This window comes from Scardinius erythrophthalmus (assembly GCF_964197995.2).
Source record: "Scardinius erythrophthalmus genome assembly, chromosome: 2".
NCBI classification, from domain to species: domain Eukaryota; kingdom Metazoa; phylum Chordata; class Actinopteri; order Cypriniformes; family Leuciscidae; genus Scardinius; species Scardinius erythrophthalmus.
Window position 1 is genome coordinate 25,909,774 of NC_138222.1, and position 288,358 is coordinate 26,198,131.

A 288,358-nucleotide genomic window follows, 5' to 3' on the forward strand; every position below is an offset into this window, starting at 1 on the left:
GTGGTAAACAGCAGTATCTTTTAACTCAACAGAAGCACCACACAGGGTTTTGTTTTACAGGCGTGCAGGGATTAAGACTAGTGCTGCTGTTCTACAAAGTCCAAAAAAATCGTCAGGTGTAAGTTACTGCCCACATATACCTCATCTAACTAAACTGCAGTAAACAAAAGGCGATAAGACACTGAGAAGTGTGGGTGTGTTTGTTGCTGGGAGGACTGTTATGGTTGTTTGGCAAAGCACATGACAGATCCGAGATAAAAAATGAAGCTATCATGTGGAACAACGCTGAACAAATGATTTTCTAATCTGCCGGTTGATGATCCCATTTGAAATGACCACAAGATATCATATCTGCTCCATCAAAGCTGTAAGGTTGAAACAAATGCTTTGCTGCGTTTTATTTGAAGTTAAACTTTTAACAGTGCAGAGGAAGTGATAGACTAATTACCACAAAGAAGTGGCTGAGCAGGTATGAAAATGATGTTAACCCTCTTAGGGGTTTAAGTTTGCATGGATTGTGAACATATTAACCAACTGCAATGCATGGTCCAAAGAAACCTGATCCACCTGTGCCACTCTAGATTAGCTATAGCCTTTACAATGAGCGCATAAACCTCCGTGGAACAGTTTCCATCACGTTTGTAAAAGTTGCAGTGACACCTTTCAGTGGCACCTCTGCAATATAATGTGTGGAAGCTGAGTTATTCTTGTCACACGTTCTCACTACCACTCTCACTCTCTGAGGTTTGGCACTTTATTATCAATCATACACAGATATGATTCAGTTTTTTTCTGCACACCCCCCCCCCCCCTCCTTCTTGTTATCTCGTTCAAAACTAAAAGCTGCTAACAACTCCTAAATTAAAAAAAACATTAAAAATAACTCATGATTTGTGGTGTAGGCTCATCATTTATGCTTAATTATTGCCTATTTTTGTTACATAAATAGCTTTTTTCCTTTCTTTTTCTGCTCATTGCCTCCATATTGATCTCCGGTCTTTGCTGAAATGAACTAAATTCACCAATATTATACCTTATTCTTAGTCGTTCTTATAATTGGCACAAAGTTATATTACAGTACCTTTTGGTACTGGATCATATATGTGACCCTAGATCACAAAACCAGTCACGAGTCGCATGGGTAAATTTGTGGCAATAGCCAACAATACATTGTATGGGTCAAAGTTATCGATTTTTCTTTTATGCCAAAAATAATTTGGATATTAAGTACAGATCGTGTTCCATGAAGATATTTTGTAAATGTCCTACTGTAAATATATAAAACATTTATTTTTGTGAGTGAATGCAGCACAATCGCGAACATACAATTTTCTCAATGTTTCAATTTTTTTGCACCCAGATTCCAGATTTTCAAATAGTCGTATCTCGGCCAAATATTGTCATATCCTAACAAACCATACCTCAATGGAAAGCTTACTTATTCAGCTTTCATGTGATGCATAAATCTCAGTTTCAAAAGATAGACCCATGTGACTAGTTTTGTGGTCCAGGGTCACATAGGCTACATGTTTTAGAGCCATATATCCACATATTAACAGTGTCTAAACCTCTGCTTATACCTTTCATTTGTGGGACAGTCGTGGCCTAATGGTTCGAGAGTCACACTGGCACTTAGTGTGTGTGTGTGTGTGTGTGTGTGTGTGTGTGTGTGTACTACTCTCTGCTCCTGTGTGTGCACTAACTTGGATGGGTTAAATGCAGAGGACAAAGTATTTTGAGTATGGGTTACCATCACATATCTTCACATCACTTAATATTACAAAAAGTGCCATGTTAAAAGCCCACCACATTTTTTCAGACTTGCTCACATAAATGCTGATTCAATTCAGTGGTGATTTTTGAGGATGTATTTCTGTTATATTTAATTATGCATGACTATCCAGTAAAAATGTCTATGCTTGTCAGATTGTTTTGACTCGCAACCACTGTTCATGCTTGCTGATGCAATTTTCCCATGTTTGGCAGATCATTCTTTATAGACTGATTTTCTTGACACAATCAATAATTTAGCATTTTTTTTTATTTATTTTTTTTAATTGTTATTATTATTTTCTTAGTGATGTACCTGCATAGACTTTTTGGCCTAATTAGATCTATCTTAGTTTTCTAACAACTCTTTTATTTTGTTAAAAAGAAAAAAACTAACATATAACATTTAATTATCAGACATTTTATAGTACAAAATGCAGTATTGAAATGATTTTAAAATAGTACAAATATCCAAACTTCACTTTATTTTGATGGTCCCTTTAACACATTCTGTTGATTATAAGTAACAATACACCTACATGTCTACTAATTCTCATTAGAGTGTTAGTAGAGTATTAGTTGACTGGTAGGGTTATGGTTGGAATACGTTGACTTGTACTTGAAAGTCACTTATAGTATAGAATGTCTGCTGGAGGACCATCACAATAAAGAGTTAGCAGATAGTAATCAGACAGTCTACTCTGACAGTTAGTTGACATGTAATTGCAAAGTTACTTATAGTCAACATAATGTTCAGGGGACCATCAAAATAAAGTAGTAGGCCTACCATCTGCTTGCAAATGTTATTAAATGTCCTCTTGACATGTTTTAAGTGCTTTAGTCACTATAAACAATGAACGTCTTTTAGGTGATCTGGAACCAACAAACAAAAGAATATATATATATATATAAAAATCTATTTTAACATCCACCTGAGAGGAGCCAAGAAATTAGTGACTCTATATTAAAAAGTTGACCTCTTAACTTCCGTGCTCTCCACACTAAAAAGGGTAACACCCTCTAGTGGCTTTTGAAAGCACTCATTTCAAATGTCATTAACGTCCTAATGAGTGACAGTACTTTTAAATGAGAAACGGACTGCAGGGAATAGGAGTTAAAATGGTGCCCGAATGTGACTCAAAAATTGAAAGAGAGTAGATAGACGACAGTCTATGCAGATATATTATGAAACCCCGCTTTGCACATACTACAACACTAGCTTCAACATATGCAGTAATGACTAATTTGCTCAGTATAATTTTAAGAGGACAACAGAGGGCGCTGTGTAGCGACATATGGCGCACTGTTCACATTCTGAATAGCGGGGCTTCCTTCTGCAGGCGGCATCTCTGGTCCAGTCACAGCTCAGCTCGGCTCTCTTAGCTGAGCGACCCCGCACACATCTCCCCCGAAACCCTCTTCTCCATAGTTTTGCAAAGTGCAAAAAAAAAAAAAAAAAAAAAGAGAGAGAGAGAGAGAAAAATACAGTTTGCAGGAATTATTTCTTCGAACAAGTGTTTACGGATTAAATGTTTTACTAGATACATTTCATACAGCACCAAACGGGAACGCGAATGGTACTTATTAAAAGAGGTAGACTATATAAAACCGAAGCTCTGCGCTGTGGATTTGATGGTCAGAGTTCTGGTCTCGGAGAGTCACCGCACTCACTCTCTCACTCATTTGCACCTGTGAGTCAACCGAGCGTCGATCGCTGTCCGTGGTGCCTTTTCTGCGCAAAAAGCCCATAACAGATGGAAAAGCGTGAGTATGTAGTAGAAGAGCTCACCGCATACTTCTGCCGAATAAAACATCACACGAACGAAAACACACATATACTCTAAAAGACCAGGAAAGCCACAGTGGGCACCGTAACCGAGATGATCTGGGACGCACGGAGTGGTCTGGGGTGTGAACAAAACCAGATTGTACTACTACTACTTTTTAAAATCGAATGATTGAGGTGAATGTTTTAGATGGTTAAGTAAATATGCTGGCACGTTACTATTTGTTAAAATAAATAACATATGCTATCAAACTATAAAACACTTCTACTATAAGATATCCCAATTAAAATATGATTGCGTAAAATAGCCTACGTAGGCGATTTAAAAGTACGCATTTTGCATTAAATAATACGTGCTTCCCCAAAGTTAGATTAGACACAAACTAGTCAAAATGTGCTAAATAGTCTTGTTTGTAACCGTAACAACAGTTCCGTTACGAGCCACGCGCACTCCATCGATAAAACATACTGTCGTTATAATTTATCACTTTATTATCTCATCGCAAAAATCTTTGAAACATATTTTAGATAGTTGACGGTTGGCTAGGCAGTTTTGGTTTGCGCGACACCATCCGACCTCAGCAAAAATATATTCATTTAAAAAAATAAATAAAAAATACAGTCCCTCTGGAAGGCGTTTAATATTTCGCACAGTGCACCTCCAACAGTCTCCAAATGCTCATTTCTGGACAGTAAATGACACTATTTTGCAATAAGATGCCCTTGCGAACAAAAAAGAAGAGACACTCCTCAAACAGTAGAACTAAGCGATCAAGTTGAGCCTTGTTTGTCGCACAGGGGGTGGAGAGAGAGAGAGAGAGAGAGAGAGGGAGAGAGTGAGGGAGCGAGAGAGACTCGCGCGCAGAGTGCGGCAGATACACACGCGCTTCTGCTGCAGGTGAGAGGCGCGCGCTGGACAGAGGGACCGTCCTCGCGCTGGAATTTTAAAACCACATTCCTAGCATCTCTGCCAGGATCATAACTCCGTTGTTGCACAGTTTTGCATTTTGCCTTAAGGCTGAACAGCACAGTGGCACTGCGGAGATTTTTTTTTTCTCTGGTGCAAGTGAGAGAACTATTAAGCTGAGTGGACTGGAGAAATCTGTGCGCGCGGACACGGCACACGGAGAGGACAGATCGTTTGCGGCTTTATCCGTATAACAAGAAGTTCTAATATTTCAGTTTCTAATCCGTATTGGTGGGATATCCTCTGGAGCGGAGAACTGGCATCTGGGAAAGCTGGATTTAAAACCTCATGAATTGACTGCGCATTGGATTGAATATCTGGCTTCGCTGCCTTTAATGAAGACTCGGCGATGTCAAGCCATGGCAAAGACGGAGTAGTCTCAGCAAGTAATTTTGGCATGTTTGTTTCAAGCTTAATATTGAATGAATTTGTGAATACTTTCTGTCAGTGTTGTGTATATTTTTGATGGACAAATCCAAAAAAGGAATAGCGCGAGCCTAGTCTGAGAGGGGAAAAAATAACAGAAATGCGCTATTCTGTCTGAGTTTGGTAACCACAGAGAGCTATCCGGTTGTGAAAACGCATGCAGTGATAAACAGCCGTTTTAACACAAGCGAGAAGGAGGAGAAAAAACTGTTAAACAAAACTATCATTCAGTTTAGCTGGAAAATCTGCGAGGAACAATGAGGACTACGGTCATTGTGGACTATTTAAGATACTGCTTTCTTATTCTGCAGCTGCTGAGTCAGCCCGCAGCCAAGCAAGTGCTCCGGTACCGCTTGGCTGAGGAGGGTCCTGCCGATGTCCGGGTAGGCAATGTAGCGGCGGACCTCAGCATCGCGGCTGGCATGGATGTGACTTATACCTTAGAATCCGGTTCCGAGTACTTCAAAATTGATAACATGACCGGAGACCTGAGCACGAACGAGCGGCGGATAGACCGCGAAAAGCTGCCGCAGTGTCAAATGATTTTTGATGAGAACGAATGTTTTATAGATTTCGAAGTATCCATGATAGGACCCGCGCAGAGCTGGGTTGATCTATATGAGGGCAAAGTGATCATTTTAGACATAAACGACAACACGCCGTCTTTCCCCTCACCTGTTCTCACCCTCTCCGTTGAGGAGAACAGACCCATTGGCACACTTTATCTCCTACCCACGGCCACCGACAGAGATTTCGGTCGGAATGGAATTGAGCGATACGAGTTAATTCAGGACAACGGCGAGAGCTCTGTCAGACGGATCGGAACTTCCGGCTCCGGCAGTGTTGACACTCACACGGGCAAGCGGAGATTCGACGAGGGGGCGAGCCGTAGCAGCGTCTTTGAACTTCAAGTTGCTGACACCACAGACGGAGAGAAGCAGCCGCAGCTTATTATCAAAGGGGCACTGGACAGAGAACAACGCGACTCCTATGAGCTGACTCTGCGCGTTAGAGATGGGGGCGACCCCCCACGCTCCTCCCAAGCCATTCTTAGGGTAATGATTACAGATGTGAATGATAACAACCCACGCTTTGAGAAGAGTGTTTATGAGGCAGACCTGCCAGAAAACAGCTCCCCAGGTGCCCCCATACTCCAGCTAAAAGCGGGCGACACTGATGTTGGCGTCAATGGACAGATTGAGTATGTTTTCGGAGCAGCCACAGAGTCAGTGCGACGACTGCTGCGGCTAGATGAGAGCACTGGCTGGCTCAGTGTTTTGCACCGAATCGACCGAGAAGACGTGAGCCAGCTTCGCTTCACAGTCATGGCACGTGACCGCGGTCAGCCTCCTAAGACTGACAAGGCGACAGTGGTCATCAATATCAAAGACGAAAATGACAATGTCCCCAATATCGACATCCGAAAAATCGGACGCATTTTTCTCAAAGACGGAGTGGCTAATGTGGCGGAGGATGTGATTGTCGATACACCCATCGCTTTAGTCCAAGTGTCAGACCGAGATAAAGGACCAAATGGTATAGTGACGTGCACCGTAGTGGGCGATGTTCCATTTCAGCTTAAACCTGCTAGTGAGGTTGAGGGTGAAATGAATAAAAAGAAGTACTTTCTCCATACGTCAGCACTCCTTGATTATGAAGCAGTGCAGGAGTATAACGTGGTCATTGTTGCTGTTGACTCTGGGAGCCCTAGTCTCTCTAGCAACAATTCATTAATAGTGAAAGTGGGGGACATGAATGACAATCCACCAGTTTTTAGCAAAAGCACAATGGAAGTTTCATTTCCTGAAAACAATGCTCCAGGTGAGCGTGTCGTCACTGTATTGGCTTTAGATGCAGACAGTGGCAAAAATGCAGAGATCTCTTACTCCCTGGACTCCTCTGTGAACGGAATATTTTCCATTGATGCAGACACCGGTGACATCCGTGTTAACACCATTCTTGACAGGGAGCAGACGGAACGATATGAGTTCAAAGTTATCGCCAAAGACAAAGGCATGCCTGTTCTGCAGGGCTCAGCCACTGTGGTAGTCCTGGTGGCAGATAAAAATGACAACGAGCCAAAGTTCATGCAGGATGTGTTCACTTTCTACATACCGGAAAACCGGCAACCCAACAGCCCCGTTGGCATGATAACGGTCATGGATGCCGACAAAGGACAAAATGCAGACATGAGTCTATACATTGAGGAAGAAGAAGACATTTTCTCCATTGACAACAACACAGGGACCATCTTCTCAAACATGGCTTTTGACCGTGAGCAAAAAAACACATATTCGTTCCGTGTCAAAGCTGTTGATGGAGGTGATCCGCCCCGGTCAGCTATAGCCACGGTGTCTCTCTCTGTAATGGATGTAAATGACAATCCTCCCACTGTTACTTTTCCAATGAATAGCTCATACACACTGCTTCCTCCTTCTAGCAATATAAGGACGGTGGTGAGGACTGTCTCAGCTACCGATTCCGACACAGGTGTTAATGCTAACCTCAGCTACAGAATAGTTGGCGGCAATCCGTTTAAGTTGTTTGAAATTGACTCTTGGACTGGAGTAATCTCATTAGTTGGCAAACTAGAGCAAAAACACTTTGGCCTTCATCGCCTGGTTGTGCAAGTGAATGACAGTGGGGTTCCGTCGCAAAGCACCACCACACTAGTCCACATCTACGTCAATGAAACACTCTCTAACGCCACTATTGTAGAGGCACAAGTTGCCAAAAGTCTTGGTACACCGCTCAATGCTGACATTGCAGGAGACCCCAATTATGACTTGGGAAAGCAACGGCTGAGCATCGCCATAGGGGTTGTGTCAGGCATCATGACTGTCATTCTTATCATCCTGGTGGTCGTCATGGCCCGCTACTGCCGTCCCAAGAACAAGAACGGATATGAGGCTGGAAAGAAAGACCATGAGGATTTCTTCACACCTCAGCAACATGATAAAGGCAAGAAACCTAAGAAGGACAAGAATAAGAAAAAGTCCAAACAGCCTTTATATAGCAGCATTGTCACGGTAGAGGCATCCAAGCCAAATGGCCAGCGCTACGATGGCGTTAATGAGAAACTGTCAGACAGTCCAGGAATGGGCCGCTATCGGTCCGTCAACGGTGGCCCCGGAAGCCCAGATCTTGCCCGCCATTACAAATCCAGCTCACCCTTGCCCACCGTTCAGCTGCACCCTCAGTCGCCCACAGCGGGAAAAAAGCACCAGGCTGTTCAGGACCTGCCGCCGGCCAACACATTTGTCGGCACTGGAGATAACATATCCATCGGATCAGACCACTGTTCTGACTACAGTAGCCAAACCATCAACAAGTACAACAAACAGGTATGAACCATATCTTTTATCATTTTAATCTATGATACCAATCGTATTTTTTATACTTGAATCTTCAAGCTTTTATCTGAGTGTCTATAAACACCAACACTATTCAGCCTACACTGTAAAACTATCATGCTGGATATATGTATTTTTAGCCAATGCTTCTGTTTCCCTGTATCGACCTGCTTCGCCTCATAGTGCCATTTAGATGTAATGCTAAAAGCGACATGAAGGCATTCTTCAGTCAGGGATATCATTTCCGCTGGGCCACCCGGGGTGCCGAGGCCACGCTGTGGACACATTGGCACATCTTTTAGTGTAGTTGTAGGGCAGATGATGACATTCGTCTGTGTGTGTGTGTGTGTGTGTGTGTGTGTGTGTGTGTGTGTGCATCAGAGGATCGAATGGTTAGTTCTTTCTCTTCCTGGGAGGGGGGGCAGGATAGTGAGATGAAGCAGAAGGAGAAAAGATTGAAAAAGGTGGAATGTTAGTTGTGGTGTCATGTTTAAATGTGCATATCCGAACAGACTGGGAACATCTGGGCAGGAGGTCACATTTAACATTCCTGTGCACTTGTGTGTCTAGGCAAATTCAGTGACCTAGCAGTGAAATCTGGCCTCATTGCTCACTCTCTCTCTCTTTCTTATCTCACATTCTCTTGTCGTTATTTTTACCCAATAGCTCTTGTACTGTCCTCGTCATTTATTCCATTATTTAAAGCATAACATGCCCTTTGTTACAGCAGCCATAAAATGGCTTTCTAAATTCTATGGCACACGTGTGAAATAATCAATTTATATCATTATTGTTCCATGTCCTGTAGAGCGCTTCAGTGCTTGGTGAGGTTAATTCAAAATGAAGCCAGCCCTTTCATTGTCCAGATTTGCCAGGAAAAGAACACTTGCCCTGTTGTTTCATGTGTTTTCTAAGGTGGATAATGCATTATTGATTCCTATCTAACATGCTGTAAGTAGTGTCCTCCCTTGCATTCCAAAACAATGCCCTTTCTAAACTCAAGCCACAAGATAGCCTTTTATCTCTCTTACACACCCTCACTCATTTCATAGGATCTTCTGATGTACTGTACATATCTTCTCTGGGTCACGCTTTTTTTTATTTTTTCCCGCCACTGTGCATTTAGAATCACCTACTCTCCATTTTAATGCCTGCTTCCTCCATCCAATATCCCACTTGTTTCTCTTTTCTTATTATGTTTTTTTTTCTCTTCCTCACAAATTTTGGCTCCTTGCAAAGGTTTTTTATTCTTTTGACAACTCTGTCCTGTATTTATTTAATCTCTCTCCCTTTTTTCTACCCTCTTGAACAGCCCTCTGATGGGCTGTTTAGGTGTCTGCACTTCTCCACGAAAGGAGTACTGATGCCTTTATCTTTGGGACATCTCATGCATATTTAACGTACAGCCTCCATTTGCTGCCCCGCCGCATGTATTGTGTGTCCAAGTACTCCGCTTAGATACTTATTTATTCGCTTTTTATTTGAAAGCTGCAGTGCTTTGTACGATCCGTCCATTTGTTTGTCCATTTAAATGCAGCAGACTTCCACAGGGTGCTGAGCAAAAGGGTTCTACACTATTACCAGTTTGCAATTACAACGTCCTTGGCAAGAAGCGAGATCAAGTCCAGCGTCATTACGTATGTCCCTGCTGACAATTTAAGAGGAGCTCTTTAGATGTTTTATTGAGTGTTATCAGGAGTAGCCAACATGCCCTTGCAAAATCCCATTAAGATAGCATAGTAGTCTATATCAAATACTTTATAAAGAGAAGTCATTAGAATTTCATTTTTGAGCCTAATTTATTCCCAGCGTGGGTTTGTCAGGAGAAGCCTTTTTTTTTTTTTACTTTTATGATGACCTTAATTTCTCCCCCTTTTAAAATTATTTTTTATCTGTGTTTACCTTCCTTCCCAAAAAATATTAATTTTTTTTGTGCCTCTGTCACTCATCATGAAGGGAAAATGTGCCAGGCACACTCATAATGGACTCAAAGCACTAATTCTTGATGAATCACTGATTTGATGAGTGTCATAATGCTGTAAGATTTAAGTACAGCTGTGTTAAGCACAGAAAACATAATTGGTGATTATTTCCGTTAATGTTGTAATTTTGATTATTAAGTTTGCTTAATATAATTTATTTTATTTTTTTTTATGATTGGGGTGGGTAAGGGGGCATTATGTAGATTATCTAATTATGTAGATTACAAATCCAAACTGGTCCAATGAGAACACGGTTTAAAGCAGTACCATTACCAAACACATGTCTTTGGTCAATAGTATTATTTTTGTCAAAAATAGTGACCACCGAATGGATTAAAATGTCGCATCATGCTTCTTGTTCACAGCCACAAGACACCAAAATGTTGCTATGGTTATCACTATGTCAGTCATCAATTTTTCGCCAGTGACTCACACACTGAACTATAATTTAGCATATTCACTCCTGCATTTAAATGCAGTTGCCACTCCTGAAACATTGCAGTGTTTACATGGCCATTAGTTAGCCGCATGAAAAATAAAACTTTTATTCAAATTGTGAATAGTATACACACAGAAAGTGAGGAAAGAGCACTTTCCAAGCTTTCAATCACTTCACTTTTGTGCTCTCATGAAAACTACTACAATCAATAAAGCTGACTACATTGAACTATATAGATCTTGTTTGTTATAAGAGTGTGAGAGTTCCTGTGAGAGGATTTGCAAAAGCATAAACTCAATCAGTGAGCCTTGCGCTGAACAACAACTGCATTTTGAGTGGATTTTTTCTACTCAATGACTTAATGAAACACATCTGATTGGTTATTCCATTCATGCACTCAATTGCAATTCTCAACGCTGAAAAAAACATGCGTTGTAATTATTTTTCGGATTAATTGCGCTGCATTACTGTATGATATACTCAATGTAACTGTATTAAATATAGCTGTTGTGTAAAACTTATTTTTTATTAAGTGGGTTTCCAGTAATGCTCGGTAATTTTAGGTAGCGTTTAACTTTCTGTTGGATGGTAAAATTAGATAAATTAGATATAGAAAAGATATAAGATATATAGTGATACAGATTCAGAACAGGTCACATGACCTCATTGTTATCTGAATGTACATGAAGCTTTTAAATTAATGATGGGGAACAGTGGTATTATTAATGGTGTCTTGTAACAGACTTGAAATACCTAGTTTTCTGGACAAGATTCATTTTCTCTTCACAGAACAATTCCCTCTGGTGAAGTCATCCATGAAAACTACCTGTGTTTTTCTCCTTGTGAAAAGGCCCGGCTCTTTTTGATCGTGTTTGATTTCATTTCTTGTGGTCTGACATCTGAGATGCTCTCTCTTTTCCCCTTCCTCTCTCCTTTTTCTCTCTAGTGGAGGAAAGGCTAAAAGAGACAGGAACTAGAAAGAGGGCCCTGTTAACAGGCTAGAGAAAGGTCTCTACTGTTCTCTGTGTTAGTGTGTGTGTGTGTGTGTGTGTGTGTGTGTGTGTGTGTGTGTGTGTGTGTGTGTGTGTGTGTGAGTAAGTGTTGAGAGGGATCGAGTGCAGTGGCCTCATAAATGTGTGGTCTGGTTTCATGTTACCTACATCCCCCTAATGTCCTTACACACAGAAACTCACACACACACACACACACACACACACACACACACACACACACACACACACACACACACACACACACACACACACACACACACACCCAACATCTTCGGTCTTGATAGCAGAAACTACACCGCGCCGGTCGCCCCAGACAGGTAACCGGACAATACTAGTGTTTCCATGTCCCGTTGCACATGAGACATTCAAGCTGTTGTTAATTTAACCTAATGCAGGGGGGAGACACTACCTTCCTGCAAGACAGAAAGGTAATATATCAAGGTGTTTCACAGTTATCAACACCTCATGCTTTTCTTTGCCATCTCTGAAAGAATATATCTAGTTGTTTGCTGTTAGTAACACTGTTTTCAGCTGCTGGTTAATGCCTTTATTGCATTATATAGGCCCCATTCAGCTGGTTTGAACACAGATAATGTCTCTGTTGGGATGGGAGAGTGTTTTTTTATTTTTTATTTCTCATCTTAATGTCTGCAAATTTGATAGAGTTTAGCTTTATGCTTCAGCGCTCCAAAGACACAGAGGTGAAATTTACTGAAAAAGACTGTATAATTGTTCATGGATTAAACCATCAAAAACACAGTCTTTAATAATTCCCCCTGATTCCATAACTCTCTAGATCATAGGAAACTAAATGCAATTCGAACAGCATGAGTGTCAATCACAGAAGAAAATTATTCTGGCCTATTTTGTACAAATAGGGCTGGGGTTAACAGCCTCATTATTTTGAGCCAAGATCAACATTTGAATCAAATATCTGTCATTGACTAGCAGTTTTCTTTTTTTTTTCTGCTCTTTTTTTGAGAGCGCAAAATGGTTTGGTTTGTACTAATCCGTCTCCATATTTAGGGCCCTATCTTGCACCCAGCACAATTGACTTTGTACACCGACGCAAGTATCATTCCTATTTTACACCCGACGCACAGCAGACTTTTCCCTCCATAGACACATGCCGGTAAATTAGGAAATGAACTTGCGCTTCCGGGTGCGATTCAGCAAAAAGAGGAGGTGGCGTGCTCCGGCGCAAACGTTCCATGGTGCTATTTTGCAGTTTCAGAAAACAATTCCGCCACAGACCAGGAAAAACCTAATCTATAGTGGTGCGTTATTCAAATGCTATTTTAAGGGCTCATGATTGGCCATAATGTAGCGTGTGCACAACGCGCAAACACTTTGCTTCTCTCATCTACACAGACGCAACATTTCCCATTTTTGCAAACCATACATAATTACAAGGAAAAATATTACCACACGAAGGAAATCATTATGATGTCCATGAAGATGTGAAAAAAAATAGGCATAAATCTAGCTTACACATTTACCCAAATTATTATACGCCTGTTTAACCAAAGCTGATTTGAGTGGGTTTCTCCCATCCCAATACAATGTCACTTCTCTGTGTTTTACGGCCCTGATGAGAACGTCGGTCTCCTCAGCTGTGAACCGCTCCTGGTGTGCGCCTGGCAAATCCGCCATGGAACAAGTGCGCCTGCTTTTTAAAGGGAATGTGAGATAGCGCTCTGATTGGTTTATTGCACGTTATGCCCAAACCACACCTATGAGTAATGTAGCTATACTTCAGACCAACCCAATTTAGATTTGCATCGGGCGCAAGAGTAATTTATCCCGCCGGTATAATAGCAACAGCACTAGAGATCCGCCCACAAAGTTTCTTGCGTTTCGCGTTTGATTTGCGTTTCAGATCGTTAAAATAGGGCCCTTAGTCCTTGTCTGCGGATATAGCTGAGATTTGTAAGTCTTTTTGAGGTCAGTGTGGTTTGTGGTTTCAGCCTTAACGACGCTTTCCAGCTTGCATTTGTTTTACATACATGTGCCTGGCGGACCAAAGCATCACTCATTTTGGACATGTGCAAGCAATACATAAACTTGGCCATGCAAATGCCAATCACTTCTCCAGCATATTTATTTGTGCGCTTTTGCAATTCACCTTATATTGCTGCCAGCAAAACATCCATGCAAATCACAGAAGCTTATTTTCATTAAATACAAGGTGCTTTTATGAGTTGCACGAGGAGAGCGTGTACATGAATATGACCTTTAAATAATAAATACTTGATTTTCTAGTAAATTAACTTTAAATATTAGATTATAATTATCTACGGTTATTTTCAAAAATGTTTGCCAAGTAACCTCAGAGTTGAGAATTAGCCTTCAATCAATGAAGCAATCAAGCTGCATTTACAAGCAGCCGTATATTATATTCATCACAATACAGAAGCGTAAAATTAACTACACGCCATCGTCGTCACGTCACATTAAATAACACGCCATGCAATGGCACGGAATTGCTGGGTAATGGAGACCCAGGACAGAATTAGATCAGCTGCAGGCTTGATTGCTGTGTTATTAGGGAGAGCTTGTCAGCTCAACGCCAGCATTGAATGGCCAACGCTGACCAAATCTGTCACAGGTTCAGATGCGACTCAAGACAGCACACTTCCATGTGGAGAGAAAGAGAGGGACTTTTGAAATTGATGCATATGCAAATATTATACTTTTTTAGAATTATTCTTTTACTTCAAAACTGGATCCCCAAACAAAAGCGGAAAGTCACAGATCATCTTGGAAAATAGAGGCCAACTCTTAATTTGCATGCATAGGTCAACGTTTTATTTGTGCTTCCACTGCCCTGTGTTGACACGGGCGTATGTAAAACAGTAAATGTAAATGACCTGTGAAACTCAAGCCAGAAATATAAAAGCTGTTTTTGATACAGCACAGAGCCAAGTTAACAGAGAAAACAGTAGCATTTTTTTTTGTCTTCCTCTTGAACTTTTACAAGCAGTACTGCGACGTCTCTTTGATTTCTTTTTTTCATCCTGTTACTGTAAGTAATCTATCCTTTCAGCTGCCCGTTGACAGCATGATGTAGCTCGAGCGTGCCCGGCAGTCTCTCTCGTTCTCTTTCATTCTTCGCCTCTCTTTCTTTTTCTCAGTCCCTCTGTCGCCTTCCTCCTCTCTTTATTCTCTATTATCTTCTCTCTCATAGTCTCTTGTTCCTCAATCTTCATGTGAATAGTCTTGATTGAAGCTACGGAGATGCACTTGTAACATTTATCATGCTAAAACGATGAAAGTGACAGTTGCGGGCAGAATAGAAGCGAAGGGGCTGAAGCGGAGGGAAAAAGTGAGATCATCTCTTGATTGGTTGGCTGCTGTGCTGATTGTAAGTGCCGGTGTCATCGTCTTGTGTGCTTAACCCCCATCTGTACTTCAATTCTGACATTGTTCAAACTCACAGGGTGCACTGGATTACAACTCGTGCACACACACACACACACACACACACACACACACACACACACACACACACACACACACACACACACACGCGTACATTGTAATACTGCACATTTTAGTTTTTTTTTTTTGCCTGTCATGCACGCGCTTGTGTGTCTTATCAAGGCAATAAGCCATGAGAGGCCGTGCATTGCAGTGATTTTTTACCAGTTAAGTCGTGTTTTTTTGGCAGAATCCAAAGCAGAAAGCCCTTTAACCGTAGTAAAATAACTGTAATGCACATCCTAGGATGGCTAATTTCTTTCATAAAGTGAAAAGAACTGCAAAACAAATAGAATATAGTTAACAGTAATTATTTATTTAGGCTATTTAGTTTCTAAGCAACACAGCAACTTGCAATTCAACTGAATTGCGATCAAAGCTTGAGTGTATATTTCAGCATATTCTTTATTACTGGATTTATATGTGTCATTATGCCTCTCTGGCCATTTTCAGGTCATAGGAAGTGAATATATGCTTTGGTGTGACTTTGCATGTACATCTACCAATATGTGCATATTTGTGTAATTGTTTTCACAGTCACAGCCCTGTCTGTGTTTAAGTGGTGCTTGTAAAAAAAATTAAAAAAATTAAAAAAACACAGCCACTTAACATTGTTCTAGGCTAACACAGGGGAATAGTTCACTGTCAACACAACAAACGCAAACAGCGATCAGATGGTTGAAAAAATCAGATGGGTCTTTTGCTTGTTTTAATAGTGCTATGTTCTTATTCATGGCCTGATTTGGTTTGTGGTGCATCTTGGCACATTTGCAACCCATTTTACTTAAGCATTGTGATGTATTTCCAGTGGGCGGAGCTTGATTGATCTATCAGGATCGTGAAAAGTGGTCTTTATATGAGAGGTGCTTGGAGTAGATTGGCTGAAGTATAAGAGGGATTTGTGACATCAGGGATTTGCTATCAAAAGATCGGGAACATTTTAAGTGTCCCTGTGGTGAAAATCAAGTGTTTAATGTTGTCGATATGTCTATGTGGTGTTTTTAATATGCTTTATAAGACAAACCATGTGCAAATTCATAAGTCAACGCCATTGCTGAGTATATTCTCTTTAAACTGCAGTGATCTAAAGACAGTCTCACAAACTACCTTCTATCCAATCACGACAACGTGTGATCGTCAGTGAGTGGATCTCTGAGCTGGTGTGAGTGAGTGGAGGCGGGGCTGCAAGTGGCGGAGTGAAGCAAGGATGTAGAGTTACATTCTATCTATTTTAAGGCATGAAGAATTTTCTTTCACTGAAAAAAAAAAAATAAATATGTCATTTTGGTGATCAAATTTGAGTTTTAAGGGATACAATTATTGACTTTAAAGAACACTCCACCGTTTTTTTGAAATAGGGCTTATTCACCTTCTTTCCTACATTTAGATAGGTGGGCAAATGCATTTTTGTCTCAGTGCATGCATTGTTTTAGTTTGACAGGGTCGGGCTAGCTTAGCTTAGCATAATGAATGGAATCCTTTGTTGCCAGCTAGCATGTCCTGAGTAAAAGTAATATAAAAAATAAAAAAATAAAACACCTAATTACTTCTTGTGGCCTACGTATTCACAACAAGTACAAGTAGCGATGCAGATTAACACTAGGCGATTTCCTATTTTTATATTTTTTTATATTACTTTTACTCAGGACATGCTAGCTGGCAACAAAGGATTCCATTCATTATGCTAAGCTAAGCTAGCGCCGACCCTGTCAAACTAAAACAATGCATGCACTGAGACAAAAATGCATTTGCCCACCTATCTAAATGTAGGAAAGAAGGTGAATAATCCCTATTTCAAAAAAAAAAAACGGTGGAGTGTTCCTTTAATAAGAGAGTAAATAGTGTACATTTTGATTCAGTGTTTTAATTTTAAAAGTGCTCTAAGTGATGTTGGGTGACGTCACTTCTTCACACGGTTGACGTTCGAAGTATTGTCAAACAAAACGGAGGCTAGCTCGAGATATACATTACTGATAGGGAATAAGGATGAGGATTTTAGATATAATCTTATCCAGTAAACCACAAGGACTGCAAAAGTCAAATTCAATGGTTAAAAAAGAGTGAGATACCTGAAGAACATTCATCACTACTGGAAGCTTGACATTTTATAACTTTCACTATTTTTAGTTTCTAATTTACATAAATGTAATATTTAATTAAATATTTAAACATTAAATATGTTTTCAAAGCAAAACTAGGGCTGGAATATTGTTGGGGACAAAGAGGTTGAGAACCACTGGCCTATGATATACAGTATGCTTATCTGTGCAGTGGTGACGTTCGTGTTTCTTTGTGTGTGTCTGTGTGAGAGAGATAGAAAAAAAACTTCAAAGCCTTCAGGCGTATCAAGCCAAGTGTTTGTGTTTGAGCATGTGCCTGTTGAGCAAGTCTCAAGTCCGTTGCGAAACTCAAAGGAAATTGCCATTCTAGACCTTCATGAAAGAGAAAGGAAACACAATTAAAAAAAAGTGTAATTTATGGATGACACAGCAAAGTACTCTCTCATCACACACCGTCGTTGTCGTCCAATCAAAATTTGCTTTGGCTGAATGAAGGGATGTTTTGGGGCTAAAATAAAACGCATCAAGAATGACTGCCAACTTCATTCCGCAATGAAACATCTGCGTGTGTTGACATCTAAAAACGGGTAATATCATTTTCCAAATTCAGATGGTTTTAAGAGACGTAACCCATATCTGTCACCACAGGCACAATATCAGCTGCTTATACCTATATGCATGCACACGATCCGTCTCCAGACGTTTATTTGTCTTTTTAACATTTGCTCTTCTCTAGTGTAAAGCATCTAGCAACGAGCGTGAGGGCCTGAAATATTAAGTGAGTTGTGATCTCTTGACTGCATAAGTGGAGATTAAACACTGGGGCCAGTATAAATAATGCACAAAGTCTTACATATTTGTGTAAAGGAGACTTATCCTCATCACAGAGGCCTCATTTGTATGGAGAAGAGATACGGCTGAAGTCAAATGGATTCTAACGGAGTGAAAAAAGAAGTGGAAAGGACTGACGGGATTCTACCAGTCCTCCATTTCTTTTGCCACAGTGTCATTCCGCAAGCCGCAAAAAGAGATTACAACTGTGTGTGTGTGTGTGTCCAGACCGTTCCCAAATGAGATTATGTGTGTGTGTGAGGCAGGAGAGGGAAGGTTCAGTGGCCATCCATCAAGTTATGGGAGAGCTGTGTGGCATTGCATCTCAGGAGCAAGAGCAAGGCCAAGGTGCTCTCTCGCTGTGTGTGCGTACGCGTGTTTGTGCGTTCTTGTGCGAGAGAGAAAATGCGCTGCAACGGGCCTCTTCGGTTCAGCCATTCCATCACAAGAACACTGTCACTTAGCTACATGTGAGGAAAGGTGTCTGCTCGTGTGAGTGTGTCTGTGTGTGTGAGAGTGATTTTCGCTAGATCTCAGAAAATAAGAAAGCTGCAGACACAGAAATCGCAAGAAATGAGAAAAACTGAAATAGTCTTGGTGGCTATGAATATCAAAGACATTTTTTTGTTGTCTTATGTGTCTTTAGGAGCGTGCCTGTGTTTTTAATGCTATTTTTTTTCCTGAGCGTGCAAACATAATCCAGAACACTAGCAAGCTGCAAAAAATATTCATTATCTCATGCCACCTCACCCGGCTAGCCAGGAAGCGTTATATCGATGAGAGGCCACCAAAGAGAGACCAGGCTATTAGTGCTGGCCAATAAATCTTGTCAGTGCACGGAATGCAGGGCGGCCTTTGAAAAATGAAGGTCACGCTCAGGAGTTTATGAGAGGCTGTTATAAAATCAGCTGAATTATGGAGTCCCCTGGGCCTTTTCAGTCATGTTAATTTCAGACGCTGTGATCTGGTGTCCTCCCTCGCTTGCCATAGTATGGAATAAGACGGGTGATTAGGTGAATTAGATTGTGATTTAAGGTGGGTTATGCCATGAAAGTGTACTTGTTCACTCTGTGAATAATGATCGGGGTGTCAAAGTGTGTGTGTGTGTGCGTGCGTGTGTGTGTGTGTGTGTGTGTGTGTGTGTGTGTGTTATATTAAGGCCATATTAGACTAAATCCAGAAAAAAAAACATGAACTAGTCCAAAATATTTAAACCTATTAAACTTTGAGAAGTCACATTTTGACTGTCAAGAAGACTGAAATACAAAATGTTTCTTTGAGCAAATATTATTAAGTGATATAAAAAAGACATTAACTGAACGTGTTTTAAAGTGTGGCGCCACCAACTGGCTGCTTAGTTAGATCCTACATATCCATTAGGTTGTGCTGTAACGTTATTGCACTGTCCATTCTCATAACCTAATTAATATTCATGAGGAAGGCCTTCTCCATAGTACTATTAGTAAATAAATTCCTATAGAGACCTGTCTCGAGCAGAAAGGCCTTCAGGATGTAAACCACACTTTAATCTTGCTTTTTTTATATATATATATTTTTTTTATACTTGCTTTTTTTTTGCATGATATTTTTTCTGTGTTTTAATAATATTGTGAACTCATATATTCTAATTTTCATTTACAACGTGTATTAATCTGAGCATATATTTATGTATAATCTTTCATTTCCATAATTTACCAATAAGTTATGATTATAAATAAAATGTTCAAACTTTAAATAGTTAATCATCAATAGTATATTGATTGGAATACATCTGTTAAATACAATCTTCTTGGCACAATTCCCCACACAATCATTACATTTGCTTGATTATAGTGAACAAATGAACATGTCATATTTCATGTACTTACACCCTTTCCAGCCTTAAACCTGTCAGAACTCTATTACTCAAATTTGTAGCATGTTTTGGCTTGTTTTTAGATCTGTGCACTCTCGTTTACATGAATTTATGTCTATGTCTCTCTAAAGATTGTCTATGTCGCTCTGAAGATTTTGTGGATTTATAGATAGATGTTGGATCAAACATGTCTTCTTAGTGTGGAATAGAGGGCAAAAAGTTACCATTAACTGTCTGTAATAACATAAGATGTGTAATGTTTGTAATAACATGTTTGTAATAATGTTTTATTTATTTTTTAATTTAAAACATTTTAAAATTTAATGAACACGTGTGTTATGGCAAAGCTACATTTTCAGCATTATTACCCCAGTCTTCAGTCTCATATATGATCCTTCAGAAATAATAATATGCTGATTTGGTATTCAAGTAGCATTTCTTATTATAATCATAGTTGAAAACAGTTGTGCTGCTTAATATTTTAGAGTTAAGCATGATAGGCTACCTTTTTTTTTTTTAAATTGATTGCATCTTTTCTGAATAATAATAATGATAATAATAATAATAAAATAAATTAAAATGAAAAATCTTGACATAAACCTTTTAACAGTAGTATATATGATTGCATTAAGTCAACCGTGAGTCAATAGTATAGTAAGTCAATACCTGGAATGTATTTCGAAAAGCTGAGCTGACTGAGTTGATGCAGGCAAAACAAGAACCGGTCCCCCTGGTTGTGGTGTCCCTTAACAGAGACACAGAGAAACATGGGAAAGGCAGGCAAACTCCTCTCTAATAAAGTCTTTTATGGGCAGAAAACAATTCCTCTGCAAAGATTGGGTCTATGGCCATTTAATTTTCACCAGCTAGATTTATAGAGTCTACCTGAGCTCTCCACAGAGATACTATCCTGAATTAAAACCTGGAAAAGAGGACTGAGGTAAAGAGAGAGAGAGAGAGAGATCGTTTATTCTTTCCTTTGCCCAGTCCTCCCATATTTTCTCAAAGCAGCTCCTGTAATCACTAGGTTGTGTATGTCTGGTCATTCGACCCCTGTGATCTCGAATTTCCAGACTGACTCAACTGAAGCAGCCCCGCCAATATAATAACAGGTCTGAAGTGCCAGTGTCTTGAGTTCCCCCTTATTTTTTTTTACTGAGGGACGTGGGGAAACAATCAATAATCGGCTTCCTCTGCAACTCGTCTTCAATCCATTTACTCCAGAGGTGGGGGTCACAGCAACACTTGGACACTAAGGCCCATTGAAAATTACAGGCTAGGCCTTGGACGGTGGGAATGCCTGGAGGGTAAAAGACAAGACCTCGGCTTCACATTGCCGGAGAATGCCATCCTACCCTCGGCTCATGTTTTCTATCAGCCTATTAGCCAGTTGCTAAATGAAATCCGTCACGGACAACAACAACACAATCCGTCAGAGTAGCACGTACATTAACAACATTCAGCCATATTGGCACAAGAAAGAAAGATTAGTTAACTCCCTGAAGAAACTCCGGCATTCTTTTCTTTCCGAGCAATTCATTTTTAATCAGCAATTATTAAATTCCTTTTAGATGTATTACAGAGCTATAAAAAAGAAATTAGGGCTATTAAAAGAAAGGTACATGCTTTCTATTTTATAACAGTGTCTACATTCAACCTCTGTGGCTCACCATACATCTCCAACTACACGTAGAGTAGTTTATAATAGATGACATTGTAATGGGCTATTCCCAAAAACCTCCCGCTAGTTATTAAACCCATAGTCCTTCTGCACTAGTATGGAGAACACTTAAAAAGAATTGGAGCAGTTTTAAGAGAACTCAGTACAGGCCCTCATTTTCATGCGTCACATTGTGTGTGTGTGTGTGTGTGTGTGTGTGTGTGTGTGTGTGTGTGTGTGTGTGTGTGTGTGTGTGTGTGTGTGTGTGAGGAGAGATTATGAGCCCATGCTGCTACACAAGAGGAACGCCTCCTACCTATAAAGCTTACGTACCTGAAATATTTATTTTCCAGAATCCTTTTGAAAGACTCTTTCTCTCCCCAGACAGCAACATAGTGTCGGCCCAGATCTGGCCCACATCTGGTACACGTGGATTCCACACGGGCCAGATGTGGGTCGGATCTCTTCTTTCCCTTACCCATTGAACTCAGAACATCCACCATCAGCAACTTTTTTTTTTTTTTTTTTTTTGTGGTTATAAAGCACCAAGTTATTTACACTTACATGCGTTTGGTTTTGTGGGAAAGACTTTAGTATGTATGCTAATTTAGAATTTATGGGTTTTAACCATGCTCTTGTTTCTATAGTAATGGGATGGCTCTTTTCCAGAATGTCTGTGACCCTCACGAAAGACCACCAACAGCGTTACATTGAGAGAGACTTGATAAGACTTGATAATATATTTAAGTATATAAAGAAATTACTAGGGAAAGAAGCCTGCGAAGATAATTGAGGCTAAAATGTTTCAACAAGATTAAATTTGTTTACAATAGTTTGTACAATATATGTCATGAACTAACATACTGCACTTACACAAGCGACTAGCTTTACACAAATATAGAAAATCAAGTTTTTGGACAAATCTTTCAACAACTGTCAACTTGTTAACACTACTATAAAGTTCACGTGTTAACAATATTTAATTCATTAGGTAGCTTGAACTAACAACAAAACAGCAATTTTTACTCAGTTTATTTGGGTTAATGTCTACATATATATATATATGAATTTATATAGGCTATATAATAACAACATTACATTGTCAAACATTGTCCTTTTGCAGTGTGAGAAAATCACGTTCATTTTGTTCTCCACCTGCCCTCATCAGCGGTGGCCAAAGTCATGGGAGGGCCAGTGGCTAATGCTCATGACAGATCTTTTCAGTGTCCCACACAGTGTGTTTCCCATTTAAGAGGCCCTCTTCAGGAGTGCTTTTTCAAGACTACGGATAATTTGTGTCTTTTGCGTTTGAGATCACTCAATTCAGAGGATTCAATTAGCCGTGAGCGAGGGGTACGCTAGCTTTTACAACGCCGGCACATAACTCAGCAAAGCACTTGCAGACCTGGCTAGCTTTGTAGCTCTTGGCACACAACACCAACTTTGCTAGCCAGCATTGTTTTTCTTTTCTTTTACATTGTTATCTCAGAGAGACAGAACAAGAGAGAAGAGAAAGAGAGTTTCAAGGGCTATACATCTCAAAGTTGTCCTGGACATGCTTCAAACGTAGCATCAAATAAGCCCGTGAAACATGACATACCTACTATATCCTTATACCCTGACCACCGTGATTGATTGTAATGAAAATTTGTGGCTTCAAAGAGGTCCCAGTACCAAACCATTAAATTACACTAAATTATGTTTTATTATCAAAGTTCGTAAGGAGCACGTTCAGATAATCTACAATCAGCACGAGAGCCGACTCTGTTACTTGCACAACGTTTTTCCAGCATTCCTCCTCCATCCCAACTCCTCAGTTATTCCTATCCCAGCCAGGGATGGGGGATATGATGGGATTGGGGGGCGAGGGTTGATTGGTTGCTCTGGGTTCAGGCCAAATACGCATGTTTTATACGATATCTGATAATAAGTGTGAACTCGTTAAACAATAGTAGTTAAAACTTTGATGCTTCAAATCTGAATCTACAAATCTTTTTTTCTCTCTTTAATAAATAACCAATCCATACATCCATCTGTCAGAAATATATGAAGATGGACCAAAAAAAATCACAATGGTGGCTGTAGGAACTTACATGTTCACAACAAGACCAACTATGTACTTATGTATGTATTAGTTAGTTAGTTAGTTAGTTAGTTAGTTAGTTAGTTAGTTGACTTCAGAACCACACTTCAGAACCATTGTTTTCCGAACATTCTTAAATCAAGATACATTTACTCGAGAAGTAAAATTACTTAGGATATTGTTTTCTGAAAAACAGCCTAAATAAATGATAAAAATAAAACAAAATTGCAACAACAAAAAGTATCTACCAGTATATTTCATTTTGCTTTTCATGTAAATTAATCTTGTTTAGAAATTTGTACTGAAAAACAAGACAGATTTTTTTTTTTAGTAGGATTAATTATTTATACATTTTGTGTCTGATTTTATTAGAGATTTGAAATAGTTATTGAAATGTAAGCTTGGCCAGCAGGTTTGGAGATTTCAGTATTTCTCCATTCAAGTACATAGATGCTGCTATTGCGTCTCTATAGACAGAAATAGCTGCCCGAGGACTTGCCAAAATGGCTACCAAGCGGAATGAATTTCCTTAAATGGAAGTTAGTTATGGAAACCATGTCTGAAAAAGGGAAATATGATATTGTTTAGTTCTCAGTTTGCTGTAGGGTAAATAAAAGTTCAAGCAAATGTAAGTTATGCGTGTTTGTTTGGGTGATTTGGTGGAGTTCATTGAAATATTTATTCCAACATCAAGTGTACGTGTGTCTGTGTATGTTTCTAGACCCATTAAACAGACTTTTGTGGAGCGATGAGAATGAAAGCAAGCGAAAAGCATTGGATATCTATAATTGCCCTCTCTTCCCCCCACATAAACATATGCACATACTCACAAACACTCTGTGTGCCTGTAAACACTTAGAAACAGACTAATGGGAGGCCTTTTCTTTTCTGTAAAAATCTGTCGATGCAACTGTTGAACACAAACACCCTCCATATGCTTCCATCAAGTGTGCATCGTTAAAATAAATCTGTTCTCAACTTGCCATCCCTTAGAGCTAAGGCTTTCCCTTGTTCCTTTCTCTCCTCTGTCAAAAAGTTTGGTGAAAGTTCTGGAGTTTGGTTAGTGGATATAGATGGAGTCGGGGGGAGATGAAGGGATGGAAAAATAATTAATCTGAATTCAAGCACTGTGGGTTTGGAAAGACAAGGCGAAACGACCCAGCCAACTGATGGGCCCATTTACACAGAGAGCGATAACTATAAAAATAACTATGACGATAACTACAGTAGTCAACATTTGAAGTGGATCAAAAAAGTTGTCCTAAGACAAGAACGGGTATTGTTCAAAATTCATGTATAACTTTGATGAAAGGTTTTGATCCACTTCAAATGTTGACTACTGTGTATTAGTGTCCACTTTAACACACAGTAACTTTCTGTTTGTAAGTGTGCACTGCAGTTCTTTTATATTCTGCTTTAAATGATTGAGCTCTTTAAATAGAGGATGGATTTTATTGGCTGATTGTCAATGTTTTTTGTCGTTCATCAGCAAAAAAATTCTGAAAGTGATTCCAATGATATTCCTGATGTATTTAATGATCTAATGATGTTTTTATTGTTATAGTTGTGGTGTGGACTATTCTTTTAAATGTAGAACTGCTGAATGATACATTCTACGGATGCGCTGGGACGCATCATCCGTGATGTATCCTGGGTTCACTGAGTGTTTCGGGTCTCACAACATCACACACCCTCGCCCAGGCACCCAGCCGGGGTTGATCAAGTCCCGACTTGCGTCCCAGCAGTGTTAGCTCACGGAAACTCTACAGGTTGGCTCAACATAGATTAGCATGTGTGTATGTCTGTGCGTTTCTGGGCAAATCTACGTGTGGCATCACATGTCGAGACAGACAACGTTGTTCACTGCAATCTCATGTCAACAGCAATAGCAGCATCAACCAAAATAACACTGACAACGGCAGCAACAACCGTGAATGCGTATGTGCGAGCATGTGTGTGTCTCTGTGTCTGTCTTAGGCAGATGTACCAAAAGAACTGACAGATCTGAAAAGTAGGCAAACAGGAGCTGCTGGGAGCTTCCTCAAGGCCTCTGCGTTTTCAGTCCGGGTGTGAATACAAGAGGTAGAAGTGTGAAAAAAAAAAAAAAAACCTTGGGAGAAATGTTCAAACTCTTAGATTTTACCCTTCCTCATTCTTAATCAACATGTCTCTTTTTCATGCCATTTTAACAAAGAAAGTCAATATAGACAGTGTGCCAATGTAATAAAAGCATTATTTTTAGTGGTAACTTTTCTGTTTGTAAGTGCCTGTGTTTGTGTCTCAGTCCATGTCCTTTCCTTCCATCCATAACTAGTTAAATTAGATGGTTTATCCCATTAAACGGACTCTTTGGAGAGAACTCATCTCAGAGTGCAGTAAAAACAGTTAAGCTTTTAGGAAGTACTTTTTTAAGAAGACACATCACTAATGATATCACTGTTTCCCCCCTAGACAGAAATTGTGATTGAGAAATGGAAATGCAAAAAGAAACTTTTGTTCTCCAAAGGAATGTTAGGAGGAATATCTTGATAATTAAGTGTAATTCTCTTGAACTATGAGAGAAACTCTGAGCAATATTGTCCTCAGGGACTAAGCTAGTGTCTTTGTGCTAAACTAATATCAAATCAGGGGTGAAATATAAGCAGAGATGGCGCGAGAGAGGCCAGACGCATATTTTCAGTCATGGATTTTTAATGTTGACTCGGCTCTTTCTTAATTAAAACTCATGCATCAGAATATACTTCAGAGCCGTATTAGCGAGACTGTTCATAATGCATAATCTCCCGTGAAGTGTCTCCGAGATGTTTTGAGAGCAGCAGGGTTTTGAGCAGAGCTCTCTTTGAAAGCAAAGCAGATAACTAGCAGAGGAAGGCCTGCTGGGGTTGCATAAGCGTCCCTTGGACCTTAGGAAGATTAAGATTTTCAATGTGTGTGTGTTTGTCGGGGGGTTTGATCGTGGCAAATGTGACTTCTGAAACTTAGATGGGAATAATGTCCTTGGGAGAATGTGTAAAACTGTGCAAAAAATTCATCTAAAAGATACATGGCTGCTAATGAGACAAACCCACACACAGATGCCATAATACTATAAATTACTATACATATATATATATATATACATATATATATATATATATATATATATATATATATATATATATATATATATATATATATATATATATATATATATATATATATATATATATATATATATATATATATATATATATATATAACACAAATCCAGCTGTCAAAAAAAAAAAAAAAAAAAAAAACTCAAGCCTGTCACACTCACACAATCACACACACGTGCTCATCTTCAAATTAATTAGTGGCAGGTGAAAAATGAGTGAGCTGTTTCTATCCTGAGCCCATTATCTCCCAGAAGACTTGCCATCGGGTCTATATCTGGCTGCTAGGTCGCTGGTTCGGCCCTGCTAGAATGAACAGAGCCCCCAAGAGTCCTGTGAAACTGGCCTCCAGATGGATATATGTACATTTCCATTTAGGCCCGGCCCAATTCCCCTCTCCTCCTCTCTCAATCTCTCACATAAAAAGTCTGACGAGGGCGAGGTAAATGACAGTGACATTTGCTCGGAATCCCTGGTGTTTCCGCTTTGTTGTCTTTCCACCTTGCACTCTTTATAGCCCATTTTTCATTTTTTTGTACTTCCATCTCGGGCTGATTTAAGCACTTTTTCCACATCTCCTCCTCCTTCTCTCTTTCGATTTCACTCCATTCTGGATCTTTTCTTTCCTGTGCCCCCCTTTTTGTTTTTTTTCTTTCTGCTCGTCTTTAAATTCCTCTGGAGGAACAGGCTAGGTGTGTGCTGCGTAGCAAGTGCTATAAAGGGGGGCTAATATTTTCCAGATCGGAAAATTTTCACAAATGTTTCTCCCTTGTGCTTTCAACCAACCTCTCACAAATGCATATCCCCTACTAGTTTATGTATAGTGTATGTGTTAGTGTATCTCTGTGCGTGATTTAAAACATTGATTTCTATGGCAGTGCCGAGGGAAATTTCTTGCTTGCATTTATAAATATTTATATTCAGAACAGAGAGGGAGGCTGTGTTTTGGCTGTCTGGGAGTATGTGTAAATGCGTAGATTTAATTCAATATATGTATGACTAATTGAGGTCAAGATACAGTACGTCCAATGCCATAAAACTGTCTATGCACTTAATTTGCAGATAGTTGATGCGGTTAGATATATTACAGTCAGGTCTGAGATCACTACTGAAAAAGCTTATTTTTGTCCTCTGTTTGCTTTAATGGCAACCGCACTTGAGTTGCATAACCTCCATAGATTATCTTGTCAGTGAATGTAAATCACAAATTTGCTTTCAAATTTACAATTTAAAATTCCTGTGATGGTAAAGCTAATTTTTCCAGCAGCCATTACTCTAATTTGCAGTGTAACATTATATTTCAGAAATCTTTCTAATATGCTGATTTAAAGCTTAAGTAATATTTCTTAATATCAATGTTGAAAACAGTAGTACTTAAAAGTCCCCCTGTAGTCAATAATTGTATCACAAAAAATCTAAAAAAAAAAATTCCCTTGAAAATAATTTCTTCATGTCTCAAAATAGCTTGAATATATATCTACACCCTTGCCTCATTTAGTATACGCGGTTCTATGAATATGCAAATTAGCCCCACCTCCACTCACTCGCACCAGCTCAGAGATCCACTCGTTGACGTGATTGGATACAAGGTAGTTTGTGACTTCAGAAACACCAGCGATTTCAAACCGCGTTTTTGAGTCTGTCTTTGGTTCAGTTTTGATGAGAAAATACTCAGCAATGGTGTTGATTTGCACATGGTTTGTCTTAAAGCATATTAAAACCCCCACATAGACACATAAACAACATTAAAAGCTTGATTTTCACCAGAGGGGGACTTTAATATTGTTTACATTTACATCTTTAATAAATAGAACATTTAGAGCATTCATTTGAAACAATAAATGTCTTTATTGTCATTTTCGAGCAGCTAGATACATCTTTGCTAGATAAAAGTATTGCTTACTTAAAAATTCCTGGGCTGTTAGTTTCAACTAGACTTTTTTCAACTAGACCTCACCAGAGTGTTTTCATATGTGTTCCTTCACAAATCCTTATTCATTCCCCTATGAAATCTACCCGAGGTGTCCCAGGAGTGCCTGTCGGCTTTTACATGTCCTCATAATAGCCAGTGGCTTATGGATTCAATTTAATTGCAGGCACCTGTCTTAACCACCCCTCATCATCACAACTCTCTTAATGACCACGGAGATCAATTTTTAAACAGCGGCCATCATATTTTACACACTTGAAACTTGAAAACAAACTGAAGCGTTGATCTCAGAGGGACGCTTACATAAAACACCTGGCGGTCTCAACCTTCCCTCTCCACCCATCTCCCTCGGCAGACGAATTCACATTTGCTTTCTTAGGCGTGCGGACAGACGTTTGCAAATCTCAGGGGACATTACATACAGGTATTTGATGATAGAAGCAATCAAAAATTATTACAGCCCATGTTTAAAAAGTAACACGTCTTTGGAAGTGTTCCGCTTTATTCTGTAGAGCGAAACTGCGGCGCTCGTTCGGCCCATCCCTTTCGCAGCGATTGTTATTTTTGGTTTCTGTGTGTTGTGAGATAACGCCAGATGTGTCAGGCTGTTTGATGCAGATGTGTGAACCGACTGTAAGCAATCTCCCTCCGCCACCACCCTCCCACTCTCACAGCAACTTTGTCCTCAGCATCTCATTTATTTGCTTCTCTTTCTTCCCCCTCTCTATTATTTTCTCTTCCCATAAGCTGCTTGTCAGATTTATCAGGAAGAAAGCGAGCGTGCATCTGTTCGTTTTTCCCATTTCCAGATATAGAACACTTGTTAAACAGAATCGTGTAAAACCGGGTTCAGTTTGAGACCAGATGTGTGAACTTAGGCAAGATCTGACCCAAGCAAATCGCTGTAAAAGGAGAGCAGGAGGAGACGGATGAGGGATGTGGTGTTCTCAGGCAGAAATGGAGAGATTGAAGAAACGATAAAAGACTGCCGGCCTGAGGAGCAGTCGTGTACATCGGATAACAGGATGCCAAATATTTTATTTTCACGGCAGTATCACTTCACACACACTTTCTGCAGGTCGACATAATCAAAACCTCCTGGAATACGGCTCAAATTAGGAGACAAAACAACTTCACTGGTTTAGTTTCCGATGGATAAACAAAATTCCATTTAGGGTAAACTTGTAATGTTGACATTGGGGAATTCAACTGGGGAAAGGACTATTTTTGTTATGGGTTGTTTAATATGCATTTTTTCTTGACACATCATCTTGCGGTATGGAAGATTTTAACGCTCGCGTAATAAGTTGAAAGTGATGATCTTATGTTTTTAAAGGCAGACTCAAATAAATTCCATATGGGAGAATGGGGTTGTTTTCCTTTCCCATTCATTTAGTTGAACCTCTGTTTGACCTATTTGTCTGAACCACAGATATTTGTGTACATACATAACTATCTAAATGTATGTATCTGTGTGCAGGTCTTTATTTATATGCATTTTGTGACCCTCCAAGGTCAATAGACCCCATACAAAACGATTAATTAGAGCAAAATGAAAAATAAGAATGAGGCTGAGAACATTTTTTAAAAAAAAGATGTTGACATACAAATACATAAATCATCCTGCCTGCAGCAGAAATATCAGCACCTACTGTCGTCAAAGCTCGCCTGAAGTCTCAGCACCAATGAGGATGGAGAGGACAGGCTTGTAAAAGAGCTCTAAATATTAAGTCTTCTCATTCCTGTAACTGCTTTCTCAGCATTTACTAATCGCAAGCTTCAACCAGGGTCTGTTAGTAGACAGACAAACACATAAACTACAATCAAACAGCAATTCTAATGAATGTATTTCTAAATAAAAGCAAAGCAAACATGTACATTAATCCTCTTGTGGATTTATAGAAGCCATGGAATTAGTATCAGGGCTTTTCCACGATTTTTGTAGATGAAAGGGAAGCTTTTTTAATAACTTGTAATGCAGAAAACATTCTGAATCTTGGAATTGTAAAAAAAATAAATAAAAAAAAATAAGAAAAGAGCTAAGAAAATGAAAGAGGAGAGCTAAGTACAATATTTCTATTTCCTAGTTGTTGTGTGTGTCATATTAGTATACTGTAAGTATAAATTATATATAAAGTACGACCGCCTCAACACAAGGTTACTTCCACGTATCCATGGCTCTGAAAAAAAAGTCAACACTCTCTGGACAACATCAGTACTAATAGCCCTTTATTTCTGATCTCAGTAAATGCTTCACTTTTTTTTTTTTTATTACATACTATATTATTCTGCTTTCAGTAACTCTCTGTAGTAATTTTTTTGTGTTAGACAAATAAGTCACAACTGCTGTCATGACAGTTTGCCAACAAAAATATCACTCTTGATGTTAGCGTACACATATGAAAGACATATTCAGGATAGTTTTTGTGCTCTGTTTGTATGAAGACACAATGCCCAGTTAGTATTTCCACGTTTTGCTGTACCATTTCCCACACATCCCACTCTGATCAGTGTTTGTGCAAAATAAAGTTTTATGATTTTCTTTCATAACCTTCAAAACGTTGCTTTAGAAAACAACATTTATAACATAATGAGTCCATGTTCTTCTCCAAAACTGTTCCTGGCATGGTAAACTGTGTTTGGCTGACATCCTTTTCAATCCCTCTCAGTGTGGGAAAGCCATTTTTCTCCTTTAACTCACATACCCGCCTGTCCATTTTACCACAGAAGGCTTTATTAGAGTAATGTAGTGGCCAAAGACTTGAGCAGAGTATAGCACATCAATGCACATTTCATTTTGTTAAAGAATCTTAAATGTTAGTAACGTGAATTAAATAGTCTATATATGTTTAGAAAAAAAAAACTTTAGTCGTACAACAGCTTGTCACTGGGGCACTAGCCTTAAAGGTATAATTTTGTACCTTATCTAACCCTAAAAGGCTGCATATTAGTACCTTGGAGTTGGAATAAGTACTACTGTGAACCTTTTAAGGCTAAATAAGATACAAATATCTCTCTTTGAGGGTACTGCCTCGTTGACAAGCTGTTCTACCCCTAAAGGTATTTTTTTTCTTGTTTGAGAAGCCATTTCACACGGATATATCACAATAGTGAAGACAAGACTAACGCAGCTCCCGACTTTAATGCCGACTTTTTGTTATTCTCCTAAATCTAATAATTTGCAGTCATTTAAAATTCTGTGTGTATGGTAAGGTTGTTTCCTGAGTTGATTTGAAACCTGAAGAGAGCAAGTTATAATAAAACCCAGAGGCTTAGCGTGGATAAATGATATGGAAGTATCATGGGACTGTCCTACCTGTCTTAGCCTGCAGCTCATACACAGAGCCTGGCCTGATCTCTAATCTAGCCTGGGGATCAAATCTGGGCCTCCCTGGATGTTGACAGAGCGAAGAACACATGCTCTCAGAGCCTGGGGCTCCTCTGTTCCCCGTTCTTTGATCATTGTTCAGTCTTTATGATGCTACCTGTTGTAGACAGGTAACATGCAGGAACACACAAGCATATGGCACTGATAAATGAACAACACACACGTAGCAACCACCTACACCCACCGTCCTCTAAAGAATACATCCTAAAAAAATCAGCAAATATATAGGGGTCATTTCTCATGTCCAGCTTATTAGCAGAGCAAATGAACAACTTATGCTGCTTTCATATGCAAAAAACAGCTCAGCACTGAGCTCCCTATGTTCTCTCTTTTAACAAGAAACTTTTAGTATAATGCATTATTCAGTTAGATGGGAGGGAGGTTTATGGTGATAGCCTTCTGAGGGAAAAAATCACCATGTGGTTTGAAGCTGTGGCCCGGCTTTCTGCTGGTTAAACTTCAAAGGAAGAGCAAAAATTCACACCAGGTTCTCTCGCTGAGGGGATTTATGTAAGCTGGAAAGAATAACAGAGAGGGGGATATTCTCTGTCCTGTGGCCTCAGATATGCATCACGGAAAAGTCTTTGTTCACATGGAGCTCTCAGCTCGGCTTGTTTGGCAGGTAACTGTCATTTACCAAGTGCTGGGGTGAAGTTCAGGTTTAGCATTAATAGGTGGGATTAAAGACTGACAGTGACCGAGAACCCTGGAACAAAGCACGTGTAAGGTCCGCAAAGCTTCAGTCGTGTTGATGCTGCTGGAAATGTTGCTGAAATGTCACATGGGAACATTCTGTGTTAGCATTTAGAGCATGCTGCCATATGCCACCTAACCGTGTGAAAAATAAGTGTACTTAATCCCATTGAATGTGCACTTGCTGTATACTTATAATCTTAAGGGTATATACATACATATATATATATATATATATATATATAAAAAAAAACTTTACGTGCAAAATAATATTAACTGAATAAAAGAGAAGACACTTTCAAGAAGTGCATTTTGTAATAATGGCAAATAAAAAGTTTTAATGCTACATATTAAATATCAATAATGCCATTAATGTGCATATTAAATATTAATAATGCCTTTCATGCTTAAAGATGCACACTTTGTAATGTGTTGACTAACATACTAAAGCACATGTAAAGTACTTGATAACTGTATTGTTATTCAATATCACATTTTAAGTAAAAATAAAATAAAATAAATAAAATGTACCAAATTGCAACTTGGCCTGGTTTCACAGACAGGGCTTAGATTAAGCCAGGATTAGACCTTAGGTCAGTTAAGACATTTAAGTAGCTTTAATAGACATGCCTTTGAAAAAAAAAATGCTGGTGAGCATCTTGAGAGTAAAAAAATGGCACTGAGATATTTTAAGATATCAGTTTTATCTGCTTTCTGTTAAAACAGCTCAAACATGCATTTTAGTCTGGTACTAGGTTTAAAGAGATAGTTCACCCAAAAATGAAAATTCTGTCATAATTTACTCACCCTCATATTGTTACAAACTTGCATGAGTTTATATCTTCTGCTGAACACAAATGAAGATATTTTAAAGAATGTCATTAACCAAACAGTTGATGGCATCCTTTGACTTCCATAGTAGGGAAAAATTACAATGGAAGTCAATGGAGCCCATCAACTGTTTGATTACCAACATTCTTCAAAATATCTTCTTTTGTGTTCAACAGAAGTAAGAAACTCACAGAGGTTTGGAACAACTTGAAGGTGAGTAAATGATCACATTTTCATTTTTGGGTGAACTATCCCTTTAAGCCATGTTTGTGAAACAAGGGGATAACGATGTACTAAAGTCCTACTTAAATACGCCAGAAAGCTCTCTAAAGTGCAGCTATTTGCATTTAATACAATTTTAAACTGTAATACATGTTCACTGAAGTGCAAACAACATGCGTTCAAGTGTCTGAAAATATTACATTCAATTAGCACTTAAGAATAATTATAAAGTATATTTCCGTAATAAGTTCTTTTTTTTAAAGTATGCTAAAGTGTACTTTTTTTCGGCAAGAGTAGACAGGTTTATAAATTCTTTCATCATTATAGTTTAAAGACTTTTTTAGCTTTAGAAATATGACTGTATTTACTTCAGACAGGTTAGCATTTTAGCATATAATGGAATCTTTTGTGCTATATTTATTTTCTTACCTTCTTTAATATTTTTCTTGATTCTTCTTCCCATATCACTCTATTTCTGAAGCTCAGCACCCAATGGTTTCATAATGTCTCCCGAACAAATTACAGTTAATTACAGTCATTCTAATCTACCTCAGTTTGACACGGCTGGACTGTAATATTCCCCGCCAATCACGCGCACACTTACATACAATCACTAGATGGAAAACAGATGCACACATTTGCTGAAATTGTTCTCTCAAGAACACACAGACACACAACTATACATAAGAAGGAGTTAGAAAAATCCATAGAAATTGATAAAAGATTGTTTGTGCCTGGAACAGTTGAGGCTTATCTGCAACCCACTCCAACATGCTTTTTGTGTCTTTTGGGAGTAGAATGTTAAAACAAAACAAAAAAATCCATCAGCGCTACACTTTAGTCTCACTCCTCGATTTCTTAGGGATGTTAGGAAAGACTAAGCATGAATAGGTAACAGCTCTTATTGATACATCTGGGGGAGAAACAAGCGCACACATACATACAGAGCATGTTTTAAACCTTCACCATGGAGACAGCGATTCATCTGTAAAATGGTGTTTTTGAAAATCACAAAATCTGCAAGTGCACATATCCATGAAACATGACTATATGCTCATGCACACATCAAAAACATGTCATAATGAAATGACAGGTTTTTTTTAGTATTGATGTGGATTACATTGTGCGTGTAATTCTTTATGTAGGTTACCTCTTTAGAAAATTACAGAATACTATCATTCCTTTTACCTCCAGTCCTTTGAAGTAAAATTGAAACGATGGAAGGGAAAACAAGCACAGCGCATTTCTGCATATTAAATACACAATTGCGGGTTTCTCTCTCTCTCTCTCTCTCTCTCTCTCTCTCTCTCTCTCTCTCTCTTAACATTCCACTAATGATGAAACACTGTATTTTATGTCCCATATCAAAGGCATTCAATATCATATTAAAGTATCTCATATCAAGCTTCGGTTGAGTTTTTCTTTTAAATATGATGCGTGAAAATATGACATATTAACAGATGTTACACTTTCTAAAGCGGAGTATTTGACATACACAACGTTTAAACATTGTACCCGAGTAAGCGTTTGTCTTTCACCTCTCTTAGTTTATGGGATGAGATATTTATAGCATTATGAGATATTTCGTTTGGCAGTGGTTCAGAGATATGGTTGGCGGGACAGACGAAACTTTTTAAACTCGACCGTGTTGCTAATGGAAGTTTAATTGTTAATGAGGCGCTGAATCATCCACAAGGAATTCCATTGTTTGGACGCCGTGTGCTGTTTTTAAACAGATCTTGGAAGTGAGAAAGACTTATGTGGTAACGGCTGCCAAAGATTCCAGCTCGAGCAGAAAGCCGGCATCCTTTAGGGAGTGTGTGTCTGGGTTACAGATCACATATTTTGATAACGTCTCAGCGATGTGTAATGACTGCCGAAAACATTGTAGCCAACATCTACAGGTGTTTTAACAAGGAACATGTGGCTTGGACGCTTCTTTAAACAACAGGATCTTATTCAAGCCATCTATCACCGTCTGGAAACTTGGCGGCCTGAATAGAAAACATACGTCGAGCTGAACATCGTGATTATTGCATTGTGAAAAGGTCACTGTAAAATAAGACAAATGATTCAATTGAAGTTTCAATTTCTTGATTAATACCTCACAAGTGTTCATGCAAAACAGCTCTCAGATTGCTATTTTTGTTTGGATAATTGGTTTCTCTGCGACCCTTTCTCGTTTTTGCTTCCTCTGTTCCTCGTGTATCAAAGGCAAACTGACCCCTCAGTTCCTTTCCACCCCTGTTTGTGGCAAAGGTAAATCGAGGTCTCGCTTCATCCGCACAGATGCACGACGCACACTTTGATGTGGAGGCTTGGTCCAGGCTTTGATCCACCTCAGCTTGGCTTAAATTAAACTACCTGAGCGCCTCTGGCAGGACACGGAAGATGCCACGGGCTAAAGCACAGGCTGGAGGAAAGACCTTGACCTGGAGACACACATCAGCCAGAACAAGCTGAATAACTCATACTTTGGACACTTGGGGCCAGAATGCATTTCATGGACATCTAGAATCCTCTTAGCTGGAGTGTAGAGATTGGTTGTTTCCTTTCTATAATTTGTAAAAATGAGTGGAAATCTTGATCGTATCCCCATTTTCAAAGCTTCAGTTTGCTTCGGTTCTTCCGATCCTCATTTCCCACTTTTACTGTATCACCGCTCAGCTAAACTGTCAGCTCAGCAAAGGCCGCTTGCAATTACCCGTTATAACAGAAATCAACAGCTCTCTCATGCAACATTCAATTCAACTTGGAAAGTCGGAATTTCAAACTTCTGTCATGGAAAATTACATTAGTCAACTTTCAGTGACTGATGTGGTTGCGTGACGTCATGCAAGCATATTCACAGCTAACAATCACTTTTAAGCTAATAAAACACAAGTGAGTGAAGGATCTATGGCAGGATAAAAAAAAAAAAAACCTGCAAATGAGCCGTTGGTCATTTTACACCTGCAAAACACATGCTAGCACCGTTCAGCATAATTGATCCTCAGCAATTTGGCGACATCTTAGCTGACAATTGAACACCTGCAAAGCAAACGGTGGCATGCAGTTTGTTTCTTAATACATTCAGAGTGTTGGAGAATTCGAACACTATAGTCAGTGAAATCAAGCAGGAAAATCCCTCATCTAAGTTTCAGTGAAACTTACTTAAAACATTCTAAATTATGGGCAATACATCATGAAATGATGTCAAATGTGTTTATTTATTTAAAATACACTGCCGTTCAAAAGTTTGGGGTCGGTAAGATTTTTGTTATGTTTTGAAAGAAGTTTCTTATGTTCACCAAGGCTGCATTTATTTAGTCAAAAATGCAGTAGGCTAAACAGTAATATATCTTTTTTAAAGGAGAACTTGGTAACTTTTTTAACTTAATAAAACTGTCTAGAAATCATTTGGATGGTTAAACAACCTGTTCTGGTGATATTGGTGACTTTCCCCGCTCCCCCCAGCGTTCCCAGGCGGAAAACCAACCTTGCAACTTGGGCACTACCGTCCCGGCAAGACAGAAATTGGAAGTCTCGTGAGAAGCGAGAACGAGAACGAGCGCGAGCGCGAAACACAAATTGCTTTACGGCAATTCGACATAAACACACACGCATGTATGATGTATTACCAGATTTTACCCACCTCAGTAGACAAAGCTCCACACGATACAGTTGGCTTGCTCCGATCATAACAAACGCACATGAGCAGCGGTAGAGAGGGGGAGGAGGCTGAGTTTTTTACGACCGTGTTGTGAAATATACGCACCACCACAGCTGTAGGGGGAGCTCGTGGGGAAAACATGCGACAACAAAAGGGAAAATCAGCGAAGAAGTGACTAGAGTTCGCTAGAGTTGCCGAGTTCTCCTTTAAATTACTATTTCAAAACTTTAAATGTATTTTAATTGTAATTTATTCAATTGATAAGGATTCGCAGTCATAAATACAGTATTCAGTGTCACATGATCCTTTAGAAATTCTGATAATCTGATTTGTTGCTCAAATATTTTGTTTTATTATTATCATTGGTGAAAACAGTCATGCTGCGTAATCATTTTATGAAAACCATGGCAAAAAAAAGAAGAATTTTTGATAAATACCAAGTTTAAAAGAACAGCATTTATTTGAAATAGAATCGTTTGGTTAATTTAATGTGTCCTTGCTACACAAAAGTATGAATTTCTTTCAAAAAAAAAAAAAAAAAAAATCTAACTGACCCAAAATTTTGAACATTAGTGTATAAAAAATATATTTAATAAATCCATTTAAAATAAGAAAATTATATTAAATGTTACGTGATGCAATCTAGAATATCACTAAGATTGTCATTTTGGTTTGGTTTGATCTATTGAACATATTTTCTCTATACAAATAGAGCTGGTTAGAGCATTTGCTCCACATTTGCATAGCAGTGAATGGATCACGATGTCTAGTATCTAGTCGGCAGAATGCACCTCTATACGCTATCTGTCAGTGTGCCACACCTGTGCTGTTTTAGGACCAAATCCAAGTCTAACCTCAACTCAAATGAGCAAAGCAACCACAAGCACACTTCAATGCCTGGCATACCGCAGCATATCATCACAATGACTGTATCATGCATGTATGAACAACCTTGAGTATAGTTTCTCTCTCTCTCTCATTCTCTTTCTTTTTTTAGTTCAGCCCTAAATACCATTAACAGTTCAGACACAATGACACTGTTTTATGGCAGTCTCTTGCTCAAAAGCCTTTTTTGTTGTTATTGTTATATTCTTCCTCTCTTTCTCTTGTGTCTCTAATCTTCACAGAGAGTCAGGTAAGATCTTATGAGGTCATAAGTTGTGTGAGAAACAGAAGGTTTTTAACAGTCAAGTCCCTCAAGACTTCCCCCTTCAACAGCAGGTCGATGTTGTTGAAGTGAACTGATAAAACTGTGTGAAGTGTGTGTGTGTGTGTGTGTGTGTGTGTGTGTGTGTGTGTGTGTGTGTGTGTGTGTGTGTGTGTGTGTGTGTGTGTGTGTGTGTGTTCTGATGACTAGTCTGTATGATCAAGATGAGGCAGTGAAGAAGGATGCCAGACTCATCAGACTCAGTATCAAACTTATTTGTATGTCATAAAGTAAAAAAAAAAAAAAAAAAAAAAAAAGAAAATGAGGATTTGACCTCTTTGGCAATGCTTGCACTGCCTGAACATGTCCTTAGTTTAGGCATTTGGACAGACTTTGCTGGACAGGATTTCCAGGATAATCACATAATATAGAATAACATGCGCTATGATTAAAATAGATTATATTCAATATGGATGAGAAAAAAATATAAATAAAATAATCAGAGCCAAAGTTAGCCAGTACATTTGTACTTATTAAATCTTAATTAATTATTTTAATTATTAATATATATTTATATATATAATTTTTCTTATAGAATGATACTTTTTATCAAGCTCATATATTTAAGTTCAGTCATTTCACTCAAATGACAATTAATAGGTAATATTCATTGCCATGCAAGTGAAATTACTAAATTTAAATATACAACCTTGATACAAATGGTCATTCTAAAAAAAAAAAAATAATAATAATAATAATATATATATATATATATATATATATATATATATATATATATATATATATATATATATATATATATATATATATTCTTTTTTTTTTTTTTTTTTTTTTTTTTTTTACTAAGCCATCATGTGTTAAATTAAAAAAAACATAGTAATATTTATAATGTTACCAAAGATTTATATTTTAAATAGGTTGCTGTTCATTTGTTCTTTCTAATAATCCAGAATCCAAGAAAAATGTGTCACGGTTTCCACAAAAATATTAAGCAGCACAACTATTTCCAAAACTGACAGAAAATACCAAATCACCATACACAAACACACACACACACACACACACACACACACACACACACACACACACACACACACACACACACACACACACACACACACACACACACACACACACACACACACACCATAGACTTATTGATTTGTATACTATACAAACAGTATATTCAAATCCCTAACTATACCCTAAACGTACACATCTGTATTTTTATGAAATAAAAAAATAATGAAATAAACAATAAGATATGATATGATATGATATGATATATGATATGATATGATATGATATGATATGATATGATATGATATGATATGATATGATATGATATGATATGATTTAAGCCAAAAAACAAACAAAACAAAAAACTCCCACAAAATCAAGTATTCCTGTTATTGTCATCCTTGTGTGGACATTTTGTCACCACAAAGTATTACTAGTACCACTCACACACACACATACACACACACACACACTAAACATGCTGAAACACACTCTTGTCGTGCATGTTACACTGAGGCTTTTAGTTCAGTTTCTCTCTCCACAGTATTGTGATGAATCTAGTTTGGGTTGGACTTGCTCAGAAGGCGGGTTCAGGCAAGGGCTCTCATGACTATACATTTATTTAAGCATAATCAGGGCATTAGCTGGGTGTGGTGCATTCTGGGCTGTTAAAATGAACAGAATTGAGGAAAAGACTCTGTCTATAATAAATACTACTTCTCCATGTCTTGATGAAATATCACTTAGAAGAAACTGAGTCTGATGACTTAAGGAGAAAGATGGAGAGAGAGAGGGAGAGAGAGCTCTGCAGCACAAAGCTCCAGTGTCTAGAGACTCCAGGCAAGCGTTTATGTGTGTGTTTCCAACTGTGTGTGTGTGTGTGTGCGTGCGCGTGTCTGCAGCATACTGATGTGCCGAGTGGAGCGCAGGATGAGGGAGGAGGAGAGAAAGAGAAAATGTGTTGCCCGGGGCAGTGTCTCTCCATCTATTCTTCTGTGCTCGTGAAGAGAGGACACAGCATGTTATTTTTTAAATTCTTCATCAAATTATGAACAAGATTAACCTCTTCCTGTAAACCGAGAGGAGAGGTGGAGTTTCCAGTGTGCATGTGTGTGTGTGTGTGTGTGTGTGTGTGTGTGTGTGTGTGTGTGTGTGAAACATGCAGGCTTGCGTGCCAGCGTTAACTGGGTGTGAAATTATTTGCTGAAAAGACATTTATAAGCATATTTCTGTTTTGAAGGAAACCATATTTCGTCACAGGCTGGCTGAGGGAGAGTCATAGTGTGGGACTGAATGCTGAATGGATCGTGGATCGTATCGATATATGTGTGTGTGAACCCAGAAGATTTTTTTTTTTTTTTTTTGCACACTGCAGTACCACACAAACCTTCTCCAAACTCTCACTCTCTTCTACATTATTCAGTTTTGTTCTTGTCCTCCTGCCCCATTGTTACGACCCCCAAAAAACAAAGACGGAACAAGACTGAAGTGGATTTGTATTGCAGCGAAGATTCAGAAAGACTGATGTATTTTTGCTTCATATTTCAAGTGTTTTATTGTGCTGCAGCTGTCTAGGGGGATATAATAGCACGTCATTGATTCTTACTGTCTCTCTGCATCTTTCTATTGGAGCATCTATAGATAATCTTTACACAATCTGCACTCTTCACTTGCATTCTCCCTCAAGGTTTATGACTCAAATGGCAATGCTATTCAACTGTGCCCGGCGAGGAGTGTGAGCAATGAGCACTTTTTCGGGGGCTTATCTTTGGCCGTGCGTGTGTAGTTTCAGCAGCCATTCTGCTAAACAATTAGACTTGCCACAATTTCCCCATATGTTTTCAAAATACTAAAATTAATGTGATATTTCTTGTTAAGGAGATAGAAAAAACAAGCTTATCTTCCTTAATCTGTGTATCAAGCTTCTGTTCCACAGCTCGGCGATTGTTTTCAAATAAATTATGTCTGTTTCATCCGTTTTTTTATTATTTTTCTATGTATGGTATAATCCATCTGACCCATATTAGATATCCAAATTTGATATGATTCAAATTTGATTTGATTTGTTGCAAAATAATCAAAAGGGAACAGATGAGTTTGACCAGATTGGCTTTATGGAGATGACAAATCATGTTTCCTTGGAAATTCCTGAGCGGATTTGCATTGGCTTTTAACCTTTATTTATGCTGCAATAAAATGATACAACAGAGGTAAATCAGAGTCTGACAATCGGCTGTGGAGAAACATTTTGAATAGGTCAGAGACTGAGAATGATGAATACACCATTTGTACTGAGTCTCACTAAAAATGCTCTCTTTATAAATAAAAGAGGGCGTAATTTGTAAACAGCAACTGAGAGTTGCATGTCAAAATGTGACATTGTCAGTCAATGAATAAATAAGGAAATATAATTTATATCAAGTAAATGTCAGAACGTTTTCATCATGATATCCCTATCTTTGCCTCCATCAATTGAACTTTTCAAAATTTCAGCAATTTCTTTTAGCTCGATTTTACATCTGACATTATTAACATGACTCCTGTACATCATATTTCATCTTTTGGAACAGTTCAAGGTAACACTTTATTTTTCAGTGTCATTGTTACATGTTACATGTACTTAATATACTTAGTAATATGAGTAAAATATGTGGTCACACTCTAGGTGTCATTGTACAGTGTAATGAGTAATAGGGCAGGATTAGGGTTTGGTTAAGGGGTTACTTGCATGTAATTATGGATAATTGACTGTTATTACTATGGTAAGTACATGCAACACATGTAACAAGGACACTGTAAAATAAAGTGTTACCAAATAAAATAAAACATAGTTTAGCCTCATAGATGCAGTCATCATCAATGTGTCATAGTAATGGTTTCCTACAGGGAAACCTAAATTAACTTTGTTATTATTATTATTTTACCTGTAATTATATCAGCAATATCAAATCTACTCAAGACACATTTCGAGTGATTCCAGTGGTGTTCTTTATCATCTTGTTGCTGAATTGCTTTTTGTTCCTTTAATTAATTGGTTGATTTTTTCTTTTTAAAAATATCTAAATCCATTGGAAGTTTATTCAGTGAGTATCTATGGTAACTAAAGAGAACTAGTGGTAACTGGGATTTGTTTTCCCCTAAGCTAAACCACGGCCCCAGTATAATGCATTGCCGACTGTATTCGAGCATCACATGACTTACAGCCAATCAATGGAAAGCAGAGGTACATCCAATGTGGGTTACATTAAGCACTGCAAAAGGATCAACAGGCCCAGGGCAAAAAAAAATCAAAAGTCAGTCGTATCAGTAGTTTCGTTTTTTCATAGCGATCAACACTTGATGCATCCCAATCTAAGCCATAGTTTTTCAGCGGCCTGTGGGTTTAATAATCCATGCACATCCGGTCTATCCTTCCATCTTTTTCTTCTATTTTAATGTGTCACATTTTCAGAAGTCAACATCACCCGTTTTTATTGCCATTTCACACAGCACACTTACGCAATAGAGGTGTTGAGTGTGCGCGGGTGATTTTGTGTGTCCGTTCTCTCTCACACAGCTCCCTTTCCGCTCGTTATTAATTCATTGTCCGAATCTGGATCCTCATGACAGTAATGGTGCTATTAACCAGGCCTTCTGCTGAGCTAGCACATCTCCCTCCATCTCTCTCTCTCTCTCTCTCTCTCTCTCTCTCTCTCTCTCTCTCTCTCTCTCTCTCTCTCTCTCTCTCTGTCTACATCCATTCGTTCATTCCTATACAGGGCCAGGTATTACAGGAAGAAATAGGATTTTTCAATTTGCTGCTTTTAAAAGATGGGTTGGGAGAAAATTAGGAGAATTAGGTGGATGGACACACTCTCAACATGGATATAGTGTAGCATGTGTGAGCACTGGAGTGCAGGTAGGGAGTGATTTGTTGCCTGTGGTCTGGGGAGGAGCCGTGTTCCCGGCTGTGAGCTATTAACACTTCCAGAACATTCTCTAGGGGAGATGCATTATGTCCTTAGGGATTAACATATTATACATACGCTAGCCCATATATCCACATACTATATAACCAAACTGACGGCTGTGTGTGTGTGTGTGTCTGTGTGTGTGTGTGTACGGGAAAGGGAGATAAATAGAAACCGAGCAAAGCAGATCTATCTGTGCCATATGTAGTTGTGTGCACATGCATGCAGACACTTACTGAATGAATGTCGCTCAGCGTTTTTACCAACAACAAATTGCACAATTAATCAAAATAAAACTGAAACCATGAGATGTCTCAGTGTGATTATCAAATCACCAATGATGTGATTAAATAAATATATGAGCTGTGCATTTCAGCATGAAGTTCAGCACTGTGTTCTTTTACACGTGAGCTCATGATTCAGCGTTTTTTAGTGGATCAAAGTGGATCAGTTTACAGTAAATGCATCAAATGCCATAGTAAATGCTCCACATGAACTCCAACCATCTCCACAAACTTTTAATGAGACACGCTTATAAACCGTCTGTTATCGACAAAAGAGAAGCTAGTGAAATTGATAGTAAATTTCTCAATTATTTACAAAGAAACTGCAAATTACACTTTGAATTAAATACAGAATTTTGAAGTATAAAGACTGAAATAGGATTTTTAGGTATCTTTGTTTTATTTAACTATAACTATAACAAACACTCCACAAAAGATGGTAAAATAAGTCTCTGATGTCCCCAGAGTGTGTATGTGAAGTTTTAGCTCAAAGTACCCAACAGATAATTGTTTACAGCATGTTTAAATTGTCACTTTTTGGGGCTCAGAAAAACGCACCGTTTTAGTGTGTATCCCTTTAAATGCAAATGAGCTGCTGCTGCCGGCACAAGCTCGCGTTCAGTAGCAGGACAGTCTCATCGGATAATATCAAAACAGAAACTCTCAGTTGCGGTGTTCATTTCGACCCGGAGTCGGACGATAATGCTGACAGAGCCAGAAAATATATGCTGTATGGAGATAGAACAGGTATAGTCTAGGTAAATTATGGTTATAACTTATTTTTCATCTTGCTTTTATCCATTATTAGTACAAGCCTGCTGTAGCGGACCCCGTCCGAATGATGGCCAAAAAGATAAGCATTCATTTTACTCCATCGAATCACTGTAAGAGCTAAATAAACACTGTATAAGAAGTGTGCATTAAAGTCTTATCCATAGAGTCTCTCTCTCTCCCTTTCATTATCATCAACTTACACAGTGAAGTACTCAAGACACTCATTACAACTAACAGTAAACAAATATATTCACACCTTTTCAGTGGGTGCTTAATAAACTGGTAAACTTTATATCCGTAAAACGACTCGATGAGCTGTCATTAAGTGCGCGCTCTCACTTTCATTTCTGCCGTGATCAGTAACATTAGGCCTATATCTCCGGAGACTGTTATAGCTGGATCACGATCAGTTGGAACAGATCCATCCTCGAGTAACAACGAGAGTAAATGAAGACTGCTATGTTCATTCTTACATCCAACAACAAAACACCTCACATCGCTTAGGAGACATTCTTGTCTACAGCTGCTCCGGTGTCGAAACAATGGCGGACTGTGTACAGCTCACTCAGGGCGGGTCTATGCTAAAACGGCAGTGTCCGTCTACAGTCGTGGGAGGAGCCTGTGCAAAGTGAAGTCACTTTGACCAGATTCTGCGAACGGCTTGTTCTGAGACAGTGCTTATGATTTATGGGGATTTAAAAAAAAAAACACTGGGTGGATTTTTATCATTATAGGGTGATTGTGTGCACACACTGCCAACACACATTTATGTTCAAACGCCATGTAAAAGTGATTTTTTCATAATAGGTGCCCTTCAAGGCTTTTTCTGTTTGAATGCAGTTTGAGGTATTGAGAAAAGAGCAAAGAGTTCATTTGAGGCACAGCAAGCTTATAACGGTGTGTTTTGGACTGTGATTTGATTGAGATGAGATGCATTTGGAATATCAATCATTTCCTCTTTTACAAAGAAGCACCCCACCCCCTCACCCCCCAAAATTAATTCAGAGAACCACCATTTTCTCCTCACTCAACGCTGGTCAACCCTGACCGACTCGTTGAAATAAACTGCCATTTTGTTCACTTTTATAAAGAAAAAAATGTTTTATGTTCCTCACCCTCTCTGTGAAAAAGAAATAGAAGGCCTTTTTGGTCCTATAGGCTAAATGTGCGAAGAATATTGAATCCATCAATTCTTTCCCTTTTCCTTTGAACAGAATTCTTGTCATCATTCATCAAATGTCTAAAGGCTGTCAAATATTATGGTCAGTTTTCTACTGAAACTACTCCAAAAGAACATCTACAGTACAGTTTGTGTGTGTGTGAGAGAGTGTGTTTGTGCCTTTGCATATGTGTGTGAGTGTTCTGAGCTTGGAAACCAGAGAAGCAGGTTATTTTCCTTTGGCAGTGGAGATGAATCATATTCCTACTGTCATCACAGCAGTCAAATATCAAAGTCCGCTTAACATCAATCACTTCCTGGAGTGGGCAGGAGAGCTGCCACGTCTCAGCCAATCAGAGGGCTGTTTTCATGCAGCTATGGATTAACCTCCGCCTACCATATCTCAGTGGCTGAGGTAAATATATTTGTGTGTAAATCTAAATCTCAGTGTGTGTTGTGTGAATGTGTTTTGTGCTCCTTGCATGCACACATGTTTGTGCAGTCCCTAATAACATCCCCCCCCCCCACACACACACACACATTGATTATTATTCTGTTCAACACCTGCATTGCCCCAGTGCGAATAGAAGGCTGTGGAGGAATGGAGTCTATGAAATGAGACCACGCAACCACGTGCTTGTGTGAGGGAGTGTGTGCACGTGTGCATTATTTCCTCCACAGAATAAAAGGAGCATTTTAGTATGATATCTGAGTTGTGCCAATACATTTATTTATTAGATTAATTTTAGAATAGGTCTTCCCATATTTAGAAAGCTTAATATTGAATATTTTACTACACTAACTTCCTCCCTAAGAGAGAAAAAAAAATATAAATTAGGTCCCTTGAATATCTCAGTTGTTTCTACAAGACTGCGATGAGATTCAGTGTAGAGAAATAGAGACTTTTGCACCCTGTATGATACTCATATTATATTGTTATACAATTGTTTAGCTCATTAGATGTTTTAACATAAAATGATATAAATTAATTTCTTAAAAATAAAATGTATTTGTCTTTAATTATTCATGCATTTACAGTACACAATAAAATATATTATGCCTAAAATGATCTCATTTGTTTCAGTGTTTTTATTGCTACCTATAATGTCATACATTTAAATGAAGCTGAAAGTTCTATTAAAATTATAAATGTTTCCTTGATTAACTGATCTACTGAAATAGATAAATGAACAGTAAAATTACTCAAACTAAAACTGAACTAAAATTAAAATGAAAAAAAAAAAAAATAATAATAAAGCTAAATAAAAATATACAAAAAAAGACATTTTTTTTATACTAAAATACTAAAATACCACTGAATTGTTTTCATTTTTATTTCCTTTCAAGAAACATATGACATTAATACTTATATTAAACATAAGTATTGAGCAACCTCTGCGCAGTGCTATTTACTTCTGAGATATTACATGCAACTTTGTCATACAACTTTTTTGTCCCCCATTTTTACAATGCTATTATAGATGTTTACCCATGAATATAAAGAGTGTCTTGTGGTTTACCATTTTATTCCTCTTATTCCTGAATGTTTTTCCACCTTTACACTTTCCAGTCATCCCTTGTTTTTTGCCTCTCTCTTGCCCTCTGTGTTTTTAGCAGTCGATAATGAGAATTGCTCTGTTGGCTGAATGGATTAGTCAACTCTCCCTTAGGGTGCAGGGTTGTTTGTTTGAAGGCACCGTGGCGTCGAGTGAAACGGCTATGCTATACACATACACAATGCATCCGTTTAGCCTACGTCTCACTCCATAACTCGTAATTCTCCTGAATAGGTTCCGTTTCTTCCTCCAAGATTTGGCCGCTGATTGTAGCATTATAGCTCGATGCAGAAGCTTTGAATAAAATGGTGCACGAAGCTTGTTGTGGTGTTTGGGTCAAAGCAATCAATACCTACACACACATGCGCCGACACAAACACACACACATCATTTCCCAATCAATAGCATTAAAAGGAGTATCCAGCCTCTCTGCCTCCTTCCAAAGAGGCTCGGCTTTCTCCAGCTCATGCTTTATTAAAGAGCTCTAATTATGCACCCCTTATTCTTTATGTTCCCTCTCTTGTTTTCGGCCCCCTTTTTTTTTTTCTCTTCTTCTGTTTGATTTTCTGTTTAGGTCTGGCATCAACGCGTAATGATCAAAGATTGAACAGGGACATCTGTGAGTGTCTACTTAATCAGTGATATTGAAACACACATCACTCCTACCCACACACATGCAATGTTCAGATACTGTCAGTCATAACAAAGAAGGAAAGAAGCAAACTATTAACACAGCATGACGCAAACTAAATCAGTTTTCCCCACCTTTTCTCCATTATGGTGCATTTGAGAAAGAATTGTTTCCTCGGAAATGACCAGAAACCCAATAAATTGCTCGTGTCCGGCATGCAACCTCAGGTTTAATAGTTTTTCGGCTATCTTAAAGCTTATTTTGGAATAAATTACTCTCTTAATGCAAATGATCCACTTCCCCTCATGATTTAGGATTAAAATAGAGTCGACTTGAATTTCATTTGCAGTCTATATCGTAACTAGCTTTTTAGAGCTATTTTCCGCTCGTTTTAGTCAAAGTATAGCCCAGTGACACAAACCATGGCAGCCAGGTCTGGGGTTATTTTATGTTTGCTTTGATTTGTTTGTCGTCATGTAAATCTTACGCGCCGCGTGCTCTGGGCTATCGTTCACCGCGATTACATCTAATGTTTTTTTTTTTTTTTTTTTTTTCTGCCTGTTATATACTGATAAACAGAGTGTCAAGGAGAGCCAATGCAGAGAAACCCAATCCAAATACTTCTGACTGCACACACATACAAAAACCACTGAAAGGGTTTTCATATAGAGCTGGTGTTTGACAATTACAGCTTTTGAACATTTACATAATATGTGTGCATATGTGTCCCTTTCTACTGACATGTTTGCTTCTATTTTGTCTGTTGTTTATTATGCAGTGATTGTGTGTACATGCTTCAAATGTGCGTTGGGTTGTGTCAGTTTGTTGAGGCACAGTTTTTGTTTACTGTCATCACAATGGCAGTTGAACGGTTGATGGCTGAAACACTGTGAACCCTAATATTGTCATTAATAAAGCAATCTTAACTTAAAATGTGTTAAAATACCACGATTTGGCACGATAACTCAAACAGCTATGTTTAATGAACTGCATTGGCAATATAAGTTGAGGCATATATATATATATATATATATATATATATATATATATATATATATATATATATATATATATATATATATATATATATATATATATAATGAGTTAAGTCTACCACTTTATGTATTACCTAAATATTTAGGTTAATTCAATGTGAGGTCCACATTAGATGATTTTGATAAAACAAGCTACACCATTACTCATATAAACTGAGGGAATGAGTTTATTTAAATCATTTGAGCAGACTCAACTTATTAGGGTTTTTGTGATATTTATGATAATGGAGTTTATTAATGGGTGATTTGTAATCTGCCAAGTACCGGGGAATGCCATGTGATTCTGATGGTAACGCTGATTGGCTAGTGGCGTCACTAGAACAGTTCCAAACATTTTACTTGCAACAATTCTCTGTAACGTAAAAAGGAACAAATATATCACCATTTCATATAATACCATTTTTAAATGGATTTTTTTAAATATATAAAAATGAAAAAAATTATAACTTGTGAATGATTATTATTATTACATTGATTGTAAATAAACTTGGAACCAGCAAAAAAATAATTACTATAGTATAATAATATATATGAATATAATATTTAAACTAAATAAGTACATGAAGAAGAAAGATTATTTCTTTCAGCAAGGGCTAACTGGGTCATGCTAACCAGACAAACCTTGACCTCTTGGTATTGAGATGGAAAATATGTAATTTGTGTGCGCGGGTCTAGCCTTTGTATTGTTCTTGAATCAGTACACAATGCACAATTGCATTGAGACAATGCAAATGGACAGATTATAGCTCACATTATAGATCCAAAGCAGCAGCCACCATATAGAAAATCAAATTGAAATGAGAGAGAACAGTGAGCCACATTTGTTTGCAAAAGGATGGGTTTTGGAGTCTCCGCAGGGATTTCAGACGATCCTCAGCTGACCCAGCTTTGGGTGCTGCGTAAATAAGGATAGGAATGAAAAGGATTTATATGTTAAATGCTGGTTCCAGATCAGTCAAAAACAGCCAGAAATGTTTTGTTTGAAGGCTATACAATAAAATGTGATGTTTAATGTAGCGTATATTAAACATATTAGATTGGGGAAAACATTCAGATCACATTTAATAGCTGATTGCTAGCACAACACAAGATAAGCAAATGCTTCCTTTTATTTTTTTTTCTTATGCTAATTTTAATTCTGCTCAAAGGAAGTGATGAGAGGGCAACGAAAGGTCCTCATATCCAATTAAACTTGGCTAATCCAACAGATTTAACTGAGCGCTGGCAGACACACTCACATGCACTACACATACACACATATGTTACTACAGATACTCGAGATCAGGTGGTTTCTGTGATGCTTGACATCAGACATCAGCCCTGCTGTACAGTGGGATTGTGTGTATGCTGTGTGTGTGAGAGAGAGAGGTTAGCAGGGGGATTTGTCTTGGAAGGGAGGGAATCTCTCTTCGAAATGAACATTTTCTTTGTCTGTCGTTCTTTTAGTTATGAAAAATCATACAGCTGGTCTATTACTTATTCATGGGGATTCTGCTGAGGATTTTCTCTCTCCTCATTTCCTCTATCCCTTCACCCCCACTCTTTTCCCAGCTCATGCTCAAGCAGAGTCACTGAACTCAAATTAATAGTAGCTTGTTAATTCTCTTTGAAATAGGAGGGTGAGTATGTGTGTGGTGCAGCATAGACCAAAATGAGGCTAAAGGTAAAGGAACAATGAATGTAAAAAGAGAAGCGGCGAGTCTGCCATTTGGGTTTTAATTGCTGCAGCACATAATATGACCTGCAGATGTAAGAGTTCCCCAGCCAATGACACATCCAGTGGTGAGTGTGTTCACTGCAGATTAGCCAGTGACTCACTGCCCCTTTCACATCACCCTCAAACCAGTTATGGTTGATAGTGCTGCTCTTAACTGATTTCACATTAGGTCCCAGATTTTGCGTAGTGACTCAACACAGCGCATAAGTAAACTATCTATCAGAGCCATTTGAATTCATGGATATCAGTCGCTATTGGATGTGCAATTGTGCATGCACATTTCCCCTATTCTTATCAGATTGTATTCTATTACAATTCTATAGAATAACAAAGGGTCGGATATGACTGAAATGGTTAATGCATGAATGATTAAAGTGTTTGCTTAATATCTGCTGACACTTTACTTTGATGGTCCCTCAACAGACAATAATGACTATAAATCATATACGTCTTATTCAACTAAGCCAAACCCCTAACACTTAAACTTAACCTAATAATCTAATGAGAGTTAGTTGACATGTAGTTGCAAAGTTACTTATTGTAAGTAGAGTGTCTAAAGTTGACTATCGATCGAAATACAGTGTAATCATATGAAATTGTAATCTTGGCCATATATATAATGTTAATTACAATATTTTAGTAATAATGCATCACTGTTTGCTCTATATATAACCTATATACCCTATTTATTTTGCACACAATATTTAGGTGGATTAGTGTTATTTTATTTTCCACATTCAGAACTGTTGTTGTTTTTTTCCCTGTCATGCGGGTGTCTTAAACCACTTGTTTATATTGCATCATATATAAGTTGGTCTTGCAACCACCAGTTGGTGTCTTGTTTACATATGTTGTAGTGTTCAAACCAGCGAAGAAAACCTGCGACCTGGCAATGTTTTTGTGTGGACACAGCCAGTTGAGATTATTCAAATGCTCTGGGCTGCTTTATAAACAGTACCTTTATGTACATTTATACACACTTCTGTGATTTGTTTGGGATTTTAATTGAAAACCTTTTTTTGCACACATCATTCCTTTGTTATATGCAACCGCAATGAGCCTGAAGCGTTTCTGTATAACTTTCTTATAACTGTGGCACATAAACTTTGCCTTGTCCTCCATCACGGGGACATAAAGCAGACGGCATGAGATATCCAGCCCGGTCCAGTCAAACATGTGCTGGTTGTGTTACTGTTCAGTCTAACAAGTGATGTAGAACAGGTACTGTAAATGTGTCAGCAGATATTTACACATAAGCCAACATGCTGATATTTGATCCGGTAATATTTTAAACAATTCTCAGTTTCATTTGATAAACAATAACAGTAATGTTTCAATGGGGCCGTTATGTTTAGATAAACCTGACTTGTGGTCGTGAATTACATTTGATACAGAATTCCAATACACTGGCACCAGTTGTGTTATTGTATGTAAAATGTTGTGGCTTCTTGGAGATTGTGCAGGCAAAATATTGATAAAACCTGATTAAACTTACTGGTACTGGCCTAACATGTGTGTATGTGTGTGTGGTTTAAGCCAGATAAATCATTATCCACTGCAATAGTTACTCTCTGTTATGATTGGCCTTTTCCACCCCTCATATTTAAGCATTTTAAGACTGCTGTCTACTTCTGGCGTATATTTCAAACCTATTTTCCGTCCAATGTCAGCACCTGCCAAGCCCGATTCCTCATAAAAGCAATAACATCTGATTCTGATTCTAGTCACTTGACTCACATGGATCATGTTTCAAAATATGCAATTTGCCAGTTTTAAACAACTTGGAAGAGTGCCATTTAAAATTCATCAGTGTGGTTTCCAAAAAGAACATATATATATGATTTGAGAACGGTTTTTCTTTGAAATTTAGGCAAGTCGTGACGGGTAGCATTAACATAGCTGTGTTAATCCTCATTATATGCCTCATTACAGTAATTTAAGGAGTTCAGCATGTTGTCTTTGCTCTCGATGTGTGTTTGTCAAAGAAATCGAGGATACGTGTGTGTGAGTAAATGTCGGTGCGTTTGAACCGGTAAAGAAACCTGCTCGTCAAGTTCAAAAGCGTGTTGTGACACACAAACTGAACACAAGCCACATACTTTTTCAAACCTCAATTGGTCAATTAACTGTTTTAGTTACATTTTTCATTTCCAGACATTGATTTGTGTAGTTCAGTTTAGTTCCCTCAAGGAACACGTTAAGGGTAAACATAATTGATGTATTTTAATATGCCATTTTATAATTCATTATTTGAAATAGGACAAATGTGCTTGTTTAACACTTTTGGAGTTGATAACGCCAGGACCACATAGAGACCAGTTTTCCTCATATTTTCTTCCTCAGTCAATAATGATATAACATAATCACGATCACCTAACCACTGGCTCGTGCTTAACACTAAAATAAACATGTTAGTGTGTGTTTGTGCACACCATGTGATGCTCGGTTACTTCATCTAATGTTACATTGTGTTTACATAGATTATACATTGAGTTTATTGTGATTACCTGTAGCCTGTGAACAGGTGGAACATTTTATCTATCTCTCTTTGTCTATCTCTGTCCATATCTCTCTTTGGTCTACTTGGCCAGCAAGAACCTTGTGTCATTTGATCAACCTAGTTGTCCTCGTACATTTAGCCATTAACCTGTCAACCTGTTGGATTTCTCAGCGGCCTATAGAGCAGCTGGCTATGATCCGGTCTAATGGGTAGACTGAGATTAGATTCAGCCAATGAATGGACACTATCCAGCATTTTTATTGTGTTTGTGGAGTGATATATTCAAGAGCAGGTTTAGAGAAAAGTTTAGAGAAAAACTGAAAAAAAAAAAAAAAAAAAAAAAAAAAGAAATATATATATATATATATATATATATATATATATATATATATATATATATATATATATATATATATATATTATTAATTTAAAAAATATTATTAATAAAAAATGTAATTAAACTATCAATCAATAAATACATAAACATAAACATTTGATTAAATAAAGAACTAACTAAAATAAATAAGTAATGCATCTATCTTTACAGTACTATAATGAGTAGAAAACATGTATGCTGTATTTTTGAAAGTTGTAAATAAACTAGAATGATCTTTCTGCTTCAAAATTTTATGATCACAACTTGCTTTAATGAGCTCATTGTTTCTGCCTAAAATGAATAAATGATGTTGTTAGCTAACTGCATGATTATTACATCAGAACTGTACATTTCTGACATATGGACATCATATTGACTAAATTTTTCTACAGTATATTGTAGGAACTCCTGCTTCCTTCTGTAATTCTATAGAGTTCTAAGAGCTCATCTAGAAATTCTCGCTTTCTGTCATTTGTCTGTCTCCCATCTTTCCAGGATCGTGTGTGTCTTATTAGTTTAGCTGGCTCCAGGGATGTTTTCACGCTGCTAATAATACGTTTGACTCTCCGCGGCCCTCAGGCAAGGAGCTATTGAGTCAACCCAACACAGTGACAACAAGTCACACATTTACCACTCAAACGATTCCAGTCGCCCTGCATGACTTCCAGTTACCTGTTTTATCTTGTTTACTTAGAGAGGAGGCTGTTCCCAGATCAGTACAAAATGACAGCTTCTTCTAAGAGCAACAACTCCAAAGCCACACAAATGTATACTCCCAATATATCAATTAAAGAAAGAGCGAATGAGAGTTTGCTGAGGTACGTTCTAATCTTAGTGACTTAAATCTCAAATGGAAAGAGACAGAGAAGAGCGAGAGAGCCGGAAATGCGAAGTGTACTCGAAGAAGTCCCACGGGCACTCGGGAGGTTTTCATTTTTACATGGGGATTAGGATCGGTATCTTCTTCATTGCCATGGCGATGGCAGGGTCTGATAGCACCTCCCTTTGAAGCAGGCTGATGTGCGGAGCTGCTATCCTTCTATCTTTGGAGAAACTAACTCTCACCCAGCTCGTAGATGGCTGTTTGAAAGGAACGAAGACAGGCGAGCAACGGAGATGAGATTTGTGGGGTCTTTATGGCCAGTGGAATTGTTGAAAGAAGCTCAAGCCGACTGAAGCCTCACTTACCCAGCGTCTCAATGATACAAGAGTTTCTTTGTTACTTGCCAGCCATGCTGTACATTTAGAAAGAGGGAAAAACCAACATTAATGGCATTTTGGTATAATATTTTATTATACTGTATATATTGCCAAATGCAAATTATAATAAAAGTAATTAATGTTTCTAAATAGGTTGCCTAACAGCAACAATCATGTTCATAATATTTGGAGGACATAAAGGCATTCAAAAAATGATATTCTAGAAAAGAATAGTAATTTAATTTTGTAATAATCTTTTTATAATACTGCATATATAGCTGAACAAAATGCAATATAAAAAAAAATAATTTAAATCTGTTTCTAAATAGATCCCTTCATTGTAAAAAAAAAAAAAAAAAAAAAACTTACAATTTAAGTACAATCAACTTGAATGTTTAAGTCATTGCAACTTAAATTACATTAAATTGACTAAATGATTATTTGAATCTTGTATAACTTATACAAAATGTGTGTGTGTGTATATATATATATATATATATATATATATATATATATATATATATACTGGGGAGTTAAAGCAATGTAAAAACACGTTGGCATAACTTATTGATCATTTCATTTTTTTTACAGTGTTGAAATACTCCCCTTCTTCCACTTTTTTTGGTAGTCCCGGTCCCCAAACTCATGCCTTTGGTTGAGCTAGGAGTTAACACGTTGAACATCTCAAACTTGAACACACTACAGTGTTTACACTGTTTTCGGCTTACTTAGTTGTTTCTGAGCATTGAACTGGGAAAGGAGAACGTATCTTAGATATATATATAAAAAAAAAAAACACACTTCACTTTTAATTAATCCACACTGAGGGCCCTATTTTAACGATCTGAAATGCAAGTGTCAAGCGCAAAGCGCAAGTAACTTTGTGGGCGGGTCATGGGCGCTGTTGCTATTTTCCCGGCGGGATAAATGACTCTTGCGCCAGGCGCAAATCTAAATGGGGTTGGTCTGAAGTAGCTTCATTATTCATAGGTGTGGTTTGGGCGTAACGTGAAATAAACCAATCAGAGCGTCATCTCACATTCCCTTTAAGAGCAGACGCGCTTTTTCCATGGCGGATTGCTATTGTAACGGCGGATTTGCCATTTGCCTCGTCACGGCCGTAAAAGAGAGAGAAGTTACATTGAAATGGAGAAACCCACCCAAATTAATCTATCTATCTATCTATCTATCTATCTATCTATCTATCTATCTATCTATCTATCTATCTATCTATCTATCTATCTATCTATCTATCTATCTATCTATCTATCTATCTATCTATCTATCTATCTATCTATCTATCTATCTATCTATCTATCTATCTATCTATCTATCGTAATAATGTATGATTTGCAAAAATGAAAACTGCTGCTTCTGTGTAGATGAGAGAATCAAAGTGTATGCACGTTGTTCACACGCTACATTGATTATCTCCAAGCACGGCCCTTAAAATAGCATAATATGAATAACATGCGCAGCGCGCCACTGACTTTAAACTATTTTTTCCTGGTTAGTGGCGCAATTGTTTTCTAAACCTGCAAAATAGCATGAAGGAACGTTTGCGCCGGAACACACCTCCTCTTTGCAAAATAGGAATGATACATGCGTCGGTGTACAAAGTCAATTGCGCTGGGTGCAAGATAAGGCCCTGAGTGTGTGAAGACTGTTGAAAGTAGAAATAGCCACTCTCTCATTACTGCTCATAGAAGGAATTGACCTTCTCCGTAAAAAGGAGGTACCTCACCATAGCACTCAAATTATATTATTTTTTGTTATGTTCAATTTACCTCAGGGCCAAAGAGGAACTCACAGGATTTGTCTGGACAAGAGCCAAACTGAGATACATTTCCATGTTCATTCATATTCACTTGTATGCAAAGTGACTGTTGAAAGCACCCTTTCATCTTGTTTTTATTAATTTAATTTATTAATTGTATTATTATTCTTGTTTTACCATTTACTGCACTGGATTTTCTCCCTCATGCAGCTGTTTTCTTTACTTTTTTTATTTTATTTTGACAATTAAAATGATCAACAAGGAAAGAATATAGCACCTCCCTAGTAAAAAAAAAAAAAAAAAAAAAAAAAAAAAAAAACAATACCAAAATGTATTTAAAATACATTTATGTGATACTAAGTATACTACAAACCCATTACTGACATATCGCTTGAAACTTACTGAGATAAATATTATAATTAAACTTTATTTGGAGTAATTCTTTATTGCACAATGCACATTTCTTGATATTAAGCCTAAAATGTGTTTTAAGATCATAATTAGTAAGGGTAACTTGCTTTAAAAGCAAGATATTTAAAGTGTACCTAAAGTACTTGTAATAGTTCCACTTTAGCACAATCAAATATATTGTTGGAATATACTCAGCACTATTACTGGTTAACTATAGTATATTTAGTACAAAATGAGTTATTCCAATTTAGCAGACTTTACCAAATTAGATTAGGTATTTACATTAAGTACATAAATATGTAAATGTATTTGTAATATACTTAGCATAAAATAAATGTATTTCAAATACATTTTAGTATATTTATTTTTCACTAGGGCTTTGAGTTTGTTTGTTATATATGCGCATTTTTGCAAAAAAGTAATTGTGTGGGACTGGGAACGGCCATTTGTGCTGAGTCACGTTACTCGAAGGCTGTTTATATCTGAGCATGAGCGTGAATTTGTGTGTATTATGTTGTAACATCAGTAGTTTGATCACTTCTTCACCACCCCTCTATGTAATGACCATCACAGTGTGAACACCAGGCTAATCTCACATGGCCCTGGGCTCTTTCTTTCTCTTTCTTTCCCTCTCTGCTTCTGTTTGTTCAAACATTAGAGGATAATTACTTCTCTGGAATAATTGTTTTCTTAATCGCAGCTATCATAATTGTCTTCTGGACCTGGGCTGAGACTCACAAAGGGCCCGTTCTATCTAAACAGGGGAGTCACTCTGTTGATGAAGGACGCCGCAATGACAACATGTGTGCGTATGTATGTGTGTATGTTTGAGGGTGACACTGCAGGGATGTTTTGAGTAATGTGTCCACAGCCCCCGGAAATGGAGTTTTGCTTTTCTGCCACATTGACATTGATTTATTCATGATAAACGCCTTATTTTGCTCCAGTCCACCGAAAGGTCCTCTGTTACACAGGAAATGAAGTAAATGAAAAAAAAAAAAAGGTAAAGGAAATAAAACAGGTTAGAAAAACGTGAAAACGGTTTGTAACTATAGGGGACAGTACTGGCCCCAGAAATTAGTTCCATTAGCCTGTTTAGTTGCACGAGTGCTGGAAAACTGTCAGTCACATGAGATCACAGCAATAGCAAAACCCAACCCGATCTCACGGCAATTTGTACGAATATTACGAGGTAGCTAATTCGTACGAATTCATACAACCTCACACAGTTTTTGGTAAATTGTACATATTTTACGAGTTGCCCAGTTCGTATGAATTCGTATGAATGACCTAACCCTGACCCCGCCCCTAAACCTACCCATGAAACCCCATAAACTGGGGTTTAGACAAATTAGACAAACGTGTGAGGTCGAACGAATTCGTACGTATTTGTAAAATACGTACCGCGCTAAAAAATGTTCTTGTTCGAAACTCCGATATACATCTCAATAGGTAAGAAAAACTATCGCAACTTCCGTTTCATGCCGACTTTAGATTTGACAAAGCATTATTTTGAGAAAATGATTCTTAAAGGGATTGTAAATCTTTTATGCTAAGCCTCCTTTCGCTCTTTTCTCACCATTTCAGTTCTCTGTCTCATGTGTTTTTTACAGAAGCCAGGGCACAAAACGTGTTTGTTTGTTATATAAAAGAACAATGCAAGCACACACAACAGAAGAGAAATATGTGCAGTAGAGATTTGAAACCCAAATGAGCTTATTTGGAAAGTCATCTTGTTAATGACATACATTTACTGCTCGTTAGAGCTCTCTAAAGAATGAAAAAAATAAACATTTACAGAAAATTAACATGAGTAGTGGGTATATGAAACATTACATGATGAGAATAGTTTGATACATCTTAATCTGACTGTTTATGGATAATGACATGTCTTAATATTGCGACTGTTATATACTATTGATTATTGAAACTAAACTGACAGTCACTGACAAGTGCTGTTCAGACAAGATTAGATTAGTTTTATAAACAACATTTGTGTTGCAGTATTAACAGGATGCTTATGATTCAAACAGGATTGTGATCTCTTTAGATTTTACTAAGGTAGCATCATGAAAACCCATTCAAATAATTTTAGTTTAATGCTCACCAAGACTGCATTTATTTGATACAGTAAAAACTGTAATATTATGAAATATTATTATAATTTTATATATTTTAAAATGTAACATTCCTTTGATGACAAAGCTGAATTTTCAGCATTACTCCATTCCTCAGTGTCACATGATCCATCAGAAATCATTATAAAATGATGATTTGGTGCTCAAGAAACCTTTCTTATAACAGTTGAAGACATTTGTGCTGCCTAATATTTACATTTGAGGATACATTCTTTGAAAGTTCTATAGAGCAGAATTTATTTGAAATAGAAATCTTTAAGGTGACAATATTACCTGTACGTATCCTATCTGTTCCTCTGGGCGTTATGTGCAGTCAGTGATCGACTCTTCTTATGAATTGAATTTTATTTTTATGAACATTTTATGAACACCAGCCACTGCAGCAAGAAATGGTAATTTAAAGTATTCAACAAAGGTCAAAATAAATGAGCAGAAGTGTTGTAAAAATACAATATCCACAACTGCAGACATTTCTATCCAGACGGGAATTGATTTCTCAAAAGACACCGGACTTAAGCGAAAAACTGTAGGTAATTTGCTTCGTAATTTTGAGGACAAAGTTTAAACTACAAAGAACGTCTGTAAAACAGATTGAAGCTCAAGCTATGAAGAGGCCTATAAATGTTGCTCTCTTCAATTAAATCCTTGTTTCTTTTCAATTTCTTTCTCTTCAATAACACCTATGACTATGCTGTGGCCGTCCATGATATCTCACTGTCTTTCTGCTCACATTTCCGCTCCCCGGGTTAAATATTTTCTCTGTACGGCACATTTTTCACAATCCCTAAAACGCTAAAAGACGTATCACTGTAATGCATTATTTGCCATCTTGACAGCTTCACTGTTTGCAGATGTATTTAATAGACTAGTGCTTATGATGTAGATAATGCGGCCTGCCAGGCAACAGCACTCGGTGCTTTGTTAGAGCAGTCATGTGTCAATCATAATCCAGCTGAGGTGTGAACACATACTCTGTTTTGTCATTTCTCTACTCAGACTGTGTGGAATTTTTTATTACGCTGCCAGATACTTGCTCAGGAAAAACGGCGCTCCCTCCATGGGGGGAAACCACATGGTCCGAGTTACGATATCCCATCCGCCCTCAGGTTGTTTACAGCCTGCGCTTTCGCTGACTCTAAGGCCTCTGTCGCCCCCGACTACCTTAGCCATGGCGTTTACGCCTGTCACTTAGTGACATTAGTGGGTCAGTTGTCAGATTGACTGCTTGTAGTCACAGTGAGTCCTGCACGCTTTTTGTAGCGCAGTGTCATTGGCCGATGATTGACGGATGCGGGGACACACAAGAAGGGTGAAGATAGTGTCCTTTGAGCTGAAGGAGATCGTCTGAAATTGTTTGTAACGTGATCACGTAAGGCAAAGCCAGACTGTCTGTGAGTTAGACGCGCGTGCTTGTTTGTTTGTGTGTGCGTTTCAAAGTTGAAATGGAGTTCAACTTTCCTACATTATCGTGTTAGGAAAGGCACCTGAAAGCATTTTTGTAAGTTTGACAGATACCTGAGACAGTAATCCATTTCTGCTGGCGATGATAATGGATTTGCCCCCAATGAGGTTAGATATTCGGCACCAGAACAGGAAACTGCATATCCATTTCATTCTTTATTGGGGACGAGATTATATAAAAAAAAAACAAAAAAAAAAACATGATATGGAGAAAAACACATTTTGAATGTAAAGGCAAAACTAAAAGCACACAATGCATCCAAAATCCATTATTTGGGTAGCGTCATGAATTGAAAGAAAATGTGCCGATGTGAAATGTCTGTGGTGTTTATTTATCATTCAACTCTAAATATAAACATGAGAGGAGCATGTTTTGGGATCTGGAGTGTGAAGCAGCACCCTGGAGGGATTGTTCCTTCTCATGAAGCGAGGGTCAGAGGTCGGCTAAGCCTTTGAAGCCGTCACATCATCCCTTCGGAATATGTTCTGGCTTAATCCGCCGCTTAAAGAGCAATTAAAAGTTTAGCTAGGATTTTAAGAAAAGAGCATAGAGAAATGTTTTGAGGTTCCCATCTGTCTGTGCCTTTTTTTCCTTCATCTTTTCAGTTCTCGTCAGGAATGTTAATGCGAGTTCTGAAATGTTAATGAGGCACATGTAAAGGTAGAGTATAGCAAGGTTGGTTTAACTGGAAGGTCTATTGACAAAAACATGTTTTTCACTTATCCAACCCATCCTTTCTCCAAAATGAGGACAACAGTAGGGATAATATGACTTTTGGGAGCAACATAAAAAAGTTTTATAGAGTTTATAGTATACCACAATCATAAAACCAGGAATAAGATGTACCTGAGGAGGCTTAAAGATACTGAGGCAGCACTGAGCCTCAGTTTTCGGCTAGAACAAGAGCAAGAATTTAATATTTAAACAGATGCTCGCTGCAACCGTGCTTTCATTGCGAATATATAAGAGAAAAACTCAAGGATCAAGAGAACTTCTGTTGAGCGGGCTCTTTGCTCCACATATAAATGCTGCCTTCTTGATTAAGAATGTATGAACGCTGATAAACAAGGGCGGCTAATTTCACTACAGTGACTAACATCCTCAGTGTTTTGTTTGGCAAAGGCACGAACATCTGGAACACTTGGCATGCAGAAAGGCGAAGTTGGCCTGAGAGGAAATGGACTGGAACGGCAAGAAGTGATGCATCACTATTCCGTTGCCGAGAGTGCGAGGTGGAGTGGATGACAAAGGAAAAATGGATAGATGAATGAATGAATGATCAGGCCAGGTTAGATATCCATGCCTCAGTGCCTTCGAAAAGGATTACATTCAAAAGCAGCCAACTGACGTACACCAAGATGTACTCCGAAGGTTTTATCTGAAGAACTTCAGACGGCAAGGAAAGTAAAAAAAAAATTCTTTGTAAAAGAATGCTCTTGAAGTGTTGATCAGTTGAGCTTGAGGCTTGTCCATGAAGAGGGCAGTGGCTTAACTGTTTAATGTTTGCAGTGACTCAGTTTGAGTATGTTCAGGGGCCCCTTAGAGTAAGACCGGTCGACTGAAACACTACAGTCTTGGGTAAGATATCAAAAGTACACTCAGTCGAGGGAAGTGGTCCGGTGGTAAGATCTGGCCGAGAAGTTTTCAGCGCCTGCAGTGAGGTGTGTTGATATATGCCTTGCCAGAGAGACCTCAGACCTGGCGAAACTCCAGCAGGTCTCAGGAGGTCTAGAGCCCATCTGGAGGTCCTCATAGGCAGGAAGGCTGAAGAGAAATGAAGCTTGACCAGGGCCAGTCATCCCTTAAGACAAAGCAGACACCTGAGCCTCCCAAAGCTCCAGGATAAACAAAACTCCCTGACCTTCTCACCAGGGGCTCTGTTAGTATTTTAAACACAGAGACACATTCCTTTCTTAATGTGTTGCGCTCGCTTTTAGACTTGAGAGGTTTAGTGCACAAGAGGATGTGCACAACTTTTTTTTTTTTTTTTTTTTTGAAATTTCCTGAAAATTCAGAATGTCAGGTAAAAACCTGACAAGAGTTTGTAAATTTGCAACTGGAACAAGTCTGTTTTTTTTATATTATGTAATGCAACGTCGTTTTAAATCATTTATAATTCAAAAATTAAAAGGTAGTAACCTAACATTCTTAGCTTAAGGTTATAAGTTAACAATATTAAAAAATAAGTTCATATTTCTACCAGATCTAAAAAAATAAAAAAGTGTAAAAATAGTCTTTTTTTCATGTGGTAGCATCTAAATTAATCGATTTTATTAAATTAAAAAAAAATGTTTTACAGCCGAATCAAATACATTAGGTTACAACAACAAAACTAAGTTGTAGAAAAAGCTCCTTGAGGCAAAGAAAGCAAGTTGCCAGTTTTTACAGCTTAATTGCTTTTTAATAACTTTGACAGTTCACACATTTGACTGTTGCAAGTACATAACTGACTTTACTGGGAAAGTTTACATGGGTGTGGGAAATCAGGTGCATGGAAAATATGTTTTAACTGGTATATCTCTTGGGATCAGTAAGAAGATATAGCTTTTTCCCAAAGCTAATGTTCCAGCTTGTTTTTCTTATAACCCTTAAAACTTTTTTTAGTATAATCAAAATAAAAACTGGATTTATATCAACATTTGTTCCGGTTCATCTGGTTGTGTTATTTCAGAACAAAGATGAAAGACGTTTGGTCTCGTTCACTAAGCATGCGTGTGCACAAATTTGTGCGTGGAATCTGTGTACAAACGGTTCCACGAACAAACCATTCGGCAAAAACTTTCGCACTACAATTTATTCTAAATTTAAAAATGTAAAAACAACTGAAATAATGTAACAACTGAAACCACACGTACAAAAAAAGGACCTACTCTGTACGTTACATTCCATTATATTATATATAAAATATAATATACTATATATATATATATATATATATATATATATATATATATATATATATATATATAATAAATAAATAATGATATTTATTGCCATCTTAAATATACTTCATATACAGTGAACGAGTATTAAAAGCTGCGTTATATTCTCTGAATAATGCAGATTTACGCGCATGCTAGCTGGCAATTAAGATGTCTGTATTCTGGTTCTGTATAAAAGGTGTTTAATGTGTTTGAACTGCATGGTTTTGAGATTGACACTTGGCATTGCTGGAGGATCTGGTGAGAGCGGCATATGTTTGAGGAAAGTGACGAAAGGCTGTAAAGAAAAGGTTGTGTGGAACACCCTTATGTGGACATGGTTTAAGCATGTTTTATGCAAATGACCAGAGGTGGACAGTAACAAAGTACATTTACTTGAGTACTGTACTTAAAGTCCCCGTGAACCGGAAGTTGCAAACGACTTTTCTCCAGTGTTATGACGTATTTCCCAGTGAAACGGAATATTGAACAGAGGGCAGGGTTTTACTCTAGCGCTCCTCCTCTCCATCTCTGCTCATAGCAGACTAACGGTTTGAGGGGAGTGGTTAAGCGTTGCCCAAACCAATTCCTCAAACCTACGTCATCAGAGAAGGTCCTCCAATGCAGAGGGGAGGGGCATTTTCAGATTTTGATTAAAGATTACCATGGTAAAAAAAATTTTTTTTAAATATTTTCTTGCACGGATTAATTGTTCACCACAAGACTAGTAATATGCGCTAACAAAGTAAATAGGGTCAATTTTGATTTCATGGGGACTTTAGGTACACTTTTTGAGTATCTGTACTTTACTTGAGTATTATTTTTTCTGGAAACTTTTTACTTTAACTTCACTACATTTGAAAGACAAATATCGTACTTTTTTACTCCACTACACATCTGTTAAGGTCCTTGAGTAGAAAGTAACATCAGTCGGTGGATGATTTTGGTTGCAGGGGTTGCATTTTGGTTGGAAATAAAAGTCGAGTTGACGTCAGAACCCTGCATCTGATTGACATCAGAACCCGACGTCAGATTGACATTGGATATTGATTGAAAATAAAAGTCGGGTTGACGTCAGAAACCGACTGATGTTGGTTTCTGACGTCAACCCGATTTTCATTTTCAACCACAATACAACGTCTGTCCAACGTTGGAGATCAACGTCAATCTGACATTGGATTCTGACATAAACCTGATTTTCATTTTCAACGTTGGGTTTGGTTTTTTAAATGCGAATTTTGTCACTTTTTTGGAGTACACTAGCTTATAGATAACAGTAAGGCTAACATATTCATACTAAAAGCCAAAAAAACTTTAAATAGGGCACTATTTGAGGGAACAGCCATTTGGATGTCCGAAACCATTGTGGACATTATTGAGTGCACTTATTCAATCTCACATTCAATCCCACTACTGGAACTGTGTTCTAGAAATAAATGTGATATTGATATGAGGGTAGGTATGCAGGCATAGATTCAGGCATACGGTACTTTAAGTATTACATACAACAATGCAACAATAATAAAACAGTGCATTGACATTTACTTTTTACTTTTGATACTTAAGTACTTTTAAAAATGAGTACTTCTGTACTTATACTTAAGTAACAATCGGTCTTTACAACTTTTACTTGTAACGGAGTAATATTTGACCAGTAGTATCTGTACTTTCACTCAAGGAAGGAAGTTGTGTACTTCGTCCACCTCTGCAAATGACTAACCTTGTGCACACGGCCACTCATTTAGAGTACTCCAAATTCACTAAAATCAGAATGAGATTATGATCTAATTAATGTGTATGTACGTGTTGTGAATTTGGCGGATATTTTTTCGTGAGAAGTTAAAATAATACACCACTCAATTGTTAGTGAATAAGAGCCATTGTTCTTCCGAGTAAAACTCCAGAATGCTTATCTCTCCCGTTTGGCTTGAATTTTGGCAACCACATTATGAAAATTTGAACCTGAAGCTTATTCTAGAGCTGATTTATGAGTTATTTTGACCTATAGTAGCGTTACCCTTGGGCTGTTTTGTACAGTGGCAGCTTGATCAGATAGCAGTCTGTTGTTCACCCTCAGGGTGCTTATGAAAATTTTAACAAAGGTTAATTACAGGTTCTATCACCAGGCCATCACATCTAGACACCAATGACTGAATAAAGTTTACCTACATTGACCACCCAAGTTGCATTTTCTTCCTGTCTGCCGTTCTAACTCATCCAGTGTTTTTTTTATTTTTTTTTCTTCCTTCATTTCATCTTCTCCTTTCCTATCTTGTCTGCTTGATTGCAGAAAGACACAGGCAGCTTTAGAATTTGTGTTTTTCGCTATAACCACGGTTTTCCATGGTTCATGGATATAGGTCACTTCACTACCCACATTCACCCAATAAACTCAAACACACACACACACACACACACACTTTCTACTACGGAAAAGTTTGGAAGAGATGTATGAGCTTGTTTACAGAATAGAGTTACTTTTGAAATGAATGTAAATCCACTGGGTATTCTGCTGGGTTTATTAAAATAGTATTTCCACCTACGCTGATGAAAACCCCTTAAAATTACAGGTATTGTTGTTGCATTGTATTTAAATAGCACTTCATTTTCCTTCTCTGCACAGTCAATATTTAGCATGCATTGCCTCAGATTTCCCTATCCATTTATTACATTTCTCATAATCAATTATCATACACAATATGTGTGTGTGTGTGTGTGTGTGTGTGTGTGTGTACCTTATCAGGGGGTCTTACATACTTTCAACTTCCATGCGTTGACTAATGCCAGAAAAGGATGAGCAGACATTTGCGTATATGTGTATGATTTAATTAAATTCGTCCTTCATAAAGCTGCTTCCACAGTAAGGAAGCCCAGCCAATAAATGCCCAATCAATAAACCAATTCATCTATCTTTGAATGGGCAACCACTTTCCCATCTCGCCATTTTTCTTGCATGACATTCATTGACTCTTATATTTGAAAATCACATTTGCACCAAGCATAATGCCACACACCACCAATTTATCTAAAGTTCAGTTAATTTGTGTGTAATTTAAGCCTCAACACTTCAGCGTAGGACTTTGATTGCTGTCACACTTAGCTGCAGAGGCAGCCATTTCATTCTGGAGGTAGAGAGAGAGAGAATGGGGCTTTGATACATAAACATGATTTTGATCCGTTATTTCAGCGCAGTAGCGAGACCCCCTGTGGGCTTCTATTTAATTATGCAACAAATGTTTGACTATCCAAAGTGAAATTTTTAGTCCATGAATATTTATTTCAATTCATTTGTTGAATGTTGATTGTAATTACATGGGAAACATGATTTATTGCCAAGATTTCTACATTAGCCAGATAAATGAGGGAGATAAATAAATAAATTAATGCAGCAGAAGAACACCAAGTGCCAAGTGCGTGCAAACGGTTTCCTTAATGTTATAAGAATATTGCAAGAATTGGTTTCTGTGTGGTGACAGCAAGTTTTTGTCAATGGTGACTGGTCATCAGTGAATGACAAACAGTCATTTTGGAGATATTTTGTTCAAGGGCATGTTACAGAAAGATGAATGACACATGGATATGTGCATATGTATGTTCATTATAAATGCATAGACGGTTTGTGTTTGTGTGTGTGTGTGTGTGTGTGTGTGTGTGTGTGTGTGTGTGTGTGTGTGTGTGTGTGTGTGTGTGTGTGTGTGTGTGTGTGTGTGTGTGTGTGTGTGTGTGTGTGTGTGTGTGTGTGAGCGAGCATGTGTACTCGTTTACATTTAAAGACAGGCCCTACTAACCTGACAGAATACAAATGCCAAGATTATGGCGACGTGTCAAATTAAAGGGACAATTTGGAGTAATGATGAGTGTTAGGCCACTCAGTCTGAAAGGCAGCGAGTTGGAAAGAAAAAGAGGAGTGAATGATGGTGCTCCGTCTTGTTTAATATTCCTGAAAGAAAATGTGCAGTGACAGGAAGTGGGGAAGTGGGGAGAAGGCCAGAGGCAAACACTTAGAGTCGCTGCTGCTTTGTTAGTGTCTATTTAATGCATCAACCGAACTTTTCGCTGCAGAGGTTAGAAAAAAAACAACAACAAAAAAAACACGTTATTGTTTTTTTGCCTGCTGTTTATATTTTTTTAGAGCAGGGGTCTTTATCCTTTTTCAGACTAAGGTATTCTTGGACAGAGCAAGGAGTTACATATTTTATAAAACAGAGTTAGTTAGTTTAACTTAGTTAAATAAGGAAATTTAAAGGGATAATTCACCCAAGAATGGAAATTCTGTAATTAATTACTCACCCGGATGTCTTTCCAAACCCTTAAGATTTCCGTTCATCTTCGGAACACATATTAAGGTATTTTTAAAGAAATCTGATACCTTTCTGTCCCTCCGTTGACAGCCATGCAACTACCACTCTGGTGCTTCAAAACATTCATAAAGAGATCGTAAAACCGTAATCCATGTAAATTGAACGCTTTAGTCCACATTTTCTAAAGAGACTCAACCGCTTTATATGATGAACAGATTGCATTTAGGCTTTTAAACATTCATCAACTCACACATTAATTGTGGTAAACGGAAGCTCAAAGCGTGTTCGCTTGACGTGCAAGAACCAATGAGGTGTTATGAAACATGTTTGCTGATCCCAAGGCGTCATATACTGACGCTTTTGACATTTCGTCTACATTGAACGCACATGGCACCCTTTAGCGTCAATATGAGACGCAGATAGATATGGGCCAGAAGGCGCCTCCTAGCGGTCTAACCCTAACCCTACCCCAGACCTAAACCTACCCATAACCGAACAAAGCTCTGTGCGTGTCATTTTGACGCTAAAGGGTGCCATGTGCGTTCGATGTAGACGAAATGTCAAAAGCGTCAATATATTACGCCCTAGGATGAGAATGCGTTGGCTGATCAATGTTTATTTATGAATAAAAGCCTAAATTAAATCTGTTCATCATATAAAGCAATCAAGTTTCCTGTCTTTTCACTATTTCACTGGTTTTCTACCTGATGAATTGTTGAATTATGTTTCAACTAACAGCACACAAAGACTAAACAGCGGCATTGATCAGCGTAGGATAACTTGAATAAGTAATTGGCTGAAGAGTGAGATAGTAAGAAAGAATGATGGGAGGGTGGAAGGATCACTTCTCCTCCATTGTCTTCCCCTCTTTTTTCCCTTCTGCTTTCACTTACCCCGACAGGAAGAGTCAATGGTTTAATTACAAGGCTCCAATGCTAGTTAAATTATCAAAATTTAATTTCAAACTTTCAGCTCTCTCTCTCTCGTGCTCTCATTTTCTCTCGCTCTTCCCGCCACTCATTTAGCTCAGAGACCATATGTATCCCTTATCTCAGTGTATTTCATTGGGATATGAAGGACAAAAAGTCCTCATATTGTTTAACCCAGCTTTCCTCTAGTAGAGGAGTTAAATCAGGATAACAAATTCATTTTCCTGATTAAAAAGTCCTAAAGGGTATCAGTATCCCTCTGTTATGCTTTGATAACGGCAGAAAACAAGTACAAAAATAGAGTGTTCATCACTTGATTTCATGAATATCTAGTTCACTTTAATGAAATGAACCATGAACCATTCCTATTTTAATTTGTCTCCCTACTCTCTTTTACGCTGCATCTCAGCACAAACCAAAAGAATTTGTCTCCCTCACTGGCCCGCCGTCAGTCATCTTCTTCGATCATGCTGTCTTTTGTGCCATTCCTCAATTGAGACAACCCAAGAGGAAGAGGAAATGAAAATCAAAGGTTCAGAGCGCAGAGCACAAATTCACACGAGCCTCTGTGTTCCATTTTATTACTCCTATGTGCATCCTTTCACCTATTTGTTCTTTAGTTACTTTGAAAAATGTGTGTGTGTGGATCCATGCGCTTGTTTATTAGCCTGTAGCCATGTGTTCCATTCTATCTCCCATCGGGACCATACTTGCTCGTCTTGTCCTGTTTTTTGCTATAAAGTAAACCACACAAGGAGACTTTGATGTCCTTCAGACCTCCGCCGCTATATTTAAACCACATTGCCAAGTGTGGCATCTGTACTTACTCCTGTGGGCATTGAACTTACTATCCTAACATTTTTTTGTTTATGTGAGAATCCATTAAACAAGTGCTGTGCAGCTCATTAGTATTGTTTTGTTTAGGTTTTAGCTTCCCTTGCTGAACACTGCTTTCAAGCTTCATATATTTACTACTTAGAGAGAAAGAGAGCAATTAATCCAGTTGATGTTTGTGTCGTTTTGTAGCATGTAGCGCAGTGCGCTAATCCAACTAGTGCCAAGTACTTTAACTGATAATGCCCCCCCCCCCCCCCCCAAAAAATAAATAAATAAATAAATAAATACAAATCTACCCATCACCCTCTCTTCTTCGACCTCTTCAGTCCAGTGACCCCCAGCAATCTCTTCTCTTGTAGCCGTTTCGCCGAGTGACCTTCTCGGTGGTGAGCCAGCCCCAGGACCCGCACCAGGGCTCGCTGCAGAGCTGCTACGACAGTGGCCTGGAGGAGTCGGAGACGCCCAGCAGCAAGAGCTCGTCCGGCCCCAGACTAGGTGCCCTCCCTCTACCCGAAGACGCCTATGAGAGGACTACGCCCGATGGCAGTGTCGGTGAGGCAGAGCATATGGAAAATGGTAGGGGCAAACACAAAAAAAAGATAAGTCAGAGTTAAGTTAAACAGCTAAATAATAAGAGACATACTCATCAGTTAACAAGATAGGGAAATTCCCACAAAGGGCCACACACTCAAACACCGCTGACACTACCTGGGGTATACGGAGATATGAATAGAAAGGACTGAATAGGCGTTGTCTTGCACGCTAAGTGTGATTGTAGTGTTTATTGTGACTGGATCAACATCTCATTAGCATTCTTGTAGATTTATATATATATATATATGCCATTCGTTTTATTTATTTTGCTGGTTATTCCAGTGAGAGCTAAATGTTGTTTAACGTAGTATAGTCTAAAAGTTAGCCTGACAACTCAGCAGGCAGCTGACTGTTTTTTCTTGTAGCATTGGATGAGGTTAAGGTTGCCTCATTGGAGACGTAGCTCATCGTATAAACATTAATTCACAAGAGGTTTGCTTGTGTACCAGATAATAGGATAAAAATGCATCATTTTCTTTGCTTTTACTGTGCTGTGGCGAGTTACGAAAACATTTGATTTCTAGAAACAGTTTTCGCTTGAGTAATTTTGGCCATTTTTCAGTAATCACTGTCGATTCGATATGCCGCTGTGCCTATCACGCTCTTTATATTGTCGGAGTTTAACAGGTGAAAGGGCTTGAACAGTAAGAGCATATATCTTGTTTCATTGCGGCTGAGTTACCTATCCTCTGTAGAAGCTCTCTGTGGTCAACAGTTACCTCCATTGTTGATGAGCAGCCAACCAATGTTGGTCTCTATCAATGGAGCCACTGTTGGGGTGGTATTCGGTAGCAGTTGTCGAACATTAAGGGCTGTCTTGTCTACATTTGATACTTTATCAGCAACAGGTGTGCATTGTGTGAGCTCAGCGTGCCATTTTCTCTGGAATGTCTGTTCTGCTTGCTCATCGGAGTACATGTTAGTAGAGCAGGAGCGAGTGTTTCTCTTAGAGTTAAGTTATCAGGTCCATATTTTGCTTTGCGTATTGTTACCTCATTGAGACCAGTCATATGACACTAAAACATCACGGTTTGTAAAAAAGTCAAAGGTAAAAACACCTCACAAATGGAGGCTAGACTGGATAAATTGCTTAAAAAAATAATAGATTTGTAACTTTATCACTGGGAGAATATTGGCCTAAATGTAGATTAAAGGGGGAAGCTGTTTTAGCCCACTAGGATCTAAAGCCTTTTGCATTTAGACAACTCTGTGCCAAATTAGCCTCAATTAAAGTCTGGCTTTAATTCAGACTAAGCTAAAAGTAATTGGTCACTAGGAGATCAATGCAAGGCTGATTAGATCAAAACTGTGAATTTGGCCATCAGTCAGACCCTCTGTCAGAGAGGAAATTAAGGAAACGTATGCTGATGGGTATCGAAAAGCTATTAATAGTGGTTCTTTCTCATTTGTGACATACATAGCTTATATTTTATTTGATCAAAAGACGTTGTCATTCCATTGTCAATAGTTCTAAGGTTAGGGAAGTTAACGTCGTGATTGCAAGCACACACATTGTCTTTGATGTTTTATTAGTAATTATTTAATGATCCATTCCTCTTCTCACCCAGCTCACTGTCAGTCTCTCCCATTTTCATTCTCTCTTGCCACCTCATGTCTATCCCTTTTCTCTGTCTTCCTGTTCCATTCTATCTTTCTTGTAAGATCTTTCAAGGGCAGATACAAACAAACAGATGAATCACTTTCTGATAAATAAAAGAGATGCCTCACCCTGTGCTCCCAATCTTTAAGAGAATCAGTGTGTGTGTGTGTGTGTGTGTGTGTGTGTGTGAGAGAGCTTGGGGGTTTAGAGAGGGAGAGATATGGGGAAAATAGAAAAGTCAGGAAACTATGTTCGGCTTAGAACTGAGCACAAGTGAACATTAGTACAATAGCTTATGCATTCAATGCAGTTAGAAGTTGACGGTGGAAATTTTCAAAGCTGATGTGCTCTGCTGAGCTCATGCATTATCAAACATCACACTCGTAAACTAATATACACTCAAATACAGCCGGTCACACTTGCGACCCAGCAAAGTAGCAGTCAATGTCTCTTTCATGACAGAGATGTCCTAACGTTTGTGTGTGTGTGTGTGTGTGTGTGTGTGTGTACTGTGTACGTGTGTTTGGGATCTATAATTGGCTTAGGCATGCTGTGGGTTAGTTCCGCTTTGACAGTCTTTTGGGTAGGTGTTAGGTTCGTTTAAGGCTTTTAATGCTCTCTCAGGGGACTTAGACAAGATCCAAACTCACTCTTGTGTGATCACACCTCTTGAGCGTGATTTGGAGATATTTACCTTTCAATTCCATTTTAAAAAATGCAAAAATAGTATGCTAAAAATACATACGTGGGTCATGTCATGTATTTACTTTTGAGGAATTACTCTATCTAATCTAAGGTGATATAATGTGATTAAATAGTTTAGATTAATATACCTAGTTAATATTATTTCCCATCCCTAATCTTAATATGTATTTACATATAGGCATTTTCCTACCATGTTCATGATCAAATTTTTATTAAGTAAGGAAGTTGTCCTTTGACAGATGCTTTTATCCATCCCGGGATTTAGATTTGCCTAAATTCATTAGGGTGATGGAAACCTGAATTGCACACACAAACACATAATCTAATTAAATTAAATAATTATATAGATCTCCTTTAAGTTCATAGTCAAATCCATTCGTTTTATAAAGAATATGCATCTTCTAGGGGTTTATATGATATGCTCATGTGTTCTGGGGAAGTAAAAATGTTTTTAAACTAAAACAAGTTATTTATCACCTAAAACGTATTTTATTTAGCTTGCTTGAAAAAAAAAAGTAAAACCTCATCACACCTCTTGAGCGTGATTTGGAGATATTTACCTTTCAATTCCATTTTAAAAAATGCAAAAATAGTATGCTAAAAATACATACGTGGGTCACCCGCGAGGTCCTGACTCTGTGGTCATTAAAAATCCCAGGATGTCTTTCGAAAGAGTAGGGGTGTAACCCCGGCATCCTGGCCAAATTTGCCCCTTGGCCTCTGTCCATCATGGCCTCCTAATCCTCCCCATATATACTGATTGGCTTCATCACTGTCTCCTCTCCACCAGTAAGCTGGTGTGTGGTGGGCGTTCTGGCGCAATATGGCTGCCGTCGCATCATCCAGGTGGATGCTGCACATTGGTGGTGGTTGAGGAGATTCCCCCCTTCTATGTAAAGCGCTTTGAGTGTCGACAAAAGCGCTATATAAATGTAACGAATTATTATTATTATTATAAAAAGTTTTGACTTTTTTTTAGCTTAGTTGAAGCACTGAGAGCTGTGCTTAAAATGAAGGTCTGTCTTGCTCCGTCTGCACAACAAGACGGCAAAGAATGCTGCAGGTTTTTCCATGTTGAAAGGGTAACATTCTCAGTGTCCTTCTCATTGAAAGCACTTAATTAAGTCAGTTAAATGGCAGTCATTGCCCCTCACAGTGCTGCTTCCCTAATGCTGTATTACAGCTCTGATAACCTAGAGTCAATTAAAATATGGACGGGAGATCATACAGACGCACACACACACACACACCCCTGCAGTTAACAGATGGGCATATTGCCATCACTTGAAAGAAGGAATCAGTGATGGTCTGTAATTGTGGTCATTATGCTTGTGAAGGATGTGTGTGATTGGGATCCTGGTGAGGTTTTTGTTGTGAGTGTGTTTGTTTGTTTTGGGATTAAGGTCATGGCAGGAACTGGGCGTCCCCCTAATGAAGATGCCCTGCTGTGAAGATGGGTTTTCCAAAACACGCTCTCTCTCTCTCTCTCTCTCTCTCTCTCTCTCTCTCTCTCTCTCTCTCTCTCTCTCTCTCTCTCTCTCTCTCTCTCTCTCTCTCTCTCTCTCTCTCTCTCTTATGCGCAAACAAATGTCAAGGCAGCACAAGATACACAAAATCTAGCGTATCGACAGTAAATAGCGATTGGATATTTCCTTCTTTAATGTGCACATGAATGTACCTGAGAGAGAGAGAGAGAGAGAGAGAGAGAGAGAGAGAGAGAGAGAGAGAGAGAGAGAGAGAGAGAGAGAGAGAGAGAGAGAGACTGATTGACTCGCAGGAAAAATCACGCTCTTCGACTTGCTCGTTGTCAATCGATGATCTTCCAGTCAATACATTTGCTCTACTCCTCGCTACTTATCTCTTCCTTCTTGCCCTCTTCGCTCACCTGTGCTGAACCATGGGACTTCAATGGTTTGTCTGCTTTCCGACATCATCATTTAGATGTTATTATCTTACTCTGTAGTTTCACTATGCCAGACAGACGCACAGATAGACAGACAATGTTGTATTTCCCTTTAAAACAGTGGAGCTCCATTCAAGCATTTGCCAATGATAAAGATAGCCTTCCTCTAGGGGAACACTGTGCAAAAATCTCTGACCACCGTTTGAACCCTGGAGACGTCTGTCTCTGGAGTGTGCTTGTTAGGATTTAAGTGTTTCTGTAATCTTATCATGACTGCAGACAGATACTGGATGTATAATGCGTCTCAAAGCAAGACAAGTGATCTAGCTGAATATAATCAACAGCTTAGATCTTAGATCAGTAGAGCCCAATATTAGCGCAATTGGAAAAAATGGGAGCTGAAATGATCATTTTAGACCAGTTTATGAATCTATACAAATGAGAGTATTCACTTGCTGTGTTCCAGATATAGATAAAGCAAATTGTAAAGGATTAGTTTGATATATATATATATATATATACTTATAGGACCCAATACATTGTGTTGTGTTTTAGGCTTAATGTAAATGTCTAATGATAATGGATGTGTATGTATGTATGTATATATATACTGTATATATATAGGATAATGTCCTAAAATTACAAGTAATTTACATAGAAAAGGAGGGAAGATTGGTCATTTTCTCATCAGAAAGAGGAAGCCCCAACTATTTGCAGCAACTTAATAGATACCGAACAAACTCGCTTTTTTGTTAATAATTTGTTAACTGTAGAATTTACTTGTACTTCAAACTTCGTTTGTCTTACCAACTTGGCCATTAGCAAACAAACAGATAAATAAATAAATAAACAATGCGTACACACACTTCATTAGAGAAGCCGAATACAGTGGGCCAGATGGCAATGCCAGTCGCTTTTAATTAAAGCTATTCATATTTCAAGAGCTCGGTAGAGCCTCAGTCCAATAAACCTCATTTTTTATTTCACCAGAACTCAAGCGAGACCGATAATTGTAGGGAGAGAGAGAGATCACTACAGCAATAACAAGCATCACAGGCCACCTTTACTGGCATTTGCATTCATTAGAAAGTTTGTGTGTAACCTTTGCTAAATTGTTGTTTGGACTTTGCGGCTTTGGTTAGTCTGGGACACTGAGAGCGGGTGGGTGTGTTGTACAAATGTCAGGTCGGCATGCCTGAGACTCAAGGTCATTTGTTATAGTCACACAGCACTAAAAAGTGTTAAAAGAGCTCTTCTTTATCAGAAAATTGGAATCAGGTTTAGGATTATAGGCAGGTTGCTACACTTGTAAGGTAGACGTGTTTTGCGGTTCATCTTACTTGCTAAAATATACACTTGTGTATTCTGTCTTGCTGAAAAACAGTCACAGAACATTGCACAGGATTATTAACACCCAAAGCACAAATACTAAGTTGTGTTTCAAACATTCCTGTCTCAGATTCCTTCCACAAACAGAACATGTGCAATTGGTTGCATTGTAGATACTCGTCTCTGTATTTGTGAGCATAAAAACAGGTCTGACCAGTTAGTTAGTGGTTCGAATTGTGTAACCATGTCATATTTTACTTCACTCAGCAATTCATCTTCCAGTCACTTTTGGATGAGACTGTGAGGACGTTTAGCGCTAGGAGGTGAAAACGTGCAGATTTTCTTAATCAGTATGAAACAAAAACAACCTCGCCCCGCTGGCGTGTGTAAACTTCAGGCTTTGGGAGTTCAGTGAAGTGGCAAGTATTGTTCAGGCAGAGTGATATACTAAAATCGGCACTAAACAAGCAGTATTTCACTTGCGTTTCCTGCCAAGTGTTTGTGCGTCACCTGGCTTTTGTGAGCAGGTGGTCCCTTCCCGAACACAAAAACACTAAACAATTTAGAAGCTATGCAATTATACAGGCATTCCTGATGTCTACAACTGAGCTACCCTCTAAGGTAAAAAAAAAAAAAAAAAAATCTGTCTGGCTTTGGCTTCTGAATTGTTGCTGCTTTGTTCCAACAGCCAAATCACCCACAATGCTGCACCTCAGGAATGTGTCTCTCATTATCTCAAATAATTCTAATTTATAGTTCAAAGGGTGAGAGGGAGTTTAACAACAGAGTTAAGAGGGTGTTTAACTAAATTATGAGGGAATAAATGTTCAAGCACGTAATGTTTTTGTCAACAACGTGTCTGCTAATTTAGTTTGCTAAATACTATTATTTAGATTTTGCTCTTTGGATAAGCCAATTAGTTTTATGTTTCAGTAAAGACATTCATCAGTGGACGGAGACGTATTAGTTATGTTATGCGTTATATATTTGCATGTTTTTCGGTATATTTGATTGACAGTGCTAACCTTTGGCATTTGCAGCAGTTAGTTTCTTACCTTTTGATGTCCTGTTGTCACAGCCAATCGCTCCAAGAATTCCCAAAGTACTCTGACTGGAAAAAACCCAGGGGAATTATGAGTCAGACTTTTGCTGAGTTTGTTGAAAGACTCCCAAGCTCCAAGGCTTGACAAGCCTTGGAATACATATTCAGTATTCCAAGCCTTGTTAAAAAGAATCGCACAATAGCCTCAAAACATAGAAGCTTTAGTGTTTTATCTGTACTGCAGCCAAAATGTAGAGAACCATATATCCCCGATATAAAATTATGCAACTCTTTCATGAAAAAAAAGTACTTTTAACCTATACAGAGCTGTGTGGAGAATAGTTTGAATATTTTTTTTGTTTTTGAATTAAAATGTGGGGAAAAAAGCATGAGGGTATGGCTTACTCTCTGTGGTCAAATGCATTTTCTTTACTGCTATTTTTAAGTTCTCAGAACATTAGGATAATTGTTGAAGGCTGTTTCTTTGAGTGCTCTTATTAAAATCCAAGACAGGCATTAGCGGAGATGGCCACAAGACCTTTCAAATAAATGAGACGCTCACCATCACTTTGTGGCAAGACTTTGAAGTACCTGCAATCGCATCAGGTATCGGATCAGCTTAATTACCGAGCTGGAAATTAAGCATGATAATGCGAGAATGGAGGAAGAGAGAGAGAGAAGAGATTGTAGGGGGTGGGTGAAAAGTCACAGAATCTGTATCTTAACACTGAATATCATTAACAATCGAATTGCCTGCTAGCCATGTCACATGACTGCTGTTTACACCAATCAGACAACACCATCCATCTATGCTTAGCTAAATATGATGGATCGCTTTATGGTGAAAAGAGATTAACCGCAGCCGTGAAGGTACAGTACTTTCACTCTCAGCTTCTGAAGCCCCCTAATATTTCTTTCTCTCGCTGCTAAATGTGATGCATTCTGAAAGGTTTTCCAGCGGTCCCTTTGGCATTGGCCTAGTATAAATCTGCCCCTGTTTTGAGATGTATGAGTAGCCTGCCACACTACAGCGAGAGCTCGAGGCGCAAGAGGAGGAAGATGCATCCCTGCAGCACAAGCAGTAAAGCCACTGAGGCCTGTGGCAGTCTTTTCTTCTCTTCTTCCTTCCTTTCACTTGTCCTCCTCCGCTTTTTGTCCTATTAAACAAGAAACAGGCTAGTGTTTTGCCCACCGAGAGAATGAATGTACTGTAGGTGAGGCAGAATGAGCGTGACATGCACGTGTCAAACGGTGGCATTTGGGAGGTTCACCTCAAAGCTCTTGCTGTGCCTCTGTCCTGCACCTTCTCAGCGTGAACCGTGACCTTTTGCGAACAGAAAAGCTCTCAAACTATCACTTTTAACGGAATAACTCCCTTTCTTTCTAAAAATAAACAACATAAAACCGTGCAGCAAACAGACAAAAAGAAACAATTCTGTCATAACTGTTCAAGTCATGCATTATGGCAGCATTTCCTTTTCATCAGCATCTAAATGTTTTCCAAGCAAGTGCCTTGATGTCTAGAAATTGCATGTCAATTGAAAAACAGTGCAAGGTCAGGGAAAGAAAAGAATTGTGGCGGCAGCTAGACAAATACAATAAACACCTGACAGTTCAGGGAATTATTTTTGGCATTGCTTTTCATTGGGTGCCTGTTGTGAGGTGAATATGCATTGGCACATAATTATTGAAATGTCATGTAAAATATGCCTGGGGCCTGACAAATCTCATTCAAGTCTCTCCAACAACTGCGTGTTCCCCACTGCGTTTCGACGGTTTAGTCTTTTTCAGGCTGCAAAGTAGACGCACGGCCACTAGAAATGCAGAAAATGCAAACAAGTGTTCACCCAGACCTCACAGAGAGCCAGGTGATGGCAGTGTTATGTCAAAACAGTAGATAAAACTTTTCTACTCATGCACATTTAACCTCCCACATTCCACAACACACAAAGGGGCCGATTCAGCAAACAAAAGAACAAAAATGTTCAGAGGTACAAAGAGCGCAGACTTTGAAAGAGGGATGAGTGAGCCCTAAAGGGAGAAAAGATTGTTTTTCATTATGTAAAGAGAAGCCGGCATAAAATATTCCAAGACGCAGACAATTACCTCAAGATCACATGACTCTGACAGAAAAGACAGAAGAAATGGATTTCTAGTCCTTGCCGGAAAAAAGGATTAGCAACTTGAACAAAAAACAAGGGAGACACACCTGGTTTTAGGGGCCTAGAATGTGAACAAAAGGTGTGTGTATGCGTTTCAAGGCTTTTGTGTGGTTACTCTAAGGAAATAATGACTAGCCATGGGCAATACGAGGCTGGGCCGTGGAGGGAGTTTACCAGCACCCGTGGCTCTCTGAGTTTAGCAACAGACTTCTTTATATTCTCCCCATCAATCTAGCCTTTCGTTTTCAGAGGACTATCAGATTGTTTTCCTTCCTTGTATCCTGTTGTTCTCCTTCTCATGTCACAATCAGTCTTTCCTTCGCTCTCGCTGTTATACTTAAAAATGAAACATCGACGATTTCTTTCTTTCTTTCTTTCTTTCTTTCTTTCTTTCTTTCTTTCTTTCTTTCTTTCTTTCTTTCTTTCTTTCTTTCTTTCTTTCTTTCTTTCTTTCTTTCTTTCTTTCTTTCTTTCTTTCATATTCCTCCTTAGACAGAATATTTGCAGTAGTGAAGGGGGCTGGTGGTGGTTGGATTGACATAATGATAAAAACCACCCACACTGATTTAGAGCCACAGTGCTCGGATGATCTGACAAAACCGGAGAGAGGTTTTAATCCGTAAGATGGGCTCCTCAAATCCACTCACAATGCCCCCAAACAATACACCCACCCCTGAGGATGCACACACACAAACACAAGCAGAAACCAAGCGACAAATTGGAATTGAATTCTGCATAAGGCCAAGGCTCAGCAAGTAGGCCATGGCGGGAATATTTGTGTCCGATTTATCCACGGAAAAACTAGAATGAAATGACTCCCCCTCCCCACAAAACCCCTCATTCGCTGTGCACAGCCTAGGCCTAATCTTCAGGGCTTTTTGATGGTCAGAGAGAAAGGAATGACGATAAACAGATATAAGCACTAAAGTCGGGCTCCCTCTATTGTTTTGTTTAAGCTTTGTTCTCTTTTGCTTCCTCTTTTCTAGTGTGTTTGCAATCACAGAGGTGGCTTATTATGCAGCGGCCACTGTTATGAAGGAAGCTCTGTTCTGTAGAGGCCTTGCATACGGGAGAGGATGTTTTGCTAACAGGTGCAATGCTAGCAGCCTCATTTGTCTTGAACACACAGGGGTGATTTATTTGATAGCACAGGTTCCCTTCGGAGGAAACCGCTAGCTCTGCTGTTACTGAACAATATGGCTGACAGTGCTGCCTGTATATATTTAATATTGTGGTAGTCTGCTTTGCTAGGCATCCTATTAGTGTTGAGGGTAATGTTACTCTAATCACATTATTTTTTCTGTAACAAAACAAGACTATGATACACTTTATTTTAAAGCGTCCGTGTTACAGTGTAATTATACATTTAGTACTAAGTAATTAGTAATAACTGTTAACTAACTTGAACTAACAATGATAATTTTTTGTTATGTTAGGTAACACATGTGTTAATGTCATTTCAGAGTGCTTTCAATCTTAAAAATGCATTTGTAAATGGTGAGATATGTTAACTAATGTAGTTAGCCTGTGTTAATAAATGAAACCTTATTGTAAACCATATTGTGTTACCATTTTTATGTTAAAACAAAGATGACAATGTCTAAAATATGTATCATACAATACATGTTGGATAAAACCATGTTTTAGCTAACAAATTGTCATGAATTATCAAATTGAGCATTTTCCCAAAATGGAAAATGTGTGTCAAATGAAGCTTTGCCTCCGAATTCAGGAAATTCTATTACAGGTATTAACATTATGCAATTGCAAAATGATAAAAAAAAATAGTTTTATGTTGGAGCCAATAGCCTTGTGGGCAGCATATATAGCGCAACTGAACATCTGGTGACCCGAGTTTGATTCCCGGCTCGAGGTCCTCTGCTGATCCTGTTCCCCCCTTCATCTTCCTGGTTTACACACTGTAATGTCCAGTAAAGCTATAGACCTTATGCACCAGAGAAACAAGGGCGCCACCATCTTTAGAATATTGTCTTTGAACTTCTGTTTTTTGCAGTCGCTCTGTATATTCCTATGGCATTGCTGTCCAGGAGTAATTAGCTTTTGAAGTGGATTTACTTAATATAAAGTTAACAAAAGTTAATGAAAGTTATCATGATGATTGTAATGTTAAAACCAGGTGTCTTAACAAATGTCAGTAGACCGGGAAGATTTTAAAACGAGCCGTTCATTCATAAATACGCAAGATCGCTGTGAAAATAAAACCGGAAGTCAAAAGACAACGAGTGCAGCGCTTAAAATGGGCGTGGCTACATAAGGTCAATAAAATGGCTGAAAAATAACTTAAAAAAAATAGTTTTACTACATTTATATTTTCTGAATATTAAAACTTGTCCTCGCTAGTTGATGAAAATGTGAATAATGCACAGTAGAAACAGTCTTTAGAGAAGGATTGTGGTTTTGTTTCTTTTATTTTTAAATTGAGAACTCATATTTCCATGACCCTTTCTAACAGACACACTAGTTTCAGTTAATAATAAACATACATAGAATGTACACGTGTTTGCTCAAACTATGCTTAAATTGACAAAGCTGAATGTAATGTAATGAGAGACATAAATCAATTTAAGGACAGCAAAATTGCTTGACAGCAATTTTAAAGGGGTGTTTTTAAAGTTTTCAGTCATGTCACAAGAAAAGAAACTACATGACTAAACCCAGCCTTGTCTTCACGAGGACTTGAGTGTCCTAATGGTTTTCAAATGTTCACGGTCATCACCATTACTTGGCAAATTGCCTTTTTTCAACAAAGACGTGACTTGGGTAAATATTTTCCTCTAATTATGAGTAGACGTCAGACTAGCAGAAGCAGGCTAAAAGCCTTCCACTGGAGACATTAATCAATGCTAAAACAACATAGACACCACTTTCACTTGTCTGTCTATATGACAGGTCTCAAACTGCAGGTTGAGTTCTGCTGACTTCAGACTGTGCCATGGCAATGCAGCCAGGTGAACTATACGACTCTAATTCAAAGAGTGAATGAAATAATTGATGGTCAGAGATTTGCTTTCGGGTGAGGCTGAGGAGTAATTGGCCACTTTTTAGAGTCGTCGAAGAAAGAAAAACTGAAATAAATGATGGGAGAATCTAAACCCTGTGTTTGTGCAAGGTAAGACATGCCAGCGAAGCATTCGTCAATATAATTACTTCGCCCCACCTCACCTTCCAAATCACCTCTAAATCTGCCTTTTTTTTCCTTTTTCTTTTTTTATAACAAAGAATGAAAAATGGTACCATTTTAATACCAACCCATTTTTAATATTAATCAAATTGGTCACCAGATTATCCGCCAAGACCAGATGAGTTTTGGCTTGGAAATTGCATTTTCCTTATGGTCTGCATTTGTGTGTTTTTTCCTCTTCCATCTCCCATTCCATCCCTCTTTCTTGTTAATTTCATTTTGTTTTATGTGCATCTGTTAAGCTTGGATTACTTCTGCTTATCCAACACTAGCTGTTAAATCTTCCTTCTTGTTTCTATGTAATTTTTGGCCCCATATATAATCTGCACATATAAATTAATCCCACCCCTCTCCCTGGCAAAGAAAGAGCTGATGGAGGCATTGCAGCGTTGGGAATATAATGCTGTACAAAAAAATAAATAGTTTTAAAGCTGACTGGCTCTAGGTGTGTTTAAGAAACTGTAATAACAGACGTTCTTTAGGTGGGATTTACAGTGATGCATGTGACAGTGTACCAAAGTCTCTTTCTGAGTTTGCAGCGCGGCCCAGAGGAAAGACACTTTATCTGTACAAGGTGATTAGGAGAGAAAGAGGTTTACAGTTTATGAGCTCGCAAATCTGCTCTCAACTCCGGTTGGTCTTTGGTCTCTGTCTGTTTGCGGGTTGGAATTACTGAGGAACATCTTCCCTAAACCCACAGCCACGGGCCCTGAGCACCTCCGTATTTATAACTGCCTATGATGGTGAACTGTCAGGAGAAAAGAGACTCTGCAAGATGGCTGCCAGTGGAGAGTACATTTAGAGTTCCTGCCAGATGCAAATTCATCTCCAGCCTCCATTCAAAAGTCGGCATTGGAAAATTGGAAATAAAATAGAAATAAACGGACCTGTTAGGATTTTATTTTTTATTTTTATTAAAATGAACATTATGACATAAAATGAGTTGTATATATTTAGTATTCTGAAATAATATCCTATTTCAGGTCACTAAGAAAATTTGTGACATTGACCATGTGAACTCAAATCATGCTGGATCATCACTTGTTGAGTTCATGTCATTTGAGCAGTGGTTCTCAACCAGGGGTCTGGGGCCCCAAGATGACTTACAAAACAAGCTTTAAAATAAGCTAAAAATCAAGATATCTCATATTTTAATTCACCCCTAAACTTCTGAAATGCAATTATAATTATTTTAGTTACTTATTTCAATCTGGGGACACTCCTTATTTCTGCAAATATTACCTTTGCATATCGTTGTGGACAGTATGGGGAGTCAAACATGTTGAGAACCAATGAACTAGAGGGACAGACCGAATATCAATAATAATTCAATTCCACTTTTCTAGGTAGAATTTTCACTAGTGATCTAAGACTTTTGGACTTTTCTATCCATGAAAAGTGGCATTAATCATCACCCATATTGACATGACTCAAAACAAAGCCTGTGACGCGTTTCCGCAGTTTGCGTCTCATCTCAGTTCTTGGATAATTATTGCACCCTTTCTCTTCTCTCCCCTGTAGCTCAGGTGGTGCCGTCCCTTTTGTAATCATCTGTTTATGCCGCATTCTTTAATATCGTTCCTCCAGTAATCAGTCTGCCCACCAGTCCTGTAGAACCGCTATTCCTCCTGCCTGCCATTATTTAATTGCAAATCGTCAGGAGTCGGTAGTTTGGGGATATGGATGTGTCAAAAGCTTCGGAAACGGGAGTTTTCTCGACATCCAATTAACAAATGCTCATTTATCACATCGAGGCATCACAAGGGCCCGCCGCCACGCATGTTAATAATAGTATCATAAGCAAGTTCAAAACTCCCATGCTGTCTGTGCTGGGGCCCCAGCAGGTCACTTTGCAACGTTCATTAGAGGAGAGAGAGAGAGAGAGAGAGAGACAGAGACAGAGAGAGAGAGAGAGAGAGAGAGAGAGAGAGAGAGAGAGAGAGAGAGAGAGAGAGAGAGAGAGAGAGAGAGAGAGAGAGAGAGAGAGAGAGAGAGAGAGAGAGAGAGAGAGAGAGAGAGAGAGAGAGAGAGAGAGAGAGAGAGAGAGAGAGAGAGAGAGAGAGAGACTGATGAGAATAGATACTGTGTCTTATTTAGAAATGAGAGAGCATGTGGTCCTTCGAGTTCTATGTGGTTGTATGTGGTTACTCATCGGTATCAACAAAGGACACTGACATGTGTGTGTGTGAGAGAGAGAGAGAGAGAGAGAGAGAGAGAGAGAGAGAGAGAGAGAGAGAGAGAGAGAGAGAGAGAGAGAGAGAGAGAGAGAGAGAGAGAGAGAGAGAGTGTGTCTCTGGTTTCAGAGCCATATTTATGAATGATGGCTCGCTCGCTCCCTCGCTCTTTCTTTGTTTCTCGTCTTTACATAGTGGAGTTAAAGGGATAGTTCACCTAAAAAATTATATTCTATCATCATTTACTGACCCTCATGTCATTTCAAAACTCATGATTAATAACAAAAAGGCTCTGCAAATAGACTTAAATGTCTTTATTCACTGAAATACTTTTACATGAGAGTTTATGGTTTCAACTGATAAGTCAGTCCGGTTCACAAAGTTGGTCTGAATGATTTATTCACGAAATTTAAATATCTTCAAAACAAAATAGTTTTTTCCACAGAGGGAAGAAAGTCCTACAGGTGTGACATGACATGGATTAGTAAATTTGTTTGAGAGAACTATACATTGACCATAAATGTGCTATTTTTGTGGTATATACAAGCCCGTACAAAAACTTGGCTGGATTTATTTTAAATACAAATTCTCTTATGTTCACTAAGGCTGCATTAATTTGATCAAATTACAGTAAAAACAGTAATATTGTAAAGTAGTATGATAATGTAAAATATGTAAAATAACTTTGTATTTATAATATTACATGTATTTCTAAGTATTTTAAAGTGCAGGTTATTCCTGTGATAATATGTTGAATTTCAGTCTTCAGTGTCACATGATCCTTCAGAAATCATTCTAAAATGCTGATTTGGTGCTCAATAAACATTTCTTATTATTATTATCAATGTAAAAAACAGTTGTGCTGCTTAATGGTTTTGTAGAAACCGTGATCTTTTTTTTTTTTTTTTTTTTCAGGATGCTTTTTTCAGCATTCATTTTAAATATACATTTAATAGACATTAAAAATATTCATTTTAAATATATACATTTTTTTTGTCTCATTTTAAAAGTCTCCTTTTAATCATTCAAATGATTCATTTCTATCCATTAGTGTATGCCGCTTCATGCTGGCATTGCAGAATAAATACAGCCTAAGACTAACCACATTGTCACTGCCCTTGTTGTCAGTCTCACTGCATTTCACAGATATAAGCACCCTTAGCAGTTCAGTTCCTGGCCTGATCATGTCCTTTTGACCATTGCCTTTGCCTGCATCAAGGCGCTTAACCCCTGTCCGCTCCAGAACATCCACCCCTGTTCATCCCCCTTTTGCCTGCTTCGGATTACATTAGGAATACACAAAGTGAAGAATTCCTGGACAAACTGAATGCAATTAGTAAAACAAAAGACTTAAATTCCAAAATCCAAGGTCTTAACTGTGCACATGTGGGTGCACGTCTGTCTAAACACATGCAGCCATGTTTTGTTGAGCTCATAGGCACAGTAAACACAATGATAAGAGTGGCTTTGAGCGCATCAGGGGAAGTATACAGCACCATTTGTTGCTGTTGCCGACCTTGGCTTCAGGTTAGAACATATTTACCTATACTTATTTGTTTCCTCGCTCTCTCTCTATACATTTATTCTTCTCTTTCCGTCCCTCCTCAAGGTCGCAGACAGTCAGAAATAACACATTTTCAGCTGCATAAAAGACACAAAGAAATATCAACATGCTAGTTAACTAATCTTGTATAGGCAATAGCACAACAGCAGGTAAAGCAAATATTAAGTCCACACACTCTCTAGTGATTGAATATCTGCTGGAGAACTTTTAATTACAGTATTGCTGATCTCAATTCACAATTTGATATTTTGATATCAGTTTCAGTGATTGTCCAACTATAATTCATTCTCAACCATTCCACTCTTGGCTTTTTGTGCATTTCAACAGGCACGCTCGCACACATTCATGCCCTCCAGGGGCGAAGGTGTGTTATTGGATCAGAGGTCGTTCCTGTAAATGGAGATCTGTGTGTTTACATCAGTAAGTGGATTATGGCTGACCAGTTTTCCTCACATCACTCCCTTAACTTATGCAGCATGAGGAGTTTTCACACACGAGCACTCACACAAAGAGAAGAGTGAAGGGGAAAAGCATATAAATATACACAGTGAGGAGAGATGATGGGTTCAGTAATCGTGTTAGTGTTGATCCAAACGCTTGATTCTCCTCAAATCACTTGATATCACTGAACTCACAGGCTCATAGGTACAGAAATTAACTTATTTTATACATGTTATTTGATGTCGATTTTAATGGCCATTTTTTACCTGTATAAGGGCATATTTCATTCTAACCATATACACACATGCATGCCTCGCTTTCTAGCTGCCTATATATGCATCTACTTTCTAAGGCAGCATCCTAACTGAAACAGAACCTAATGAGAGTGTGATTTGGAACAAAAGCAAACAAAATATGCACCCACCAATAATTACTGTTGTTTTTTTAATAAATTATTTTCAGTATGAATTATATTCTAGTGTTTGTTTTTCCTGAGCTCACTGCAATGCATTTTGAAATTAAATTTGGTCAAAGCAAGGTACTTACAGTAGGAGGCACCCCCCCCCCCCCCCCCCCACACACACACACACACATTTTATGTTTAGTGGCAAATTTGCCCTGATCCTGTGTTAATTGGTGACTGATTGTGATTCTCGTTGCGTGTCACATTTTGCACATGTCCCGTCCTTAACTGCCATGATCTGTTTTGAGATCAGCTTTAATGATTTTAAATGAGCTCTATTGCTTAACAGGTCAAATACTGAACTGGTTTGAGTGTAGCAGACAGCATTTCTGCTGTCTATAGGATTATCGGTGTGCGCTGAAACTCTTGTTATCCTAATGTAATATATTCCACATCACATTAGAATGAATGAGCTTGTGCTAATGAAATGCAGTAATTAATTGATTGCATTAGAAAAGAGCTGAGAGGGCTAGGATAGAGAAAAACAGAAAGAGAGATTTTAATATGAGGGTTTAAAATGGCTTCCGCAGAACTGAGGCGGAATACGAGGTCTGTGCTTTTTTTATTGGGGTGATTACACAAGCTGACAGTCCATTCTGTTGGCTAGCCATCGGTGTTGTAGTCGGCGAGCGGGGAAATAATCCTTCTCGACAGCCAGTCCTGCTGTGATATGAGAATACTTCTGGAGGATTCTCTGGTAATTACGGCCACTGTGTGAGGAAGACGCTATGTGTGAGTCGGGTTTTATGACACGTCTCTAAACATCACTAAGAACGACTTTGTGCGCTGGTTTGGCTTACAGAAAGTCAGCATTTCTGCAGTGATTTATTGTTTCTAAAAGTATGTTATTTTTGAATGCTTGTATTTATTTCAGCCTGATGTAATATTAATCTAAATGCACTGTACATTAGGACTGTTAATTTAGAAGTATTATTTATATTAATGATTCTAATAACATTGGTTTATTGGTCATAAATATAGCTCATAAATAGAAATGATACATTATTATTATTAGTTATATATTAACTATATATTCATATTTTTATTCAGCAAGGACACAAACATATCAAAAGTGAAGTAAAGACGTTTACATAGTTACAAAAAGAAAAATCTATTTCAAGTAAACGCTGTTCTTTTGAACTTTCTATTCATCAAAGATAAGTAAATGTCACGGTTTCCACCAGGGCCGGAGTGGGGCCACTTTTCAGCCCTGGAGTTCATGCCCAAGACCGGCCCACTTTTTCCACGGTGGAATTCCAAATTAGCACTTTTTCCAATTTGGATAAACGAAGCAACAGTTCAGTTGTTACTATTGTGTAGTTGGTATTAATACCATAGTTCAACAAATAATGTAAAGGTTAAATAATAATTCACTTAGACTTTATAAGAAGCAATTGCGATTTTATATCACACAATTCAGACTATATCTTGCAATTCTGTATTTCTGACTTTAAAAAGAAGCAATTGCAACTTTATTTCACGCAGTTCTGACTTTATATCTAGCAATTTCTGACTATAAGAAGCAATCGACTTTAATTCACACAATGCTGACTTTATAACACGCAATTGCGACTTTATATCTCACAATTTTGACCATCTCGCAATGCTGACTTTATAACACGCAATTGCAACTTTATTTCAGGCAATTCTGACAGTTATATCTCGCAATTCTGACTTTATAAAACGCAATTGAGACTTAATATCACGCAATTCTGACCATCTCGCAATGCTGACTTTATAACACGCAATTGCAACTTTATTTCAGGCAATTCTGACTTTATAACACGCAATTGAGACTTTATTTCACGCAATTCTGATGTATTCCGAAATGTAAACTCGCAAGTGTGAGATAAAAAGTCGCAATTATCTTTTAAAACGTTTTATTCTGTGACGCAAACAAGCTTCCATACCTCCTGGCCTCTTCCTCCCAGCCATCCTCCCTGACGCGTACCGTTACGGTAGGGCCGGCCAGGCGCGGTAGGCGCCGGCGATGCCGCGGCCCGCGGCCGCAGTAGCCTACCTAAAACGTTTTGGAAAAGACTGGCTGTGGACCCAACCAACTCTATAGTAGGGGAGGGGAGAACTCCCTCACATGGTACAACCCATGCAGAGGCTGCGCGCTGCAGTGTCAGAAGGCGGAACGTGTAATGTTACTAACGTGACATTGAAATGTGAGAAAAGAAAAAAAAAAAAGAAAAAAAAAAATCCTCGACCGGCCCAAAAGTGAAGCGGCCCACCGGGAATTCTCCCGATTCTCCCGATTACCCAATCCGGGCCTGGTTTCCACAAAAATATTAAAGGTGCATTGCGCAACATTTCATGTTAAAAATACCCGTTTTTCTAACCCATACATGCTTAAACAATTGCCTGATGGGCTGAATGAGCCCTTCTCTGATCACTGCGATTGCCTCTATAATCCTGTACAGTAAAATAAATAAGAGGGATTCGGGTCGGAATTTGAGACTGGGCGTGACGTCATGCAGTGTTGCAGTTTCGCTTGTCGCCAGAGGGGGCATAGTTCTGCAAAAACTCAGAGACTTGCGCAATGCACCTTTAAGCAGCACTGTTTTCAGCATTAATAATAAAAGAAATGTTTCTTTAGCAACACATTAGAATGATTTAAGAAGGATTTTGTGACACTAAACATATATAAATGTGTTTAATGCAAAATAGAACTCATTTAATCTTGACCTATACGCTACAGGCAACTCTGCTCCGCAGTTATTGATGTATGCCGTACATTAATTGTGATTCATTTAATTGATTAAAAATCATATCTTGTAATTATTTGATTAAAACGTTTAATCAGTCGTCAGCCCAACTAAAATCTTTACAAGCATTTACTGTATGCACTTAGATAATCCTCTGTTAATGCATTGGCGCATTGTGTTACAGGGCTTTTAATTTTGAAGGGTATCTGTGTCCTTTAAAGTAGAGATAATGACTAATGGCTATATGCTAGGCCCGTTTGATTGACAGCCCATGGTAATTGAGCTCGGTAGTGCGCCCCCTACTGACCCCTGGTGAGTGACACGTCCTGAACCCGGGGGTTGAGTTCCCAAAGTCAAGGGCCTACATTACCATACTGCGCTGTCAGAGAGGAAGATGGAGAGAGAGAGAAGAGCAATGAAGGGCTCTCTATCTCAAAGGTGTTTAATTATCTTCACTCAGGACCGTGCCCCACCTGTTCCCTCATGCCAGCTGACACAACAAACAACTGCCAAACAGACGACAGACAGCTTAACCAGAGCACACCTGTAGAAAAGCGAGGGAAGATCCTCCTGCTCCGTCTTCGTACTTCTCTCCGCACAAACCACACCGAACTTACAGCAATATGTTTTTTTTTTTTATTGCAGGACAAGGTAAAAGTATGTTAACGATCTCCAGCAAGCTGCAATTATTAGCGATTTGACAATGAGTCAATGCCATTACAACCTCTCCGCTCCTTGGCTGAGGTTCGCGTCAAATAACCCTTTAGTCACGCGTGGCTGCGGTAGATAGCATAAAAAGTCATCACGCGGCGCCGGCCATGACGCCTAATCAAAACGCTCTTTGTGTCGGCTTTAATCTGGCTCGCTCTAGACCATCCGAGCTGTTCGCTCTTCCTCGGTTTCCTCTCTCTCCTCGCCGTCTCCCAAATGAATCAACACTGTTTGGGAAAGGGGAAAAAAAACGAAATAGAGCTGCCGACGAGAATTATACAACACCAGAGCCGCGATGACAGCTGGAAGGCCGACCTTGTTCCTTCAAGCTCAATGTCAGAGTGAGAAGCCACTGCCTCAATCACTACAGCACACTGTTGACAGGTTGGAGAAATATTGATTTTTAACATATGAATGTCTGTTAAGCCGCTGTTACAGGATAAGAATTGTATATAGGCACTTAAAGCAAAATGTCAAGGTACTCTTTAATATTTCATAGCAGAAGGCTGAGCAGATAGACAAAATTACTACTCATTAATTATATATATAAATAAACACACAATCCATTACATTTTTCAGTCAAGTCATATTCAATTTTACTTTAAAATAGCATATAATTTTAGTCAGCATTTTAGTTTATGAGAAAAAGGTTGTATTTCAGTGGATAATAAAAAAATAAAAATAAAGATTTTGTATTGTTCATTTCAGTTTATACAGTATCAGGATTTGAAAACTGTCCTTGTGAAAACCTATTCTGCAGAAATATTTACTAGTATAAAAGAATCATGTGAATATTTCATGTTTTTAGTTATTGCTTAAATTAAAGCCTAAATTCAATCTGTTCATCATATAAACGTACTACTAAACCACTCAATACATGGATATTTTTACGATCTCTTTATAACTTTTTGAAGCGTCAAAGTTTCAGTTGTGTAGCTGTCTATGGAGGGACAGAAAGGTCTCAGATTTCATTAAAAAGATCTTTATTTGTGTTCCGAAGATGAACGAAAGTCTTTCGGGTTTGGAACGACATGAGGGCGAGTAATTAGACAGAATTTTCATTTTTGGTGAACTATCACTTTAAAACCTCCATATATACAACCAGCAGATTCAATCGGTGCTGACTTACATAAGAAGAAAAAATGCAGAAGTTATTCGCCGAATACAGTGCAATTTTTTTCTTTACAGACCTCAGGAAAAAATAGCCTTTCCTTTGGTGTTTTTAAAGCAGACTATAGATTAGCGGGGTCAGGCTTGTCTGTCTGGAGTGAGGTTCAGCTGTCTGATGGCTTACTTTAGCAGATGGATCCACAGGAAGTTCTGCTGAGCTGGGCACTAATGTCCAGCTAAAGCTTCTGGGCAGCTTTCAGCACTTACTCAATGTCTAAAGCACTCTGCTAAAGCAGCTCAAGAATGGACCTCTTTCTCTATCTCTTTGTCACTTCTTTCTTTCTTTCTTTCTTTCTTTCTTTCTTTCTTTCTTTCTTTCTTTCTTTCTTTCTTTCTTTCTTTCTTTCTTTCTTTCTTTCTTTCTTTCTTTCTTTCTTTCTTTCCATATGCCAAGCACAGTTGGGCTTCTGTCCCACTGTAGCTTGTATATCACGGTTGGGTTAAGCCCTGCCCTCTTTTGGAATCGGAATGCCTGCGTACGCAGGTGTGGTGATGAAGATTGTGTAAGACAGAGGCAGGGGGATATGTTTGCCTTAGGGTGGACCACTGGCTCTTGTAGACCATTTGGCCGGGACTGGGCCTGCCTGCTTTACTAGTATGGTAAATAGCTGTCTCTACAAATCAAAAACAGACAGCGTGAAGGGAATGAGGGAGAAAATGACTGAGAATGAGAAGAGTAAGAGATACGAAGAGATAGATAGATAGATAGATAGATAGATAGATAGATAGATAGATAGATAGATAGATAGATAGATAGATAGATAGATAGATAGATAGATAGATGGATAGATGGATAGATGGATAGATGGATTGATGTATTTTGTCCTCATAAGGAATTCCTAATTTCATGAAGAATAAGTCTGTTTAATCCCTTTCTCCGTTGGTATTCGAGTCCCCGTCTCTGTCTCTGGCAAGTCAATAGATTTCAATGTCAATTTAGGCTCTGTGCTGCAGCTCATTTTAAACCAATCAGCCTTCCCATTTATGAGCAGAGTACAGCAAGCCGATATTAATATCTCAAGTCAGATCAGCTTCAAACTGTTCAAGTCAGGTAATGGGAGCTAGTATCAGCACTCACAGCAGGACAGTTTAAGTTAAACTGAATGTCTTTCTTTTTTTCTTTTTTTTTTAAACATTCCACTCTTCATATCTACAAAGGATTGTTTCCATGTTTAAAGGAGACTTTGGACGTGTAATCAATGTTAGCAAAACAGAAAAAGAAAACAGAAAAAAGAAAAGGCGGTCTGTTCTTTCTGTACTAAGCAAGTCTCCAGCTCTGTGCTGCCCCCTGTTGTTTACTTTTGGAACTGCAGGGTTTTTTTATTTTATTTTTAATTTTATTGGAGCTCTTCAATATGAATAGTTATGTTTACTTCCACTATATTCTCAGTACCAAACACCTTTCCACATTTAATAATATTTGCTCTCTTTTCTCCCTCTCTCCCACTCACAGATACTTAAACACATTACACGCACGCACACACACACACACACACACACACACACACACACACATATACACACACACAAGCAGCACTTTCTAACTTGAAATCTACTTGCCAGCACAGGACGCAGTGGTAAGCATTAGTTATCCAGGTAGGTGGGCTCCTGCCCGGTCCCCAGATAGGGACCACATGCTGAGCCAATGCCCTGCTGTCAGCAGACCACCTGGGGCTCCCACAGGCTGTCCACGGCAGGTGAAATGGTTGTGGCCTGTTTAAATCAATGAAGCCTTTTCCAATGAAAAGGTTAGGAGAGAGTGTTAGCGTGCGGTGAAAGCAACACGTGGTGCTTGTCAGGTGTGCCTGTACGAGTGGCCTCAGATGCCCTGTGCTACAATGGACATGCTTGGTGTCACATTTTAAAGGTGAGAACATATTAATGTGCACACAGCTCTCTGGAATACTGGATTTTGATTGGTCAGTCACTGTATTTTTGTATAATGACCAATAAACTGTATATTTGACCGTCGTTGACAAATGTTTTCTCGCCACTGTACAGTCAGCTGGTCATTAGTGTAAAATAAACTCCTTCAGGCAATTTTGTGACAATAACCAGCTGACTACACGGAATTTTCTTCTACTTTTAGTGCAAAACAAGATGTTTCAGTCCTAATAAATGTACAGAATCTTATGATGTCCTTGTGGCTGTATCTCTGGGGGGCTACTGGAGGGTACTAAGGATGCATAAATCTCATGGCCCATTTCTCATCATGGAGAGAAAGTCCACTTACTTTATTTAGCTGATCTCCATGGAGACCAGCTGGACAGAGGCAAAGTCAGACCGGACAGCGAGAGAGAGATCTTCTATCTTTCACTCCTACCTAGCACTCCCTGTCACTTTCAGAGCATGATTTATCAAATTTAGTCCAATATACACTGCATACAGAATTATTAGGGACGTTGATTTCTGATCATGTATTTATTTCCAGGCACATTTTACCAATTCCAAACCACATTAATCTTAATAACTACAATTCATTTTGTTTTTAATCATTTATAAGTTATATATAAGTGTTCATGAAGGCTGGCAATGAAAAACACCTTATATTCAGGTGTGCATAATTATTAGGCACGTTTTCTTTTACAGATAAAATAAGCCATTAAAGAGATTTAACTCAGACTCAGACAAAAATTATGAAATGCCCATGAAAAGGATGCAGTACTAATTCATTACTAGAAACTGCAGTTGAGGCATGGCCATTGGACAGTGAAATGCTCATTGGGTCAGCAGGGTCAGACAAAAACAGGTGGAGAAGTAATAATAAATTCAAAGTAGTTAAGAATTAAGGTGAAGAATTAAGTGTGAAACCATCAGGAACCCTTTAGTCTCCAGCACCAACATTTTCCAGAACTGCAAAATACTTGGAGTCTCCAGAAGTGCACAGTGTCAGGAGCTCAGAGACTTAGGTTAGGTAAAGTATCCAAAAAAAACGACCCCCTCTTAATAAGAATCACAAGCTGATGTGTAGTAAAATACATGAGGACTGTTTTGTTATAGGCTTTATAGACAGACAGATTGAGAGTGACACTTGAAGGACCAGCACCACATCCTCTTGTACCACTGTCTGAAGAATTCATCTTCCAGAATCTGGCAGTAAGTTTTGGGAGTTCATTATTAGTTCATTTTTAGTCCATCTCTGCAAAATGGACTTCAGGGTAGGAGATAGACTGCTTACTTGCTGCCAGATTCTGGAAGATGAATTCAAGGATGTGGTGCTGGTCCTTCAAGAGTCACTCTCAATCAGCTGTCTATAAAGCCTATAAAAAAAAAAAAAAAAAAAAAAACAGTCATACAAAATGAATAGTAGTTATTAAAATGAATCTGGTTTGGGATGTGTAAAATGTGCCTGAAAAAAAAAATATGATCAGAAAATCAACGTGCCTAATAATTCTGCATGGCTATAATTCTTAAGCCAATTTATAATCCATTCAAGATTATGTAAAGTCCATTATTTGTAGTAGTACACAAAGGTTTCAGTGTTTAAGGGTGTGTTCACACTTGTAGTTCGTTTGGTCTGGATACAAAATAAAATAAACAAGAAGTCCTGGTCCGCTTAGCGTTTTCATTGGCATTTTAACACCTAAAGATACCGCACCTAAAGGCACAGAGATAAGTTCACAACCTGATCGGTCAGCTTTTATTACGTATATTTCGCGACTAAACTTACCGAAAATCCAAAACAATGCTGTGTGCTTGGAAACGAAATGCTCTCGTTGTATGTGCGTAGCCTACATGTGAGGGTATTCTGACCAGCTGAGAACTCGTGAAGAGCTTATGAAGGGGTCAAAAGGAAGGAGTCCCTTTGTGACTATAATGAGGAAAAAACAGGTATGCTTGAGCATTCTGTCCTGTTTAGGGTCGCATCTTATGACACCATGTTCCATTTTTGGTAAGTTTAGATGTTTTTGGTTCGTGTTGTGTTCACATTTCTTTCGAACTGCACCAGAGTTCATTTGGAAACGGACAGAGACCCATCTTTTCAGCAGTCTCGGTCCGCTTGTTTGGTACACACCAGGGTTCGGATGGCAGCATTCACACTTATTCAAATGAACTGCACTAACAGAGCAATCGCACCAGGGTTAATTTTAATCGAACCAAACATGCCAATGTGAACACACCCTAAGGAATCAATCCAGTTAAGCTATTTAAGGTATCTTGACAAGGCTTAATCAGTTTAACTGATAGTATTGATTTGTTTTACGTCATTTTGGAATCGTTTAGATTTTTTTTTTTTACTTGCACACAAGGAAGGAACATTTTTGGAAAATGATTTGCTCCCAAAAATGCTATGTATACCTTCTCAGCCATTACTTCACACCGTCCAAACTGTACTGAGATCTGTTTTGATCCTAGTCTGGCTGATTGAAACCAATCTTCCATATTTCCATCAGTTATATCTTTGTTCATCCTGTAATTAATTTAGCTTTTCACATAATCATATTTTGCTGTCCGTCATTCCGAGCCTTATTCAATCTGCCTATAAAACTATAGAAATAGACAAGAATCTTATCTTTGAAGACTTTTAATTATTTCATCTCAGATGGTATTCATTGTCTCACTGTTATTAAAAGGGAGTCTACTGAAATCAAAGAATAAAAGACCCCATAAATCAGAGATGATTAAAGAAACGGCTAAATTAAATTTAGTAGTTTCTTATTAACCGACAAGTCTGCCCATACCTGCTTCCACTTCTACATCTACCTTGGTTACCTTGGCAACACCTTATATCCGCTGTTACCATGCTTACACTGCTCGATGCAGATGTACCATTGCCACTGTCCGCTAGAATCTTTCACATAAACAACTAAACAATGTTTTCATTTGTTTGAGACACAAAAATTCAACTAGATTATACAAACTGACCAGCTTTAAAGGAAAAGTTCACTCCAAAAAATTATATTCTATATAGCATTTACTCACCTTCATGTCATTCCAAACTTCTATTTGATATTTTGACTTCCACTGTAGAGAGAGAGAGAGAGAGAGAGAGAGAGAGAGAGAGAGAGAGAGAGAGAGAGAGAGAGAGAGAGAGAGAGAGAGAGAGATAACTATTTCTCAAAATATCTTCTATGTTCCACAGGAGAAAGAATGTCACATAATTTTGGAATGACATGAGGGTGAGTAAATGATGAAAGAAAGAGCATTTTTGTGTGAACTATTTAACTTATCTCTGCTAATTTCCAAGTTTGCCTTTACCAAAGAATAGGGGTAAGCATTTAAAGTGAGATGAGAATTAGCTGAAATATTTGTCATAATGAGGAATTGGGTTGTTGTTGCTGTGCGCATTACTCTTGCCCTTTGATATGGATTTTAGAATTATGATGAGAACAGTCAATCGACCCCAGCTGTCTTCCATCTTTAAGAATGGAAGTCCTCTGTATTCTGTTCTGTTTCTTTGTAATTGGCTCCATACCTTTCAAAAACACAGACAGTGTTAATTACGCACAAACTCTTCTGCAGGGATCATACCTTTGAGATGTGTCCTTAAGCCCCCTTTAAGGGATTAAGGGACATGTGGCGGTTGCTGTTTGCGTGGATTTCTGTTTGTATGTGCTGCTGATTTCAATGTGATTTGTTTGTGCGTGCAGCCATTTCATGTTTATTGCAGTTAACCAAGGCATTATGTCTGTAAACTCTCCAAACCTTTTATAGAAAAAAAAAAAAAAACATCAGCCACATATAACAACAAACATTATGTTTACTGTAGTCTCACATACATGCTGATCCCTCAGTTGGCAGGACACCCTAACAGCTCTTTCCAAACAAACGCTCCTCCTTCTCTATGGGAGTTTCTTGAGGGATGGAGAGGCTGAGGCAAGAGGAGGAGGGGAGGATGCAGGGAGAGAGGGATTTGGTTGTGGAAAGAGTGATCTCATTAGCCTTTGGTGTATCGTGTTGCAGTCAGGTAAATATGTGCAGCGCTAGGTCACCTAACACCTCTAGTGATGGTGACTAATGAGGTGCTGTGTTTGTGTGTGTTTTGAACTATGTCTTCAAGAATATGTCATTGGTGTTGTGCACATGTATGACATGTAGGCCACCATAAAATGCAGGTGTAAAAGTGCCTCTCATTTAACCTCTGTCTTTCTCACATTGACTGGCTTGTCAGGTGCCTGACAAAGCCTGAGGTTAAGGCTTTATAATATACGTTTATAATATAAATTTTTCTTTGCTCACCAGCCACTGTGGCTAAGTTATTACCAGACACTCAGCATTTTCACTGGCCACAATTTTGACATTGAGACCATTGGGGAAAAACAGCCTTATAGATATTTTTGATATTATCTCAGAATTTGGCAGCGGTTATATTACGCTTCTGTCACTTTAAGACCTGGAGCACGGATCCATTATACTGTGTTTCATATATTCCAGTATCAATATATAGAGAAAAAGCTATATTTTTGACAACATTACGTTGCACTTGAAATACTGGAAAAAAAAACAAATATATATATATACTGTATATATATATATATATATATATATATATATATATATATATATATATATATATATATATATATATATATATATTATATGCAAATTTCAACCTGACAAAGTGGCTCGTAGGACTGACTACGTAACGCCACTGCTGAAATCCAGCCGCATTTGGCGGGTTTGCGGTTGTAAATGTCAAGCCATGATAAAACATTAACCTTGATAAAGAGGGCTAAAAAGGATCTGGAACTGACTTCATACCTTCCCAAAATATGTATTAGTTTAGTTATATTAAAGTATAGCAAAATGAATGGTTCAAAAAAGTGAAGTTAGTTCTGAGAAAAGGTCAAGCATCCTTTGTTTCCACATGCCATTTGCTTTGATATTTTCTTGTGTTTTGAAAATGTAGCTTATAACTAAGAACATATTGCTGTGAAAAGAAGTCATTGTGCAGGGCTGCCTGGATCTTAACTCTGAGTATCTGTAACAGCTTGTGTCCGAAACAGTCTTCAAAGAAACCATTGAAATATAAACCTGGTGAGAGGTTTTTTAAAGGGATTGAAAACGCCGTAAGGTGAAGGGATTGTGAGCGAGGCAATGAATGGTATTGACTGATGTCTGTAAATCAAGTCTTTGATGGCCACTAGCAGAGCTCAGGGCACAGGTGTTCTTTGAGTGGACTAGCTGTGCAGATAGACCACACTTTAGAAAGCCTGACCACTGCTATAGCTGGGCGATACAGTGAAGACACGCAGCCTGTATCGATTTTTCTCCTTTTGGACAATATAGCTACAGTTGTCATTAGCGCCTACGTCCATGCTCATCTGTTTCCTGGGTTAAAGGGCAGCCAGGACAACAGGCTGAACATATCAGTGCCATTAGCCATGTCACTCACTGGCTTTGTGACCTGATTAATGACGGCACCTAGATACAGTGGCCTATTCGTGAACAGAAGTTGATGGAAATCCTACAATTGATCGTATCTCGCTGAACCATTTGGGAATGGGCAGTCCAAACAAAAGACTTTGAGTTTTGAGAGTCATGTATCTAATCTGCTGTTCCACCGGCCACCGCATTTGTCTAGAGCGCGGATGGACTTGAACAAAGAGAGAATGGGACACGGATGAATGGCAAAGGGCCTTTTATTTCCAAGCTTTTCTGTTTCAACTTGACAAGGCTACTTTGGTCTAAATACCATTCCCGTTAGGAAGAGCTCTCTTTTTTTTTCCGGCTCTGCCTCCAGCCATCCCTGGGATCATCAATCAATACCTCCGGATTACAGGGGGATTAGGGACTACAATGGTCTCCAAGTTTGGTAATCTGCCTTTTTTCTTCCACTTTTTATTTTTTTAGAAAAATGGATAAATACGTAGCAATTTGAGAACAAAATATAGACACTCAGCTTTCTGTACAGAGCACACAACAATAGAACACAATCCTCTTTGGAATTAATATTTAATGGTTTTGACTGGTTGTCTACAGCGAGAGTATCGTGCTGTTTTGGCTTTTTTATCTCCACTTCCTCTCGCCTTTAGAGATAGAAAGAGAACGGATGAGGTGAAATTCGAGGCGCGTCAGGAAAAGGGGCAGAATCTGTGAAAGAGAAGAAATGGAACCCTATATTCTGCTGTTTTATTTCAACATTTCATTTCCTGCGGTTCTGACATCGTAAGAGACAAAGGAAGCAAAGATGTTTAGATTGAGCTTCTGTCTGTTGACTCGGGTGTCACGAGGGTTTAATGTTTGACCTCCAGAGGCGACTCGAGACACCTGGAGGACCCCACGCATGCAGTCATTGACGTCTATCACCTCTCCCTTGATCTTTAATTAAGGGAGGATTGCTTAGTTATAATGCTGGTGTGTGTGTGTGTGTGTGTGTGTGTGTGTGTGTGTGTGTGTGTGTGTGTGTGTGTGTGTGTGTGTGTGTGTGTGTGTGTGTGTGTGTGTGTGTGTGTGTGTGTTTTCACAGGCCATTAGGGGAATGTTTAGGCAGGAGGCAGGATGCATTCTCTGTTGATCAGTTCCCTGAGGGCTTCAGAGGAATGAAAAAAAAAAAAAACACATTACACTGAAGACTACCTTAGGCACTCTGGGATTAAACACAATTATTAGCCGTTTGTTTCAATGATGACAATAATTAGGTTAATATTTGTCGTCTTCACCATCATCATTATTCCTAGCTTAAGTCAATAATTTTCTGCACTCAATAACTACTCATTCCACTGGCGATCAGCTAAATGTCAAATCCTTAATAGTTGCATGATCTAGTTGTACCATATTGGTTATCGACCAATATTAAAATGCATACTTTACATTGTAATGTTGTGATGTTTAAATTTACTTAGCATTTAAAATCATTGCTTTTAGTTTTTTTTTTTTTTTTTACATTTATTAAGACATTTTAATATCTACCATTTATTAGTTTTCTGCCATAATGTTATTAAAAATTATTTTAAAAATATGATAAAATATAAAATATTGTCTTATTAGCATTGGTTGGTATTGTAATATTTTTAATAGGGATTGCATCCCTATTAAAATGCCGGCCATTCAAATTTTCTGATAATTTCACAGAGGTTGGTTTATGTGTTCATAAGGGAATTTTATTATTTCTAGTACATCGCAAAGTTGTAGGGCACGATTTTCCAAGCTTTTGACTGACAGCTCTGGTGTGCAGGCAGATAGGTGTGTTCCCTTGTTAATGGTGTCCGTTTTGTTCCAGAGCGCAGTGTGTGAGGAGCATGCTCCGTCTGAGACAACCAGCAGAAGAGAGAGAGAGAGAGAGAGAGAGAGAGAGAGAGAGAGAGAGAGAGAGAGAGGGTGGAAAACAGGACTGATACACGTACGAGCTCACAGAGCCATGAGAGGGGGAGAGGAAAGAAGGTTAGAAAGAGAAAGAGAGCGAAAGAGAGAGAGAGAGAGGGGTACCATGGGAATAGAAAACTGAATCAGAAAGGTAACCATGTGCAGCGGTTCCGTGCGCCAGCAGCTGAATCTGCCTCAACACAAAGTGCTGAGGATCGACAGAGCAGAGCAGGGACAGAGAGAAAAAAGGGGACATGAGAATGAAAGCAAAATGAGTCGTGGAGAAAGTCAATGAACGAAGAGAGATTTGCTGTAACAAAAATGAGCGTAAGAGAGTGTTAAACTCACAAAATGTGACCGGTTAAACTCAACTAAGCAGGTAGAAACAGTCACACACACACACCCACACACACACACATACTGCAGCAAACGAAATGGCTCAGACTCGCAGTGGGACTACGTCACTGCACACAAACTGCAGTGCAGAATGTAGGAGGTCAGCACTCGATCTATACCGAATTCATAGACGGTTTTCCTTTAGTTCAAACACATAATCAACCGGGACATCCAGGAAGAGTGCGACCTCGCAAAATGTTAATTACAGAACATTCTTACCATGTTACTCAGACTAGATGGTATAAGAGAATACAAAAAGAACAGTTCATTCAGTTCTCTCTCTATTGTGTCACTCACATCAGATACTTTGCCAGGTAGCCTGACCTAATGAGGACCTTGGATATTAGATACTGTGTCTATCACTCTCAGTTACAAAAGACAAGAGCCTCTTCCATTCTTCCGATTCATCGCTTCCTTTTTTCTCCTATACTATAGCGAGCATATGTGTGTATGACTCAAAGATGGTGCGTGTGAATCATGGCTATGAAACACGCTGCTACCAAGAGCCCTTTGTCCATTAATTAGGCTCAGCGTGTGCTCGCGCGTGTACGCTGTGAGAAAAGCAGCTTTGTTTTGGCGTCAGGAGTCACGAACGTTTGAGTCATGGTCACGGAGGTTGTATAGATTGTGACGATCAGAGCTAGATAAAAAAAGTTCTGTCGTCTCTCGGGTTTAATTGGCAAGATTAATTAGGTCTGTATGAAAGTAATTATTCATCGGGTATTGACATTTGTTTGTTCTTTAGTACAGTAATTGGGCAAGTCAGAGACAAATTGCCCTTTCGAGACCTTCAAAGTCTGACCAAAGTATAACTTTTGGATTTACCTTGGTGAATGATAATTTGAATGCGACTTAGTGATGCCGAGTTTGCTTCTGAGGTTGAAACATATGCCTTTAATTTGCTATATCTGTTTATTTATTTGCATTCTCAGAATACACATACATACAAACATACAATTGTGCCTATAAGTAAAAAAAAAAAAAAACTTTTTTCATTAGTTCACATACCCATTCGCATTTTTTAAATAAGATAAAATCCTAAAAAAATAGTACAACTTTTTAGTGCTGCCCTGAAGAAGCTGTAGAGCTCAAATTAAATACATACCAAGACAAAACAATAACTGAATTTACACAAATTATCCTGTTCAAAACTTTACACACCCCTTGGTTGTTAAAATTGTGTTGCCTCATCCAGCATCAGTGACTGTTTGCAGCTTTTTGTGATTTTTTTTTATATAAAAAAGTCCCTCAAGTATCCTGAGAGGCGAATCTGTACCTCGCCATCATTCAGACAGAGAAAACTAAAATGTGCAAAGCATGCTGGGAAACCAAAGAACACACAGTTCCTGAAATATTTGTGTCCAAAAAAGTAGGCTGCCTACTGTTGACGACAAAAACAAGATGCACAACTATCACAAAAGCAGTCATTGATGCTTAGCACAAGATATCAAGAACCAGTAAACTTTTGAGAAAGATAATGTGCAAATATGTACAGTTAATGCACTACTAAGGGTAAATAAGGTACAGAGTTGTAATTTTAAGGGTACTACCCCTGTGACAAGTACTTGTATCCCTAAAGGTGCAATTTTTCACTTGTTTTAGAGTGTTCTTGTTTGTTAAAACATTACTAACATAATGCAGATTCAGCAAAGGGTATGTCAACTTCAATGTACATGCATTAAAATAAGTGCAACAGTAGTACTTGTCCAAAATGTCTTTCCGGCCACCCGTAAACTCCAAGCATTCTCTGCTCACCCAGAGCTAACGCCAGCAACAAAAGAAGTTCATTCCCTCCGGAACTGTACATGATTTAGTGCGCTACGTGTCAGACGGTATCCTTCCATGTCACTTCTCTCCTAATGCTAATTCACTCGATTGCTCTCAGAATTACTTAGTCAAACTTATTGCTCGAGACAGACCTGTTAATTCCAATTCATTTCATTCTATGGGGAGAGAGGTGAAAGTGCAACGTGAGAGAGAGAGCGAGAAAAGAGACAGCGTCAGAGACAGACTCACCCTAGTCAAACTCTGGACTCTTAGGGCTCTTTGTCAGCACGCACAGTCAGTTAGAGCTGATGCAGTATTCATGGGGCAGAGATTGGTGGTGGTGAGGGCGGTTAGACCCTGAATTACATTGAATAAAAAGAAAAATGGGTGCATTAGTATTCAGAATGTGGCCTGAGCTAAACCCCCCTCCATTCCTTTGCTCGCTTGCAGCAGGGGATCTACACGCTAACTGTTGCATGATAAGGTATTATCCAAAGAGAAGGGTGATGCACTAGGCATCTGCCTCAAAATGGAGTCAATCAACTGAACAAGGATAGTAATGCTGACTTTCTGCGCCGCGAGAGAGGGAGTAACAGAACAGTGAGATGAAAGAAAGAAGCAGAAGGGAGAGTGCGGGAGGTTTGGCTGGGGGTGCCCGCAAGACCACTCGACAAAAGAAAAGAGGGAAGGAGGGAACAGGAGGAGAAGTTGAGGCCTGGGCGGACGTACTGTAATTCTTGGCGCAGAGGTGCTCGCAAGACATTTCCTCATTTGTTGCCAGCTCGACACATATTTGCTGATGCTCGACCCATTAGCTCAGACCGGCCGGAGCAGGAGACAGCATTCTAATTCAGGGGGCATAACAGGTCCTTATAAATAAATAAACAGACAGAACGGGCTCCATTATTGCGCTTGATGGATTTTACATCTCCAATGCGCTTTTGTTCGTCCTCTAGATTTTTGCTCAGTCTCGTTAAGAAAATACATATGATTGGGTTCAGAGGAGATATATGTCGTATTTTTTTGTTTTGTTTTGTAAGCCAATTAAATAATTTAATAATGAGGAGAAAGTCAGGCATCTTGGTGGATGCCCGCTGTGGGGTCCTTCTGTCAGTGTGAAATATTGCTGATTGGAGCACACATGCGGTGGGAAGGAGGGAGGAATGAATCAATCTTAGTGGGGGTCCCAGAGTCATCTGACTTGTTTCTTGTAAGAGGAAGGCTGACACACAGTACAGGAATTGAAAGGACTTTAGATTTATATAGTAGCTATATGTATACGCTGCATGAATCTGGATTTTGTTTTAAGGGCTGTTTACATGACACTGTTTTCAACTAAAAACGAAAAACTTTTTATGCGTTTTTGGCCGTTCGTTTACACGACAACGGTGTTTTGGGTGCCTGAAAATGTTTGAAAATGCTTTTCAAAGTGCACATTTTTGAAAATGGTCTCTGTGTAAACGACAAAAACGGGAATCACTGAAGATGACGTAGTCATGCACATCGCCATCTAATGGCCTGGCCGCAGAATACAGGGTTTTTTAGTCGTTTTTGCAGATCCATGTGAATGTGGATCATTTGACGTCGTCTGTACGTGGATAACTCAAAGGAAAACATTCTCCATTTTAAGCACATCGTTGCCGTGTAAACGTACCCTTAGTCTTGATTTCCAGTTAAGGAATATGCAAAGATTTTTAAAACAAGATAAATTGACTTGAGAAGCAAAATTGCATCAGATATTAAGATTTATTTTTGTGTTAAGCAGAAATACAAACGAACTTTAGTGAGGTTTATGCCCAAACAAAATAAAAAAAGAGTAAGAAAAACACTAATTAAAAAAAAGAGATATTCTCTGAAATTATCATATCTTATTAAAAATGCTTCTGAAATAAATATCTTGTTTTATCTTCATTTAGATGTTATAACTGGTAAGCAACACAAAAATGGACTGCAAAATGTGATGTTCATCCTCAGTATTTCTGTCTTATTTTCCTGTTTTCCAGTACAAATAGCTGAACATCCTCCAATCAAGAAACATTAACTTGACGTGCAAAATGACACTATAAAGTCACTTTTTCCCATGAGGCCACAGGAGAGAATTTGTGAATGGCAGTGAAGCGTCACATGATAATAACATTATGTCTGGGTTATATTCATACTATATAGATCATACTATTTTAGTGGTCGTTAAGTAATTACCTACTCAAGAGAGTATGCGATTTCAGATGCATCCCTGCGCTCACATTCACACACTCTCTGATCTCGAACACCATCAGGTTCCTTATTTTCATTAACTGTGAAACCTGTGATCAGTCAGGCCACGCTCGGCTCACACCTGCTCCATCATCTTTGAACCCCGGCTCGTGCTCCAATAATGGCGGGCGATCGATAACGCACAGTGATGAACGCAAAGGTGATGTGATCACATGCTCCCCATGCATTATGAAGATCAATAAAAACAATAACCGTTCCCTATTCAAGATCTCACCATGCTTAGTCCCCCATCTGCGCCTTCTCACGGAGCTTTTCCATCAAAGCGCTATTACCCAAAGAGCAACGGTTGGATGGTGGGAGAGAACTGGGGGGAAAAAAAAGGGAGCGAGAAAGTGAGAGAAGGGGTGAGGGAGAGAGAAATGCAATTTCACTCCCGACTACGGCAAGCCATAGACGGAAACAGTTTACAGATGAAAGTAATTTCATTTCATTTGCTCTCCATAAAAAGAAGGGCAATGCTGATATATTCTCGCAGACAGATGCACAGCAGCGCAGCTGAGACAGAAATAGCTTCTCCTGTTGGTGGATGAGAGTCGATGGCCTTCCTCAGCCTGACAATAAAGGCGAATACTCTGTGTTGTGGTGCGATCCAGAAAGGATGCTATTTAGGAGAGAGAGAGCAAATTTATAAAGTATTCAACTGCAGTACCAGACAAAAATATTGACTTTTTCGGGAGGAAGTGTTTGTGTCGTCTTTGAGAGATCCGGGGGCTCGCCGGAGAACTGCCCTTAGTCAACAGCGAGCAGCTGTATTAAAGAATGCCGGACTGCAGGATTACATCCATGTCACCTTTACGCTAGCCGAGACATGGCTGCTTGTGATGAGGTGACATTCACAAATGACCCTTACGGTCAGCTCTTTGAATATTTGTCGAAGTAACATTAAAGCTCTATATAGACTCAAGTCAAACCAGCTTTATGCAAATATGTTTGGTTTTAAAGTCAACATCACAAACCAGTTTGCTTCTATGACTTTGTGTCTTTTTGAGTGAAACAAGATGTTTAACTAGAAAAATGTTGGTAGAAAATTCCAATTGGCTAACATAAATCAAAACAACTTTTTTTAACTATATATTATTACAAATCTATTCAATTAAGAAATATAAATGCATATATACCTGGATGATGACACCACTGTCTTCTGCAGAGCTGCTTTATAGCTGAATCAGCTCAGTTTCATAACTGATCCATTTTGTAACATCGACACCATTATTGAACTGAACTGAATCGACATCGAACCGACTCGAGCTGAATTATGACACTGTTGTCTTCTGCAGAGCTGCTTTATAGCTGAATTTAACTTATTGATCAATTTTACACAGTTGAAATGAAATGAATTGAATCAACACTGAACTGCTTTACACAAGACTTTGTCTCATATGTTGATGTGGTTTGCATCATTTATTTATTTTCCTGTCTATCACTGCAAAGCTGCTTTGAAACAATCTGTATTGTATAAAGTGCTAACGCTAATTTCACTTGACAGCCGTTCAAATTGCAGGGTCTGTGAATTTTTTTTTTTTTTTTTAAGAAATGGATACTTTTGTTCAGCAAGGATGTCAAATGTATAAAAAAAATGAAAGTAAAGACATTTATAATGTTACAAAAGCTTTGTATGTAAAAAAACAATGTTGATCCTTTAAACTCGTTATTCATTGAAAAATCCCAAAAAAAAAAAAAAAAAAATCTTAGTTTCCAAAGATTATGAGCAACACAGCTGTTTTCGACATTGATGATAATACAAAATATTTGTTGAGTAGCAAATTGGCATTTCAGAATGATTTCTGAAAGATCATGCGACACTAAAGACTGATAAAATGGCTGCATATTTTATATTTAATATAATATTCCATATAATTTGACAATATTTCTTTGGAATAACAAGCGCCGATGGTCAATAAGACCAAAAATGAGCATTTAGATTGTCAGACTGTCTTTAACAAGTCAGTTGTGGAAAAAATTGGTCACCATGCAGGCACTGTACAAAACAAGAACATTACCCTTCAACCCCATCTCTCCCTCTCTCGCAGATGACAAAACTCACTTTCTTGCTCACACTACGAACAGTGAGGCCATTTCCTGGGAAAAGAAGGTGCTAGGATATTTGTAGCCATCATTGATCGAAGCTGGATGTAATACCCATGATGCATTGCTGTTTAAATTAGGAGGGAGTGTGGGAATGTTCCACAGCGTTAGCGAAAGTAAGAGACAGAGTAGAAACTATGAGGAGTTTTCAAGGACGATGTTTTCCATACAATCAGCTAGACGTGAATGAGAGAAAGCCTTTCCCCCCCTTTTTCTGATAACGAAACAAGAAATTGAATTAGCAATTCAGATTCACATACTCTGCCTGCTATGTAATTTGCATTTATTTTTAATCCTATACTGATTCCTTGAAAACAAAAGGCACAGTTTGTAATGCATGGAGCCATATTATCTTACATATACTGTGAACAAAACCACAGTGCTTATCTTTCTGTTTTTAATTCACATCCTCCTCACCGAAACCTCATATTCCAAAAACAACCAATAATACCAGAGACTATAATGTGTTTTTATTTTTTATTTTTTTTTATGTTCAACTATTTTTAACCCAGTTGAATTTGCAGAGACGACTATACATAAGCCATCTGTACGCCAATGTTGACTCTCTCTGGCTCTGTGACCAGGGTTATTATCGTTAACCTAAAACCTTAAATGTTAAAAAACATGTTTGTTAAGCAAAAATAAAGCTGAAATACAAACATATGATAATAATATTAGATGAAAAAACTGGGTTCGGGACAAATTCCGACCTTGCAGCCCTCTCCTTAGACAGCATGCCAAATACACATATTTAAAACTATATCTGATTATATTTAAGTGTGAACTTGTGAAAGCAACATTGGCTCAACCTATAGTGCGATCGAGTCATTTGCAATGATACAAATCAATTATATCCCGGTAAGATGACAGTGTTAGGCCTTAGGCAGGACAGGGTTTAATGTGCATGTCTTTTTGTTGGCTATGCTTGTATTTCTGAGGACACATACAGTACCTCCAATTTTCTACAAAAAAACCCTCAAACAAACAAACAAAACAACATTGCAGTTATTACAGTTATTATCTTCGAAATGTTGACTTGAACAGCAACAAAAGGCAGACTTCACTTAAATAGTGAAAGGTTAGAAAAGGCTCCTCTCTCAGAGCACTGTGTATCTGTGTATGTGTGTGGGAGAGTGTCTTATGATGGACGGCTTTAGTTCAGTCCTTGAGGGTGAAGCGACAAGGATTTATCTGTGTTGTGTCTGATAGGCGGCATGTGAAGCGGGCACTAATGTGGCATATTTATGGGGCAACTCTGTTCCATTATCATCTGTAGGGGAGGCCACAGGGCAGAATTTGCTCTTCCCTCAATAAACACCAACTCTCAGTGAGGGCTCACAACTGCTGCAAATCTGTACATCATTTTTAAACTGGTTGAATTTTCTGTCTTTTTATTTCTTTTGTTTTGTTTTTACGCATTTTAAATCCCACGTTTGCACTTCAATGCTTGATTTTTAGGGGGTTTGATGGGTGAAAAACATAAATCGGTCCAGACTTATTGTAACTGTTGTAAGACAGTGGGTCTTGCTTTACTTTCACTTACAGCTCAGAACTTGCCTCAAAACTAACACACAGTGAGAACCAGGCCCGGATTGGGTAATCGGGAGAATCGGGAGAATTCCCGGTGGGCCGCTTCACTTTTGGGCCGGTCGAGGATTTTTTTTTTTATTTTTTTTTATTTTCTCACATTTCAATGTCACGTTAGTAACATTACACGTTCCGCCTTCTGACACTGCAGCGCGCAGCCTCTGCATGGGTTGTACCATGTGAGGGAGTTCTCCCCTCCCCTACTATAGAGTTGGTTGGGTCCACAGCCAGTCTTTTCCAAAACGTTTTAGGTAGGCTACTGCGGCCGCGGGCCGCGGCATCGCCGGCGCCTACCGCGCCTGGCCGGCCCTACCGTAACGGTACGCGTCAGGGAGGATGGCTGGGAGGAAGAGGCCAGGAGGTATGGAAGCTTGTTTGCGTCACAGAATAAAACGTTTTAAAAGATAATTGCGACTTTTTATCTCACACTTGCGAGTTTACATTTCGGAATACATCCGAATTGCGTGAAACAAAGTCTCAATTGCGTGTTATAAAGTCAGAATTGCCTGAAATAAAGTTGCAATTGCGTGTTATAAAGTCAGCATTGCGAGATGGTCAGAATTGCGTGATATTAAGTCTCAATTGCGTTTTATAAAGTCAGAATTGCGAGATATAACTGTCAGAATTGCCTGAAATAAAGTTGCAATTGCGTGTTATAAAGTCAGCATTGCGAGATGGTCAAAATTGTGAGATATAAAGTCGCAATTGCGTGTTATAAAGTCAGCATTGTGTGAATTAAAGTCGATTGCTTCTTATAGTCAGAAATTGCTAGATATAAAGTCAGAACTGCGTGAAATAAAGTTGCAATTGCTTCTTTTTAAAGTCAGAAATACAGAATTGCGAGATATAATCTGAATTGTGTGATATAAAATCGCAATTGCTTCTTATAAAGTCTAAGTGAATTATTATTTAACCTTTACATTATTTGTTGAACTATGGTATTAATACCAACTACACAATAGTAACAACTGAACTGTTGCTTCGTTTATCCAAATTGGAAAAAGTGCTAATTTGGAATTCCACCGTGGAAAAAGTGGGCCGGTCTTGGGCATGAACTCCAGGGCTGAAAAGTGGCCCCACTCCGGCCCTGGTGAGAACCCTTTTGGCAAATGTTCCGTTAACCAGTGAGCAACACTGACAGAACATTCTCAGAGTGCTCTCTCTTGAATAAGTACCTGCATGCACCTGTCACATCTGTGACGCAAAGACGTCAATAAATCTCGCCACTAATGCATGCAGGAAATCTCGAACTTGTCCAATATTAATGATAGCTTGCTTGGCTTTGCTGTACTGTACACCTCTTCCAGACACTCTAAATGGAAAAAGCTTTCTCAGCTAATGGTACAGTAATACAGAATACAGTCTGTTCAGTCCCTCACTTCTACCATACTTTACTGTGGAAAATCTTGAAAGTCTCCTATAACCAGTGGTGACCCAAATTAAATGGAAGCAAATAATAGTGGCCATCCCGAGTGCGGTGGGTGCAAAACGCTTTACAGCTTTTGCTAACCGCTAAGTTAAACCACTTAACTTGAAAAACGGACATTGATAAGTTAGAAACATGACTTCTGAGCACAATCAATCAAATAATGCAACCCGTCCTGAAGTCATAATAATTCATACAAGATGGCGATATCGTAAGAAATCATTTGAGTGGTGACCAAAACCATAAAGTCCAATTCCTTCCCCAAACCCTAAACCTAACCATGAAAGTAATAGGGAAAAAAAAAAAAAAACTTCTAGTGTGAACCTAGTCGTATGATATCTTATGATATCTTAATTATGATAATTATTATAACACTGACTAATTCTCAGAACATATAATAGCACAGACCCCTGTTTTCTGGGTCACATCCTCTTTCTTTCTCTCTCCATGTCCCATATCTTGTTTTCATCAGGTCAGCAATTCCAGTTGTGAGAATGTTTTCATTTTCTCCACAGAAATTGTTATAATGATCACATACTTGCACTCCAGCTCTATTAATATTTTATTTGCTTCGAAAGATCACACAGAGGAAAATAAAGCATCCTTACTTACAGTTTATGTGTTTGTGAAACTGTGTTAGCAGCTCTGATGCACTTTCAGATGAATCGTGAGCAATCTTGCCCAGCCGTACATCTTGTTTTGTAAAAAGCTGCTCTTTTCATTTTGGGGATTTTTTTTTTTTTTTTATGCGTACGCAGGGTCAAACCCAGCCACATCACATGGATTCTCACCAGCCCGTGTCATTTGACTCTGAAAAGACAGCCAAGTGATTCATCATCGGCGAGCGATGGAGTCACTTTTCATCATTCCTTTAATAATACTAATGCACTCGCACCCCCTCCAACAGAGTGTACGACAATACAAGCCCTTTATGCCATACAATAGATTAGCCAAGCCCTTGAGGGAGGAGAACAAATTAAGCAAGCACCTTATCCTCCATTTCTTATGTAGCAAATATATATAATGAGCATGCTTAAGTGATGGAGAAAATTAAATGCTAATGTAGGGGAGAAGTTGAAAGAAATGATATGTTCTAGGCTTCTAGCTGTAGCTGTTTCACATTGTGCTTATTTGCATTCTTGAGACCCTGTTCTGATTGCTAGTCCGTTCTCGTTGCTGAAGTAATGCGGGTGGGAAAGTTCGAATCCTTCCTCCATAGTTAATGGCTTTTAGTGTGTCTGTATTAGGTGGGAGATGATCCACCGATCACAGGAGCTCCTCTGCGGTCCATTATGTCTTCATCTACGGCATAATGTTGATATCCAAATCCACTAACCCTTTAAATGTGAAGAAAATGTGCAATTCTCCTTGTGAGCAAATGGAAAAATAGGAACAGTGTTACAGAGGAAACCAACAGAAGAGAGTGAGAAAAGAGTTTGTCATTCAATGGGCAGCTCCTCGGCCACAGTGGCGGAGGGTCTTGTTTAGACGCTAGCTTGGACATGACTTTCAGTCAAGTGTGAGAGAGTTTAGCGAGAATGTTTTAGGGGCTGACCGAGATAGGCCTGCCCTAAATATACACTCTTCATGGCCCTGGGTGAATTATACACTGGCAGCTTGGGCTGTGTTGTAAATGTCAGTGAACGCGACAGACCAAGAGACAGCTAGAGCAATCATGTATGAACACCATAGACTCCACATAGCCCTAGCATTATGGTGAGCATACGTACCGCTGCATGGCTGCTTGATTTTTTAATTTTTTTCTCCATAAAATGTACATTAATAACCATAATTTCTGTATCAAATCATACCTTAGTTACAAAACAGAAAATTGACCTTCGTTGTCAGATTAAGAATCTTTCAGAATGTTTGTTTGTCTTTTGTAGCAAAAAATGACCAAAACTACTATAATGTTAATAGTTTTTGGACACTGTACCATGGTAATACTATGTTTTAAGACACATATTGTGGTAATACTGTGCCCTTCTAAAAAGAAGTACACTATTTAAAAGAGTAACTAAAATTTACTATTACAGAAGTGATATACTTTAATAGAATGCTTAAGTGCAAACTGAATGTAATGTTTTTGGACACTTAAAATTAGTTGAACTTGCAAGTACATCTGTATATGTAATTTCATAATTACTTATATTATCTTTGAAATATGCTTAAATTAACGTGATTTCTATGGAAACATGTATGTCATGCATTTATATTTTTAGTTAAACATTTGTAATGATGAGGCTGCAATTTCGGAGATTTAAAATGTATTAAGTTTAAATGTAATAATGTTGAATAACACACACACTACAGTTAAATATAATATAAAGTACTTTATCATACTGTACTAAAGCTCATATAGTCAACACATCAAAATTATTCAAAGCATGAAAAAGTTTAGTTTGACATTATTACAAAAGTGCACTTTTTAATAGTGTTCTTCAGTGTGTTCAGAAACAGTCATGAAAATTTAGTCTTTTTTAAGTCATTTTAAGTGGCCTTTTAAATCATTAATATTATATTATATGCAATACAAATAACTGAGCTGCTATTTTTAAGATTCGAAGTATGCAACTGCACAGTCAATACAATTAGGTGCACTTCTTAATCACAAGAGATTGTATAAAACACCTTAGGAAACGCCATAAATACTTGGATATGATACTCATTCACTACCATGATATTACCGTGTGATGCTTTCCCTGTTCTATGCTATTCCCACAGTACCTTCTGTAAGGTATTTTAGTAGAACCTCTAGCAGAATTGTTGTTGCCATGGTAAATATCTGTAATATCTTACCTATCTGAATGCTCACACTATTTATACTGTACATCAAGCAGTTCCCTCACACTATATGAATTTTGATGTGACTTAGATTTTTATATCAAAGTTTTAGCACAAGGCATTTGCCGAGCATGATTCTCTCTATGCATACTTTTTTTCCTCCTCGATGGACCGTGTTGATCGTGCAACATTACAGCCAAGAGTACGTTTTATTAAATTGCCTCACACATTACCATCCTCTATGCAGCTCACTCACTGCGCACGGAATATGGAGGGAAATGTACTGCTTATTAGATTTTCAGGTGGTGCGTCAGCAGTGTTAAAATCTATTGCTTTTTATAATGACAGCCTCACGCTACTATTAGCCATTTCGTGGGTACTATTTCATTTTTATTTTGTATCCCATCCAACTTTAAAGTCTACTACTGCTATTGATAAAGAGCCAAATCATTCAGCTCATAATAAAAATAAAAGCCACATTTCATTCTGATTAATGCGCTGCATTTTTCTAGTGATATATGAGGGTGTAGCTTAAGGATGCTTTTAGGAAGAATACTGCATTTCACATACAATCTACTTCAATAACCAGTAATGCTGCTGAGCAACAATTAATGCACATTATCTTATGCAATAAGCTGTGAATGCAGATGTTTTATTGAGTTTGGTTTGATGGCGGGCATGTTTAACGTTCTCGTTTTCACTCTCCTGCTAAAGTAAAGTCACTTTTCACGAGCTTAGCCTTTTGAACGCTGTGCTCTGCTGAATTCATCAAGCGCTTTCTGCTGTTGTTTATTATGCTGGCATGACAAGTGATGCAGTGTGCCGGCCGGGAAACGGGACAGATTTCCATATGACCTTGCGTAATACAATTGCACGTGGGAGAACTTGTGGATAGTTTTATTGCCAGGAGATGATCGACTTTGTTGACTTTTTCTCCGAGATTTAAAAGAGTATGACGGCTAAAAGTCAGATAGCTTAAATCAGCTGGCGTGCGCGCGCCGGCATACGAACGAGAAGAAACAGATTGCGTTTCTGGAAAAGGCTGCATCTGTTAAGGTCTCCCTTGCGGTTTCTCATTGCGAAGACACGGTGAACCTAAGGAAGAGATGAGGCCCCTTAAACCTTTATGCATTCTTTCCGAGCTCGCTGTTGCCTACTGTACTCTGTCTGTCAGCCCGTGCTCTGATGTGCGCCTTTATCAGAGACAGCACACAGGAAGATGAGCTTTTTCTCATCAGTTTTATCATCGTTAGGGTGTGTGAAGCCAGTGCTGTCGAGACAACCTGATGGCATGAAAGTTTGATGCAGAAAATATCCTGTAGGTGTTGAATTTTTAATGACATGACAGCAGAGGGAATTATCAGCGCACCCTCCGCTACCCTCGTGCCACGCTCTCAGCCAGAAAGCCCCTCCAGCTCCTCATCTATGCGACAAAGATGTTTTCTCCTCGCCGCTAATGTTCACTTTTTGTCTCTCAACGTCTGCTCTTTCCTTAATGCTGCGCTACAGAGAGGAAATAAGGAAACATACATCTTACATGTTTGTCTGCGGAGTATAATGCACTCTTGTACGAGGGGCCGAAATAAAACCTCACCCGGCTTCCTGGAATTCAGGTTCAGCCTTCTTGACATTCACAAGCAATCTGAGTATTGGCTCTCAGTCCACCCGTAGCCGATTGATATTTAGAGATGTTTGTGGGACCAAAACTGTTTGAACTGCAGCGTTCATAACAGACTCATCAGCCCCCTGGATCAATAAGGATAAATATTTCCCACAGCCACACTGCTTGAGAATCAGTGTTGCACTGCTAGGTGGGAATGGGCAAAAATCAATCCGTCTGAAAAAGAAAGAGAGAGAGTGAGAGGTAGGAATGAAGGGCAGATACCTTCAAGCGTGTTAAATATCTATTCCTAGGGGTGGACGGTAAAAAGCTGGCTAAAAATGACCTCATGTCATGCTAGGGGTCATTTTTATGTCACGAACAAAAGTATATATACTTTTGTCCGTGATATAAAATGACCCCTAGCATGACATAATATATATATATATATACATTTCTTTTTTTACTTTCTGATGGACGCAAACCAAAAGATAAGATTATTTACAATAATATGATGATACATTTGAAGCCATTATAGCCATAGTATTATTGTCGTCTTGCACTCTTGCAGTACTAATATCGAAACATTCTTGAATCAAGATACATTTACATGAAAAGCAAACTAACTTAAGAAATTAGTGTCTTGTTTTCTGAAAATACAATAAAAACTAAAATTAAGTGAGTTTATTCTTTAAACATAAAAAATATATCTGCCAATAGAGTAAAAAATAAATAAATCAAAAGTAAACAAGTTTATATTTCTTACCCCATTGTCTTGTTTTCTGTATGAAGTCACTTAATTTTGATAAAAAAAAAAAATATATATATATATAGACTTTATATATTATGTAATTTTGCTTCTCAATTAATTGCATCTTGAATGTTTAGATATTGTGCAGTAAACATATTGTGCTACAAACCAATATGTTTACGATTATGCTAATAAATGAAAATAACGTAACAAATACCCGTTTACAATATCAAGTATCATAACGGACAGTTTTTATCAATGCATTCTCATCCTAGGGCGTCATATACTGACACTTTTGACATTTTGTCTGGTGTAGGGTTAGGGTTAAACCGCTAGGAGGCGCCTTCTGGCCCATTTCTATCTGCGCCTCATATTGACGCTAAAGGGTGCCATGTGCGTTCGATGTAGACGAAATGTCAAAAGCGTCAGTATATGACGCCCAAGGATGAGAACGGGCTGATTTTTATACAGTTAAAATAACTGGAAGTGGCTTAAACCAGAACCCTTGCACAGCCTTGCTCTTCATTACAAAATACCATGGTATGGCAGAATTTGTTCGGGTTGACTTATTTTTCTCACCTTATTTTCCTTCAAAACAAGCACGCAAATATATTGCTGGACCGCCAGTTCATCCCAATTCCGACATGTTTAAATAATCACAGCTTTAAATGGGAAGACACTATTTGGTTTAGAAGACTAGAACTCCCATGCCAATAAAAACATTTTTATTGCTGCTGTGTTCTCTATCTCTCCATTTATTTGCGCGTGTGTGTGTGTGTGTGTGAGAGAGAGAGAGAGAGAGAGAGAGACTTAATCGAAATCACTTTGCCAAGAGTAATCAGAGTCAAATGTGAAAAAGCGATGTGGCAAGGTGCTTTGATCGCTGCAGACACGCAGGCATAAACCCCCTGTGCAAGTGCATTTAATAAAGTATGCTCATTTTTCTGATGAGCTTGGGTGTGAAAAGACTAAAAACTGTTTAATAATGCACTCAGATTTTAAGCCGTTAGCTTAGCTAGCGTTAACAAGTTGGCCCTCCCTTGAGCAGAGGGCTTCCAGATAATGACTGGAACGAGAGATTAAATATACAGTGTTGTGTGAACATGTAATGTTTTATCAAACTTTTACACCATGGTCATATCCTTAGTAGCTGTACAAAAAGACACTGAACTATTAGCATTAGCTTGAATTGTAAGCCTGCCATTACTTCAAACCTTCTCTGCACTAACATACCGTACATGTTCACGGCAGGTGGCCGAACTATGTGTGTGTTTAGTGTCATTCTCTCCTCCAGCAGTCCTCAAGTACAGTAAAGGGGCTATTGATATCTTAGTTCCAGCTCAGGAGAGTGCAGCAGTGACAATGTGCTGACACTGGCCTTGATTTAGCTCAAGCCACCTGTGTTACAGGCAAGAGACACACCATTGGGGCACATCTTCATGCTTCCCGACATTTCTGATAACACCACACACCTGTAAGTGCAAAATGCACCCTCGCAAAGGAATATCAGCCACATGTGTAGGTCAAAAAGCATTGAGAAACTAGAATCTAATGAGGCTGCAGAAGTATATATGATTTTGACACAGAATTTGACTTTTAATTCAAGTAGCAGTTCAATATAATATAATATAATATAATATAATATAATATAATATAATATAATATAATATAATATAATATAATATAATATAATATAATATAATATATTTTCTGCAATCCTACATAAGACAACCAGTTTGGAAAAATATTCCTCCTAGATTTTCTTTGATTTAGGATCAGTAGTGTTGTCCAACAAGTTTCTGTTTGAAATGGAAACATGACTCATGTGCACATTTAAAATGTTTTTAAGATTAGAAAATGGCTGTTTCGAGGATAAAGGTGCCTAGTACCTTTCATAGCTTCTTTTTTTCTTTTTTTTTTTTTCTTTTTTGCAGGCTGGAAGTCACTGTTTAACATCATGGGACCATGTAAATGAATTTAAGCCTTTAGTCTGAGCAAAACCACTACATTAAGCTATTTTGCCATTACTTTGAGGCTAAGTTAGTATACGGCTTTAATGAGGCACCATTCTGCCTCCATCGAATTAAAGTGTGTCTTTGCACAAAGGGTTCTTCAGACAGGAGTGATGCTACATTTAAAGATTTTTGGGTGCTAAATTGAGAGAATAAAATGGGCCGCGGTAATGCTTTAGCAATTATCTGTTCCCACGCTTTGCCAACATCCAGGCAAAAAGAATGTGTTGTTCCTCATTTATTCAGGGCCCATATACCTACGTCCCCATTTTCATATAATCATATAGTTAAAAACCTCAAAAATATGCCACTGAAGGTGCTTGTAGCCTGTGTATCTTTCCCCAGTTCATTCATCCTTAACGAAAGCCACACAGGACCAAACCCTGACTAGGCTGAGAACTTTCTCTGAAAGTTCACTCGACTTTTGATGAGGTGCTAGACTGAGAACCGAGAGGATGTCTCATCAAGACCTCCCAGCTTAACCCCGCGGAAAAATGAACCCCGCTCATTTAGCAAGTTTTCGCTCAATTTCAGCAGGCCTGAAGGGCCAAAACCCTCCAGTGTCTGAGATCTAGAGCAGGCAGCTAGATCCTCTCTACCTCCGGTTTACTTAATTAGCCTCTTACACCCCTTGGCATGCTGGGAATTAAACATGGTGACTCAATCTGGTGCCTTTCCATGAGAAACATATGCAGGGTCCACGGCTCAGGCTGAGTGGTGTAGCGTGTGGCCAGTTAGGTCGACTAACAGAGAAGTTATGAGTCCATATCCGCAGGGACGGTGAGCTGTGCGTCGTTGATGAGATGAGATTGTTCCGCATGTAATACACGAGTAAAAGTATCACAACAGTACGATAGCATTTCTCATCTAAATTGCGGTGGAAAACCATTTTTATTTGTGACCGTGTATAAATCAATTCGGAATAATTCCGGTGTAGCATTAAGTAAATACGCTTTGTTTAAAGCAACACTCTTGAGTTATTTAATAGAAAAAAACAAATGCAAGCAAAGGCTGCATCCGTGACAAATCACGGCGAAAACAATTGTTTGCCGTCAACAGTTTGGAAATTCAGTCAACCTTCATTGTGTGCTTCAAACAATCAGATTTCCTTCTCCCAGTCTTTCTGTCTTTCATATTCCTTCTCTCTCTCTCGCTCTCTCTCTCTCTCTCTCATATGAGTGAGAGAGAGAAAGTCATTCCTTCCTCTGTTCCGTTTCCTCTGTGGTAAGTGGAGCAAAGCACAAACCAGTAGGTTTGTGGGATTTAATTGAAATTGTATTTTGACAAATACGCATTTAATGGTGTAAAATAGGCTATTGTGTATGTGCGTCTGGGAACGTGCGATAAGGCATCCAGTTCTGAGCCAATGAGACGAACATTCAGGAAAAAAACACACACTCACACACAGCCACAAACACACACATGTGAGATTTTAATCCCCGTCTGTCTCTTACTTTCTATATATCTGTCTCTATTTTGGCACAGAGTCAATCTTTGCTCAAGCCCTACCATTTTCTAATATATATGTTACAATTTTTCCATTTTTACTGTCTGTCCACCTCCCGAATGCTTCTCACCCTATCGCTCATACTCTTTGTCATGGAAATTGTGTAATATATGTGTCAGCGCTTGCAATGCATTTGACCGTTGAAATGTTTTTGAGTAATGTGGGGGAAAGGCATTTACTTTAGTTTTAGCTTTGCGAACATTGCAGTCACACTGGCCTTTTCAAATGCACAATACATAATTGTAGCTTTTTGGACTGTGAAAATGTCTTCTGGTTTCCCAATTTAGAGAGCTAGACATGTCAGCGTTGTGATTGCGTATGCATATGAGCACACTCGCTCTTTTTTATGACAGATAGATGAGAAGTCAGGAAAATGAGGGTCAGCGCCACATTTCCGAGACTCGTGATGCCTTCTGATGAGAGAGAGGGAGCGAGAGATGCAGAGAGAGGGAGTCACATTAGGTAATTGGCAGTGAGATAGTCGGCAGAATGAAATTATGCTAGTTAATCTCTCCTCAATTAATCATAGCTGGAGAGCTCTAACGGTAGACTAATTATTTCCCCAAGTGCTTTTAAACACCATAAGGGGCCACCTATACCTGTTCAACTCTAGTGAGACTTTTCAGGGAATTTGTGCATTGTGGGTATTTTTGTGTGTATGTGGTTGTGCATTATTATTTTTAGCCCTATCATTAGCAGCAGTAGTAGTAGTTATGAAAGTTTCTGCCTAAAAAAATGAATAAATAAATAACATACATTTAAGAGAAACTTTCAAATTAGAAATAAAGTCACGTTGTGAGATACAAATCGACAATTTGGAGATATAAAGTCTCAGTTATGGGAAATAAACTCGCAATCATGAGAAAAGAAGTCACAATTACAACAAATAAATCTGCAAATGTAAGATATATAAAGTCACAGTGTGAGATACAGTATTTATCCACAATTGGGAGATATAAAGTTGCTAAAAAATATGAATGCATGGATGGATGGATGGATGGGTGCTCTATCCAGAATTTGAACCATAAATAGTAGTAACCTGGTACAATACGATATACAGAATATACAAAAAATCGAGAAAAAATATTGCTCAGTAGTATTATATTATATTATATCATATTATATTTATTAGAATAAGAAGTATGTGAGTTAAAATTGGTATCTGGAGGGTGTAGCCCGAGTCTGATGTAGAGATAGGTTTAAGAGACAGGAGTGTGAGAACGGGAAATAAATATACACATCACTCCGCCGCACCTCACTGCACCATGTCTGACAAGGTTCTTCTCCTGCTGTTGTGTTACTGTACACACTCTGTTGTCCTGGCTCACTGATGCAGCACCGCTGAAAGCATATGCAGCACAATGCTGAGGTTACTGAAGCAAACCAGGTCAACAGCGGCCTCAGTCCTCCTGAAGATCTACCGGCTCATTCTCGCCCATCACGTTAGCTCAGCCAAATCACTCGTGAGCTGAATGCTGCGTTACCTCGCCTAATGCTATTAGAGGGCGTTATGCTGTCAGTTTGCTGGGAATTTCCAAGGGAAAGCGCTAAAAAGTTACTTTTGCTAACTAAATTATTCCGTTTGCCTGTCAGCAAGTAAGCTGCACTCTAGGTCAAATGGTCCCAAACACGTTTACTATGAAGATGTCCCACTAATGTGTGACAACTAGAACGTTTTCAAATACTTATGTTCTTACTTTTGAAAGAAAATAACATTTGCTTTTCAAGAAAATACAAATCTTTCTTGAAAAGCAAGATATTTATTAGTATATAAATATATATTTTTTGGTGATAGATGTGATGGCTTGAGTCTAGGTGTCCATACTGTGCAAAGAAATAAAGAAAGTGACAGAGAGAACATTAGATCAGCGGCCTTATGAGTCTTAAAGGACAGCGTTATTGAATCAAATAGACAGCACTAACTGAAAATAAAAGAACAGTCTCCCTTTTTTTTTGTCTGGTGAAAAGAACAACCATCTCTTGTGTGGACGGCTCCTACTGCAAATATGAAACTCGTGAAGTGTCTGTGAATAAAGACAAGATAATGTGTTAAAGAGGGTTTTTATCTCACTAAGAGAAAGAATGTGATGCTGATTAGAGGCTGATTTTAGATGCAGGAGATACATACAGGGGCATTCACAGAGGGACACAACTTTCCAATTGTTGCAAAGTGGAGGGATTGTGTCTCAGTATGTGTACTCCCCTACTACACGTTATGCAAAAAGCAGTATGTCAACAGGATGTCATGATACAGCACGCGAACCATCCCAATATGATGTATTGCATCTGCTGAGATTTATGATTCCGATTCTGAAACAAGTGGACACTTTGCTGTCCCATAAGGCCATGGGAGCTGAGGAGCTGTCAGAATTGAAAAGTTGACAAAAAGAAAAGTGGACAACTGTGAGCCGGCAGCTCTTTTCAAGTGCTATAGATAATAAAAATGTTGTTCTTTGTGCTTTAACAACACCCAAGTAAATTATGTTCACAGGTTGGTGCAATCTTCTTTTTTAATTCATATTTTACTTTTTTTTTTTATTTAAGTCTCATATGCTCATTGATTTGATTAAATATACAGTTAAAACAGCAGTATTGTGAATATTATTATAATTAAAAAGTATATAATATGTTTTCTAATGAGCCCCTAAAGGGACATGGTGAAGAAGAAAAAAAAATGAGATGGGAGGAAATATTATTTGGCAATGCTTTTTCGTTCTCTAGCTAAATGTTTGCGTTCCCCCGAGACACTTTTCTTTCACTCGCAAATACAAAACTTTTCTTATATATATATTATTTTTTATTTTATTTTTTGTAGAAACTGTATTTTTATGGCCCCAAACTTTAGAACAGTGTTGTACTATATTAATAATGTAGTTCCCAAGCCCCAATAGTTTTTCAAGGAATGTTCATTTAATGCTTCATATCGTTGTCTGTTTTTGACATTGATTCTGTGAATCTCCTCCAAGAATGCCAACTTATTGATCTAAGATATATGGCTATTAAATATCATAGCGATAGTTTACTCAAAAAATCCTCACCCTCATGTTGTTCCACGCCTGTGTTCTTTTTTTTTCTTTTTTTTTTTCTTACTGTGGAACACACACACACACAAAAAAAAAAAAAAAACACTTTCACTTGTATGGGCATAAAATATTTTTCAATATATCTTATTTTTTGTTTCACAGACTGACACTTTTAGATTGACATGAGTAAATGATAAGATATCTTTCAATTTTTGGTGAACTATCCCGTTAAATATGTTCTTATTAGCAGAGATTATTATTATTTTTTTTTACAGTATTTCTCTCAGTGTGAAAAGCAACGTTATTTGACATTGACACTTGAGGTTTCTTGGGTCACATGTTATCGTGTGCATGAACGCATTACACTCTTCTGTAAATGCCATTTATCTATTGGTCAGTTCTTGAATCTGCTAAGACTCTGAGGGCGTCCGCTACACTCATCTCTGTCACACAGACACACACAGAGTGACTGGACAGAGGGGTCAGCAGTTCTGTCTGGCAGACATGTTTTTACTGGGCCTCCTATCCGGAAAACAGAGAAGCAAAAGAGCCAGCCTGTAGTTTAGCTGGCCTCTGAGGGACAAGGCTTAACTTGCAGAAGATGAAAACACATTCACACACAGAGCACTTAAAATATAGAAAGACGACTAATACTTTAACGCGCAAACATGTTCTCGCGTGCTAGAAAAACGCGGAATTAAGCCTTAAAGAGCAGGACAAAATACACACACACACACACACACACACACCCAAACATAGATTACAAAATCCTCATATCCCTGTCAATTAGCTGAGCCTCTGGCCCACTTACTGCTTTCCAGAACCCTGCCACCAGCCTCACAACAGCAGAGCTCCAACTGCGCCAGGGAATCCACTTTTGTCCACACGTAATTAACTCACAGAATAGCTCTGAGAGCCATATCTTCCGTTTTCCCCCCTCCCGCCGTTCCCCTGATCTCTCGTTTTCAAACCCTCCGTCGGAGAAGAGTGGATGTTTCTTTTTGAGTTATTCAAAAGGACTGGCTGTGGAAAACGACAGGCATTATACTCCGAGCCCCCATCGGCAGAATAGCCCACTATACGGAGTGACAGTTAGCGTGCCACAGAGCCGCATGCGTTTCCGGCCTCTCTGCAGCCTGGCGACATTCGCTCTGCCCTGGGCTAGAGGCCCGAGTATGGCTCCTTTTGTTCGCCATCTCCAAAGCCTCGCTTTTCAGGCTCAAAACTGAGCTTTAAAAGTGGCTTGGGGTCAAATTTTAAGGCATGGGGTTTTTAGGGAGAATGTGAATGGAAGAAATACTCTTTTTGGTCTGCAGGCCTGCAAACGTTTGTTCACTATTGTAAGTGTTTTGTAAATGTTTCCAATGCTAAAATTTATTGTAGAGTTTACCAAACACTGAACCTTATAATATAGTGGCCACAATTTTTTTAACATAAAATATAAAGCCAATGGAATATGTAAAAATATTTTTGTTTTATTGTTTTTTTTTTTTATGTTTAGACATTTTCTGATGGTCAGCATTTATGGATTGTATTCATAGTTAATGTATTCAATGTTTTAATTCCATTTTAGATTTGACAAAACATATCTTATACAATAAAGTTGACACAATGCTCTTAGTTAATGTAATTAACAACAGCTGTGTTTATTTCATATATCACTATATATATCATATCTATAACTGACCTTGGTAGCAGTTGGGTAAAAGTATTTCAAATTTGAAATTAAATGCTTAAGAAAAGTGAAGTTAGAGCGTTATTTGTTTGCAGATGCTGCTTGGTTGGATATTTTGTATATAAAACAGTCAGACATTTTTGTTGCATCCAATCAATTATATATAGAATGAGACAGACTAGAATGAAAATGGATCAGCAAATTTCAGTTTGACTTATTCACTCCTGTAAGATGTTCATTTAAATGAAACAAGGTGGAGGCAAAGCTATTCTAGCAATGATTGAATTCATCTCAGTGCATGTTTGACCTGTGTCTGCCCCCATCTAAATGCTTTGAATTATTGCTGCTTCAGAGTGTGTCTTTGAATGACATCTTAAATGGTATCCATCTTACCTCTATAATGAGCTGGAAGAGAGACAGAGATTGTGCAAATCACAATTACATGCTGTTAAATTACATTAACTACAGCCTAGAATCAGACAATGTTCTGTTCCATTTGCAATGAGATTATTGGACAAAACTGGTCTTAGAACAGAACCTAAAATAGGAGCACAAACTAGGAAACAACAGAATCCAGTTAGAACTAGAATGAGTTTGTACATGAAAAGATGGCTAAGGGCTTGATTTACTAACATCTTGCACCATCGCAAACCCTCTTTTGGCGTTAAAAACTACGGTCAGGATTTACTTAAGAAAAGGCATGGACAGGGTGATTTTTGCGGCAGCATATGCATTTGTAGGGGTTTCCATTTTAGATGCAAAATTCATGTGAGAAGAGTATTTAAATGAATCATTTAAGGTGATTTACCAAAGTTTGTGCCATTCAATTTACTGGTATTTGCGCCATTATTTGCCGCCCAAAAAAGTATGTCTTAAAGATGCAAATTTGCGGTGTTCTTGGTAGATTGATTTGGTCATTATGGAAATCATATGGCTGCATCTGTGTTCTTTAATTTGATCATCGTCAGTAGATAACGTGCAGAACTTTCCACTACCATTCGGCACTTTTTTTTGGAATTGCGCTCTCACGCTAATTTGCCCTGTTTAGTAAATATGGAAGCGAACAGACTTACAGTGAGGAAAAAAAGTATTTGAACACCCTGCTATTTTGCAAGTTCTCCCACTTAGAAATCATGGAGGGGTCTGAAATTGTCATCGTAGGTGCATGTCCACTGTGAGAGACATAATCTAAAAAAAAAATCCAGAAATCACAATGTATGATTTTTTAACTATTTATTTGTATAATACAGCTGCAAATAAGTATTTGAACACCTGAGAAAATCAATGTTAATATTTTGTACAGTAGCCTTTGTTTGCAATTACAGAGGTCAAACGTTTCCTGTAGTTTTTCACCAGGTTTGCACACACTGCAGGAGGGATTTTGGCCCACTCCTCCACACAGATCTTCTCTAGATCAGTCAGGTTTCTGGGCTGTCGCTGAGAAACACAGAGTTTGAGCTCCCTCCAAATATTCTCTATTGGGTTTAGGTCTGGAGACTGGCTAGGCCACGCCAGAACCTTGATATGCTTCTTACAGAGCCACTCCTTGGTTATCCTGGCTGTGTGCTTTGGGTCATTGTCATGTTGGAAGACCCAGCCTCGACCCATCTTCAATGCTCTAAGTGAGGGAAGGAGATTGTTCCCCAAAATCTCGCAATACATGGCCCCGGTCATCCTCTCCTTAATACAGTGCAGTCGCCCTGTCCCATGTGCAGAAAAACACCCCCAAAGCATGATGCTACCACCCCCATGCTTCACAGTAGGGATGGTGTTCTTGGGATGGTACTCATCATTCTTCTTCCTCCAAACACGTTTAGTGGAATTATGACCAAAAAGTTCTATTTTGGTCTCATCTGACCACATGACTTTCTCCCATGACTCCTCTGGATCATCTAAATGGTCATTGGCAAACTTAAGACGGGCCTTGACATGTGCTGGTTTAAGCAGGGTAACCTTCCGTGCCATGCATGATTTCAAACCATGACGTCTTAGTGTATTACCAACAGTAACTTTGGAAACTGTGGTCCCAGCTCTTTTCAGGTCATTGACCAGCTCCTCCCATGTAGTTCTGGGCTGATTTCTCACCTTTCTTAGGATCATTGAGACCCCACGAGGTGAGATCTTGCATGGAGCCCCAGTCCTTTTTTCACCAAGCTGCTTGGCAATTTCCCCGTAGCCCTTTCCAGCCTTGTGGAGGTGTACAATTTTGTCTCTAGTGTCTTTGGACAGCTCTTTGGTCTTGGCCATGTTAGTAGTTGGATTCTTACTGATTGTATGGGGTGAACAGGTGTCTTTATGCAGCTAACGACCTCATACAGGTGCATCTAATTTAGGATAATAAATGGAGTGGAGGTGGACATTTTAAAGGTAGACTAACAGGTCTTTGAGGGTAAGAATTCTAGCTGATAGACAGGTGTTCAAATACTTATTTGCAGCTGTATCATACAAATAAATAGTTAAAAAATCATATATTGTGATTTCTGGATTTTTTATTTTTTTTTTAGATTATGTCTCTCACAGTGGACATGCACCTACGATGACAATTTCAGACCCCTCCATGATTTCCAAGTGGGAGAACTTGCAAAATAGCAGGGTGTTCAAATACTTATTTTCCTCACTGTATATGGAAGACAAATAACACTATGCAGAACACTATACACTTAGGGTGCTTTCACACTAGCAGTTTAGTTCGGAACGGGGCACGGTTCGCATGAAAAATCGCTAATGTGAACGCTGTCATGTGGACCTGGGTGCGCACTGGGGTACCGAAGACTACCTGGAGGAGGTGGTCTGAGTTCGGTTGCTCCCGAACCGTGCCGCGGTTCGCGTGAATGTGAAAGCAACACGGACTTGGGTGCGCACTTGTTCAGGAAGTAAAGTGACCTGCACATACGTTTTAGCTGATTATGATATATTTAGTTAAATAAAACACATGTAAGGGATGATAGTGTTGATGATTTACCTTGGATACGAGCGAGAGTGAGCCTGTAGTGTATTTGCGCATAGCGTGTAGAATCAGGACAACAAATTAATGGAAATCCACTGTCTCCTCAAAAGAGTTTGTTTGCAAGACTAGACTAGCAGAAAACCACTTTATGCGTCACACACACACAGTAAACCTGTGTTGTTCACTCAGCTGTGCATAATAGCACCAAATTAATAAAAAAACACAATATATTGACTCGCGTTCTGTTTTCTATTATGTGTCGTGCATGTTTGCGATGATTGGCACGCAAACGCACCAGGGTTCGATAGAATCAAGTTGAGTGTGAAACCAGACCAATGCTGCGGAGGGCGTCAGGAACAAACGTGCTCGGGCTCGGACCGCAGCAAACGAACCCAGAATGAAAGCACCCTTATAAGCAAAATGGATCGCAGACAAAAGGATATAATTTACGAAAAAATCCACCCATCTTTGACTTTCAAGGCCAATTTCAAAAGCATTTTATCTTCAGGCTAAACCATAAAATATTTTTTTATTGCATGCTTTCAATGACCATTTTTGTGAACTTTCCGTGTATAATAATGTTTACAGAGTTTTGTGCTGGAATAATAAATCAGAAGCAGGCTGTATGGCAGCAGTGTGCGAGGGGCGCCAATGAGCGCTCCTTTTGTTGTTTTGCACTGGAGGAAACAGTAGCTGAAGACGGCACAGTATGCGATAGATGAAAAGCCAAAGTACGGCCTTGAGGGGCCTGAGTGGTGCGAGAGCCAGGCATTAGAGTTAAGAAGCTGTGGAGATGTGGTAGTGGTCTGAAAGACTGACTGTCAAACATATTCATCAACTGAACACTAACAATCGAAATTTGGTGGAATTGGAGCTCTGTGTGGACAAAATACTAGGCTGATAGAAAGAAGTTGATGTTGAATCTCTTTAGTTTGATGGACAGTTCTAGAAAGACATTATTCAGAGAAAATAAATATTCTTTCATTATTTACCATTCGTTCCAAACGTGTATGACTTTTGGGGAACAAAAAAAAGTGGATTTTTTAAGAATATTCTGGCCATTCTTTTCATTTATAATACAAATTGGTTGAGGACTGGGGTCTTCTGAAGTCATACAATAGCATTGTGTGAGAAACAGACTAAATTCAAGTCTAAAAGTTTAGCTCTTCTTGGCATGTTAATAAAAGAAAAATAAATATATGATTATTTTGAGACAGATATTTTCAATGTGTCATATAGATAACAAATGTCTAAATTCAAAAAATTCAAAAAATTTGACTGAATTACTGATTTTGATCGGTTTATGGGTTTTTTGCATTTTTTATTAAAGCTTAAACTCTTCAGTCCCTATTCATTTTGACTGCATGAAAAAGAGCAACCAGCACATTATTCAGAATTTCTCCTTTTGTGTTCCACGAATGAAATAAAGTCACACAGGTTTGAATTTACATCAGATTTTCTTTTTCCCGTCTACTTCCTCCACACAATGTTTTAAAGAGATGATCACCTAATCATACGCTGATGTTTTCTTGACAGTCGTATATGTGAATAACCTGTTACAGTTCTTAATGCCTCTTTGCACACATTAACTGTCATATAAGATTTATCCAGCCATTGTGTAATCCCTGTCTGAAGAATTAACATTGCGCTGGCATATCGACGTCCTGCAGATCGGAGCCTACACACTCATCTTTGTTATTAGTGCTATTGAGGTACCGTCGCTTGACTGAGCGTTCATTGGTGCATGACAGAGCTTTGTTGGATGAACGTACATCCACACCTCTCCCTAGACACTGGGCAGCAATCCAGCCTTACGATATCATAAAAGCGAACAGGAAGCGGCACTGAACTCTTTCTGCGGTCAGGTGTCTCCGTCGGACACAACTAACCCTTACTTGCCCACAATGCAACCGCACCACAAAGATGGGACTAAAGCTAACAGGAGCTCGCAGACATTATAGTCTGGCCTTGAGGTCAGGAGGACATGTTTAGGGGTTCGGTTGAGGTCAGTGACCAGGACCAGGATGCTAAAATGGTTTGTGTCAACAAGTATCCCAAACGAGAGACAGTCTGAGTGGGTTTAAATGTAAGCCTGTTGTGATCTGTGACTGAAGAACGCCATTCATAGCACTCTTTCTTTTGTGCAGCATTGATTTCCTGGAATTTAACGGCTTAACAATAAAAGTTGAGGAGCGACATGTCTGTAGCTCTTAGATGTGCTTATTTCTTTTCTCACCCTCAATTTTTCTCAATCTGTCAATAAATATCTTTGTATAATGCACCATAGAATATTTTTTTTTTTTTGCAAACATGCCATGTAATCAATTGATTCTCAGATAACTGCAACACATTATGCTTTTTTTTTCCTGTCTGATACCTTTTTCTAAATTGATTAATCTTACTTAGCATTACATTGTGAAGAAACCAAACAGTGATTCTACCCTATTCTTTCTTTGCAGGAGAAAAAGAACATTAAAAGTAAGCAATGGTTAACCCAAATTTTGCTCTTCAACAAAAGGCAGCATGCTTTCTTCTTTTTTTTTTTTCCTTTTTTTTTTTAGATTTGCACTCACCCTCTCTTGCTTGTGCCATACCTCACATTTGGTCATTAACCGACCATCTCTAACACTGCAGCTTTGTGCTTTGGCATCAAAGGTTAGGGATTTCAGCATTTAGTGTGTGTGTGTGTGCACTTCAGCTTAGTGAACTTCATATTCAACCGTGTTTGTGCATTTTTGCGCATCTGATGGTTATCTGTTTGCTTGTCAAGTGTTTAAAAGTGTAAACAGAAAATATTTGTTCAGAAGACATTCTGAATAGAAGAGATATGAGATGTTAATGATACTTGTGGCTTTGTGGCTTTGAATCTAAAACGATCTCTTCTCTCAGCCCGGGAAAATAAGCAATCACTCAGATGCGTGACAGTTAGAGCCTTTAGAAAACGCTTGCATAATCCTTTTAACTTACATACATGTTAAAGATGTAACCAACTAGCAAATCCTCCAATATGTCATTCTATAAGTACACTGTAGGTGTTTCCCAAGGCCAAGTTGGGGATTAACAAGTAAAAAAAAAAAAATAAACACACTTTGTACACTTTTGATAAAATTGAATAGGTTTTGTAGAGTCAGCTTGTTTGTTGCATACACAACGCATGCATATAAACACATCAGCTACACACACTCAGCCATTAGAGATGGATTCAGGGCAGTAGTTAAGGAGTCAGAAGTCACAAAACAGTAGAATTGCCCCACGTTTTCAAAGCATGATTCTTTTTAGAGCTCACATTATTTCTTCTGTTTAATTTATGTTTTAGCTTTAAGTGTTGTTGTTTGTGTATGTATGTTTCCATTTTAGTGTAATGTGGTATGTGTTGACCATGAAGTTACAGTGAAAAAAAAAAAAAACATGCATAAATAAAAAATTGCACGAAGCCAATCATAAATATTTCAAAGGCTTCATCTGACACTTGCCATTCTAATGCCAATTTCATGAGACACATACCACAATTTATTTATTTTTTTAATGATAATACTTTCAGTTTTCTTTTTCTCAGCTGTTCAAAGCCAAACAACGGCATTAATGCCCCACCGTTTCTGTTTCCTTCTCTCCGTTTCCTCCAGACACTCGGCCCCTGCCTGACGTAGCCATGACGGGTAAATGCACGCGGGAGTGTGACGAATACGGCCACTCGGATGCCTGCTGGATGCCTGTGCGCACCTCGCCTGAACGTAGGCCCAAGGCCACCCCTCCCAAACTCTCCACCTTCATGACCTCCCCCGGGGGTAGCGTTCCCGAACAGCCCGGCAGCCAGGAGGCGCTAGCTGTTGCCAACGGCGACCCCTCGCACCTGCTGGGAGACCGTAACCGTAATCTCCTTAACAAGAAGATGGCCGCCTCCTCCTCATCCTACGACGCGTTTAGCTCAGCTGGATTTTCCGCCAGCCAGGAAACATCTCGCCCCATCGAGGAGATTCCGCTAGCGCCCACAGGTGAATACAAGCCGACGCAATGCGGAACTCTCACCAGGCGGGAAGTTTACCTGTAAACGACACACAGCGACTGCGAAGGGACGATGACAGTGACTCAGCATGGTTAGAGATGCTGTTAGCAAACCAAACCCTAAAACAAAAACAACATGGATTTTCCTCAAACTGCTCGCACAACTAGTGCGGCGCTACTTTCGAACCTAAATTGAGTAAAAACCGTGGAATTACATGTTGTAAATGTGCGTGAGAAGGATGAGATGGAGGAGGGGGAAGTGGCTGAGGTGGAGAGAGAGGAATGCTGGTGGATAAGTGCTACTTTGCTGCTAGCGTATCAGGCCCCGTAGACTTCCCCAAAGTGCTGCCTGGTTTCTGTAGACTCTTTATAAACATGCATGCATCATCTAACCCCTTAAGAGTGTGTGCCCCTTGAGGCGGACCTGGACTATACCTCTTTGTCTTTGTTTTTATAACTGTTGCTATAGCTATGGGAACCGATAAGACTGGTTCTGTCTTTTAATCAGTTTTTATTTTTCGGGGGTGGGCGGGAGTGTTTTTATGTGGATGTATTATGTCCATATGCAATCAGTCCATGAACTGAACTGTCTGCTCTGGACGACAAATCACGTTAACAAAGAAGAAGGAAAAAAGACTGGCCAATGATAAATGAAAATCATCGTACGATGATCAGTGATGGCGTAATCGTCACTGACTTAAGCATTTTAAAATGGCTTGTAGATACACAAAAGGCGCAAGTGAACGGCGTACGCACTGTACAGCGCGAGAAGCAAGTTTACCTGTGTGCCTATCAACCTCATGTACACACGAAGGAACACAAGCATACACACGTTTTTCTTTGTCGTGTTGGTGAAGTATTGTACATTATATACATATACTGTAAACATACTCTGGACACACAATCACGAGCGACCCATTTCCATCACGCTCCTACACACCTTTGGAAGCAGAAGGAGGTTCTTTACATCCCAGATATTGACAATTAATTGCCTGAATGTCACGAGTTTGTGTTATTGTGGTTCATCCCTCTCTTGATGTGTGAAACTATGCTGAAGTTCCTCTTTTGTGGTCTCAAGATGGCCTCCCGGCACGCACACATTTGCAAACACACACGCACACACAAAAGATCTGCACATTGTACATACACATAATAATTATCCCATAAATCCACAGGAACTCTATTTGGATATGCTGCTGGGGTGAATTAGTCTAACAATATTGCCCTGCTGAAGAGCTTGGGCTGGCCCTGTGTAACATTCCTAGTATGAATGTTAAATAGAGCAATAAACTCATTCAACAGATTCACTCTCAATCTCACACACTTCAGAAGAGTAATCAAGGATGAGAACTTGTGTCCCTCGTGTAGCGGTCAGAGTGAACCGACTACTTGTACAATCACATAAAAAGTTTGGCGACAACTGGCACGACAGGAGCGATTGAAATGCGACGCACGATGCCGCTGTATAACCAAAGTATCGGGAACAACATGACGTGGTGTCTCAGAGAACTGGGACAGGAAAGCTCCTTTTTAGGTCACATGTTGCTTTAATTACCGTCACACATGTTTCTGTGCAATGTGGGGAAACTACGTGCACATTTATACATGCATTATGGGCCTATCCCAAACTATTTTCGAGAGGAGGAGTATACTTAGGAGGCATCATGCTTTTAAAAAAGGTGGTAAATTATTCAGATGCAATTGTGTTTTTTTTTTTTTTTTTGTATGTTAATGATTCCTTGAGTATGAACGGACTGCCTTTTTCGCAGCTTCCAGATCTGTAGTCTGTATGTACTACTCGTGTTTAAAAGAAGTGCTCTGATGCTTACAAACTGTATACATAGATATGTACTTTTTATTGCACGTTTAAAGGGAATCTACACTTACTATGAAAAAGAAAAAAAAAAGTGTACAGATATCATACCCTGTGAACATGGAAGTCCACTGCTTGCGTTTGTTACAAACAGACACTAGACATTGTAGTATGACTATGTATATTGATTTGACGAGGATGAAGAATCATACACATGCGTGATTCACTGATTTATTTAGCATCACATCATCCGTTGCTCATTTATCTGATTAATTTATATATGTTTTAATAGCACATGTACTTTTATCCATTGGTTCTGTAATGTTTATATTCTTTTCACACACACAAAAAACATGCCTTTCATTATGTAGAAAATGAGTTGTGAAACTTGATTCCAAAACAAATCAAACATCTCGAGTACATCATAAGTCTCCGTTCTATTTGTTTTTTCAAATATCTGCTCATAATGATGCCCTCTTCAGATCTCATCAGTCATATATTTCCCTTTCCTTCCCAGTGCCACTTTGTATATGTAGTGCTTCTGTAAAAAAAAAAAAAAAAAAATTCAAAACAAAACTATAGCGTGAATGCAAAATATGCAACTGTGCCTTTTTATACCTTTATTGGTATGACTTGTTGGTTTTAACTAGTATGAAACCAATTGTACTGAGATGCTTTCTAAAAGTGGAGAAAGAGTAATTTATGCTGAAACTACAGTCCTGGCAATTTTATTATGATAGACTTTCAAAAAACAAAAGCTTTTATCTTGTGGCTTCTTTAAGTAAGCTCAGTCGAACTTTGTCAAGTATATTGATGAGTACCAACTGTACATGTCATAGGTGATACCCTGGTATATTCATCCATTTCAAAGTTAGCATGGTCACACGTCCAAACTGCGATTTTTACAGCAAGGATAACTTTAGTCAGGAAAGCGACTTTGGAAAGGATCGGTAATGACACAATGCTGCAATGGCGGCACAGCAAAACAGAGAAAATGCACAGTATCCATTAGGGATGAAGCAAACATGCTTTGAGACATTCTGCGCTTTTCATGACATGAGAAGGTAGAAGGAAAACAAAGCTCCAAAGGTTTTTGAAAGGGACACACACCTCAGAGGACCATAGAGTAGATATATCAGCTGATTCCTATCAATAGGAGTATATGGCAGTTATGATGTCTAAAAAAGAAACCTGAGGAGGTTGACACCTACATCTACTGTACATGCCTGGAAACAGCCTGCACAATACATCTGACTTTGTTGTTGACACGATGAATTCGCTTTCTTTAATTGTCGTTTTCACTCTGAGATGTGTGTTCCTTAAGCTGACAACTTAGAAGATATAAGACTTAAGTTGTAGCACTTAGGTCATAGGACACATCACAGATAACGAAAAAAGAAATTGTAATTTTAATCATACTCTATTTGTCCTTTGACTTGGATGTTGATGTAGAATTGAGGATTGATTTTAATCATTGTTTTATTAGGAGTCACTATGCACGCAGCTTAGCTGAACATGGCAAATGTACTGAGCGCAAGCCCACCTCTATTTATGATCTATTTTACATATGTTTTGCTTTTGTACAGGTATTTCTGTAAATAAATTGCTTGTCATTTTTGTCTCTGCAGAAATTAAAATATACCATGATACAACCAGTGGCTGGATTTGTTTTAAGTTGTCTTTTTGGATGTTCCAACAAGGATGTTACATAATCATTAAAGTTGTCAAATTATACACTGAATATGTAATGCATGCATTATACACTGAATATGTAATGCATGCAAACAAACAATCAGAATAATTAATGAATAGATACACTTGTTTTTTGGTTAACAAATGCCTGGCAGTAATACAATTGGCATAAATCAAGGGAGACAGTGACCTTATTACCTAGCCAACACAGACTGGCAAACAACATACCTTTAAGTGAAGCCTTTTACTTTGCTAAGTTGAGGGCAAACAGGCTTCTTTGACATCTTTTAGCAGCATCCAGTCGAGTTTAGAAATGATTAGAGAGCAGATACTATCATTCCTTTTCCCAATGCTGTTAAAACTTTCATTGAGCGTCAATCATCAATCAGAGATAATCATAGCACAGTTTAGTTTTAATTAATTCCTAAACAGAATCAGATTCAGTGCATTAAAACACTGTCTAGACTCAAAGCCACAGTTCACACTGACAATCAGTGCTTCAGAAACTCATCCATAAGATCTAGTAAAATATGTGTATTACATTACAAATCAGCACCACATTTTTTCATCCTAAATTTCTTGTAATCTCACTACAGCGTAATTACAAATAGAAAGTTCCTCTGTGACACGTAATGTGTTTTAATCAAATTTAAATTAATTGTAAACACGGCACAGACATATTAAGACAACTACTTTGTTTAGACGATTATGTCCGTGTCTGGCCTAGAGTGATCATTTTTTGTAAAGTGGGCCAAATGAGGAACATTCATTTTAATTGCATATTTCTACAGTGAAAGTCAAGATGAAACTGAATGTCACAATGAATGCAAGTGCAATTGTGTTAATGCACTTTCCCTGCTAAGCATTCAAATATATATACATATATATAACATAATTCACATAATTATTAATTCATTTGAATGCTTATGAGGAAAGCATTCAAATGGGGAAAAACAGTCCCCATGAGGAAAACAGCTTATAAATCATACAAAATTATATTTTTTTGAAAATGTAAACTGCACAAAGTTTTTTTTTTTTTTTTTTTTTTTTTTTTTTTTGTGATGGGTAGGTTTAGGGGTAGGGTTAGGTGATAGAATATACAGTTTGTACAGTATACAAAATAATTATGTCCATGGACCATATACATAGTTCCCACATGACGTCAAAAAAAGTAAAAATGGTCATCTCCTGCTGGGTCAATGGATGTTCCAATCGTGCCGGAGGTTCAGTTAAATTTAGTTTTTTAGCATTTGCCGACCCGGCGCCATTTCTGTGGGCAGAACAATAGTAGAAGAAGCTGAAGCGAGTTAATTTCGTGATAAAAAGTGAAAATGGTCATCTCCTGCTGGGTCAATGGATGTTTAAATCGTGTCGGAGGTTCAGTTAAATTTGGATTTTACAGTATACCCGTCATTAGACTTCATGAATGTGAGAAAACTAAGCTTTTGTCAGAACAACGACGGAGGTTATGGCTGGCGAGGATAAACAGGAAAGAAACTCCCTCAAAACACGCAAGAATTTGTTGTTTTTTATTGCGAGTGTACACAAATATAAGTTAACACTTTGCAGTTTGAATTATGTCCTGTATGAACAAAATGACGAGATATTAAAAACATACAAAAACAACATTGTTTCCACTGTTCGATCGCGCCCGCGACTCTCTCACTCTCTCTCTCTCTCTCTCTCACACACACACACACACACACTCACACACACACATTCCAGCACGGCAATCTCAGATTATGTCCCTAAAGAACCCGCGTATAAAGTAGTTCCGCATTACATTAATTAATTTGCACGCGAGTTTTATTTATTTTCATACGTGTATATTCATATTCATGCACATATTTCCAGGCTCGGAATTGCTCACATGTATTAAAACTCCTAGCCAATACCAGATAATGGCACACATGATAATACTGTATCTGAGGCAAAGCTGCATAATCCGTGCTCAGTGCTTCCTTTGTTAGCGCATACGGATCCACACCATTTATGACTGAAATTTTCGCATTGTACCTCTCTCTGTCTTGTGTTAATAGAGTCTCTTTATAATCTCTGTCACTTTGTCTCTTCATGATTTTCGTAACATTATAAATGGAAAGAAATATTCGAAATTTGCTTGTAAAACTCATAGACAGTATGGTAAAACATTGTAAACATGGCAGCTTTTGCCCTCAAAGATGGCGTCTCCGGGGAGGTCACGTGACATTAATTGGCCTGTGGGAACTATGTATAGAAACCGAATGTGTGTGTGTGCACAAATGGTATTTTGACTGCATGAAATTATGCAAAAAAAGTTGTTTTATTCAGAAAATATATAATTCACCAGTAAAAATATGACAATAAAAATAAAATATGAATAAAAGGCTTATAATTTTAGCCTCAGTCTGGGTACACTGTGAATAACAGGAATTATTTTTGTCTCTGTGGTTAACAAGGACACTGATAACACAACCCTTGAGATTTGTTTAAAAAATGCATTATTTACCCTGTGCCCTAGAGAGTTTGCTGACTTCTACTTTTGCAGAAGGGTGCCTAAACTCCCCAGAGTTCACTGCTGTTCCCTGCTCAGCCTCATAAAGTCCCACAGCCAGTGTGATGGATAGAGCACTCACAGAGGACTGACCCTGGATCAGCAGCTCTCAGCTGCTGCAGAAATCTAACACGACCCCCGAGGCATGAGAGCACTATTACACCCCAAAAACTCTCTAACTTCTTTTGGACTCAATAATATAAACTTGTCCCTAACCTTTTTGACCATGTTTGACCATGATTTATACGATGCTCCAAATACAGACTTCCAGGGTGTAAAAACAATAAATAATAGTTGTAAAATTTGTGATGACTTGCACCAACAGGAATCCATTTGACTCGCCTGCATCTGTACAAAGCATTATGTAATTAGGTTCGTAAATTTGAAGGCAGGGAAGGACACCTCATTTTGAATGAGAGCAAACAATGTAACTATGTTTGTTGCCCATCTCAATAGCACATAATGTATCTTCATCAAGATCAGATGTTAGGGTGTGGTAAAGGGGAGAAATTGAAAGAAATGGAGATCCAGCGAGAGGGAGTCGATACTCAGCATGGGTTATTAATAATGTCATTGATCAGCTCTCACTGCAGTTCTGCTCAAGATGGTGTTTTGAAATGAATTTCCCTGTCATATTTAACCCTGCCTTTGTCAGCCACTGATTGAGAATTATATGAACCACTGAGGCAATGGCAAAACATATGGGCACAGCCCATTCCCTGTCAATGCTTGAGTTATGTTTACTTGATTTATGATGTTCTAATGTTCTCCTCCGTATAACAGGAAATTCAATCAAAGGCTGTTAGCACTTTGTACAATAGATTTTTGGTATTTGTGTGGCCTATTTTTCTCCCTCAAGTAAAAGAATTAAATCGCCATTTCAAGCGCTGTGAAAGTGAAGAACTAAATGATAAGTTAAAAAAGATGCCTGCAATAACTTTGAATTTAACTGAAACTGTGAATATTCTATCCACCATTTATTTGTGGGAAAACAGCACCCCTGAGATAAAATTGCTGCAGCATATTATGTTGTATTTGAATCAAGGGTAAACATCCAAATGCAGGCATATCTTATATGTACATATACACAACATCATGTGCCTATGGTTGAATCACAGCTGCACTGATATTTAGCATGATAGTAAATGTGAGTTCAATAAACAAGAAATTATTACTGACTAGTGACTAACTTACAAATTAGACAATTATTTACCACTTCACCAAGGATAATACTTATAAACAGTGAAAGTCAAAACAGGATTAGTTTGCTGCACAACACCAGAAACACACAGTAGTGAAATTCCAAAATGATTATTTGTATTTTTTTAAATTTGTATTTTTGAACAAATCGGTGAGTGAACAATTCAATGACTCACTCACAAAGCAGTCAATTGTTTAGTTCCTGAATTAATCAGTGTTTTGACTGAACGGTTAGAGCAAATGACTCATAGACTACTGCCATAACAATGTAACCCGCAGAAAGAGTCACTGAACAATTCCAACCCAACATATATGTATAATTTTCAATGGACACCTACGTTTATAAATATTATAATTTTCTGATTGTTTAATATTCTGTGTAAGTTTTATTTAACTTCCGCTATTATGTAAGTTCCCAAGTGAGGACTTTGACGCGTTTCCACAATGCGCATTGGGTAACAGGAAATGGCTGTCACGATCCCACACAAGAACAGAGGTAGAAGATCCAATTGCAGTTAGTATATATTTATTAGGGAAATCCGTATCAGTGGTCAAGTCCAGGCATGGGTCAAAATCCGATAAGGCAATCCAAAACAAGACAAACAAGAACAGGCAGGAACAGAACACAGAAGTGGCGTGATATACAACAAGGACTCCATGACACACACTAAAACAGACAGGGTTATATACACAGGGAAACGACAATGATAATGGGGAATTGGCTGAGTGCAATGATCAGTGATAAGGGACAGCTGAGTGCAATGATGAGACAAGAATCGTGGGGAATGTAGTTCAGAAAGTGCCAGACACCGTGTGGAAGGAGGACATCTAGTGGTTACCCAGGGAACACAAACCAAACACTGTGACATAACCCCCCCTCTACGGAGCGGTTACCAGACGCTCCAAGATGTGATAAACAAAACAAGAGTTCAGGAGGGAGGTGGACTGGTGGAGGATCAGGGGGAGGGATGGGGGGCCAGGTCCATGGGGGGAAACGGGGACAGGGAGTGACAGTCCATCTGGCAGCCAGGGCGGAGATGACCATTCATTGGGCGACCAGGGCGGAGACTCTCCCTCGGGCGCCCACGGCGGAGCGGCCAGTCCATCTGGCGGCCAGGGCGGAGACTTTCCCTCGGGCGGCCAGGGTGGAGACTTTCCTTCGGGCGGCCAGGGCGGAGACTTTCCCTCGGGCGGCCAGGGCAGAGACGACAGTCCATCGGGCAGCCAGGGCAGAGACTATCCTTCGGGCGGCCAGGGCGGAGACTTTCCCTCGGGCAGCCAGGGCAGAGACGACAGTCCATCGGGCGGCCAGGGCGGAGACGCTCCCTCGGCCGGCCAGGGCAGAGACTTCCCCTCGGGCAGCCACGGCTCAGGCAGTGGAACTGGAACTGGCACCACCGGCTCCGGCACTGGAACTGGCACCACCGGCTCCGGCACTGGAACTGGCACCACCGGCTCCGGCACTGGAACTGGCACCACCGGCTCCGGCACTGGAACTGGCACCACCGGCTCCGGCACTGGAACTGGCACCACCGGCTCCGGCACTGGAACTGGCACCACCGGCTCAGGCACTGGAACTGGCACCACCGGCTCAGGCACTGGAACTGGCACCACCGGCTCAGGCACTGGAACTGGCACCACCGGCTCAGGCACTGGAACTGGCACCACCGGCTCAGGAACTGGAACTGGCACCACCGGCTCAGGAACTGGAACTGGCACCACCGGCTCAGGAACTGGAACTGGCACCACCGGCTCAGGAACTGGAACTGGCACCACCGGCTCAGGAACAGACACCGGCTCAGCGGCCATCTTCTCCGAAGACAAAGGCTCGACGACGGCCATCTTGTCCGAAGACACAGGCTCGGCGGTGGCCATCCTATCTGGAGACACAGGCTCGGCAGGCGTGACGTGAACAAGCTCGGCGGCGGCCATCTTGTCCGAAGACCCAGGCTCGGCAGGCGTGATGTGAAAAGGCTCGGCGGCGGCCATCTTGTCCGAAGACACAGGCTCAGCAGACATGACGTGAACAATCTCGGCGGCAGCCATCTTGTCCGAAGACACAGGCTCGGCGGACGTGACGTGAACAGTCTCTGGATCGGCAGACATAACCTGAACACTCCTGGGAATCTCTAGGATCTTGGATAGCATAGAAAAATAATCCAATAACGTGTCAGTGGCCATCTTGTCCGAAGACACAGGCTCGGCAGACATGACGTGAATAGTCTCTGGATCGACAGAAGTGATGTGAACAGGCTCTGTGGCGGCCATCTTGTCCGAAGACACTGGCTCGGCAGACGTGTGCCTCCTCCCCCTTCTCCGTCCGCGATGGCGAGACGGCGGCTCCGATCCGTCCCTCACGAGCCCAGGGTTGAAGGAGGGCCATGGAGGAAAGTGGTGTTGGAACTCCTCTGCGACCTTCCCGGGTCCCACGAAAAATGACTAGGCGGGTCGCCTCAAACATATCTCTCCTCTCCCGCTTGGTGGCTGGGGAGGAGAAGTTGGAACACATACCGCTGGATCTAGGTGTGACGGAGTCCTTCTGTCACGATCCCACACAAGAACAGAGGTAGAAGATCCAATTGCAGTTAGTATATATTTATTAGGGAAATCCGTATCAGTGGTCAAGTCCAGGCATGGGTCACAATCCGATAAGGCAATCCAAAACAAGACACAAACAAGAACAGGCAGGAACAGAACACAGTAGTGGCGTGATATACAACAAGGACTCCATGACACACACTAAAACAGACAGGGTTATATACACAGGGAAACGACAATGATAATGGGGAATTGGCTGAGTGCAATGATCAGTGATAAGGGACAGCTGAGTGCAATGATGAGACAAGAATCGTGGGGAATGTAGTTCAGAAAGTGCCAGACACTGTGTGGAAGGAGGACATCTAGTGGTTACCCAGGGAACACAAACCAAACACTGTGACAATGGCGAGCTCATGGTGCAGTGAATGCTTGAGATATGTTGTGTTGCATCAATCCTTCTAATCCCTGACATTGGCTGTAAGTTTATTTGAATAATGTATCTGTCTAGTGTATATTGCAGGAGTTTAAACGTGATATAATTGAAGATGTTTATGTTATTGCCGTTCGACACTGGTGCGTTGTATTGATAATGCTTCTAACCTGAGTTAGCAATGTATCTGTATACATTTTACTTGTTACACTGCTAATAAGTATGTCATTTTGATTTCTAATAAGTTTTTTTATATTTCTTTCATTTTATTTACAGTTTTATCGGTTCAATGGCCGGTGTTTTTTGCCCAAGACGCTCATATCCTGGCTCTTGAACTGAGTTTGGCTTGCTGTTTGTCTATGTTCACGCTTCGAGAGCAAACATGTAGAGAGAACAGTACAGTAAAAAGCCATGGATCAGTGGGTGCAAGAAGTTACAGATGTAATCATGGAAAGTGGAGGAAAAGAAAAGGCATCTTCAGAGGTCAGTTCTAAACGCTCATCATCTTCCTCCAAGTGTTCTGTTGCCAGTGCTGCTGCTAAAGCTAGGGCCTCAGCAGAAGCTGCACGTGCCAAGATGGCGTTTGCAAAAAGACAGCTTGAAATGAAGCAGGAGAAAGCCAGGCTGGAACAGGAGAGAGCTATGGTGGAAGTGAGTTTAGAAGCATTGGAAATTGAAAAGGAAGCTGCCGCTGCTCTAGCAGAAGCTGAAGCGTTAGAGACAGCAGTAGCAATGAAATGTGACGACAATCGTAGTAAAAAGAGCATACTTTCATCACATGTGATTTCAATGAGAACAGAAGAATATGTGAAACACCAGTCTCAGGTGTGCTCTGACTTTGCTACCTTACCTCTGAATAACTCTTTGTTAACCTGTGTAAAGGAATCGACTCCACATGCAATAGGAAAGTCTGAGAGCATGAATGCTGCATACGATGGTGGCGCAGATACCGTTCAGGAGCGGAGCAGAATTTGTCAAGGCGATCATCAGCAGAGAGCAAGATATCCAGAGTCACTGTACAATCTGCCTCATTCCATACCGAATACTGCATCTAAATCATCTCCATGTCAAGATCCTGCTTCACAAGGTACGCAGTCCATTCAGATATGCAGCATTTCTCTCAAAGTCAATCCGTGCCTATGTTAGATTTTGCTAGATTTGTAGTGCGTAGAGAGCTAGTCACCACAGGACTTACTAAGTTTGATGATAACCCAGAGAACTTCAGAGCATGGGAGTCTTCATTTGTTAATGCTACACAAGACTTACAGCTCTCAGCCGGTGAAGAATTAGGCTTTGGATCATGTGAGGAGGATTCGAGCTGTGTATGTTTCTAATCCACAAGCTGCTCTTTCACTGTCTTGGATGAGACTTCAAGAATGTTATGCCACTCCTGACGTGACAGAAAGTGCTTTATTTAAGCGCTTGGATAACTTTCCACGTCTATCTCCAAAAGACAACAAAAAACTCAGGGAACTCGCAGATCTGCTCATGGAGCTCCTTGCAGCTAAAGGAGACACATACTTACCGGGGTTAGCTTATCTCGATACCCCTCATGGTATCAATTCCATAGTGGAGAAGTTACCAGTAAGTTTGCAAGAAAAATGGCTGTTCGCTGGTTCACGTTTCAAAGAAAAGAAAAAGGTCAGTTTTCCCCCATTCTCGTTCTTCACTAATTTCATTTGCAGTGAAGCTAAAGCCAGGAATGATCCTAGTTTTAAGCTCTCAAACAGTAGTTATACCGTCATCAGAAACGAAAAACCCCTCTATAAACATGGTGCTAGCAGAGTTCCTGTGTCAGTGCACAAGACAGATGTGTCCACAAATGATGAGTCATATTCAGTGAATGTGAAGGACACTATCAAGAGAGACTTGACGAAGTACTGTCCTATTCATAACAAACTGCATCCTCTGTCAAAATGCAGAGCCTTCAGAAAAAGATTGTTGATGGAACGCAAGAACCTCCTGAAAGAACATAAAAGATGTTTCAGGTGTTGCTCTCCATATCATGTAGCCAGAGAATGTCTCATGATCCTCAAATGCTCCGATTGTGATTCTGACAGACATTGCACAGTTATGCATTCTTGCACAGTTATGGATCCTGATATAGCCCCACCCCTCTCTACACCTCTGATGCAAGAACCAAGCACAGAACAACAGGTCAACACAACCCCAGAGGTAACTTCAAGGTGCACAGAAGTTTGTGGAGAAAGTACTCCAATGCGATCCTGTGCAAAAATGTGCTTGGTGCGTGTATTTCCTCAAGGACAGCAGGGACGAGCCATCAAGATGTATGTCATCATTGACAACCAGAGCAACCGCTCACTGGCCAAAGGAGAGTTCTTTCGTCTATTTGGAATCCAGAGTAACCCCTCTCCATATTTGTTGAGAACATGTGCTGGTTCCATAGAAATGTCTGGAAGAAAAGCAGTCGGCTTCCAAATAGAGACCCTGGATGGTAAGATGTGTCTTGATCTCCCACCACTAATAGAGTGTAACGAGATAATGAGCAACAGATCTGAAATTCCCACTCCAGAGGTCGCCCTTGCTCATCCACACTTAAAACCTTTGGCACAGTTCATCCCAAAGCTAGATCCTGATGCTCAGATCTTAATACTGCTGGGAAGAGACATGATCCGTGTCCACAAAGTGAGACAACAAATTAATGGGCCTCACAATGCACCCTTCGCACAGCAGTTGGATTTAGGCTGGGTTATTGTAGGTGATGTCTGCATTGGCAAAGCCCATAGGCCGATGGTAAGTGTCTTTAAAACTAACATCCTGGAGAATGGTCGCCCATCTCTTCTTACTCCATGCAAGAGCCACCTCAAATTGAAAGAGAAATTGTGTCATGGTGGGGAGCATAAGTCTGTCGTTTTTTCCCTTTCGTTCAATGATGCTACTCATTGCATGCAAGACAAAGATGAACTTGGGCTCAAGGTATTTGAGAGAACCAAAAATGATAACAAACCTGCCATGTCCTTTGAGAATGAGATCTTCTTGAAAATCATGTAAACAGAGTTTCAACAAGATGAACAGAAAAACTGGGTCGCTCCTTTGCCATTTCGGTCACCCAGACCATTACTCCCAGATAATCGGGAACAAGCTTTGTCTCGCCTTAATTCTTTGCGTCGCACACTGAGAAAAAAACCTGAGATGACGGAACAGTTTTCTGCCTTCATGGAGAAGCTCTTTCAGAACCATCATGCAGAAAGAGCACCACCTATCCACGAGGATGAAGAATGTTGGTACTTACCCATCTTCGGAGTGTATCATCCGCAAAAACCGGGACAGATACGGGTGGTATTTGATTCCAGCACGCAACACCAAGGTATTTCTCTGAACAATGTGCTCCTCTCAGGCCCTGACCTAAACAACTCCCTGTTAGGTGTGCTGCTATGGTTCAGGAAAGATCTCATTGCAATTATGGTGGACATCCAACAAATGTTCTATGGTTTCCTGGTGAGAGAAGATCAAAGAAACTATTTGAGATTCCTCTGGTACAGAGACAATGACTTGAGCAAAGAAGTGGTAGAATACCGTATGAGAGTACTTGTTTTCGGGAATAGCCCTTCTCCGGCAGTGGCCATATACGGTCTACGGTTACTTGCACAACAAAATGAGCAAGAGTACGGAACTGACACTTCACACTTTGTCAACATACATTTCAACTTGGATGATGGGCTCATGTCCTTTCCCACAGAAGCTGAAGCGATCGACCTGCTCAAGCACACTCAAGAATCGCTTTCCAAGTGGAATCTTAAGCTCCATAAGATAGCTTCAAACAGTGTCAAAGTGATGCAAGCTTTCCCACTAGAAGACCTGGCTTCTGGCCTCCAAGATCTGAATTTTGGAAATGAGATTTGGCCCACTCAAAGAAGTCTGGGTTTACACTGGGACATAAAGACAGATACCTTCACCTTCAAAGTTGCAACTAATGACCAGCCCTACACTCACCGCGGAGTGCTTTCCACCGTGAACAACATCTTCGACCCTTTGGGCTTGGTGGCACCAGTGACGATCCAAGGCAGAGCGCTAGTATGTGAGCTGGCACTTCAAAAGCTAAGTAACATTCACATCACACGCACATACCTACGTCATTCACTCTCTAACACTTCATACACCGAGTTGTGTGTCTTTTCAGATGCCTCGAACTGGGCCATAGGGGCAGTGGCTTACATTCGAGCTCTGACTGATGAAGGCGAGGCCAAAGTGGGATTTGTGCTGGGCAAAGCAAAGCTATCACCTCGTCCTGAGCCTTCCATCCCTCGCCTAGAGTTGTGTGGAGCGGTGCTGGCTGTAGAGATGGCTGAACATATCCTTGACGAATTAGACAACAAGCCGAATGCTGTTAAATTCTATTGTGACAGTAAAGTAGTCCTGGGATATATCTACAATGAGTCCAGACGCTTCTTCGTTTATGTGCACAACCGTGTTCAACGGATACGCCAGTCGACTTATCCAGATCAGTGGAATTATGTGCCTACGGATCAGAATCCAGTTGATCTAGCGACGAGATCTGTGGTTGCATCACAGCTTAATGACACTATTTGGTTCACAGGACCCAGCTTTCTCTACAAACTGTCCCAAGCGCAAGAATGTGAGTTCTTTGAACTGGTGAATTCTAAGGTGGATGCAGAAATCAGACCTTGTGTGACCAGCTTCGTTACTCAAATTGACAGAAGCCACTTCTCAGAACGGTTTCAACGCTTTTCAACCTGGGAATCTTTGCTAAGAGCCGTTTCCTTTCTGATTCATCAAGCACGTTCTCACACGTCAAGTTCCATCAGCACGTCACATGCGTGCAAAGGATGGCATCAGTGCAGCGAAATACGCACTCCTGAAGAGCAGACAACCGCAAAGAGACTAATTCTTCTACATGTCCAGAAAGACCCAGAGGAGTATGCTGCTCTTCAGAGGAACGAACAAGTTTTCCGTTCAAGTGGGCTGCGGAATCTCGACCCCTACATCCAAAACAATCTTTTGAGGGTTGGTGGACGTCTGAGACACTCTTCTCTTGAATCAGAGGGGAAGAATCCAATCATCCTCCCAAAGCAAAGTCATGTTGCCAAACTGTTGGTGAGTGACTACCATTCCAAAGTGCACCATCGAGGCCAACAGATTACGGAGGGAGCAATTAGATCAGTTGGCTTGTGGATTGTTGGAGGGAAAAGACTGATAAAATCCATTCTTCATCGTTATGTGACATGCCTCAGACTCAGAGGAAAGCAGGAAATCCAGAAGATGGCAGATCTACCTCCTGAGCGCCTCAGTACATCTCCTCCATTTACCTACGTGGGGTTAGATGTTTTTGGTCCATGGATAGTGGTCACTCGACGCACCAGAGGTGGAGTAGCTGAAAACAAAAGGTGGGCTATACTCTTCACGTGTATGAGTATACGAGCAGTACACATAGAAGTTATAGAATCCATGAATACTGCCAGTTGCATCAACGCTCTGCAACATTTTTTTTTGCTGTGAGGGGACAAGCAAAACAGCTCAGATCTGACAGAGGAACCAACTTTGTCGGAGCTAGCCAGGAATTGGGCATACAGCCAACAAAAGAGAACCAGACTAGTCTTCTGAAATACCTCCATGAGAATGGCTGCACATGGGAATTCAATCCTCCACACGCTTCCCACATGGGGGGAGCGTGAGAACGCATGATTGGCGTGAGCCGCAGGATTTTAGACACAATGCTGTTGCAGAAGAAACATGCTCACTTGACTCATGAGGTACTTTGCACTCTGATGGCAGAGGTGTCCGCAATCATAAACACTAGACCTCTGGTTCCCGTCTCATCGGATCCCTATTTTCCATGCGTACTCACTCCAGCAATGCTCCTTACCCAAAAGCCAGGAGTACCTGTCCCAAATGAGAACTGCATTGAGAAGGATCTCCTAAGATGTCAGTGGAGACAAGTACAAGCATTGGCCAACTAGTTCTGGAGCCGATGGCGAAAAGAATACATCAGTACACTCCAACCTCTAAGCAAGTGGCACGAAACTTACCGAAACTTGCACAATGGAGATGTTGTGTTGATGAAACAAGCTCAGTTCCCAAGGAATGACTGGCCTTTGGGCTTAATCACATCCGTCTTCCCGAGCAGTGACGGAAAGGTCCGCAAGATAGAAGTTAAAACAACCTCAGGTGGTAACGTGAAAACATTCTTACAACCTATTTCTGATGTGATCTTACTCCTAGCTAAAGAGGACTAAGTAAGACTAACCATGGACTGTTATAGTGGCATTAATAATGCCAGGTGGGGAGTGTTCTGCCTCTGTTAGAGGCTGTGTATAATTTTCAATGGACATCTACGTTTATAAATATTATAATTTCGTGATTGTTTAATATTCTGTGTAAGTTTTATTTAACTGCCGCTATTATGTAAGTTCCACAATGCACATTGTGTAACAGGAAATGGCGAGCTCATGGTGCAGTGAATGCTTGAGATATGTTGTGTTGCATCAATCCTTCTAATCCCTGACGAAAGCATTGGCTGTAAGTTTATTTGAATAATTTATCTGTCTAGTGTATATTGCAGGAGTTTAACTCTTGAACAGAGTTTGGCTTGCTGTTTGTCTATGTTCACACTTCGAGAGCAAACATGTAGAGAGAACAGTACATATATCAATGCAGCACTGTACCAGGTGAGCTACCGAGTTTACTATTACAGAAAAGCTACAAATAATGCACTATGTTAAAAAAGGAAAGAAAAAGTTTTCAGGTTATAGCATAGTATTGCGTATTGTGAAAATAAGTTAATTCATTAATAATGTGTCAAGGATTCACAATTTGTGTGAAAGGACTAAAAGTTGGTGTTTTACTGCAATTGCTGGTCATTTCAGATGAAAATGGCAGTGATTTTAATATTTTTTATATAGGTAAGTTTATGGAGTTTTGCAAAAATATAGTTATAAAGACACATTGTTCCAATGAGCCTATACAAGTAAATTGATACAAACACTGAAATGTCCCAGTTCTGATGGAATGCTGTTTTATAACCCCGCAAGCCCAAATGGATAACGCTCTGGATGATAATCCAAATGGATTTGCCAGGAGCTAAATTTGATTTTAAGTTAGAGTCCTCAAAACTGATGGCAGGCTAATATTGGCCAATTCAACCTTTCTCTTGCAGCTGCGGATATATATATATATATATATATATATATATATATATATATATATATATATATATATATATATATATATATATACATAAATATATATATATATATATACATATATACATATATACATATATATATATATATATATATATATATATATATATATATATATATATATATATATATATATATATATATACTTCCTTTTTCATGTCATGTGGTTAAGAACTGCCAGTGTGATCCATCGAGGTGGAGCTCTGGGCCTCAGCACTCATGTCCATAATCTGTCCCTTCCCTCACCATCCCATTAATCACTTTATATTTTGTCAGACTGAACTGAAACCCTGTGATTTAACCATGTGAAAGTGTGGGTATTTGTAATTGTGATGGAATAGTGACAGGTAAAAGACACGTCTATTGTCTGCTAGATCAAGTAGGTCAGCATTTATTCCAGACTATAGTCAAAGTGCATCATCCCTATGCTGATAGATTAGCAATAATGAGACACAGCGATTGACATGCTGCCCACATACATATTCAATAGCTAGGTTAACAAACAGGAACAGTCTGTTTATTAATGTATTGTCCCAATATGGTAACACTTTATAATAACTGCATGCTATTAATCATTAGTTAAGCATTAGTAAATAGTTATTTCATCATTTAGAAAGTATTAAAATACATTAATAAGCAGTTTATAAATACAGCTATACATGCTTTACTCTTGATTTATAAGCATATCTATACTGTCTAATAATTGTATTTTCATATTTTCTTAATGAACAATTTATCATTTCTAAATTAAGTATTATATTATTTACAAACCAGTTATTTAGGAGTTGTCAGTGATTCCTGAAATCATTTAGAAAGTATTAAAGTGATTAATAAACGATTTAAATGTATATTTACACAACTTAGTAATAGTTACTCAGTGTGTTAATACATGCTTTATTAGCATGTATTCCTACAGTAATTCCTGATTAATTCAGGTTGTTATAAAACATTTAGTATAGTTGTCAGTTAACTATGTTTGTGAGCTCATCTAAAGTGAGGACTATGTAAGCCTCGTAACGCTTTTACAAAGGAGATTTTAAGTGGTGTTAAAATCAGTCACAGCCAATGGACTAAAACATACACTTTCGGTATCGAAATATTCGGTATTCGGTTTCGGTTACAGTAGTGACATGAAAATGAGGGACAAATCTTTTTTAACAATGTTTCATTATAAAAAAAAAAAAAAAAATAAATAAATATATATATATATATATATATATATATATGAAGAGTTTAGATGCAAAAGCCTCTAAATGCCATCTGAAATTTTTCTCTAGAATGATCATTTTTATAAAGCTTGTATATTTAAGTTAAGTAATTTCACTTAAATGACAATTAATAGGTAATTTGCATTGCCATTTAAGTGAACTTAAATATACATGCTTTATAAAAATGACCATTCTAGAAGAAAATTTCAGATTTCCTTTGCATCTGAACTGATATATATATATATATATCAGATTTCAGATATATATCAGATTATATATATATATATATATATTATATCAGATATATCAGATTTCCTTTGCATCTGAACTGATATATATATATATATATATATATATATATATATATATATATATATATATATATGGGTGGTTGACACAACATGACACAACATCCAATGTGTCAATGTTAAGTAAATTATAGAAAAATATATCAAAAACTGTGGTGATATTGTTCAGAAAGTGCTGTTTTATATGAACATACAGAGCATTCATGGGTTTAATCTTCCATTTTTTCACAATTTTCAGCCAAACCAGAATAAACTCATATGGCGTGACTGTCCCAAGCACATTTCACAAATTTTGATTTTGAATAAAAACAAGAAAATGAATTCATTTTCTGTTTATTAAATCATATATTGATATCCCAGATGTCTACTTGTGAGTCTGCTTGACTAAAAGTTCAGGCATAATATTTTGAATCAGCCCTTAACTAAAACGTTTTGTCCCGGAAATGGATATCATTAGGTGTGACGCCATATTCCCTTTTTTAAAAGGGCAATTGTTTGGAGATCTTTGGGGTGTGGGGGTCCTCCTTCTTTCAGGAGGAAGAACAACACCTCAGAAGGACACTGAAAGTTACAATTAGAGTTCTCTTACGAGAGTCCTCTCGTACTGCGTTTTATCAAAACGCTACGGGAAAAGTCTCTTTTCACGAAACACTGAAGCAAAAAATTATCCTTTAATTTTCATATATGTAAAACGCGTTGCGGCAGCAGCAGACAGCTATGGCGAGACGGCTTGCTCGCTCATTGGCTGCTCTGCGGCAACTGCTTAAGCCTATCGAGCGAGGCCTGGGATGACATCAGGCCAATGAGGGCGCTTCGCGCCCTCCTCGCCACTTCCCGCCGAAACGGGCGTGGCTTACCTCTATAAAAGGAGCTCGAGAAGGCTGACTCACTTGATTTTAATCTCTTCAGCGAAGCGCACGCATCGCTGGATCACGGAAGCAGCGTCGTTAAAGCAAGCACATCAGCGGGACGAGCCCTCGAAGCCGCTGGCCAACGCCGCCTTCTACAGCCGTACCTGCTGCGCTTTCCGACGCCTATATCCTTTTCATACTATTGCTTTTCTGTGTGTGTGTGTGTGTGTTCTTCGCAACACTCACCCCTAAAAGAGCTGCGCTGTCACCCCGCTCAGGAAGTTTCAAAAGATGCTGGGTCTCATGGCTTCAGCATCATCAGTTCTCCGGCTGGGCTTGCTCCGCATGCGCCCGCTGCAGTTCTGGTTGAAAACGCGGGTACCGCGCAGAGCGTGGGCGACCGGTCGATTACGCCTCAAGGTCGATCAGAGCTGTGTTTCAGCCCTGGCGCCTTGGACGGCGCACGACTGGTACCAATCAGGTGTACCAGACCGTTCTTCGGCCTGTGGTCGGAACGAGAAAAGCTCCTACACATAAACTGCCTAGAAATGCTGGCAGTGCACAACGCGATGACGCGTTTTTGTCCCCGCATCAAGGACGAACACGTCATAGTCCGTTCGGACAACATGGCTGTGGTGTCCTACATAAATCGCCAGGGCGGTCTGAAATCCATATCCCTGTACAGGCTGGCGAAACGCCTCCTACTATGGGCTCAGCACAACTTACGCTCGCTGAGAGCAGTGCATGTACCTGGGCTTCAGAATGTGGGCCCAGACAGACTGTCCAGGAACAATGTTCCCCCGGGCGAATGGTCTCTACACCCACAAACAGTCCGGCTGTTGTGGGAGAGATTCGGCAGAGCGGAGGTGGACCTTTTCGCGTCCCGCGAAAACGCGCACTGCCCCGCGTTCTTTTCAAAGACCGACAGCGCGCTGTCCCGGAGGTGGCCGCGCTGCCCGTTATACGCTTTTCCCCCCGTCTCCCTCCTGCCACAGGTGCTGGAACGGGTCAGGGAAACGAAATGCCCAGTCCTGCTTGTAGCTCCGTTCTGGGAGAACCAGACATGGTTCCCAGTTCTGATGCAGTTGGCAGATATCGCTCCATGGCCGCTGCCGTTGAGGAGAGATCTCCTCTCGCAGGCCGGGGGCTCGATTTGGCACCCACACCCGGAACTGTGGTCCCTTCACGTGTGGGTGCTCAACGGAAAGTGTATGTGGCGGCTATTTCAGCGTTCTTTGGTTCAACGCTGGGTCAGTCGCTGGGAAGGAATGATTTAGTCATCCGCTTCCTCAGGGGAGCTAGGAGACTGAATCCGCCCAGACCTCCTTCAGTTCCTTTGTGGGACCTTTCTACGGTCCTAGCGGCCATGAAAGGTGCCCCTTTCGAGCCTATCCAGTCTATTAGCCTCAAACATTTGTCTTTCAAAACAGTGTTTTTGATGGCTCTCGCTTCAGTGAAGCGCATAGGCGACCTGCACGCGCTCTCTGTGAGCCCGGCGTGCTTGGAGTTTGGTCCTAATGACTCTAAAGTCATACTCAAACCTAAGCATGGCTATGTGCCGAAATCCCTCAACACGCCTTTTCGGGCTCAGGTTATATCCCTGGCTGCCCTGCCGGCATCGAGTGAGGAAGGGGACTCGAGTTTTCTTTGCCCTGTTAGGGCTTTAAGAGCTTATATGTCCCGCTCTGCTGTCTTCAGACAGACAGAGCAGCTCTTTGTCTCGTTCAGCGGACGTTCCAAAGGAATGGCTGTTTCGAAACAAAGTCTATCCAGATGGATAGTTGACGCCATAGCGCTGGCTTATACTGCCAAGGGCATTCCATGCCCTTTGGGAGTCAGAGCGCACTCTACGAGAAGCGTTGCTTCTTCGTGGGCTTGGTCCAGCGGGATTTCCCTACAGGATATATGTACGGCGGCAGGTTGGGCCTCGCCGTCTACATTTATCAGGTTTTATAACCTAGAGGTTCCCGCCTTGCAGGCTAAGCTTTTGTCGGTGTAATCTGTTCAGCCGTCTAATCAGACCGCTGAAACTCATGCGCTATGCGCTACCGACTATCTTGGGCAGAACTGTGTAAGACCCACATTTTCCACATTAGTTCAGGTTCCCTACCCTGTCTGTGTGATGATTATACTTGCGTCTGTGGACATGTTTTTTCTACGACGCTAAAATTTAGGGAATTAAGGCTCTCACCCTTATTCCCTGACTCTGTGTGAGTCAATCTGGTGATTATGCACTGTATGCCTGAAAAAGCTTCCGGTGATCAGTGTTTTTATCCCAGCACGCACGGCGTTTTGCAAGGGGTTCCCGTAGCGTTTTGATAAAACGCAGTACGAGAGGACTCTCGTAAGAGAACGTACTCGGTTACTAACGTAACCTCGGTTCTCTCTAGAAGAGGGAACGAGTACTGCGTTCTCTGCCGTGCGTACGGTTCACTCTGGTTCGCTTCGGCGATCAAAATCAAGTGAGTCAGCCTTCTCGAGCTCCTTTTATAGAGGTAAGCCACGCCCGTTTCGGCGGGAAGTGGCGAGGAGGGCGCGAAGCGCCCTCATTGGCCTGATGTCATCCCAGGCCTCGCTCGATAGGCTTAAGCAGTTGCCGCAGAGCAGCCAATGAGCGAGCAAGCCGTCTCGCCATAGCTGTCTGCTGCTGCCGCAACGCGTTTTACATATATGAAAATTAAAGGATAATTTTTTGCTTCAGTGTTTCGTGAAAAGAGACTTTTCCCGTAGCGTTTTGATAAAACGCAGTACTCGTTCCCTCTTCTAGAGAGAACCGAGGTTACGTTAGTAACCGAGTACGTTTTCTCTCTTCATGGTTTAAAAAAAATCAAGTATATCCGGCACTCCTGCTTCAGTTCCCTTTTGTGCTGTCTTTTGGTGTGACTCATTTTACAAAAAAATGCCCAAATGAAATTACTTTTCAGTCAAAATTACCTTCAAAACTATATTGTCATATTGTAGTTAGCATGGTTTTAGCATGTTAGCATAAAAGCACATTGCTTAATGTCATGCTAAGTACATGAAACCTCATATGGTGTGACACAAAATCATAAGGTGTGACAGGGTTTTCTTGTCACACCATATGATTATTTTGTCACACTATATGATATGAATTGCATTTAAATACATAAATAATGTTCTTAGATACATATTTTATAACTAATAGTTAAGTTTATTGAATATTTTGACCTTTTAACACATTTTGATACTATATTATGTACACATTTAATATCTATACACCAACTCAATTTGGTGAATCCCTACTATCCCATTTTCAAGCTGGATCCATGTTAAACTACAGCATTTTGTCACTCAAATGTTTCCCTTTATTTATTTATTTATTTATTTATTTATTTTTTCAGTTTGAGGTAGATTTCAGTAGATGGCGAGATAATGCGAATAAAGAAAGAACAACAAAATGATACATCAGCTTGCTGTTCGGTCATTGTTTTACTCATCCTCATTTTTAAATGAATTTATGAATTAAATAGAAAAAAAATGTTCAATGATTTACTAAAGATTATTAGAATTCATGTAGTTAATATTCAGCAGATTAAAATAAAAAGTGCAACATCAAATGAATACAGTAAGTGGATTAATGCATGTGTTATAAACATATGATTCTTTGCTACTTTGAGCAGAACTCACTGTTTTAAACAATTTTGTGATTTTTGCTGTAACTGAAACAATGATTCACTTGTCAAACTAAGTTGGGTTGTTTGTTAAATGCAGCTAATACAGATTTTTGCATACAGATTGTTGTGTGATGTGACATCATATGGCGTGATACCATGTCATTTGGTGTGACATTCAGAATTTTGAAAGATATTAAGGCTTTTTGGTTATTAATCATAAAATCATCAATGTGACAGATGGGGAATAGTGCCAGCAAAGGTTACAAGCATTTTGGTACTTTTATAGCAAGGTATTCCCAAATTAATTTGAAGTATATTGAAAGATTACAAGTAATCTCTGTCTATGAGTGATGATAAAGTAAAATAATGCAAAATGAAACATATTTGCACATAAGAATTGCTATACTTTTATATAGTAATGATAAAGAATCAGGATAAATTGACTTACATTATCACATTATACCCCTTTTTAATTTAATACACAATAACATTCATGTCACACCATATGACATTTTTAGTCACTAAGACAGTAAATTAGTGAATAAATGTAAATTTTAGGACAAAATCTACAAGACCACATATATATTTGGAAATATAAGAGTTGGTAGAATATAACCCAATGAGTTCCATGACTTACATTTGAGATTTTTTAAAAAAACTTTTTTTTAGCCAAATATGTCAACCACCCATATATGTATGTGTCTGTTTTTTTTTTTTTTATAAATATGGTGATTATCTCTAAGGTGGACACCCAACTTAATATTTGTTAATTACCATCTGAATCGTAATGTTAGCCAGCTTCTTATTTTCAAGTTAATTATTGTGCCTTTTCGCCCCGACAGCAGGGTGCCTTTCACCCCAAATACCATACTTTTACATATTCATCGTTAATAAAAAAAAAAAACTGAGTAACACTTTTATTTTGATGGTCCCTTTTGAACTTCCTGTTGACTATAAATAACTTTGGAACTACATGTTAACTAACTCTCATTAGAGTATTAGTAGACTGTCTGCTTAAAATATGCTAACTGCTAATCTGTGATGGTCCCACAGCAGACATTCTACTAACTATTGGTAACTTTGCAACTACCAGTCTACTTATATTCTACTAACACTTTAATGAGAGTTAGTAGACAAGTAGGTGCAACATTACTTATAGTCAGCAGAATGTGTTGGGACCATAAAAATAAAGTAAAACCAAAAACTGTAGCTTTAATTACCTTGAACAAAACTGAAAATCATCAATAAGACCTTTGTCTCAAAATATAGACAATCATTTTATCGATTCTCATTTGCTACATAAATCTACAATATTTAAAAAAAAAAAAAAAAAAAAAAAAACATTACATATTACATAAATGTTGCCTTGCTGTCCGTGATTACATCAAGGATCAACAAAATTGCCACGTGCATTATCATAAGCGGTTGGTAAGAAAAGTGCTGAGATGAATTTTTGTGCTATCTAGTGGTTTAAAATGAGAATAAAGTCAAATGTGCCTTACCCCGGTGCGCCTGTAGCCCCTTTGTATCCTGCTCAGCTGTTGCAGTATCAAAACATTCAACTCACCATTTGCAGCAACGCATTCGAAATTTGTTACTTTCCAATAAGGCCTTGTGTCTTCACCTTGCTGGTGGGCATTTACTCACAGTTTGATCTGAAGATCAAATGAGATTGGCCACATTAAGCGTTTAGTCAAGGTTTGGTGAATGATTTGAATGCCACAGTCTAAATAAGTGATATACACAGCCTGACCTTGCTGGCAGTCTGAAGATGGAATTTAAAATCTCTCTCTCTTTCTCTTCGAGTACGTCTGTGTGGGAGAAATATGATGAATTCAGTCCACAGTTTGATCCCAAGCTTCAGCTGAGCTTAAGAGACTTGAGAGCATGCCTAAATCTCAAGATGGGAATATGTTTGGACTCTACCATATAGCCCGGTAACACACACTCCTTCCCTCAGACACAGATGGGCACATGACTCCATCACCAATTCTTTCTCTCGATACAGCACAACACATTTATTTCCCTTAACCAGCCGGATTTCTGTCCACACACATACACCGATATGGTGGAAGAAGCTGTTTTTCTTCATTCAGTTGATTCTCTGAGCCCCAGCGCACAAGAAGCAACAATAAATACTGTGAAATAACAGTGCTCAAACAAGCCCTCTGAATGTTTCAAAAACATACCCTCTCGCATCTGAAGGCATCTCTATAAAGCGTGCAAATGTATGGCTGTGTAAAGCGTTTATGAATAATGCAGTGCGTGTGTGGTGATGGGCTGCAGAGATGAATGGTCTTGGGGGAACATGGCTTAGACTGACTGCCTCTTACCACTTTATCCCCTTAATTACACCATGGGATCCGATATAGGGATCAATTAATTCAAGTGGCTCTGGATTTGGCTGATTGGGGATTTCAGAGAACCATAAAGCTGATAATATGAGCGCTCTCGATTCCCAGAAGGGATGTGGAAAGTGAACAGATGTGAGCAGCTGACACAAACACATATACTCACATACAGACGCACACGGCGAAACAAACAACATACTGAGCGGTGAACTGTGTGGGCTTTGCATCCACATGATAACTCTTGATCTTAAGTAGACTCTCAAAACTGCCATCAGCAATATTATGTCAAACATTAAAAAACACACAGTACTGCACATCTAGGCAGTCATCATAAACTGGAAAGACCAAAGAGCATTAAGCAAGGTAGCTAACTTAATGCTGTCTATAATATTCTATACATTTTATACATTTAACAAATAAGTTCTGTGTGGTCACATTAGCTAAACTTGAGGGAAATTTAGCTAAATTCTGTGTGGCTAAAAGGATATATTCACCTTTACTTATAAAGCACTTTATACAATATGCAGATTGTTTCAAAGCAGCTTCACAGTAATAAACAGGAAAATAACAGAATCAAATGATGCAAACTTTATTAAATATGAGGCAGCTTCAAATTCTGCTGTAAAGCAGATTTAAAAACAAAACAAAACAATAGTGTCATCATTCAGCACATATCAGCTCAGTGTTGATTTCTTTAGTGTCAGTGCAGTCAATATTAATATACTGAATATTAAGTGTCTTTTAAACCCCAACTAAGCAAGCTAAAGGCAACAGTGGCAAGGAACCCAAACTCCATCAGGTGAGAAAAACTGAGAAAAAAAAATGACGTGAAATATAATATAATACCAGGCTGCATTTGTCAGATTTCTTGAATTGTTACAAATTTGTGTGACCAACTTAAAACACAATGTAAAATCTGCATTGGGAAATTTTCGCCCTGACGCAACATTCCCAAATCCGTGAATTCCTATTGAAATGAATGGATTTTGCCCATGAAAATTCACTGAACAGCAGTAAATGTGAACACACATTACGTGGGCAAAGAATTCAAAGTTTAACAAACTTGATTCAGATCCGCGTGAGGCAAAACATATCCATCACACAAATTTCCAGATTTTGCCTATTGTGATTACTGCATTTTGCCCATGGAAATTTGCGGAAACTGAATTGAATTCTGTGACATTGGGCAGTTGATCATGAATTTCTGTCCTCGCTCTGATCTGCCCTTTACTCTCAGTTGTGTTTGTTTCTCTTGTTTACCCTCTTAGTTTAGTCAAGGTCCCAAGGGAAGTTTGCCGTCTGCTCTCCAGACACACACACTCCCTTTGCTCACAAATTACACACTACACAGGGAGATTTCATAAGGTTGCCATGGCAAATTAACCATTTGACACACACACACACACACACACACACACACACACACACACACACACACACACACACATACAGTACATACATGTGCTATGAACATATTAACACTTACACTGAGAACAAAAGAGTCCTGGGATATGAACAAGCATGATAAGTACATGAGTAATAAGTACATGCATAAGCAAACATTTGCATTTGCTTGACTGACAAGACTAATGGAAATTTAGTCTTAAGTCTTAAAAGTATCAAATTGTGTAAAATTAGACAGCAAATACTGCTTTTTATATATGCTTTGCTATGTTGTACTAAAGTATGAACCCTGCTCGGTCCTGTTTACTATTGATCATTTTAAAATGTAGCCTTTACCCTGCTGAATGCATCTTGTATAGCTACATCACCATTACTATTCCCTCACCATCAGTCTGAACTTAAAGTTTGTGCCCTTATAAATGGATTGTAGAGTGTCTTCTCTACAGCTTTAGAAGAAATCTCATCAATGACACAAGCTGTGCTCAGATTTACCAAGACACCAATGTCTGCAATCAAACATTAGAGATATTACTATGAAACAAAATATTTCTCATCAAATTCTCCCAAAAGCAAATCATCTGAGCAATTCCATCCACATGAATTTATTTACTCAAAAATTGTTTCATTTGTGTCTATTTTTATTACTCCCAAACAAGGCATTTTAGAAGAGACAACTGAACGATATTCCTCTGGAATGCCAACCTTTAATATTAATTATGACTTATTATTAATACATATTTTAAATATATACATTACAGTGGGGATTTATTTAAGACTGCAAGGGAAGCTCAGCTTCCCCTATAATGTCAAAAAATGAATGGTCAAATATGTACTATTGTGTAACATTTTATTGACTAAAAGTCATTTTATTGACAAGTTCGTTCAGAATCAGTTACATATAGAAGGTCGGCTGACTCGATTTCCTTCTCAAACATTCACGTAGCGTCACAGTGCATTTCCCTGTTGAAGCCCAGCATCCATTGACCTCAATGGGGCTGCTTTGAACAGTTTTTTTCAGTGCTTCGAAACTAGACGGTCATTGGATAAATGCTGCGATTATGTCCCGCCCATGGACGCTCAGAGTCTCTGGGGTTGAATGAGGAGTGGGCTTATGAGGACTCCGGGCTTCTGCGTGATGATTGGAGGGTCTGTCGAAAGGCTACATCTCCTTTTGATTGACAGCGATTTTATACAATAAAAAGCTCGAGCTCAGTCCCATCGCGGATTTTGCAAGTGTAGTCGAAAGACAAACTGCTGCAACCTATTTCTTGGTATTTGCTTGTCGAAATTGCTAGCCAATTTTCATAATACATTTCACACAGTTATACATTTATACCTTTATTATATTATTACTTATATATTTTTATATTATTATTAGTAGGCTAATAATTAAAAAACAAATATTAAAATAATAAAAAAAAAATATATTAGTAGTAGTAGTATTATTATACTTTATTATATTATTATTTATACATTTATTATATTATTACATTTATACAATTGTATTTAACTCTGCTGGCCATTGAGAGGACACTGGTCAAGTCACTGGAAAAGACGCCTAGTTGGTACGACAAGGTCACAGAGCATTTTCTTGAAAAGGAACGTAGAATTTACGTATTAATAAATGGACAATTTTTATGATGTTGGCCGAAAATGAGCTTCCCCTCTTTGAAAGTCCAGCAGCCGCCACTGATACATTACCATTTGGGGTGACTGAATGCTTCTTCCAGTTTGCGGGCCATATCCTACAAAAACCGCCAATGATGTTGACGTCCAGGCAAGGAAAGCAGAAGCAAGGCTGTCCGAAGATCACCTGGCACAGCACATTTATTCAAGATCTGCACGCTGTCGGTCTCTTGTGGGATGAGGCTGAAACCTCCACAAAGGATTGAGCCCGATGGAGAGCACTAGACGCCCAATGTGCCGCACGCCACTGGCAGAACTAAGTCTAAGTAAGTCATTTGGAGTCAGTAATGGTTTGTATTGTTTTTTTTTGTTTTTTTTTAAGAAATTAATACTTTTATTCAGTATGGACATATTAAATTGTTCAAAAGAGACAGTAAAGACATTTAGAATGCAGTCTCAGCCTCAAACGTCACGCTTATAAACTGTTGGCTGAACGTCTGATGCTTATGGCACACAAACTTGGACGCATTTCAGGAGTTTCGAAGTCGTCACCTGATTGGAAGTTTTCTATAGTATATCCGGGAGACGCGCGTCACATTCTTTAACGGTCTGCCTAGAAAAAAAGCCGCTGTGACGACAAACCAACTCATGGAAGAAGAAAGCCTTCATAGTTGCACATGTGACAATTAAGTGTTCATCAGGATCAACTAAACACTGTATTTCACTGCATACACTCTTTAAAATACTTAAAGTCCCTGTAAAGGCAATTCTAAAAAAAAATTCTAAACACATTATAAATGTTAGAAATGTATTGCTAAATCATATTACCAAGACTGTGCACTGTGAAGTACTGAATTGTGGAGTTAGACCGTTAAACAGTTTTTCACCGTTGCTGTGTTCCGGATTTTTTGGGCAGGGCTAAAACGGGGGCTCGATGACGCACTGGAGCCCCTGAGCTCCTGGACACGCCCCTACTTGCTGACGCACTGGAGCCCATTCACATCAGTTTGCAACTCAATCGCGAGTTACTGTCAGTACTATTAGTTATTACAGTTTGCTACTTTGCTAGCTAGCTATGCCTTCGTCACGGAAATGCGTATTACCTGGATGCGATCACGTACAAAACAGATCGGTGTCCTTATTTAAATTTCCGAAAAACTATCATATCAACAAGAGGTGGATTAACTTTGTGAAGAGCCACCTTGATGGAGAGCTGAGGATCACCGCCAAAACCCGCCTCTGTAGTGATCATTTTACACGGGATAGTTTTATAAACTTTCGTCGGAGACAACTGGGATTCATTCACTGATAATCCGCTGTTACTGGTGAATGTGGCCGAACCAACTATCTCCCGCCTCGGCCTTCATCCTCCCGTTGCGCCGACAACTGGTGCCATCATTGGCAGTGCGTGACTGCCCACCAATGAGTGTAAGTTGCCTTGTGTGCTTATGTTATAATTATAGTAGGTAGTCCAGGCTCGAACATGTATGGCTTTGTAAAACAAATTAAGCTGCTAGGAGCATCCTTTCCGGCTGTAGCAGTGACAGTTGAGTGTTGTGAGTCGACGGCAGCGAGCTTTCCTGCGAGTGGGCGTGGTTTCAGCGCAGCCAGCGGACACGCCCCCAGCGTTTGAGAGCAGAGACTACTGCTCATTTTTTCAAGATTTTGATTGCTTATTTTATGTACTTGCCGGCTTTTTTTTATCATTCAAATTTGGCTGGGTGGCCAATAACACATTTTTCTGTGGTGTGACAAACTCAGAGCACATACTTAATTTTGACCTTACAGGGACTTTAAGAGTTTTCCACACCGTATCGGACATTGACGTTACATTTTCACGCCCCTAAACACAACGCTGAACAAAACGAACTGTGATTGGTTGCTTTACATGTCAGTCAGCTGGCCTCTGAGTGGTCCTTGGCCAATAAAAGCTACTATGGAGTCTGCTGTCTGTCTGAAGATCTGGCAATGCTTGCTGTTCAGCAGCACAACCATTTTCAACAGTTCATAATAAAAAAATAATTGACTGTCACATGAGCATTCTTTTGTGCTGTTTTTGGTTTTGTTTTCTCTCTATCTGCTAAGTTCCTGTTTGCCTGTGTTCGTGTTTGTCTCCCAGGTTACTCATTACCGTCTCGTTTGTTAATACCAAGTTTATTTTAGATGTTGCAGGCTGATTGGTCCTTAACTTATTTGGTAGTGTAACAGAGACGGGTGTGCCAACTGTCACAAAGAGGCCCCAAAGAGATATCAAACAGTAGCAGCACCACTGCTCTGAATGTACCAACAGATGGAGGTGTAAAAAATGAAGTGACGTGATGATGAAGTCAAAGGTTCAGTATTTATTCCATTTCCAAAAAAGTGAAAAACAAAGGTTTTCCAATAGAGTGCAAATGGTATTTACAGTGAAAATCCAAAAAAGATAAAACAAACAAAAAAATATATAAATAAATAAATTGACCCAAAACAGAGCAACAACTACCAACAAACTCACTCTATGACCTCCCTGACAACACTGAGAGGCCTTCTTAAAAAGGCTAAGCCCCTCCTATTTGGACTAAACCGTTTAGTAATGAAAGGTAATAAAGATATTTAAGAAAGACAAAAAAAAAAAAAAAAAAAAATATATATATATATATATATTATATATATATATATATATATATATATATATATATATATATATATATATATATATATATATATATATATATATATATATATATACAGTGCTATGCATAAGTTTAGACACCCATGCTAAGGTTGACTAAAAAGAGGAATAAAAAATCATCTTTTGAAAATTGAATTTAATGCCTTAATTAAAAAAAAAAAAAATAGGAAAAATCCAACCTTTAAAGGGGTGGTTTACTGCTTTTTTTCTTTGCATGATTGTGTTTATGGGGTGCAATATAACATGTCTTCGGGGTTTTTATTTTTGTTTAAGTCTTATTTTTCATAAATTTCACCTTTATTGTAAGCCGCTTTCTCCTCTGTCATTTGAACGACCGGTTGACTTCCTGATTCTATGAAAACACTCCCTCGGAAACAGGCAATGGGCTCAGATTGGTTAGTTGGGCCGGTGTGTTGTAATTGGCTAAACTGCGTAGTGCATGTTGTCCGGAAACTTCACGCCCATTACCTTTACGGGCGAAAGTTACATGTGCTCCGGTCAAATGTAAATATCAGACCCAGAAAGCGGCAATGAATAGAGTCAAGCAACCTCCGCAAACACGGCTCTTACAAAACGTTTCTGAATGGTACATTTTTTATTATTATTATTCTATTCTAATCTACTATTATTATATATGTATTTCGATATGCTGTTACTTGAAAATGCTACTGCTGCTTGTTAGCTTTTGAGATACGGTTTTCTCCTGATTAAACATTTAATATAACTGAATAAATGACTGAGTAATACCGTTTTTTAAAGTTATTGTTTTAACTTCAGCAGTTTGAAGTTTGCTGTTGCGATTAGGCTACATATATATTTTTTTTAACTTTATACACGTTTGTCTTATACACACAAAATAGCATCGAACTAACTGGCTATAAACAAACAGCGTTGGCATTGGTTTACGTTCTTTATCAAATCGATCGTCATAAAATATACATGGAAAATACATTTACAAAATTAGTGCATAATTACAAATTCAGGTTCAAAATGTTTGTACGCGTTTGTACGTGTAAGTGGCTACTAAAGCCAGCGCTGGCATTTGTTTACGTCCTTGATAAAACTAAAACATTACGTCTGAAATTATACATGCAAATACATTTCAAATTATTAAGTCTTACTTACAGGTTGTGGCCCAACAACTGCTGTCTCTGGTTGTAAAGTTGGAACTGCTTCATGTTTTAGTAACCGTTTCTTGTTGAATCCGGTATTGAATTCGTGGAGATTCTGGAAGCTGTCTTCCGTAAAATGCGCAGCACAGAGAGCTATTACGATTGTAATTTTCAGGAACATAATCAAACATAAATTTTAGCCATTGTTGACGAACTACAGCGTCCGTATGAAGCCCCGAACACAGAAGACCTGGCAGCTGGGTGAAAATAACACACTTTCGACAGCATGGCTACAGCTCTCCACTATAACTCCTCCTCTTCGACAAAGCCGCAGAAATATGGCCATGCCCCCTTTTTTGCATGGGTTAGTTACGTATAAAACCCGGGAAGTACCTCGTTGTAGTCCCATTCGAGTCGTTTTTGTAGGCATTAAACTTCCTGATTTGTAAAAGTCGATATCTCTGCTTACATTGAACTTTCAGCGCAGCAACTTTGCAGATAATGTTCATGCACCAACAGCAACATTACAGACTATTTAAAATGAAAAAAGTGAAATCACAATCAACCACCCCTTTAAGGACACCAATTTTCTTTGTGAATGAATAATGTATCATAAATAAATAAATGTTCTTCCTTAAAATACAGGGTGCATAAGTCTGGACACCCCTATGTTAAATTCCCATAGAGGCAGGCAGATTTTTATTTTTAAAGGCCAGTTACTTCATGGATCCAGGATACTATGCATCCTGATAAAGTTCCCTTGGCCTTTGGAATTAAAATAGCCCCACATCATCACATAGCCTTCACCATACCTAAAGATTGGCATGGAGTACTTTCCATAAGATCATCTCTCAATGCAAATCAAACCAGCTATTAGGCTAACTGAAATAAAACCATGCCATGCGTAATGTACCCGTGAAGTGTGCTAGCGATTTGCAAAGATTAATATAAAGATTAATATGAAGGTTAATAAAACGTTACACTCACTTCAGTTCTTCTGGAGGTTCAGCAAAAACACGAATAGTTGGTACCGATCCTTTTTTCAGGAGCAGCTTCTTAGCAAAACCAGCTTTATACTGACCCTCGTTTGTAAAGCAGTCTGGTGTGTGAAATGATTTGCGCAAACATGAAAGCATTGACGTTGATCATGGGGAATATTCCCTTCGAAAACAAAACTCAGCCACTGCGTCTTCAGCGGTTCGGATTTAGGAACATCAAAATGACTGCTGTGTTCCTTATTGCACCCAAGAACAGAACACCACAATCGCTTAGAAGCCATTCTGCTCATAGACAGTGCTCCAGCTTATCAACAATGATGCACGGACTATGATGACAGACAGCTCGCTCACAAGCGAGGGCGGGTCTGTGTTGAAACACTGCTGTAAATCAACAATTGTGGGAGGGGCGTCGATTTTGTGACGTCACAAAATCGAACGGCTTGATTTGAGACGGGAAAACATATAAGAAGATTTAAAAAAAAAACACTGGATGGATTTTTATCATTTTATGATGGTTGTGTACAGGCACTGCCAACACACATTTCAGTACAATCAACTTGTAAAAGTGCATGTACCATTATATGACCCCTTTAAAGAAAAAGGACATGGTGAGGACAGGAACAACACTAAACAATACACAATCAGTGACATACACATATCTGTGTTAACTGGAATTAAAATTTGCACAAAACAGATAATGTGTTATGTTAGTATGAAAAGTGTATGTATGCATAGTATGTTCTCAGCCCAGTGTCATACAAGAGTCATTTTACAAAATAAGAGTCTCTAGTCACAGAGCCTCACTGTGACAGGTAGTAATCGCATCGCCATCTACATAGTGCAGCTGAATGGTTGATGTTGCATTAGCTGCCAATGAGCTGTGGCTCATAATTCAAACAAAAAAACGGTAGTGTTGCTGTTAGCAGTCTGCAGCGCTTTTAGAAACCCTCCTGCTCCCCCAGCACCACCTGTACAGATCTGCTACGGGGGGTTATTCTCAATCTCTCCGAGAGTTGTCATGACATAATTATGGTTACTCATTAGTTCCCTTGTTTGCTTCACCTGTGTTTATCCAATTATCTGTGCTTGCTCTTAGTATATATGCCTGTGTTTCAGTTCTCATTTGTTCGGTTCTCGTTAACATTTGCGCTTGGTATGGTTATGTTTTATCTTCTGTTTATTCCTCTATTTTGAGTTACCTTAATTGTAATTGCAAAACGAGACAGTTACTTGAGCACCAAACCAACATATAAGAATGATTTCTGAAGAATTATGTTATACTAAATGTTATTAGGTTTAGTGACAACATGTTACAATGTTTACATGGTACAATATCTGGTAAGCTACGCTTTTTTATTATTTAAATTCAATTCAATTATTGTGATTTGATTTAATATTGACTCATTTGGATATATATTAGGTAGGCTTCACAAGATAGGCATTCATTTTTCTCAAGAAAAAAACAACTCACCTAATGCTGTAAACATACAGAGAGCTGGCATACCTATCAGCTGGCAGAATTATTTAAGGTTAAAAATAACTCAAATTAAATATATTATGTTTTTTATTATAATAACAACTTTATTTAATGATATAAGTAAAAAATATAATAAATATGTAGTACACATATTTAGCAAAATACTCTCTATAGCTTTTTTTTCTAGCCAACTAATGTGGTATAGCCTATTATGGTCATTAAACAGTCCCTCCAGTTTTTAGCGATTCCGCGATCGCTGAATACAAGGCAAAATCAACAAAATGACGATTTTTTTTTGCGATCCTGCATAATTCCTAAAATGAAAAAGACCTCACAAAACATTAAATTATAATCACCTTATTGAAATATCTCTAGTTTAATTAAAGTTTCAATGCATTTTTACATGGATACAGATGTTGCGGGAAAAGGGGAAACTCCTTTTCCTCGATTTACTGAAGCCTATAATGTAAAACGCATTTTGCAGCTGCACAGCTAGCACAGTGAGTGTCTGGCTCACTCATTGGCTGTGCTGCGGCAACTGCACATCCAATGGTGCGGGCGCCTCTGACGTGTGCGCCAATGAGCAAGCATCACGCCATTACACGTCAGAGCCCGCCAAGGGGGCGCAGTTTTAGCCTATATTAGTCATAAGACAGTAAAAGGTATTAGCACCGAAAAACGCAATTTTATCAGGTTTAACGACTGAAGCGACAACTTGCCAGGTTACTATTCCGGCTACGCAATACTCGTTCCCTACTCTCAGGGAACTGAGGTTACGATAGTAACCGAGTTCCCTTTCGAACGGTCACTTCGTATTGTTTAGCTATACGCAGTGGGGACGCCATGCAAAACGTCGCACTTTAAGTAAGTGGTTGCCTTCTGCAGCTCAGGACCCCTCAACTCAGGATTTACACACAGTTCTAGTAAAAATTACTACACCTCAGGGGCGTAGCCAGAATTTTATTTTTGGGGGGGCACAACTTAAAATGAGGGGGCAACTAATATACAGTATATATATAGCCTACAGTATAGCCTATATATATATATATATATATATATATATAGCCTAGGCTATAGCAGCCTACGACATAGCTCGGCGATTATTATCTTTTACATGAAGTAGGCCTACAAGGGCGATTATAAAAAGTGTCAATGATGTCATCTTACTCCGCAAATAAGAGTTTGGTTCCAAAACGCGATAAACGTTAAATATGTAGGCTATATATATTTTTTTAGTTCCCCCAAAAATCTGTATTGTAGGCTATCTGGTCGGTGTTGAAAAGTCCATTTTTAATTTTACATAAAATGCGATATCCGCGCAGTCAGCGCACCATTCCAGCGGCCATACTTTGTTGTGTATTTCAACAGTTAAAATATGAAAAATAACTTTTATATTGATTCAATGGATTAATTGCATTTTGGGGGAAAAGTGTCATGAATTTATTGCATTTTGGGGGGAAACTAATCCTTTTTTATAATGAATATTTGAAAATCAAAATATGGATTTGAAATTGTTATGTTATTATAACCTAAATATGCTATGTGAAAGTTTGAAACAAAAAATAGTGGTTTTAATCTTTCCACTCTCTTGGTAAAGAAAACACATTATTACTCAAAATTAATCATAATGAATTTATCGCGTTTTGAAACCAAACTCTTCATATACAGGCTATACAGGAAATGTGGTCATTCACTGGTTGTGAAGGCGGTTCATCAATTGCAAACAAGTCATTGCGCATTGTGCCGATCTGAGTCGAAGTCTCACCGCTATTCCTGTGCATCCTGTGATGAAATATACGTTTCTGTCTCCTAGCCGCTTCACTCGCTGTCGTCTTGTAGTAAGCTGAAGCAAACTCAGATGTAGATAGCTTTTCTCCTTCTCGCTCATCTTTCCGTGCGTAATATTGTACTTTGCACAACGCTGCCATTCACCGCATGAACTCTCACACGAAGATGACAGCGTAGGTAATGCACAACAAGTCAAATCAAGTTTGAAAACAGCCGCATTTTACCGCGCAGTATTTTGACCGGTCAATCTATCAGTTAGACTAACACATCAATAATTTCTTATTTTTATTATTTTATTTTAAGCCATCAGAAATCTGAGGGGGCCGGACATATAAATGAGGGGGCCTAGGCCCACCCAGGCCCCCTCGTGGCTACGCCACTGCTACACCTGCTGTTAATATTTACATAGGTCAGGTAAAAAATTGCCCACAGGTTGTTTTAAAAGTTAATGTGATGAGAATTTGATTAGACCAAAATAAACAAGCTTTATGCATTTTATTTGTGATTTGTGTCATGTATGACTATTGTGCATCTGACATAATACTATTATGGTAAATGTGATGTCCTAATTATAAAATATAAAAATTGAAATTTTTTTCACAAATTTCTGGAAATTACCACCATAAAATCTGTCATTTTGATCGCAAAAATCACACAAAAAAATTGTGAAATCCTGGAGGGACTGATTAAATGGCTTTCCTGAGGTAAATGTTATGTGACATAATTGTTCTCCATAATTGTTTTTTGACCCCTTTGTTTGATTGATTGGTCGATATTATGTATGAGTAATATACATTTTGGTAAGTTGTAGCCTACTGTATCTTTCAACAGTGTTCATTCATGTTTATTTACTATAGCTAGTAGAGATGATCGGGTCACGTGCTGCTAGGGATCTGTCACGTAACATTTACAAGCGCCAAAACGGTATTTACTGTTTGAATTTCATAATAAAATTGACAGAATCTGAGAGCTGAGATTTTTTTTATATCATAAGTAACCTGCTCTGTCTAGTCTGTCTGTCTCCGTGTCCTCTTTGCTTCGCGATTTTTCTGTGCGTGAGAAAATTGATGTGTGGCGTGAGAGCGTGTGAAAAGTGTCAACTGCGTGAGTCTCACGGTGAATGCGTGAGGGTTGGCAGCTCTGCTCTCACACACAAGTGTCTACATAAGCATGGATGTTGACAGCTCCCTGCCTGCTTTGCCTTGCATTAGCATTACCGCAGAACCCAAATAAGGAAACAAACACACACATGCACACACACACACACACACACACACACACACACACACACACACACACACACACACACACACACACAGGGGACGACAAATATGCAATAAAATAAACAAGAGGGGTGTGAGGTGATACAAGGTCTTGCAATGCCTCATAAATAGCACACCCTGCTTCTGGATAGAGACAGAAAAACAAAATGGACATCTGCAGTGGCAGGAAACAGAGTTGCATCACAACGTGGCACAAACAGTACAGTAGCTACATGTCCTAATTAGTCCTCAAAAATGTAGAAATATCTAGATCTGCTAAATAAATAAGCCAGTGTTTCTCTTCCAAAGAGGGGAGGATTGGGATTCACAGAGAGTTCAAGAGTTCAATCTCTTCTATTATTAGGTCATTGCATTATTTCATCTTCTCAACTGGATCAAAACATTAATGATGATTTACATAATCAGATTCATCTATTAGCAGAAGCCCTTCAGCTATAAGTAACAGTTATGACTCTCTTTATGCAAGATACACTTGAATGTTTATTTATGTCACTGTTTTAATTAGATTAGTGATTTTAAATACAATATTTATGGGTCAGACATTCTGGAACACATATAGGGTTAAATGAATAGTTCACTCAAACATAAAAAAAAGTTCTGTTGTCCATGTTGCATGTTATAGCTCTTACATGTTTCTTTAGTAACATGCCTTTCATCAGGTTTGTGGGAAATGCTCCTAAAAAATAACATCATGGAAAAATGTTAGAGGTAAAGTGCGAATTTCACAATTGCTTCCTAGTCTCCACTGGTTGATTATTAGATATGACAGGCTGCATTAATATTGATTTCATGAGCTCCTTTGAGAAACTTGCCTGTAATTAATATGAGCCATACAGTTTGTTTTATGCCCAAATTGATCATTTTTATTTGGCTTATTAAGGCTATTAAAGTTCCAGCCAATAACACTGAGTGTTCTTTTATTTGTGTTTTCTAATGAATTAATTGAATGATTCCACGACCTTTTGATTTACACCAAAATTAGTCACTAAAGCTGCATACATTTGATTTTGGAATGTTAGTTCCAGAAGAACAAGTGTTGTAAATTCAAAATAGTTGAATAATGATTTGTCAATCGTACTAACTTTTAGCAGGGCAAGAATTGGTGCAGAATTGGTACAGTACATTGCAAAAAGCTAAAAGCAAAAAAAAAAAAAAAGAAAACTGTTCCTTTGAACTTTCTATTCAAAGAATTAAAAAAAAGCATCACAGTTTCCACAAAAATATTACAACAGAAACACACAGTAAAAATCCACAGACTATCCATAAAACCTATATTTAAGTCATTATTAAATAAGTGTGCATTATATTCCACATTTCCTTGTTTACAGTAAATTTGACCTCGGAGAGAGAGAGAAATAGATATAGAGACAACAAGAGAAGTATGTGTTACTTTCCGTCAGCACTTCTATCTAACTGTTATGGAACAGAGACTCCAAACAATAATGGTAGAGGTGAGAAACAGGTTTATTGACAATATGAAGCAAAAAGCAGATAACGGGAACCTTTAAAGGTAAATGTCTATGAATAATGATGAACTGAGATACTGACAGTCTTATCTGCTTAGATGTTTGAGGAGGTCGTGAATGATGGAGTGGTGGATGGTGGAAGCACACACCGGTGCGGGAAGAGAGGTAAGTGATTACAGGACGACGAAGAAGAAGACGAAGAACTGGAAGACACTGGAGAATAGGAGACAAACTCTGGGAGACGAAGATACATTGCCAATGATGCATGGAAGGTAGGAGAAGACATGAGACTTACTCATGTACGAGACCAGACAAAGTGCCAGAGTGAGGTGTGTGCTTATAAGTGTTTGTGGTGATGAGCAGATGGCGTACAGGTGCTGAGGTGATAGTGATCGTTGTGATCGGATGGTAAGAGAGCCCGGCCGATCCCTGACACTAACTTAAAGGTTTATTTGTCACCTGCATTGGCGTTTTGATGAGTCTGAAAGGTCAGCAGTCTTTCATGTCATGCTATATGCCCTCCTCCATATTGACAGAGCCTCTGGGCTCCTACAGAATCTTTATAAATCTGTAACATGATGTCAGTCCTGTTCAATAATTCACTTCCTGTGTATTGAGTTGTGACACACTAGACATTATGAACAAAGGAATGTCATGAAGACATGAAATATAATGTGTGTAGTGTATATTTATTGGTAAGACTACTGTATGTTGACCCTTTATTCAGTGATAAGAAGCTCTACTGTCAAGACAGTGTGAAGTACATTCTTCACAACCAAACATAAACTTTGAGATAACTCTTGATGTCAAACAATTAAACAAATCCATATTTTTTAAGAGCATTGTAACTTAAGAAGTTCATAAAAATCATTGTAGATTTAAGCCCTCTGAAGCTAAGAACACAGTTACCTGCAAAACAGGACAGCTGCAAATATTACACTTCAACTTAATGCAATTAATCCTGTGATGCTTACATTTTATGCACTATACAATTTGACATTAATATTAGGATTTAGGATGTTTTCAGGTCTTATTAGAATATTGAGATGTTTTTGGTCCTTGCTAACAACTAGAAATTCAGAGAGGGGGAAAACATTTCAATGATTTGCTGTCTGTCATGAAAACCAGCCATACTGTATATTTCACATTTTCGTTTATCATTGCCTTCACATGCAATCTCCAACCTCTTTTACAACATCCCCCTCTTCCTGTATGACACCCATGGGTGCTCTCGTCCACACTGTAATGCTGACCCCGTCATAACTTTAGGACACAAAGAGCAGACCGCATGATTTGTGTAGCTTCCATTTGATTGTTTACTCCACAACAGGAGAAGATGGGGGGGGGGAGGGTGTGGCTGCATCGATGACTTGTGCTGCATCTACGACACTTTGGGAACGCCCCTGCGTGATTGCGTCTGAAGCACCAATGGCGAGAGTAAACGTCATGGGCGGGTGAAAGCACGTCCAGGAAAGTATAAAAGCACAAGTTTCTGTGCCTTAGCAAGCGCTCTTTGTTGAAACTGTCTGTCACATTTACTGTTGTATTGTCTGTTCACTCAGTAAATCAGTATGGCGAACCAATCATTCAAATTGTGTGCTTCTCCCTGCCTGCGCTATTGATTAACATACATGATTTGTGTGTTATGTGTTTGGGAGCGGAGCATGCTATGTCAGCTGTAACAGGATTCAGATGTTATGGGAAGAAGGAGGCGGGAACCGGCGAACATTCAACATTTTAATAAATAAATTAAAAATTATACAAAAAAATGAAAGTAAAAGCCAGCAGCCCCTCACGGACGACTGGTCGCAACACAAAACAGAAACAACACATCAAATAAAATCCAGGCCTGTCCTCTCTCGCTCTTCACTGTCGTCGCTCCTCCTTTATGCTTCCGCTCCTCCATGAGAGATGCGAGACCGGTGCGTCGCGCACGTGTCGCTCATTATCAATCGCGCCACCGGCCTCGCGCCGTCCTCCCACGGCTCTCGACCTCGTCGTGCTCGCCACATACCCCCATCGCCCCTCGCAGGCCGGGGGGCACCCACGCGACTGCGCCTTCTCTCCCCCTCCCCGGGGGGACCGATAACGGCGGCTGCTGTACCTGGGCTGGGGGTATGGATAGACGAGGTACGAGAGAAAGGAAACGGAAGCACGAGGAGCGACAGAGACGAGAGAGGGGAGAGAGGAAAAAAAAAAATTCTTGATCCGGTTCCCAGACACACTGCCGCTCGGTCCTCAACCGGCTGAGAGTCACTCGCGGTGCCATGCGATGGTACTGGACATTCGTTGGGGGACGGCTCGACGCTCTTCCGCCTCCTGGCGGCCGGCGGTGACTCCTCCTGTCGAGGGCAGCCGGCAGCGAGTTTCCCGTTCCCTGCTCCGCCCCCATCAAGGCCGACGGCAACAGGCTCCGGCCCACGGCGAACGGGAGCGACTCTTCCGCTCCCTCTTGGACGGCAGCCACCCCTCCTCGATCCAGGAGCACGTTGTCAAGCTCTCCGTCCCACCAGATCTTCCATCACTCCAGCACCATCGCCTCGGGCAGCAATCGCCGGCCGTCGCTCCCTCATGCTCCCCGACCTCCTCAGCACCGCGATCCCCCCCAGCAGCGAGGGCTCTCCGACAGCGTGTCACTCCTTCTTCCCGGGTTTCGGCACCAATGTAACAAGATTCAGATGTTATGGGAAGAAGGAGGCGGGAACCGGCGAACATTCAACATTTTAATAAATAAATAAACAAAATACAAAAAATGAAAGTAAAAGCCAGCAGCCCCTCACGGACAACTGCTGGCAACACAAAACAGAAACAACACATCAAATAAAATCCAGGCCTGTCCTCTCTCGCTCTTCACTGTCGTCGCTCCTCCTTTATGCTTCCGCTCCTCCGTGAGAGATACGAGACCGGTGCATCGCGCACGTGTCGCTCATTATCAATCGCGCCACCGGCCTCGCGCCGTCCTCCCACGGTCCTCGACCTCGTCGTGCTCGCCACATCAGCCTTCGAGGGGGCTGACTGCCAGCATTGTGAGAGGCTTCGCTCCGCTCACGCATGTCACTTTTCAAGGAAAGTGGCCAGGCTTGCGATCCTCAAGGATCCGGCCCCACTGCTGCTGAGGCAGCACGGAGACAGCATTCTTGGGGATCGCAAATGGCTCTCTCACCGGTGTCGGAAGCCCACCCAGCAGCTTCTTCCACCCGGGGTGAGAGCCCAATGCTTCAGTGCTCTAGTTCCGAGGAATTGGATGCACTGAGCATTGAAAGTGAAAATAAGGGGGAAGAGGATTCGCCACCTCTTTCCCCAGCATTTGAGGAGCTGGTGGAGGTGATAACTCGTGCCGTGGCAAAACTTAATATTGACTGGCCGGCCGAGAAACAAGACGCTCGTCCCAAAAGCAAGTTAGATGAGCGCTTTCTGTCACAAGCAAATGTGTCACCTCCATCATGGGGCCTTCTGTTTTTTCCTGATCTGCACAGTGAGCTGTCTAGATCATGGAATAAGCCATATTCATCCTGTTTTTTCAGCCCCCAAGTGCATATATATTCAGACACAAGGGAGTTGAAAGAGTACGGCTATGGGACGATGCCCAGGGCTGAACAGACACTAGCCAGCTATCTGGCCCCTGGTTCGGCGTCGTCCCTGAATGCCCCAGTGCTACCCACTAAGCCACTAAAATCAACATCTAGCTTAGTGGGGAAAGTGTATACGGTATCAGGCCAGGCCGGAGCATGCTTCCACATGATGGCAATCCTGCAGGCATTTCAGGCTGACCTGCTGGGGGATTCGGATGAGAGCGAGGGGGTAGGGCCCGATGCAGTTTGAGAGCTGCGTCGGGCCACAGATCTGTCTGTCAGGGCCACTAAGGAGACTAAGGAGACCACCAGAGCAATAGGGCAGTCTATGTCAGCCTTGGTGGCCACTGAGAAGCATATATGGCTCAATCTAGCGGAGATTAAAGACAAGGATAGAGCTTTTTTGTTGAATGTCCCACTAACGCCTCCTGATCTCTTTGGCGACTCCATAAATACTGTCATCAAGAGGTTCCAGGAGGCCAAGAGACAAGCAGAGGCATTAAAAAAATACCTCCCTCAATGCTCCCAACCCCTTGGCTGCTGGGCGTGAGCAGCCCCAGCCATCTAGCTCCTCATACCCTGGGCAACAGAAGGAGAGTGTTGCGTCATGTGCTCCTCCATAAAAATCATGAGGGCAGGGCCGACACTCTAAGCCGATGCGTTCGAAACAGAAGCCGGATCTGAGGACGGTTCTTCAGGCTTAGAAGGCTTTGGCTCAGAAAAGGTCCTGACGTCAGCGGTGTCAGACCTCTGAGGGCAGCCCCAACCGGGTTGGAGTGGTGTACACCTCAGTATACGGTGCCCACTCCACCTCGTTGCCCTCAGGGGGCTGCTCTGCCAACCCCGCCACCCATGGTGCCTCGTGGCGCAGCGGTCTCACTGTGAGTACAAGTGTCAACTCGACGCTGCATCAAAATCACACCCTCTGAGGGGGGTTCAAAAACAGTCACTTCGGTGGCCAAAGTGGCTGTTCCAGTTACACCAGAGGCCAGTCTCGAAAGGCTGGTACCCATAGTAGATTATCTGACAGAATGGAAGAATCTACAGAATATATCTCAGTGGATCCTGCAGATCATAGAGAAAGGCTACAGAATCCAGTTTGATTATCGTCTGCCACGCTACAATGGGGTGTTGCTCACGTTAGTGCATCCCAAGTAGGCTCTGGTAACAGAGCAAGAAGTAAAAACTCTATTAGCGAAGGAGGCTATAGAACACAAAAAAAAATATTTTTTTTCCAAAGCTCATGATTATACAGTTAAGGTGTGAGTGTCCTCAATGCACTACTATACACATGCACACACACAACTTATCACCTTCACACATTTTCCTATCCACCTGTATTTCTGTGATTAGTCTGGATACAAAATTATCATAAGAATGATAATGAGAGTGTTTGTCAGTATTCCCAATCCTCTTGTCATGGCTGGCTGGAAAATAGTCAAGGATTCAGATGCGAGTGAATAAGTATTTATTAAAGTCAAAAAGAGAAGACAAGAGACTCAATTCGACAGGCAGCATCCACATGGATGACTCAGAGTGAAAATAGCAGATAATCTCAAGTGAACACGGAGAAGAATAAAGAAGGTCCTCAGGGAAACTCAGGGTCGGAGTGGTAGATAATCCTCTGGCAACTCGGGCAGGCTCGGCAACGCAGGGACTCAGTGGGCGGACTGCAGATCCAACGTAGAGACGAAGATCCTCAATGAAGCGTCATGGAAACAGAACAGGAACAGGAGAAACAATCGCTCAGACCCAGGAGAACCTCCACAACCATCTGACAAAGACAAGACGAGTGAGCAAACAATATATAGGACATCCTCATTCAGAACAGCTGGCGCTGATCGGCTCATCAGTGGATAACGAGCCATCTGATGAGCCGCGCCCATTCATTCAACACGCACACACATAGCGAGGGAGAGTCAATGAATCCGTGAACCGTGACAGTACCCCTCCTCCTAGGAACGCCGCCTGGCGTTCCCAGGCCCCCTTACCTGTCGATTGTAATCATCGATAAGGGAGTGATCCAGAATGTCCCTGGCAGGAACCCAACTTCTCTCCTCCGGACCGTAACCTTCCCAGTCCACCAAGTACTGGAATCCGCGTCCCCTCCGTCTCGAGTCCAGGATCCGGTTAACCGAATAAGTAGGCTCCCCATCAACGAGTCGCGGCGGGGGGGGAACCGGAGCAGGCGGATTAAGATGCGATCGAAAGACGGGTTTAATTTTGGAGACATGAAAGGCGGGATGAATTCTCTTGTACGCAAGAGGAAAGTTGAGGCGGACTGTCACCGGACTAATAATTTTGGTGATAGTGAACGGGCCAATGAATTTAGGAGCTAACTTATTAGAGACGGAACGGAGAGGAATGTTTTTAGTAGAAAGCCACACTTTTTGACCAGCGACGTATACGGGTGGCCTCGACCGGTGGCGATCGGCCTTAGCCTTGGTGCGCGCCCCCACTTGGAGTAGAGTCTCACGGGCTCTGGTCCATGTGCGGTGACACCTCTGGACGAATGCGTGAGCGGAGGGGACCGCGACTTCGGATTCCAGACTGGGAAAAATAGGTGGCTGGTAACCTAAACTACATTCAAACGGAGATAGGCCCGTGGATGACACTGGTAATGCATTGTGGGCGTACTCCACCATAGAGATATGTTGGCTCCAGGAGGAAGGATTCCTGGCAGCCAAACAACGCAACACTCTCTCCAAATCCTGGTTGGCCCTCTCGGTCTGGCCATTGCTCTGGGGGTGAAACCCTGAGGACAGACCAACGGTCGCTCCCAGTAATCTACAAAACTCTCGCCAAAATTTGGACACAAATTGGGGTCCTCGGTCGGAAACCACGTCTATCGGGAGGCCATGTATGCGAAAGACGTGATCTACAACGGTCACCGCTGTCTCCTTGGCTGAGGGTAATTTGGGCAAGGGAATAAAGTGAGCCGCCTTCGAGAATCGGTCCACCACGGTCAAAACTACCGTGTACCCTTGAGAGGGTGGGAGGGCGGTGATAAAATCTAGCGCAATGTGGGACCAGGGTCTCGAAGGGACAGGCAGCGGTTGGAGTAACCCATCTGGGGGTCGATTGGAAGTCTTACCAGTGGCACAGACAGAGCAAGCCAAAACAAAACTGTGAATGTCGCGTGCCATAAGTGGCCACCAGAATCGTTGCTTGACCATAAAACTGGTGCGATTTACCCCTGGATGGCAAGCTACGTTGGAACAATGCCCCCACTGAATAACGTCTGACCGTAATCCCTCCGGCACAAATAAACGATTCGGTGGGCAACCGGGCGGAGGCGTTACCCCTTCTAAGGCCGTCTTGACCTTCGACTCGATCTCCCATGTGAGTGTGGAGACAAATAGGGTCTCGGGTAAAATGCACTCGGGAGTAGACGGGCGTTCGGAACGGTCAAAAATACGCGACAAAGAATCGGGTTTGATGTTTTTGGAACCCGGGCGGTACGAGAGAGAAAAGTCAAAACGTCCGAAAAAAAGTGCCCACCGAGCCTGCCTGGAGTTCAATCTTTTAGCGGTTCTGATATATTCCAGGTTCTTATGATCGGTCCAGACGATAAAAGGTACCCCAGACCCTTCTAACCAATGACGCCATTCTTCCAACGCTAACTTAACTGCCAACAATTCTCTGTTACCAATGTCATAGTTACGTTCGGCCGGAGATAAACGACGAGACAAAAACGCGCAGGGATGCATCTTGTCGTCCGAGAGAGAACGCTGGGAAAGCACTGCTCCTACCCCCACCTCTGATGCGTCGACCTCCACCACAAACTGACGTGAAGAATCAGGGGCTATCAAGATGGGAGCTGAAACAAAGCAGCCTTTCAGTTTGGCAAACACAGCCTCAGCTGTGTCTGACCACCTGAACGCAGTTCTGGGGGAGGTCAAGGCGGTCAGAGGTGCGGCTAGTTGGCTGAAGTTGCGAATAAAACGCCGATAGAAGTTGGCGAACCCCAGAAACCTCTGTAGGGCCTTACGGGAATCTGGACTTGGCCACTCTACCACAGCCTTAACCTTCTCAGGATCCATGCGTACTCCCTCAGACGAAATGATGTACCCTAGGAAAGGAACAGACTGTGCATGAAAAGCGCATTTCTCCGCCTTGACAAAAAGCCCATTCTCTAGCAACCTCTGAAGCACTCGTCTGACGTGTTGAACGTGCTCCTGGAGAGACGAAGAAAAAATCAATATGTCATCCAGGTAAACATATATGAACTGGTCTACCATGTCTCTCAACACATCATTGACGAGTGCCTGGAAGACCGCTGGGGAGTTGGAAAGCCCGAACGGCATAACCAAATATTCAAAGTGCCCCCTGGGGGTATTGAACGCGGTCTTCCATTCATCCCCCTTCCTGATGCGAACCAAATGATATGCATTACGTAAATCCAATTTTGTGAAGATTGATGCTCCCTGCAACCTCTCGAAAGCTGAAGACATCAACGGCAAAGGATAAGTATTCTTTACCGTGATGTTATTCAACCCCCGGTAATCAATACAAGGTCGTAGAGAACCATCCTTCTTCCCCACAAAAAAGAATCCCGCCCCCGCTGGAGAAGAGGAAGGGCGGATGAACCCAGTAGCCAGAGAATCAGAAATATATTTCTCCATAGCCTCCCTTTCTGGAGCAGAAAGCGAATATAACTTGCCCTTAGGCGGAGACGTACCTGGCAGTAAATCTATTGCACAGTCATAGGGACGATGAGGAGGGAGAGAAGCAGCCCGAGACTTACTGAACACCTCCTTCAGGTCGCGGTACTCCGGTGGCACGTTAGACAGATTCACCGACTCCTCCTGCAACACAGAACGAGAAACAGACGGAACGGCAGACGAAAGACATGAGGCATAACAGTTATCACTCCAAGCTGAGACAGAATCTTGACCCCACTCTATCCTGGGTCCGTGCTTCACCAACCACGGGTGACCCAGGACAATAGGCGCGTGGGGTGACTGTGTGAGGTAGAGTGAAGTCCTTTCAGTGTGATTCCCCGAGGTGATCAGTGTGATAAGTCCAGTGGAGTGAGTGATGCCCGGAAGTTCTTGCCCATTGAGTGCGTTGATGGTGATAGTGTTCTCTAAAGCAGTGATGGGAAGGTGAAGTTTACGTGCCAAAGAGAAGTCCATAAGGTTTCCCTCCGCTCCCGAATCCACCAACGCTTGGCAGCAGAAGGAGTGTTCCGCCCACTGGAGTCTAACCGGAAGGAGAGTGGCGCTCGAGGGTCCGATCAAGGAGAGCCCGCCCGACAGTAGCCGCCCTCCTACCGCCGGGCTTGGCCTTTTAAAGGACAGGTGTTGATGAAATGTCCAGGCTCCCCGCAGTAGAGACATAGACCCCTCGAGCGGCGGTGTTCTCTCTCCTCCCGGGAAAGCCGAGCTCGACCTACCTGCATGGGTTCAGGATCGTTAGAGGGGCTGACCGCGTTCATACTCCGGCCACTGGAACTCATGGTGAAATCGGCCGCAGGCATCCGGTACGGTCGGCTCTCTCTCTGTTGAAGACGTGCATCGACCCGTAATGCTAGCTCGATCAGTCCATCCAGTGTCTTGGGCAGCTCCAAAGTATAAATCTCCCTCTGAACGCGGTCAGCCAACCCATGCAGGAACATGTCCCACTGCGCCTCCTCGTTCCATTTGCACTCGGCCGCCAATGTCCGGAACTCTATGGAATAGTCAGAGACTGACTGTTGGTCCTGGCGAAGGTCGGCGAGCTGGCGGGCCGCCTCGCGTCCAGCGACGGCGCGGTCGAATACCCGTGTCATCTCTAGCTCGAGTGCCTGGAACGAGGAGCAGCACGGATGTTTGTTCTGCCACACCGCCGTTCCCCACTGAGCCGCGCGACCAGAAAGTAGTGTCATCACCAGGGCTACTTTCGAATCCTCAGAAGCAAATGTCACAGGTTGAAGCGAGAAATAAATAGAGCACTTGGTTAGAAACGTTCTGCAAAGATTAGGTTCGCCCGAATACCTCTCTGGTGCTGGAATACGCGGTTCTGGTGCGAGGGTGCGCGGCTCTGGCTGATGGAAATTCCCTTGGGGAACAGGCGGGGGTGGTGCTGGCGCAGTGGGAACTCTTAGGCGTTGGAATTGAGAGGTGAGCTCGGACACCTGCGTTACCAAAGCCTGTATCGCCCGCCCCGAAGCTCCGATCTGCTCGTCCTGGCGATCCATCCGTGCGTGGTTTCCGGCGAACATCTGCTCAAAATCGGGAGCACTCGCTGAATCCATGAGAAGGCGGTCAGATGGTTCTGTCATGGCTGGCTGGAAAATAGTCAAGGATTCAGATGCGAGTGAATAAGTATTTATTAAAGTCAAAAAGAGAAGACAAGAGACTCAATTCGACAGGCAGCATCCACATGGATGACTCAGAGTGAAAATAGCAGATAATCTCAAGTGAACACGGAGAAGAATAAAGAAGGTCCTCAGGGAAACTCAGGGTCGGAGTGGTAGATAATCCTCTGGCAACTCGGGCAGGCTCGGCAACGCAGGGACTCAGTGGGCGGACTGCAGATCCAACGTAGAGACGAAGATCCTCAATGAAGCGTCATGGAAACAGAACAGGAACAGGAGAAACAATCGCTCAGACCCAGGAGAACCTCCACAACCATCTGACAAAGACAAGACGAGTGAGCAAACAATATATAGGACATCCTCATTCAGAACAGCTGGCGCTGATCGGCTCATCAGTGGATAACGAGCCATCTGATGAGCCGCGCCCATTCATTCAACACGCACACACATAGCGAGGGAGAGTCAATGAATCCGTGAACCGTGACACCTCTCTCTTCTTAGTTCCACCCCATTCTGTCTTTTCTCCTTTGACATTTTGTTTTCAATCAGTCATTCAGTACAGAGCATTCCCTCATTTTGTCTTTGTGTCTTTTGCGCTTGCTCACTTTAAATACAGTCTTGTCAGCCATGATCTCTCAAAAGCCTTAAACACTTTATCAAAAGTACTCCACACTGCACCAGTACTTCAAGACCCCATGGGAACAGCCTTTATCATATCACCTGTCGGAAAGCACTCTCCATGTGTCAAGAATATGCCTTCTATCCTAACCCACATCATTAAGTATTTGCATAATCTATTTAGGATGGTATTTATGGCAATCAGTGTTTTTATTGTAAACTAAAACCATTTTTTTTTACATTTATATTAAATAAAATATGTATTAAACTTAAAAATGTAAAAACTTAAAACAAAGATTAGAAATGTTGCCTTTACAACAAGCTGAAAAAAAGTTTCAACTAAAGAACTAAAGTAAAACTTAAATAAGGCAAAGAAAACATGTTACACGTAAAGAGTCCTTCTTACAGTGTAATTATACAATTAGTACTGAGTAATATTTCACAAAATGTACTTACTGTAGGGCTAAGGTTAGGAGAAGGGTTTGGTTTAGAGTTAGTTGCTTGTAATTATTGCTCTTTATATTGCAGTATGTGTACTTATGTGTACGTACAGTGTGGTTAATATAAGGTAACTACATGGGTTAAGGTTAGGTTTAAGGGTATGTTCAGGGTTACCTAGTTATTACCCAGTTATTGTAATTACTACTGTAAAATATAGTCTTACCATAATTAATTTACTGTTATGAATGTAGTAGGTACTTGTAACGTGTAACAAAGGCACTCTAAAATAAAGTGTTACCATAAAGTGTTACCAACTTTTTTTCTTCTGTGGAACACAAAAGAAAATATTTTGAAGAATGTTGGCAACCAAACAGTTTTGGTTCCAAAGCTTCCATTTTATAGGCAAAAAACAATTAGATATTTCTCAAAATATATTATGTTCCACAGGAGTAAGAAAGTCACAAAGGTTTGGAACAACATGAGGGTGAGTAGATAATGACAGCAGCTTCCTGTTTGGGTGAACTTAAGGGTAATAGTATTATTTTGTTAAGAAGTAACAGTAAATACTTATGCTCATCTGTGTATGTCAGAGGGGGGCTTGAGGCTTTACTCTGCGAGTGGGATAATCATTTTAAAGTGTGGACACCTCCTGTGGAATGGGCCAGCTAAAGCAGGGGGTTAATGGCTTGTGCATGTCTATAGAAACAACACTCTTTGTACTGCACACAGGCTTCCATGTTTATTTCTCTTCCATATTTATTTTATTGTCACGTATAATGTAATTTGAATGTCACGTCTCCAGCAAGCTCTCCCTCACTCTGTGGCTACGTCCGAAAACGTATGCAGCTTACTTGTGGCCTCGCCGCCTTATCAGGTAATGACTTTGTAGGCAGCATTTGTGCACGAAGGTACCTCATGAAACTGATGGATTAGAAAGTCATATACTGATAATATATAACAATGTCAAGGTCTCTGGAAAGAGGTTTGGTTAAGTGATATTTATATTCGACATGGTCGAGTGAGCAGTCCGATGGTGATCTACCACTAGTTGTGCTGGATAACAATGCAGTGGGGAAAGAAGCAGGAATCTGTTTCAAGAGCCTTGAACATGAAGCTCTGTGGGATGCTGATCTCCTGGAGCACTTAAAGGGTCACAAAATCTGGAACACGCAGATGAGGCCCTAACGTAGGTGCAGAAGGTTCTTAATCTGGAACACGCAGACGAAGGTACCTTGGAATGAAGGTTTACTCGCCAGAGCTTAAACTTGTTCCAAATGTGTCTGTATGTCTTCTGCCTCTAGACCAGAGACTCAGGACTGGGTCAATCCTCTTGACTCAGGATGTGCTATAGTTGGGATTGTCCTCACAGACTGGAGACTCAGAACGTGGTGATATCTGTTGCTGCCTTACAAGCTGTAAACTCAGATCATGGAATCTGTTGCTGTCTCTTCCTTCACATTCTGGAGACTCAGAACGATGTATATGTTAATGTCTCACCTTTTCTGGCTGGAGACTCAGAAAAGTGTATCTGCTATTGTCTCACCGGATGGGGAGACCCAGAACAAGGAGTGTCTGTTGAAAGGGTACATATACCCCTTTCCGATGAGGAGGATATTGCAATTTGGCACTTCTCCATTCCAGTGCTGTGATTGGTTGCTGGCATCAGAGGGGGCACACACTGTGGCTCACCATTCTTTCCCCTGTGGAACTCATTTGCATAATCTTAAGTACACTGTAAAAAATTATTCTGTGGCTTAGTAAATATTACAGAAATTTTTAACTTTATTAACTTAATAAAATCTCTGTATATTGTTTACTTGATTGTTTGAGTTAAACATACCAAAATTATTGAGTAAAAATCCAACAGTTAATTTTATCTAAAATTTACAGATATATTTAAGTTTTTTTCAATAAAATAATTTAGTATTTGACTAACCAATTATTTCTTTATAATATACTTAATATATATGTGAAATTTCTATCAAAATATTTGAGAATGTTTAATTAAACTGATCTGTTTCAAGAAACAAAAAAAATACTTAATTCAAATCAATATTATTAATATATTTAACACGCTCTTAAAATTGAGTAAGTTTACTCAATTAAAACAATGCCCCCCCCCCTCCCCCACCCTCTGACGTGACGAAAACTCGACGGTTGGAGTGAGCGTGGCTGTTTGAACTCTCCAGTCTCCAGAACAACAGCTCTCTTCTCAGCGTCGCAGATTTGGTGCATTTTCACTGTGAAATTCAGGTTGGTGTATGTTTTATTTTATCTATAAAATCATTACTGTGCTTTAAATCATATTTAATGCAAAACAACATAGCCTACAGAGGCGTAATTCGACACCTAAACGAGACGAGAGCCGCGTTTGTCTTTTTGCGTGATTGAAACGCTTTGCATAAACACATGACTGACTTTCATAATGATAATGAATATAATTATTATCATTTGGATGATAAAATGTCCTCAGAACTATCACTTTTTGTTTATTGGCAGGTTATGTCAGTCGCTCGCAGTATATTTCGGCTGTGCCTCGACTGTGAGTGAAGCAGGACGGCGGTATGAAGTTCAAAGTTCACCCGCAGAGCACGAGTCTGTCTCCGGCACGAGGACCAGCGCAGATTCGGTGGATATTGGATAACAGAGTGGTTGATTACACTTGAATTAGGCTACCTGAATGTTTAAATATTTCATTTTTACTTGTTAAATAAGTTTAAATGCAGGCAATATTGTATACATGTTAAAAACAGTCTAAAATGTGCTGTATTGCTGTACTAATTGAAAATAAAGGCCAATGTAATGTATAATGGTGGTTGTCTGGAGTACTATTTTACAAAGGTTTAGAGAAAATAAAAAAGTTAATATTACTCATTAATAAAAACAGTTAATATTACTCATAAATATTGTTTTTTGAATGTTTAAATGTTAAATTATTTCTACTCAATTTTATTTGTTAATGTACCAGATGCAGTTACTCAGATTTACTTAATTTTTTTACTTGCATTTACTCAATTCATACAGTATATTTCATTGATTTCACAGCTTTAAAATTTACTCAATTTTTTGGAGTGTAAAAATGTTTCACCAATAAAATTGAGTAAATAATAGTTAAACTTTTTACAGTGTACACAGTTAGACCAGTTTCTCACTTTCCAAACCATCACCAGGATGCTTTTGACAATGTTATGAAGACATGAAGTCCAAACAAGATTGAAAAAGATTGAACTACCATGCATGCATTCATTTACATTAACAGCTGAATATATTTAAGATGTTACACTACAAGTACACGTAGATGATAATTTCACTGAGAATACTTATTTCTCTGAATAAATATAAGATGGTAAATATAAGGTGTGATGTGTGACACTTTAGAATACTGTTCATTAATGAATAACTACACAGGAACAAATGAGTAACGGACGTTACGTAGTAATGTAGTTATTCATTAATGACAGAACAGTGTTCTAAAGTGTAACCTTTGAGTTATGAAACCCTGCTCCATCACTTTTGTGGTGTCAATTTGGCATCACAGTGCAATAAAAATGTATTCCCCTTATTTACATACGAAGTACGCAAGCAGCTGCATTTTTGACAGAATTATATTTGGGCATATACTCTTTCACAACTACAGGACGAACAGTGATGAATGCTAATGTCGGATACCTTTCGTATTAGACTCACTGCTCACACGTAGAATGATAATTGTCATTTCAACTACCTAGAGCGTGCAAGGCAGTTTTCATGTATTTCCAAATGAAAAGCAAGAGCACCACAGAGATGCTGTATCATTTTGGCAAACGCTCCACTGGGTATGTGTGTGTGGGCGCTGGAGAACATCAGGATTCCGTTTGCGGCACGTTTGCGGCGCTTTTGCAGCGGTGGCCGTTTCGATCATGGACATGTTGTTGATCATGTGTGGTGGCCAACAGAGGTGTTTATTATCAGTCAGAAACACTCACTACTTAGTACTAGAAGCATTTGCTTAACAACAGGAGCGTAAATAGGAGACTCATTGCAGTTGCACAGCTCATTGATGTAGCAGCACCTTCTGAGATCGCACGGGTAGACATGAGTGAGAAGTAGCATGCTCTAGCGACTATATGTCATTCAATGAATAAGTGTTCATGAGGACAGACAGTAGGGTGCAGGCTGCGAAGTTCAGGAGTAACATACTCTATGTGGGATTCACTCTCAAATTGTGTTCTTGACATAACCATTGCATGGGACAGATATGAAATGCCAAGTAGTAACACATTACCAATGTAACTCAGACAATAGATATAACAGAATATGAGCTCATATACAGACCCTTTCCAAAAAAATTAGAATATCATGGAAAAGTTTATTTATTTCCATAATTCCATTCAAAACGCTAAGCTTCCATAGATTATAGATTCAGGGCCCACAACTTAAACGATTTCAAGTATTTAGTTGTTTATTTGTACATAATTTGGGCTTCCAGCTCATAAAACCCACGAAAACAGGATTTCAAAAAATTTGAATATTACATGAAATCACACAGTAATTACACAGTGATACCATGGTCATTGAACCAGGTTTTGGTTCTTTTGGCAGTGTGGGCAGGTGCAAATCCTGCTGGAAAATGAAGGAAGCATGAAGTGCTCTGAAAATGTCCTGGTAGACGGCTGAGAAGATTTGAACGACACGTTTAATTCATCTATCTGTAAATATCTTGATATTGATTAAATTTGCTCATTTTGTTGTCTTTTTGAAGAAACTGCTGCCCATTTATTTTGTGAATACATTTAGGATTGATTTAAGTTCTTATATTTAACCCTACTAATGTGACCTACCGTTTTATCCTTAACTATATATATTTTTTTTTTATTACGAAATCCCAAAATTGTCATCTCTTGAATATGTTGTTAATTTCTTTATTTTATATATACAAACATTTTCATCCACCATCAAAAGTGGCTAACTGCTTTATGTTTTCCTCTTTTTCTTGTTGAACTTAACTCTCGTTTCATCCCTAGGCCTAATTACAAAAAATGCATTTTTTAAATGTATTATAATGAATTATTTAAGAAAATATATATTAAGATATTCAACCTTGTAGGTTCTTTTTTCCTGTGTAAAAAATCTCATATTATGTATGCAAACCCATGATATATATATATATATATATATATATATATATATATATATATATATATATATATATATATATATATATATATATATATATCTCATAACATCAGTAACTCGACAGCCCGACCTAGAACGGTTTTCCTCAGCGTTTGTAATGACTTGACTTGACTTAATGTCTGCACAAAGGGCAGCTTTCGAAGATTCACCTTTGGAGAAAACCCTTGATTTTATACTCGAAAAATTTAAGTATCATTAATATTAAAAATTAATATTACCCCAGAATGAATTACATTGCTATCCCACCCCAAAACATACAATAATAACAACAATAAATGCTGACCAATACTTAATTATATTACTTTTTACTGAAAATGATAAAATTCAATAAAACAAACAAAATGTAATGTATGTCATATGACATAGCTATGCATGAATACACTCTAGATGTGTATATAGTGAACATTACATTTTCATTCAAACAATTAAATAAGGCATTAATTAAATAATTATATTTTATTTACTGACAACAATGAGAAATATTAATAAATTAGTAAAAGAATGAATGAAAGTCACCATCAGCTCTGGGCTCCTCATCCTCAGTGCTCACACCAGCCTGCTGAAATTTCAGTTACAAAATGCACAAACATAACACAAAAGCAGTCATTTTAACAGCACAATGTCATTTGATTTCAGTTTTATTTAGAAGACAAAAACACTTTTTTTCACAAATGCCGCCATCATCTTCCCTTGCAGGTCCTGCTCCACCACAAAAGCTGTGCAGCAAATGCACAGAAATCAAGAATCAGAAAAGTGCTGTAATAGCTCTGTTTGAAATTACAATATAATTCAAATGAACTACAACTTAATATTGAAATAGTTGTTGTTATTCATTTCTGTAGTGTCACTCAAAGCCTTTGATGGCAGCATTCAACTTCATGAGCCACTCTCCACCGGATAAACACACATCTGTTCATCTGTCCCTGTAAAATCCAGACAAGATTCACATTACCTCTGTGATTTATGAGCTCAACACTACATTTACATGTTGAGGTTGTTTTAACTTTTTATCCAACATAAATGTTCCTCAATTTATCAACAGTAATGGACAAATAAAATAGATAACTTATGTTTAGTTACTTTATAGATTTGTTCTACATAATAGCACACATTCATCACTCAGATGTCTATTTCATGTTGTGATGTGCTCATCTGCAATACTTACTGAAGATTTTCCTGTCAGATGTAAATAGACATTTAAAATAAGCGTCTTTAAGATGTATATGGTTTATGTAAATCCACTTTAGAGATGTAACTTACGTGTCCTTACTGGAGCTCCCCTGTTAGCTTACGTTATACATAATAAAACGTGTTTTTACAGCAAAATTACACTGTGTAACGCCTTTACACCTTCAACAATTCAACAGTTTACTCTATGGTAGTTCAACACATGCGATTTTAGCACAAGGAACCGTGTTTACTCACATTTGAAAGCACCCGCGTTGCTGATCTTTGCCATGTTTGATAATGACGTATCCTCTCGCGTGGCCTCCTGGGATAGAAGAGTATCCATCGGTTGAGCACTCAAAAATCTGTCCGAAAGCAGTAAGTCATCCGGGAACTTCTCGCCTACTCTTTTATGAATACTGATGTTTTGAACGTACTGCTTCCTTCACGTACTGTTTTCGCCCACTATATAGTAGGAAAGTAGGCATATTCGAACGCACTTAAGTCCGAATCTCGCGATAATTAGTACGTCACCCAGGTAATTCTCGCCTACTCTTTTGGATTCATACTTTTTTGCTCGCCTACTCTTTTTCCCATACTAAATAGTAGGGAAGTATGCGGTTTCGAACGCAGCCATAGTCTAATAGGACACTAGAGCCAAGCCTTACGGCCCAGACTACTTAGTTCAGTGGCACGCATACACTGGTACGTAGGCACATACTTAGAACACCACATTGTTAAGTCATTAGGGACACCCCTTGAAAAAAAAAAAAAAAAAGGGGGATCAACTAGTAGACATAGGGCTACACTGTGAGATGCTTCACGCGCCTTATATGCACCTCATGGCAGCCCACATGTCTAATGGCTAGATCTGCTTGGGGGAATACTGCGTAGGCAGATCTAGTCTGCCTAGACCAAGCATATGCCCCATTTCTCATACTCAAACTAAAGGGCCAGGCACAAATAGCATACACACGTTCCTATGGCTCTTCAGAAGTACATATGTTTTGGTGGTAGATCTGCTGGGGGTGGGGGATTTTCTTACATACAGTACACTCGGCTTGTATTGTATTGTCAAATACCATGTCACCTGCTCTATGGGGGGGGGGGGGGGGGTAATTCATGTACGCTATATTGTACAGCAGCAGCATGTCTTGCTCACAGCAGCGTGTCGTTATGGCAAGCCGTTTTAACATTTAAACATTTAAACCTTCTAGTCTCTATTTCCATGCTACTAGTACTTATTTTTTAGATACTAGTATCTATTACATTAAGTACTAGTACTTATTAATTAGCTACTAGTACTTATTCAATAGATACTAATACTTATTTATTAGACACTAGTATCTTTTGTAATTGTTACTAGTAACTATTCTTATTTTACTAGTCACAACTGCTTTTTTACTCGTCTTATGTTATGACTAGTGAGAACGGCCACGGTAGAGTTCAATTAAAAATCGTACTAGTAAAATAAAAAATCTTACTAGTAACATTTGGAATAAATACTAGTATCCAATAAATAGGTACTAGTATCTATTGAATAAGTACTAGTAGTTAATTAATTAGTACTAGTATCTAATTAATAGGTACTAGTATCTAATGAATAAGTACTAGTGTCTAAAGAATAAGTACTAGCATCTATGGAATAAGTATAGTAGCTAATGAATAATTACTAGTATCTATTTAATAGGTACTAGTATCTATTTTATAGGGACTAGTATCTAATGGCTTAGTACTAGTATTTATTGAATACATACTAGTATCTAGTAATAGGTACTAGTATCTAAAAAATAAGTTCTAGTACCTAATTAATAACTACTACTATCTAATATATATATATACTAGTCACAACTGGAATGCATACTTGTCAGAACTGAATAGAATAGTCTGAAAAGTATGGAATGCATACTTGTCAGAACTGAATAGTAATAACTGAATAGAACTGATAATACTTGTCAGTAACTGAATACTAATACTTCTAATAGTTTATATAATAGAATAGAAAAAAAAATAATTTGTTACTAGTAACAAAAGAATAATTACTAGTCACTATTGGAATAAGTACTAGTGTCCAATGAATAAGTACTAGTATCTATTTAATAGGTACTAGTATCTATTGAATAAGTACTAGTATCTAATGAATAAGTACTAGTATCTATTTAATAGGTACTAGTATCTATTGAATAAGTACTAGTAGCTAATTAATTAGTATTAGTATCAAATTAATAGGTACTAGTATCTAATGAATAAGTACTAGTATCTAAATAATAAGTACTAGTATCTATTGAATAAGTACTAGTAGCTAATGAATAAGTACTAGTATCTATTTAATAGGTACTAGTATCTAATGACTTACTATTAGAATTTATTGAATACATTCTAGTATCTAGTAATAGGTACTAGTACCTAAAGAATAAGCACTAGTAGTTAATGAATAAGTACTATACTTAACTGAATAGATACTAGTATCTAAAAAATAAGTACTAGTAGCATGATAATAGAGACTAGTCGGTTTAAATGATTAAATGTTAAAACGGCTTGCCATAGTGTCGTGTATGCATTGACAGTAGCAAGTCCTGGACTTGCTCTGCCGCAGTAGCAGCAGCATGGCAGAATAGACCAAACATACAACATTGTCATAGCCATTACCATGCCAATCACTCCGAGAGTTGTCGTGACAGAAATACAAAGTTCTGACATGAAACTCTAAATGGTGCAGACTAATAGGTCCTTTTACTCACCTGTTCATAATCACATCTGTATCTATAGGGTGCAGCTGATTGATTCCTGCCGTATCAGTAGCCAATGAGATTGCTACTCAACCATCAAATACTTGGGTAGAATTTGCCTTAGCAGTGCAGCGCGCTTTCAGAAACCCTCCACCTTCCCCAGCTCCACCTGAATAGATCTGCTACGGGTAATTCATGTACGCTATATTGTACAGCAGCAGCATGTCTTATTTGCTCACAGCAGCGTGTCGTGTATGTATTGGCTGTAGCAAGTCCCAGACTTGCTCTGCTGCAGCAGCAGCAATAAAAGCAGCAGCAGCGTAGCAGATCTATTCCACCAAGACCAAACATTCAACATTGTCTTCCCTATTACCATGCCAATCACTCTGACAGTTGTCATGACAGAACTATAAATAAGGCATAATTACATGCAACTTACCCTAAACCCAACCCTGAAATAAGTACATGTAGTTAATTCATATTACTCAGTACTTAAATGAATAATTACACTATAACAGCCAGGGACACATTAAAATAAAGTATAACTGCGTTTAAGGGAAAAATGTCAAATGGTGACAGAAAAAGTGTCACCAGGAGTGAAGAAAAGACTGTTTTGTTCTTGAAAGTATAGTCTGCAGTATATTATACGAGTGTGCAATGCTAGAGCCTTTCATTCGTCCAATCAATGACACTGATAGTGCAAATATGCAAATAAGAACAAGCAAGATAACCCAGGATTCTATTTATCTGGGGTTTAGCATGACCCAGGGTTAACTATTTTAAGTGTGAGAAACACATCTGAGTTAAAACGGGACAGTGGGCTCATGAATTATATATCTTTATGTCCTTCTTTTACCATTTATCCTGCCTTTACCCACTTTTGTACATTTGGTATTTAAAAGGTCTGAACTTCATAAAGGTTAAACAGTCAAGAGGTAGAAGACAGAGGAAAAGATAGAGAGAATACATGTGCTCTCACATTGCCAACACTGCCAACCCGTCCACCCACAAGACTTTGTGCACACACAACAAGAATGACCAATCCGTTGCCATTAAGATTCAGCTCATCGAGGCCAAAGTGCTGTTTCAATGGGCTGAAAGCAAATAAGCTCAGCGAGTGATGAATGGTTTGTACACATGTCCATGTCCTCTTCATGCAACCTGAGCATTAATTACATCAATTTGTTTTGCACACTCATCAATACGAGTCTGCTTTTAGGAGGTGAGGCAGAGGGAGCTGTTTTCTTGACTTTTTAATGGGGATGTCAGATTGCAGTCTTGTCCCATTTTAATGACCTGAACTGTAGGAGATGTCAGTGACTGATAAAGAGAACACATTTCAAGTCAACTATAACTGATAATACAGCACGACTGCAGCTCCACTCAATTCAATCCTCTTCAGATATTACGGATGCTGTGACTAGCCTTCTATAATGCAAAACTGCACAACAGCAGATTTTGTGAAAATCCTATTTTGAATGCTAAAGCAATATATTTCACACATACCTATTTCATCTGAGATTCACCATATGTTCTGAATAGAATACTAACAATCTACTAGTAAGCATTTTTTTTGTCTTTTTTTCCTGGATGCATGGAATGTATGACCTATTACTGCGGCGATGAATGAACCCGGAAGTAATATAAGCCACAGCATCTTTATTTTTACTTCCAAAATTAAAATTAGTATACGGTTTATAGAGAAGCTATATCTAGCATGTACTATATGCAAATGGGTCAGTGACATATGTACCATAAAAAAGTGTTTTTTCAAAAATTTCAAATAACAGGCATAAAAATGCTTGACTTTTGTTCTACTAACTCTCATCTTTATAGAAACATATGTTGTTTCAAAATTTTCAATTGGAATCAGAATTTATGTGACAATTTGTTGTATTAGTGCGTACAATCGTCATATGGTGTGACATGAAAATAATTGTATATAAACTGAAAATGGATTATACCTTTCTTAAGTTACTCACTTTATCAAAGTCATTTATCATAACTAAACTGTGATCCATTATAGTTTTGTGAAAATTAATTAAATTTGTGTATTATTTTCTAAAACATTGCTCAATGTGAGACCTATGCCGTCAGCCTTTCAACATATTTTCTATTTATTGTGACAAACCTTGCTAGAAAATTCTAAAAATATTTGTGACTCTTGCTGATACTATTTTCTATGTATTCTATGAACATTTTCAGGTTTTATCATTAATAAAGGTGTTATTTTCACAATTTGGAATGTCACACCAAATGATATAGTGTCACACCATATGATAATATCGCCATGTGTCAATGCAAACCATGTATTATCCTACTTATTGGTGAGTACTGATCACTCATATGGCAGGAAATATTTAACCACTCTTAAATGCTGGAAGGCAATATTCAAATTTTATTGATTTATTTGATATTTAACAATAAAACAAACATTTTTTTTATATTGTATGAACCATATGAACATACACTCACCTAAAGGATTATTAGAAACACCATACTAATGCCCAATTTATACTTCTGCGTCGAACTTACGCCGTAGCTACATCGTAGGCTGTGTGTAGCGCGCGTACCCTTTGGCGTACCCTGACGTGCACCTCTCCAAAACTGTAACAACGCGTCAATACGCGGACGCAAGCGCTGTGATTGGTCTGCTAGGACCGCTCCCTCGGGTTTCACATGCTCCCTCTGCGCGCGTGAACGCGGACAACGACGCAGAAGTATAAATGAAAACCAACGCGTTGCCTACAGCGTAGAGGCTCCGGAGTAGGTCTGACGCAGAAGTATAAATCAGCCTTAATACTGTGTTTGACCCCCTTTCGCCTTCAGAACTGCCTTAATTCTACGTGGCATTGATTCAACAAGGTGCTGAAAGCATTCTTTAGAAATGTTGGCCCATATTAATAGGATAGCATCTTGCAGTTGATGGAGATTTGTGGGATGCACATCCAGGGCACGAAGCTCCCGTTCCACCACATGCCAAAGATGCTCTATTGGGTTGAGATCTGGTGACTGTGGGGGCCATTTTAGTACAGTGAACTCATTGTCATGTTCAAGAAACCAGTTTGAAATGATTAGAGCTTTGTGACATGGTGCATTATCCTGCTGGAAGTAGCCATCAGAGGATGGGTACATGGTGGTCATAAAGGGATGGACATGGTCAGAAACAATGCTCAGGTAGGCCGTGGCATTTAAACGATGCCCAATTGGCACTAAGGGGCCTAAAGTGTGTCAAGAAAACATCCCCCACACCATTACACCACCACCACCAGCCTGCACAGTGGCAACAGGGCATGATGGATCCATGTTCTCGTTCTAAACGCCAAATTCTGACTCTACCATCTGAATGTCTCAACAGAAATCGAGACTCATCAGACCAGGCAACATTTTTCCAGTCTTCAACTGTCCAATTTTGGTGAGCTCGTGCAAATTGTAGCCTCTTTTTCCTATTTGTAGTGGAGATGAGTGGTACCCGGTGGGGTCTTCTGCTGTTGTAGCCCATCCGCCTCAAGGTTGTGCGTGTTGTGGCTTCACAAATGCTTTGCTGCATACCTCGGTTGTAACGAGTGGTTATTTCAGTCAAAGTTGCTCTTCTATCAGCTTGAATCAGTCGGCCCATTCTCCTCTGACCTCTAGCATCAACAAGGCATTTTCGCCCACAGGACTGCCGCATACTGGATGTTTTTCCTTTTTCACACCATTCTTTGTAAACCCTAGATATGGTTGTGCGTGAAAATCCCAGTAACTGAGCAGATTGTGAAATACTCAGACCGGCCCGTCTAGCACCAACAACCATGCCACGCTCAAAATTGCTTAAATCCCCTTTCTTTCCCATTCTGACATTCAGTTTGGAGTTCAGGAGATTGTCTTGACCAGGACCACACCCCTAAATGCAATGAAGCAACTGCCATGTGATTGGTTGATTAGATAATTGCATTAATGAGAAATTGATCAGGTGTTCCTAATAATCCTTTAGGTGAGTGTATGTTTGTGTATAAAATTTAATTTCAATTCAAAACTGGTCTGCAATATGTATTAATATAAGTAAAACAACCAATTTTTTTATATCATATGAACCGTGAACATACAGCGTAGCTGAGTGGATCCACAAATAAATCAGTTCATCTAGTCTCCATTGTACATAAGCCAGTCAAATTTGGAGAGAGTAGCAAACCGACTGCCTTGCTGAGGTTGTGATAAGCCACAAACAAAATGACTTTATCAAAGTCATTTATCATAACTAAACTGCCATTCATTATAGTTTTGTGAAAATTAATTAAATTTGAGTATTATTTTCTAAAACATTGCTCAATGTGAGACCTATGCCGTCGGTCTTTCAACATATTTTCTATTTATTGTGACAAACCTTGCAAGAAAATTATAAAAATATTTGTGACTCTTGCTGATACTATTTTCTATGTATTCCATGAACATTTTCAGGTTTTATCATTAATAAAGGTATGTTATTTTCACAATTTGGAATGTCACACCATATGATGAAGTGTCACACCATATTATGTTTTCTGCACTTAGCACAACTTTGAGTCTTGTAGCTACACATTAGCATACTAACAACATGATAGCTATAAAAAAACAGTGTAGATTTACATATAATTATGACAAAATAATAACATTTCTTTTGCATTTTTATAAAAAAATGTGTCACACCAAAAGACATCTGGAAGTGGGACTTTTGTCAGAGTGCCAACAAGATCTGATTTATTGTAAAAATAAAAATGATGATTAACCTCAGGTTGAACAGTAGCAATACACTGATAGTTCTGTACAACATTGCTGAAGAAGGTCCTCTCCTTCCCAAGGGTGTCAAAACAGTTGCCCGTTAAAATATCCCAAAATAGTGTCACACCATATGATTTTGATTTGTGTGACAAAATCTTTTTGATTAGAACTGACTCAAAACATTATGCTTGGACTTTGAAAAGAGTAGGCTCACAAATAGACATCTGTATTATTTTTCTGTATTTTTTTGAGAATTTTTGCATTTATTTTTTTTAGTTTTATTCAAGTTCTCACTTTGAGAAACAAGTGCAGGACAGTCACACCATATGAGTTTTGTTATGTTTGGTTGAAAATTCTGAAAAATTGAGTGATGAACTGTTTTAATGTTGAATATGTTCACATAAAGCATAATGTTCTGCACAATATTAAGAAGGTTTTTGGCAAATATATTTTGTATTCATACATGTTTGACACTGAAGACAGCAAAACTGCCATGTCACGTCACCCACCCAAATATAGTACACGCTAGCACTGCAAGCGGCACATTCATTCAATTATTATAAATGTATATAAATGCAAATGTATGTACTAGAGACATGCATATTACACAAATGTATGGTAACTTAATATTATATTGATTTACAGAGGTATATTATGTCATCAAACCTTAAACTCCTTCAAAATGCGAGACTCAAGTGTTGTCTATGTTTGGTGATATTGCAGGGTCAACTTTAACAGATACTCCATTCTCAGAGAGTATGGAGCACTGAACACTGCATAGTGGCCCTTTCAATCACAGCTCTGGAGAAAACTATCCATTACATTCCCATTCATCTCAATGGTACATGCACAGCTGATTCACTCAAAACAACATGGCAGCAGAACTGAGCACCCACAAACTGCAGCGAGTAAAAAGTAAAAGGACTTCAAACCTGTGCATCCTTGCGACATCCAAGAAACTTCTATTGAGATGGCAATGCTAATGGTTAGCTTTCTCTAGACCTCATTGGGTTAAAGTGCCTCTTGAGTACCCTCTGTTGTGGCTAATGAGGCCATTGTAGGAATGGTGTGGTCCACGTTTACACGCTGTGCGGTGGTAAATGATGGCTCAGCATGATTCGGGAATATATAAATAATTTGAACTAATGTCAAGCCAACTTATTGTCTCTGTATTCGCTGGCGTATTGCAGTGAGCAAGATCACAGCAGAATACCCCTGAGAATGAAGTCTTGCACCTTTGACTTTGGTCACAACTCGATCCATCTGCCATCTGTTCTGTCCTTCACCTCTTCACACTGATTCATGCAAAATGCTGCTCCTCCTCTTCCCTGTTTCCCGCCCCAGGCAAAATTAGTGTGGCGGTCACTGAATTTAATCACAAGTGTCCCATGAACTATCATGTTGTCATTGTATAATGTAAATAGCCTGCTTGTCAGGTTGACATGAAGTTACTTGAAGGCCCTGTTGAGTTTTAGAACATATATGCACGCTTGAGACTTTCTAAATTTTACTCAGAAACCTTAAATATAGATATGTTTGGTGAAGGAAATATTGGTCTGTTGTTTTTGTGTTTAGTTTGTTTTTGGTGGAGTCACTTTCCATCATAAGATTGAGATTTGATCTCTATGCCTCTCCAAGACTAATATTTCTTTATCTCCTCCAGTCTCAGTCTCTCTCTCAATCTCTCTCTCTCTCTCTCTCTCTCTCTCTATTGTTAAATTGTATATTTAGACTTGCTTTCATGCTCTGCGGTGGTGTAAAATATGTCAGTCTAACTCATCTCAACTTCAGACTATGTGGTCCATAGCCTCACTTTATTAAAGTTGAAGGAAAATTGTGATTTAAAATGGGATCCAAAAGTATGGGTGAGTGGGTGAGTGGGTGAGCATGTGAAAAAGTGATTTATCTGCCATTACAGTGAGACATAGACTGAGAAGCTCAATGTCAAGAGGCGTCTGTGTGCGTGGTTCTCACATTTCAAACCACCTAATTCAGCCTATATGCCCCCCTCCCCCCATTGTCTTTCTACTGCAAGAGACACAGCTATTATGAACCCTGGACGTCTATTTATAAATTCATTATTTACATTACTTTATATGTCACTTAGCTTCACGTTTGTCACAAAAATGAGGGCAAATAGAGAAATGAGTTTAACTTCCACAGTAAAATGCAAATAAATTACAGAAATGGTAACTAGATAAAAGTAAGTTGTATTAGCATGCATAACTAAAGCACTGCATGATGAAAAATACTTCCCAGTGACAACCAATTCATTAGTTTGATCTTCATAGCTCCAACTCTCATGATATGCACATAGATTCATATGCACAGAGATTCAGAGTTCCGCTCTGCAAGCATTTTAACTAATATATATATATATATATATATATATATATATATATATATATATATATATATATATATATATATATATATATACTCCTGAACAAAATCTTAAGACTGGGGGAAATATTACAAGTATCCGCATTTCGTGCTGGTGGATCATAACCGGGTTCAAAGTACTACTTCAAAATGCCAAAAAAAAGACACAGAAGCAAGAGACAAAAAATAGAGAGTAGGCAATGTATTAAACTGCATTTAAACTCAAACAGGCTGTTCATTGTTGTCCCCAAAGTGTGTATGTGAAGTTTTAGCTAAAAATACCCCACAGATATTTTTATATAGCCTGTTAAAATTTACTATTTTTAAGGGTGAGCAAAAAACGCACTGTTTTGTGTCTGTTCCTTTAAATGCTTCAGAAGCTTCAACAGCTTGCACTCACACAAACTTTTAGCCTTTTATGTTCAAACTGGAGTCAGACAATGATGGAGAGACTCAAGAAGAACTGACAACATGTAGAATGCAACAGGATGTTTCTGAATGGTTAGTTGATGAATTTATGTGTACCGTAAAACTTCAAATAATAGCCGAGTCCCAAATAGACGCCTGTCTCTTTTAAACGCCCGGTGTGACGACAGGTTTGGGTAAATAAACGCCGGTCTCAAATAGAGGCCTGGTCGTTTTTTTTTGTTTCGGTTTGTATTTAATCTTCTAAAACCTGTCAGATCATCTTTTTAAACCAGTTCTATGGTGCAGATTGCGCACGCAAGAGAGCCGTGCGCATCTGGGTGGGAGCTGTTAGTGCAAGCAAGGCGGAGAGGGAGAAGTGGACGGGAGCGCCGAGGAGGAATTCGCCAATGAACTTGTAGTTGAGGTGTATCGCGGTGAAGATGATAGTAATGAATGTTTGTTTTATGCTGCCAATAATCTCGCACACAAGACGAGAAGCGCCACGCTGCGTCAATGACAACTCGAGGTATTATGATATTATCTATTCATTCAGTTAACGGACGCTCTGAGGTAAAGTGTTCAGACTGCAGACTTAGCAACGATTGTATTTAATTGTACAGTACAATCATAACATAGTACAGTACAGACATTATATTAACTCCATAATGTCCTTAAACATAAAAATATTGCTGGCCATAAACTGAGCAAGTGCGCGACCGGTGTGTGATATCGTTAGGCTACCTCGAGTTGTCCTAGACGTGACACGACGCAATATAATGTAATTCTAAAAATTAACTGATTTGTTAAACACAATCGAATTATAAATAAAACGTAATATAATGTGGTAAACTCTTACTGTCATGCTTTCTGTCTGTCAGCCTAAATTCTATGGATGTGCTACACTCAATGAACAACATCAACACTGAATTAAAGGCCTGTCTCTTATAGACGCCTGTCTCAAATACAAGCCGGTGCAGTTCGGCGATTTGGGAAAATAAAAGCCCGGGCTATTATTTGAAGTTTTACGGTAGTTATCTTAGTCATTGATTACCATAATCTGTCTTGATAATCTACTGTATAAATTGTGTTCCGGGGGTGGGTTTTTTGTAAATTTTAGGGTTGGTGGTGTCACTAACCCTGGTGGAATGTCATGTAGTCCCTACCAGCCGTTTGTTGTAGTCCTTAAAAAGCGATTTTTTAAAAGCAAATATCTCCCTTTGCTTTGAACTTTGATCATTGTAACTTTACAGATGTTGTTTATGCTCAAACAGCAATATTACACACTAACTAAAAAACAGAACTGAAAGAGTAAAAAAAGAACTCAGTAGTGAGTAGCCCCGCCATTCTAGTTGATCACTTCAAACACTCGTTTCGGCATGCTTGATGCGTCTGTTTCCAGGCTGGTGGGAGCTTTGCTCCATATGGTGAAGATGGCTTCACGAAGGGCATCCATGTTCTGGAACTGACGTCCGTTTTTGTAAACTTCCCTTGCCATCCATCCCCAAACGTTCTCAATGGGATTTAGATCAGTGGAACATGCAGAATTGTCCAAAAGAGCGATGTTATTCTCCTGGAAGAAGTCCTTCATCAGACAGGCATTGTGAACTGCAGCGTTGTCCTGTTGAAAGACCCAGTCATTACCCCACAGACGAGGGCCCTCAGCCAAGAGGGATGTATCTGCAACATGTCCACATAGCCAGCCGCTGTTTGACACCCCTGCACAACCTGAAGCTCCATTTTCCCACTGAAGGAAAAAGCACCCCAGAAAAGTTGCACAACAAAAGTTGTGACGTATTTCCAAGTGAAATGGAATAATGAACAGAGGGCAGGGTTTTACTTTAGCGCTCCTCCTCCCCATCTCTGCTCATAGCAGACTAATAGTTTGAGGGCAGTGGTTAAGCGTTTTCAACCCAAACCGTCAAACTGACGTCATCAGAAAAGGAACGCCATTCCAGACCGGAAGTAACTTTTCAGAATTTGGCAAAAAAAAAAATTTTCTGTGTATTATCTTGCACTTATTAATTGTTCACCACAAGACTAGTAAAATGCGCAAACAAAGCAAATAGAGTCAATTTTGATTTCATGTCGACTTTAAGCCCTTCTCTCACAGATGACGTCTTTTGGTTATTGGGCTGCAGTCAGCATCAGTAAGGGTCTAAATTTGGGTCGAGGATCGGCCTGTGTCTTCACGGACAACTTGTCGGACCTTGCTTGTGCAGCTCAACAATCCTGCCACTTTTAAAGAGAGAAAGTATTTTTGCCTTTGCCATCAGACAAATCATGACAGTGTGACTGCCCAAAAGACAATGACATGAAAGACATATTTTTTGCGCAGATTTTATCTTTTTAAGGCCTTTTACCTTCTTTTGGCATTTTGAAGCAGTACTTACACCCCGGTTATGATCCACCAGCATGAAATGCGAATACTTAGGTAATGTTTCCCCCAGTCTTAAGATTTTGTTCAGGTGTGTGTATATAAATATTAGTGCTGTCAAAATTAATGCGTTAATGCACGCGAGTAATCTTTTCAGTTTAACTTGCTAAAAATATTTAACGCTATTAATGCAGTATTATTTTTTTCCATCATCCTTTGGCTAGGGTTACAATATATGATCACCCTCTTATTCAAGGAAATGCCTGTAAACCATTCAAGCGCGATAAGGCACAAAAGAGACGGCAGTGCGTTACTACTGGCACATCTTCGAATCTCCTGTCTTTGTTACACACACGACTCACAGACAAAAACACACAAAATTATGCCAAAATGCCGGTTTTGGCGAATATCCTCACAAGCACAGTTAAATTGTGTCTTAAATGTGCGTAAAGAGTTGTGAGAAAATAGAATGTGTCAGATGCGCGTCATGTGCATAAAGTGACAGCAGCCTAACAAACCTGATGCTGTGATGTCTGTCATTAATGTTAATCAAAGAACAAAAGAAAGAGAAAATCACTCACTGCTCTTGACTGAATAATAGTTGTAGCTTTAAGAAGGATTAATCTATATTTAATTTAATTTATTCAGCGAAGACTCTGACGTGTTTGATAACTTTATATCCTACCTGTTAGACCTATCAAAAAATCTCAAAGCACCATTTACAAGGTTACATGGGTCGAAAACAATATGAAGACATTAACTTTTTTGTGCATTTAGGCAGGGCAAGTACAAATTCTGAACCGGTCTGACTGGGCCAATAGAAAAATCTGAGCCCTGATATATTGAAGGTAAATGTGGAATTTATTGTAATGTGAAGATTGTTTTAAGTTCACTTAAATTAAAAATTGTGCCATTGAACAAATATTTAAAATAAAGGATGCTTTATTTTGTTTCTCCATTAATTTGGAGGTGAAATTATTACAATGTAAAAATATATGAAACACTTTAATGTATAATATTTATATTCACAGTATACATAGTCGACTCACCTATGTTCCTCGACAGGTCTTTGCATCCCTCCGCCACTCCAACTCCTCAATATTGTCTGGTTCCTATCCCAGCCAGGGATACGGGGGGAGTAGTCTGGGTTCAGGCCAAATTCAGAGCTCAGAGCCCTCCCCTCCTACAGCATGCCAAATATGCATACTTATTTGAATCTGATTATTTGTAAGTGTGAACTTGTGAAATCTAATTATATGCAAGTGCAAACTCGTGAATGTGTGTGGAATATTATATTCCACAGAAGAAACAAAGTCATAATGGTTTGGAACAAATATAAATGCATAAATAACGTTACCTGAACCGAAGGCACAAAATCTTTATATCTATGTTTCCAGCTGTGTTTTTAATTCCTCTATAAAATTATAGCGAAAGAATAAGAGAGAAGGGGGAAGAAAAACATATAATTTCTCTCTCAGCGATGTTTGAATGGAAAATGCAAGCGTACTAATTCATGCATGAAGTTACTGTTGATGCTGCAAAAACAGGGAGAAAAGAGAGAGGGAGAGAGAAAAGAGAAAGAGAGCGAGAGGGAAAAGGAGAGAACCCTAAGCCTTTCTTGCAGACGTTTGAATGCACCATGGTATTATTCATTAAGACAACTGAAACACAGGAGGAGTCTGCAAGTGTATCTCCACTCAGAGCTTGCCATATGTCTAGTGTCAATATGACTTCACGGTCGCCCGAGTGGAAAATAGCTAGAAGGCTGCCGAATGCACTTTGAGAAGACTGGAGTGTTTAGATAAATAATCTTTCACAGGAATGTGGGACAAAAAGAGAAGAAGGGAAGAAAAAGTAAGTAAGTATGCGGTGTGAATATGTATACTAGCTTTCTTTTAATTAAAGAAGAGCAATATATTTGATTGGTCAACATGTAAGGCCATAAACCAAAATGAAAAAAATAGCCAATAATGTAAATCGTTGCACAAATTTACTAGCAAGTCACGTCTGTTTCCCGAAACCAAACAAACTTTGTGGCACATGCATCGTTCAAAGTACTTTAGCATGCTTATTTTGCTCAAGAGTATGATCTATTACTGTAACTCCACTTGTCATACTAACAAGACACTATGCTTCTATCCGCTGTCCAAACATAAAACTTTGAGAAGCTATTTCACAATGTTTGTTTGTTTCAGGGAGCACAAAGTCATTGAACTATATTAGTAACGACATAACTCATAATTGGCTAATGTTGATTTTGGGAAATGTAACCTAGTGCCCAGGATTAATGATTGAAGATCAGGACATGGAAAACTCTGAAGTGGAGTTTACAGAGCCCTGGGGAGAGAAAATGTTGTCGTTCCACTCACACTGTTCCTGACCGGGTTTTAGTCTGTGACCTAATCTCCTGGTTTCACATACAAGTCTTAAATTAAGACTAGTCCTAGACTAAAATGCATGTTTGAGCTGTTTTAACTGAATGCAAATTGCACTGACATATCTCAAAATATGATAGTGCCATTGTTTTGTCTCAAGATGCACACCAACTAATGTTATTTTTTCCTCTAAGGCACTTTTATAAAAGATAATTAAATGCCCTGTTGGTGAAACCAGGCCTATATGAACTTATTATTTAGACTTTTTTTAAAGCAATGTCACAATTGCTGTAGTGTACAGAATATGCCAATATTTAACACAGCTAAAGTGAAGCTCTAGAATAAGCAATGGGATGCATTTCACATTTCAAACATGAAAGTTTCAAGAGTGACAACCGCATGCATTTAAATGTTCAGTTTAAGATGATGTTTTATACCATCATCACTGTCCTCGTCAGAGCTCATTTCCCAGTACATTCAGCATCTGGCTCATATTCGCAATTTCAAACATATTCCCAAAACTACCATTTTCAACATATTCAAAATCAATATTTTGATCGCTGACAGCTTCTTCACCAGATCCACCATCAAGAGACAGTAACACTAATATCTGATTGAGTTCAGTACTTGCTCTAAAGTAAATCGCTGAGCCATTTTAAGTTTTGCTGATGATGCTGTACTTCTATTCTTTTGTTTTTTTTGCCTGCGGTAACTATGAGCGAAACGTCACTTCATCATTGTTTATCAAACATTGTCACCTTGTGGAATAAAGGTGAATTGCACTTATTCAGTCATCAAAGATTCAATTATTGTTGTGCAAAAAAAAATACTTACACTGTTACACACTTCGGGCGACCCTAGACAATTTTTACAAAAAAAATTAATGAGAAAACAGGCATTCTTTTATTTTATTTTTCTTGTTATATTGCTTATAAAGAATTGATTGAGGAATAATAAGAAGGATGATATCTAACTTTAAAAAATGAATAAGGTGGATGGTAGTGATTGACGTCCCGGGTCACTAAAGAGCCGAGGTATGCGTTTAAAGGCAGGGTAGGTAGGATTTTTCAAAAAAAAAAAAAACATTCCAAATTTGTTTAAACTGTCTTTATATACCAATACATAATTAAAATGTAAGTACTCTGAAAAAGAGAGTATAAAAATCGAGTGTCTGTAGACCTCTCACGACTGTTGTAAACACAGCTCATTATTTCCATTCACTCCACCCCCTCCTTTCTAAGCTCCTTCCAAAGCCACGCCCCCAAAACACATGAACGCGCGACGCCAAACGCTCAGGCTCAGCTGGAAGACGCATTTATTTACCTGAGACGAGTGGAGAGGAAGGAGCGCAGTGCATGCAGTGACATCATGTCAGAATCGCATGTAATAAAATACCTAACTTTATCACTATGAATATAAGATGGCTTTTAGTACTCACTATCAAGCTAGCATATCGATACTGGTAAAGTTTAAAGGTGAACTAAGTAACTTTTTTACCTTAACTGAACAGCTTCGGAGTCATTGGAATGGTTATATTACTTATTTCGGGTTGAATGGTGGTCGTTTCGCACCCCTCTGGTGCCCGTGAGCGGAAAATACGCACTTGCAACTTTGAGCCGGCGGGCCGGGTGGCCGCCGCGTCAGGAAGTCTCGCGTGAGATCAGGTCTCGCGATGTAAACAATTGCTTTACGGCAAAAGAAATCTGCTCAAATACTGTCATTATTGCGCTCCCTCACGCTGTCCGAACCCGAATGAAGAAGACGTTTTAAAGAATGTCCCATCTGCTTTGATGTCGTTGATCTACTAGCCTCTGGTGTCTGAGAATCACCAACGAGTTTTTACAACAGTCTTGTCAAATATCTATTCCGAAGCTGTGGGGGGAGCTCTAGAGAGAAACCTGCGAGCAAAAAGCGAGAATACAGCGAAGAAATCCCAAAGCTACTGAGTGCTGCTTTAAAATATATTTTGTTTGATTCGGTAACGAGCTATATTTAGGCTATAGGTAACATGCTATATTTATAAGGCAAAGCTAAAAACAGGTTGCATTGATACACGTTTTTCCATTACCATCAGTTAAACTGTGATGAAGGTGAATTTCGTGTAAGATTCATAACATATACGGTGTTTTTCATGTAAGAGTTTCCATGATGAAAACATTGTTAACTCTGATGAGGACTAACGTTACACTCCGGTGACAAGTACCGCATCGTCGGTTCGAGGACAGGTCCGGGGTCGAGGGCGAAGCAGAGGAGTTCGTTCAAGAGTGTGGGCAACCAGGGTCCGAGGAAGTAGTTTTTGCCTTGTTTGCCTTCGCTGACTGCATATGCAGGTGCTTTGAATTTTGAATGCTCTTTCTCTGCCATAATTTTACTCTTCGTAGGTTCCGCGTCTCTCTTGCACTCCTCAAATCAAACGGGTACGCGTGCATATGGGCAGATCTTGTAGCAACAGTGGTGGTTGCCATGGTTGCGAGAGTGAGTGACAGTCAATTGTTTCGTCCCGAATGGAAATAATGAGCTGTGTTTATTGCAGATTAAAAGGTCTACAGTCACTCGATTTTTATGCTCTCTTTTTCAGAGCACTTACATTTTAATTATGTATTGGTATATAAAGACAGAGTAAACAAATTTGAAAAAAAGTTTTTTACAAAAATCCTACGACCCTACCTTTAAGGGTTAAAATACGTATTTTAACGTGAATCAGAGATTTATCTTTCGTCTGTCTTCTCTCATATCTCTCACCGTACGGCATTAACAACTAGTTGTTCTGTATGGCTCCATACACACTGTGTAGAATTTATGCAGATGTCATACCTGCATTTTTCGGGAGTTAATTCGGTTGTAGAATGTGGTTGTCATTCCTGTAAATTACTGCATTGTGTGTGTACAGAACTGACAACCGAATTTAGTTGCAGTGTGTATGTGGCCATTAACATGCTAAAAAACTAGAGATGTGTTATATTTGTAAATGAAGATCATTACAAATCAAGCTAATTTTCTGTATAAATGTAATTAGCATTTCACACCGCTGTTGGCTGTTAATTGTTGATTAAATGTCAAAGTGCATTGACAGTTAATATTGATTCAACATAGCTACAGCCAGCTTTGAACCAAGTAAAGATCATTATATTGTTTGTCCGCGTCTTAGATAATGAAATCAAAGCTCTGACTACCTTCTGATTACCATACGGTAAGGTCATAATCTGAGAATATCTATATCGATGTAAGCTCAATGTGGGGTTTGCATTTCCTCTGAGCTTCCTCTTGGCCCTTTAATGAATCCTCAGGGATGCTGTTGTTGACTGGGCTTGCGTTGTTGCTTTGACTCCTGGTGTACGAGTGTGTTTGTGTGTGAGAGTGAACGACTGTTTCATTAACACAGTGACTTTAATAGTTCCCAGAGGAAACCAATAGAGTTATGTTTACCAAATGTGTCTTTGCGCCTAAAATTGATGCATTTGGAGAGAAACTGAAAGGTGCTACTGGATTGACATTTCCAAACACGTTTTTGTGTGATAATGTCACCATATTTTCATAGGTAATGTCATAGATGACATTATTAAGGAACAAAAATGGGGTAGTGGAACTTGATGCAATTCCCTGGTATTTATGTTTGAGTCAATAGAGATTATTGCATATTTCCACATGGTGATTTTGTAAGACATGTAAAACAGATGAATGAATCCATGACAGATGATTTTACAAGTTAATTAGTTTCAGGTAGGGTTTTGTTGCTGTGTAGATTTGAGCCACATAGACTTACATACAATTACATTCTGCAACAGAGCAATAAGGCAGAAAATTTGGAAAATCGTCAAGATTGGGCCTGATCTCATGTTGTGAACTAGTACATGCATATATTTTGTCTACGCATGCATGAATGTAACCTACTTGCTGACTTTTGTATTGAAGCCAGGCCTAAGTTCCAAAAAGTAACCCTTCAAATATGCTGAATTTACCCAATCATCCTACCGAAAATTCCAGCCCGATCTCATCCCAAGGCGTCATATACTGACGCTTTTGACATTTCGTCTACATCCAACGCACATGAGACGCAGATAGATATGGGCCAGAAGGCGCCTCCTAGCGGTCTAACCCTGAGTCTGCCTGTGACTGACAATTACAATTATCTGAATTAAGGGATGGATGAGGAACTGACGCTTGCTGATATTCATATTTTTGTATGAGCACTTTGTTGATACCAGTATAGAACTCTTAAGCTCATTAAATATTGCATCACAATCAAAGCTTCTGAATACGAATTACAGCAAAGTCAATAATTTGTTTAATTTACAAAGCATAAGTCCAACTAAACACAATGGATAAACTAGCCTGGGGTGCGTTTCCCAAACAACGGTGTAACTCGCTGCTTAACTACCATAGTACGATGCGTCGTTGAAGAAATCATCTAGCTAGTCACGTATTGTCGTTCAAAGTGGTCGTTACTGTATTCTAAATAAAAGACAGGTTGTACTGAATGTCAGCTTGCTTATTTTGCTCAAGATAAGGATTTATTAAGTCCACATGTCATGCAAACTAGAAACTGCCTCTAATCACAGGTCGAGAGCTGTCGTTCCAACTACACAACTTTGCGATGCTGCTTGCGAATGTTCGTTAGAACGATGGTTTCGGAAAACACTGACTCACTGAACTATGCTGATAACGACGGAACTTGCGAACATAGTTGTCTAATGATGCTTTTGGGAAACGCACCCCAGGTCAGAACAAATTAAGAAAGAAATTGACATATGAAAATGACCCAACTGAAATAGTCACAGCAAGCATTATGTTGTTGTTGTTCTGTAGTAAACAAACCCACACCCTCAGGGCAAACACTGGATAACATCTGGCTAAAATGGTCGAGTATGACCACCCTCAGCTCTCCTTAGCAACTAATTAGAGAATGAGGACACAGAAGAGAAGAGAGAAGGAAGCACAGATCTCCAGAATTTGTGCTCCACATTGTTTTGCCTTGTAATATAAGTGACCCACTTACCTCAGCTAGACTGCCCGAAAAAACTTAAAAGAACTGGCTGAGGGTGAATGTACAAAAGGCTTCTAATGGCACTGCATATTTTAAATCATGCTGTTAAAAGGAACAAAATGCATCCATTAATTGGAGAGGTCATTGAAAGGTTACATCAAAGGGTGATCTGTTCAAAGGAACCCTATTGTTCAATGTTGACAGAGTCTTACAGAGACAAACGTAAGATAAATGCATTGTGAATGTACTTAAAGGAATTATATATCAAAAATGAAAATCCTGTCATCGTTTAACTACCCTCATGCTGTTTCAAAACTATATGACGCCATTTCTTGAGGGTCATTCTGGGTTGATATCCAACCTAGGAGAAAATGCCGTAATTGTCTAATCATGCACAAAACATACACATCTGTTCATGATCTTGAAAAACATGTTTTAGTGATGCATGATCCTTTAAATAAAACTGCTACATCCCATTAATTAATTAGTTCTTTAACATAGCTGTTCTACTGTTTTAGTCCACATGAAGCTAAACAGGGATTCCACTTCTGGTGGAGAAGGTGAAAGAGCTGCAACTATTCAGAAATCGATATGAAGAGAGCCAGAAGAGCAAGAAACTCAAGGGCTGCAACGCTTTAATTACAGTATGTCTGCCGTTCTTCCAGTGTATTCATTTAGCTGTGTGAAGGCCAATAATGAAGGACTTACAATCACTTCAAATATTTATCATGTTATAGCTCTCAGATTTACTTTTTGTAGTGTTTTATTATTACAGGTACATTTTTAGTTTGGATTGTTTTGATTTATTTGTACTTGATGTTTGCTTGTTATTATTATGTTGAATAATTTTTAATGGCTTCCTCTGCACCAGCTCGTTGAGTTGCTCCATCAAACTTCTTCTGAGAACCCAAACATGCTGTCTGTTATTGTTTGCAGAGAAATGTCACAATGCAGACATAATCTGATCATTTTTTGCCTATATCAAGGAGATTACCCAGCAGTATTCAAGCCATTAGAGTCTATGTGGTGTGACGAGCTCTAAGAGGCTAATTTAGCTAATTGGGATGTCAGTGACACAGGCACTCCATCTGATGGCATGTCCTGCTGGTTAGTGGACACCGCAGGGAAAGGCTCACGGCGAGGGGTGATCACAGAACACCTGACTGTCTCAAAGAAACTCTCAGCTAAATGAACTGCCATTGGGCTGATTCCAATTATTCAGTTGGAGGGTGGAGTGGATTGCATAGGAGAGGTAAAATGAGCAAATGGCCAAGAAATTAAGAACAATAAGAGGGTGATCATCAAGGGGTGGCTTCACAGAACCCCAATTAAATTTGGTTTCTGACTAATGCACATGCTGTGTGTTAAGTTTATAAATTGTTAAAAAAAATGGGCAACTTCATTTGAGAAACTACAAAGAATGGAATATGGAAGATGGAATGGAAGGAACTTGTTTTATAAGGATGGATAAGATTGAGTATTTTTGCGTTGGAATACTTGATTTTGATTGGTTAAGCATGACACACTGTGGTCAAATATTTTATTATAATGTTTTACAAACTGTATACTGGTTGTCCCAATTTACAAATGCTGGTCTTTTCTTGTAGGCTATTGACACAAAGGGCCCTATTTTTAACGTGAAACGCAAGTAACTGTGTGCGGATCTGTAGCTACATTACTCATAAATGTGTTTTGGGCGTAACATGCAATAAACCAATCAGAGCGTCATCTCACATTCCCTTTAAAAGCAGGCGCACTTGTTCCATGGCAGATTGCTATTTTAACGGCAGATTTGCCAGGCGCACACCAGGAGCGGTTCACAGCCGAGGAGACCGTAAAAGACAAAGAAGTGACATTGTATGGGGATGGAGAAACCCACCCAAATAAGCCTCGGTTAAACAGGCGTATAATAATTTGGGTAAATGTGTAAGCTAGATTTGTGCCTATTTTTTCACATCTTCATGGACACCATAATGATTTCCCTCGTGTGGTAATATTTTTCCTTGTAATTATGTATGGTTTGCAAAAATGGGAACTGCTGCATCTGTGTAGATGAGAGAAGCAAAGTGTATGCGCGTTGTGTACACGCTACATTATGGCCAAGCATGCGCCCTTAAATTAGCATCTGAATAACCGCCACTGACTTTAGACTAGGTTTTTCCTGGCTTGTGGCGGAACTGTTTTCTGAAACTACAAAATAGCACCAGGGAACGTTTTCTGTTTCATCAGTGGATGAGATAGGTAGGGTAGAGCTTTGCATTCTAAAAGCAAAAGGAACAAATCTTCTTGGTGTTTTCTGATGTTCATTTCAATTGGACACTGAAGTGAAGTGTATGTGTAGGACTTTTTCAAAAACAGTCATGTTTTTTTTCCATTGAGACTGGGTTGGATAAATCGAAACATAACAAATATTACACAAAGTTTGTTATCTCATTGATATTGCTGGCTGTAGATTAACTACATGGCTGGTTTGAAACTACTTACGCAGTCAAAAAACTTTAATGTATACAGTGTACATATATATAAGAATAATTTATGCCTTCGGGTCATTTTGACTAGTAAGGGAAGGGAATGCTACAGCTACATAAGGAGAGCATAATGTTAACTACATGTACTTATAGAGTTACTGTTAGGGTTTGGTTTAGAGTTAGTTACTTGTGTGTGTGTATATATATATATATATATATATATATATATATATATATATATATATATATATATATATATATATATATATATATATATATTAAATTTGACAAATGAAAAATGGAAAATCTAAAGTTAATATATATAAATTTTATATATATAGATTTTTACATGCATTTTTTTGGGAGATTTTTTTATTTTATTTTATTTTCCTCTAAAGTACTAGATTTCATCAATAATTAAATTTAATATTATAATTTAAGCACATTATTCACATTTGTCAACTTAAATATAAAATACCTGCCCATTTATGCTATCTATACTGAAGTGTAAAATATTGCAATTATTCAAGTTAGTAAGGTGGAAAGCAGAAAAAAAAAAGAAAAAAAAAAAAAGGGGGTTCCATTCATTCACAAATTGACCCGGAACTGAAGGGGGTGCTTCTAATTTTATTACATCCACACAAACTCCTCGAATCCAGTCAAAAAAAATAAAAAATAAATAAATAAAAAAAATTGTGTCTGTGTATATTCCAAGTTCAAGTGCGACAAAAGTCCTAATGTCTTGGACCACTCCTATGAACACTCAATTTGTAAAAATTAAATGAAAATTATTTTTGGGTCAAAATGACTGTAAGGGCATAAGCATAGGAGTATTACTCAGTACTTTTGGTAACACTTTATTTTACAGTGTCCTTGTTGCATATTTTACATGTACTTACCATAGTAATAACAGTAAATAAGGCATAATTACATGCAACTAACCCTCAACCAAACCCTAATCCTACCCTAACCCTATAGTAAGTACATGTTGTTAAATAATATTACACAGTACTTAAATATATAATTACACTATAACAATGATACCTTAAAATATAGTAAACAGCAGACTCCATTATAAAATGTGTTTGATTGGATATTGGGTCTCAGTTCCACTTTATATTAGGTGTCTTTAACTATTATGTACTTACATAAAAAAAGAAAAAAAAAGAAGAGTAATGTGTTGGGTACACTGTACTTATTGTTTTTGTTGTTTTGAAAAGGACTTGCTGCTGTTGAGGTGGGATACGGTTAAGGTTAGGGACAGGTTTAGTGGAGTGGGTAGGTTTAAAGGTGGGTTGAAAGGTATGTTGGGTCAACAGTGTAATTTCAGATGCAAATAGTTGATCACATGTAATATAAAGTGTGTCCAGATATTGAATTTATTTTTAGAGCCATCTGCTATGGTGTCACAAATGAAACACATTTAATGGTTACATTTCTCTGTTCTTGAAATAAATTCCAAATGCCCACAGGCTGGGCCCACATTAAACCAAGCATTTTGGCATTTAAACACCAAAAAATTAAAGCTCAGTGTCAATATGACATGAATACATATTACATTTCATTATTTTCCAACATAGCTTGTTCAAAAAAAAAAAAAAAAAAATATATATATATATATATATATATACAATAAAAAACAGAAAAAGAAAAGTGAGGAGAGAGAGAAGGGAAAAAGAGGAGAGAACGTAATTACAAAAGTCAGCCAAGCCTAACGAAACAGGGCTTTAAGCCAGTCCTAGCATTGCTCCTGAGCGATTCCATTTGTCACTTTCATTATTCATACTCAGCTGTAAACAGGGCTGAATGAGTTTTTGCCATTCTGAAACGGCAGGTAATTTGGCCTGAGCCAGAAGAGCTGCACTAAATGAGGAGGCAAATGAGAGGTGGATATGTGTTCACATGGTTAATTGAGAGAGAGGGAGAGACCACAAAGATTCCTGGGTAAATTAGCATTCCAGAATGGACCACTGTACAGCTGGGTAGAACACAAATGCATGAATGCAAATGTAAAATGCAAATCTTAAATGTAATCAACTCTAACAATAATAATAATAATAAATACTGTTTTTAATTAGTCTTCTTAAATGTAAAATGTAAATGCATTTTTGGACTTCACTTGTCATTTGTTCTTGGGACACCTGACACATTGACTTTGAATTGTAATTACATAAATCAATCGCATCAGACTCATGCAAGCAAATGTGTCATAAAGAGCCTGTAATTTGAATCATAATGATCACAAATGTGTTCATTTAGAGACGATGCACCAGGGAGTACTGAAATAATACAATGGGTGATTGGTCAGGTCACACATCCACACACAGGGAGGGAGAACGAGATGAAGGTTAAAGCTATAAAGGAGAAGCAGATCTCACTGAAGCTTTGGGGCTCCGAAAGTGCCTGAATCACCTCTGTGATATCACTTTCCACACAGCAATCTGTCAGTGCAGACCAAACTCTTAATGAAAAGGAAAATGAAGAGGGGAGAGAAAGAGATCAAAACAATAGAACCTGGCTTTACGCCTCCCCTCAGGTTTCATTATTCTCTCATAATACTTGCCTATAGGAAGCAATTAACTTGAACGGATTCTGTTTTGTCCTGTGCATAAATATGCATTCTCAAAAAGTTTTTGCGTGGCAAAGTCTGGTTTTTCAAAAGGCGGCGGTTTAAAAATGACAATAAGGTCTTCACTGTAAAGTTGTATGTGTCTTGATTACTGGTCTAGAGCTACTGCTGGGTGACACATTCTGGGGGCCATCATCTGCCCGTCAGTCAGAGTCGAAAGTGTCATTATTTAGCGGTGCTGCTGTCACTGGGCGGCTTCTGTCACCCACGTCCAGATTGAGCCTAATTGCTTCCTGTCTGCTAGGCCTGCTGCAAAGGGCTTTTCCACAAAAAAAAAAGAAAAAAAAAAGTAAAAGTTGATGTGTGACAGGATTTGTTGTTGTGGACGTTAACCAGTACCTTGGAAATGACTGTAATCTAAGTTGCCACAGCGATGACCTGATTAAGCCCTGAACAATACCACAGCCATGACTTTCTCTCCCCGTGCAGCACTTCCTTTGGCCGGAGGACGGCTGATGATATATAATATCTCTTGGCAGCAGAGTTAATTATAACATAGCTTCATGCATTGCTCCAGAGGCTTGCTGTCGGAGAGGCCTTTCTACCGCAGGACCACTATAATCCTAGCTGTCAGATTTCTACCATCATTTTAGTGTGCTGGCTTATTGTTAGGGTGGTACATGCCTTCTATCTTTCCTCGCTCTATTATTCACAGTACTTTATATGTGTGATGAAGATTATGATGGGATAATGTGCAATGTTGCGCAGTTTAATTAGTTACTTGCGAAAGACAATAACACTGACATATTTGGTGTCTGTATTCTATGTATCATCCCTTCTACACATAACGTCAATACCTATAATTCAAACAACAGACGCTTTCAGCAAATATAATGCAAACTATATTACATAAAAAACATTTGGCAGGTCTTTGGTAATATAACAAAAAACAAACAGATTTGAATAATATTGTGCAGCCGGGATTACATATTTTGTTGGCCAAGCCGGAAGTTAGCCTTCAACAAAAAGCCAATAGAATTTTACCATAACAGATAATCTGCTCTGTTAATAACGATTGTATTCATGTGCCGTCATAATCTTTAATCAAAATAACTTCCCCTCCCTCTTGCAACGACATACTCTTCTCTTCTTGACGTTTACTTTTGCAAGGGCAAGACAACCTGTCACTCACATGAGATCACACCAAAAGCAAACCGCAACTGTCCAATAATGGACAAAAAACTCAAGTCCCATCCAACATTTTTTCTTCTTCTTCTTTGAGAATCCGTTTCACTCAGATATGTCACAATAGGGGATAAATAATTAGTTTAATGCCAACTTTAAATGATTTGTTCATAAAGATAAAATAAAATAAAACTAAAAAGAGTCTCAGGTTACGTATGCAACCCTGGTTCCCTGAAGAGGGAACGTGACGCTGGTTCAACAACGGCCCTGCGTCATGAAGCATGTGTGAAATCAGTCCAATAGTGTGACAAGACGTCATAGGCGGGTGACGTTACAGACCAGGAAACTATAAAGCATACCCAGAAACAGACCACGCTAGCTTCTGATAGGCTGAAGCAAGTCGCTCACAGGCATGCAGGGAGTATGGCAGGGCGACGCAGTGTCTTGTTTCCTCTTCAGGGAACCAGGTTTACATACGTAACCTGAGATGTTCCCTTTCAAGGGAACTCAAGCTGCGTTGAGACACATCACAAAAATTCGGAATGAAGACCCCCGACAGTAGAGCTTTTGAAGCTGTCATACTCCTGGTAGAATGGGCCCGGACAGCCATAGGTGAAGGCTGACCAGCCACATCATAAGCAAGTGAGATAGCCTCGACCACCCACTTGCTCATCCTCTACTTAAATGTAGGGTACCCTTTTCTAGGTGACCCGAAACAGACAGAGAATTGATTTCGACTTTCGCCACAGGGCAGCTCTGTGGACACAGGCATCCAAAGCCCTGACAGGGCATAGCAGGTTAACCTTTTCCTGATCTGATGATAAGAAGGGTTGAGGACAGAAGGCCTGCTACATAATATGACACGCGACATTAGTAGGGACCTTGGGAACATAACCCGGTCTAGGGTGAAGGAAGGCTTTCACCATACCAGATGCAAATCTAGGCACGAAGGAGACACATACAAGGCTTGTAGGTCTCCAATCCACTTGATAGAGGAGATGGCAAGGTGAAAAAAAAGTTTTTAATATGAGGAACTTTTCTAATATAGGCTCGAAGAGAGCCAGGCCTTCAAGTACAATGGCCAAATCCCAAGCCGGTGCTCTAGTACGCAGTGCAGGCCTCAGCCTCAGAGTGCCACGAAGAAAATAATAATCAGAGGATCTCTCCCTACAGATACACCACCCAAAGGAGTGTGGTAAGCAGATATAGCCGCCACAAACTGAAGAGATGACAAAGGTGATCCACATACACTTTTAAGGTGGAAGGAGATAATCCAGCAGAGAAATGTTCCTGCAAAAATTCTAGCACTGAATCCACAACACAGTTGACAGGGTCCAATTGACGTTCTCCGCACCAACAGAATAGCCTCCACTTCAACGCATACAGTCTTCTTGTGGAGGGAGCTCTGGACTGGAGTATGGTCTCCACAACCTCGGTCGAGAGACCAGATTCTATGAGCTGGACCTCCTCAGGGGCCAGGCCCACAGTTTCCACAACTCCAGGCGAGGGTGATATATCGTGCCCCCTGCTTGGGACAATAGGTCCCTCCTGATTGAAATCCCCCAGAGGAGCTGGATACGTGGAGGAGAACCACATGGGACAGTGAGTTGTCTCTAGAGATGCAAATAGGACTGCTTGTGCTTGACCGAATTCCTCCCACAGAAGCTCCACCACCTCATGAAGTCTCCACTCCCCGGGCCTCAGCCCCTGACTCGACAGGATATCCACTCCCTGGTTTTGCTGCCCCTAGATATATACTGACCTGAGAGACAGCAATTTTCCTTTGGCCCACAGGAGGAACTGGTGAGCCAGTTTGCATAAGTGACATGACCTCAGCTCAGACCCCATGATGGTTGATGTAAGAGACCACCGATGTGTTGTCCGTGTGGACAAGCAGTCTGGGACAAAGTGTTTGAGAGCTTGAAACACCAACATCATTTCTAGCCGATTTATGTCCCAAGAAAGTAGATGGTCCTGCCACTGACCTTGCGCCAAGCGACCACTCATGATCGCCCCCCTACCTGTGAGGGAAGCATCTGATGTTAGCGTTATGCGACGACAAGAAGCCCCCAGAACTAAGGCACATAGGCATCGCTGCATGACTTGGATCATGCAAAATGGATTTCCCCTCTGAGAAAGCCCCTTGGTTCTGAGTCACCACTGCAGGGGTCTCATGTACAGGAGGCCAACAGTTATTACATTGGACGCAGCTGCCAAAAGACCCAACAGTCTCTGAAACTGTTTCACAGTGAGTGACTGGCCTAGTTTTACACCATTTACGGTTGAGAGAACCAATGCTATGTGAGCAGGGGATAGTTGTGCCTGCATCGTCGTCGAATCCCAAACCACGCCTAAAAAAAAGGTCCGCTGAGGTGGAAGGAGCACACTCTTTTTGGCATTGAGCCTCAACCCCAATTTTCTCATGTGAGATAGAACGACATCTCGATGCCGAACCTCAGAGGCCTGATGGCCTCAGCATCAAAACTTCTTCTTAGTCAAAGTCTTCTTCGAGATAATGACAGTCCTCAGATCTTGCCTATCCCTAGAAGGTTTCGCCTGTGACCGCCACCTAGACCCCCCTGATTGTAGAGGAGCCCGAGTGGCGACGCTTTGTTTTTTTCTTGCACTCTGTGCTGTGAGGAGCTCGTAGACGGCCAAGACTGCTCCCGCCCAGCAGTCTCAGGGACCAGAGATCGGCACAGAAGACATTTCTGAAACACCGCTGCTTGTTCCTTCGTGTCCTGAAACCTTGCAATGACCGAAACCGGTTTCTTCCACGGGAAAAAACGGCAGTCCCCGACAAAGTGTATGTGATCTAGATGGTAAGCGTTCATCTAGCAGACTTTTTTTTTGAACATCTTGTTTCTCGGCTCGCATAACGATATTTAATTTAGCAACAGCACGAGTCACAACTTCCATAAGCTCCTCATAAGCAGATGTGGCAAATTCTCAATATCCCCTGCATCAATGCTGACAAGATCCAGATCCTCAGAACTGGATCATTGTAGCACTGGTGTATCATTGTAGCCTTGCAGAGAAGAAACTGCAGCGCGTTCTTCTCCCTGAGACAAGGCACTAGATCTGGCAGGTGAAGGCAGAGATAGGGCTGGGCCCATCTCAAACCCCTCTGTCAGATCCATTTGCGAACCCCACAATGTGCTTTGTTACTGTGCCTCGAACAGTCCTCCACGAAGAATGCCTGGTGGGAGCAGAGCGTCCTCACGGACAGCTTAACGCAATGCTCACAGTCAGCCCCCTGCTCCACTCACAAACAAGCAACACATAGTTTGTGTATACCCACCCATAAGGAAACAAGGGCAGGGAACAGCACACTGCTGGAACTGCTGCTTGTTCACCATAATAATAATATAAATAAATAAATGAATAAATAAATATGTACAGTATATATTATATATATATATATATATAGTACCAGTCAAAAGTTTGGAAACGTTACTATTTTTTTATGTTTTTGAAAGAAGTCTCTTATGCTCATCAAGCCTGCAGTAAAAAAAAAAAAAAGTAATATTATGAAATATTATTACAATTTAAAATAATGGTTCTCTTTTTAAATATACTTTAAAATGTAATTTATTTTTGTGATGCAAAGCTGAAATTTTCATCAGCAAGTACTCCAGTCTAGTACTAACTTCAATGTCACATCCATTAAGCTTTCAGCAACTCTTTAAATATTTCAAGTTGGAAAGTTTGAGTTAGAATAGTTTTCAAGAGCTTGAGTACTTAAACACATTAAGGCAGTAAAAGTTTTTCTTTCTTTCTTTTTCTTTCTTTCTTTCTTTCTTTCTTTCTTTCTTTCTTTCTTTCTTTCTTTCTTTCTTTCTTTCTTTCTTTCTTTCTTTCTTTCTTTCTGTCTTTCTTTCTTTCTTTCTTTCTTTCTTTCTTTCTTTCTTTCTTTCTTTCTTTTAAATCAAAGCTGTTTCATTTGAAACATAAAATAATGTCTTGTTAATATAATTCTATGTAATTTTGGAAAGATATGAGGGTGAGCAAATGATGACGGAAGTACATTTTTTTGTTGAACTATCCCTTTAAGAAGGCCTGTTTCTGTAAGTTTGGACTTTGACTGGTTATTTTGAACCACCACACTTCATAAAACACCAAAGTACACTAGAAGTGAAGGTAAATGATCATTATTAATAAACTTCTATTCTAATATAATTGATATGCCGGCAGTCTTTAAAAATAAAACTGGTCATTAAATCTGTCTTAAAAACCTGCTGCTGAAGGCTTAACAGTCCCTCATGTCAATCAAGTTCATAGGTACTAGAGGAAAATAATATAATAAAATCTGTTCTTCATGTCTTTCATTTATCTGACAAACTGAAGTCAAACTGTCTAGACTGATGGCAGCCTCACTCATTTGAATTTAATTTAATTTAGACATCTGTTCATTTGAAATCCATTTCTTCTGGGTGTCTAGTGTGTGTGTGTGAGAGAGAGAGAGAGAGAGAGAGAGAGAGAGAGAGAGAGAGAGAGAGAGAGAGAGAGAGAGAGAGAGAGAGAGAGAGAGAGAGAGAGAGAGAGAGAGAGAGAGAGAGAGAGACTGTATGCTCCTGTTTTTTTTTTTTTTTTTTTTTTCAGAATCAACAAGTATAATTGCCAGTGTGAATGAAGGTGGACATGATATGGAAATGTTTGCAATGAAGCCACAATGGTGCAATGAAGTGGTGTCTAGAGTTGTTAGAATAACAAAAGGGATGAAACAAAATGCTGACACATGATCTGATACCCTTGAATGACTTGTTAGGGATTCATCACAGACTCAACAACCTCAGTGTGGTCAAGCGCTGTTTCAACTGCACCACTACATCTCAATGTTTGGCCTGGCGTTCCAAACCACAGTATGTAAGCAGAGCGCAACCAAAGGTGGGATGTGGAATTGTATGAGCATGCCTGAAGCGTGGAACCATTTTTTTTTAAATGCTTATAGATGGCTCGAAGAAAGGTTTCAAATTTACTGACCTTATACTTAAAATGCACAACTGACAGCACAACTATTTTCCACAATGATAATAACAAGAAATGTTTCTCGTTACACCAAATCAGCACGTTAGAATGATTTTTGAAGGATCATGTTAAACTGTAGACTGGAGTAATGGCTTCTGATCCATCACAGAAATAAATTCCCTGAAGGAGGAAAGGGAGGACGTAGTTCCTTTGCCACTATAGCTGGACCACCGCTGACCGAGTTCTCACAGCTCCTCAGCGTAAAGCAACTAGTGCGTGCATCCACTTCCGTATTTATACCCACTCCGGGGGGTGGAGTGTGTGATGCACCGTCCTCCTTCAGGGAACGGTGGGTTGCATACGCAACCAGGACGTTACCTGTTTATTTAAGGATTGATTTTAAAATTGTATTGTTGACATATAAAACTTTAAATGTTCTGTCACCGATATATTTAACTGAGCTCCCGAGATCTTATGAATCAGGGAGATGTCTTATATCTTCTTTCAATAAGCTGCTGGCTGTTCCAAGAACTAGATTTGTAACTAAAGAGGATAGGGCATTTGCAGTGAGGGCTCCAAAACTATGGAATAGTTTGCCAGTTGATATTAGATCATCTGAATGTGTGTTTGTTTTAAAATCCTGTATGTAAATGTAACTGTATAGACATGCTTTAAATATTTTGTGAGGTCTTCTGTGTATTTTGGGTTTTGATATTTTTTTTATTTCTTTATGTACTGTGTATTGCTCTTCATTAATGTATTTTAATGGTTGTGTTTTCATATTGTGTAAAGCACTTTGTGCAGTTGCGTTAAAATTGCTATATAAATAACATTTTACTTACTCCTGAAAACAAAATTTGTTTGATGTGTGAACCTTGAACCTTCAAATCGGAATGTTTTTTTTTTTTGCACAAATATACAGTTTCCCGCTATTTGTGCATTCTACTCCACATTTCTAATTTTCTTTGTCTTAAAGAGCAGACTTAAAGGTCCCGTTCTTGCATGCTGTAAAAAATTATCTGTTGGGTATTTTTAGCTGAAACTTCACATACACACTCTGGGGACATCAGAGACTTATTTTACATCTCGTGAAAAGGGGCATAATACGGGACCTTTAAGACTGATCTATTTCAGGTCCTAATCAGGAGACGATGAGCACATAAACCGTTGTGCTGTGCTGCTTATATTTATCAAGCAGTAAAAAAGTAGCCTGGTAATACCAAACTCTGCTACTTCGCTTTGCTTCGTAGACAGAGTCTGGAATGGCATAATAGAGAAGTGTTTTCTCTCTTGCGAGGGGTCGCTTGTCTGAAGTTTAAAATCATTGGTTACCCGAAAGCCAATCACATAACGTTTGGTTATGGCGTGTGTTATGCGCATGCTCAGCCGCATCTAACTTCCACTGTAAACACATGTATGATGCGAAAACAAAAACCATTGAGCGAAATACCGGAGTGAACATGGCTGTGAACGACTTTTGCAGATTATGTGAAGTAAATCTACGCATCCACGGTACAATCAGCGTCTACGTCACGGCTCTCAGCCCGCCCTCTGTTCGTTGATTGGCCCGGCTGTTTTCAGGCCGGAGGAAAACGGAAAGCTATGACGCTGTCTCAGACTGAGTACAGAAGCGAAATGAAATTGAGCGGAAGTACGAAGTCTGACGTAGTCAGGCTAGTAAAAAAGGCCCTTCTCACATCAAAACCAAATGTCTGTGGATGAGAGTCCGAAACAAGGATTGGTGGGATGTTGTCCACTCACAAATAATGAGTGGTATGTGAATTTTAGAATGACAATTCAGTAATTAATGACACTTAATTCAACAACAACAACAACAGCTCGTTCAATGTGTCATATGTCATTATGCCATTTCTACTTCATTGCACAAGCCCAGTCCTTTCCAGTTTCGGTTTTCAATCTGATCAAGTGTTTACATGTCCTCTAGATTGGATTAGAAAATGTCTAAACCACCCCTTACAATCAGAATGAATTTTTTGGCCAAATAATTCCGATTTACATTTTTATTCCGACTGTGCTACTAGTGTAACGCTAAGGTTCCAAGGAAGATGAAGAAGATGATTCAATAACAGAAGTTTTAATATAATACTCAGGAGTAAACAGCCAACATACGAAACAGCGTGTAAACACGAACATACTGCGATGCGAAGGGGGAGGAGGAACACACTGCAGGTGTAGGGGTTGAGGGACGGAGTGCAGCAGACGGCCCGCAAGTCCATGGCGAAAGTGGTGTGACAACTGACCAAGAAGGACCCGGCAGGACGAGGGAACCCGATGGAGCCGTAAGTCTGAGGGTCGCCGGTGAAGACAAAGGTGGGAGGAGCAAGACGGATCCTCTCGCATGGACTCTACGTCACATGGACTCCCCAGAGACGGCGCAGGGCTGTAGACATCCGGCAGCGGCAGGGCTGGAAAAAAACTGGCTGAGCTTTGCGGTGCTACCAAACTCGACAGACAGACGGTAAGAATAATTTATAACAATTCGTTACATTTATATAGAGCTTTTTTTTTCTGAGTACTCAAAGTGCTTTACATGGAAGGGGCAATCTCCTCAACCACCACCAATAATACCACCAAGAATAAAGCAGTCATTGGTGCTGTCCATAAACAGCGAAGATGAAGGTATGGGGTGGGATAGGGTGGGAATGGATGTCTCCTCATTGAAGTCAATCAGCCAGTCCACAGGGTGATAGAAGTTAGCCCCGATCCAGAAAAATTACTTCAGGGTCTCGTCGTCATGGGGGCAGGTGAGTGCAGGACGAAAAAAGTCCTGTGAAAAAGACAACAAATCGTGGCTCTTCTGATCCACAGCCGCAAATTTAGCTGCGTAGTTTATATTTTGGTCTGGTACTCTGTAAAGCTAAGGTTCAAAGGAAGATGAAGACGATAACAGAAGATTTAATATAATTCTCAGAGTAAACAGTCAACATACTGTATGAAACAGCGTGTAAGCACGAACATACTGTGACAACTTTATTACAATTGGATTATTAGGGTCCATGTAAAACCAGCTAATTATGCATTGTATATTTGTATATTGTTACTAATATCTTTGTTTGTATTGCCTTTTTAGGAACTATTGATGTAAATTAGAAATGTTGCTACAATAAATAAATAAATATAAATAAATTCAGTACATCAGTGAGTGTCAAATCAAACAATTTGTTTTAAAATTTCACTGAGTTATCTATTTTAATTTTATCTGTACACCGGGATTAACATTTTGAATGCAATTTGTATGTATATGTGTGTGTGTGTGCAGATGATACAGCGTTTTCTTACTTTCAAATAACCTTCATAGGCTTCCCAGGACTCCTGGCCAAGCCGTCTGTGATTCTTGATTAAAAGAAATTCCTCTTTCTTCTTCTGCAACAATGGGACAGCCGTCCCGTGTGGAGTTTTCAGAAAGTCTTGGCGGTGGAAGCATTCAGATGGTACGTCTGGGCATTTAGCACTACACATGGAGAGAGCCGGTGGGAGCACATAGAAGGAGAGAGAGAGAAAGATGGAGAGAAACGAGGTGTGTGGTTGGAGGGAAGGATGGTGAAGAGGGGAGGGGTGTGAACAAGCAAAGGACAGAATATGTGCATTTTCTTTATGTATTTAATGCATGTTTAGTTAGTATTTGAGCAAATAGAGATTGCTATCCGTGGGCTTCTGTGTTCTGTGTGTATTTACTGTGTCAATTTGTCGAGGCAGAACAATGTTTGTGACGCTTGTGTGTGTATGTGTGTGAAGGAGCAGATTGTCTGGCCGCTAAAGAGGCATGTGGGCCCACAGATTCCGCCCCAGGTCAACCATAGCCAGAAGCAGATGAGCAGGTAGTCAGTTGTAGCTGCCAGTAACCAGTAACCGCCATTCACCAATGTGGCACGCCAAGCAGAGAGATGAGACAGCACAGGCCGCTTGCTGAGTGCCAAGCTGTCCAGTAGATCCGCACATGGGCCTGACCAGTTTCAGCGGGACAGCACCACCCCGACAGTGCAAAACCGGATAGACGGAGAACGTCCTTCAACGGGATGCTTGGGTGTCCTGCACAGGCTTTCATACATCTGTTATGAATGCAAATCTGCAATGTCCCTTAAATTATGCCAAACTATTGTTCACTTGTTCACCGCTTCTCTTCTTCTGTCATTACACCATATGCTGTATTTCTTTAATAATTTTCTCTTTCATTTACTTCTTGACTTCTTCAGGTTTGATCTCTGAATAGGAATTAATTTAGCCAAATAACTTGCATTCACAAACAATTTGACTGTGGTTTACTTCAGGATCACTTAAGTACTACAAATAAATAGTATGTTGGTGACGTGACACTTTTTTATGTGTTCAGTTATTTAAAAAAATATATATTGTTTTTCATGTTAACCCTGATAACTCACATACATTGCGGAAACTTTTATCTGGAAGATGTATTTGCTTATAGTGTTTGCTCATCAGCAATACATCGCAAAGACGTTTCCTGTCAGATGTTATATAGACATTTAGAAAATGTCTTTCAGATGTCTATGATTTAAAATGTGTTTATCAGATGTTTGTACACTGTGTAGGGACCCCTTAAAATATGCATTAGATATACGCCTTATTTTGAAAATTTCAGAGTATTAAAATATATACTTTTGATATTTTGTTTTTGTTTATTTGATAATGTGATTGTAACCCAGTGGCAATACAGGGTTAAAATTACTTTAAAATGGTATTAAAATAGTGTAATATCTCTTTAGGAAAAAAATCTGCCAAAATAGCTTAATATCCCTTTAAGAAAAAAACAGCCAAAATAGTGTAATATCTCATTAGGAAGAAATCAGCCAATCAGGAGTGATGGTTCCTCCCCTAGCTGACCATGATTGACAGGTCACGAGGCAAATTGCGTGATTCGACCATGCGCGCGAGTATGTGAGAAAAAGAGAGAAGACGAACACGATTGATGGCGACGGGAAACGAGAGGAAATTTACAGATTTAAAGATAACAGAGTGATAAAAGTGAGTGTATTAGCAAGCTAAAGAATCAACACAGAAGACAGAATAAGGAGGAGCAACCGAGAGTTTGGAAAACCCCGTTTTCCACCTGTATTTGTCTCGGTAAGCTAGTGAACTGCATGATGTTGATATTGCTTGCTAACTGTGATACAAAGTTTACAAAGAGTACAGAAATAGTAAGCTGATATTTGAGTTACCTGAACACAGCTGTTTTTATGTTCATTTGTTTTGTTTTAAGGAATAGCTGAGTGAATTACACAGCATTTCTATTGAAGGGAATGTTATAAAAAAATACTATATGTTTCTATGATGATTTTATTTTAATGTTGTGAGTGGAAATGTTAAACTTTAATGTTTAAATTCTGCTGTGAGTAGATAAAACATTTTGTTCTAAAAAAGGGTACTCTAATTAGAGTATTAATGTTGCAACTACAGCTATGTGTTGCAATTTAGCTTATGTAGAACCTGTATTGTTTACAGTTTTTCTCTAATCCAGGGATTTAAGAGTATGCCATTTTTGTTGATTTATTATCAACTGTTATTAAGTATAAGGTTGTGCATGTTATATTCTAGATATTGAGTTGAGATTTGAAGTTGAACTAAAGTGTGATAAATAGGCCTGAACAGGTGATCATTTAGTATTATGCAGCATGTGATGCTTAATGTTACGTGGTTGTTATGCTTTAGTATGACTGTTGTACAACGTATATAGAACATTATTTTAAATTTCCTGTTTTAAAAAAAAACAGGTCAGGTCTTATGGACAGAGTGAAACTACTTGGAAGATCCTTTTCTATCGATGGCGAGCCTCCCAGTGTGATCGTGAAGAGACGCAGAGTCGCAGACCAACTCATCGAACGTTTCCCCTGGTGGTAGGAAAGTATCAGTCGCCTGAGCTGGTACCCACTCTTTCATCCAAGTGCAAACTTCCTTTTAAAAGGAGAAACTGTCACAGAACTGGTGACACACACTTTTGACACCGAACTATTGACAGGACTGACTAATACAGAAAGTGATCACAAAACAGACTTTAACGACTACAAAAGGACAAAACCAGAGACTCATTTGTTTTAAAGGGCCCATTTTTTATTTTTCATATACATGTTATGCAATTGTGTTTCAACTGTTATTTGCAACTTAATGTGAGTAAAAGTTACTGGTTACTACTTACCTGGTCTGCTACTTCCTTTTATGGGTACAGTTTATATCACTTAGCTCCTTTCGAACCTAGCACAGTGTTAGTTCACGTTTAGAGTGTAGCACGGTTACATAAAACTTGGCGAGCCAGCCAGGAGCTTTGTGAGTAGACTGTTGCCATACAGGAAAGCCAGTTAAAGCGCCACCTGCAGATAACACTTTGAATTGCATTTTTTTTTTTGTGGTAAAAGTTAGAAAATTTCAGGGTTGAGTGTTACACCTGTAAAATGGAGATTGTTGAGAACGAAAATATCAAAGTACCAAATTCAGTCATAGTAAGTGGGTTATCCTATACCCCTGTAGATGAGGAGATTTTCGATTACCTAAAGCAATGGGGGTCAATCAGTAGAATCTTTAAGATTGAGAATCCTGAGTCTGAATACCACAAACAAGCCATCATTGAGTTTAAATCAGGTGCAACACTGCAGTCACTTGAAACTATACTGCCGCTAGATAGACCCAGTTCTGAGGACTCCAATGTCATACACCACGTAAAAACACTAGCTAGTGTTCATAGCAGCAAACTAGGCACTGAAGTCACTCACACTTTTCTGTCTGAACTTAGAAACATAGCCAGATTAAGTGGTGTGTCATTTGAGGACATGTTGCGAGGGGAGTTGACAAGGATTACAGAAACTATTGGAGCACAGGCCCCAGTGGAAGAAGTAGAGACAGTTCATGAGCCAACTCCTACTCCGCCAGTGAGTGAAAGGATAGAGCCCATCTTACCTACGACTCAAGCTCAGCCCAGACCCACACCAGCTCAACTGGGACAACATCATAACTCCACTGAAACTCCACTTAACCCTCACTCCACTGGTGAATTAAGTCAAACTGTTGGTGAAACACAGTCTTACATTGAACCAACAGCCACATTCACTCCATCTGTTATGAGGGATCCCATGCCTAACTTTACCTTATCTTCCGATCACCTCAGCACACCTGAAGTTCAGCGAGTAGTGGTCGAACACATTGTGAAAAGCGCAGAAATTTCATCTCAATTGCATTCGCCTGCCAAATTGAGGTTTTTCTCAGGCAAAGTCCCTTGCCCCAATTATGAAGTGGATTATGAAACCTGGCGAACCAGTGTTGACTTCTACTTGACTGATCCCACTGTGTCTCATTCACAGTTGGTGCGAAGAATTGTTGATAGCCTTTTACCCCCTGCTGCTAATGTAGTGAAGCCTTTAGATCGTCATGCTACTCCACGAGATTACCTGAGCTTGCTTGACTCTGCATATGCAACTGTAGAGGATGGTGATGAGTTATTTGCAAAATTTCTTAACACTCACCAGAATTCAGGTGAGAAACCATCTACCTACCTTCATAGACTGCAGTCATCCCTGAGTGCCGTTGTGAAAAGGAGGGCTGTAAGTGCCAGTGATGCAGACAGACAGCTTCTCAAACAGTTCTGTAGAGGGTGTTGGGACAATACAGTGATCGCAACTCTCCAGCTGGAACAGAGACAAAATAAACCACCCACCTTCTCAGAGTTTTTGTTGTTGTTGCGGACTGAAGAGGATAAGCGAGCCGCCAAGGCAAGTCGAATGAAGCAGCACCTCGGATTCACAAAAACAAAAGCCCAGGCTAATGCACAAGCTGTGTGTGTCGATGGAATCCCTGATTATGACATGAAACTCCAAGATAACAGTATACCTTCGACCATGAAACAGATTCAAAAACAGATAGCTGACCTCCAAGCTCAGATTGCTGCCTTCACAGTTTCCAAGGGAGAGAAAGTGAGAAATAAAGTGCCTAATGCTCAGAGGGCTAAGCCAAAAGAGAGCCAGCCTGTGTCTCAGAAGCAGTCCTCAGCTCAGTTTGTGACCACTAGGAGACCACGGCCCTGGTACTGTTTTAAATGTGGGGAAGATGGTCACATAATTAGCAGCTGCAGTAACCCTGCTAATCCTGTGCTGGTTGACGCTAAAAGAAAAGAGCTAAAAGAAAAGCAACAGGCTTGGGATGAGAAGACTGCATCAAGCAACCCCTCCACTTTAAACTAGAAGCGGTTCCTGTGGAAGGACGATCAGGAACCGAAAAACAGAAAAGTCCTCAAAAGCTTAAGACCAAAGCAATATTGAAAGAACAGAAAGTAAAACAAGCCAGAAGTGTCCCAAAAGGACTTGTTGGACGAAAGAGCACAGCTAATGTTGAAGTTGGTGGAGTCGGGTGCAGCTGCTTACTCGATACAGGTTCGCAGGTTACCACCATATCCCAGTCGTTCTACAATGACCATCTGTTAGAGTACATAATCAAACCTGTGAGTGACATATTAGAGGTTGAAGGAGCTAATGGCGAACCTGTCCCTTATGCTGGATATGTGGAGATAAGTCTGAAGTTTCCTAAAGAGTTTATCGCTTCAGAACCGGAAGTAGAAACTCTAGCTTTGATAGTACCAGACACTCGCTCAAACAGCAGTATACCAGTACTCATTGGGACGAACACTCTGGACCCTCTCTATGAGGAGTACTGTGATGACAACCCTCTCAGATCTACCACATTTTGTGGTTATGCCCAAGTACTCAGAACCCTGCAGCTACGACACCAGCAACGCTTGGGTGGTAGACTTGGACTAGTAAAACTCAGAGACAGTACACTTACCACAATCCCTGCTGGTGAGAAGGTCATACTACAAGGAGTCGCTGGTGCAAGAACCGTTACCAATGAGTCATGGGTGTTGTTGGAGCCTCCATCAATGTCATCCTTACCTGGTGGAATCTTCACAGACTGTTGTCTTATCACCATGCCAACTCAACATCCTTACAAGGTACCTGTAATACTGAGAAACGAAACGGAACATGATATAACACTACCAATTAACTGTATCATTGCTGAGCTAACAGTAGTTCAAGACATTTTGCAAGATACTCATCCTTATCAAAAACCTACGAACCCAGATGAAGAATCATTTCCTTCTGATAATCAGCGAGATGCAGCCACCTCTAGTCGACAAGAGAAAAAACTGAAGCTTGACTTTGGTGATTCACCACTTTCTGAGGAGTGGAAGACAAGAATAACCGAGAAGCTAAATAACTACTCTGATGTTTTCGCTCATCATGACCTTGACTTCGGTCACACAACAAAAGTCAAACATCACATTCGTCTGAAAGATGAAACGCCATTCAAACAGCGACCTCGCCCAATACATCCACAAGATTTTGAAGCAGTGCGCCGCCATCTCAAAACCCTTCTCGATGCTGGAGTTATCAGGGAATCTGAGTCCCCCTTTTCATCACCAATTGTAGTCGTCAAAAAGAAGAATGGTGATATCAGACTGTGTGTAGACTACAGGAAACTAAACCTCCAAACTATCAAGGACGCATATGCCTTGCCCAATTTGGAGGAGTCATTTTCTGCACTCAGTGGGTCTCAATGGTTTTCTGTAATGGATCTAAAATCTGGATACTACCAGATCGAGATGGAGGAAAGCGACAAACAAAAAACAGCCTTTGTCTGCCCTCTAGGGTTTTGGGAATGGAACCGCATGCCACAAGGGATAACGAATGCACCCTCCACATTCCAGCGGTTGATGGAAAAGTGCATGGGTGATATGCATCTGAGGGAAGTGCTCGTTTTCCTTGATGACTTGATTGTTTTCTCCAAGTCTTTGGAAGAACATGAAAACCGACTGATCAATGTCTTGAACCGACTAAGAGATAGTGGCCTTAATCTATCACCAGAAAAGTGCTGTTTCTCCCAAACATCAGTACGTTACTTAGGGCACATTGTATCAAGGAACGGAGTTGAGACGGATCCAGAAAAGGTTAAAGCACTCAAGACCTGGCCGAGACCTCAGACCCTGAAAGAATTAAAATCCTTCCTGGGTTTCTCTGGTTACTATCGGAGATTTGTACAAGATTATGCCAAGATTGTGAAGCCTTTGACAAACCTGACTGCTGGTTATCCACCAACTCAAAGGAGAAGCAAGCCAACCCAACCACCTGGCAAATACTTCCACCCCAAGGAGCCTTTTCAGGAAAGATGGACCTCTGCTTGCCAGCAGGCTTTCGAGAACATCATAGACAAGCTCACATCGTCCCCTGTGCTAGGATTTGCAAATCCTAAATTACCATATACCCTCCACACAGATGCCAGTACGACTGGACTTGGAGCGGCATTGTATCAGGAACATGATGGACAGAGCCGTGTCATTGCCTACGCAAGTAGAGGATTATCACGCAGTGAGGCAAGATACCCAGCGCATAAGTTGGAATTTTTAGCCTTAAAGTGGGCTATCACTGAAAAATTCCACGACTACTTGTATGGTAACTACTTCCGAGTTGTCACTGACAATAATCCGCTGAGGTATATACTTACCACTGCTAAACTAGATGCCACTAGCTATCGTTGGCTAGCTTCACTGTCCACTTTTACGTTTGACATCACATATCGAGCAGGCAAGCAGAACCAGGATGCTGACGGGTTGTCAAGGAGGCCTCATGGTGATTTAATAAATGACAATCAGTCTCAGGGCGAAAGTCAGAGGATACATGAGTTCACTTCTCATCATCTGAATCCGGAGAGAAATGATTTCTGCTGCACAGAAACAGTCAGAGCGGTCTGCCAGTGCCATCTTTTTGCTTGTGGTGAGGAAGACTCCACTAATCCTTGCTTAGTGGAGTCTCTAGCTATCCACTTAGAGGCCATTCCTACTGAGTTTGAGGAGGAGGGATTCCAAGGTTTTCTCACAGTCCCAAAGTACAGCACAGACGAGCTTGCAACACTACAAAGAGAAGACCCAGTTATCAGTAACATCATAAAATTAATTCAGTCCCAAGAACCAGTACCTACCAGTCGAAAGTCTGAGTCACCAGAGTTTCAGCTGATGCTCAGGGAGATGAGTCGTCTTGAATTGAAGGATGAACTATTGTACAGGAGACGACAGTGTGACAATAGACCAGTTTTCCAACTTGTTCTGCCACATGTGTTAAGGTCATCAGTACTTACCAGTCTCCATAACCAGATGGGACATATGGGTATTGAACGTACTCTTGAGCTGGTTAGGTCAAGGTTCTATTGGCCAAAAATGGTTTCTGATATTGAAACAAAGATCAAAAACTGTGAGAGATGTCAAGAGGAAAAGTCAGCCAGAGAAAGCTGCACCTCTGGTCAATATCCACACCAGCAGGCCAATGGAACTGGTTTGTATGGACTTTTTGTCTTTGGAACCGGATAGTCATAACACCAAAGATATCCTGGTCATCACCGACCACTTTACACGGTATGCAGTAGCCATTCCAACGAGAGATCAAAAGGCTAGCACAGTCGCCAAATGTCTATGGGAGCAGTTCCTCAGTCACTATGGGTTCCCAGAACGTCTCCATAGCGATCAGGGGCGTGATTTCGAGTCGTGAACCATCAAAGAGCTCTGTGCTTTGGCCGGCATCCGCAAAGTGAGGACAAGTCCGTATCATCCCAGAGGAAACCCAGTAGAGCGATTTAATCGCACATTGCTGAGCATGCTGGGAACCTTGCAGGAAAAGGAGAAGACGAAGTGGCGTGAGCATGTCAAACCACTCACTCATGCATACAATTGCACGAGAAACGATGCCACAGGGTTTTCACCTTATGAATTGATGTTTGGGCGGCAGCCCAGATTACCCATAGACATCGCATTTGGGTTACCAGTCAAAGACAGTTCATCTACTTCACATTCCCAGTATGTGAAAAATCTCAAGTCTCAATTGAGGGAAAGTTATCAGCTTGCAACTAAAAACGCGAAAAAAGTGGCTGATAAGAACAAACAGAGGTTTGATGTGCGAGTAAGAGAATCCACACTTGAGGCAGGAGACAGAGTTCTTGTGCGAAATCTTCGACTTCGCCAAAAGCACAAACTGGCTGACCGGTGGGAGTCAAAAGTCTATATTGTGCAAAAGAGAGCAGGAGACTTACCCGTCCATGTAGTGTGTCCTGAAGGTCAGGATGGGCCAACACGCACATTACATCGTGATCTGCTCCTACCTTGTGGTTTCCTTTCCGAAGAAGAGGAAGAAGTAGTTGAGCCAAAACCAGCACGTAGGCTCAGAACAAAGCAGATACTTCCCCAACCAAGTGAACAACTTATCTGTTCAGAGGGTGATGATGATATTGAGCCTCAATTTTACCCCATCAAAGTCTCTGAGGTAGAGACAACACTGTTTAAAGTCATGGATATGCTTAAGGATAATGGTGAGGCAGCTTGCAGGAGAAGCACACGTGCTGGAGCTGAATACTTACCTGTTGATTCTGAAACCCTACCTGGCATGGAACAACAAACCTTACCTGGAACCTTACCTGACGTGTCCTCTGCTGGAAATGGTCCTAATTCTGTGGAGAGAAGTTCCATGTATTTGGAGCCTGAGGAAAACTTACCTGTTGCAGTTGAACCTGAGGAAAACTTACCTGTTGCAGTTGAACCTGAGGAAAGAACTGAAAAAATGGATGGAGATATGGAAACAGAGAGAGTAAATGAGATCAACACATCCCAAATGGAAAAGGAACTATCAGTACAACATCTAGAGGAGTACCTACATGAGCAACTTGCAATGGGAAGAGAGGATTCGCAATGTCAGTCTCAAAAGAATGGCTCCCAAACAGATACAACCAGTGACCCAAGTTCTACTGTTGAAACAGACAATGACATCAATGAGATAGCCAGTGAACCTCCTCGTAGGTCAGAACGTTCCAGAAGAGCACCTAGGAAATTTACTTACCCTCAACTTGGCAGTCCCTTGATTTCTTTTGCCCAGACCATTTTAGAGGGATTTAATCGAGCTTTAGTTGAAACGTTTGAAAGTAATCATTAGAAAAAAGAGAACATGAAGGGACTCATGTCAGTTAAGGAGGGGAGTGTGTAACCCAGTGGCAATACAGGGTTAAAATTACTTTAAAATGGTATTAAAATAGTGTAATATCTCTTTAGGAAAAAAATCTGCCAAAATAGCTTAATATCCCTTTAAGAAAAAAACAGCCAAAATAGTGTAATATCTCATTAGGAAGAAATCAGCCAATCAGGAGTGATGGTTCCTCCCCTAGCTGACCATGATTGACAGGTCACGAGGCAAATTGCGTGATTCGACCATGCGCGCGAGTATGTGAGAAAAAGAGAGAAGACGAACACGATTGATGGCGACGGGAAACGAGAGGAAATTTACAGATTTAAAGATAACAGAGTGATAAAAGTGAGTGTATTAGCAAGCTAAAGAATCAACACAGAAGACAGAATAAGGAGGAGCAACAGAGAGTTTGGAAAACCCCGTTTTCCACCTGTATTTGTCTCGGTAAGCTAGTGAACTGCATGATGTTGATATTGCTTGCTAACTGTGATACAAAGTTTACAAAGAGTACAGAAATAGTAAGCTGATATTTGAGTTACCTGAACACAGCTGTTTTTATGTTCATTTGTTTTGTTTTAAGGAATAGCTGAGTGAATTACACAGCATTTCTATTGAAGGGAATGTTATAAAAAAATACTATATGTTTCTATGATGATTTTATTTTTAAGTTTTGAGTGGAAATGTTAAACTTTAATGTTTAAATTCTGCTGTGAGTAGATAAAACATTTTGAACTTAACATAAAACAACTACAGCTATGTGTTGCAATTTAGCTTATGTAGAACCTGTATTGTTTACAGTTTTTCTCTAATCCAGGGATTTAAGAGTATGCCATTTTTGTTGATTTATTATCAACTGTTATTAAGTATAAGGTTGTGCATGTTATATTCTAGATATTGAGTTGAGATTTGAAGTTGAACTAAAGTGTGATAAATAGGCCTGAACAGGTGATCATTTAGTATTATGCAGCATGTGATGCTTAATGTTACGTGGTTGTTATGCTTTAGTATGACTGTTGTACAACGTATATAGAACATTATTTTAAATTTCCTGTTTTAAAAAAAAACAGGTCAGGTCTTATGGACAGAGTGAAACTACTTGGAAGATCCTTTTCTATCGATGGCGAGCCTCCCAATGTGATCGTGAAGAGACGCAGAGTCGCAGACCAACTCATCGAACGTTTCCCCTGGTGGTAGGAAAGTATCAGTCGCCTGAGCTGGTACCCACTCTTTCATCCAAGTGCAAACTTCCTTTTAAAAGGAGAAACTGTCACAGAACTGGTGACACACACTTTTGACACCGAACTATTGACAGGACTGACTAATACAGAAAGTGATCACAAAACAGACTTTAACGACTACAAAAGGACAAAACCAGAGACTCATTTGTTTTAAAGGGCCCATTTTTTATTTTTCATATACATGTTATGCAATTGTGTTTCAACTGTTATTTGCAACTTAATGTGAGTAAAAGTTACTGGTTACTACTTACCTGGTCTGCTACTTCCTTTTATGGGTACAGTTTATATCACTTAGCTCCTTTCGAACCTAGCACAGTGTTAGTTCACGTTTAGAGTGTAGCACGGTTACATGATGTAACAAAATGTACCAACATTCTTTGTTTCTTTATCATTTGTACTGTTTGTCTTTACTCAAATGAGGTGTTCTGTTGAACTGAAGTGTATTAATGTTGACCAATCAGCATTAAGATTGTTTAAAAGTTTACGGACGCACGTTGCGTAAAGTTACGTTATAGAGACAACATGGCGAAGAGACTGCAGCACATGTCCTCGTGTTACTGAAAGTGAGCGTCATTCTTGGAGACTTCATTACTTATAGTACAGGCCCAAAGTGACAGAAAGTACTTTCATCTTCTCGATTGTTTTTTTGTTTCAAGTGTTATTTTTATTTTACTGTAGTATAATTTCAACCCATTCTGCCGTTGGGTTGCGTCATCTGCTTGGTGCATTAACTGTGAGATATTGTGACAGAGAAATTCGCATCAAGGACGGTAACTGAATCATCGGTGTCACAAGAAGCACTTCCAGACGACTCGTAATAGTGTCTGGGGGACGAGATTCATCGCGAGCTGCTTTGTTGTTGCGGTTGGACTGGACTTTCACCCCGCTCCGAGGCTGCGTGACTGCGTGAGTGTTATATTCGCGGCCCGTGCTGTAAGTGATCACTTTTCATTGCTTCGTCATTTCCCTGGATGGAATGTAAGTGCAATCGTTTCGACAAATTCTCTGGATGTACTGAGTTTTACTTGAATTCATTTCCCTTGAAAGTGCACCAACGATTGGGCCCCAACGGCTAGCCAAAAGAGTGTGTTTTTTTTTCCATAAGAGACTGTGACCAAACTAATCTATTGTGTTGTTACTGAGTTATTTTTTGTGTTAATTCTGTGAAGTGTGTAAATCGATTCAAAGGAGTAATTGTAAGTTTTCAATAATTATCTGGTGTATTTTATTTTTTATTTTATTTTTTTTCACTTAAAATAAGAAGGGAGAGTGTATTGTTTTTTTGAAGGTGATAATTTAGAATACTCAGAGAGAGATTGAAGCTATTGAGTACCTAATGGTGTAAGGAGTGAAAAACTTTTATACAACTGAACAAAACAAACTTTTTCCATTTCATATTTTACTATTTGAAACACCAGTTGTTATTTTATTTTTATTTTATTTATTTTCCCCAACAGAAAGTGTTTCTTATTGGTGTTTAAATAATAAATCATTGTTATTCTTTTTCCCTTATTTGGAATTGCTGTATTGATTTATTATTTCAATTAATTGGGGAAAAACTAACAAGAATTTAAAAAATTCTGGGGAAGTAAATTATAAGTAAATTTAATTTTGCTTTATTATTCCCTGGTGGAGGCACCGTGCGCTTATTATTAATTTGAGAAGAGAGAAAAAAAAACTCCGGCCAATTCAACATTCAACTGCCGGGAATCCAGGGTTTTCTTGATTAGGGAAATTTTACATTAAATTAAATTGAGAAAAGGGTTACATTTTTGGAGGCCCCGCTGGGATAATTTTTTTCTTTCTTTTTTCCTGTTTACCAGCGTCTATATTTTCTTCTAGAATTTAGTGTAGCGGTAACAGCTGATCTAAAAACAATTTGTTTAATTTTTGCCATAATACTAGTGACTTGCATTTACTTTCAAAATTATGGATCTGTCGCAGACTGTCGAGTGGAGCAGAGAAGAGAGTGTTGATGTCTCATGTGCTATTGTTTTGAGCAATGTTCCTTTGGATGCCAGTAACGACACTATTGGAAAAGTGTTAAACACAGTAAAAGTTTTTGGTCGCACTAGAATACGTGGTCGCCGTGGTGATGTAACTGGCAGATGGTTGTTTATTTTAGTGGAGATCAGTGCTGACCTAGATCCTGATGTTATCCCTCCTGAGATAGGTATAGAAAATGAAGCTGGACCCTGGAGTGTGAACTTAGTGGGTAGTCTAGTAGCCCATGGTCCTGCCTCCGAAGGTGATACTTTCCAGTTCAAGCTGCAAGCCTTGTTACAGCAGGAGGGCAAGTCTATGGATGAAGTGAAGGCCATGATTGTGGAAAATCAGCCTCCTAAATCTGACATCAGTGTGGATCTAGTTGATGCCATAGGCAAATTAGTAGATCGGTGTAATCAGGTGTCTAGTGATGGTCCTAGTTACAGAAAATTGAGATTGTTCTCAGGGTTAAAACCTGTCCCTCCAGGTGAGGAAGAGAATGAAGTCTGGATGGAGCAGGCCGCTCAAATGATAAGTGAATGGCAATGCACCGAATCTGCAAAGAAGCAACGCATCGTTGAGAGTTTGCGAGGTCCCGCAGCTGATATTGTCAGGTTTCTTAAAGTGAGTAGCCCATCAGCGACTGCAAATGAGTACTTAGCTGCCCTTGAGACTGTATATGGAACTACTGAGAGTGGGCCTGACCTTATGGCTAGATTTCGCCATACCTACAAGGAAAGTGGAGAGAAACTTTCAGCTTTCTTGTACCGCCTAGATAAACTTCTCCACAGAGCCTTGTTGAAGGGTGGGATTGAGTCAGCCGGTATAAATAGAGCCAGAATGGAGCAGCTGATTAAGGGGGCTCTGACCAATGATATGGTTGCTTTGCGAATGAGAATGACTCACACTCTGCATGATCCCCCTTCTTTCTCACAGTTGATGAAGGAAGTTCGAGAGGAAGAACACTGGGTAGCTGCACGAGAGAATGTTAAAGCTTCTGTTGCTAATGTTGCCTCTCCCCACGTGCCTGTGCCGCCTGAATTACAAAGCCTGAAGAAGGAGGTTAAAGAATTGTCTACTCAGGTGAGTCAACTGTTGAGCGTGGCCACTGTGACCCCTGACTCTGACCGTGCCCCACAGAAAATGCCCAGTCAGACAAAGGAAGCTATGAACCGAGACAGTGCCTACAAGCCCAAAACTTCCAAGTTAACTCTGCCTGCTATCTTCTGTTATAACTGTGGTGAAGATGGTCATAAGAAGTGGGAGTGCAAAGGACCTGAGGATTTTAGGAAGGTAAATCAGAAGCTGATGAAAATGCACCGCTTACAGGGAAACTTCAGTGGAGCTCAGTGACGGAACGGCACGGAGTTCCAGATAACCTACGTTCCACTCATGTTTCATTTCTGCTTGATGTTGGCCAGCCACAATTGCCTGTAGGTTTAGTAGGGCCTGTCTCTGAGGTGCCTGTTCAAATTTAAGGGATTTACGCAAAAGCTCTTCTTGATAGTGGCTCTCAGGTCACTCTATTGTATCGGAGTTTCTATGACACGTACCTGAAACACTTGCCTCTTCAACCTGTGGAAAATCTTGAGATCTGGGGTCTTAGCTCGCATAAATATCCGTATGATGGATACTTACCCCTCAGACTAGAATTTACTGAAAATGTGGCTGGTGTGCATCAGGTGGTTGACACTCTCGCAATCGTGTGTCCAGACCCTTTGAAAAGAGAGGGGATAGCCATTTTGGTTGGGACCAACACTAGCTTAGTGAGGAAGCTGCTTGAGTCTTGTCATGAACAGGCTGGAGAGAAGTTCCTGAACGTGTTGACTATGCATCCTGTAATACGAGAAGCATTTGAGTCTATTCAGCAGACAGACGTGTGTCAGGGTGATCCAAACAAACACGGAACAGTTTGGTTTGTGAAGAATTCCCCTGTTGTCTTGAAGCCAGGTCAGGTTATGCAACTCCCAGGTCTACCTAAATTACCCAGTCGGTTGACAGAATCTTTGTTGTTAGTAGATAAAGCGGAAGTTGATGATACCTTTACTGTTGACTTGCAAGTGAGACCTGAAGTTCATTCTGCATCCATTGTGTCCAGCCGACGGGTCATGGTGACTGTCAGGAACACGTCTACAAGAGAAGTATGGATAAAGCGAGGAACTCCTCTTGCTCATGTATTTCCTGTGACCATGGTGCCGCAACTTTCCTCCAACCGACAGTCAGAACAAAGTAACTTGTCACCTACATGTTTTGATTTTGGAGATTCTCCGATGCCGGAAGAAGCAAAACGGAGTTTGTGTGAGGAGATGATGCAGAGAAAAGAAGTGTTTTCCCTTCATGAGTGGGATGTGGGCTGTGCAAAAAGTACCATGCATGAGATTAGGCTGAATGATTCGCGTCCTTTCAGAGAAAGATCTAGACGTCTCGCCCCAGCTGATTGGGAGGATGTGAGGCAGCATCTACAAGAACTTAAGAGTGCTGGCATCATTTCAGAGTCCCGAAGCCCCTACGCTTCGCCTATTGTAGTGGTGCGAAAAAAGTCAGGGAAGGTCAGAAGGTGTGTGGACTATCGGACGCTCAACCAACGGACCATACCAGATCAATATACAGTACCCCGAATTGAAGATGCTCTTCACAGTCTTTCTGGGAGTAAGTGGTTTACTGTTTTAGATCTGAGAAGTGGATATTATCAAATACCAATGAGTGACCCCGACAAGGAAAAGACAGCATTCATCTGCCCTTTGGGTTTTTATGAATTTGAGCGTATACCCCAGGGTATCTGTGGAGCACCTGCCAGTTTCCAGAGGGTCATGGAGAGAACAGTAGGAGACATGAACTTCTTGGAGGTGCTTGTGTACTTAGATGACCTAATTGTTTTTGGGCGGACTCTTGAAGAGCACCAACAGCGGCTGTTGAAGGATCTGGATAGGTTGAGGGATGAAGGGCTGAAGATCTCCCTTGATAAGTGTCAATTCGGCAGGACATCTGTGAACTACGTGGGACATATCGTTTCACAGGATGGAATATCTACTGACCCTTCAAAGATCGAGGCTGTGGTATCCTGGCCCAAACCACAAACAGTGACAGAGCTTCGAGCGTTTTTGGGATTCTGTGGATATTACCGCCGTTTCGTGAAGGATTTCTCAAAGTTGTGTCGGCCCCTAAATGAACTGCTGCAGGGGTACCCATCCTCTAAAAAGAAACATAACAACTCACCTGTTTGTAATGCCAAGCCGTGCTACAAATTCTCTGAACCTTTTGGCTCCCGATGGACTGCTCAGTGTGACACTGCCTTTCAAACACTCAAAAATTGTCTGACCCAAGCTCCAGTGCTAGCCTTTGCTGATGTACAAAAGCCTTACGTCTTGCATGTGGACGCAAGTCTGGATGGACTTGGAGGGGTGTTGTATCAGGAGCATGATAAAGGTCTCCGCCCGGTTGCTTTCATCAGTCGAAGTCTTTCTCCTTCAGAGAGAAATTATCCTGCGCACAAACTGGAATTTCTAGCTCTGAAGTGGGCAATTGTAGACAGACTGCATGACTATCTTTATGGTGTCCAGTTTGAGGTTAGAACTGACAACAACCCTCTAACCTATATCCTGAAGTCAGCAAAACTTGATGCGACTGGTCATCGTTGGTTGTCAGCCCTCACCACCTATAACTTCAGTCTGAAATACAGGCCAGGCCGAAAGAACGTCGACGCTGATGCCTTGTCCAGACGTCCACATACCCACCTAAGTGTTGATGATGAGTGGCAGGAAATTCCAGCGGCGGGTGTCCGAGCTCTTTGTCAGGAAATGTCTGTGGAGAGAAGAGCAGGTTGTGTATCTTATCCATGTGTTGTGCAACAGATAGGGGCCCATATGTCTGCTGTTCCTAAGGCTTATTGTCAAGCTACTACATTGGTTGCTGATCACTTACCTGAGCTTAGTCCAAGTGAGCTCCAAGCTGCCCAAAGAAATGATGCATGCCTGGGAGAGGTGTGGGAAGCTGTCTGTCATAAGAAACCTGCAAGTAGTGTCCATCAAAGTCAACCTGAGATGAAGTTGCTGAAACGAGAATGGGAGAAGTTGTCAATAGATAATGGCTTGTTGTACAGAACCATTAGGCTGAGTGACCAAAGAGTAAAGCGACAGTTTGTGCTTCCCAAGCAGTACCACAACATGGTGTTGAAATCTTTGCATGACGAGATAGGACATCTAGGCTTTGATAAGTCTTACAGTCTGGTCCGTGACAGATTTTATTGGCCACACATGAAGCGTGATGTAGAGGCCTACTGTAAAACATGTGACCGCTGCATAAAGAGGAAAACGCTGCCTCAGAGAGCTGCTCCTTTGTCTCACATGCAGAGTTCAGGGCCTATGGATCTTGTATGCATTGATTTTCTTACCATCGAAGCAGATTCTCGCAATGTGTGTAATGTTTTGGTGGTCACGGACCATTGCACCCGTTATGCGCAAGCCTTTCCCACTAGGGACCAAAAAGCTTCTACTGTGGCAAAGACTCTTTGGGAAAAGTATTTCATCCATTATGGCCTCCCAACTCGAATACACTCAGACCAGGGCAGGGATTTTGAGAGCCGGTTGGTGTCTGACATGTTGACAATGCTCATACTTGCCAACCTTGAGACCTCAGAATTCGGGAGATATTTAAAAGGACCGGGGGGGGGGGTGTTGTGTGTCATATATATCACACACACAAACGCAAAGAAAAATGTAATTCATTTATTTGACAAATTCAATTCCTTAAAGAGCAACTTGCAGGTTAGAAGACCCAACAAGTCAATGTATAGAAAAATAATGTAGGAACTAGATTTTCTTAAAAAAAATATATAAATACGCTACAGTGGCTTCTGGAGTCGTTTTTGTGAGAAAATTTTACTTCCGCATCTGAAAATGGGCGTGACGGGCGAGAGTCGTGACGTAGCACGAGGGAGAGCGGTCGATTCAAACAACAGGGAAATATGGATTGCAATGACATTTCGGACGCTGAGGAAATTGTTGACGGACCACAGCCATACAATTATGAGCCTGCTAGGCTGCCAAGAGAGCAGGGACAGGCCAGGATCAATGTTAGACAGAACATATTGGAACTTACAATAACAGAAACTAAGCTTTGATCAGGCGTTTGTCATGCTCATTAATATCCGCCCAGACTAACGTTACGTGATATAACTTAGCGGTTTCTCATCGAGAGACAGAGAGATATTTATTCCTGCTAACATTTTTTGTTCCATAGGTGCTTGTGTGGGAAATGCGAGGCAATGTTTACAGCTGAGGAAAGTCAGTGTTGCAGGGAGGTGGATGCATACTGAGCCTTAGTGGAAAATGCCAAACTTCCATGGTTGCAGTTAGTGTTACTACAGTAAAGCCATGGTGAATGTTGCTGATCTGTGGACACTGGATAGTTCGTTCATTCATTGCACAATGTTTATTCCTGGTTTCCACGTCAGCGCTGTTTGATCCGTTAATAACGGAGAAATGTGAATATTTCTCACTAGATCTCGCAGCGATGTTATTACTTCAGTGGCGAATTCAAATGCTTTATTTACTGGATCTCGCAGTTACAGTGTTGCTTGATCAGGCTCGCGCTGCACTGGTCCAAACTGATAAACGGTCCACACAAACACAATAACGAGTAGCTCAGTTTCGTTCCGCTTACATTGCGTTTGCCAGTTGATGTTGTGCTCGCGCCTACATCCGGCGGGAGAACCCGAAGATGTGTGCACTGAAAGAGCTCAGGTTACAAATTACAATGGATGTGAATGAAGAAACCGAGTTCTCCGACGAGCATGCCTATGATGGCCCACAGGCATATAATTATGAGCATATAATACAAACGGCCGAGTGTGCGGTGACAGACGCGGCAGTGAAGTCTGCTCTCTTCACCTGAACAAAACGCACCCAAGAACGAAAAGCCTTGTTTTTCCTAGAAGGAAAATGATGGACACGATGTCCTGACAGGCTGGATTTTGTGCAACCAGCACAAACACAATAATTTTCCATTATGGCTTCTCTAAAACTCGATCTAAAACTTTCTCTGTCGTTCACTACTGCTCTAACTACTACACCCACAATGAGAGCGCTGGCTGAACGCGAGCTCATATTTACCTCGGCATACGTCATATGACGCGTTGCTATAGGGGGAAAGGCGTATTCCAGAGCCTAGCACATTTTCATCAAAATCTCTACAACCAATTAGATTTCATTAGTAATTTCTACATATGTGTTTTTAAAAAACCTCTTCAGACAGTATCAAGTATTAATTCAGTTATAAATTTAACCTGCAAGTTGCTGTTTAAGGCCTCTCCTCAGGAGGTTAGACCCTAATTTGTTTGCTACTGTAAATGAAAAGAAAAGACAAGAAATAGCTAGATCTTATCAATAAACATTTATTAATTCATAGCCTAATGCAACAATTACATAAGTAAACTCTCAAAACATTATAATTATGACATTTCATTTTTAAATTTTCATGTAAGTCTAAAAGCTAAATAAATAGCTGTTCTTGCCTTTCATTTCAGACGTCTGCTTCTAGGGGCCGTTCACATATCGCATCTTTTTCACGCTCAAGCAAGGTCGTTATTTCAACTGTAGGCGCGCGGCCGCGGTGAGCACGCTCATAATGGAAGCAACGTGGTGCGCTAGTTTTTCCAGGCGGGTTTTTCCTTCTCATCTCCAGAAATATATCTAATAGTAAAGCTAATGCGAGGGCTAGAAATCAATTAATCCTTTGCTGATACTTCTTCGTCGTCATCATGGAGAGCGCAGTTTGGTTGCATAGCAACGACAGACGCCATGGCAGCGCAAGCGTTTGGTCTGAAACGGCTGGTGTAGCAATATTGTTGTCTGGTGATTGATTTCTAGCCCTCGAAATGGAAGTGGAAATCGGGAGAAATTCGGGAGAAAGGTCGGTCCGGGAGATTTTCGGGAGGGGCTTTGAAATTCGGGAGTCTCCCGGAAAAATCGGGAGGGTTGGCATGTATGACAATGCTGAATGTGAAGAAGTCAAGAACCTCACCTTATCACCCGCAAGGTGATCCTCAGCCGGAGAGGTTCAACCGGACCTTGTTGGACATGCTGGGTACCCTTGAGCCTAGTCAGAAGTGCCAATGGAGTCAGCATATAGCTCATCTTGTCCATGCATACAATTGTACTGTCAACGAGGCCACTGGTTTCTCACCATATTTTCTTATGTTCGGCAGGGAGGCCCGATTACCTGTTGATGTATGCTTTGGAGTTTCCCCTGACAACACCTCGCCTGTGTCATATTTGAAGTATGTGGCCAAAATGAAGCAGGAATTACAAGCAGCTCATCAGTTAGCTCAAGCTACTGCTCAAAAGATGAATCAGAGTAACAAAGAGCGGTATGATCAGAAAGTCCGTTACCATAGTCTGAATGCTGGAGACAGAGTTCTGATTCGAAACCTTGGCCTAAAGGGAAAACAAAAGCTTGCAGACAGGTGGAGTGCTAATCTTTATGTAGTGGAGGGTCAATTCTCTGGCATTCCTGTGTATCGTTTGAAGCCTGTTGATGGTAAGGGGCCAGTCAAAGTCCTGCATCGAAATCATATCCAGCCTTTGGGACAGGCAGTCAGGCTATGTACACAGGCAGACATCATGCCTACTCCATCACCTAGAGCTTTGAGGCGTAGGAGAGCAAAGGAGAAGCGGAAAACTGCTGAGTTAGCAAACTCTCCTCTTGTAGCTGATTCCTTTCCAAGAGAACGCCATTCTTCTGATTCAGAGTCTGAGTTTGGGTTTTATGTTGAGGATGTGACAGATATTCCTCCAATAGCAGAGATCCAGATTGAAACCCCTGTACGAGATGTAGAATGCTCAGAGTCTTGTGATTCTCATAGTACTTCCGAAGCACTTATAGCTCCATGTCAAAGTGAAACTTCTGCTGTTCAGCATGAGCCTGATGTTGAAAGGGTTGATGTGACTGACGATGTAATGGCTGTAGGTCATGACAATGCTATGCAGACTCCAGCTATTAGTGGTGAAGGTACTGAAGTTCAGTCAGATGTGGTACCTCCTGTAGTACGAAGATCCTGTAGGGAGAGAAAGCTTAATACCCGATTTACATATGATACATTAGGAGAGCCACATACTGAGATTGTTGCATCCAAGCGATGTAGTGTTAATGTATCAGCTATCAATGCGTCGTATTTTTCTAGTGGCTACAAAAGTTCACATGCTTGGTGGTGCAATGCGAATGCATTATGCAATGTGTGTGACAATATTCCCACACTTGTACCAATTAGTCTTAGCCCTGTCTAAAAACATGGTCACTCCTTAGATGATGTGGGTGTTTTCTATGACCAGCATGGGGGCATACTGGACTTTTGGTGGGGGGAGTGTGTAGGGACCCCTTAAAATATGCATTAGATATACGCCTTATTTTGAAAATTTCAGAGTATTAAAATATATACTTTTGATATTTTGTTTTTGTTTATTTGATAATGTGATGTAACAAAATGTACGAACATTCTTTGTTTCTTTATCATTTGTACTGTTTGTCTTTACTCAAATGAGGTGTTCTGTTGAACTGAAGTGTATTAATGTTGACCAATCAGCATTAAGATTGTTTAAAAGTTTACGGACGCACGTTGCGTAAAGTTACGTTATAGAGACAACATGGCGAAGAGACTGCAGCACATGTCCTCGTGTTACTGAAAGTGAGCGGCATTCTTGGAGACTTCATTACTTATAGTACAGGCCCAAAGTGACAGATAGTACTTTCATCTTCTCGATTGTTTTTTTGTTTCAAGTGTTATATTTATTTTACTGTAGTATAATTTCAACCCATTCTGCCGTTGGGTTGCGTCATCTGCTTGGTGCATTAACTGTGAGATATTGTGACAGAGAAATTCGCATCAAGGACGGTAACTGAATCATCGGTGTCACAAGAAGCACTTCCAGACGACTCGTAATAGTGTCTGGGGGACGAGATTCATCGCGAGCTGCTTTGTTGTTGCGGTTGGACTGGACTTTCACCCCGCTCCGAGGCTGCGTGACTGCGTGAGTGTTATATTCGCGGCCCGTGCTGTAAGTGATCACTTTTCATTGCTTCGTCATTTCCCTGGATGGAATGTAAGTGCAATCGTTTCGACAAATTCTCTGGATGTACTGAGTTTTACTTGAATTCATTTCCCTTGAAAGTGCACCAACGATTGGGCCCCAACGGCTAGCCAAAAGAGTGTGTTTTTTTTCCATAAGAGACTGTGACCAAACTAATCTATTGTGTTGTTACTGAGTTAATTTTTGTGTTAATTCTGTGAAGTGTGTAAATCGATTCAAAGGAGTAATTGTGAGTTTTCAATAATTATCCGGTGTATTTTATTTTATTTATTTATTTTTTTCACTTAAAATAAGAAGGGAGAGTGTATTGTTTTTTTGAAGGTGATAATTTAGAATACTCAGAGAGAGATTGAAGCTATTGAGTACCTAATGGTGTAAGGAGTGAAAAACTTTTATACAACTGAACAAAACAAACTTTTTCCATTTCATATTTTACTATTTGAAACACCAGTTGTTATTTTATTTTTATTTTATTTATTTTCCCCAACAGAAAGTGTTTCTTATTGGTGTTTAAATAATAAATCATTGTTATTCTTTTTCCCTTATTTGGAATTGCTGTATTGATTTATTATTTCAATTAATTGGGGAAAAACTAACAAGAATTTAAAAAATTCTGGGGAAGTAAATTATAAGTAAATTTAATTTTGCTTTATTATTCCCTGATGGAGGCACCGTGCGCTTATTATTAATTTGAGAAGAGAGAAAAAAAACTCCGGCCAATTCAACATTCAACTGCCGGGAATCCAGGGTTTTCTTGATTAGGGAAATTTTACATTAAATTAAATTGAGAAAAGGGTTACAACAACATATGTATGTGACGTATGTGAGCTATCTGGGAAATCATGGGCCATATTCACAAAACATTTTATCTTACCACTAAGAGTTCTCCTACATAGTGGTGAAAGTTCTTAGGCAAGAGTTTCCTCTTATCAACACACTCACCATGCTCGCCCAGCTAATTAGGTGCTGAGACCTATCCCAGCAAACACATTTACATTATGGCACGTTGCATTTCTGCTATGGCAATGCCGCTGTCTACGTGCTCACAACATTGTAACAACTTAGAATTGTAAGCCGCAACAGGGCTGTAGCAACGTTGTTGCTAGACATTCAGCAACTGAGAGACGCCGTTCTGACAATTTAGTTATTTTTTATGCTAGATAGGCCTATAGATATCCCCCATTTAGCATTTTATGTTTTGAGGTTAATTTTTAATTAGTCAGATGTTAAATGATTATATACGTTTTAACTATTGTTTATCCTTATTATTATTTAATGGGGCTATCAGTAAATTAGCCAAATTATAATCAACACCTGCAAGTGTACACTTTGAAGAGTAAAAATTACAGAAGGTTATGTTAATTCAACTTTATTAAAACTGCATATGGTAATCAAATAAATGAAGCACTAAATAAACGAAGATACACATTTCTTTTAGGTATAATAAATAAAACATAAAAAGCAAAGATCAGAACATTTAATGAACAAAACCGAGTTCTGTACATGGCAGCCCATTGATAAAGGTCGGTAACCGGAATCAGTTCAGGAAACATCAACAAATCCAGAGGAGCAAAGAAACAAATGAGACTAAATAGCAGACAAATCAAATGAAAAATGTCTTGGTTACGTATGTAACCCTAGTTCCCTGAAGAGGGAACGAGGCGCTGTGTCGAAGTACTGTGGGTACGCCTCTGCGTGATTGCGTCATGAAGCACGTATGAAACCAGTCCAATGGCACGATGGAACGTGTCATGTGACGTCATTGACCAGGAAACTATAAAGCACAACTGAACCAAACAGCATCAGCTTCTAATAGGCTGAAGCAAGTCGATCACGGGCATGCCGGGAGTATGGCAGGGTGATGCAGCGTCTCGTTCCCTCTTCAGGGAACTAGGGTTACATACGTAACCGAGATGTTCCCTTTCAAGGGGACCTCAAGCTGTGTCGAAACGCTGTGGGAACACTAATACCCATGCCACCATAAAAGCAAGTGTCCTTCTGTGTGAAATCAATGCGCACATCTAGGCGAAAGCACCTGCGCCCCTGGATTGGAGCCGAGGTCCAGCTAGTGAAGCCTCACGAATGTATGTGTTGAGGACTAGCCTGCCGTATCACAAACATCTTGGAGGGAAACTCCTGACAGTAATGCTTTGGAACCAGCCATACTCCTAGTGGAGTGGCCCCGTATAGCCAAAGGTGAAGGCTGACTGGAAAAATAGACACTAGAACTTACATCAGCGTGATAAAAACTACAGCAAATGACAGAAACCACCTTTGGAAAAAATATACCACCACCTCAGATGTTGCCTTGTCTACAGCATCTAGTGTATATATCTATGCACCAGTCTGCGTACACGTCACACACCAGGATGCGCGCGCGAGATCACTTGGACGTGGCTGTGTATAAGAGGTAAAAACGATATAAATACTGTTCGTTTTCTCACACAAACCGCTCGTTTCGTGTCTTAGGCCATCAATGTGTACTTACGATTGGGAATTGTTTAATTTGGACGATGGGGAATTGTTTTAATTTGGACTCTGTGCATGCTCTTTGAGACCGTGACCATAGACCTGCATTATATGACTGACAGACAAGAACGGTTTGACCTAAAAATATCACAATTTAAACTACTGCGGAAAAAAAGACACCTACATCTTGGATGCCCTTGAGGTAAACTAAAACATATCAAAATTTAATTTCAAAGTGAACTATCCCTTTAAACCCTTCTATCGTTGGGTTATTAAATTTTATATCAATGCACCAGTTCAGCTAAGAGACTGGAGGCTACTTGCATTTGTTGCGTTCCTTTGGGTTCACTTTGTCGGAGTGACAGGGGGTTTCCCGGGTTCGTTGATTGGCTGGTGGTCTCCTAGTGTCTGGATAGATGTCTTGGGCTGCCAATAACGTGATGTGTGCGTCATACATATTCTGCTGAAGCGTACACAATGATTGTGTGATAAGAATTAGCATTTTATTACATTTTGTTTTTATTTTGGTGATAACTCTCGCTGTGCAGTTTGCTTGTTGCATTCTTGTCAAAGATAACATATGCAGTACTAGAGGACACAGCTAGACTAGGCTAGGCTGAGTTTTAGGCTGTTTACTTTTTTCCTGATGAGGGAAGGGGGTGAAAGGGCCAAGGTTCAAGAGTCATGTTTTGCAACTATAAATAGTACGATATACACAAACCAACACTACATGATACAGTATATGTTCAATATCCATGTGGGGTGTGTAATGGTGTAGGTGGGGAGTGTAGCTGTAATGAATATGACAACAATAAATTGAGCAGCTAGAATGCAATGAAGAAATGAATGCAATAAATGCATTGCATCTGATATGAATGCAAAGCTGTTTTCATTGAAGAGTTTATCTTCATTTGTGATGGGCATTTAAATAAATACAATGAGTTGAAGTTTTGAATGGAGACTACAAAACACCTCCGGACTTCCACCAGTACAGCACCAGCTGAGTGGAGGCTCTGCGTGGCTGCATCTCTCTGGCTCACACTCATTCTCTGACAGATGTCTGAGCTTGGGAAGAATGACAGGACTTGAGATGGGAGATGTCTGGATGCCACAGTGAAACTGCACATATGGCCACCGTGCGGAGAAAAACGGGCAGGGGGCGAGAGAGAGAGAGAGAGAGAGAGAGAGAGAGAGAGAGAGAGAGAGAGAGAGAGAGAGAGAGAGAGAGAGAGAGAGAGAGAGAGAGAGAGAGAGAGAGAGAATGGGAAAAGAGGTGGTGTTATCCTCTCGCTTCAATGGTTCCACCATCTGATTGTGATGTGATGTAGACCACATTTGACAGAAAATGGAAAGCTCTGACATTATGGAATTGTTTTCTACATCAGACTCAGAATGAACAACTAACTTATATATATATACCTCACAATGTACAAATAGTACATCTGTTTGAGAGAGAGAGAGAGAGAGAGAGAGAGAGAGAGAGAGAGAGAGAGAGAGAGAGAGAGAGAGTTTATTGTTGCATCCGAATCATCAAAGTGACAAAATACATCTTGTCACTTTTGTTGTACATGAAATGCTTAAGAACGTTGTATTCCTGGTGATTAATTTGAAGAATATGTTTTAGATACACAACTCAACATATTTGTTAATGCATTTCTATCTTGTATTGATCTATCTACACTTCAACCTCTTCACAGCACAGTTTCTGAGTAACTACATTAAGGGCTAAAAAAGACAGTGGGAAAAGTGCAGTGACACATATGCATCTCCAGTACTTTAGTTTAGAGGCTGCCATTAATGTTCATTTAGCTAATTGATTAATGCCACATCAACCAATAGTCCGCCAAAGGGCTGTTAAACCAGAACACGCTGACATTAGTCACAGCAAGTATTTATTATATCCAAACACATAAACAAACAATAAATAAATCCTAAGTATAAAGAAAGTAATCTAACTGAAATAAGTTGAAGTACTACAATTACTAATACAGAAATATAATTAAATTACATTGTGTATAGAAATATAAAAAGTGATAAAAGTACATAACAAAATAAATAAAACTTAAACCAAAAATAAAATAAAAACTGAAAATTTAAAAATAGAAGCTTAATGTCAATAAGTGCTATAATAGAATAAAAAATAATATAACATTGTGCGTAGCACAAAAGTAGATTTACTATGAAATGTTTGTACTGTATTAGACCATACAATGAAGGTCAGTGGTGTAAAACAGCATTAGACCCCTAGCTGAACTATCCATTTATGCAATTGTATGCAATTTCTTGAAAATAACTGGGTAAGACATTGATGCAAAAAAAAAAAAGTAAATTTAATGTAAATATGACCATTTATTTATGTGAACAAATGTGAATTTGTATAATTAGAAAGATTGATATAGGTGCAATTACATTATTATTGACTATGAGCTAGTAATTTGAGAAATGTGCTTAAGTGCTGAGATGTAGGTGGTGTTGTACAGTTTCTGCCTCTGCGGGACTGTGTCTGATTCTTTTGACCTTTCAGAGGACAGAGAGGGAGAGGAAACCTTCACCCTTTTAGCCTGTTACCTTGGCTACCAGCCAAATAGCCAATCACCACTATGGGTTTTGTTTCCCACCCCTCCTTCCAATACAGTTTTAGCTATCCTAGCACTTCCTGGGAGTGTCTGACATGCTGGAATGCTAGATTGACAAGCTCAGAGATGTTTTGGTAGACAGCCAGCATTTTACACATATGGAGGAACATGCTGGAAAAAGAGTAGGCTAATTCCCCGGGCATGACAGGCAGTGATTACAGGAAAACACATACATGGTGCGCACACATACGCTTAGCATTAAAACACAGTGCAAGGGTTATACCAATGATTTGGCTCAAAATGCCTCAGGATTACTGTTTGAACAGCATCGTTTCTACCTCTCACCATGTCTTATAAGAGTCTGCTAAGAACAATGAAATTAATCTGTTGTATTTGGAACAATTTCACAAGCTTTTATGAGAGTTTGCATCTCATTATCATTTATATGCTTGCATGCCTGGCATATAATTGGGTTTGTTGCACGTGTCACCAATAAGGCTCTACAACATTATTTACTTGGCTTAAACCAGCAAAGACTTAACAGAATATACCATCTTAAAAAAAAAAAAAACACACAATGCATAAAAGATTGCATTATTCCAGAGTGCATAATTTCAGGCTACTTTAGTTCTACCAGAAAGACTCAGAAGGAGAGATGATATCACAATGACATAGACCAGAAAATGAAAAGAGAATTATTGAATGAAAGTTCTTTGGCGCAGACCTGTCCATAGCTCGTATTCAGAGGGTAGCAGACTCTGCATTTCCTGCGCGAAGATGGAGGCAGGGGCGCAGCCGACCCCCAAAATTGGTATGGAAACTATATGGAGTATGTATGGAACCAGGATAAAGGTCATAGAGATCATGTGGAGACGAGGCCACTGTGGGGAGACAAGGCCACTATGGGCCACATGGAGACAAAGCCACCGTGGGCAGAAAAGGCCACCGTGGACCACACATAGACAAGGCCACGTGGGCAGACAAGGCCACCTTGGGCCACACAGAGACAAGTCCACGTGGGCCACATGAAGATGAAGCCACTGTGGGCAGACAAGGCCACCTTGGGCCACATAGAGACAAGGCCACCATGGGCAGAGAAGGCCACCTTGGGCCACATGGAAATGAAGCCACTGTGGGCAGACAAGGCCACATTGAGCCACATAGAGATGAGGCCACTTCCCACAGTGGCCTTGTCTCTATGTGGTCCACAGTGGCCTCATCTCTATGTGGCTCAATGTGGCCTTGTCTGCCCACAGTGGCTTCATTTCCATGTGGCCCAAGGTGGCCTTGTCTGCCCATGGTGGCCTTGTCTCTATGTGGTCCACAGACAAGGCCACTTTGGGCCACATGGAGACGAAGCCACCATGGGCAGACAAGGCCACCGTGGGCCACATAGAGTCGAAGGCACTGTGGGCAGACAAGGCCACCTTGGGCCACATAGAGACAAGGCCACTGTGGGCAGACACGGCCACTGTGGGCAGACACGGCCACTGTGGGCAGACACTGCCACCGTGGGCCACATAGAGACGAAGCCACGTTTAGGCCACAACCAAGTCATGAAAGGCTAGGGAGACTACTAATACGGGAACGATGAGTTGTAATAAATTGAGAAAACATAACACCACCACCAGTATTTGCATGAAATTACCTTGATGTTAAGTTGAGAGAGCTTGCTGAGATTCGAGGATGATTTTGGAATTGGGTCTGATAGAATTCGAATGCAGATGAAGACCATCTGCCCATCTGATGTTGACACTCCACGTTCGGCTGCTGTGGTGGCTGCCCCAATTCTGAAGGAATGACCGGTGTAACGAGAGGGAGATAGACCGCAGCTTCCTAAAGCAGTAGCTAAGGGAGTCCTGAACCAAGCCATAGTAAGAGGCTCTCCGTTAGATAAAATAAATAGGGGGGAAAAATCAGGAGTCTTAGAACGAACTTTCAGGTATTTAATCATGGATGTGAAAGGACAGAAAGTAAGTATTGTTAATTTTAGAAAAGGAAAGAGTAACACCGAGTTAGTTAAGAGAGTAAGAAAGAGTTATTTTTTGAGTGCTTAAGAAATTATGTTTTATTAACAAAGTTCGGGAGGAGCACGTTCAAATAATCAAGCAATCAATCAATCAACTCATCAAACAATTACCATATCTACCCTATCAGCATGAGAGGAAGCATATATATATTCACTCTGTCAACTCGCCTAACTTCCTTGACAGTTTCAGCATCCCTCCACCACCCCGACTCCTCACTCTTGGCTTGTTCTTTCACAGCCAGGAATACGGGGGGAGTACTCTGGGTTCGGGCCAAATACCGAGCCCGGAGCCCTCTCCTCGGACACCACGCCAAATACGCATTTATTCTATCTGACTTATTTGTAAGTGTGAACTCGTGAAAAAGAGTATAGAATTTTGGTGAGAAGTGTAAATCTGAAAAAGAAATACCGTGGACGGGATCGAAATGTTTAGATTCTCTGTCACGATCCACACAAGGAACAGGCAAGATCCAAATGCAGTGTAAGTTATTTATTAGGTAATCCAAATCGTAGTCTTCCATGCAAAAAGGTCAAAATCCAAATATCAATCCAAGAACAGAAAACAAACTGGGAATACAGGGAACTGAAGTGGTGTGAACAAAACAAGGACTCCGTAACACCTACAAAAACAGACAGGGTTATATACACAGGGAAAACAAGCTAAACAAGATAACAAGGGGGTGTGGTAAACTGAAACACCTGGGAAGACTAATCAACATAACGGGGAACAGTTGAACATGGGACAAGACACATGGCAGGATCACATGACAAGCAGGGAATTACATGACAGACAAAAACAAGGAACAAGACACAAAACCCACACCGTGACATAACCCCCCCTCTACGGAGTGGCTACCAGACACTCCAAGACCACAAAACCCAAAACACAAAACAAGAGTCCAGGGCGGGAGGTGGACTGGTGGAGGATCAGGGGGAGGGATGGAGGGCCAGGTCCATGGAGGGAAACGGGGATAGGGAGTGACAGTCCATCAGGCAGCCAGGGCGGAGATGACCATTCATCAGGCGGCCAGGGCGGAGACTCTCCCTCGGGTGGCCAGGGCGGAGCAGACAGTCCATCGGGCGACCAGGGCGGAGCAGACTTTCCCTCGGGCGGCCAGGGCGGAGCAGACTTTCCCTCGGGCGGCCAGGGCGGAGCAGACTTTCCCTCGGGCGGCCAGGGCGGAGCAGACTTTCCCTCGGGCGGCCAGGGCGGAGCAGACTTTCCCTCGGGCGGCCAGGGCGGAGACTTTCCCTCGGGCGGCCAGGGCGGAGACTTTCCCTCGGGCGGCCAGGGCGGAGACGACCCCTCGGGCGGCCAGGGCGGAGACGACCCCTCGGGCGGTGGAACTGGCACCACCGGCTCAGGCACTGGAACTGGCACCAACGGCTCCGGCACTGGAACAGACTCCACCGGCTCAGGAACTGACACCACCGGCTCAGGAACAGGCACCACCGGCTCAGGAACTGGAACAGGCACCAACGGCTCCGGAACTGGAACAGACTCGGGCGGCCAGGGCGGAGACGATCGTCCATCGGGCGGCCAGGGTGGATACTTTCCCTCGGGCGGCCACGGCGGTGAAGACCCCTCGGGCGGCCACGGCGGTGAAGACCCCTCGGGCGGCCACGGCGGTGAAGACCCCTCGGGCGGCCACGGCGGTGAAGACCCCTCGGGCGACCAGGGCGGTGAAGACCCCTCGGGCGGCCAGGGCGGTGAAGACCCCTCGGGCGGCCACGGCACAGGAACTGGAACAGACACCAATGGCTCAGGAACTGGAACTGGCACCAACGGCTCAGGCACTGGAACTGGCACTGGAACTGGTACCACCCGCTCAGGCACTGGAACTGGCACCACCGGCTCAGGCACTGGAACTACTGGAACTGGCACCACCGGCTCGGGCACTGGAACTGGCACCCCCGGCTCGGGCACTGGAACTGGCACCACCGGCTCAGGTTCAGGAACAGACACAGCCACAAACACAGACACAGCCACAAACACAGACACAGACACAGACACAGACACAGACACAGACACAGACACAGGCTCAGGAACAGACACAGACACAAATACAGACACAAACATAAACACAGACACAGACACAGGCTCAGGAACAGACACAGACACAGACACAGGAACTGGCTCAGGAACAGACACTGGCTCAGGAACAGACACTGGCTCAGGAACAGACACTGGCTCCGGCTCAGGAACAGACACTGGCTCCGGCTCAGGAACAGACACTGGCTCCGGCTCAGGAACAGACACTGGCTCCGGCTCAGGAACAGACACTGGCTCCGGCTCAGGAACAGACACTGGCTCCGGCTCAGGAACAGACACTGGCTCCGGCTCAGGAACAGACACTGGCTCCGGCTCAGGAACAGACACTGGCTCCGGCTCAGGAACAGACACTGGCTCCGGCTCAGGAACAGACACTGGCTCCGGCTCAGGAACAGACACGGGCTCCGGCTCAGGAACAGACACGGGCTCCGGCTCAGGAACAGACACGGGCTCCGGCTCAGGAACAGACACTGGCTCCGGCTCAGGAACAGACACTGGCTCCGGCTCAGGAACAGACACTGGCTCCGGCTCAGGAACAGACACTGGCTCCGGCTCAGGAACAGACACTGGCTCCGGCTCAGGAACAGACACTGGCTCCGGCTCAGGAACAGACACTGGCTCCGGCTCAGGAACAGACACTGGCTCCGGCTCAGGAACAGACACTGGCTCCGGCTCAGGAACAGACACGGGCTCCGGCTCAGGAACAGACACGGGCTCCGGCTCAGGAACAGACACGGGCTCCGGCTCAGGAACAGACACGGGCTCCGGCTCAGGAACAGACACGGGCTCCGGCTCAGGAACAGACACGGGCTCCGGCTCAGGAACAGACACGGGCTCCGGCTCAGGAACAGACACGGGCTCCGGCTCAGGAACAGACACTGGCTCCGGCTCAGGAACAGACACTGGCTCCGGCTCAGGAACAGACACGGGCTCCGGCTCAGGAACAGACACGGGCTCCGGCTCAGGAACAGACACGGGCTCCGGCTCAGGAACAGACACTGGCTCCGGCTCAGGAACAGACACTGGCTCCGGCTCAGGAACAGACACTGGCTCCGGCTCAGGAACAGACACTGGCTCCGGCTCAGGAACAGACACTGGCTCCGGCTCAGGAACAGACACTGGCTCCGGCTCAGGAACAGACACTGGCTCCGGCTCAGCAGCGGCCATTTTGTCCAAAGACCCAGGCTCAGCGGTGACCATCTTGTCCAAAGACCCAGGCTCAGCGGTGGCCATCTTGTCCAAAGACACAGGCTCGGAAAATGTGACGTGAACAGGCTCGGCGGCGGCCATCTTGTCCGAAGACACAGGCTCGACAGACGTGACGTGAACAGGCTCGGCGGTGGCCATCTTGTCCGAAGACACAGGCTTGGCGGCGGCCATCTTGTCCGAAGACACAGGCTCAGCAGTCGTGACGTGAACAGTCTCGGGATCGGCAGACGTGATCTTCCTCCCTCTTCTCCGTCCGCGACGGCGAGATGGTGGTTCCGGTCCGTCCCTCACGAGCCCAGGGTCGAATGGGGGCCATGGTGGAGAGTGATGCTGGACCTCCACTCGACCACCTCCTGCTCTGCGACCTCCCCGGGTTCCACGGAAAATGACAAGGTGGGTTCCTTTAAAGTACTCTCTCCTCTCCAGTTCAGTGGCTGGGGAAAAAAGGCTCGAACTCACACTACTGGATCTCTGCATGACGGAGTCCTTCTGTCACGATCCACACAAGGAACAGGCAAGATCCAAATGCAGTGTAAGTTATTTATTAGGTAATCCAAATCGTAGTCTTCCATGCAAAAAGGTCAAAATCCAAATATCAATCCAAGAACAGAAAACAAACTGGGAATACAGGGAACTGAAGTGGTGTGAACAAAACAAGGACTCCGTAACACCTACAAAAACAGACAGGGTTATATACACAGGGAAAACAAGCTAAACAAGATAACAAGGGGGTGTGGTAAACTGAAACACCTGGGAAGACTAATCAACATAACGGGGAACAGTTGAACATGGGACAAGACACATGGCAGGATCACATGACAAGCAGGGAATTACATGACAGACAAAAACAAGGAACAAGACACAAAACCCACACCGTGACATTCTGAAGTAATTTCCCGTGGACACATGAAGCCATAAAACGCTGATTAAAACACGGCTTCTTGAAGAATATTAATATTGAAGGAAAAAAGACCATTACAGATGGAGGTGATTAATCTTTGCAATATAGACAATGTTATTGGCAGGTGTTTATCTGGGGGTTTACTGGAGGATTTGACCATACCTTAAAAGGAACACGCTGACTTGTAGCGTCAGGACCAATCGGACACACACAATTCATTTGTTTAATGAATAATCCAGCAAACTCACTGTGAAACTTTCACTAAAACTTAACATCCCAAATGAAGCTAACACACTGGCAGGGCGGTGTCTTGTTACAGGAAACACAGAGAGTTTTACGATCCAAAAGAATGTGGCCGCATGTGCAGGAAAGAGACCAGGGGAAGACAGAAACAATCTTCCATGCAGACTTCACTGCATTAATCAGAGACGAACTGTGCTAGAAATAAACGTGCATCCCAGAAACTGTGTGAATGAGTGTGATGTTTTGTGTCCTATTATGTATACACCATGGTATGTATTTTATTATACAACCAACGGTCAATGTAACGTTACCTGTTTCATGTCTCCTATCTAATTAATCCTCATTTGATGACTCACGCTTTGATGTACATCACCTTCTCTTAGAATGCAGTGTGGATTTGTTATATCTATCTGAGTATTAATTAACAGAAAAGAGGTAAAGCAGATTTGAGATAGCGTCATAAATCTTCACCACTGAGGAAACTCCCGCCAGACAGTCCACCCTTCTCATTGGTACAGCAAACCCAGAGACGGGTGGCCGTTCTCAGGCTTTATTAGAGACGGAGCACAGTGACCGCCCTCTCTTCTCAGCGCTTCTCATCCGACAACAACGCTGTTACTGGGGGAGGGGGGGGACCCCTTCCCCCCTCCACTGGGGCCCAGCTCCCTGGGCCCAAACAGCCCTGAGCAATGCCTGCCATGCTTTCATACTCCCAAAAGGGAGTCAGACTTTTCTTCAATCTAGAAAACAACTGCAACTTTACTATCACTGACGCAACGATCCACTCCTGGTCTTTTCGGCACTTGGGGACGCCGCGCTGTCCAGCGTGCCCTCAGCAGGCCAGGGCAGCAGGCTTCGACTCACAACAGCAATGTGCTCGAAGCCACCATGCTCTTCTTCAATGCCACAGACCCATCAACGAATTCAATCTTCATCCACTTCAAGAATTGTCCACGATTGCAACTGCCATGCAAGTATACTTTAATGAGGTGCTCTGAAGATAAGCTTATGGTTCTGTAACAACAATGACTTATGTTAGGGAATTAATTAGCTCAAATTAGCCTTAATGTGAATATGCATATGTTGCTTACATGAATTAAAGAATTACCAAATAGGGAATATGTCAAAACCTCGGCTTATATCAGCGGTTACACAATTACTTGTAGTGCTCCCTGATATAGACGGGTAGAATATGTTTAATTTGGGGAAATTGTAGGTATAAGTTGAAGAATGTTCATTTATTGTACGAACTGTATGTCCAGCACACAAAAGGTACAATATCTGAACGGAAATCTCACGTCTTTAACACTGATAGACAACTTCTTTTCTGTGGCCACAAGAAAATAACTTATCTTAGTGTTTTAGACCATTTGAGATTTCTTTCAATAGCAAAATTTATCGTAGAGCGTTAAGAGGTAAAGATCTGCACTACTCAGGGACTCAGTATTGAAACAAACAGGCAAACTTAATTCAAATGATTTAACAAAGTTTATTCAAACGAGCTACTGGTTACATATACTAATTTTAAATCACACAGGAGTAAATATGCATAAACAAAACAATATACGATCGCAAATAAGGAATATAACAAAATAAACGTAAGATCAAAGGTTAGAGTAGGGGAAGAAAAGGGAGAATATAAGAGAGAGAGAGAGAGAGAGAGAGAATTTTAAGAAAAGGTTTTGTGTGTGTACACTGAGAGTGTGGTAAGGAGAGGTGTGTGTGTGTGTGTGTGTGTAGGAGCACGCCTTTAGCAGCACGTGGCCGTGTGTTTATGTCTAGGAAACACGTGAAGAGGTGGACGTGTATGGGTGTGTGTAGGTGCAGATGTGTGCGTCGAAGAGTGTGTAAGTGTGAGTAAAGAGAAATGAGAGATAGGTAGAGACAGTTCAGTCAGTCACAACAAGACCCCAATAGGCACAGCAATATTAGACATTTTAAACAGCACTTCAGATTGGAAATTAAGGTCTACGTTACGTCTGAGTTGTAGATCGGCCCTCTTTGTGTGGTCTCGTCTGTGTTGGACGGAAGCAGAGTCACGTGATTACAGCGTCTAGTTGCTATAGCGACTTGAAGCGAGCGGAACTCAGCAAAAGGATCTTTAGCTTTAAGTTGGTATCTTGGGTTGGTTGAAGGAGACTATCAAAACTGAAGTAAGGTAGTTTGAAGAAAATAAAACTTGGAAGAAAAATGAAAATAAACGCGAACGAAGCTTCCACGGATGGAAGAAGGCGTGTCGTCTCTCTCTCTCTGGCGATGTGCACTGAGATCAGAGAAGCGCGGCATTTTGAAGGGGTTAAGCCCAGCCTCTTTAGGTGCATGACCCAATCGCCTGGAAGGGCGATTGTGACTACCTCCTGACGTTTTGCGGAGGTTCACGCCCCTTCTTAATAGTTATGGAGAAGCTAAACTTGTTCCTATCGTTAATAACACTGGATTTAATAAAATAATGCGTCTTCGGAGATTTTGGGTTAAAGATTCCACACCGTTGGGATTTATGGAGCACAATGATACCACGAATGGTATCTCTATGACATAGTCACCCATGGATACATGATTTTTCGCGATTATAGTCACATCAAATGGATTACAAATCAATAAACTATATAGGCATAATATTTGGGACAAGGGATCATGCATACATCAAGAGAATACATTTTAAACATTTCACAAGATGATTTTGATTCACACGTGGTAGGATCTGTGTGTTTCTGTGTGTGTGTGTGTGTGTGTGTTGACACAGTTCGAGAGTTCAGGCTTGGCGCTGAACTTTCGTCCTTGAGGGAGGGGTGAGAGGTTATGTGTGTGTGCGCTTTTCTGGTCTTGATGAGATTATCAGTTTAGCACATCTGGTTAGACAGAGCTCTTTGTTTTCTGAGCGTGTTAAATGAGTGTCTAAATGTAAATAAATGTCAGAGAGAGGATCCTTGGGGTTCTCTCGAGATTGCTCTTATTGGTCAGCGGATGTTCGCCAAGCCATAATTCCGAGGTCAGCAGTAAGGAATCTCTGTTTTCAGATTAGGCAGTTAATGATTTGCGCCATTTATCGGCGCCGTTGGGTCTGGTATCCAGGAAGGCAGAATCTTGAGGCAATAGAGGTGTTTGTGGATTAGGACACCAGTGATTTAATTAGGTCTCAGAGCAGAAGACAGGCTAATTTCAGTACATTAACATATAGAGAGATAGAGCTGGTGATCTGACCATCTGCTGTGTGTTACAGTTCTTTTCAATGTTAAATAGATCTTTTCCATAGTTCTATTTCCTGTTTCCGGTTCCACATCACTCACCCCTTTACCTGCATGTATGTATGAATGTATGTATGTTTGTTTAGTGTTAGTTATGTTTGTGATTTAGTTAATAAAACTTGTGCACAATTATGAATTTGATTTCTGATCCTCTGTTTGCATACAAAGTCCCTTTTACAATCTTAATCCTGTTACATGCTCTAATTGCTGTACACAATAAGGAATAATTATTTTTCAGTGACCATGAAAGATACACTTTTCTTAGAATAAATGAATAATTGAAGAGTTCGCTGGAACTGATTAATTGATTGTAATATTAATTTGGCTTACCTCAAAGTTAATCTAATTAACTGACCCAAATATTAATAATTAATCATAATTGGTAATAATGGATCATTATTAATATTTCCCCTTTGAGCTAATATCGTTACAGCATCCTCGATGTCAGATTAAATTAGCAAGGTGATCTGTGGTGATGGTGAACATCACAATGACAACTAAGAGGTGAGTGGAACTTGTTTACTGGACCCGCCGTGGTCACATTTATGCCACAGTCATTTTGCAAACAGGTTATTCGGCCCTTGATGGCATCGGAGATGTTAATATTCGCTTGTTGGACACATCACAATTTTTAAATTTTTGCAATGCAATAAGATCCCCCTCTCGATCTGTCATGCTCTTGAGATGCCATTTTGCTGGAGCTATCTGTGCTATCATGCCAGTGACATCACGGACCGTTGAAGCTCAAGATGGCTGCGCCCTAGTAACAAAACAACAAACTAACATCACTGTTTTCCCCCCTTGTAACTACTTCAGCAGTTTTAAGTGTCCTACTGTAGTGAATGTGACATACATAATTCACCTTTGTTGTTAAGCGTAGTTCTATACACTGTTGATTATAAATGCAGCACTTTGTTCTTAGCGTGTTTCTGCATAACTGTTCAGGGATCGCGGTCCCTTTAAATGTTCGGAATGCGTGATGACGTGGGGCGCTTGGCAGCACCATTGTTTTTTCTCTGTGTTTTTCCTTTAAAATAAATGACACACATTCGTGTGCTCAACGTGAGAAATTGTCTCTTGCAAATTACTGCAATTTCCACACTACCACAAATAACAATGATAACACATTTTATATCACCTTTACTTCCTATTTCGTTTCAGTTCCCCTTTAAATCTGCATAGCGCGGGAATTGAATATCCACTTTGCGAAAAAAACGTATGTGACCAAGTGTAAAAGGATAATGACGTTTTGATAAATCAGATAGCTATCCGATCAGTAAAAACGTATTAAGTGACCAGGTGCAAACAGGCCCAGCTGCCACGTCACTGCAGTCACCAGTTTATCGTTCTGTTTGTGAAGGGAGCAGCAGAGTAACCAAGTTAATATCCTTACTTGAATTAAGTTTGATCATAGTAGAGGGGACATGTGGCTGGTGGAACTAAGCGCCTACTGAAAACTTGAAAACCATCTTGAAAGACTTGAACACCAGTATGAGGAGATAGTCTCTCATGAGTTTGCTGTTTTTTTAGAACCGCCATGTGCTGGTTTCCTAGCGGGCGCCAGAGTTGGTGAGATCAAAATCAATGATGCTTTTGTGTCGTTATGGTTGCAATCGAGACACGGGTGAGTGAACGCTGGCGTCAGTTTCTGCGAACTGAATGTTTGCGTCATCTGCAAACTCAAACATGTGTAAGTAACGATTTGTTATACTCAAGGTATTAGATAGTGATTGAATAACCAGAAGTAATGAGTGGCGTAACATTGAGTCTTCCTGGCAGAACTTTACGCTAAAGCTTTCATATCTATTAGGATTCTTACAACTTTAGAGTGCATCAGGCAAAACTATTTTTTTTTTTCTCACATCACTGACCTTGTTCAGCAGTACAGCATGTGACAGATGCAGTGACTATTCTTCTTGTAGCCTAAACTGTCGACAAGTAAATTGTATATCAAATGCCAATCAATACCACCTCAGCATTGCTTAGTATTTTTCTAAGCAGAACAAAATGCACATAATTTAAATATTGGTTTCACAATGAGTGTGGTTAAGGTTAAAGTGTCAGCTGGATGACACCAGAACTACCTAAACATTTTTTATTTTTTTTTCACCATCTGCTCATACTGAACTTTCACCAGTTGGAGTTAAACTAACCGGTAAAATAATTCAGTAATATTATTCCTGCAACAGAGATGCTTATTTATCCATATAGCATATGATTATTTGTTTAGATGCTGAATATATATATATATATATAATTTATATATATATATATATATATATTTTTTTTTTTTTTTTTTTTTGGTTTAGAGGATTACATTGTATTTAAAATAAATACATGAAAAAAATATTTAGAATTTAATTTAGAAAGGACATTATTTGGACAAACATTATTTTCACATAAATAAATTGTGGAGAGGGAATGCTAATGAATAGTAGGCTATTTTTCACCTGACTTGCACAAAAGCAAATACCTGCAAATGGGTACGATTTTAAGATTTTATCCATCAGGTATTGATTGGATCTTTGTTTGTGGCTATTGTTATGATCTCATGCGAGTCAGTTATACTGTAAAACACACATCATCAGTTATTTTGATTAAAGATTACAACGGGACATGAATTAAAAATAATTAAATAATGATATGCACAGATACACTATTTATAATAAATGCTGCGGATTTCCATAAAACAAATCTGGAATTGTCAATTTTGATTTCATAGTGACAATTTTGATTTTAGTAATTTACTGCCGAAAAACTTTTTTTACTTTACTCAAAACTGAATGAAGAAAAAAGTCAACTCCCATCAAATGTCAAATGTTGTGGTGTTTTCAAATCTTTTCCATGACACGAGTGCAATATTATCAAGCACTAAACATCATATATGTACTGCCTGCCCCCTCATTTTCTCAAGTTGGCCACAAGTGGTTTTTGGACTGGCAAAGTACATGTAAATGAAAGAGAGGAAAAGACAGAAAGGAAAAACAAGAAGAAACAAGGCATGGAGTAGGATGGGATGAAGGGATATTTCAGGGTATGTGAGAGTGATGATGAAGAGAGAATGCGTGGGAGTGAGAAAGAAAGAAGGGGAGTGTAAAACATTGGATAAAAAAAATGTGTGTGTGAGAAAGAGAGAGGTTGCTTTGGAGAGCGAAGGAAAATAAGAGTTCAGTTAACAAGAAAAAGGAGAAAGTAAAGCAAGAGGAAAGTAATTAGTGGCTATCTAATCATGGAGGACAGACACTGAACCATGTCCCATCAACAGGTAACAAATGAGCATGGCATCATAAGATGGATATAGAGAGGAAGTCCCCTCCAGGCAAGAGAAGATTAATCATGGGAAAAAAAGATGGTTCAATGTCTATTTCATGCACACAACGTGGATACGCTACAACAGTTAATTGTGTCATTTGTGTGGATACTTGCTTTGGATTGACAATATTCATTTCTCAATTTTAATCAGTAATTATATGGTTTCTTGAATCTAAAATATTTTAGGGTGCTGGTTTCTGTTGATGCGCAGCAGTGGCTGTTCTAGGGGGTGGGGTACAGGCAGTGTTGTATAAAGTACTAGAAAGCAATACTTGAGTAAAAGTACAAGTATTGTACTAGAAAAAGACTTTGGTAGAAGTGAAAGTTACCTTTTAGAATATTACTTAAGTAAAAGTCTTAAAGTATCTGATATATACTGTACTTAAGTATCAAAAGTAATTTTCTGATATTTAATGTACTTAAGTAATTGAAGTAAAAGTAAAAGTTTTTTTTTTTTTGATTATGCGTTGAATTCAGCGATCACGGAACGCGAAAAACTGGAGGGACTGTGTAGCCTGCACTGTAGGCTACTTGTGTTATCGTTTATCTCCCACTGCATGTACCTTTAGCTGTAAAAACAAAAATTGCATCACAATAAGTGTATTGTGATTGTCACTAACATTTTTGTAATTAAACTGAATTTTATTAGGTTTAGTGACATGTTACAATGTTTATAATTTCTGGTAAGCTACGCTTTTTTATTATTTCAATTCAATTCAATTGTGATTTGATTTAATATTGACTCATTTGTATAAATATTAGGTAGGCTACTCAAGATCTGCGTTAATTTTTCTAAAAATAAAAAATTAAAAAAAATCCCCTAATGCTGTAAACATACAGAGAGCCCTAGCTTGTAGTAGGCTATTATTTAAGGTTAAAAATAATTAAATAGAATGCGTTTTTTTTATTATAATAAAAACTTTAATGATATAAGTAAAATATAATAAATATGTAATATAGAACACATATTTAGCAAAATACTCTCTATAGCTATTTATTTGTCTTGCCAACTGTGCTATAGCCTATTATTAAATGGCTTTCCTGAGGTAAATGTGACATAATTGTCCTCCAGCTATGTTATTGACCTCTTCACGCTGATGAAAAACACTTATTGATCGATATTATGTATAAGGAACATTTCGGTAAGTTATAGGCCTACTGTATCTTTCAACAGTATTCATGTTTTTTTTTACTATTAGCTAGTACAGATGATCGGTTCACTTGAGCTAGGGATCTGTCATCAGACTGTCACGTAACATTTACAAGCGCCAAAACAGTATTTATTTTTTGAATTTCGTAATAAAATTGACATAATCTGAGTTAAAAAAAATGTTTTTTATATCATAATGTAACCTGCTCTGTCTAGTCTGTCGGTCGTCCTCTTTGCTTCGCGATTTTTCTGTGCGTGAGAAAATTGATGTGAGGCGTGAGAGCGCGTGGAAAAAGTCAATTGCGTGTGTCTCACGGTGAATGCGTGAGAGTTGGCAGCTCTGTAAGTTAAACGTGCTCCAGGTCCTCCGGCAGGTTCTCGTGCTTCCATGGCGGTTTCAGTTGTGCTTCCTCCTCCTTTGGCATGGCAACAAACAAGCATTACGCTGAAATAGAGCGCGCGCCGTGCGTACTGCAGTCTAGGAGCAGTGATTCGCCAAACCTCCCTTATTGTAGTCGCACACATTTCTTCTGATTTTATTTTGTAGTAACGAGTAACGAAGATGCTTAGTGGAAATATAGCGGAGTAAAAGTATACATTTTATCTAGGAAATGTAGTGGAGTAAAAGTGAAAGTTGACATAAATGTAAATAACGAAGTAAAGTACAGATACGTGAAATTTCTACTTAAGTACAGTAACGAAGTATTTGTACTCCGTTACATTACAACACTGGGTACAGGTGTGTGTGTGTGTGTGTGTGTGTGTGTGTGTTGGGGGGGGGGGGGGGGTTGCAGTGCCCCCATGTCAACAAGCTTGGCACCCCTAATTTTTTAGTTGTATCGCACCAAACAATTTTCTGAAACTGGGTGCTAGTTTTTCCTGTGGTGGTATTGATGAAAATAATAATTTATTGTGCCACGACCTTTTAAACTCTGCAAAGAATAAATTCCTAAAATTTACCAATGCAGAGAAGTAAAACCACATGAAGAGAATGCGGTGCATCAGTGGCCTAGTTGTGATGGCCATTCATAATGTATCACTCAAAGAGTTTTAAAATGCAGACTATAATGGTTACTACTCACTTGATTATAGCAACATAAAGTAAGCTCTCTTTATATAAGTTGTGGTGTGTGTAATTTTACCCATACGCAGCACTAATAGATCAGATTATTTTTTCAGACTTCATTTGATGACTTTCTAATAATAATTTCGTTCATTTGAGCGGTTAAAATGTAATTTTTAATTGCTAATTTGTCCAAACACGTCCACATCCGCAATCTTTGATCACATTCCGAATTAAGAATTCATTATAATGCAGCCAAAGATAAATTATAACCAACACATGTTTATGAGCGACCCATCATTATCACTGAGACAGTGTTTCACATATTCAGCACACCACAGAGATACCTGAGAAAAGATACAGGTAAAATAAAATATTTAATTTCAGTCATATTCACATATAGTGAGAGAAAATATGAATTTGTCCAATTGTCCATATTACAAAATTCAAACAATAGGGGAGAGTGTTACTTATGTGGTCCTCAAGATTAGAGATAAGTAGGCAGAAGTACAATGAAAGTATATAATGCACTTGCAGGATATGTCCTATCATTTAAAATAATCAGAATACATCTATGACAAAGGGTTCTAAAAATATGGCTTCTAATAAAAAGTATTCCTGTGGCTCAATTTGCCCCTGGTTAGGAGTAAGTTGATCCGAGTCAGTGGGTAGGTTGCACCATTTGGGTGTAAACTGACCATGGCATCTACAGTAACTGAATCTGAATCAAACCCAGATGAAATTGTAAAGATAATTTACTAAAAAACTACTTAAATAATAAAAAATAAAAAAAAATACATTTTACAAATAGTCATATTTATTTTCTTAAAGCTAATTTAAACAACACAAAATCAACCAAATGAATTTGAAATTTCAATATATTTGACTGTTTGCATTTCTGAAACAAAATGTTGAACACCAAAGTTGTAACCTTCCCAAAAACAGACTAAACAGAATTTGTTGAGAAAAAAAAAAAAAAAACAAAAAAAAAAAAACAAACTGACATAGAATGAATTAATAAATGTCACTGAAACTAATAAACATTTTAGTCTAAAGGTTCTTGGCATTGTAGTTTTTCTTCAATATTGAAAATATTAGGCCGTTAGGGACTACAGGTGGAAAGATATACTGTACATGATTAAACATCTTCTGGTTCATATCGGAAAAGGATTTGGTGTACTTTTACATTGTTCCAATCAAATAAACTCATCAAATAAACTTTTTTTTTTATGATAAAACTAAACCAGTTGTGTAACATTACATTGAAATTATACCAGTTTATTTTTCAGGGATGTAACTTAATTACAACGCCTTATGATGGGAAAAGTTAAAACGCTAGCTCAATTTACCCCACAGCATTTGACTCACTTTTCCCCATACATGGGTGGAATTTTGGACAAAACTAACCATTTTGGACAAAACTAGCTAGCTTACCAATTCAGGCTAATATTAAACTAAATGATTTGCATGATTTTATTCATTGCTAATTCACCAATATGTAACAGCCATTACATCTGTTATGCTAAAATGTTACTTTGACAAGCCAAAAACTGTTTTTAAAGTAAATGGATACCAAACGATGAGTGGTTCCAAAATATATGGTCAAATGACAGACAAAAAAAAAAAAAAAAAAAAATGTATGGTTGCCAAAATAAAGGGGGTGGGTCAAATTACCCACTGGCTCATCTTACCCCAATCTCCCCTAAATGTCTTTTTGGTGCTCGTTAATATGGCATGACATATCGTTGTTGTAGCGCCTCAGTTCAAGCGGCAACACAGATCAAGCGCACGTGAACAGATCATCTCCTTTTTATTACAGCATGAAATAAACATGGGTGAACACCAGAATGTATGTTGAATACATTACAACTTACAGAAATCCTCAAATTCTATTTCATGAAATCAAATCGCTCAATCAGTGTTTCAATCAGGAACAGCTTGTAGGCTATACTTAATGTTACATTTACCTAACAAAACTATAATGTCTATAAACTCATCAGTTAGCTAAAAAATAACTCTAAAGAAGAGCATTTTGCTAAATATATGCACTGTATTACATATTTGTCTTCTTAACCTGTTAGTGATGTCTTTTATTATTTAATGTAAGTTTAAATAAATCTGTCTTAAAAACAATTTGATACAATGTATTGTAATTGGTTTGTATTTCAAATATATCTCTTAAATGTTTATTTCACCAACAAGCTAGACTAGAAATAATTAATAATTATTAAAAAGTTGATATAAAAACTGCCTTATGTGCAATTAAAATTTTGTACAACTAAGTTTAGCTATTTGAGTGTTGATTATTAAATAAGTTAGATTGATTAATTGATTATTAATTGATTATTTATTTTCAGTCAAATGCATCCTGAATTTCCGGTTTCAGCCCAGAATTTTCATTTCGGTGCATCCCTAACATACGTCTTGTTAGTTAGTTAGTTAGTTAGTTAGCGCACAGAAATACCCACATCATAACCAAAGCTGTGACTAGTCAAAGGCACTACTCGTTTAAATGTGGGAACTGTCCCGACTAGTGAAAGAGCAGCAATGAGCAATAGCTTGCGAGAATCTGTTCTGTGCAAAAACGACCACAACCTCTTTTTAGTTGACGTCAAGAATTGGATCTCCTGTTTTTGTGAGGCAAATGCAGCTACAACTAATGTCAGGGAAGAGAATACTCTTGTAATTGATGTTCCTAGTCTGCTATTAGTTGTCTAAAGTGTTCACCAACACAACAGAAAACAAGAAACCTTTAAATGTGTGACGATATTCCGTCTTGTAGTGTGCGGCTTTGCGCTTGGCAGAACATGAATGCAAATCCTCAGTGTAGTCAATTCTAATGGGAATGCTGTTTTTCCTCTTTCTCCATAAAGCAGGTGCGTTATTGTTTGGATCATAAACCACCTTCCTCACTAGCGAAATCCAGTCATGCCATATCCTAAACTCATCCTAGACAAGAAAATGAAATGAAAAGCAAAATGCAAGTTTCTCCCATTTGAGTGACAAATGTTCAGACAACATCACACAGCCCTCAATTGCTGTATTCATTTCCTTCTGGATCCTTGAGTCACAAATATTCGCTTCTTAGTGTCTGTTCTCCCTGGATTGGAATGGTAGTCATGCCTGTGTGCATTCGATAAGTCCATTTTCTGCCACCAACTTTTCCGTCTGCCACAGTTGATTTCACAAATGATGGGCCAGCGGTGGCAAGACAACAGGGGTAAATGGGAAAAGATGAGGCTTTCATGGAGTGCCTGGTACCCCCGCCCTCGCATCTTGCTTCATAAATAACAGTGTCTGATTAAAATACTGTGAAAGGGAACGGAGTCATTTAAAGTTCAGAGATTCTTACCTCCAGCCACTGTGTGTGCTAGTTTGAACAGGTCTGTGTTGAACACCACTTGGGACTAAATGCATAACTATACACTGTCCTGCTGACACACACACACACACACACACACACACACACACACACACACACACACACACACACACACACACACACACACACACACACACACACGTAGAGTATACAAACAAACCAACCCAGTGGGCTACAGCACAGATTCATTTTATTTTTCCACTCTTAATATGAACTCAACATTCTAATGAAATATCTTGTATTCACATGCACACAAATGAACAAACACTCTCACATTCTGAGCATCAATTGAAATGACTTGTTTATTCATCTCCAACCGTGTCTTTATCCTCAAACAATGACCAAATGTATTAGATCATTTGCAAATGTTTCAGAAGGCATTGAAATGCCACAAAAATAACTTAATATTAAGTTGGTAATAAGAAATGGTTTACATAAAGCTGAAGTTATTTTGTCTCTATTCACTATTTGAAACTGAAAAAAAAAAATTATGACTGTTTTCAAAGTGGTTTTCAAAGAACTCCCCCATCTGCCATTGGTTATTTGAAAATACAGTCCCGCCCCAAACTCACACCATTGGTTGAGCCAGTGTTGCAGTGCTCTTTGTTCACTTACAATTTAGTACATATACATTAAGCTGGTATAAAGGAGAGTATTTCACATAACATAGTCAATTAATTTAATGATTTATTTATTATAAATAAATTAATGAATAAATACATCACTTTTAAGCATTAAGTCAGTAATGTTTTTAAATCTGTCAATAACTTAAAGACTAAAATATATTTAGTTCATTACATATTAATGTATATTACTTTATTTTTTATTTATAATTTACTTATTCATTTTAAATAATCTTTTGAACTGTAAACAGTGTACGTACTGCATGTAAATATAGTAATAATAGATACATTTTTATAAATGTGTTAATTTTCCATAAAAAAAAATCTATATTAAAATTGTATCAAATGGTTTTTGTAGTTCTTTATATAACATCTTATACAGAAAGGTCATAGGTATAGAATTGCCCTTTTTTAAGAGCAGTAGACATTAGTGAGAAAGAGAACATACTACCTTACATCTCACATCCACTCCATCTCTCTTCAGCTTGCACCAAACATAAATAACTCCAATATTATTAAACTGATAGTGATAACCCTCAGCTGACTGATTCATCAGTTCAGCTTCCATTAAAAGGATTTGAAATCACACTCTTTAATTTCCTCTCATCATGCAAACAAAATAGCAGTTTGAGGCTCATTACACTCTATCATGATTCAATGATCCAAAATCAGCACGCACACACACACATACACAACCAAACATAAATCTGAATTAGAGCCAAGAGCAATTTTGACATATGAATGGACAACCCTATCAAATCCACACATATAGCTAGCTCCACAAATTCAGATGTGTGTAGTCCTCCGAGAATGCTCCGATCAATTAGCAGTGAAAATAAATGCATCCAGTGTCTGGCATGGCTGTAGGGAGAATCACAGTTGGAGAAAAGGACATTATCCTCAAGTAAATCCAATACATTTCATCACGTTTTCATTTAATGGGCTGGAATCGTTCAGATAGAAGCTAATGGAATGGAAAGGAAGCGAATGAGGGGAGAGGGAACTAGGCGGGGGTGTAGAGGATGGTACTTTCCGGTAATGTTGGCACTCCTGGCTCCAAAGGTACATCCTGCACTCTATAAGGGGAAATATGAGAATGTGTTATTGCTGTGCTAGTGCTGACAAATGCTGTAAGGCAACTAAATGGTCAAATAAAGTAATGCTGTACAGTATATGCACACTCAGTTGATTTAAGCTGATTAAGGAACCCATGTACTTTTTATTATCAGGCAGACTCCACCTCCACCTCTCTACATTCTGTGTTTTCCACAATACCTTTGTAAACATGCCATATCAGTGCCATAAATCGGATAACTTTGACTATGATCACCATAAAGAAAAGGAGATATCACAACAAAAATAAAAGAGGCTCTTCTTGGACTGTGTTTCAAAGCCCTGCTAATTTATAGTAGATGGCAGAGATTGGCTCGCTAGCACTCCTCTGGACGGTCTGTAAATTTATGCTGTGCTCATTCAGAAATAAATAAAGAAGAAGGGAAAAATGCTCTCATTGCACACCGTTTAATTAAGGGCTTCTGGGAATTATAATCAACGCTACGAGATACAGCTTGGTGATGAAGCATAAATCCATAGAGCCGACAGCCGACGGGCCCCAATATAATGTGTTGGCAATATTGCTCATCCAGCAAACAACTGCAGTGCGTGGTATGTGTTTGTGCTGCCATGTGTGTATGTGTGGACTGCAGAGTAGATTTGGGTGTTTTGATGGCTGATTATAATTATAAAAGCATGCATTGCAAAACATGCCAACACATAGATCTGCAGTAACATTGATTATCTTTTACATTTGTCTTTATTAATTTGCTTGGGTCTTCATGCTAGTTCTCAAGGCTATGTTATTGGTAGGGTCTCCATTGATATTGATGTCTAATGACGACATCCAGTGTCAAGTGAAATCAACAACACTCTAGTGCCTTATGAAAGCATTCACTACCTCAGCCTAAAGTGCAACGGTTTGACACAATTTGTTATGACACAAATGTCACACCATGTAACATGAGGTAATGTTATACCACACTTTTCCAGAAATTATTTCATCCAACAATTCTCCTATTAAGCCATGTAAAGGTTTTATGACTGCTACTGTAGATTATGTCACTTAGGACAAACTAATTTTAGTCATATGTAGATGGTTGTGTGTGTGCGTGTGTGCGTGCGCGTGCGTGTTTGTGTGTGAGTGTGAGCGCAAAGTTAAGCAGCTCTGTCAAAGCACTAGAGTGAGTCATTCTGGATTTGCTGATGTTGCTGCTAGCGTCTATAAAAACAAGCTTTGCTCAACACAGACTTGAGTAAGCACTACATTACTTTGCCAGTAAAGCCTTCAGAATGTGGAACAAGAGCCCAATTAGCAAATTGTAGTCAGTAAGTGTTTGCATTCAGCCTTACATGTTCTCTAATAAACTGACTAGTAATATTTGTAGTGGAAGCAAGCTAAAACATCAGCAAGAAGCCGAAATGGACTATTTAAACTGGAGACTGAAGCCATTAGGCTGCATTATTTACCTCTGTCTGGCTGTATGGCTGCCAGATCATCACTATAGAGGAGAATACCTCAATTTTATATTAATTACTTTGTGCATTATTCATTATGTTAGGCTAATAAACCAACATAACTTGCCAAATATGATCCATTATGTTTCCATATTCATTAAAAACAGAAAAGATCTATTTGTATGTAAATAAATTGAAAGCAGCATTCAGCATTAGGGTACAATGGGGCTAAAGGCTACACGGGGTAAAAGGCTCATTTGATTTTATTCTCCTCTAAACCACTAGATGGCACAAAAACTTGCCGCAGCACTTTCCCAAACATCCGCTTTTCAAGATGCACGTGGAAATTTGGCTGATCCTTGATGTGATCACGGGCAGCAGCGCAAAGTTGATTCTGCTCTTCTTTGATCTAATATTTTATGTTTTTTAGAAATGTTAATGAGAATCAAATGCAAAATGAGCAAAAGAATCGCTAAAATTATTGAATATATTTTGAGACAAAGGTCTTGTTAAGGATGTTCAGTTTTGTTCAAAGTAATTAAAGCTACTGTTTTTCAACAATGTAAAAGTATGCTATGTGGGGTAAAAGGTGCCCCTGCTGTCGGGCGAAAGCCACAATAATTAACATTATATAAATAACTGGCCGACTTTTCCATTTGTTGACATGACATGGTTAGATTCACATGGTAAATAAAATATGATTTAATGTTACTAATGTAAATCTAAATTGAATTATTATGGGATCTCATTCATGCTTTCAGAATATTTACGTTTTTAAATGTATGTATTTTTTTAAATATATGTTTTATATTAACATTTTAATGGCAGTATATTTATCGAACAACAAATAATTATTAATCGAAATAAACAGAAAATAGTGCAAAATTTGCTGAAGTGATTGTTTTGAACAAGTATTAACTTTACTTTATTATTGATATTATTAAAGACATATTATTTTAGCTAAAATATTTGTATAAATACTGTGTGCCTTTTGACCCATGCTGGTGAGCCTTTACCCGTGTGTGGGGTAAAAGGCCCACCTCACCACCTAATAAGCCATAATGCATTTTTTAAACAAAATAAACCACTTTTATGATTTATATTCACACAAATCTGTTGCTCCATAAATGTTCAATACAAACATATATATTTTTTCTACAATCATACACTATAATAATAAAAAGCAATTTTTTTCTTAAGGTGTGCCTTTGGCACATGGCTCCAAAGTGCCTTCACATTATAGTGTTGCAATGCCCGTCTTCAGTTAAATGAGTGCGTAGATGACATGAAGCTGCCCGATGTTAGCTGCATTTAAAACAGATGGGCGCTCATATCCTACATACAGCTCTTGATCAGGGTGAAGTTCGGAGGGTGTTGTCCTCAGAATGATAAGAGCTCACATATACCTTTTATGGGAGTATTTTAACTTAAGTGCTGTAAGCAATACTTGTTTTTTCTTGTCAGTAACATATATGGAGATTCTTTTCAGATTAGCTAGTGCTCAAAAAACATAATTAGAAATTCTTCAGTTTATTGATGTTGTTGTGGCAGCCAACAACAGCACAGCTTAACTCTGTGCCAATTTTTATTTTTAGTAATGTTCAAAAAAGTTTCTGTTTAATTACTCTAAAAACTCTATTAAAAATGGGTTCCTATGGAGACCAGCACAGGACAGCATACAAACGGAAATTAGAATCCATCATCGGTTACTCAGGGAAAAGGTGGATAGTTACAAATAAGGCAGCTAGATAGATGTTATAAAACCATCTAAACAATTTGTTCAATTTAAACATTTTATTTTTTAATCTAAATCTAAAAACTGCAGAATGTTTATATATATATATATATATATATATATATATATATATATATATATATATATATATATATATATATATATATATATATATATATATATACAATAGTGTATTATCCCATCTCAGAAAAGCAATAAGTAAGCCATTAGTAATGTGATTGTGAAATTATACACAGTACTTCATTCAAGTTCATTCCTCTTGACAAATCAAGTTTTACTCAAAAAAGCTGGTTATAAAGTGAGATCTGATGGCTACAAACAAAACAACATCATTAAAAATCATCTTTAATATGATTGTTTCCCTTCTCACATGTATACAAAATATGCTTCAGTGGTATTCTTGCCCATTTCAACATGTACAGTAGAGTTGCTTACTCATGAGAATAACCTAAAAACTACATCAAAGATTTTGTCAAATCTTTTAGTTTATCTAGTATAATTAAAGATGAGCCCAATATGAATTTGAATGAATTCATGTAATGTCAATCTTAAAAGAAAAGTCAATACTTTTATGTCCTTTTTCCATGTTTTTTTCTTTTTTGGACTCATTTTCTATTATAGCAATCACAATTTGTTCATCACTTTTGGAATGCTTTCAGAATGGTAATTCCCATGAATTGCATTGTGAAATAGAAAACCATCTATACTGCAATGCCATGGTCAACAAAATCTACATTGCAGTTAGTTTGCCTGGACTGAGAATGAACTGCTTAGAAGCATGGCTGATTCACACCAATTATGCTTCAAAGCCATGCTGATTTCCTGCCTCCTCTTTGTTGGATGCTGCCTGTGTTTCTCAGGCTAGTAAGGCAGACTGGATCTTTCCCACTGAGTCTCTGTTGGACACCAAATCCAGGAATATAGCAGAGTGCCTTAAACTTACAGCCAAGCATTTCAAAATACAGGAATCAAAAACTCAACGGATCATCATGCTGGTTCTAAAGAGAGCTTGGCCAGAATAGTGTGATTTGGACCGGTGGAGTCCAACAAGCCCTTTACATTTTACAGTGCAGTCCAGAATGGATATCTTTACAAATGGCCATGCTTGTTGGCAAATTTAAATCTATATTCAGCCAAGGTAATATGAAGAAGAAGGAATTCAAATGCATATTTAGTATGTTTTAAAAATGTGCTTTCAGCAAGAATGGACGCAAGGGTTATGATGATGAATGACAGATTTTCCTAAAGACATTGTATTATAAATTAATTGTATTATATAGAGTTGCTCTGCAATATATTATCAGCATATTTGGGATGGAAATTGAGGAACATGTTCTCCGCAGGACCACAGAAAAGGGGGGCAACTGAACCTTTAGTTCCAGGACCAGGTTTAAATCAAATATGATAAACAGAAGTACCTTATTGGTTCTCGTGTCACAGCTGAGATTCTGTGTTTATCATATATAAAGTGATCAGTCTGTTCATGTTCATTGATTAATGTTTATATGTGACCCTGGATCACAAAACCAGTCACAAGTAGCACAGGTATATTTGTGTCAATAGCCTATGGGTCAAAATGATTGATTTTTCTTTTATGCCCAAAATCACTGGGATACTGGGGACATTAATACAACAAACACGATAATAGAATTTGTTCATGCTAAATCACGTTCCATGAAGATATTTAGTCAATGTCCTACTGTAAATGTATAAAACATTTATGTTTGTGAGTGAATGCAGCACAATCGCGAACATAAATGGATAACTTTAAAGGCAATTTTCTTAATGTTTCGTTTTTTTGCACCCTCAGATTCCAGATGTTCATATAGTTGTATCTCGGCCAAATATTGTCTTAAACCATTCATATGGGTCAATTTTATTGAATTGAAATGTATACATAGTCTAAAAGATACAACTATTTGAAAATCTGGAATCTGAGGGTCACATTGAGAAAATCGCTTTTAAAGTTTATTTAAAGCTGCAGTCCGTAACTTTTTTGTGTTAAAGATTATCCAAAAAAAAAAAAAAAAAAAAAAAAACCATGACCAGCCAGTGTTCAAAACTATCTGCTTGCCTTAGCTCGATTCAAATCGGTTAGATTTTAATAATGATTTTAATTCCAGTGGTACCGGTGGATTTCCGCGGGAAATTTGAGCATGTCTTTACGTCACATCTGTCCACATAAAGAAGGAGTCTCGGCTAGTAGGCTATATTACGTGTGAGGATGTTCGAGGTGGATATTTATAGCATTTTCTCACAGCACTTGAAATAATTAAACTTATAGCGGATCCAGAATGTTTCAAACGACAATCACCAGTGACAACAGATTCACCAGTTGTAAAACCCAAAAGACTTCGGACTTCAGAGTGGCTAGAGAAAAAAAGAGACTGCAACCGGGCCCTTGCGAAAACAAGGATAAACATCAGCAGGGCTTTTGAAAGATGGCGTGAACTCTGTGTTTTAAAGGGGTTTAAAACGGACGCAGAGACAGCTTTTTTTTGCTAGACAGGTAAGACATTTCAATAGTTTAATTACGTAACAGTAGCACACTTGTTCATTAATTTACACAGTTACAGAGTTTCCTCTGTTGTGCCTTTCTCGTTTTGCTATTATGGTAAATATGAATTATTTTGTGCTAGCTATGAGAGGGAGCAATTCACCTCTACTCCAAGAAAATCAAACCTGCCTCCTCTGTTGTCAAGTATTGGATCTGAATCAGATCGGTTAAAGTGAAAATTTTCCTGACGTAAGAAGTTTATATTATGTTATATTATAACACGCTTATGCATAACAGGGATTCTGTTCATACACCGTTTATTTCATAGCACTATGATTGTTATTTGTTTGTACAAAATAACTGCTCTTCTATGATTTGCACGGTTTGACATGATATAAGCGATCGTTAGATTTAATCAGCGCGATTTACTGCAATGATTTTTTTCCCCTTAGTTGATCAGAACAAAAGTGGATGTTACTTACTTGTTCAGACGTCATTTTCCGTTGAAAATTCAAATATTTTTCATACTTCCAAAATGTATATTCTATGATTCTGAATGCCCATATCCACACTGGCGCGGTGATTAACAGCCGCACACTCATCTCAAAACATTGGATTCATCCGTGCAGTTTCATGCTGATGTACAACCCACGTAAAGTTGATAATTCCGCAAATAACTGCAATTGCAGATTTTGAACAGAGATGGCGACAAAGAGGAAAAACTACGGACTACAGCTTTAAGGTCCATTTATGTTTGCGATTGTGCTGCATTCACTCACAAAAATAAATGTTTTATATATTTACGGTAGGAAATTTACTAAATATCTTCATGGAACATGATCTTTAACTTAATGTCCTAATGATTTTTGGCATAAAAGAAAAATCGATAATTTTGACCCATACAATGTATTGTTGGCTATTGTCACAAATTTACCCATGCTACTTGTGACTGGTTTTGTGATCCAGGTTCACATATGTGAATAAAAGCCTCAATTAAATCTGTTTATCCTACAAAATGATATGGGTTAAATCGCTTGATTTACATGGATTACTTTCGAAATGTCTTTATGATCTGTTTGATGCATCAAAGCTTTGGTGGAAAACCTTTTTGTTTTTCTTGTATGTGGGCTTTAGTAAGATTCTGATCTTGGTTCTTGATCAATTTTATTCATGTCATGTGCAGTCTACAGTTTTGTTCTGATTCTGCATCATTTTCATTTCTATAATAAACTGCATCAACTTGGACTCGCCTGAGTGGAATCTTTCCTGCATTTTGTCTCTTGCTCTTAACATTTCTGAACAGTTCAGTTGCTAGTATAATGAACAACAATGCTTTTCCACAACACACCTCCAAATAAGGATGCATCCATGATTTCCTGTTGTGCACAACTCATTCTCCACATGTGCTTTTATGTTCTCTGAAAGGTTTTAACTCTTCTATCTATACCTGTTCCTCCCCTCTCATCTGAGTCCAATTTAAAGATGTGAGACCCCAGTGGTTTTTATATGCACAGGAGAGGGAAAATTATTTGTCAAAGTGAATGTCATCTAATTTAGCCTCGCGTAAGCTGGTGTGCTGATAGGATCTGGCCGACTGGATTGAGCTCGGGTTTGCCGTCCAAATATATTGTTCGGCGGGTAGCCTTTTTAAGATCTCAATCTAGAGAGAGCCTTGTCCCCCTGCAAACCCCCACCCCCACCCCCACATTTTATTACATGCAGGCCGTTTGACTAATGCACTTCAGCCCTGGCTAGGAGCCACATGCCAATTTATAACACGATGGCTCAACCTCCTCCATGCATACCAAGCAATGTCGATTAGTTGTATTGGCATATGAGCATGGTCCCCTCCCATTTATCCTTCTGTTTTTTCACCAATAAGGGAAGCAAATGCAGCTTAAAACACCACACTGAAGGTGGAGGGTATGACTCATGCATATGTGAGCATCAAATAAAAAGAATATTATGTATGAAGTAATGAGAAAAAAGCATGTAACGAAACGGCACGAAGTGTGTGCTCTCGAGCGGGAGAAGAAACACTTATTAAAGTGTTGCGCTTGAAGCTAAAGAAGGGCGATGTTGAAGACCGGGTCACCTGGTGATAAAACTGAATCCATCAATACAATGACTTGAGGGTGTGAAGAGCTTTGAGTGAGTGCCACCCACAGATTACATGCACACATGTGCAACATCTTGAGAAGATCATGACATTAACGATTTTCAGAAGAGACGTAATTATCCTGTTTTTGCATAACAAGCTCAACTTTTTACTTTTGTTTTTTAAAAAGAAAGCTGAGAGAGAAAGAGCAGCACAGACAGGAGGAAAGAAAAGCTAGCAAGAAAAACATTTTCTCCAGTTGTGGAAATGTCACCAAGTAAGCGTTACTGCATTTTTATGGTAATGTGATTTAATGAAAGCCCATCACCTATTTTTACATTGTCTATTTCTGCCGGCGTGAAAATGTCAGCATTTTTTTTCCCAGCCACAATGCGCCACGGCTTGGCTCCTGATCAGCTCCTGCACTAGAACAGATGCATTTAAATATCAGTCTATTAGTTAAATGGATCGTCCTCACATGCAGCTGTCAGTTGTGTGAGGCATCTGGGCCAGGCTTTTAACAAACTTCCCTCCCTCTCCCTCTTTCTCTATCTATCTCTCACAATGTGGAAAAACGTTGTGTTCTTCAATGCTAGAATGATATCATAAAACAATACATGGCTAGAATAGTACTGCTCCACTGAACATGCAACTTGTCTTACAAAGAATTGTTGTTGATGTGTGTCATGGCGTGTGGTTGACTTCTGAAATGAGCAAGCAGGGTTTTTTTTTGTTTTTTTTTTGTCCAATATAAATTCATGTTTCAGTTCCAGTTGATATTCACACAGCTTTCGGATTAACCCCTTCCTCATCACCCCCAATTTTGGCAAGTGCTGCATACATGAAATGCCCAAAATAAAAAGGTTACTGCTCATAAGTAATTCTGAATAGAAACATAACACACATACATTTAGAAAGCCAACCCTTGAGAGTTTATAGTTCAAGACTCAAAATTAACCAGACTGTTATTAATATTGAGATATATAAGCTCAAACATATTTTGAACTAAAATAATCTGGGATCACCAGTGATCCCTGCCAGGTAGGCTTATGGAACATGGAACTCTTATTCTCAAGATGTATATATATATGTAGCCTATGTATATGTAAGGAATAATTGACGACAGGCCGTTGAATTATTAGAAAAAAAATGCACACCCGAGGTGGTAATGCGGTCACGACGCAAAGCGGAGTGGCCGTTCACCTCGGGTGTGCATTATTTTTATTACTTTATTACTACGGTACTTTATTCGGATGGTTTACAGTTATTATCATGTAGCTAACGCGAACCTACTGTTGCCTTTACATGAGAGATCTGTAACGTCTGTAATTTATCTTATTACAATTACATCAAGCTCTGCGATCTTGAAATGATATCGCGCGCGCCATATAACCAACAGGAAAACGGTTATCCAAATAACAAAGAAATGTACAACATTCACGTTACAGTGTGTGTAACTTGATGCTGTCTACGTACCTTTACATTAGCGCAAGTAACTGCATAGCTAATGTGACAGCCACATTCTACGTGTAAGAAGCTAGGTAACCATAAACAGTAAAGCAACACACTTATATATCATTTGTTGACTTACTTGTCCGAGGTGTGTAGCTGTGTGTACCCTTCGGTGTTCATTTGTACATCCAATTATTATTGAGCAATTATTATGCTTCGCTCCTCAAAAGCCATGATATCTCTCGTGGGCAAACTAAAATCGCGCCTGCGCGTTCTACTTCCTAGCTCATTTTCTCATGGGTGAGAAATATTCTCTGGGCGGGCAAAGCAGAGAAAGGGGAGGTAACATTTCTCCTTATAACGTCATAAGGAGGAGATTCAAGATCAGCCTGATTGAGCTTCCATTTTCTCAAAGGCAGAGAAAGATAGCAAAAGCTCGATTTACACCGATTAAAATTTCTAGAAACTTTGGGACCATATACAGACTAGGGGAACTCATATTAATGTTAAAAAACCTCAGAAAGTGGAAATTTCATGTCATGGGACGTTTAAATAAAGATCATGTTCCATGAAGATATTTTGTAAATATCCTAGGGGAGAACCGGGGCGAAAGTAACACGGAACGAAAGTAACAAAGCGATTTTCACAGAGCCCTGACTATATTAGCATTTCAAGCTATGGCAGCATGTTCAATCTACAGGTTATTAAGTGCTGTAACCAAGCGGCAACCTCCCTGTCTCTCTCTTGAAACCAACACGGAAGTGAATTAAACGGCAGTTCATCAACTGGCCGCTTGAGGCTGGCGGAAAAACAGCAGAAAAAAAAACATGTTTACAGCCTGGAGCAAAAAGTGGCTTTGGTCTATACAGCTAATTTTGCCCTTCATGACAACTGTGAGGGGGGTGAATTTTTTTATAATTTATCCGTTTAAATTATATTAAGCCTTAAATTTCTGCATAATTAAGGGTGTCCACTTTTGAGTGACAGGTGGATTCCCGCTGCAGTGGTCATTTGTCATCATTAGCCGTTTGTCGGCTGTTTGTTAGCCGTCACGTTACCTCAGCTAATTGTCTGACTGTAAAAATAAATAAATTCGGGAGTGACGCGCTACCAAGATGGCGACGGTCGGCCACGCCCACTTTAGGCTTCAAAAACAGTCTTCAGAAACCTACGGGTGATGTCACGGACACAACGTCCATATTTTTTTTTTACAGTCTATGGCTGTAACACATCCTGAAGTTTGCCTTGTCAGAGTTTTTCAGTATAAAAGTAAATCGGGTTTAAATGTCAGGAGTTACACTTGTTACTTTTGTCCTGCTACAATGAAACAAGTGTCTCTTTTGTCCCGCTGCTAATTTGGTAACTTTCTGTGTGTTGCAGCATTTATTTTTTTGGAAACTATAAGGATTCTTTGAACGGCATTTGTTTGAAATAGTGACAACTATTTTACATTATAAATGTCTTTACTGTCATTTTATAATTAATTTAATTAATACTTTTTGAATAAAGTGTTAATTATTTTTTTTGAAAAGTAGTGTTTGGATGTATGTCATCCAATTTATGTTGACTGCATGAAAACTAAATGAGGAAATTAGTTGTCTGTGTTTTAAGTTCATGTAGCCTATGCTGTTTCTTTTTACATGTAAAAAATGGATTATGTACTCAATTAGTGTCACATTCTGTTGGTATTTTGGTTTAGTTTTCATGGACTTTTAGTTTGGAACGCATTATTTCCTGTGTTTCCTTCTGTTTTTTGGTTGTCATGGGCTTTGTCCGAAAACGCCACCTATATGCTTAAATGGGGTGTTATTTGAGGGGACAGCCATTAGTAATGGTGTCCGAAACCCTAGTGGACATTATCAAGTGCACTCATTCAATCCCATAATGTATCGCAGTAAAGAGTGTATGACAGATCCACATTCAAATGCTAGAGATTACCCATAATGCACTGTAAGAGGAGAGGGTTGGGCTGAATGAATTCCCGTGTCTGACCAGAAGATTGCGCCCACAGATGAATCATTCATCCATCCATTTTCCAAACTTCTGGTCTAATGTGGCTTCAGCATAATATCATACTCGTATCAATTTTAATTTTTAATTGATTAAATACATGCTACTTTCGATGATAGAGTTCAAGATAAATATTGGTATTACCACTAGAGCTGCCAGTTTTCTAGGTTTCAAATTATTATAACAGCAAGCACAAACTATGCAAAAGCAGAAGTGAATTAATTCCGACTGAAACAAAAGGTGTCTGTGTAAATGTAGCTAGTGTTGGAAAATATATGATGTTACTTTGTACACGCTTCATAGAGTCCTGTAAAGATGACATTAAATGTACTGGCAATTGCTGTCCTGCGGCAAAACATGAGAGCAGTTGCATTTTAGACCAAACATATAATGGTGACTGAGTGCGACCTGGACGCAACAGTGAATGGTGAGATATTTTGCTAAATAAAATTATCCTGTCAGAAGAATAGCATGAGAACTTTATGTCTGTTGTGTCTGTATCATCTCAGTTTTACTCATGCGCAGTAAGGTGAATTTAGGCTAGTGTTTTCCGACATTTCAGTGTAGATGAGAAACTTCTGGAAAACGCTAGTGTGGACGGAGAGTATTTTGAAACGAAACCACCATTTTTAAATGTATTAATGTAGACTCCGGATTAATGTAGACGTAGCCTGAGAGTATAGGGGCCAAATTCAAATACAGCTTTGGTTATTCATTAGTTGTTTATCTGACACATATTTCTTTTCAGCTCATTATCTTGTGTGTATTGCCCTCAGTTCTCTCAGTTCATTGTCTAGTGTTTTTTGTGCTTAAGTACACATTGTTTTGTTTGTTTCTTATTGGTTATCCTTCTTTTGTTTTGTTTAATGGAAATTTTATACCACTAAAGATCCACTACACCTCACCTTGTCATTATCCTCATCAAAATGTGACAGTTACTGTAGTATCTTCTAATTAATTTGTCAGGCCTTTTCAGTAATAAGTAGAGGGAAATAATTGCTCCAAAATAGATCATTAATATGGCTATAACCAATTACTTCCACATTCAACTGAAGCGTTTGATTTGTAGTGATCGAAAAGGCTGATTATGCAAAAATGTTGTAGAGTAGATAATCCTGTCTCCCCTTTTCTCTTGGAGAGCTAACTGAAAAGCCCTTACAGCACAAAAAGCCCACTGATGGCCGCACATCATTCTCCAGCCAACTTAGCTCTGCCAGCGTTGATAGCGGCAGTAATCGTGGAGAATGTGACCCCTGCGGTCAACAAGCTTAATCCTTGGGTGAAGAATAGGCATAATTAACGCTGTTGTTTCCTGCATAGTAGACAAGAGTGCCATGGTGGCCGCCTACTCTCGAACCAGAAAGAGACGTGGTTAGAAGGGCTAGGTGGACAAAGACAAGTAGAAAAGGTCAAAAGTATAAATATAGCCAGTAGTGCACCAAAGGTGTAGGGTTTGGTGGGGGGATAGTTGTCAGTCACTGACGTTGATATGAAGCTAAGTGTGAGATTTTTCTATATTTCAGATTTTTTTGCAGTGTTACTAAGAGATGTCTGCCATTGCTGTCACCTCTCCTTCACCAATGCCTTGTCACTCAAAGCTGTGGATTTGATGTAATTGGTCATGTCTTGTCAGAATGGCAGATATGACTGGATGGATGCCGGACAACAAATAACAAATAAAAGACTGCAGTTATATCCTTCTCAGAGTGATAAGGTGATGTGATACCACCACTGGTTGGATCAATGTGGAGTTTTTGGATGTATTTGTTAAAGTTAACACAAACCCAAATTTGTCATATTTCTGAATAAAAAAATAAAAAAAAAGTCAATGAAAACAGTGTAATTACAATGAATCATTTAATAAAATATTAAATTACACTGCAATGTATATTACAATGCACCCACTACTATTTTGTTTTAATGTATCATGGTTTTCACAATAAACAATTACACAATTAAGCTGCACAACTGTTTTCAACTGTAATAGTAATAATACTGTACATTTCTTGAGGAGCAAATCAGTGTATTAGAATGATTTCTGAAGGCTTAAAATATCTGCTAACTCTTTATATTTATGGTCCTCCAACAGACATTCTATTGATTATAAGTTATTTTGCAAGTACATGTCAACTTATTCTAACCCTAACCCTACCAGTCTACTAACACTCTAATGAGAGTTAGTTGCCATAGGTGCAATGTAACGTATAGTCAACAGAATGTGTTAAAGGGACCATCAAAATAAAGTGAAACCAGAACACCAAAGCTACATAGAACATTGGTTATTCATATACATAGAAAATTGATGCTGGATAATTCTGAAAGAAAAATGAAAAGGAATACATGGAGTCAAGCTCAAAAGCTCTGTTTAATCACACAAATCTCTCTCTCTCTCTCTCTCTCTCTCTCTCTCTCTCTCTCTCTCTCTCTCTCTCTCTCTCTCTCTCTCTCTCTCTCTCTCTCTCTCTCTCTCTCTCTCAATGTCAAGGCCAGTGTTACAAATATTCACTTAGTTTGTTCTGATTATTGTTTTCATGTACTTTTAGTTTATTTTCATCAGTCATACCCTAGTGACAAAAAGTGTACTTTATTGTATTTTGAAATAATATTCCCTTTTTCAATAGTGCATTGCAAATATACTAACAAAAATTGTACCTTCTTTAAATATATTAAAAGTATATTAGCATCATGCTTTTACCTATTTTCACAATACAAATTGTAACACACCTTAAAATAATTGTAGTTTAGTATATTTTCTAAAAATATATTTTAGAAAAATATACTTGGAGTGAAAATTCTATTTTTTAAAAGTGTATTTATTTGCACTTTATTAAAAATATACTTTAGGTATTTTTTAACTGTGTGCTTGAAATGATCATTGTAACAATGCATTGAAAGTATACTTTCAAAATACATTATAGTATACAATACAGTTTTTCTCGATTGCTAAGACACATTTCTTGAAAGCTGCTCTACTTTTCTCTAAACTGTGAACACAAAACCCAATTTTCAAGCTACATTCACAAAACCTTAGACTCTTCTTGCAAAACCAAACTTTCACCTCAAAACAGTTCAATCTGTGCTCAAAACTGAACTATGTTGTCAAATCGTGCCCCGAGTCAATCAAAATTAAAAACACTACTGAACAGTCACTAAACACTATGTAGAAAAATAGAAAACACAATACTCAGGACATGAAGCTGGAGAAATAAATGTTTATTGTTCACTGTAACTCAGCCACAGCATCATGTCTCGGTACTGGGTCAGGCCACAGGACTTCATCCACATCACAGGCCACATTTTGTCTGGCCAGGCAATGGGGGAAAAAACCCCTGGCATGCCGTATCCAGGCTTGGCATGCCTCCACACCATATGTCACCACAGGCAAGTCCCATGGCTTGCAGGAGATTTACCCTGGTGTAAGGTTGGCGTTCATATACCTTCCACCACCATGAGGAGAAGAATTCCTCAATGGGGTTTAGGAAAGGGGAGTACGGTGGAAGGCAAAGATTGATAAAGCCTTGGTCCATATTGAACCACTCTCTAACCTGGAGGGCTCTGTGAATACTCACATTGTCCCAAACAACAACATAGATGGGATGCTCATCCTGCTGCCCTAACAGAGCATCTCGCATGTGATTGAGGAAAATGAGGAGCTGGTGAGTGTTGTAGGGCCCCAGGTTGGCATGATGGTGGACAACCCCATGATTGCTGATGGCAGCACATAATGTGACATTGCCACCACGCTGCCCAGGAACACCAACAAGGGCCCGATGGCCAATCACATTACGGCCTCTCCTTCTCCTTTTGGTGATGTTAAACCCAGCTTCATCCATGTAGATGTATTCATGGGGTCTTTCCATTGCATCCAGTTGAAAAACCCTCTGTAGAAATAGATATAGTTTTGAAAGCGATAATGAAAAAGTGATTTAGGCCACTTCAGTAAATCACTACTTAGAGTAATCAACATTGAATGTGTCTGGATATATGCCAACCTGTACATACTGGAATCTTTGCTCTTTGACTCTGTCTGAGTTGCGATCAAAGGGCACTCTGTATAGCTGTTTCATGCGCAGTCTGTTGCGCTTGAGGACACGATCAACAGTAGAGAGGCTGACAGTGTTGATACCCTCAAAATTTACATGGTCCTCAATGATTTTCTGTTGAATTTCACTCAGTTTAATGGCATTGTTCTCACGGACCATATCAACAATTAGGGTCTCTTGGTGTGGGGAGAACATACATGTCCTCCCACCCCCATGTGGCAGTCTTTCAATTCTACAAAAAGAGAACATGGAGTTACAAAAAATATACATGGAATACTAGGCCTACAAACAGTTAGACCAACCCTCCATTACAATACTACAGTACATTGGTACAGTGATGTACTGAAACATATATTTACTTACAGTATACTGTGGTACAGTATATAGTATGTCATACAGTAATTGCTGTCAACATTTACATACTGTACTATAATGTCAAAAAAAGGTAATTACCTGGTAATAATCTCTTCTCTAAATCTTCGGATTATGGTGGACACAGTGAATCTACTGATGTTTGGTTGTACCCTTTGTCCAGCCTCCCTCATGCTCCATACCATGGACAAGAACATGGTCAATCACAGTAGCTCTGATTTCATCAGATATTACTGTTCTTTGTCTTCGCTGACCACCTCGACCTCCTCTCACACAAACTCTTCCTCTCAGATTTCTATCCATTGTAGGGCCTCACAAACCAGTGCTCTCCGAACTGGCTTACTGTATATGTTCCCTCACATCATTAGCCACAAGTGTGATCAATTTTGAGTTGTTGTGTTTAAGTGGTGACACCTGTGCTTTAATTGTGTTTGACTTTTGTCACCTGTGCTCACCATGCAGCATGGGTGCATCACAATGAAAATGTGTTGGCAAGTTGTGTCTAAACAGGTTAAAAGTGCTTATGGTTTTGCCAAAAGAGTGATTGATTCAATCAGTGGGTTCAGGCAACTGAGCATTTGGTTCAGACAATAGGGTTTAGTGTTTTAGCAATTGAGAAAAACTGTAATATTTTGTACAAAGTATAGCTATCGTATTATCTGTCTATTAATGTCCATTTGTTATTATAGACAAAGTGTGCAATTTGCAATAAATACTTGTGGGGGGGACACCAACATGTAGCGTCATTGTGCTTCGGGAGACCAGAGTTCGAGTCCGGCTCATGGACCTTTCCCGATCCCGTCCCCCCTCTCTCTCTCTCCCACCTCACTTCCTGTCTGGCAACGGTCCTATCCTAATTAAAGACAAAACATAAATATGTACATAGTCATTCTGACCGTCACGGGAAAATAATATGAAAATATAGCTGCGAGCAGCGATTACGGGCCCAAGCCGGTGGCACCGCAACCCCAGTGCCTTTAGTTACTTAAAGGCACCGGGGTGGCGGTGCCGCCGGCTTTGGCCCTTCATCACTGCTCGCAGCTATATATATATATATATATATATATATATATATATATATATATATATATAAAAGACAGAAAATATTACTTTACTTACCTTATTTTGATTTTATGATACACTCAAAATATTCCACAACAAATCTTTAAATTTAATGTAAAAATAAAAACGAAGGTTAGCAGTGTTGGGCTCATGTAATCCTCTCATTAGAATCAAAATGTTTCAACATTTGCGATGTATTTGGATGATAAACTATTCTTTATTATAGGATTTGTACTTTACTCGTGTTCCTTAGGAGGAGTAGGTAAAAACTCAGAGTCTGAAATATCCAAAAAATCCACATTTAGACCTAAACATCTGACTTCCTGTTGGTCGGAGCTAATGACTGTAAATTAGAAAGTTGTCCGGTTGATGAGAACACTATAGGTACTGATTTTTGTAACTGTGGGTAAAAGTAACCCCCCCCCCCCCACACACACACACTTTTGTCAAAAACATTTTGAAAGTGACACACTTCCTGCTGCCAGTTGGTGGCGCTATAACTTTGACTCACAATATTTACATCCATATGATCAGCCTCTTACCACGAACACACTGCTGAAGTTTCATCAAGATCAGTTAATGTGTGCAGAAGTTATTCTTCGTGTTTCTCTTTTGTCGCCATAAATTTGTGTCCTCACCACGGCCAAACCGTTCGAGCTATCAAAAATCCGTCCGCAATTTTGCATCCTCAATGTCTTGACTTCATACACACCAAGTTTTGTGGCGATTTAATTAATTCTCTAGGAGGAGTGTTTCAAATTCCACAGCAAGCATTCTCCATACAACCCATAATAGCTGACTTCCTGTTGGGCTGACATATAACTGAAGAGTGCGAAAGTTGTCTTATTAATTCATGCAAGCTAGTTTGATCTATGGACCAAGTATTCGGACCCCATTCAAGGGGGCGCTGTTGAGATAGAGAGAATTCTCCAAAAAATCACATTCAAACCTAAATATCTGACTTCCTGTTGGTTGCAGCTAATAACTGTAAATTAGAAAGTTGTCCGGCTCGATGAGAACAATATACATAATGATTTTTGTGATTCTAGAAAAAACTAAGCCCTTATTTTTGACTAAAGGTGGCGCTACTGAGCCCCTCACCACGCCCATTTCTGAAACTTTGCACATGTATACTGGATAATAAATGTGATGAGTCTGTCGAGTTTCATGCATTTTCAAGCATGTGAAGAGTCTCAAAAGCATCCGAAAAGAATATTGACGTTTGATGCGTTGCCACGTCAACATTATCTAAGATATCAATAATCCTTTCACAAGTCTACATTTGCCGTGTGTCTACATTATACACATAAAGTTTGAAGCAAATTGGGTAAAAATAAAAGAATGATTTCAAAGCATTTTGAAAGTGACATACTTCCTGCTGCCAGTTGGTGGCGCTATAACTTTGACTCACAATAGTCACATCCTTGTGTTCGGCCTCTTACAACGAATACACTGCTGAAGTTTCATCAAGATCAGATAATGTATGCTGAAGTTATAATACAGTTCCTGTGTCCCTTATTCGCCATAAATTCGTTTCCTCGCCACGGCCAAACCGTTCAAGATATCAAAAATCCGTCCGCAATTTAGCATCCTCAATGTCTTGACTTCATGCTGACCGAGTTTGGAGGCGAATGGATGAATTTCCTAGGAGGAGTACATCAAATTCCACAGCATGCGTTTCGAAACAACCCATAATAGCCGACTTCCTGTTGGGCGGAGCTAATAACTTAGAGTGCGGAAGTTGTTCGGCCCGATGAGATCTATATGTGTACCGAGTTTCATATTAATTCATGCAAGCGTGTTTGATATATGGACCAACTTTTCAGACAGTGTCAAAGGGGGCGCTGTTGAGCCCCCCTGCCACGCCCGGGTACCAGCTTCAGCCCGGTCCTGATGACCGTGGGTTCTGACCTGTCTGAAAAGTTTCAAGAGTTTTTAAGCAAGATAAGGGCCCCAAAAGCCCCTGAAACCTTAAAAAAAAGATTAAATGGAATAGTCAAACCCCCCCCCCACACACACACACACACAGACACACAGAGAGAGAGAGAGAAAATTCTCCAGAAAATCCACATTCAAACCAAAATATCTGACTTCCTGTTGGTCTGAGGTTATGACTGTAAATTAGAAAGTTGTCCGGCTTGATGAGAACAATACACCTACCAAGTTTTGTGATTCTAGGGAAAACTAAGCCCCCATTTTTGACTAAAGGTGGCGCTACTGAGCCATTCCACCACGCCCGTTTCTGAAACTTTGCACATGTCTACTGGCTAATAAATGGGATGTGTCTTTCGAGTTTCATGCAATTTCAAGCATGATTAGAGTCTCAAAATCATCCAAAAATAATACTAAAGCTTGATGCGTTGCCATAGCAACAGTATCTAAGATAT

General features: G+C 39.6%; 1 protein-coding gene across 1 annotated transcript; it reads left to right on the forward strand.

Moving 5' to 3' along the window:
* Positions 1-4,485: 4,485 nt before the first annotated feature.
* On the forward strand, positions 4,486-134,032 carry pcdh7b (protocadherin 7b). The gene is given in 5 exon segments (XM_081359567.1): positions 4,486-8,293; positions 70,081-70,227; positions 70,229-70,297; positions 129,032-129,050; positions 130,196-134,032. Coding segments are annotated over 5 exon segments (3,747 nt in total). The 5' UTR covers positions 4,486-5,206; the 3' UTR covers positions 130,621-134,032.
* The last annotated feature ends 154,326 nt before the right edge of the window (positions 134,033-288,358 follow it).